This window comes from Homo sapiens, chromosome 8 (genome assembly GCF_000001405.40).
Source record: "Homo sapiens chromosome 8, GRCh38.p14 Primary Assembly".
Taxonomy (NCBI): Eukaryota; Metazoa; Chordata; class Mammalia; order Primates; family Hominidae; genus Homo; species Homo sapiens.
The window spans coordinates 123,579,217-123,839,730 of record NC_000008.11 but is presented as its reverse complement, the minus strand read 5'-3'; the positions used below and the strand labels follow the sequence as shown (position 1 = coordinate 123,839,730).

At 42.5% G+C, this 260,514-nt stretch overlaps 3 protein-coding genes, 2 long non-coding RNA genes and 1 pseudogene across 11 annotated transcripts, besides 2 other annotated features; 2 read left to right on the top strand and 4 right to left on the bottom strand.

The window, feature by feature from the left end:
* Nucleotides 1-24,278: 24,278 nt before the first annotated feature.
* On the bottom strand, nt 24,279-71,292 carry FAM91A1 (family with sequence similarity 91 member A1). 5 transcript variants are annotated; one of them, XM_047421405.1, is made up of 25 exons: nt 70,957-71,292; nt 66,699-66,837; nt 65,567-65,651; nt 64,433-64,584; nt 62,409-62,466; nt 61,639-61,706; nt 60,959-61,072; nt 59,656-59,746; nt 59,189-59,251; nt 55,155-55,261; nt 54,612-54,650; nt 53,990-54,102; nt 53,121-53,236; nt 52,358-52,470; nt 51,981-52,067; nt 49,986-50,118; nt 41,493-41,641; nt 40,077-40,211; nt 39,846-39,959; nt 34,392-34,464; nt 33,502-33,651; nt 31,355-31,459; nt 30,715-30,838; nt 29,380-29,449; nt 24,279-27,212 (listed from the first exon to the last, which is right to left on the bottom strand). In XM_047421405.1, the coding sequence occupies exons 4-25, from the start codon at nt 64,514-64,516 to the stop codon at nt 27,027-27,029; spliced, it is 2,292 nt and encodes a 763-aa protein (XP_047277361.1). In that variant the 5' UTR covers nt 64,517-64,584; nt 65,567-65,651; nt 66,699-66,837; nt 70,957-71,292; the 3' UTR covers nt 24,279-27,026. The 5 variants fall into 5 exon arrangements, with proteins under 5 accessions (XP_047277361.1, NP_001304846.2, NP_659400.3 ...); NM_001317917.2 differs by lacking the exon at nt 66,699-66,837 and having other exon boundaries at nt 59,649-59,746; NM_144963.4 differs by lacking the exon at nt 66,699-66,837.
* Nucleotides 69,339-69,388: a silencer, noted in NCBI's record as "silent region_19506". NCBI's record gives its function as "represses an Ori minimal core promoter by ATAC-STARR-seq in GM12878 lymphoblastoid cells {active_cell/tissue: GM12878}" and the evidence as "EXISTENCE:reporter gene assay evidence [ECO:0000049][PMID:35858748]".
* Nucleotides 70,957-71,106: a silencer, noted in NCBI's record as "silent region_19505". NCBI's record gives its function as "represses an Ori minimal core promoter by ATAC-STARR-seq in GM12878 lymphoblastoid cells {active_cell/tissue: GM12878}" and the evidence as "EXISTENCE:reporter gene assay evidence [ECO:0000049][PMID:35858748]".
* A 2,192-nt stretch (nt 71,293-73,484) lies between the features above and the next one.
* On the bottom strand, nt 73,485-119,850 carry LOC105375739 (uncharacterized). The gene is made up of 3 exons (XR_928607.4): nt 119,770-119,850; nt 74,823-74,948; nt 73,485-73,586 (listed from the first exon to the last, which is right to left on the bottom strand). It is a non-coding gene; the product is annotated as an uncharacterized LOC105375739 (long non-coding RNA).
* Nucleotides 102,338-158,937, top strand: ANXA13 (annexin A13). Of its 2 annotated transcripts, NM_001003954.3 has the most exons (12): nt 102,338-102,411; nt 103,854-103,976; nt 126,978-127,053; nt 136,995-137,089; nt 141,172-141,342; nt 144,010-144,043; nt 144,150-144,229; nt 145,952-146,020; nt 146,433-146,534; nt 150,785-150,860; nt 155,009-155,121; nt 158,372-158,937. In NM_001003954.3, exons 1-12 carry the CDS (start codon nt 102,397-102,399, stop codon nt 158,489-158,491), a joined length of 1,074 nt encoding a protein of 357 aa, NP_001003954.1. In that variant the 5' UTR covers nt 102,338-102,396; the 3' UTR covers nt 158,492-158,937. The 2 variants fall into 2 exon arrangements, with proteins under 2 accessions (NP_001003954.1, NP_004297.2); NM_004306.4 differs by lacking the exon at nt 103,854-103,976.
* Nucleotides 158,938-172,206: 13,269 nt separating this feature from the next.
* Nucleotides 172,207-181,793, bottom strand: LOC105375738 (uncharacterized). Its single transcript, XR_928606.3, has 4 exons — nt 181,622-181,793; nt 181,053-181,482; nt 178,271-178,362; nt 172,207-173,383 (listed from the first exon to the last, which is right to left on the bottom strand). It is a non-coding gene; the product is annotated as an uncharacterized LOC105375738 (long non-coding RNA).
* A 4,136-nt stretch (nt 181,794-185,929) lies between these two features.
* Nucleotides 185,930-195,289, top strand: KLHL38 (kelch like family member 38). Of its 2 annotated transcripts, none has more exons than NM_001081675.3 (4): nt 185,930-186,145; nt 186,804-188,154; nt 192,717-192,822; nt 193,703-195,289. In NM_001081675.3, the coding sequence occupies exons 2-4, from the start codon at nt 186,805-186,807 to the stop codon at nt 193,990-193,992; spliced, it is 1,746 nt and encodes a 581-aa protein (NP_001075144.2). In that variant the 5' UTR covers nt 185,930-186,145; nt 186,804; the 3' UTR covers nt 193,993-195,289. The 2 variants fall into 2 exon arrangements, with proteins under 2 accessions (NP_001075144.2, XP_047277700.1); XM_047421744.1 differs by having other exon boundaries at nt 186,320-188,154.
* RN7SKP155 (RN7SK pseudogene 155) lies at nt 250,685-250,972 on the bottom strand (annotated as a pseudogene).

The following is a 260,514-nucleotide window of genomic DNA, read 5'->3' as shown; positions in this document are numbered from 1 at the left end:
TAGAAGATATCACTACATGAATTTTCCATTTTTCCCTTTGCCTTGGACAAATGAAACCCAAGGAAAGAATAACTATTTGACTAGACTTAGCCAAAAACTTAACTCAGTGGTTTTCAATCCTGGCTGTTCATTAGAATCACCTGGGGAGCTTTTCAAGGCCCAGATGACTGGGCCTTAAGACCAGAGCTTCTAATTCAATTCTCCTAGGGTGGGGTCTGACCACAGGTATTTTTATCTCATTCCATGTGATTCTACTGAATGTGCCTTTACTAAACAAACCCTCTTTAAGTAGACAGCAGCATTCCTTACTAGCAAGTTTATTTTATATCCAAACAGTTTATTCTGAATGTAGTTTAGGAGAAAAGAACACAAGCTGAAAAGCCAGGGGTCCTGGGTCGAAGTCCTGACTTGGCCACTGTGTGATCTCGAGCAAGTCACCTCATTTATTTGGTTGTCAGTATTTGCTCCTTGACATTAGCACTCTGAGGCACTTGGTCTCTAAGATCCCTACTGCCTCTAACATTCAGTTAATTATTAAATGTTATAACTTTTATATTAATAAGTTATAACAATATAACAATCAACAAAGCAGCTTAATATTGTAGAAACAGTTTAAACTTTGAAGTCACATCATGTGGGGTTCAAATTCCAGCCCTGCCAACTTTGTAACTGTGACTTTGGCCTAGTCACCTAACCTCTCTGAATGTACTGAAATGGAGAAAGAATTGCTATATTCAGTGAAATACAGAACTTTGCACATTATATATCTCAACAAATTGTAGCTGTTTTTATTATTGTTTTTAATGTTCTGGTTGTTGACATTTCTGCTGTTATTTTATTATTTATATTTAAATATATTTAGGTTATTTAATATATTTAAATACTATATATTTATTTTACATAGTCAATATATTTGTTTAACATAGATAATATATATAAAATATCTAATATGGTATACTATATATTTAGTATATTTATATTTATGTTATTGTATTATTTCCTTGCATCAAGAAGTGAAAGAAGATTCATTTGGAAAAGAGAGAATAATGTCAAAGGGGTGATTGACTTGACTGTCCCTGATTCCTTGGGTTTCCCATCTAGGCCAGCAGGAGTCTGGCATCACTCACGTGGAGAATGTTTCTGTAAGACAGCTTTTCTCTCCTATGACCTTCATGAATTTGGCTGCCATCAGATCCTGCAGCGGAACTGTCTCAAAGAGAAGCAGTTATAATAACACTGCTACAGAAAATGAGAAAATGGCTTTGAGCCCCCAAGTTTGCAGCAGACATGTTCAAACCTCACCCATCCTGCCTTTCACACCATCTCCAAGCCCCTCTCTCCCAAACACAATGTCTGGGCAAGTATATCGTTTAGAGCATGGGTTCAGCTGTTGTAACAGAAACCGAAAGTAATAGTGGCTTAAACCAGATGAAAATATTTTCTTTCTCTGATTTATAGAACTGTCCAGATGAGACTAATCCTGGACTAGCAGACGGATATCAGAGATCCTGGTTCCTACCCCTTCTTGTCCCATTACCTGCCAGCCACATGCTCCGTCCAGGACAGCTCACTCTGACATTCTCATTCCAGCTAATGGGAACAGGAAATGGGGATGAATGGAGCATAGGTCTCCTTTTGAGGACATAACCCACAAGATGCTAGGTAAATTCTGCTTGCTTTCATTGGCCAGAATTTAGTCACCTGGCCACACCTGGCTACAGAGGAGGCTGGAGAAAATGTAGTCTTTATTCTGAGAAGCCATGTACCCAGCTGAAAACTAAATAGCTACAGAAGCCAGGAAAAGTGGCTATTGATGGACAAATAGCAGTCTCTGCCACATGAGTAAAGACATGGGGTGGCATTCAGGGATGGAGAAGATTCCAGATCACTGCAGATTGAAACAGAGTGGTTTTCTAAGGACATCTGTCCCAGTATACATAACTCTAAAGCACCACTAACTGCTGGGGCGCCATTTTTTCTCTAGAAATTTGGAACATGTCCCAACACAAACACATGGTCCTTATGTCAGAAATACAGAGTGACAGACTCCATTATGCATTAGTCATGTTTATAAACAGGTTTATTTTTTTTTCAGACCACGTCAAAATATCTCTTGCTCAAAACAGTTCTAAAGTGTCCTATTATCTCAGGCATTTCCTTTGTTGCATGAGAGTTCCATGAACACTTGGAGCCAGACAGAATAGTTCTGGAGTCTCAGACTCAAGTCAGGAATTGCATGGCTTTCATGGCAGCCAGAAAAGCTCAGCGGGGCTGGGTCTCGTGTCATTTACTTCAGCTCTGGTGGTGTGAACTAGTTTGGGATTCTCTGAAGTGCTTCGAACCCAACATTTCCCCCACACTCCTGAGCTACCTACCAGTCACAGCAGCTGTATAAGGTCTCTGAACCTCTGCAGAGGCCACATCAGCTGCAGCAAAGACCCCTGGTGCTGTGCCCTCCACCTCCTGCCCTCAAAAATCAGTCAGGCTTAAAACAGTGCCAGGCGCATGGTGAGCATCGTATAAACAATCGCTATGGTTATTATGGTTTTTATTATGACCACTGCTTCCTGAAGAATCTTTAGAGTTTGATTGTGAGTTGCATAAGGGCATAAATTATCTTTTCTCACTCCTTCCTCCTCAGCATCTAATATGGTTCAGGTCTCATATCCAACTCTATTCAACCTATATATATTAAGCCTCTACTATGTGCTAAGTACCAAGCTGGGTAATGGGACATAGTGATGAATAAAAGCCTTGATTTGTGTTGTTACAGAACTTAGAGTTCAGCAGGAGATATTTGTGGAAGGAAAATAACAAAGAGAAGGAAGCGGGGAAGGATGAAATGGAAGAATAAAGGAAAACTTGATTTTTGACTATAAGGGCAGGGAATATCACAGGTATTAAGCAAAGGTATGAAAGTTAAGCGTGGAGAAATTAAAATGCACCTTGACCCCAGGCCACCTTGAAAGCTCTTCTGAGAGAGCCCAGCTCTGGCCCACTGTCCATCAGTGCAGCTTTAGCAAAAATACATCGAGCTACTACTCCTCCTTGCCCCGAGAGCCCAAATGGTTTGAGTGGAAAAGCAGCCCAGCATAAGTACCTGGATGAGGATTAGACCTAAAGCAACCAGAGCCCTGCAGAATAGGAGGAGCAAAAGGCCAGTATTTTACCATAAGAAACACAGAGGTCCAAATATATCCACAGTTCCCTTGTGTCCCGAAAGTCAAGTCAAGTGATTATAGATATGCATATTCCTCCAGCAGTAAATAATACATCAATAAACAAAGGTGAGAGTGGCTCAAAGCAGGTCATTTTTGGGAAGGGACATAGGGTCATCACGTGGGAGGGTATGTTTGGTTAGAGATGAGTAACTGCTGTGATAAGCAATCCCAAAACCTCAGTGGCACAGTCATAGCCCAGTAAGCATTGATAAACACAACAGTGCCTATCTTCATGGAGCTTACCATTTAGCTAGAACTACAAACAAATGAGCATTCACATTTCATTGTGTTCAGTGCTCTCATAGTATATATACAGAATGCTCTGAGCTTACAGAGAAGGGCTCCTAACTCCAACTTGGAGTGATTAAGGAAGGTGTCCTGAGCATCATTTGCCCTGTCTATCTGGTCCCACCCATCGTAAGGTGATTTTCTTCATCTCTCACTTCCATGTTTGTTACAGGTGTAGCCAATTTTTCTAACATGGCCAGCCACAAGTGGTGGCATAACCATAATCCCCTTCCTTAGGAATATGGGAATTAGGATAGAGACAAATCAGGCTCTCTCTCGGTAGATGAGCCTGTAATATGTAAGCCTTGGGAGTGGTTGGGGAAGCAGAGGAAACAAGTTTGGAGGGAGAAGAATCGAACAGGCATACAGAGAGGAGGAAGATTGGAGAACCCTGATCCTAGTTGTCTCTGAGGCTTAATTCCGTCTCTGTTCTCCAGTTCCATCAGAACCCCAGGGTCTTTATAATAAATGCCCTCTCTTTTTAAAAAATGAAATAAAGCCGGTTCCTCTTACAACCAACCAAGACTTCTAATGAATACAAATGCTGAGGACTCGCATCTTAGCGAAGACCTGATGGGGCAGGAGTGGAGAGCCCAGTGATGAGAGGCAGATGGTAACACGAGGCTGAATGACATGTACCTCATAGAAAGATGTTCATAATGTGATTTTAAGTGAAAAAAAAAGCCAAATGCATATAGCATAATAGTATTTATAAAGTAAACCAACCAAAGGAAAAAACAACTTTATGCGCTCAACGAAATTTTGGGAGATACACAATATTGTTTACAATGTAATTCTAGGGAGTGGGGCCGGGTGTTTAAGGGGGCTTTCACCTCCTTATAGTTTCCTGTTTTGTTTGAAATTTTAATGATAAGTATGTATATTATTTTTGTACACTGAGACAGGTGGAGAAGGGTGGAAGAGAATTCCAGCAGAAGAAACAGCACATGCAACTTATATTAGTCACACTGCTATGAAGAAACACCTGAGACTGGGTAATTTATAAAGGAAAGGGGTTTAATTGACTCACAGTTCCACACCGCTGGGGAGCCATCAGGAAACTTACAATCATGACAGAAGGCAAAGAAGAAGCAGGCACCTTCTCCACAAGGCAGCAAGACGAAATAGTTTCGAGCAGGGGAAATGCCGGACGCTTATAACACCATCAGATCTCGTGAGATTCACTCATTATCACGAGAACACCATGGGGGAAACTACCCCCATGATTCAATTGCCTCCACCTGGTCCTGCCCTTGACACATGGGGATTATGTGGATTACAATTAAAGGTGACATTTGGGTGGAGACACAGAGCCAAATCATATCAGCTACCACAGACTATTTTTATTACTAATTTAGCTTCGAGACTCAAGGTGTAAGAGATTTCTGATGTTCTGTAGTCACCATTCCCTCCTGAGACCACAGGCAGAGCATCCTTGGTAATGCAGTGTAGAGGAGATGGGAGGCTCCAAGGAGTTCAGTACGGGGTGAGTGAGAGGACAGAGGATGGCAGGCTTGTGGTTGAGGCGTCTCCTCATGATGCAGTACGCAAGGAAAACAGCAAGGACAGATGGGGTTGACTAGGAGAGAGAAGGAGGCCCCTTGCAAGTCGGGACAGGGGTGATAGGGTGAGATGCTATATTAGGGTCAGGGCATACGGCCAATTCACCTTTCTGTCATCCTAAGCACCCAAGCAATCTTACCCACCGACTCCTCTCCAGCCACATCCTCCTCTTCATTCCCATAGTCACTACTCTAGTTCAAGCCTTCACCACTCACCCTACCCTTTTACAACCTCCATCTCCCTCTATCCTTCTTCCCCCTTGTAATCCCTAAAAACCACTAATCTGTTCTCCATTTTTAAAATTTTGTAACTTCAAGGATATTAATATATAAATGGAACAGTGTAGTATTCCACGATATGGATGTGGCAGTTTGTTTAACCATTGACCCACTAAAGGACATTTGAGTTGTTTCCGGTATGGGGCTGTTATGAATAAAGCTACTATGAACAATAATGTACAAGGTTTTATGTGGGCATGACATTCATTTTTCTGGGATAAATGCTCAAGATTGCAATTGCTGGATCGTGTGGTAAGTGTGTCTTTAGTTTTGGAAGACACTGCCATACTCTTTTCCAGAGCGGCTGTACCACTTTAAATTCCCACCAGTGGCTGGACATGGTAGCTCATGCCTGTAATCCCAGCATTTTGGGAGGCTAAGAATGGGCAGATCACATGAGGCTAGGAGTTTGAGACCAGCTAGCCAACATGGCGAAACCCTGTCTCAACTAAAAATACAAAAATGAGCCATCTGTAATCCCAACTACTCGGGAGGCTGAGGGACAAGAATCACTTGAACCGGGGAAGCAGAAGTTGCCATAAGCCGAGATCATGCCACTTCACTCCAGCCTGGGAAACAGAGTGAGACTCTGTCTCAAAAATAAAATTAAAATAAATTCCTACCGGCAATGTATGCATGATCATTTTCTTGCACCCTTGCCAGCATTTGGTGTTGTCACTATTTTTTATTCTTGTCATTCTAATAGGTGTGGAGTGCTATCTCATTGTGGACTTAACTGTGTCTTACTAATGGCTAATCATGTTGAACATGTTTTCACGCAGGTGCTTACTAAATGTGTAATGGAAAATGGATAGCCCTGCTACTTGGTTGGACCTGGGATAAATGTGCCTTCTTGAAACTCTGCCAGATTTCTTGACCCTTGGATTAATGATGAGAATTGGAAGCAAGGTGAAGAAACAGGGGGAGGCTGCCAAAAAGTAGACACCTAATGATTCCTTACCCATCATCACTAACCCTTCTTTTACACACACACAAAAAAAATGTCTTCTGCTCAAGAGAACCTAAATGATTGATTGGCAACATGGTTGACTGGTTGATTGATTGAAGTTGTTCATTCAAGCTGGAGAATAACTGTAATTGTAGGTTTCAGAACATTCTGATTTTCATATCAAAAAAATCTCCTTTTTCTTGTTTTCTTAAAGCTTTATTTCTATAAGCAGGGGACAGATGCTATATTATCAAGTGAAAAACTACCATTTAAGTAAGAACTCCCAAGAAAGTGAGCAAGAACCCTGTTGCCCAGGGTTATTTGATGCACTCCAGCACTGTGAGGATTGAACTTGGCTCTTTCCCATAGCTCTGGCATTCACAGCAGTTTTAGAAGTAAAGATGAAGACATTTTTAAAAGGCTGCAAAGTATGAACTGCCTTTGGCTTAGACTTCAAAGCAGCTATCCGTCTTGTTGCTATTAATCACTCTTTTAAAGTTCTACACACCCAGCTAATTCACAGAGTAGCCGAGTTGCTTTCTTCAAAAGGGGAAAAGTGCTGGCCTCAGCAGACTGTCCATGTCTGGAATCTGCAGCATGGACGGGGACTCAGAAGCCATCCCCAGATCTGCTGTCGACGGCAGATTCACATCCTCATTAGTACATAGAGCTCATTCCTGTGTTGTGGGCTTCTGTGTGATTTCTCTTCCCTTCTTTATGCTTCTCTTTATATTCCAAGCTACCTGCGATTATTTTCACAATCCTAAAAGATATTTGGGTTTGTTAAATTTGTATCCATGCTCACTTTGCTCCATTTACTAGGATACAATGTAGGACTAGTACATTTTACTGAAGTTTCTAATGACCAGAGATGGAGGCATAAGCACCTAGTTAATGAGAACTGGAGGCTAATATTCCTTGGCATCTGAAAATAGAAAACAGAGCGACTCTTTCCAAAGAGAGAAAGAAATCTGCTTTCCTCATAAAATATTGTTGCCTTTCTACCCAAAGCAATAAACAACAAGCATTTACTAAGAACAAGATTGTTTATTGCTATGTTTTCTAATTTCTTTATGGTAAAGCCTGGGCAATTCAGAATGGTAAAGGAATGTTGGCTTTTAGCAAACTGGATTTCTTTGGGGGATGCGAGCAGGGAACAGGGTCAGCCTGACCTAATAGAACAAGCCCCTGCCTCGAGACGTGGTGCCAGTTCTACAGTGAGGAAATGATAAGGATGCTTAGTCAGGGATAAACCAGACTGCCCAAGGATCCCCTAAAGTAAATTCCCTCAAGTAGGAAACAAAATGTCCACTACACAGTGGCAGCAAGGTTTAAACTGGAATTTGCCTTGAAGAGAGAAAGTTAAAAATTATGGCAGTATTTACAATAACCAAATGACAGAAACAACCCATGAGTCTATCAACAGATGAATGGATAATCAAAATGTGCTATATCCATATAATAGAATATAATTTCACAAAAAAAGCAGTGAAGTATTCAAACATGCTGCAACATGGATCAGCCTTGGAAACAATACATTAACTGAAACAAGTCAGACACAAAAGGCCACACATTGTATTATTCCATTTATATGAAATGTCCAAAATGGGAAAATCCATACAGACAGAAAGTAGTGGTGGCCACAGGTTAGGGGAGGGGAAGACAAGGTGTGACTCTTTAATGAGAATGGGGTCCTTTGGGTGGTGATTAAAATGTTTTGGAACTAGATAAAAGTGATCGTTGCACAACATTGTGAACGTACAAAATGCCACTGAAAATGGTTAGTTTTATGTTATGTGAATATCACCTCAATAACTCAATAATAAAACCAGGTTTATGTTATCTTAAGTTAACAAAATGTGAATTATACAGGCAGCTATTCACTAACTCTTGGAAGGAAAAAGAAATGAACTAAGTGTTGATGGTTGCTTGGGTATAGTTTTCCTGAAAAAAATAAATTGGGTGACGGCAAATGCACCCAGTCATGAGAGTATCTTTATTTAGAGTCTGACTTCACATAATGGATCTGGCTTTTTTCCCATTTTGCAGAAATATTTGTTAAAGAAAGTTATAGGCTCTGGGTACCCCAAAATGTTGAAGCCCTAAACCCCAATGCAACTGTATTTGGAAAAAGGACTCTTAGGGAGGTGTATTAGGGTTCTCTAGAGGGACAGAACTAATAGGCTAGATGTATATATAAAGAGGAGTTTGTTAAGGAGTATTAACTCACGTGATCACAAGGTGAGGTCCCACAATACGCCATCTGCAAGTCAAGGAGCAAGGAGGCCAGTCCGAGTCCCAAAACTGAAGAACTTGGAGTCTGATGTTTGAGGCCAGGAAACATCCCAGCACAGGATATAGATGTAGGCTGGCAGGCTAGGCCAGTCTCGTCTCTTCACGTCCATCTGCCTGCTTTTATTCTGGCTGCACTGGCAGCTGATTAGATGGTGCCCACCCAGATTGAGGGTGGGTCTGCCTTTCCCAGCCCACTGACTCAAATGTTAATCTCCATTGGCAACACCCTCACAGATACATCCAGGAACAATACTTTGCATCTTTCAATCCAATCAAGTTGACACTCAATATTAACCATCACAAGTGGTAATTAAGGACAAATGATGTGATAAGGGTAGGGCATTAATTTGACAGGATTGGTGTCCTTATAAGAAAAGGAGGGGACACTAGAGACATCTCCCTCACCCCTACCACTGCAAAAGGAAATGTCAAGTGAAGACACAGCAAGAAGGTAGCCGTCTTAAAGCCAGGAGGAGAGCCCTCATCCGAAACTGAATTTGCCACCACCTTGATCGTGGACTTCTAGCCCACTGAGCTCTGAGAGAATCAGTTTCTGTTGTTTTTAGTCACCAGTTTATGCTAATTTGGTACAGCAGCCCCACAAAACTAATACGAAGACCATGTTACACCAAGAGGCAATGTGAGCTAAAATAATAGTTTCTAGGAAGACTTTTGATTATGACAAGAGTCATCACACACCAAACCCAGTGATGAAAGAAAAGCTCTGAGGTGTGAAGGTGGCCCAGACCTGTGAGAGGAACATCAAGGGGACAAATGAGGCATCTCTCTCCAAACTATCCCACTGTGCTCTTGCCAGAAGCAGACTCAAGTGGGCAGGATGGCTTTTCCCAGGAGCATTAAATAAAGAGGAAGCCTGCACTCTTTTGATTTCCTCAACATTGTTCATTTATTCTTCAACTATTTCTTGAGTCTTAACCTGCACCAGGCACTGTGGTAGGACTTGGGGCACAAAGGGAAACAAAACACATAGCCTGCCTTGAAAGAACTCATGGTCTCTAAGAATAGATAAGGAAACAGGCAAATGCATTACGGTATGATAAATATAAGGAGACCATAAAGGTAGAGCTCCTGCCTTGAACCTGCACAATCTGGAGGGCTGCCTGGAGGAGTAAGCCAGGTGACAAACACACTGCATCTGTGTGACAACAACTGAAGGGAGGGTGAGAGTTCAAACAGTATGTGAAAAGAGACAGAAACAAGGGATCATGATGTACTCAGGAAACCACAGTGCATTCAGAATGTCTGCAGGACACATTTGAAGGAATTTGCAGGTGGTAGAATCCCAAAGGCTAGATCTGGCCCCTAGCAAGGTTGGGACCTTGTAAATTTGGTTAAGGAGTTTGAAAGGAAAGGAGGTAATTCACTACCATCTGAAGCAGAGTCCCTCTCCCTATAGGAACTGGTGACAGGAAAAAGCAGAGACCACATGAACTCCATTTGGTGAGGGTAGTGACAGAGGCAGGAGCTGCACTAAGTTCCAGCAGCAACCATGGCAGAGGTTCTACCAGCAGCATTCATGGCATTCATGGGTCAATCTGAAGTGTCCATGCCTAGAACTGACGAGTTCTCCAGGCCAGGTCTAAAGCATGATTTAGGGTGGAGTCCTTGACCACGTAGCCTTCAAGCCTGGCTCTGCCCTTTCTGGGGTCTCAGTGAGTTTTGTAATGCTTGGGTTTTTCTTTTGTTTTCCTTTTTCTAAGTCTTCTTACTGTTTAATTTAGCCAGACTTATTTCTGTTTTTTGGAGATTAAAAATCCAAATGGATACATAGCATCAACTTCAATACGTTTCCATGGCAACAGATGCAGACAGCCCCAGTAAGTGGAAGGTGAGGGTGGGACAATCTGGCCACTTAAAAGCATGAGTGGTGTGGGGCCAGGGGCTTATGAGTTAGGCACTGACCATGCCATCCTCTATGCTGTGCCACACTGTTGACACATTCACCCTCAACAAGTAGCTACCTCAAAAAAGCAAGTGAGAGGCGAAGAGGTCTTCCCCCACCCCCAACATCCTTTTCAGCTTCCATCATGACTCAGGCTAAGGACAGATATTAATGCATCAACACAAACACCTACACAATTATATGAAAGGAGGCTTTTAATACATAGAGAAGTATTCTTTCTATGTATCCACATATAAAATAGTAACAGCTAATGTTTATTGAGCACTTGCTGTATGCCAGGCACACTTTTTCCATGTATTTTTCCAATTAATTCTGAAAATAATTTAGAGGAGTCAGGATCTCCATTTGCCAAAAGAAGAAACTGAGAAATGACAGGTTAGGCACTTTGCCCAAGGTCACATGGAGGGTTGGTCAGGGTAGCCTAGAGTATGCATTGGTAACAAACACTTCTAAAATCTCAGTGTATTAGTCTGTTTCACACTGCAGATAAAGACATACCCAAGACTTGGAAGAAAACGAGGTTTAATGGACTTACAGTTCCACATGGCTGGAAAGGCCTCACAATCATGGTGGAAGACAAGGAGGAGCAAGTCACGTCTTACATGGATAGTGGCAGGCAAAGAAAAAAGACAGATTGTGCAGGGAAATTCCACCTTATTAAGCCGTCAGATCTTGTGAGACTTATTCACTATCACGAGAACAGCAAGGGAAAGACCTGTCAATATGATGCAATTACCTCCCACCGGGTCCCTCCCACATGTGAGAATTCAAGATGAGATTTGGCTAGGGACACAGCCAAACCATATCACTCAGTGATTAAAACAACAAAGTTTTCTCACTCATGCTACCCTCCATTCATCACAAGTTGCCAGGGGGCTCTGCTCCACAGCATCCTCACCAGGGACCCAGGCTAATAGATTCTCTGCCATTGCAGCCTCATCTGTGGGAGTGACAGACGAAGGGAATGAGCAAATTGTGCACTGGCTTTTAAGAGACTTCTCCCTGGAAATGACATCATCGCTTTCACTAACATCTCATTGGCTAAAGCAAGTCACATGGCCAGGTCTAACTGCAAGGAGATGGGAAGTAGAGTCCACCATGTGCCAGAAGAGGAGAACTCTTAGTGGGCAGCCCTAATGACTACCACTTGGTGGAACCACAATTTGAACCCAGCCACAATTTTGCTCCACTACCCATGACTCCACTCTCCCTTTCTCTCTTTCTCTCCCCAACTCTCTCCTTTTCATTGTCAATTAACCCTCTGGAGACAAAAGAAATAGAGAATAAAGAAGATTCTATTATTTGGGCCCTTCATCCCACACCACATGTAAATTGGCCTAACTAAATGACTTGCACATTTGTTCTTAGGCTGATGTAAGAATCATTAATATATTGCCACAAATGTCTAACCATCACTCAAACTCTGATTTTAATGCATCTTATTTTCTAAAACCAGCCCCTTAGGGATATGTTGCATAAGTCTTTATAAAAAATTGAATCCCCCCAAGCCCACCAAACCATACAAAGTCATTTTAGGTCATTTATACTTTGTAGCTATTTGCTTGATTGAATTTTCTCTAGAATTTTAAAAAGCAACATTGGCTGCTCAGAATACATTTCTTTGGCATGATTGCATTTTCCAAGCAAAATTCAATCATCTGTTTTAAATCCTTACAAGGTAGTTCTGTTTCAAGGCAAAATGAAAAAGAACACCTTAATTTTAACAACAAAAGTAACTAAATGTAGTTAAAGATGTATGAGATAAATAATGCCAGGGATATACACATCTCACAGGTATCTCACCATGTACCTCTAGGGAACTGAGAATTCTTTAACCTTCTTTCTACAGACAAAGATATTGCAGACAGGCAGATTGCATTTGTGGCCAAGGTTTTGATGATAGATATACCCCCTGTCCAGCTTTCTGTGGCCCAATCTCAAATTGTCTTTCTCAGCCATCATCAGACTGCGATTTTGTAACAGTTGGATTGTAGAGCTACTTTCTTCAGAATAACCACTTTCACTGAGGCGGAAGCAGAGTTCCACTGCAGTTGTGGCTCTGAAGTCCCACTGAAGCCCTGGCTCCGGGCTGCTCCACATGACTTCATGGGGCGTAGTGGCAGCAGCTAGGATTTAGTGATCACACGGACTAGTTTTAAGCATGTACCAGCTGAGCCACTGACCCACTTTGGCAATGGTTTTCTCTTTATTGGAATGAGGGTGTCACCTTCATAGGGTTGTTTCAAGGGTAATTTGGTAACCTAAGTATGGACTCTACCTCGGGAATGACAAACATGTTTCAGTTATTGCCAATTCCAACGTCTAGAGCACTGTATTAAGAAGGATTCTGATGAAACACATCTGGGTTCAAAGAAACGTCTGCTGAACTAGACTGGTGCTAGGGGTAGGATGCTGGTGGCCTAGGAGAGTCTGTGTTCTCTTTTCCTTTTCTCTCCACACTGCTTGAGTATTCATCAGGACCCTCTCACTTCCAGGAGATTTCCACCCAATTTAAAAGCTTAAGTCAAAATGGGGGTTTATCAGAAGGATGCTGGAGTATCTCAGAGAATTGGAGAAGAGCTGCAGGAACCAGGATGGCAAGTCCAGTGACCTCAGGGACAAGAACTGGTAACAAAATCATGGCCAGGAAGTCAGGATGCACTCAGTCCTCCTCTTCCTTCTCCCTTCTCCCCTCCTCTCTTCTCTCCTTTCCCTGGCCCTGCTCTGCTTGGCTTCACATTCACTCTCTGGGCCTCCAGCCCCTCACCTGTAAGTTTTGAGGGATGGTCCCCAGTCAATGATCCTAAGACACTCGACATGCCCTGTGTCAGCCTGAGTTCTCTCCCAGTCCCCTTTCTACCTGTCTCACACAGCCTTCATGGCTGCCCTACTGGACATAGCTGGCCTTTGGAGTAGGTCGCTGCCATTTGTTGATGAGACTGTCCTCATTACTGCTGGAAGTGACCTGGCTTTTCTCAGTGGTGGCTGGCACAGACCTCCCTCCTCTGGCACCAGCCGTCCCTATTGGGCTTGTTTGAGATGCCAGTTATTGTTTCAATGCCGAGCCCTTATGGCTCCCTGAAGCCCAGACAATAGCTGAGATGACTGCCCTTTTCTAGATTGTTGGCATTTGGCAAAGCAATTGTGTATCGTGTGCTTCTCCAAATAATAAGTGACAAGGGCCATTTTTAAGTGACTGCCAAGTCACTGCAGAAGTCACAAGAAAGAGCAACTTAAATAAAGAAGCTGGTAGGACCCAAAGGGTCAGGATCTATGGGTTGACCACCAAAGAACCAGCCTCTGAGTTTTCTTTCCTGGCTGCATTTTGGAGACTGAGACCATCAAACACTGTGCAGCGATGGCAAGAAGGGATAAAAGCTTGGCAGTCAGCCAACGTCACTGGACGCAAAGGGAGATCTCTACTGGTGTACATTATATCCCTGGTTTAACAAGTGCCTTTTTTAGTTTAAATCACTACTGTTTGAGTGACAGAGTGCTAAGATAGTTTCTGTGAATTCCAATACTCCCATAAAAACAAAAAGGGACTCCCTGTCTTCTCAAGGAAAGGGAATAAATCAGCAACTGAAATCACTCATTCGTCCACTTCCACATACTGTTCTAGATGGTGAAGATGAGGCAGAGAGAAAAGAGATTGAAAGCCCTGACCTTGTGAAGCTTACATTCTACCGGGGGAGGCTGACAATCAGCAAGGTGCAGAAGTGAAACACATGCCATGCCAGGCGCGGACAAGTGCTAAGCAGGAGTGGCAGGGCAGTTGCAAGGGGAGGTTTCAGTCAGCGGGTAGCTCTCTAGTTTCCCAGGGCTGCTGGAACAAAGAGCCACAGACTGAGTGGCTCAAGCAACAGAAATTGATCCTCTAAGAGTTCAGAAGGCCAAAAGACTAAAATCAAGGTGTCAGCAGGGTTGGTTCCTTCTGGAGGCTCTGGGGAGAGTCCGTTTGCTCTATGCCTCTGTGTTAGTCCATTTTCATACTGCTAAAAAGAACTGCCTGAGACTGGGTAATTTATAAAGGAAAGAGATTTAACTGACTCACAGTTCTGCATTGCTAAGGAGGCCTCAGAAAACTTACCATCATGGCATGGGAAGCAAGACACCTTCTTCACAAGGCAGCAGGAAGGAGAAGTGCCAAATGAAGGGGGAAGAGCCCCTTATGAGACCTTCGGATCTCATGAGAACTCACTCACTATCACGAGAACAGCATGGAGGAAACTGCCCCCATGATTCAATTACCTCCACCTGGTCTCTCCCTTGACACATAGGGATTATGGGGATTATAATTCAAGATGAAATTTGGGTGGGGACACAACACCTAACCATATCAGCCTCTCTCCTAGCTTCCGAGGTTCCCATAAATCCCTGGCGTTCCTTGGCTCCTGGCAGCACAACTCCACTCTCTGCCTCTGTTGTACACAGGCTTCTTCCCTGTGTCCCTGCGAGTCCTCTCCTTTTCCTATAAGAACACAGTCATTGGATGTAGAGATCACTCTACTCCAGTCTTAACTAATGACATCTGCAAAAACCCCACTTCCAAATAAGGTCACATTCTGAGGTTCCAGATGGACATGAACTGGAGGAAGAGGCAGGATGGGGGTGGGGTGAGGCTACATGACTCTACCCCAATACTGCAACATTTTATTTTGTAAAGACCCAAAGTGAGGAAATAAGCATGGTATCAGCTGGGAGAGAGTATTCTAGGCAGAGAAAAGAGGGAATGCCAAGACTCTGAGTGGGTGGGTGCCTGGCAATCCCTTTGGAAAGGAAGTGAATAAAATAGAGACTCCTCTGGGTTACGCTGTGCAGAGTTGTGGGGATTCGAGGGAGAAGAAAGACTCTACACCTTCCCCATCATCACCACCTCTCCATCTGAAATTAGAAGTAATTTTCAGAATAAATCAGGTAGAAAGAAGAGGCAGAAGATGCTGGGTAGGCCAACAAAATGGCCCACCTTAATCATGCCACCCAAATCCATTCAAGTCACTTTCCAAGAATGTTCCCATGGTATCCCACACACAGTCACTCCCGGGATAGGGCACTTTCCCCTGGAAGTGTGTTCGCTATCAACCTGTCTTATTAAGTCCTGATGTTCTCCAAGTTTCCAGGTGAACTCACCAACAGGTTAACAAGACTGGGGAAAGAGTGGTGGGGAGGTGAAGGGAGTGGGAATATAAATGAATTCTGCTTACTCTTTTGAAAAGAAAAATCTATGCTAGCCTTATGCAAATTGAGAAGTCCCTGATAGAAATGAGGGTTAAAAAGTGAAATACTGGCTGGGCACGGTGGCTCATGTCTGTAAATCCCAGCACTTTGGGAGGCCCAGGCGGGCAGATCACGAGGTCAGGAGATCAAGATCATCCTGGCTAACACGGTGAAATCCCATCTCAACTAAAAATATAAAAAATTAGCCAGGCATGGTGGCACGCGCCTGTAGTCCCAGCTACTCGGGAGGCTGAGGCAGGAGAATCGCTTGAACCCAGGAGGCAGAGATTGCAGTGAGCTGAGATCACATCACTGCACTCCAGCCTGGAGACGAGACTCTGTCTCAAAAACAAAAACAAACAAACAAAAAAAAACAGAAAAAAAAAAAAAGGTGAAATACTGCCACCCACCGGAAGAGAAAAGGCTGCAAACGGAAGGAAGGAAAGAGATGAGGGCTTTCCAAGTTGCTATGACCCCCAGATCTCAAGCTTTCAAGAGAAACATTGGCGCCTTGCCGGAGTCCTCACCCCAATAGGCCAGGGAGTTGGACAGTGACATTTTTTAAACCAGCAATAAGAGATAAAATTAACAAAGAAAATTTAATTGGGTAATTTTGCCCTCTTGGTACTCCAGATTTACAATGGTGTTGCTAGAAGAACAGAGAGCGGGAATAATGTAAAGATACATTTCTATTTCAAACTTCTGCCTAGAATTAAGTGGATGCCTGCCTGGAAAACGAAAACTATGCACTGGTTTATCTCTTAGGCAAAACAGACAAAAACAACAAAACACTTTAAAGAGACTTGGAATTTACAAAGCTCTGTCCCTTTTCTCAGACACTAAGAGAAATAACACACTTGATGATTTAGGCCTAAGAATGAGCCTCATAAGATTTGTTCAGACCGAAGTTCATTATACTTTCATCTGGAGATTTCTGGATTAAGAAAATGAGTGACTCATTCATAGACTTTATTTTAAAATAGAACAACTTTTATTTTATTCTGTTAGGATTAGGATACCACTAATCTTCAAGATCTTTTAAGACAATTTACTTGGCTGGAGCTCATAGAATACGAGGTATATTAATAAAAAAAATTTTCACCAACATTAAAAGTACATTTTCAGAAAATACTTGCTATATTTTTAAAAATCTAACTTAATTTTCCTGACTAAATTCTAACTTTATTTCTGTAAAGTGGAAAAGGCAAGAGATCAAGCTTCACATAGAGTATTCTAAATGGTCTCGGGCGTTGATGTGTGCCTGTGTGTTTGTGTTTTTCTGTATGGGTGGGGAACACTGGGAGAAAAGTGCTGAAATGCACCAAAATGTTCATCTCTGAGCGGCAAAGTTATGGTTGATACTTTCTTTCTCTTTTTTTTCATTTTCCAATTTGTCTATACTGAATGTTAATTATTTCATAGTCAAAAGAACCTGTAACTTAAAAAGCTTTCTAAAAATAAAAAACTTAAAATAATTGTATAGGTGGCTGATGGCAATTTTTAAATATTTGCACATTCCTAATTGCTGAAACAGCCCCAGAATCGAAGGTCAGTTGTTCCCATACATTTTGGTCTAGGGATTCCTTTACCCACAGCTTACAAATTATTGATTATCCCAAAGAGCTTTTGTTGAGTGCGTTATAACCATTGTTATTTACAGCACTAGAAATTAAAACTGAGAAAATGTTAAAATATTTATTTAATTTAGTTAAAAATTACAATAAACCCATTACATCACATTACCTAAACAACATATTTTATGAAAAATAACCATATTTTCCAAAGCAAAAGTAACTTCGTGAGAAGAACAGCATTGTTCTACATCTTTGCAAATCTCTTTAATGTTTGGTTCACTAGAAGACAGCTGGATTCACATCCACTTCTGCATTTCATCTGTTGGGATATGTGATTTTGACTGACATACGTGAAGAACATCTGACCTCATAACAAATATGTATTTGGAAAAGGGAGGAATAATTTAGTAACCCTTTCAGATAACTCTGGATATTACTCTTTTTTTTTTTTTTTTTTTCCGAGACATAATTTTGCTCTTGTTACCTAGGCTGGAGTGCAATCCCGGCTCACTGCAACCTCCACCTCTGGGTTCCAGTGATTCCCCTGCCTCAGCCTCCCGAGTAGCTGGGATTACAGGCATGTGCCACCACACCCAGCTAATTTTGGAATTTTTTTTATTATACTTTAAGTTCTGGGGTACACGTGCAGAACACGCAGTTTTGTTACATAGGTATACACGTGCCAAGGTGGTTTGCTGCACCCATCAACCCATCACCTACATAAGGTATTTCTCTTAATGCTATCCCTCCCTTAGCCCCCCACCACCTGACAGGCCCTGGTGTGTGATGCTCCCCTCCCTGTGTCCATGTGTCCTCATTGTTCAACTCCCACTTATGAGTGAGAACGTGTGGTGTTTGGTTTTCTGTTCTTGTGTTAGTTTGCTCGATAAAGAAAATGTGGCACATATACACCATGGAATACTATACAGCCATAAAAAAGGATGAGTTCATGTCCTTTGCAGGGACATGGATAAAGCTGGAAACCATCATTCTCAGTAATTTTGTATTTTTAGTAGACGGGGTTTCACCATATTGGCCAGGGTGGTCTCAAACTCCTGATCTCAGGTGATCCACCTGCCTCAGCCTCCCAAAGTGTTGAGATTACAGGCGTCAGCCACCATGCCTCCTTTTTCACTACACCACTGTAGGTTCACTACACATGCATGTCTGTCCCAGGCCAAAGGTGAGGTGGAGGGGAAGTCCTACTCACTGCAGTCACAGGGCACCCACGCTGATGAAGCACCCATCATCTTAAATGTTGCCAGTCACCTCCCTAGAGGGAAAGGAGAGTTCTAGAGGATCTCACACTGGCAATTAAATCTTTTGTCCAGAAATGACACTGTTACTTCTGCTCACCAATGACCAGAGGAGGCACTTGGCCACATCTAACTACACAAGACTGGACCTCCTACCATGGCTCAGGAAGGGCAACAACTGGACATAGCTGGCAACTAGTCCTAATGGCCATTGCAGCTGTGTTTCAAATGAATTTTCATAATTATATATGTGTATATACGACTATTAATTGTTGGAAAAGGTACCCAAACAGAAGAGGAGATACGACAAAATTAAAGCCACATCCTTTGCCCTCCCAACTGAATTGAACACCCTCCCCAGAGATAACAATGCTAATGTCCATGAAATCTCTCGGTGCTTACTCTATACCCACAGAGGCATATGGCCCTTTTTGTTTTACTCCAACAACTTTGAGTGGCAGCTTCTTTCTTCAGATATAGAACTTCAGAACTTCTTTCTTGACAATATGTTATAGATATCTTTTCTCACCAGTACTTAATTCTTTAAAAATTGGTCTTGTGTATCTTTATTTAGCCAGTACTCTATCAAAGAAAAAACGAGGCCTGGTGTGGTGGCTTACACCTGTAATCCCAGCACTTAGGGAGGCTGAGGCAGGCGGATCACTTATGGTCAGGAGTTCGAGACCAGCCTGGCCAATATGGTGAAATCATGTCTCTACCAAAAATACAAAAAAATTAGCTGCGCACGCCTGTAATCCAAGCTACTAGGAAAGCTGAGGCAGGAGAATCTCTTGAACCCAGGAGGCGGAGGTTGCAGTGAGCCGAGATCGTGTCACTGCACTCCAGCCTGGGCAATAGAGTGAGACTCTGTCTCAAAAAAAAAAAAAAAAAAAAGTGGCCTTTTTCTTTTGGTTGTTTTTTTTCTGTTATAAACAAAACTGCAATAAACATCTTCCTACACAAATATACACATACATGCAAAGGTCATATTCCCAGGGGGCATATCGTTGTATCAAAGAATATATAGTACACCTTAAATTCTGATATTGTCAAATTTCCTTCCCCAAAAAAGCTGTAATTTGCCCTCCAATTAATGTTGCATATGAAATCCATGCTTTCCAAGGTTGTCACCAGACCTAGGTATTAACAATCTTTTTCATTTTTGTCAGTCTGTCAGGTGGGAAACACTACCTCACAGTAGTTTTAATTTCTTTTATAAGTTATCGTTTTATGTTGGCCATTAATTATTTTCTATGAACTACCTATTCATGTATTTTTCCTATTTTTCTAGAGTCTGGCTTGTCTTTTTTACTTATAAGGGGTGTTTGTATAGTGAGTGTAGTGGACATAGAGATGTGCTCCTTAGATCTCTATTCAAGACCAGACTCACCATCCTGCAGCAACAAGGGTGGTTATCTGGCAACTTTCCACTGTTCATTCCTTCAGGGTTGGCTTCGGCTTTCCAGCCTGGGCCGGTCTTCTCAGGGTAGTTCCCAGCCAATGACTGAGCCAGAGGGAAGAGGATCCAAAGAGAGTAGTAACGAGATGGACACTCTATGTCCAAGCGGAAGACAGAGATGGCCAAGTGGAAGGTAGAGACAGCCCACAGGCATGCCCACCCTCTGATCCCCGATGCTCCATCAAGCACATCCACCACCCCAGTGCCAGTGGTTTCCTCTGAGAGTGGAGCTGCTGTCCCCCGAGGAAAGAGGAGGGAAGGAAGGTGGCGAGCCTATGCTTTCCTTAGGGAGCCCTGAGTGTCCAGAGCCCAGTCATTCTGCCCAGGACAGGACTCCCCTCACAGGCCATCCTAGTAGGAAGCTTATTGGTGTGGCAGGTCCACACCCTGGTCCCACGGCTCTCCCTGCAGACTCTGCTCCTTCCCTCTTCCTTCCCAGGCGCTACTCCCCAGCAAACCTCCCACACTCTTAACTCTGTCTCAACATTTGCTTCCTGGAGAACCCGACCCGTGACAGGAAGAAAATTAGTCCTTGTCATATCTAGAAAATATTTTATCTCAGGTTTAAGATTTTCTTCTGACTCAGTTTATAGAGTTCTGGCAGGCAGGAGGTTTCATTTTTATTTAGTAATAATTACCAGTTTTCTTTTAAATCTTCTGGGATTGGTGTCATCCTTTAAAAAGTCTTTATGCCAAATGTATGGAAAAAAAATCACCTGTTTCCACTTTTATGTTAATATTTTAAAATATTTAAACCTTGATCCCTCTTAAGTTTTTGGTATGAGGATTGAGGCAGAATTCCGCCCCCCTATATTTTTTCCAAATATCTGCCAGTTATCCCCAAATCAGTTACTAAATGATCCACGGACATTCCTGGATACTAATCTGAAATGCCACATTCAGATTCTTGTGTATTAAGTTCTATTTTTTAGTTTTCTGTCTGTATCTGAATAATCTGTCTGTATCTGAATTAGTACCATACTGTTTAATTACTTTAGGCTTATAATACATTTGATTACGCCTGCTGGGATAGATATTTTTAGATTTTTTTACCTTTAAGTCTCCACTGTTTCTTCTTCCAGGTTCAGCTTTAGAATCACTTTGCCAAGTTCCAAAATTTAAAGACGAAAACAAAACAAAACAAAAACTCACTGGTATTCTGAAGGAAATTGTGCTTAATTCATAATATATTTAGGGGGAATTGGTAACTTGACAATATTGAGGCTGCCTATCCAAGAACAGTTATGATTTTCCGTACATTCAGGTTTTCTTTTCTGTCCTTCAGGAGTGCTTTAAGGTGTTCCTCAAGGGTATCTTGCAAATTTCTCACTAAGCTTCTTGTCAGGTGCTGTGATCCGACTGTGTCCCCCCAAAATTCATATGTTGAAACTGTAACCCTCAACTTGATGGTATTAGGAGGTGGGGCCTTCAGAAGGTGATTAGGTCATGAGGGCAGAGCTCTAATGAGTGAGATGGGTGCTCTTAGGAAAGAGGCTTGAGGGAGCTCATTTGACCCCTCCACCCCGTGAGGACACATTGAGGAGATGGCCACCTATGAACTGGGAAACAGGACCCTCTTGTTTCAGACTCTGCCAGAGCCTTGACCATGGACTTCCTAGCCTCCAGAACTGTGAGAGAGAAATGTTTGTTGCTTCTAAGCAGCTGTGGACTTTTGTCTACCTGAACTAAACTGAACAAACTAAGACATCCAGTATTTCACTTTATTTTATATTTATGCATGGGTACATATTTATTGAGGTTTTTGTTCTTAGTATTAAGAAAGATCTTTTACTTTATATTTATACATAATTTTTGCTACTAAGGTAGCTCTTTTCTTTCCTTATATCAATATAACTGGTTGTTGATTACAGATAAGAAAGCTACTTACTGAAGTCTGTTTCTAATGTTTCAGGTAACTTTTGCATCTTCCTAGTATATAAGTATCTGAAAAATTATAATTTTTCCCCATCCTTTTAAATGTGACTACCTCTTATTCTTTTGCCTAATTTCATTAGCTACTAATTCCAATGTTACATGCCTAATAATGGTTTGGTGGGGATACTTGTGCTGTTTATGTCCTGGGAGACTATTGCTTCCAGAAATTCAGAGTTAAAAATGATTCTGCATTGTTTATAGAATAAACTATGTGGTATCCAAGTTTTGCCTTAAAATAATCTAGTGGTGGGGGAAATAGTATCGTTGTGTGTGTGTGTATATTTACACACACACATATATACATATATAAGTGGTCTTTGTTTTGTATATATGCAATGAGGGGCTAAACATGAATCACTGTGGAAACTGGGTGATGGGTGCATGAAGCTTCACTATACTATTCTCCCTTCTTTTGTATATGTTCCCTAACAAAAAGAAATAAAAACATAATGAGGCTGGGAGGATTTCTGCTTTGAAAATGTTTAAGAACTTTCTGCTCTTCTCCTCTTGGCAACCACCCACTAAAACCACAAGGAGAATGAGAAACAGAAACAATCAGTGATAAAACTATGAGGGGTTTGTAACCCAAACCACAGGACACGAAGACAGAAAGCAGATACTTGGAACTGGAAGATGGCTTTGCAGAGCAGAGGAAGAGGAATTTATCAGAAAATAAGAGTTCATTATTAAGAGCATTTAATCCCCTAAATACCACCTCTTTCCCCATCCAGCTAGGATACTAAGGGAAAGCTGAACCAGAGAGGCTGAAATGGAGTGAGGCACAGGACTGGAAAGAGAATAATGACATGCAGGCTTGGGTACAGACTGTGGAGACTTCACTTCCCTCCCCAGATCCCAGAATTTCGTAGCTGTACTTAGAATGCCTAGAAAAGGAAGCTGAAGGCTCCCTCCTTGATGTCTCCCTTAACCTAGGAACAGCACAAATATCCCACATTGTACCATTATTACTGACATGTAACATTGCCTGGACCCATAGAACACCTGCAGATCCTAACAGCTGGGAGCACTAGAAACTAGAAAATATTGTAACCATCCATTAAATGGATGTTATAATTTTAAAAGAACATAGTTATAGCTTAAATGTTTTCACTTCTGAAATGTATCTAAATATCTATATGTAAACGTAACACAATCATTTGTTCATTCTTCTGTTTTAAATTTTTAATTGATTTTTTAGAGCTGAGGTCTCGCTATGTTGCCCAGGCTGGACTCAAACTCCTGGGCACAAAGGAGTTCTATCTTCAGCCTCCTGAGTAGCTGGGACTACAGGTGTATGCCATCATACCTGGTCTCATTCTCCTTTCTACTGACTTTTGGGTTGTTTCCAATGTTTTGCTACAATTACACACAATGCTGCTACTTGCCTCTTAAGACCTTCTTAGGATTAGAACTGCTGGGCCTCAGGATATGCAAATGCTCAACTTTATAAGATTGTGCCAAATTGTTTTCTACAGAGCTTGAATCAACTTATAACTCACCAGTAATAACAATTTATAGCTCTCTCAGCTCCGAGAGTCTCACACATGTGTATATCTGCGGTTCTTAGAGCTATCTTACGGTATATGCTTTGAATCAGTGACCAGCATATGGCGGCTGCCTCTCCAGGTATTCTCCATAGCCGGAATACACAGGCCCAGCAATAGAAATGCGAGTACCCTACAGTGGAAAAACCTAGCAAACACCATCTTACCCAATAAAGAAACATCACCAGTGATACATACTGACATCATGTACCCTAAGATATGTTGTACTGGGGGGAAGGGCACATCACCTTTGTAGTACCCTTTCTGATAAAACGTAGCCTCAGTCTAATCACGAGGAAACATCAGACAAACCCACACTGAAGGATGTCTTACAAAATAACTGACCGGTACTCTTTCTAGTGTCAAGGTCATGAAAGACCGAGAAAATGTTATATTGGAGGAGACTAATGAGACACTGATAACTAAATACATGCGATGTGGTATCCTGGACTGGATCTTGACAACAAAAAGACATTAGTGGGAAAACTGGTAAAAGCCTAATCAAGTGTGCAGTTTAGAAAATACTAGTACCAGGGTTAACTTCTGAGTTTTCATAGACCTGCCATAGTTTACAGAAGGTGTCCACGCTAGGGGAAGCTCAGTGAAGGGTACAGGGAACATCTGACTATCTTTGCCAGTTTCTGTAAATCTGAAATTACTACAAAATAATTAAGTTTTTTGTGGGTTTTTTTTTTTTTTAAGTACAGGAAAGCCACAGCACCAAACCATGGTTGTATTTAAAATTAAGACAGGAACTTTCAGAAAATTAAACACATTTTCATAGTAACTTGATCAATACCACAGTTTATTTGTAAACATGTTATATGTGTCAATAATCAAATTGACAACACTTTATAGATTTCATTGTATAATATTAACATCCTAACAGAAAACGATCCACTGTACTCAGTTACAGTTTGGTATTTTAAAATCCTTAAATACAAATTGTATTTGAAACACTGAACACAAAAAAGAAACATGAATGGCAGAGAAAACTGAAAACAACAAGTAAAAGAAACCAATATTCCGCTCCCCTGAAAAAAAAACATAAAATCATCTGATTACATAATTTAAAAAAGAAACAAAGGAAATCAGATGACATTTTTTGATATAAAGTTGCATTTCTTCAAATCCATTTTAGAGGTGAAATTGTATCAATATTAAATTCTATGTCTTTTTTGATATTTGTTCTTTCTTTCCTCTTGGTTTCTAAAGAATGTTTGCCAGGGTTTAAATTACATTAAGGAAGCGGGAAAAAGAAAGGAAGGAACATGGTAAAAAGCCAAATGAAATTAACTATTTGCAAAATAATTGGACGTAAATTTTTCATGAATCTTCTTTGGCAAATAACAAAGTCTGCATTTTAAATTTACCTTTTTGTTGAAATGGATCAATGCTTGTAAGATTTAAGAGATTACATGAGTTAATGTATAAGTAAAACAAAGCCAAATTCACAAAGCAAGGCGCAAACATCAGCTTTTCACATTTTGCTAAAAGCTCTAAAAATGCACTCTCCCTCCTTAAGAGGACCAGAGGTCTTCAGCTCGGAATCAGATGATTACCCTTGCCTCATTCAACACAAGAAACCAGAGGGGACCCCATGGTTCTTCGGTACTTTCCCTAAAATTCATGATCACTATTAGGTTCTATTTCTTCCTCCTTTCTCTCTCAAAGGAAATATAGCAGCAAATCATTCCCATATTTTAAGCTTTAAATTCACCAACAACTGGGTTCACTGCCAACAACTACAAATGTTCAATTCTGTATTAGTGTACATGTCATTACAGTTGGTTTAGATGGTTAATATAGGAATAAATAAAATAACTACAGTTCAAACAAAGGAAATTAAAATGAGATTAAAGAGCCCCGATCAAAAAAAAAAAATACTTACAACTTTCAGCTGAAAAACTGTAAAAGTTACATACATACATACCTAATGGCACTAGGAATGTACAATATCAATTATTGGAAAAATAAGTGAGTGACTCAGAGTCGTAAGAAATTATTTAATATTAGTATTTTTTCTTTTATAGACAAACATAACATACACATGGTTTCTACCTTCTATAAGACAAAGTAGAAAACTAACCGTTACTGCATTTACCTCAAACACAGCACTGACTGTGCCACAGATAACATGGTCCAAAATATTCAATTCTATAGATAGGCCATGGTATTGAATGCATGGTTAAGTTTTAGGAAAGGCATATATTTCCTGAAGTATGTATGTTAAATACACAAATATCTATAAATAACAAAAAGTTACCAGCAAAAACGTTTAGGTTATAACATTCCCAAACTTCCTAACATTTTAAGTGTTTTAGATATATGTTGTCTGACCAGTTCGTTTGGTTACAGTTTTAAACTAGCAAACCATTACCCTGTAAGAGGAGCTAAACTAAACTATAACACTGCACAAACTTCCCAAGGAAGGTAACTTGAAAAGTCTAAAAAGTGATTCCAATTATTCTAATTAACATTTGAGATGCTAAAAGAATCAATGACTCAAGAAACACTTTGAAGTAATTCCATTTTTCTTTATCATTTTCTAAAAAAGTATTCACATAAATTTAAGATCCAGATTGCTTAAGAGTATGTCTTCAAAGTAGGTTTATCACTAAAGCATTCTGATCCAAAGACATAGTCTTAATGCTTCTAATATGTAATTCTAACCTAAAATCACAATCCTTGGTTTGAAAACATCAAAGCTAAGAAACAAAAAAATAAATCAGGGTGAAAGTGTGCAGCAGCTATAGCTACAAGAGTGGAAAATAAATTCTATTTTTTCCATAAAGACTCTATGAAAATATAAAGCCCAAAGTCAGTGACAACAGAAGTCCACATATAAATGGTGTTTAAAAATAGAAAGTCTTCTAAAGCTTCTCATGAGATGTCAATGAATAGTCATAATCTTAAGACCTTATAAATCAAGGTTAAGTTATACACAACTATGCTGATTTACATACCTTCTACAATGTCCAACTGACATACATAATTTACAGACACCCATAGGAATTCATAATGCCCTATCATATCATCTCTCAATACTGGATGTTTATTGTTTTATAGTTTTACTACTTTAAGTACCAAGAAGCCTTTTCAGAGGAAGAGTTCCATCTCTTCCCTTGATCCCCCAAAGTATAGGTAACAAAATATAAAATTAAACAAGATTTATGTTTGATAAACTAACATATAAAATTACCATTGCAATTTTCATAGTGACTGCTTATAAACATAACAGTCATCATAAAGCCTATAAAGTATATACTTAGTTTTATAAAAGAAATGCAGATTGTCTCAAGGTAAAAAATACAGTGCTGGCTGCTAAAAAGCACTTTGTCGCAATAAGATGTGCAATAATGAGCAAAACTTCAGAAAACATGAATATGTTCCCCAACTTTTAATATTAGTTAAGCAAGAATTGCACTGCAGCAGCAGGATGCTTTTTAGTGGCTGACACTATAAAGCTAACGTTAAGAAAGAAAAAAGGCAGAAAGTGTGAGCAACAAATGGTGTAACCAAATTATTGCAAATGGAGATTAGCAATAAGAAGTGAGGAAGGTGACCGTCCACTCCATTCTGATAAGACACCATCTTTAAATATTAAGTTTTTTGCAGGAAGTGGAACACCCATGTCAGCACACGATGACTGTGAAAGCAAACTTGAAAAACTGGGCTCTGTGTGAATATCCAATATTGAAGCACCTTCCTAAAAGATCAAGAAACAAGAGAAATGATATTCAACACTTTACCAAAACCACTTAATATAACTAATGAGAAAGAGAGACCTTGATTACCTGAGAAGTGTTTATGGATTGCAAAGCAGTACAGGAGATGCAAAGATCTACACTGTGAGCCCAAAGCAATCAATGACAGGTATTAATATGTGCAAAAATGACTAACAACGTTAAACTGTAGTAAGTCCTTTTAAATAGAAATAAGAGGCTACGAGACTGTGGGAAAAGCAAAAGTTCATTTTTACAAGACCTAACCTAACCCCAAAGTATTACCTAACAGAAGAAAAATCTCTAAAAAAAAAAAAAAACTTACAAAGGCCAGGTGCAGTGGCTTGTGCGCCTGTAATCCCAGCACTCTGGGAGGCTGAGGCGGGTGAATCACTTGAGATCAGGAGTTCAAAACGAGCCTGGCCAACATGGTGAAACCTCTTCCTACTAAAAATACAAAAAAATTAGCTGGGTGTGGTGGCACATGCCTGTGATACCAGTTACTCAAGAGGCTGAGGCAGGAGAATGGCTTGAACCCAGGAGGCAAAGGTTGCAGTGAGCCGAGATCGTGCCACTGCACTCCAGCCTGGGCAACACAGCCAGACTCCATCTCGGGGAAAAAACAAAACAAACAAACAAAAAAAACCTTACAAAACACTAAGCACCAGAATAATCCACCTACTCCACGCTTCTCAGATTCATATATTCCGCACAGACCTCCCCCCAGGACTCCATGCTCAAACATCCACCTATCTGACACTTCATTTCAGATGCTTCCCCATGCACTCTATACTCAGTATGCCCATCATTGAACTCTCAAATTTTCCCTCCCCTCTTCCTCCCCAGTCTTCTCTATTTCACACATCCAGCTAATCAAAAAACATAAGAATCATTCATGATCCCTCCCCTCCCTTCCCTCCACAGCCCTAATCTTTTCCTCACATTTAATTCATCATCAAGTTTTATCAACCTATCTCCAAAATATATCCCAAATTAGTTTAATTTATTAATTCACTATGGCCAAGGCCTTCACTGCCACAACAGACAGGCCAGTATTGACAGAATTTTGAAATTTTTCCATTTATTGCATCCTTATAAAATTTCCATTTTTGCCTATTTTTATAAAATAGTCCTTCAGAAATAACCTCTCTCCCCTGTTTAAAAGTCTTTAATCATTTCTCTTTGCACTCAACGTAAAATACTAGTTCTCTAACATATGCCAGAAGGCCCTGCACACCGTGCTCCGGCCCTCTTCTTCAACCTTACCTCTTGCTTCTACCCCTCTTTCATGAAGTTTCTGCCACACTGGGCTTCATTTGTTTCTTTGTTCACTGGACATTTCCCAGACACAGGAAGTACAGACCTAAGCTCTGCCGGAATATTCTTTTCCAACTTTTTGGCTTCAGCTTATATTATCCTGCACCTATTGAAATTAGGTCTACCTGCAGATTTCATCATAGTTGGCTTCTTCAAAGTACTTTTTAAAATCTTTTAGAACTTATATATCTTAATATTTATCTGATTATTGTCTCCCACAACATTCTCTAAGTTCCATTAGTATCTTACACATCACTGTTTCCACAGCACTCAGCAAAGAATCTGGCATAGGTCAGGGTCAAGCATTTACCAACTGAATGAATGAAGTAAAACTCCAAAATATTGATTTCATAACGTTGAATTAGATATTCTGAACAGAAATATTCTATTTTAAAAGTTTACCTATAAATCAAGTCTAGAATATTCTTTCTTTCCTTGGGGATGGGGGAAAAACAAGAAGTCCAGAGCACTGGCCTTCGCTGCCACAACAGACAGCCCATCCCAGCAGTGGAGAATCGCTTTAGTTATTGGGAAGTGCGCTATAACCAAAAACTAACACCTAGCATGGCACACAGCCCATAAAAGACACTTAACACATTTCTGTTGAATAAAGCACTGGCACAGAACAAAGAGATCAAGCTTTGGTCTCCGAAGACCTGGCGAGTGAAATGTGCAAGTCCATTAACTTCTTGAATCTCAATGTCTTCATTTGTACAATAAAATTAATGTTTATTTCATATCTTGCTGCTGTGGTGACTCAAAAACAAACACAGAAGTGTTGTGCATACTTAAAGCTCAGTACAAGTACCATTTGGACTTTTTGGTTTTTGTTACCTGGAATGAGTGAACAAAGTTAAGGACTTGCAGAGAGAGTTTTCTACTGGAATGTAAGAGGTTTTGAAGGCTGAAAAAAAAAAAGGCGAGAAACAGTTTAAAACAAACATAAAGGCAAGAATGAGTTTCTCATAAGAGTTTAATTTTAGCAATTTAAATGCATCTATATATCCTGGCCAATCACAAAACATCTTAAAAAACAATTTCAGTGTTTCTCATCAATGAAATTTTTGCTTGTTTTAATAATAGGGAGTAGTCATGCATTAAAAGTCCATTTTGAAATAAAATACATCGTGTAACTAAAATCAAAGTTATTGTTTTAAAAAAATTCAACTACTATAAACATAAATGTTAAATGAAAGAAAACTTTTCAAATGAAGATTTAGGCACTCTGAGGAATGACAACTATGACACAACCTTTAAACAACCAAAGTAATTGCAAAAGACAACCTGATAACAGATTAAACACACACCAACCTACCTAAATATTTTTCAAATATGTAAGTCAGTAAAAATTATAGTGGTAATCTTTAAAGTTCTATAGTATTTCTATTTTTTACTCATGTATATTACTTTGTTTTTAGAGAATAGATGTTGAAATTGTCAACTGAGTACTCTTCATTTTCTGATAAAAGCTACATTACACCATTTAAATGAATTATTGTCCAACTTCATTTTCTAAAATAAGAAGATCTTGACTTGTGGATTTCACCTCTCCAAGCCACCTATCATGACAATTAGATTCAATTATACTCTTTCCTGCTAACCCAGTTTGTCTCAGAACCTTTACAACATTGCCTCTTAGCAGCTACTCACAATGGATCAGAGCTGGTATATAAGATAAAACCTACATGTCATCTTTAAGGAGTAATACATATCCATTTTAGAAAATGTAGAAAGTGAAGAAAATTTTGCAAAGTCATCATAATTCCACCACAAAAACCAATCACTATTAACAGAATATAACATGAGTGTGTGTATGTTAGGAGTGAGAGAAATGCAGAGAAATTTTCTGTAGACATACATTTTTTAAAATCTAGGTTCATACTCCATATCAGCATGCCCATTTCACCACACCCTCACCTCACCTAGATTACTAAATAAATATAATCAAAACATGTGCCCAAAATGTTTGCCTGTGACTAATTTCTGATCTAGTGAAATTTAATTTTGAAAAATACAGCAAAACCCTTAAACTAGCGATCTCTATTCAATCAACAAATATATACAGAACAATTACTGTGCTCATGTGTGGAATAAAAGTAAGATATGGTAACTATTTGCTGACAGCTTAAAAATTGATATGAAAATATGACAGCGAATATAAACCCTCACCTCTCTTTTCTGCAAAGGCCATGTGCAGCAATTTTCCTACAAACTTTCCGGTTTAATTCGGAACTGAACAGTGGAATTCCAAAGCACAGCTCGAGAGGAACCCAATCTGCTTCTGTTGTGGCACCTAAGAAAGGATACATAAACTTATTTTTTTATCATATATATCTACTTATGTATATATTATATATAACTGACAAGGGTTTCTTAACCTGAAGTTCATAGATTCCTCCTGCCCCACTGATATCCACCAGTGGGCTTGGCAGGGGAGGAAGAAATTGAAGGGGGTCAGTTAATCTCTAAACAGGATAGGCATTTTTAGGGTATAAACATGTGTCTGAGAAGGTACATAGCTTTCATCCAATGTTCAAAGTAGTCATTTGCCCAAAAAAGAGTATTGCAAGATATCTGTAAGATGAGAGAATGAATCAAAACATTTACCACAGGAATAAGATTATTTTCAAGTCATAATTTTATAATACTTGAATTATTTTTCTAAGTATGTAAAAAGGCTTCCTAGAAAACTCTTATTTAAAAGTCGTATGAATAATAAGAATAGACAAATGGCATGCAAATGCCTTAACATAAAAGTTAAACCTCAGAAATTAGTCTAATAAAATTGGAAAAAGTTTTAGCACCATACCAGAGGTTTGCTTTGTTGCTGAATCTATAGTTGCTTCCTCAATGACCATTTCAAATGACTCTGTACTCCCATTTACATCTGAGCCAGAAGCCAAATCAGGTTCTCCTTATAATTAAAGGGCATACACAATATTAGGATTCTAGCAGTTAGCAGAAGCTGCCAATAAATCAGTCCTAACATGGAAAAGACTTCAGACAATAGTAATGATGACAGAAAGAAAATGCATAATCCTTGGCTTAAATAAGTGGTTTTAAACAGGGGAGCAATTTTGATCCCCAAGGGACACGAATGAAGACAGGGATGCTATTCGTATCTATGAATGCTAAACATCTGACCATACACAGGACAATCCTCCACAGAAAAGAATTAGCCAGCTCAAACTGCACATAGTGCTGAGATTGAGAAACCCTGACCTAAAGAAACAAAATTCAAAAAGGAGGACCCAAGTTACTGAAGCCAATTGCACCCCTGTGGAAATATATAGTCTGATTATGTTATTACTCTTCAAAGTTCTTTTCTGACTCATTATCTTTCAGCACAGAAGATCCTCCAAGATCCCTTAGACCTTATCTACTTCTCTACTCTCATCTTCTACTACTGTCCAACAAATCCTTTCTTTTGGCCACAATGAACTACTGTTTTCTAATTCCCCTCTGCCTGAAAGGCTGCCACCCTCCAAAAACACATTATCTTTTGTCTACCTAACTCTTCAATTTTCAAAACTCAAACTTCACCTTCTCTAAGAGGCCTTCTCTGTGCTGTGTTAGCGCTTTATGCAGACCCCATCATAGTCAATAACACCACACTGTATACTGACTCACTCGTCTCCTCTCTAGGGTTTTCATCCTTGGAACAACATTGTCTTTTTTGTTTCTTTTTTTTTTTTTTTTTTTTTTGTAGAGACAGGGTCTTGCTCTATTGCCCGGACTGGTCTCAAACTGCTAGCCTCAAGCAATACTCCTGCTTTAGCCTCCCAGAGGACTGGAATTACAGGCATGAGCCTGTACCTGGCCATGCCTGGCCTGGTCTTATTAAATTGCTCCAGCACCTAAGCAGGTATTCCATAAATGTTTGTGGAATGAATGACATAAAAAAGGAGAGCTGTAGTAGATACGCTTTGAAATGACTGCTTAAGTCATAGCCCTCTTCTCTAGAAAATGCTCCTGCAATATTTGGCAGTCAACTATTTGGCCAAAGACAAATGAGATAGGAGTAAGTACCTATCTCAATGGGAGCCAACCCAATCTACTGGATGGCAAGTAATCAATCACATTTCCTCAGAATTTCAAACTAAGAGGCTCATGGAATACTGTCAATCAATGGGAGATAATGAAAGATCTCCCAGAGTCAATGGATAAGAACTGGCACCACGGCAACCCAAACCACATATATGCCAATATTATGCCAGAGCAGAAACAACTAGTAAGCATGAGAAGGTGATTTGAAAATGGATTTTCAAATTAAAAAAAAAAAAAGTAAGTGATATCTAAGGAAAATTAGCTATTGTCAATATGTAGGACAGACTGGAGATAGAAAGGAGAGGCCAGAAAGGCTAAGCAGGGAATGGTTGCAACAGCACATGTTTAAGGTTTAAAGTTCAAGACCCAGACAAGAAGAGCAGTCACAGAGAATTTAAAATGAAGAGAAAGGGGAAGAAATGGACATGAGAGACTTATCTAAAGCCTAATTCACAGAACTTGGAAACTAACTGAACATAGTGGAAAAAGGAAAGAATGAGACAAAGGTAAGATTTTAGACCTAGATAATTAAGACAATGGTACCTTTTGACAGAAAAAGTTGAAAGGGAAAAACTATTAAGTCAATTTTGGAAACACTTGTATAAAGAGACTTGAGTTTTGAAACCATCACCCTATAAAGCTAACCTAATAAAGCCTAATAAACACAGATATGACAGTAGAGCACCCAAAAGTCCCAAACCATTCTGTACCCCAATCCTATTTTCTTCATTTGAACAACTGACATTTGTCCAAATGATGTTCCAAAATATTTCCTCGTGCTTCAGTGAAAGAATATTGAGTATTCAATAATTCAGCATCCCCACAAAGGTCTGCTGCTTTTCATATATTAACACTGTGTCAAACTCAAAACCAATTATCTTAATCCAAAGAATCCAACTATTGGCTAACCTCTCTCATCAGAAGCATCACTGAGTTTTCTATCTGCAAGTTGGCTGGAAGCATTCAACATGGTGACATATCCACAGAGATGCTGTAAGTCCACTCTGTTCCTTAGTATCTGCAATGCTTTATGAACACCCATATTGACACGAGTGAACTCTACAAACAGAACGGACATCACATTAATGAACAGTTTCTAATAACACAACGCCAACAGCTTAAACATACTTTATTAAACAACTCTTAGAACTACTTTTATACTTTAATACATCATAATTGATTCCAAAAAAGAAATATATAAAGTTGTCATTCTTACTGAAACTAAAGCTAACAATGTACTTGAAATCACATGCCTAAATTATTTATATCTTAACTCAAGTTCTCATAAATATGTGAACTTATAAAAGAGAAAAATGCTCTATATTCAAATATAAAGAAACCTCTTTTTTATAATTCACACAATAATCCCCCAAGGCAAAGGATCTACTAAGCAGTTTTTGAGATTTTGTAAATTTTAAGATCCTGTTGTCACTATCTGCATCTCCAGGTAAACAATTATTTTTTTCCTTAGACTTTATGAAGTATTAGACAGTTGTGTGAATGATAAAAAAGGAGAAACAGAGAAAAGTCTTCCATCTAGGCAGATATCTACTTATTCTCTTTATTCCAAGACAGACTAGTAGTCTTTCAAAAATCCTAAACGGGTCTTATTCTAACAGTTCTTTGTGGATGGCAAAGCACATGACAAAAAACTACCTTTTGCCAACACTCTTTAGTAGCAAAGAACCTAGAACTTAAAAATTTCAAGAATTCATTTCCTGCCATGTTTTCCACCAAACTGTTGACATGAGTAATAATTAAAAAAAAAAAAAAGTCAATAGATACAATTCAAAAGGTACCTCCTTGTAGTTCTGTTTCATCAAATGGAAATGGGACATGGACAGTTTCTCCTATCCCATGCAGACCATGCCCCTAAACATAAACAAAAGTTAAAAGGTATACAAGAAACCTTCATTTCCAATCACTGATATTCAAAAGTAAATAAGATTGTGTCATGTAATGGTATATTCCATATTAATACCTCATCAAAATTCTTTCAACAATTTTCTATTTTTCTTCAGCAAGCAGTGACAATCTTATGTGTATAATAATCTATAAGGCAATGTTTCTCAAATTGAATGTATAGGCCAATGCAAAAAAAGGAGGCCAATTTAACAGGCAAATCAGGTGTTAGCCAAGTGAAGAGTGAATGAGGAGGCCAAGTTTATTCACACAAAGGTTAGCTAGAGTTCTGAGAGGGAAAAGTGGTGGAAGAATCCCCATAATCACATAGCATACCACAGGCTAAGAATGCAAAACTCAAAAACCTGCCCTGAAATAAAATATATTCAGAATTACTTGCTACGATAAATAATTACATATAATTGGAAACAACCAAAATGTCCACCAACAGGGGACTGGTTAACTAAATTAGGAGACATATCTTCAATGGAGGTTCATAAATGAAAGAAAGCTATGACCTGCAATGGAAAGATCTCCAATTGCTAAATGGAAAAGGTAAGGGGCACATCTGTGTGCAGGTACTTGCATATGCATAAAGACACTCTGGAAGGATATAGGAGAAATGAACAGATGAAATTATCTGATTTGGAGGAGAGATGGGGAGTGGAAACTTGATAGGGTTAGCAGGGGAGTGATACTTTTCGACCTATACCTCTTTTTTTTTTTTTTTTTTTTTTTTTTTTTTTAAAACAGAGTCTTGCTCTGTTACTCAGACTGGAGTGCAATGACACAATTTTGGCTCACTGCAATCTCCACCTCCCAGGTTCAAGCAATTCTCCTGCCTCAGCCTCCTGAGTAGCTGAGATTACAGGCGCCCGCCACCACACCCGGCTAACTATTTTTTTGTATTTTTAGTAGAGACTGGATTTCTCCATGTTGGCCAGGCTCATCTTGAACTCCTGACCTCAGGTGATCCACCTGCCTCAGCCTCCCAAAGTACTGGGATTACAGGTGTGAGCCACCGCGCCCAGGCTCTACACCTTTTAATAACGTTTTATTTTTGAATCATGTGAATGTACTATTAGTTCAAAAATTAAATTTAAAAAATCTGAGTCTACCCACTTCACTCTCATGTTACAAATGATAATTCAGTTTCATCTATCACATTCAATTAATATTGTTCATTTGAGTTTTGTTTTAAAGCTTTGCTTATATTTAATTCCAAAATTTGATTTGAATTTGTAGTTGTGTAATAACAAGAAGCATGAAGAACTTAACATTATGTCTACATGTATTTAGAACTGTTACAATAGAAATTTAATACTGAGGATCTCCAAATTCTTCCCTTTAAGAGAGACCCATACATTATTCAAATTCAAGAAACCCTGATATATCCAAAGGAAAGCATACTCTTTTTGTTGTTTCATATAACTATTTAAATATATTTCTGAGAGCTCTCTTTTATTTCCTAAACCTGATGGCTAAAATAAATTATGGTTTTAACCAAAAATCTTAATTTGTAACACGTTTAAATTCCAATAAGGTAAATTTATTTCCATCAAATTTAATTAAAAAGGCATTTTTCTTTAGCAAAAGCAAAACTCCTTAACAAACACTTTAAAAACAGTACTGTCAGCCTGGTGTGGTGGCTCACACCTGTAATCCCAGCACTTTTGGAGGTCAAGGCGGGCAGATCACTTGAGCCCAGGAGTTTGAGACCAGCCTGGGCAACATGGTGAAACCCTGTCTCTATAAAAAATTAGCCAGGCATGGTGGCGTGAGCTTGTAGTCCCAGCTACTCTGGAGGCTAAGGCAGGAGGATCTCTTGTGCCCAGGGGAAGTCGAGGCTGCAGTGAGCTGTGATCATGCCACGGACTTCAGCCTGGGTGACAGAGTGAGACCGTGTCTCAAAACAATAAATAAATAAAAACAGGTACTGTCTGCTGATTTGTTTTTCTATCCATATTTTGCACTAGCCCCCATCCAAAAAAAAAAAAAACCTAACTTAGCTTGATCTACAGAGTACCACCTACAGAAAAGACCTTGGAAACCACCTCTCTCATTTTACTTTATTCAAGAAAGATTTGTTACTATAAATTAAGACAGGGTTTCACTATGTTATCCAAGTTGGTCTCCAACTTCTGGGCTCAAGCAATTCACCTCAGCCTTCCAAAGTGCTGGAATTACAGGCGTGAGCCACTGCACCCAGCCACCCTTCATTTTAAAGGTAAGGAAAACTGAAGCTCGTGGAATCACCCACTGTTCCTTCACTCTACTTCTACTGCCACTACCAACACAATAACGTTTTCTGAGATCTTCCTATGTGCTAAACACAGTGCTCAAGTCATTCTTTTCAAAAACTTTAAAAAGATGGGAACTTTATCTCCAGTTTATAGGTAAAGACACTAAAGTTCAAAAAGGTATTTAACTTGTCTAAGATTACTAGTAAATGATGGAACCAAGATCTGAGTTTAGGCAGTCTGACTTAAGTCCATGTCTAGCCCATTCTATGATGCTATCTCCCACGACCACCCCATACTATATATCTTCCCTGGCTAATTTCATCCTCTCATGGTTTCAACTACCATCTACCACCTGATGCTGACACTTAATCACTCTTGTCTAACCTCTCATTTGAATTTCAGAATATTTCCAATTACCACAGGCACCATATAAACACAACACATCATCTGCCCCATAAATGTGCTCTTCCTCCCGTGTTCCCCAGAGTAGTGGTATCACCACCTCCCATGATATCACTTCCTCCCGTGTTCCCTAGAGTAGTGATATCACCACCTCCTGTGATGTCACTTCCTCCTATGTTCCCTACAGTAGTGGTATCACCACCCTTCTACCTTCACAAGTCAAATACCCCAGAATCTTTCTTCCCTCTTCCCATCTCTCTCAGATATCTGATCAATTCTATTAATTGTATATTTGTAGTAGTTCTTAAATCCATTTTTCCTTTCAATTCTTATTACCATGTCCTTGATCCGGGCTATCTTTATCTCTTATCTAAACTACTACACACAGTCCTAACTGGTCTTCTTGCTTCAGGTGTCTCCCCACTCCCTCCCATTCTCAATATCATCCCAAGGTTGATTCCTGAAACAAATTTGACCATGTTAATCCCTGTTACCCCCCTGTAATTGCTACCATCAATCTACAGGTCAACTTCTCAGTTCCACGGCAGGACACTCAAGGCAGGCGGCACTGCAGGGCCAGCCTACTTCTCCAGACTTGTCTCTGACCACAACCCCCTCACACTCCAACTCACCCCTCAAAAACACTGAACAGCTTATTGACCCTGGCATGTTATGTCACTTCATATTCTTATTTATTTATTCCACAAACACTAACTGGACAACTACTATGACCCAAGCACCGTGCTGGGCACTAGAAAAATAGCAGCAAAGAAAAAAGAAAAAAAAAAAAATCCTTGCCCAGAGATTTAATCATGCTGACCCCTACTACCTCGCTTCTTTTAAGTCATCCTTTTGTATTCAGCCTGGGTCTCACTTTCTCTAAGGAACCTCCCCTAAGCCCTTCTCCTTGCCCCAAGGCTGGACTGGATAGTTCTTTTTAAGTCTTCCACTATATGTAATTCTATTCGATAAACTGAAACTGAGTGCTTATGCAGCTTTTCCCACCATCCTTAAATTCCTTGAAGATGAGGGGCCCTGTCTTATTTGCATATTGATATTAATTAGCGCAAAATATGCACATTCAATTGTTAGATGAACTGACGAAATCTTTACGGAGAACCTATTATGTGCCAGCAAGTGTGCTACACATTTGACACGTACATTTTCATTTCATTCTCTCAATTCTATGAGCATAAACTGCTTACCTTACCACTAGTTGCCATTATTATAAGTGTTTGTTATTATACAATAGATATTGCCATCTCCATTTTATAGGTGGGAAATAAAGTATAAGGTTTATCATGAAAATGTCACACAGCCCAATAAGCACATGCAAAGAAGCTCAACATTATTAGTCTTCGGGAAAATGTAAATCAAAACTATAATGAGATACCATTCCACACCTCCTAAGGTGGTTATCATCAAAAAGCCACATAATATCAAGTGCCCGTGAGAATGTAAAATGATGCAGCCACTTTGCAAGACAGTCTGGCAGTTCCTTAAATGCTTAAACATGGAATTACCATATGACCCAGTAATTCCATCCCTATACATATATAGCCAAGAGAAATAAAAACATATGTCCACAGAAAAACTTGTACACAAATGTTTATGACAGCATTCTTCATAATGGCCAAAAGGTGAAAACAACCCACATGTCCATCAACTGATGGAGGAATAAACAAAATGTGGCATATCCATAAAATGGAACATTATTTGGCCTCAAAAAGGAATGAAGTATTGATACTATGACAACATGATGAACCTTGAAAACATTATGTTAAATGAAGGAAGCCAGTCACAAAAGACCACATATTATATATGATTCCATTCACATAAATGCCCAGATTCGGCAAATCTATAGAGACAACAAGTAGATTAGTGTTGCTTAAGACTAGAGGGAAGGAGATGAGTAGCGGGGAGAAAATAGAAGAGTGATCACTAAAGGATACAAGGTTTCTTTTTAAGGTAATGAAATGTTCTAAAATTGAGTGTGGTGATGGCTGTACATATCTGTGAACACACTAAAACCCACTTAACTGCACAATTTAAATTGGTGAATTGTACAGTATGTGAATTATATACTCAATACAATAGTCCCCTTTTATGTGAGGTTTTGCTTTCCATGGTTTTAGTTATCATCTGTGGTCAACCAAGGTCTGAAAATAGGTGAGTATAGTATAACGAGGTATTTTGAGAGAGACCACATTCATATAACTTATATTACAGTATGCTATTTTCTTATTAGTAATTGTTGTTAATCTCTAGTAAGAGATGTCTAATTTATAAATGAAACTTTATCCCAGGTATTTATATATATATATATACATATAGGAAAACACGTACTATATATAGGGTTGGGTACTACTGGTGGTTTCAGGCAACCCCTGGGGGTCTTGGAACATATTCCCCACAGATGGGGAAACTACTGTAAAGCTATTATTTAAAAAAAAATAAAAAAAATCATGGTCACGCAGCAAGCAGGTGAGGCTGCAATGCAAACCTGGGTCTAACTTCAAAGTTCATGTTATTTCTACCACTCCCACACTGCCAAACGGCCAGGACTAAAATCCATATCTCTGATTTTTTACATTTCAACTTCATAAATTTCAAATGACTGACATTTTATTGCAACTCAATATAGAAAGCTAGAAAAATTATCAACTTTATAATAAAAAGACAAAATTTCAAATAAGATAAATGTACCTGAATTAAAACTGCAGAATGTGTTAAAGCATCATTCAACATCGTGAGCACATTTGAGGTAGGAACTACTCCAGGATCATGACCCCAAGATGTTATTAGCAATCGATCATAACTCTATTGAAAAGAAATTAACAGGTAAAATGGCATTCAGAAATAAGGAAAATATTAAGAAATTATCTAGCATACTGCTCACACACACATAAAAAAACCACCCAAACCTCCCACACATACCTGAAATATATCTGGCAGTTTTCGAAGTCTTGTACCTTTGGACAATAAAAGGGATGGTGGTCCTTGTCCAGTGACATGATAAATGTACAGTTTAAACCAGACAGAGCTGACTTCTGGGATAGCTGGTCCAATATGCTACAATCATAAAACAGTTAAGATAAAGTTAAAATAAAGTGTTACATAAGTGACCGAGAACAGTCTTATAAACAGCAAATCCCTTCACATAAATGTTAACTGCAACTATCCTCAAGAAAATAACTTTAAATGTTTCATTAAAATAGTTTCAATTTTATACTGGAATTAAGAAATTATGTCTTGTCACTGCAATTAAGAGAATGCACTCTGGAGAAGACTGCCTAGTTTGGAATCTTGGTTTTGCCCTTCCAGCCATATCACCTCAGGAAGGTTACTTAAGCTCTCTGTGCCTCATTTTGCTCAATCTATAAAATAGCAATAAAGAATCTACCTCAAGAGGATGTTGTAAGGTTGTTCAAAAAGCTTAAAACAGTACTTGGAATATAATAAGCTCGATATTAAAGTATTAGCTATTATTATCATTAATCACATACAATTTTCACAAGAGGAATCGCCCACCCTTCCATCCATTTTACCATTTATGCAGTAGTTCATGGATTCCTACCATGTCTGGAGGTTGTGTTAAAGAATAGGAGAGGTTCGGTGGTGTGCACAGAGAATTATTTTAAAAAGGTTAGTTAGATGCAAATCTCTTGTTGAATACTAAGGACAAAATTGGTGTGAAGACAGGATGCTCACTGAGGCAGCTAGAACATAGGCAAATTACCTGCGTACAAGAATCCCTTCCTTTCTGCTACATCATTAAACCCTGCATTGTCTAGGAACCCAGGTAAGATGCAGCACTGAAGAACAGCAACATAATCCCCACTCTGAAAATGGCACAGGCCACAACTTCCTTGTTAAGTATACAAATGAATACAACTGATATATATATATTTTTTAAGTAAAAGTCCAGAAGGAATTTTCACATATAAATTATACAGTTAACCAGAGTTCTAGCTTTCAAGCACCATCTTTTCTTTTCGGCTTATTCAGAATCACAGCCCCACTTCGAAGACATTTAACTTTTCCTAATTAAATTTATCTTATCTCTCAAAATGATGCCAGCTTCCTTTCTGGAGCATCCTAAAACATTCTCTTTAAAATATTCTGTACATGAATAAATTTTAATCTAATGTGTCACAAGTCACTAGGTGATACTTATATAAAATATACCAATTACACTCCACAAATTGAACATATCATCTTACAAAGGCATAAAATACAAAATTGCTTTCTATGATTCAGTGATTTTAATAGTTGGTATCTGCAGATAGAGAAGAAAACAAAACTGATGGGACTCATGACACTACCAAGTGGATCTTCCAAGTAGGTCTTTACCTGAGGGGTGCAGCTGCTGACAGGCCGGATTTCATTGGTGAGGGGAGCCATGGAAACAAGCAGCGTGTAATTTTTGTTTAGAACTCTGCTGCAAGTTGCAGGGTCCAAACCAAGAAGGCTTTCACAGCGTAAGAGATCCAGAGGAAAACCTGAGTTATGATCAAGCACACACACAGAATAAAAGACTGAGAGTGTGAAACAAAAATGTTGAAGATGCAATATTGATAACTGACTTAAGATTTTAAATTTTCTTTTTAAGGTAAAGTAACTCTATTAAGAAGTACCAAATTTCCTAGGAGACCACCAAGACACTTTGAGATGCAAAGCTAAAATGTTTTATTCTCTGGTCTAGACAGATAATCATCTACTTCAGGTTACTTTTTACTGCAACAAGATGTACTTGTTTTACCGTACTTCCTCTCTCCATCCAGAGCCACTCTACAACAGTGGCATACCGTTGACCCTTGAACAGAGAAGTTACAGAGGCTGACGCCGTGCACAGTCAAAAATCTGTATATAACTTCAGACTTCCCAATGACTTAACTACTAATAGCCTACTGCTGACTCGAAGCCTTACCAATAATACGAACAGTTAATACATATTTTATATGTTATATGTACTATATGCTATATTCTTACAATAAAACTAGAAAAAAAATCATAAGGAAGAAAAAATATATTACTATTAAGTGGAAGTAGATCATCATAAAGGTCTTCTTCCTCATCTTCACAGTAAATAGGCTGAAGAGGAGGAGGAAGAGGAAGGACTGGGCTTGTTGTCTCCAAGGTGACAGAGGCAGAAGAGGTGGAAGGGGAGGCAGGAGAGGCAGGCATGATGGGTGTAACTTTACACACTGTAAACACACTGTAAGTTCCATCTAACTTTCTTGTTTCTTAATGTATCTAAAAATGTCTCTATACAGTACCAATCCTTCTTCCGCCATCTGCTTTAGCTGCAGTGTCTGTATCATAGAAGAGTGCACATAAGTCAAAAGCAGTCTTGAATAATCAGAATCCTGCCAGACGGTCTAATGTCAATTTATTTTCTGGCACTGCTTTTTCTATGTCTTCCTCATTGTCTGGCACTCATTTGGAAGCACCCATCTCCATCAAGGTGTCTATCTATTAGCTCTTGAATTTCTTCAAGGCCCATATCTTTTTTTATTTATTTATTTTTTTGAGACAGAGTCTCACTCTGTCGACAGGCTGGAGTGCAGTGGCGCCATCTCGGCTCCCTGCAACCTCTGCCTCCCAGGTTCAAGTGATTCTCCTGCCTCAGCCTCCCAAGCTGCTGGGACTACAGGTGCGCGCCACCACACCCAGGTAATTTTTGTATTTTTAGTAGAGACAGGTTTCACCATGTTGGCCAGGATGGTCTCGATCTCCTGACCTCGTTATCTGCCCACCTCGGCCTCCCAAAGCGTTGGGATTACAGGCATGAGTCATCGCGCCCAGCCAAGACCCGTATCTTAAAACACTTCAGGCCAGGCACAGTGCATCATGCCTGTAATCCCAGTACTCTGGGAGGCCGAGGTGGGCAGACCACGAGGTCAGGAGATCGAGACCATCCTGGTCAACATGGCGAAACCCCGTCTCTACTAAAATACAAAAAGTTAGCCAGGCATGGTAGCACGTACCCATAGTCCCAGCTACTCGGGAGGCTGAGGCAGGGGAATCGGTTGACCCGGGAGGCGGAGGTCACAGTGAGCCGAGATTGTGCCACTGCACTCCAGCCTGGCAACAGAGCAAGACTCCATCTCAAAAAAAAAAAAAAAAAGCCCTTCACTCCCTACCTTTTAGCCATATCCAAAATCTCTTTCATTATTTCCTAGATTAGCTCTGTTGTAAATCCTGTGAAGTCAGGTACAACATCTAGACAGTTTTCTCCAGCAGAAATTTATTATTTTAGGCTTGATGGCTTTCACAGCTTTTTCTAAAACAATGATGGTATCTTCAGTGGTGTAATTCTTCCAGACTTTCATGAGGTTCTATTAGAGTTCTCTTCCATAGAGCAGACAATCCTTTCTATAGACTACTGTGTGTAAAAAGCCTTAAAGGTCATTATAACCCCCTGATTTAGAGGCTGAATCAGAGACACGTGTTTGGGGGCAAGTAGATCACTTCAATGCCTTCAGTGTTGAACACATGCGGGTTCTGCGTGGGTTAACCAGGACCACTGTCCAGTACGAAAAGAACTTTAAAAGGCAGTCCCTTACTGGCAAGGTACTTCCTGACTTCAGGGAAAAAACATCAAAGGAACCAGTCCAGAAAAAGTGTTCTTGTTGCCCAGGCCCTTCTGCTGTATAGCCAAAAGACTGGCAGCTGGCATTTATCTTTTCCCTTCAAGGCTCAGCAGCTTTATAGATAAGCGCAGTCCTGACCAGAAACCTGACTACATTTGCACAAAACAGTAGTAAGCCTGCCCCTTCCTGCCTTAAATCCTGGTGCTCATTTCTCTTCCTTACTAATAAATGGCATTTTTTTCCAGAATAGGACACTTTCGCATGCATTAAAGACCTCTTCAGGCAGATATCCTTTCTCCTCAATGATTTTCTTAATGGTATCTGTATCACTCCGTTCTTGCATTGCTATAAAGAAATACCTCCGACTGCGTAATTTATGAAGAAAACAGGTTTAATTGGCTCATGGTTCTGCAGGCTGTACAGGAAGCAGAGTGGCCTCTGCTTCTGAGGAGGCCTTAGGAAGCTGACAATCATGGCAGAAGGTGAAAGGGAAGCAGGCACATCTTAACATGGCCGGAGCAGGAGGAAGAGAGAGATGGGGAAGATGCACACACTTTTACAGATCTCGTGAGAACTCACGATCATGATGACAGCTGTAAAGGGCAGGGGGGCGGGGGGTGGTGTGTTAAACCATGAGAAACTGCCCCCATGATCCAACAACCTCCCTCCAACATTGGAGATTACAATTAGACATGAGATTTGGGTGGGGACACACACACACAGATCAAAACATATTAGCATCTGGGAACTCATCTGCTGCCTCTCGGTCAACAGAAACTGCTTCTCCTGCTATCTTAACATTTTTTAAGCCAAACCTCTTAAAATGATTAAACCATCCTTTGCTAGCATTAAATTCTCCAGCTTAAGAGAATATTAATTATCTTTCATTTGCTTTGTCATAATGACTTTGCTTTTTCTCAAATCATATTAGAGTCTATAGGTATGCCTTTCTTATAGTAATCCTGCACCCACATAAAAGCTGCATTTTCAATATGAGAAAAAGAAAGTATTTTGCAAAAAGCGCAATGTTTTCATGCCTGTTGGCACAGATGTAAAAACAGCTTCATAAGTTTCCTTCTCTTATTTAACAATCGTCTTTTACACTGGATTTACCTATCTTGAAATGATGGGCAACTGCAGCTGCAGATCTCAATCTGCAGTACATACCACGCAATTCAACTTTTTCTTGTAATGTTACTTTTCTCCGCTTCTTGGGAGAATTTCCAGCATCACTAGTGGCTCTCTGTATGGCTCCCCTAGTGTTATTTGAGGTTTATGGTACTGCACTAAATCAATGAAAAATATGAGAGAACCATGAGTGATCACTTTTAACTGCAATAGGCAATTTAACGTAAAGACAAATTGCTCACTCAGAGATGATCAGCGTCACAGGGCATTTTAAGCAGGTACTCAAGTAGATACAACACTTGAGCTCACCACAATAGCAACAAGAGATACCTACAAAATTATTACAGTAGTACCATATGTACTACAGGTAATTCTATGCAGTTATAGCTTAATACTATATCTTTCCATTTATTTACATTTCTCTCAACTGCAATGTCACTGTGTGATCTGTAAATGTGTGCATTAAGTTTTGATATGTTTGAATGTTTTATAATGGATCTGTATATATTTTATGATAATAAATGATAAAATAGACTAGTATCTACATATATTTTATGCATACATGACCTATGTAACTTTTCCTTAACTTCTTTGACATTTCTAGGCTATGAGATTTGTCTGCAAGTTTTTTCAAGTTGTCACAAATTTCCAAAAAAATGTTCCAAAACGTTTACTCATAAAAATTATCCCATAAGTGGACCTGTGCAATTCATAGCCACGTTGTTCACTTGTCAACTGTATAACGAAAGCCAAAGTGTCAGGAGAAGCTATGTGCTTCTCTCCTCCAGTTTCCGATCTCTACAAAGAGAATCATAGCCAAGTCCTCATTTTAGTATAAGGGCAAGAGCTCCTCATTTGGAAATGTGTACCCTAGATTTCTGGTCCGTAGAGCATGAACTCACTCAACATACAACAGATTTTAAGCATTCTTATTCTTAATCCTTTTGAACAATACGAAATCCTATTGCTCTCTAAAAAGAGATATTTAACGTTAAAAGAAACTTCAGAAGAGCAAGGTAGCTATATCCTCCTTCAAGCAAGAATACATCTAAAAATATACATATATACATATAATGGCCTCCTGAAAATGCCTAGAAGCAATGAGCACAACTAACACCAGTATCTTGGTCTCTAATAGCAATCCCCAGTAAAAGACATTAGGCTCCTAGGACAAATGGCTGATTCCAGGACTGAGGCAGAATAAATACACAATAAGATGCTATTGCTTGGCCAGAAAGTAAAGAATTGCTTAGCGGAGAAACCTGGAGGCATGTCATAAGGAGAAAGGAGACAGGAGCAAGCTTAAAGGAAATCCTCATGGCAAAATCTGAGAAAACTGGGGCACGAAAATAATTGAGAGACAATAATGACTAATCGCAGACTACTGAAAAGATAAGAATTCATAAATTCATACAGAGAATACGAGAGAATGCCTGGTCACAACTGCTAAATATGGCAGAACTGCTCAAGTGGGGGAAAAATTACCAATTTCCAACCATCAAAGTACAGAATGGTTCAGGCAAGAACCACCAATGGATTCTAAATCTAGGAGGAAACACTGATGAGGAGTGGGATATCTGCATGGTCTCAAAGTATCTCCCCACCAATTGCTTATCAGTTGTGAGAGAAAAAAAATAGTTGACTATACAGTGGAAAAATCAGACAATGCATTAACTGGGTGATCAAAATTAACATCACCAATGAAGGGTAGATGGAAAGCATGGGGTGTGAGGAAGTAGGATGACAGGGTGAGGTATAGGATAGCAGATCACAGAATGTTTAACCATAACGTCAGCATATTTTCTGGGAGGGGTCCTAAAGGAAGGGCTACATCCTGGCTTAGGTTGAGGGTGAGTCAAAGTTCATGGGGCTGGAAGAAGGAGAGAAGCTTAAACAAGCTTTGGCTAACAAGCATTTTGTTCTGATTGATAATTCAGAACAGGCAGTTCAACTCACTGCTTATGAGGCAAAGAAAGGGAATTTGGTGGATCTGTTTCTGACCTTGTCATAGGTGAACAGAAGGGAGTGGGGAATTCACCTGTGAATCTTATCTAAGTCATACGGGGAAAAAGTGGGTCCTTGCACTAAGCCCCTTCCCAAAACACAAAAGAGTGAAGGGACGTCTTAACCCTCAGGCAAAATTCAACATTATCAATGTCAAGTATAGATAATATTTAATGTATACTACAACAGGGAAAGTAGGAAGTCTAAAGAGTTCATGGTGGTTAGAACACGTTTCTAATAGCTTGACAACTGTGATTGCTTTCCTACAAATGTGGTTTAATTCCTAAACATTTCCACAGTACTAGAATGCCAAATTATAAACAGTGGTTTTTATGTCTGACTTATACTAATCACAGTTAAACAATGTCCTTTTAAAGACAAAGATACCTGGGGGAAAAAAATCATGCTTAGAAAACGAGAAAAAAACAGACCACGCATGACTTTTATTTATAAACAGTACGCCGTGCTATTTAAAACCAAGGGATTAAGGACTCCTAGGACTAAGACACTAGTTCCATGTATAACAGAGTTTGCTTGTATAATATCACAATGCTTTTGCTTTATAGTAGATAACAAGTACTACATGATATACTCAAAGTATAAATTATTAGTGACATAAAAAGAAAATTCTTTTTCCTCAAACAAGACGCTTAAAACACCAATACTAGAGGATTTCTTTTTTTTCTTCTGAGACGGAGTCTCAGTCTGTCACCCAGGCTGGAGTGCAGTGGTGTCATTTCAGCTCACTGCAACCTCAGCCTCCCAGGTTCAAGCAATTCTCCTGCCTCAGCCTCCCGAGCAGCTAAGATTACAGGTGCCTGCCACCACACTTGGCTAATTTTTATATCTTTAGTAAACACGAGTTTTCACCATGTTGGCCATGCTGGTGTTGAACTCCTGACCTCAAGTGAACCGCCTGCCTCGAGCTCCCAAAGTGCTGGGAATACAGGCATGAGCCACCACACCCGGCAGAGAATTTCTTTTCTAAAAAAGAGTAAGGTTCAGTTACCAAGCCCAGTAACTGCAGAAAGCAACATTTCTCAACAGGCTGAGCATGAAGCCTTAATGCCCTAAGATATCCTCTACATAGAACGAATGACCTTTTTCATGCATTGAGAACGGTACTAATGTGCACCATCATTAGAAAAACTGAGAAATAGTCACGCCAATCATTTCCATGTTCTGCAATTCAGATGAGGAGCTAAGCTAAGAAATGCTGGTAGCAAAAATGAAATTTCATAAGTAATTGCAGGTTTGGTCTTAAGGGGAGGCATTCATCAAATTTAACTTTGGAGACCCAGCAATTATTCTAAGCAATTAAATCTCCAACTAGGGTCAGGAACAGTCTAACATTAAACCCACCTTAAAGGTTAGGATTGCACAGGACTATTTTCATAGAGAATAGGTTTAGATTTACCATTTAACTTACTTCATGGTACACTGACTATTCATGGGGAAAAAATTTAGCCCAGCCCAGACTACTAAGCAACAAATGTTTATGGGTAAATGAATACAAAGCTTAGCGTTCAAGAGAAGATAATATAGGGACAGGGCAATGGAAAAAAAAAAATCAACAGACACAGATTCAAGTCTTCCATTCCTGGCTCTTCCATTTACTAATAATATGGGCTTTGATGACTAAAAAACAAGCAGAAGATTTAGCTAATATAAACTCCAATTTCTTTATCTATAATAGGAGTTACACTTCACTGGTCACTAGTACTCTCTAATGTTCTCACATTCTGTGATAGGCAGGAAAGGACAATGTATTTCAAGACAGCTTTAACAGAGTATTTCAAATCATCTAATACATTATCTCCATAAATCACTAAAAAGTCCCAGAAATTCCAGGAGTTTTATATCCAAAGACATCCTCAAGACTGTGCCACTCACCACTGCTTTATCACATGATTTAGTATTTATTAACCAAAAATGGTTATCCATCAACAAATGCCTACCAGTAAGTGCTTAGGACTCTCGGCATTTGGCAATTTAATATTCTCAGTTTTAACTATTTATGAATGATCTCAAAAGCCCCAGTATGTAACAATCTGTAATTCTTCAGATAAGGCATATTAAGGCTGCAGAAGTGAATCACTTGATACCAAGTGAGTCTAGCCTCACTCAAGTAAACTACCCAGCATGTTTGTTCTCACCTATGTGACAGCTTGTTAAGTAACAGCTGAATCCTCCCTCAATTTTTAAAATTGAGCTGAAAAGAAAGCCAGATGCTAGTGAGAGAATAAATGAAAATGGAGATGATTAAGAAACTGATGTTCTTGGCCAGAAAAAATAGTTTTTAGGTAAATGAAACTAATCAAAATTAAACGTTATAGTGGTATTGAGGACCCATGAAGCCCCAAGACACAACTCTTGTGAATGTCTAAGAACTTGAGCCAAGTGCTCATGCAGGGGTGCCCAAGCCTAGCTGAGCACTGGAATCATCTTTTAAAAAACACACATTCCTGAGTGCCATGCCACACCTCAAAACCTACTGAATCCAAATCCCCATCTGGGTAGAAATTCTGACACCATCAATTCAACTAAAGTTTGGGAACCCCCAACTATCACAAAACTGAGAGTGCCCAGTAGGGCAACAGCTCCATTAAAGTTCATCAATACCTTAAAATTGCTGCTACTTCTTTTACTCTTTAAAAAGAATTATCTATTTCCTTTTTAAAAGTAAAATCTTTTGGTAAGTATTGCAGTAGCATTTGAACAGAAGGCTCCTCTTTATTCTTTTCATTATGATGGAATCTTTCATTCTTGAAATTTTATGCTTCCTACATTAACTAAAATTTTGCCCTTGTTCACCCCTCAGAGCTGATGCCTGTTCTAAATTCCATCCAGCTACTTAAATAAATTAACACCAACACTTTTGCAGGTATTGAACAGATTTAAATACTACAAATGTTAGTGGCACATGAGAAAAGTAAAATAAGGTTAAGAAACAGTTAACAAGCAAGAAATTCACAAAACAGGCCTCTAGTTATAAATTCAATATGCTATCTACACAAAATACGTAAGTGATGATTATATAAGTGAGCATGATCTGTTTAATTTCTTAGAAAAAAGTTTCATATGATCATGTCTTCAAAATTAAATATATTTATCATACCATAATTGGGTTGGTCTGGCTGTGCAGTTTGCGCAACTAGATCTTTGTTATGACGCAGAAACAGTATTGTGTTTCTCAGAGTAAGTGCATGATCAAAATATCTCTGTGCTTCTCCTTCACCAGTGCTCTGAACCTAAACCAAGAGAAAATAGATTTTGCAACAAAAATACCACTTTTATGCCATTCACTCTAATAATCATATAATAGAGATATAAGACATTATTCAAAAGTAGTAAATCAAAAATTTGCCCAGGCAATACCGAAACAAGTTATTAACCTCAGTCTTGGTTGAGTTCCCAATTTTACTACATCTATGGAGATAGAAATTACTTCAACTAAGACTAACAATTTTAGCAATTGAATAATGCTAAGTTATAGCATTATATGTTACATGTTCCAAATGATTCAAATAGAGTGCTTAAACAACTCTAAAACCCGTATTCTGCTCCATCTAGGAAAGTACTCCAAGGTCACCAGTTTTACCTATAATTCTCATAACTTTGTTCACAATTCTGTATTACCAGTTACAAGAGACACTGGAGTCTGTGATTCAACATAGCTGTTCACCATTGCTGAACACACAGCTTAAATTCACTCAACAAAGATTTACTTAGTGCCTCCTATGGACTATGACCTCCCTAGGAGATAAGGATAGAGTAATGGACAAAACCCCTGCCTTCACTGGCCTTATAGTTTAATGTATGCTCTTCTGAATAAGTCTGAATAAGTCACCTTTTAATAAGTAGAGACATATATCCCAGAAACAACACAGAAAATGGAATGATAGGTCTACCAACGGGAAAATAACTAAATCAGATTTGCATACATTTAAGAAATCAATCTTAAGATCAAACTACTTAAAAAATAGCTAAGAATCCACTTTAAAAACTAAGCCTCAGACTGAAAGGCTTTCCCAAGAATGACTTTGTGATGAAAAAGAACATAGATTTATGAGTAAAAGAGCAGAAGTCAACTTGCAATTTGCTACATTTGATAAAAGACTAGCTGAGGTGAAAAAAAGATAAAAATCAGAAAACCAGAACTTGAAATGTGCAGTAACATAGTAAGAAATTTATTAGTAGAAGATAATATACAATAAGAAATGGGGTTAACAAATAAAGAAGCATGAAGAAATAAATGGCAGTATAAAGGTAAAAGTAAAAGAGACCAATTAATAGCAAAGGATTATCTCACACATATTTCTGCACTAATAAAAGTAAAAATCCTATGGAGTAGGAGCAGTGAAAAATGTTACAGTCTTTTTTTTTTAAGATATAAAGGAGTTGCAGAATCACCACAAATTCTCTAAACAGTGCATTGAAAATACAAAGTTCATCATAAAGCACAAAAGGCACGAAAAGTATTAGTCAAGGAACAGATTAGGCACACAAACTATTTGAATACAAAGAGGCCAGAATAAAATATCCGAAGAATGAAAAACACCAATAAAGGGCAATCAGATTTATTTAGAGCTAAGGAAAACTAGGGCTGTACTCACGGGGAAAAAGGTGGTTAAGAGCAAATATGGCTGAAGTCTTCAAGATGCTAAAAGGGATAGTGAGAGCGGACATAAATATGATACCCAGGGATATTGTTCCAGATTCAAGGTAAATGGAACAAAAACTTCAAATCAAACTGCTTAAGAGGTGATCTTAGAGAGTCATACCAGAAAAAAAATTGAAAGGCTATTTTAGCAAAAATTCAACTTAAAACATTACAGACTAAAATTTCTATACCCCATTTCTTCATTATCTCAAATTATGTTAAGAATTAGATGAGGTAGACATATCACTTTAAAAATCACAAAATCAATTCACCCACTCAATATGTTTAAGTCTAAATGACTGTAAGAGTACTAATTTGGGGAATGAGGTAGGAACGAGCAAGAATACACTGAAAGCCCATCCAAATCAACAGACTGTATAATTGGCATTCTGTCAAGCAAGGACAGATTCCAAATGCCCTAACATCCCCTTACATGCAATCTACATTTACCTTTTCTAGTTCTATAAGAAAGCTGTCCAGAGACTCATCTGAGAGTTTGCCTACTTCAAACATTGTGACTGCATGACTTTTCAAGTTCTGAAAAAAAGAAACAAAATATTAAAGTTCTACTTCTCCCTTTTTATGCTAAGCATACTATCAAATATTTATATTATCCTTTCAAATATATTTAAACTTAAGGATTGGGGGGTGAGGGGCTAATTCTTCCAATTACAAAAGGACCTTCCCTGAAAGTTATTATACTCCTCTAAGTCAGTTGTGCTTCGGGAATAAATGTAGTACTTTAAAAAAGATATAAAAGCATTAAATTATTTTATATCTAGTATTTATTTTAAACACCTTCATATTTAAACAAGAATTGGGCTTACTGGTGAAAGATTTCCCATCATTAAGAAGGCAGTAAGAGTGGAGTCAAACAGGAATGCGATGCGCTTCGTGTGTCCTGTAGACAGACTCAGGCTGCTTACACTGGCTGTGTCAGCTGAAAAACACCATAATTTAAAATCAAGTAAATGGAAATTATTCTTTGCTTACCATTTGGAGTGAAAGTATTTCATTTCAGCTTTATTTGATAACCAGAAAGTACATAATTTTAAAAAGGCACTATTATAGCCATAAGAAGTTCCAGCCATACCTATTTTGAAGCGCAAAGAATATTAAAAAGCATTTAACCCTAGGCCTTGTCCACTATGCTGTGTTTCCCTTTGGGCTTAGCCTCACTATTCTCTCGGGCTGAAATGGCTTTCCTTCCCTGACCAGCTGGCAGGCTCTTCTTCATTCTTAGCTCAAATAACATCTTCTCTGTGAAGGCTTCCCAAACCTCTCTAGCCAATTAAGGGTCTCTTCCTCTTTGCACCCTACAAGCATTATAATTGGTGCCCGTGTTGTTGTAATTTGTTTGGTCACATTCCCTTCTCTCTCCTTAGACTTAATTCTTAGAAGAAAGGTACCATATTCTTGTCAGTTTTATATACCTAGGACTTAGCACAGTGCCCAAAATATAGTAAAACACTCAAAGACTGCGTATTGAATAAAATCTAAACTAAAATTAGAAGGTAACTGTAAGAGTGTATGTTTGGACATGTGCCGTACCTACAGACAGACTCTATGTTAAACTGAGTTACTGCTAACCTGGATCTTCTTGACTATTTGTATCAGTGTCAGTTGCCGATGAAGCTTCTTGTACAGGACTCCTACTTTCCCCTCCATCCCATGACAAGAGCATCTTCTGTGGATCTAAGGTACTCCTATTAATGAAGAATGCATTTGCTTTTTAAAAATCATATAAATGACCTTACATTAAAATATCTACTGAAGTTAAGACTTAAATTATGAACAATCCATCAAAATTCAGTCTTATATTCAAGCCCAAAATTAAGTCGCAGCCCAAAAATGCTCTGCCTACATACAACAAGGGTTCTTAACTAAGATCCACGGATAGGCTTCAGAAAATTCAAGAACCCTTCAAGATTTTATGTAAAATATTTATTTGCTTTTTTTCTGGGAAAAGCCTTCTTAGTTTTCATTATATTCCAAAAAAGATCTGTAACACACACACAAGATTAAAAATCACTAATATAAAGGGCTCACCTCAACTGACAGGTTGAATAAATAAAATTTCTGGGCCAGGTGCAGTGGCTCACACCTGCAATCCCAACACTTTGGAAGGCCAAGGTGGGTGGATCAGTTGGGGCCAGGAGTTCGACACCAGCCTGGCTAACATGGTGAAACCCCACCTCTAACAGAAACACAAAAAATTAGCTGGGCATGGTGGTGCACACCTATAGTCCCCACTACTCAGGAGGCTGAGGCATGAAAATCGCTTGAAACGGGGAGGTGGAGGTTGCAGTGAGCCGAGATCGCGCCACCGCACTCCAGCCTGGATGACAGAGAGAGACTTTGTCTCAATAAATAAATAAATAAATAAATTTATGTATGTAAAATTAAATGTCTTTTCAAAAGGAAACTCTAATAGCTCATACTGAATAAATTTAAGTTACTTTAATCTGTTTACGGATGGAACATTCTTCCATGATGAATGAAGTTGATCCAAATTAATTACTTGTCCCTTCTTATGGGCAAAGCCCAATCGGCAATACATTGAAACAGCATTCTGAAAGGAATATAAAGGAAACTAATTACCATTTAAAATAAACTAGACATCACAATATTTGTAGAGAAAAAATAGTGTAATAGACTAATAGTGATTCTCAAACATTTTCATCCCGTAACCAGAAACTATTTTCAGTAGACCTGCTCCTCCCTTGAAGTCTTCATAAATGTATAGGAGGGAATGTTTCCAACTCTCTGGCCTTGCCCTCCCTACATCTACCCCTAATGAAGCAGGAGTTGTTGCTTTAACGGACCTCACTACAAGATACTGCTTGGGCTGCTTCTTGCATGAGTGCTCTCTTTTCAGTCCATGTGTTTGAATCCCAATTTAGGGCCCCTTTTCCTGCTCTTTCCTGTCTTTGCAAGTGCCCCTTTACTGTGCACGTTCTCTCAGACAGCTAACAACAATCTCAATGTCTTCGTTTCTCAGTAGCTTATCAAGATAAAAATCTACTAGTAAAATCCACTCAGTTATCACATCACCAGTAAATGAGTATAAAAATAACATACCTTAACCAGGGATAAGTCAATCTCAAGGACATTTGCAAGCTAGAAGATAAAATTAAAATTTATTTTTACATTCTTAGAATTAACAGCACATTACACAGTTGTAATAGACCAATATAATCATAATCAGCAAAATTTTAAGTTATGAATAATTAGAAGACTGAATAAATTTTGAATTCAGAACTTTCTTCTTTCCCTATCTCTAAGATCCTTATAGTACAAATCCATGGAGTGACCATAACAATTTAAGATTCCTTACTCTTTAATTTCGTCTCATTTAAAATAAAATTCCTGGATAGATCAATATAGTCTACAATACTTTAGTACAAAAAGTCATATAAAAAGTTAACCAAACTATAAATTATTAACTTAAATTTTAATATACATTTATAAGAACGTTAAGAATAATGACATTTAAGTGTAATAATGGTATGATCTCCCCACATGGAGATTTTAAAAAGATACTACCATATTAAATAACTTTACTTACTTTACACAAACTTACAATCTTGAGATTATATTTTCATGAGACGTTGTCAAACTTACCTCTGCAACATTTGTGTGCTCATCTATTGAAACAAATATCTTATAGAGTAGAGTTTCAAAATAATCACCTTGCACTCGATTCATTACAAAACCTTCAAGAGGTGGAACTAAAACAAACAGAAGAGATTTTTCTCAGTGGTACAGATTTTATAAAACAAGAAAGTATAATTTACATATCTAATTAAAAAAAGAAACCTCTAACTTAGGGACTGAATGCAGCTTTTGATTTATTTATCCACTCCATAGCAAGTTTTCTGAAACTCTACAATACGTACACAGAGAAGACTCTGAAGGTAGACACGAAATCCACAGAGTTCATTTAATTCACCATGGAACTCAGAGTTACTGAGACAGGTAACTCAGAAATGCTGGATGACATGGACTTGGTAGAAGGGTGAGGGAACAGGGGCTGCTTCAGAATGGGGGAGCCTGCAAAGGGTTTCTGATACATGTGTTTTTGATGCCTCATAGGCAGCAGGGGTGAGTGGGCCAAAGCTGAAAAGCAAATGACTGCAAGAAAGAGTTGCTACGCTATACGAAAACCAGGTGGATGCAAAGTATTGGCTCTGTCTCCCCATCATCCCTACTCCATCCTAAAAATGGAAATTCATCTGCATGACCATCATGTTTACCAGAAGTCACTGGGCTAACTCGTTCTTTGGGGCTTTCTTTTCTGGTATCCTCCCCAGTGGGCCTCAGTGGCAACAGGGTCAAGATCCCCTTTAGCACAGTGGGCAGCCCAACCATCACTCTCCACCTGAATGTTCATTCATACTCACTTCTATCTCTTTGGTCCAAATGTTCTAATCTGATTTACCAAAGTGCTCTGCCCAGCCAATAAAAAACAAGCTCTATGCTTTCCTTTGCCATTCTCCCCTGTGGGTACATTCACCCTGAAAATATCCTGAGAAGGAGGAATGCCTAGGCCATAGTAGCATTTGGGTATCTTTATGTCCCCTGGCCCTAATATCATCTAATTGTACCCAAAAATTTAAATTATTCCTAATAGTGAAAAATAAGACAAAATTCAAATGGTCAAAACTGAGACACTGAAAAACTACAATGTACATACATCTGAGGATAGGTTATTCACTTTACAGATCTGGCTCATGTCATTTTCTAATTTAGTACTACCTATATTTCTAGTCATCTAGGTACTTTTAATGATCAATGGTTTCTTTTTAGAAATATTTTAGAAATCCCGTCTTTGACAACATTAATTATTTCCCTACACTATCAGCTATGTAAATAATAATAGCATTTATTGAATGCTTACTAAGTGCTAGGCTATTACCAAGTACTTTATATATACATTTTCATTTAATCCTCCTAACTCCGTGGGTTGTACAGTAGTATAATTACCCCTATTTTTAAATGTATCTATTTATTTATTTATTTATTGAGACAGGGTCTCACTCTGTCACCTAGGCTGGAATGCAGGGTGGGGATTGTGGCTTACTGCAGCTTCGACCTCCCAGGCTCAAGCAATCCTCTTGCCCCAGTCCCCCAAGTAGCTGGGACTACAGCCACATGCCAACACGCATGACTAATTCTTTTCATTTTTATTTTTGTAGAGAAGGGGTCCCTTTATATTGCCCAGGCTGGTCTCGAACTCCAGGGCTCAAGCAATTCTCATACCTTGGCTTCCCAAAGTACTGGGATTACAGGTGTGAGCCACTGTGCTTGGCCAGTTACCCCCTATTTTGAGAGATAAAGAAACCAAGGCACTATGAGATTAGAAATTTTCCTAGGCCAAAATTTGTATCTAAGCAAAAAGAGTAAGGTGACTCTACATGAAGAAATTTGAAACAGTGCTAGCATTTGTCCAAATGCTATTGGTTATCCAAAGAGAAGAAAAATAAGTTGAACCCTTATTCCACATCAAATATGAAAATAAGTTCCAAACAAACTGCAAATTTAAATATATACGACAAAAGTTCTCAAGAATTTTCAGACTATTTCTATATCCTACAGGTATTCCATTCAAGCATAACAGAAATCAGGAAGCTATAAAAGACACACAAAATACAGTTAGAAAATTTGATGAATAATGGAATAAATTTATTTAATAATAGAGCCTTTCATGATTACTCCCTTAAAAGTATTTCTGATCTCCATTTATATTTATATCACCAACCATAGTGCTTGTTTGTTTTGTTGTTGAAACGTATCTGAAATGCCTCTTTTGAAATCACATTCAGGTATTATTTGTACTGAATTTGATGCCTTCCATGTTGTCAAAACTGTTTTTATGTGTTTATTCTAATTTGGGGAACAGCCAAAGAGGTAACATGGTGACAAGGGTAAGTTTAGCAATTATCATCCCATGGGTCTGTCTGTACCACCAAATACCAGCAGCTACTAAGTGAAGTATGGTAGAACACATCAATGTAATGGGGCAGCCATCCATCTGGCCCTTCTCTGACTGCTTTTTTCAAATGAATTTAGTTTAGCCATAAGTAATATTAAAAGTTACTCTAATGTGAGTCAATGTTCAAACTGACAGTCAAACTGGACTGAAATGAACTAGTCAAAGACTAATCTTTTTATTAATAGGTGGATCTCAAATGAATCAACGTCAGCTTATCTGATGACAGTAGGCACTAGAGTAATACTTTCATATTTTCCAACTGTGACAGGAAATCACGGCCACCTCTGTCTTCAGAAATCATTTCCTTGTCAAATCTTTCTCATTTTAAAACTAGTATTTTGTTACGGCATCAACTATACAAACGCAAATTAGTATTTCCTGTACTTTTTAAGGTATCTTTCCAAGCTTAAAATAGGATGCAGGCCGGGCATGGTGGCTCACGCCTGTAATCCCAGCACTTTGGGAGGCCGAGGCGGGCAGATTGCTTGAGGTCAGGAGTTCAAGACTGGCCTGGCCAAAATGGTGAAACCCTGTCTCTATGGGTTTTACCTGTAGAGTAAATTAGCCAGACGTGATGGTGGGTGCCTATAATCCCAGCTATTCGGGAGACTGAGGCAGGAGAATCGCTTGAACCCAGGAGGCAGAGGTTGCAGTGAGCCAAAATCATGCCACTGCACTCCAGCCTGGGCGATAGAGCTAGAATCCGTCTCAAAAAAAAAAAAAAAAAAAAATTCACATATGCACAAGGTTTAAAATGTGTTATTAAAGAATCACAAACATATGCCAACCCAAAGGTCTGGACACGCTACAGCATGATATCTTGTCAAGATTCAACACTGATATAAAGAAGTATTTCTGTAATAAGCCCTATCACCACTAATTTGTTAATATTAGGGTCATTCTCTGAAATTTTTTGACACTTTATATTTGATTACACAAATATTCAATATCTAAGTATAATAAAACACAAGAACAATAGTTAAAAGATATGCCACAAGACATACTTGTAACATATAACCTGAACATAGTAAGTGCTTCTATAAATTGGTAAGAAATCTAACCTATAGAAAAAAAAGCATCACTCTGTATTCAAGGATATTGAACATATCAGTATTGTAGTGGCAAAAAAACTGGAAATAATCTAAATTACCAGAAATACAAAATGGTTTAATAAATTGATACATCCATAAAGTGTATGACAAATATACAAGGCTCCTAATATTGGTTTAACTTGGAGAAGTAGGTAAAGGAAGAAGGGAAAAGGAAATAGACAAAAAGACTACAGTAACATGAAAAAATAATGCACCAGTATGTTAAGTGAAAATGAGAACATACAATTCTATGAGATTACTGAACACATGTAAAAACAGCTACACACTGAACAAGGATTAAAAGGTAACAAAAATTTATAAAAATATTGATTTGATTTGGGATTGTTAGAAATTTACCTTGGGTTTCTATTATTTTAGTGTAGTATGTACACCAAATACAAAAATGAGAATAAAGAATTTAAGTAAAACCAATGTACTATGTTAAAATGTAATAACGAAGCAATATTTTTCTTGAAATATCCTAACATCTAAGATCCTAGAACGGATGATATGCAATGCTTAGCACCTGATATCCATTCAAAAAACAGTGAAAAATGTTAGCACGGACTTACCTGCTATACAACTGTCATCAGATATTGGTACATCCAGATAAATAAATCCTTTGTTATACAAACCTGAAGAAACAAAAGTACCTTGTTTTAGATGGAACACTACACAACAGTGATTTTTTTAAAAAAACTAATTCCTGGCTTTCTGTAAAGATTCTTACAAATGAATGCTATGTGACGAAAGAAAAAGTAAAATAGAAGAGAAAAAGAATTAAAGTTTTTAAATCTCGGTTTCCTGCATATACTCTGAAGTACAAAATTTTTCTTATCATTCAGTTGCATAAATTTCTAGTGTATGTGACTAATTATAGCCACACTGGAAAACAAAAGACTAAGGTCACATTTCAAACAATAACATGCCTTAGAAACTAGTACTATTTGTACCTACTTGATAAGTAATTGCTAGTAATTATTGATGGTTTAAAACAAGTTTTTATGTTGACAAAAGACCATTTCTACTAACCACTTACTATGTACTACATTGTAATCTAGTGATCCAGAGAGTTGAGGGCCTGAATCGATGATCTTATCAACAGCGCATTTCTCAGGCAAAGTGCATATCTAAGAAAAGCAAAATATTTTTAATTAAGTTCTGTCCAAATTAACTAATTCACAAGTCTCCTGAAATTTATTTATGTTGAAACCAGTGATTACATGTCATTAGCTCAATGAACTACATATTTATCACTCTATAATTCAAACAAAAAACTGTGCACATAGCCATCAATTAAGGTGCCAAAATATGCAACATACCAACAGAATGTAGAGAACAAACTTACTGTAAGTACCAACATTTGCTAGTTAGTAATATTTGTTCCTTGTGATTGAATTGGAATTAGATCCATCTGCCAATTCAGAATCTCTCTAGCCAGAAATTTAGTCAAACTCTACATGAATATTGTCAGTAACAGGAAAGTTCACTAGCTTATTATGATACAGTTTGAGAGTTCCATTAAGAGGTACTTTAGACTGAAGTAAAATTTCTAAGCCTTCCACTCAATGGATTTAGTACGTACCCTGGAGAAAATTAAATGCAGACCAAAAAGAAGCCCACATACTCATTTCCATTGCTTCAGCTACGCATAAATACAACCTGGTCTCTAGGTGCCCTCATTACTCCACCCCTTTCCTCTAAACCAATATCCCTTCTAAGATGTGGTCTGACCACTGGGAATATCAACTCTCTTGATCTTGACACTATCGCCCCATAAAAGCACCTATCACTTCAGTACAACAGTTCTTTGCAGTGATTAAGAGTACAAGTTTCATGGTGAACTGCCAAAAAATCCTGGACCTTTACTACCACTAAGACATGAGCTGTTACTTAATTGTTCTGTGCTCACTTTCCTCATCTGTGAAATGGGGGTACAAATAATACATACCTCTGGGGCTGTTATGAGAATTAAGTAAGACAATATAAAAAGCACTTGTAATAGAGCTTGGCACATCTAGCACACAGCAGGTATTCAAAAGTGTTAGCCAGTATTATTGTTGTAGGTAGCTGTGGCATCATGTTACTTTACACGAAGCTTCTATCTAATTAACATCCCCAGATAACTGTACTTGAACCAAGTCAAGTCTCCCTCACCATTAAAGAGTATCTCAAAAACTCACCAATATTCTAGTCTACTAAGATCATTTTAAATTTTAAATTTAAGTTTCCTTTTCTTCAGGAAAACAATGTTACTTTTTAAAAAATTATAAGCTATAATTAAAAATTGTAAAATAAACTAAAAAATAAAAATTCTATGTTTAACTTTTAAAGATTTCTACCTTGATGTCATCTTCTGTGATATAGCCAGCCTGCACCACCCACCACGCCTCTATGGCAATTTCCACTGGCTTTATTGGTAGAAGATCACGGGCTGTTTTCCTTCTGAAGAATTTCTGCAATGGTACAAACATTTGAGAATTTGCAATCTAAAACTACCACTTTCTTCTTTCATCAATCATATCATAAGATTGTTTCTAATGGACTAAATAAATATCTTCTTAAAATCTTCATGTTTTAAAATCTTAACAATTCTAGATATTAACATATTGTATGAAGAAAGTCATTCTTAAATTGTTTCAAAATAAATTGTTTCAAAACACTAATTGTTAAATCCAGATTTACTTCCACAAACTCAAGTGAAACCCAAGCAGTGAAAAATGCATTTGAAAATGCAAACACTTTTTTCACCCACTAAGTGAACTGTACAAGTAGAATGAGCAAATAAAAAGACTAAGAGAACAAAAATAATTTTTAAAAATAAATGTTTTATGCATTAAAAATTTTAAATAATCATTTATGCTATAACCTAGAGAATACTGAGGAGTTTTTTTTGTATTGTTTCTGTGTTAAGTACATTTTATTTGGTCAAAGACATACAATTCATTATTTCTACCACTTAAAAAAACTAATCAAACTGTGTGATGAGGCCAAAACAATGAAAAAGAAAGTACTAACTTACTTTTGATGATCTACACTGATTCATAAGATCAATATACTGGTTTCTTCCTATGCCAAGAAGCCTTAGACCTGAAAAAAAGAGTCTTTCCTTTAAAAACATTTAACATATCTTGAAATCTCAATATGTTCACAAGCGATTGTAGGAAAAACCCGAGCTTATTTTCATCTTTCAATTACTAGTCAAATATCAATATCAAATTAAAAGGACGTCTTCAACCAAAACATAAATGAAAGCTAAACTTTGGGAGAGATGAATTCAAGATGACACTTCTAACAAAAACATTTTAAAAAAGCAGAAGTCCTGCCAATTTTAGGAAGTCAAAATGTAATTCTCAGCGAAAGCTTCTTAAACAACAGAATTATGACACATTCAAAATATACACTTTGCCAAAGTAAGCATACTAAAACAGCAGCAAGTTAAGTTACTAAAAACTGTATGTCACCCTGCAAAAATACTGTGCACAAGTTTTCCTCCCACATTCAATATACACACAGCCCAAGTATCAGAAAGAACTTCATTCTCTGGAAATATATAGATTAGTCTTATTTTTCTGATTCTACCACTCTCAAATATGCCTCTCTTAGACATTTAGAGTAAATCTTACACATGCATCTGGTATCATCTGATAAAATTCTCACTGATAATGTTGCTTACTGTTCTCATTTTTCACATATTTCAGGTTAAAAACACACATGACAATATTCACAGATGACAGGATGCACAAAGACACAACCTAAACATTACCTTCTTCAGCACAATTAAATACTTACAGTCAGCAGCAGTAAAATTGGGCAATGAATCATAACTTTTCTCACTGTTCATAATATCCTTTTAAAAAGAAAAAAATTTAAATTTGAAATCTAAAATGTCCTTAAATAAAAATGTGTATAAATACAATATTATTACAGCCAATAACAATGATTATTACAGGAAGCAGTAAGATCATAGTTTGGCTACCTAGAGCATACATGCCACCCTGTGGCACTTTCCACACATGTTCCCAACCTAGTAATTAAAGGGCAGATTTTCAGGTCTAGGTTTCTTAAGAGGCTCTCTACGAATCCCAGGCAGCTGCCCCATAACCTCTGCCCTGTGGAAGCTATGTAAGTAATGGCTCCATTAGAGCTCAGGGTTCCAGCCTCTCCACATTTCATACCTGATCCTAGATCTCCACCATGAGAGAAAGCCAAATAATGTGGCACAGCTCCATCAACATGCACTACCAATGAAGACTACAACCACTTAGTGGCCTTTGATCCCACAAGTCCCAATCTGTAGAAGAGCTAAACTTGGTATCCAGCTTTTTCTGCCCCAATCTGTTTCTCCAATAACAAACCCACTGCTTCCTGTGGGGATAAGGCCCGTTTTCTACCGAGGAACTATACCCAATGATAGAATAACAGAAACCAGAATGCAGCAACCATGTGGATGTAACTGAAATGAAAGCTGATAAGTGAAACAAAAACTCCACCTATTTTAGCTCCCAAATTTGTGGACTACACTAGAAAAATAAAGAGACAGCAGTAACTATTCTACTTCCTGATTAGCTGCCACCTTCATTATGCTACCCTGGTTCTTCACTATGCTACCTGGGCTATCGGGCCTCTCGCTTTCCTCCAGTATTTCCTCCAAAAGAGGAACACGGGATGCATGGGACTGCAGAAGCACCCATGAAGGAGGGGCTTCTGGAGATAACGAAGGGAGCAAACAGCAAAGCACACATCGTATGTAGGGCTAACCTCATGTTACCACACGTTCCCAACTCCTTTAGTTCTAGGCTCCTCTCTGCTCTTCAAGCGGCTAGTGAGCCCCAAACAGAAGCACTCAAACATAATTAAGGAGCAAATGAATACTAAATAAATACTGCCAATCTTTAATAAAGCTCACTTGAAAACAGTATATAACTAGTATTAAAGTTATCCAATACAAGCCTAAAAGCTGTCTTTGGAAAAAGGCTAACAACTAAAAGTTAATAATTATAGAAAGAGATTAACAGCCAAGACTACTAACATATTTCTCTTTTCTGGCACCTGTATTATATAATGTTGGGTCTATGTCATCATTCATTCTTTAGACAGTTAGTGAATAGTTAAATACATTAATTTTCTTTTCTTTTCTTTTTTTTCTTTTGAGACAGTCTCACTGTGTCACCCAGGCTGGAGTGCAGTGGCGCTATCTCGGCTCACTGCAACCTCCACCTCCCAGGTTCAAGCGATTCTCCCCCCTCAGCCTCCTGAGTAGCTAGGATTACAGGTGCACACCACCACGGCTGGCTAATTTTTGTACTTTTAGTAGAGACGGGGTTTCACCATGTTGGCCAGGATGGTCTTGATCTCCTGACCTCATGATCCACCCACCTTGGCCTCCCAAAGTGCTGGGATTACAGGCGTGAACCACTGCTCCCAGCCTAAATACATTAATTTTCTCAGAACATAATGTTCAATTCTGTCACCCACATTTTCAACCTTAATCACGTTTTAAAAAGCAATAAATTTTACACAGACTCTGCCAACATAAATGACTGATCAGTACTACAACAGCACAAAGGGTCAATAGCACCTTCAAGACCAGAAGAGAAATAGACAGCTTCCCAATGTAAAAACATCAATAAGGATAAGTACTTGTACAGTGTGGCTCAAACAGTTAACAAGCCACCAATAGTCCTTTTTACACTATAAGTTCTGAAAGAGTGTCCACCGCAGACGACAGCTGAAGAGCTGGTGAACATCTGCAAAAAGTCCCAGACATGTAGTCCCATCCCATTCCCACTGGCTCACCCACACTGTAAACTCACCTCCATAATCCCAGTATAATATGAAAATGGTGTTATCCTCAAGCCTTTCACCATAATATCCGATAGATGGTAAGGGTACAGCATGAGATGATCTCGGCTGTACTTTAGCAGTTCCTCATAGTATCTGCGTTCATCTTTCTTGACATGTTTAACTGCACAAAAGAGGGAAATTCTCCAGTTTTTTTCAGGTTTCTTATAGTTATATATTAACTATGAACACTTTACAAACCAACAGTAATTTAAAAGAAAAGTATGTAAATTACAAGAGAACAAATAAAATATTCTAAGTTGGAACAAAGAAATATATCACATGAAATAGATTTTAGAGTATAGAAGTAAAATGAATAATAGGACAGATTAGTAGAGAATAATTCTTGCCAAATGAGAAAACAAGCATGGAACTACCAGCATGCCCCCCAAAAAGGTACAAAACAGAGCTTTATTGAATTGTATTCTACTACCTTACAAGAGAGCCAAACTGAATGCTCGTTTTCAATGAAGTCAAGTCTATTTTTAAAAATTATTTGCTGCTTTTTTAGTTTTTAAATGTAAAAAGCCCTCTGACTTTCATGGAAAATGTTCATGAAGAAAAACAATGTCAGAAATATTATGCTTAAAATAAGAGTAACAAACAGGAGTGAAAGACTACCAGGGCAACAGAATAGACTAACCAAAATAATCTGATAAATAAACAAATTTTTTTTTAGAAAGAAGAAAAAAAAATCATGGAATGAACTATGTTTAAAATGTGTCCCAATTATTATAAAGTTTTTCATATTATTTGGAAAATTTATGGAGACAACCCAAAGTCAAAAATTACTAAGAACTAATATACTTTTTCTTTTATGGCATATTTTCTTACCTCAGGCAAAAAGAGGACATTTGAATTAAGATTATTTTATAGATAAAATGAGTCCATAAACAGTACTCTAAAAATAATTTTTATCAGAATTAGAATGAAAAATCTACTTGCTAATACAAATTGTTGTTAGGTGGAATGGATCAGTGTAGAGTTTCTTAAAGTCTGTACATGGAATAATCTCAGTACTATGAAATATGTATTGAAAAGAAAGATTTACGAATGTGAAAGAGTAGTGGTCAGTTCCACCCCAATATAAACATGGCTCTACTTACCTAAGTTATTTCTATATCGTAACTGATTGCGGATACTGTACAGGACAACCTGCTTTTCATATTCTCTCTGTGAATTTCCAAGACTCTAGGAGAAATTTCAAAAAGATTTTAAACAACTTCCAAACTGAACAATAGTACTATTTTTTCCCATAACACACTTTAAAACCACGACCCCCATTTTTATCCTGGCATCTCTAATTTGCAGAATTAAATAAAAAATATTTTCTTAAATGTTATTATACTAACTTTCCTGCTACAGTATTCAGAGCAAAAATTCTATGTATTTTCAGTCTGCCTTTCTAAAAGAGTTTACTAAAATTATCCGAAGTATTTAATATCAAATAAAAACCGGTAGGTGAGTGTAACTTCACTTTGGTTAACAAAGAACTAAGTTCTGCTTATAAAGATTTCCTTCCTGACTGCTATATTAAGTGGTTGGATAGATGGTTTCCTGCCCCTACATTTATTTAAATTTAAGAATGGCAACTAAGGACAGATACATCCCTCTTTGATAATTGTAGCTGAGGGTTATAATTATTAAAGATTAGGATTTCTGGAAAATTTACATTTAAATGTACGTAAGATTGTTTCTTAAAAATGCAATCTCCTGTGGCCTCATTAGAAGGCATTTAGACAATTTTAGAATTCGGAGCCATTTTTAATAAGCTAAAGTCTTTCTAGTATGCACTTAGTGTTTTGTTGCAGTGTTCCTGAAAGCAAACAACGTTTGCCTGATTATAGTTAACATTATATTCACTGGGAGACCATAAACTTAATTTAATATATGACTGCTATCCTCCTCCTAATTTCTAGGTATGGTCTTTCCAACACACTATAAAGTGAAATTAGACATCTTAGGAAAGTAATGACAGAAAGATCAGAGGATTTAGTTCATCGTATTTCTTACTCATAGGTAAGCCAAAACCAAAGACAGGTCCCTACATCTTTCACTTAAGGCAATCTTCACAATAAGACAGATGAAACTCACATCTAAGTAAACTGACCCATAACTGGACCCATTGGTAGGTAATATTTTAAGAAAAATAGAACATGATGTGTCCCATTTTAACTGTACAATTATGTGCGGTTGGCCCTTGGACAACACGGGTTTGAACTGCATAGGTCCACTTACACTGGGATTTTCTTCCTCCTCTGCCACCCTGAACAGCAAGACCAACACTTCCTGTATTTCCTCCTCCTCCTCCTCCTCAGCCTACTTGATGTGAAGAGAAGGATGAAGACCTCTGTGATGAGCCATCTCCACTTAATGACTAGAAAATATTATGATTTTCATAATAGCATTTTCTTTTCTCTAGCTTATTGTAGTACAGCATATATTAACAATATATATAACATACAAAATATGTGTTCATCAACTGTGTTATGGCCGAGGCTTCCAGTCAACAGTTATAGGCTATTAGTAGTTAACTTCCGGGGAAGTCAACAGTTATAGGCTATTAGTAGTTAACTTCTGGGGAAGTCAAAAGTTATACATGGATTTTCAACTGCACAGGGGTGCAGCACCCCTAAACCCATGTTGTTCAAGGGTGAGCTTTCTTCCTGCATTTAGCTTAGTTTATCACAGGCTAAGCCAGAACCCACGGTAGAACCAGAATGTATGTGCTTATCTTACTTTCATCTGTCTTAACATTATAAGGGGTTAAGAGTAGATCTCATTGTAGAGAAACTACTCTACCATCCTCTTCGTAGCATCAATGCCAGGGTCGTTGTACTGACAATATTTAGAGGATTCAAAATAGCACACTTTTAAAGGTTTTCTCTGTCTCTACTGCTAAATAAAAGTCTCTTTCTCAGGGAACACAAATACACACACATGCATACTCAAACAAGCACACAATTTTGCTAAAATCTAGCTTGAGGTTTTGCTCTTCTGTTTCAAAATAAGTCTCTTAATACACTACCTATGAAATTTGTAAGCTTTGGCTCTCAGCATTAAGTAATAACTGGTCCTGAACCTATCAATCAATACACGAGTGAACACAAATTTCTAAAACCCACATTAAAAGTTGGCTTTATTCTTCACTGGCCAAGTATGTAATATAAATTGCTTCATTCTGAGATTCTTGGGCTCCCTGGGCTCCCCTCCTACTCCTACCCCACATCTCCCACCATTCAAATTTTAAAACACTGTTGCCACTAGAGAAGGTGACTTTTTAAAAAGAAGAAAAAAAAAGTAATTTTACCCCGAGTCAACTCTAGCCCTGCAGAAATACTGACCAGGTCTGACAAATGAAGTTGGGCTGCATATAAAAGGAACTACATCAGATCAAATGGCGATGTAAGAATAAGACACTAGCTATAAAGCACCCATCACAGATTATGCTAAAAACACAAAGATTTTCTGAAATCTTTGCTCCTACAGACTCCAATCCCAGCATATACATCCCCAAGTACACCCCTGTGCCGCATCAAAAAATTTTTTAAATTGACCCTTCTTGGATGATACAGAAACTTATCATAAGATTTCCCTCAAAATAAAAGGGCTATTAATTATTTTGGATAAAGAATACAAGATAGTGGTAAACTACAGAAAAATCCTGAAATAATGGCCCCATCCACAATTTTTTATATATTTTTTAAAAGTCTATCATGACCCATACCACATTTTTTTAAATGTCCTCTCATCCACATAAAAATGAATTAGCTTAAAATACATTTTTTAAAAATCTAAATCACCTGCCCCTAGCTTACAGAACTGGAAAATGAGTCATTTTCAAGGTAAACCCATCAAAACTTACTGGAAACGACATCGAAGTGTCTAAAAATCTATAATGCCAAAAGACAAATTCTTTCCATAGAAGGAATATTCCCCAAGTTTAAACTGACTGAGCTTTAGGTGCTCAGCCACAAATACTAAAAGCCAAGTATGTGAGAGGTGCTCATGGGACAAAAGCAAAGCCAGTATTGTAACCACAAAATGCACCATAGCGGGGTAAGCTCTATGACAGGTGAGGAATACAATGCAATGGTAAGATAGCCTAGGGGCAACCACCACAGATTTAGGTGGTCAGGGAAACCTCCCAGGAGCAGTATCAGAGTGAGAATCAAAATATGCTATTAATACAAGCAATATAAAGGAGACCAGCAGTAATAAGGTTGGGTTTGCATTTCAGAAGCCTCACCCCCAGAGTAGCATGAAGAATGCAGAGAAAGTCCTATTCTAAGAGCAAGAGACCAGAGAGAAGGCTGATGTAGTAATCTCAGATGGAGCTCGGCCTAGGGAAGCAGTGATTAGGCTAGAGAAGGTCCTTGGAAGTAAACTTGTACAGATGTTTTGCAACATCTACAAATGGCCAACCTTATCCTAAGCTAAAATAGCCACTGTTTTTCAAGTGATTTTAAAAACAAAAACATACTTAATTTCACATTTAGACCTAATTTTAACTGTCCCATGATTATTTTTAAATAGTCATGACTACGTTTTAGAAACTCTTTTGCCAATACTAATTAAAGTCAAATATTCATGTTGGATATAATCTCATCACTCATCTTTCTTCCAGTATGCTACATTTATTCTGATGAAAAGAGTAGAGAAAAAATGGAAACAAAGAAAAGAAGAACTGTTTGTTCTTCTTGTGTCTTTGGATTTGCCACAAAACCCTAAAGTACAAAAGTGTCCTTTAAAGCCTTTATTCAAGATTAACAAAAGAAATTTATTCCTTCAGGTTTAGAGCTTTGTTCTCCCAGTTTAAGATAAATGCCACACGGGCAGCCACTGACACCCAAGAATTCAAGTTCTTTAAATTTATCTTTCTCGGTTTTTGCTATATTAAAGTGAAAGCATTTTCTTGGCCACATGATGCATGACCAGAACCTTAATATTCACTTCCTGGCACTAAATCCCCAAGGGAGGAAGGGAGCAAAGTAAACTAAACTATAACAATCCTCATACTGGCTGGGCACTGTGGCTCACGCCTGTAATCCCAGCACTTTGGAAGGCCGAGACGGGCGGATCATGAGGTCAAGATATCGAGACCAGCCTGGCCAACATGATGAAACCCCGTCTCTACTAAAAATACAAAAATTAGCTGGGCGTGGTGGCGCGCACCTGTAGTACCAGCTACTCGGGAGGCTGAGGCAGGAGAATCGCTTGAACCCAAGAAGCAGAGTTTGCAGTGAGCGGAGATCACACCACTGCACTCCAGCCTGGGCAACAGGAGACTCTGTCTCAAAGAAATGAAAATAAAAATAAAAATAAATAAATAATCCTTATATACCATCACCGCCACCATTCCAAACTTCCCAAAAATGCCACTGCCGAGTGCCAACAGAAAACTGAATTTCACTCTCGACCAAGTATAATGGGAGGAAGCGAAGGTCAATCTATGACCAGAGCAGCAGTGCGTTATCTGTAGCCCATATCACTACTTTCGTAAGACTTAAAACCATCTGCTATGTTACGTATTTATTCATTTATTTGTTTACGTCTTTCTTTAGTAAAATGTAAGCTCCATGAAGGCAGTCTTTGTCTTGTTGACTGTTGCAAATTACCTGCACCTAGAGCAACGCACAGCACCTAGTAGGTGGTCAATAAATATCTATTAAACAATTGAGTAAAACAGACTAAAAAAATCGAGAATTAACTTTCAAAAACCTCATGTCACTCTTGTTGAAACATCTCTGATAAACCCATCTTGTCTGGAGGATAAAGTCCAACAAAACAAAGCACACAAGCACCTTCAAAATCTGGCCCTGACCACTTTTCCAGGCTCATCTGCTACCAGCCCCGCGCACTCAAAAAACTTCAACTCCAAACATGTCAGTCCAAACTCTGGTGATACAGTCACTTGCTACTCATGAGACATGTTCTTTCACTCATCCAAGCTTTGTAAAATGACTTTCCCTCCCCCTGGAAAAATCTTTATTCCCTCTTATTTAACTCTTATTCGTCCTCCAAGGCCCAATTTAAGTGCCTGCCTTAAAAATCCTTCCAACTCTCCCAGGATAATTTCTCCCTCCCTCTGCTCTCACATATACTACAATGCAGGTGTGTATGAGCTGCTATCATCCTGTATCGTATTCATTTGTTTCCCATCCCTTTCCCACCATCCTGAAATTCCGGAGGTCAAGGACCGTGTTTAAAATCTCTATCGCAGGTGCCTGGCTGAATGTATCCTGCGGGCAAAGGCGCCAGTCGAGTCCTGTGGACACCATGCCATCCCATTTAGCGATCGCCCCGTCCTGGCCCTGTGGCCCCACAGCCGTCCCCTCCTCGCCCTGGGCTGAAGGTCCGTCTCCCCAAGACCACGGAGGAGTAAAGGAAGGGAGTCAGCCGGCAGCAGCCCGCTCGGGCCCCGCGAGCGAGGCAAGCAGGTGACCGCTGGGCGGGCCGAATCCGTCAGGGGCCCGGTCCCAGGTTCCGGCCGTACCTGTCTCACGTTGGCCGGCAACTTGTTCCAGGGGTAGTTGTGCCGGATGTGGAACTCCACGTCTATGTTCATGATGCCGCGGCCAGGGCCGGCGGCCGGGGCCGCCACCGCGACCCACACTACGCCTCCCGCCTGCCCGCCCGCAGCCTGTCAGCGGAGCGACGCGGGAGGCCCCGCGCCTCACACTGCAGAAGGCCCAGGCTGCCCCATGGCCTAGGCTCCCGACAGTTCAGCGCCGCCCGGGCCAACCGAGTACAAGAGCAGCAGCGATTGGAGGCTGGATCGCCTGAACAGCTCCAAGTTTCTTCCTAGTTTCGGGCCGCCGGAAATGGCTCTGGGCACACGTCACTTCCGCCCGCTGGCGCGCGGCCGGAGGGGCGGGGCACGGACTGGCCTCTAGCCACGCCCTCTACAGGCTGCGGGGCGGGGCGACGACGAGGTACCGGGAGGTGCCCGGGTGAGCGTTCCCCGCCCGCGCGCTTCGTCTCCCCGTTTCAGTCTCTGAATGAACGGCGATAGTCGCTTGGGTCTGCGTTGCCGTTGCTGATGACCCAGTTTACTCAAATTGTAAAGCCGGAGGCACTGGGGTCGGTTTTCAGAGAAAAGCGACCTGGGAAGCGGGCCGGCAGTGGCTGGCTTTACATTGGAGTGCGGTGCGCTCGCGGGGGTTCTCCACAGGCCAGCCCGGAACCCGGGCCAGTGAGACGGGGCGGGGGGTTGCGGGGACGGGTCCAGGGCCCTGGAGAAAGAAATAATCTCTAAGTCAGGTCTCGCACCGGGTTGAGCGAGAAGCATGGGCAGTGGGAGAGCAAAGGTCTGGTAAGCCCTCTTCCCTTCCGCGGTGTGCTGCACGTCATTGGGCTCCACTTCCCAAGAAGATCCAAATTCTTACAATGCAGGGATTCAGGGAGCTGAAATTTTAAACAGTGGTGCTGACAGGTCGAGGCAGCCTACAGGGCTGACAGAGAGATACCCTTGCCAACTTTGTCATGCAGCCTGTCGGTTTCTGCTTTATTCTGCTCCACACAAATGCCTCCAGAGTCACTTAAAAGCAAAAATCCAGCATGTCTTAATTTCAGATTGAGTGATAAGGTCTTTGGGAATAATTTCTTTCAGAAGTTGTTACGCTGCCTTAGCAAACCCGTGACCATTATTCCTGGCAGCAACCAGAGACAAGTTCAGTGTTATTGCAACTGTTTTTCAGTTTTTAACAATGGTTTTAAATAATGTTTTATTATATACTGGGAGATGTATACTTAGAACTTTTTATAAGATACCTAGCTCACACCTCAACAGCTGGCAAGTCTGATGCTTAGCAGAAACCCCATTATGTCTGATGAAATAAAGGTGACAAGTACACACTGCCCTTGCTTAGATGTTTTGGTCTCCTATTATCCAACTATAATAACCCAAAGATAAGTGCTTTGAACCTTATGTTTACAGATCCTCATCAGCATAGCTAAGGTTAACTGAACTCTAACCGTGAGACATTTATTCAACAAATATTGATTACCTGCCCGCCATGTATTAAGGCCTTGACTTGACAATAGATTATTCCTCACAACCCTGATATTCCTACAACAGTAACCACTTACTATCCCAGTTTGATAGAGGAGGAGACTGAGGCTTGGCAGGGCTTCATGACTTGCTCGCAAGATCACACAGGTAGCACTGACAGAGCCAAACTGGAGCCGAAGGCTATCCTCACTCCAGAGCCATCCTTTCAGTTCCCCAACTCAGGCTCTCACTCACTGAACTCTTCTACCTCCTGTTCCAATTTAGACAATGTTCATTCAAAGTCAACGACATAAACATCCTCTAAAATAATGCTTTACAGTTCTAAGTGTGGAAGAACCCATATTCTTCCAAAGTCTAACTTAGATCTAATGCAATATAAGTAACAATGAAAATTAAAGTCAATTTAGCTTAAAAAAATCCCTGTAAACTATTATTTTAGCTAATGATAGCAGTTCAGCAGGTGAATGCCTGATAAACTCACTATATTGAGTTTAGTGGACACATCAAAAACTATAAAAGTGAACGTGGGATAAGTAGAGGTGAACCTACACCCATTAAATTAATAAGGCAAACAGACCTTTGAAAATGCGACCCTGTGACTAGAAAAGATTCTCACTCGGCAAGTAGCTGAGAAAAGCAGACACATGAAGGAGGAAATGGGAATGAGATAGAGCTATGTGGATGGGAAGAATTCAAATAACAAGCCCTTACGAGCAGGAACCAGTGATGGACTCTGGCTTAATACACAATCTTATTAAAGTACTGATCTGCCTCATTTCCCACCAAGGACCAGTCTTTGAGAGGATAGGAGTTCAAAGACGGTAAATTAACCCACAGGGCTCTATGACCCCCTCTGCTGGGAAGTTCAGGAACAGTACTGCTTCCCCAAGCATCAGAAAGCTGGAAACAGTCGCTCACTAGACTGACTCCACATGTGACACTCATTACAGCACCTCACCTTTTCGTTTAGCAATAATGTCCTTCCTTTACGTCCCTGACTGAGGCTCCTGCTAATTTTTACTTTACTAGACCTTTGGCTTTTCAAATTCCACAGAGGTCAGAAACTGCAGAGTGTTTAAGTCCCATCCCAGAAGCTGCCATTCGAATTAACACTGTGGGTTAAAAAAAAAAAAAAAAAAAGTGTTCAAAAGCACAAACAAGTGCAATGAAATTCAGTCTTATCTGGCTTTACAAGATCAGATTGAGGAAAACTGCCCAACTAGCTTAGGCAATTGGCCCTTTAGAAAGACTACAGAACTATTTCATTCCCAAAATTCCAACAGAAATAATGAGCAGAAACTACCTGAAAATAGGGAGCCATCTAATGACCCCACTCATAGACTCCAGAATGTCATGCCCTGTGGTAGGAATAATAATAGTCCCCAAAGATGTTCACATCCTAATGCCTAGAACTTGTGAATTTGCCCCTTATATGGTAAAAGGGACTTTGCAGATGCAGTTAAGCATCGTGACATGAGGAGATAATCTTGAATTATCCAAGTGGGTTCAAGATAATCACGAGGTCCTTATTAGAGGGAGGCAGGGGGTCAGAGTTAGAGAAGGTGATGTGACAACAGAAGCAGAGATCAGAGTGATACAGGGCCACAGGCCAAGGAATGTGAACAGCTTCTAGGAACTGGAAGAAATGGATTCTCCAAAAGGAGCACAGCCCTGCTGAGCCATTTTGAGCTTCTGATCTCCTGAAATGTAAGATAATAAATGTGTGTGATTTCAAGGCACCAAATTTATAGTAATTTGTTACATCAGCAATAGGAAATTAATATACTCCCCAACAATAAAATATTCCAACACCCAAATAGCTGATGCATCAAATGTTATAATTAAAGTCATTGTGATTAAATGCCCTTAGGAGGAATAATTCCCTTTAAGCCTTATTATTTTTTAAGTATACATGAGCTGTCACATCCTTTTCTGAGAGCAAGTTTGAAAGAGATAGAGCTTAGGGATGAAATGAGGCTAGAGAAGCACCTGTAGGGGAGGAAATGGTGTCCAGAAAAAAGAGAGGAAAGGGAGTCACTGTAACATTTTTCTGTTTCACAATTTTGCCTGAGTCCGACCTTAGTCGTGGGTTTCCATACCGTATATGATTTGCTCTGTTCCATGAACCATTTTATCTCCATGCCAGACACCTTAGCCTTGCTTGTTCCCACCTCCCAGTTTTTACCCTTCTAATCCCCTCCACCTTGAATGCCTTTCCCCAGACCTTTGCACAGCAGGTTCCTTTGAGTCCACCTGCTGTCACTTAGAGTGGCCTTCTCCAACTACCTTGTCCAACCTAGCCACTTCTCCCCTCAACCTCCCTCTAACCTCATTACCTCTCTCATTACCTTGTTCATGTCCTTCATTGTAAGGAATTACTGTCCAACATTATCCTGTTTGGCTCCTTGCTTGTTGTCTGTCTCTGCATGGAAGGAAGGACTTTGCTTTCTTGTTCATCAGTTTATCTCTAGGACCTAGAATCATGCATCATATATAATAAGTGCTCAATAAATACCATTGATTGTATTGAATGCATGAACTAGTTATGTGATACCTGAGCTCTCAAGTGCTACTTCTCAGTTAAGCCTTCCCTGACCACCTTATTCAAAATCGTAACATATCTCCAACCCTCTGCATCCTCCTCCCCTGCATTATTTTTCTCCATAAAGTGGAGATGGCACTTATTACCATCTAATATAGTCAGTAAATGACTTAATCTTTAAAATTGTCTCTCCCATCAGACAGGAAGCTCCCAAATGATAGGGGCTTTTGCCTGTTTTGTTCTCTGCTGTGTCCTCGGCTTAGGTCAGCACATAGTAGGCACTCAGTAATATTGAATGAACAATAAATGTTGCATAGGAGCAGAATTTTCATAAAAGTCCAGATTTGGGGATTCTCTTGAAACTTTGGAAAGTCCTGCAGCATCACCCTCCTTCATACTAGACAGTGAAGCTGAGAAGAGGCTAGGCTGCCTCGCTTAGGACACAGGCTTTCCCGGGGGCCGTATTCCCCACTTCTCCCTACTGCCTCCCTTTCATGGAAGCTGTCAGTTATGCTTTGTTTATTTTGGAGTGAAAAATAATTTTGTAGCCTTGTCTTTGTGGAAAGCAAAGAAAACTTTTTAGCTAGGCTGGAAAGTTTAGGTGTCCATTGTCTCTTGCCTCACACACTTCAGAAAGACTAAGACATTTGCAATCCTCCTAAACATGCCCTATGGTTTAATCCCTTTGAATCTCTGCATAGAGAATACCGGTTTCTGGAATGCTTATCCCTCCTTCTTTACCTGGAAAACTTTTCATCTGGACACTGAATGGAATTCTGAAGAATCAGGATGTGAGGACGCAGAGGTTGGAAGAGGCAAAAAAATGCAGGGACATTTTTCTTTACACTAAAGAGTTTCTAGGACTTTCTTTTGCAATTGATGGAAAACAACTGAAAAACTACAGCTTGTTTTAGAGAGTCAGAGAGATGCCCTGCCACAGAGCCTTTGAAAGATTGACATTCCATATCCATGTATACTATAGAGAACATTATATTTCTGCCATTTGAAGTCAGTTTGTGTTTAGGACATTAGTGATCTGAGGTGGAAATGAGCATTCCAATATCAAGCCTCATCACCTCAATACAAACGCCAAACAATTGTAATAGTTAAGGTGACCACCAGGGGCTGATCTCACACAACAATTCTATATTTAAAACCTGCAAATTCCACTTTCCCGTATCTAACTGTTGACTTTAACCCAAGCCATTCCCTCAGGCCTTAAAGTCCGTGAAATTCATTTTCTAATTTGTCTACAGTAAATAATAATACTTGTTGTACTTAGGCCCGCCCACTGGGAAGTGGTCCAATTGAGGTTTGTACAATCTCAAGGTCACCATTTGTGCCGCTTCGTAGCTCAGGTAGACAGGATAAGTTGGTCAGCTACAAAGCATGATTTATACTTAATTGAAAATATTGTCACAGTATCCATGACAAGGAGTAAAATCACATTTTGAGTGAATAGGGAGGTATTCCTTATCGGTACTCAATTTTATTTTATTTTATTATGTATTTATTTTTGAGACGGAGTCTCACCCTGTAGCCCATGCTGGAGTGCAATGGCACGATCTCGGCTCACTGCAACCTCCGCCTCCTGGGTTCAAGTGATTCTCCTGCCTCAGCCTCCCAAGTAGCTGGGATTACAGGCACCTGCCACCACGCCTGACTAATTTTTTGTATTTTTAGTAGAGACAGAGTTTCACCATGGTGGCAAGGCTGGTCTCAAACTCCTGACCTTGTGATCTGCCCGCCTCGGCCTCCCAAAGTGCTGGAATTACAGGCGTGAGCCCCTGCGCCCGGCCATCAATTTTATTTTTTAGAAAAGGTTGGACTAGCTGGAAAAACAGGCAAAAGGCATAAGATGATGAAGCCCAGTGGAAGTGAATGCCATCTGGAGGGTTCTCGTTTTTTTTTACATTTCTTCCTCAAGTTAGTTAATGTAAGTATATGGGTAATCTTGAAGGGATAAGATGCAGAATAAATAACTTGAATGCCAGTTTTTTAAAAGGGTGGGGGTAGTACTAGGAGCATAAGAATTGCCTGAAAAGTTGTTTAAACTACAAATGTCTAGATCTCACAGCAGGTCAACTATGTCAGAGTTTCTGGGGTTAAAGTCTAGATGCTGCATTTTTTGGGAGGCGGATTGCAGAAATTTATTAAAATTGGAAGACATTGTTTAATTAATCTCTGCTGTGAGACTCCATCAGGCTGTCTACAAAGATCACTGGGAGGCTGAGGTTCACTTGAGCTCAGGAGTTTGAGACTGTAATGAGCCTCAAAGGGCCACTGCACTCCAGCTTGGGTGACAGAGTGAAATCTTTCCGAGGGATAAGCTCGGTGCTGCATTTTAAAAAAATATCCCCAGGTAATTCCAATGTACAACAAAAGTTGACCACCATTTATCAGGCCTCTTTGGGCCTCAGGTACTCAATAAGCATTTGCTAAAATGAATTTGTAAAATGAGGAGACTGAACAAGGATAACTTCTAATGTCCAATCCTAACTCTACAACTCAATAATTCCATGATTGCATATAATAATTTTTGCATATGCAAAACAATTACCCAATCTAAGCTTTTAGTGTAAGAAGTAAGCAGCCATCTATTCAACATTCATGTAGACCAAGGAAATAATTTCTCTACCCCTTGATAACAATCAGGAAAACTGGGAGATAAATAAAGAATTACACACTATTGGACCAATATGGAAATTATCTGAGTATGTGTTACACAGATGGCACCGGGCCAACTTGGATCTTTTTAGCTTATTTGGGTATATTGTTACAATGCCTTGGAACTTGGCTAAAATGAAATTGTTTTTGTTTCCTTCTACATTACACCATTCAAACTTTACACCTTTAGCAACACGTAATCTCTTAACTGTCTAACAAGAAATACAAATTTGTCTACTAGTGTAAACTGTGATTAGGGATTAAGTTCAAGTATAGTAGGATTGTTTCGTGACCTCTATAAACAAGATGTGAGTGAGAGATAGGACACTTTCTTGGCTACAACTACAACTAATCCTGGAAAAACATAAATTGGCTATTTCTTGGCCAGGTCTACGTAAGCATTTCTTCTCTCTGAAGAACAGAAATGTTGACTTCTCTTTCTTTTAGATTTAATAAAGTCATTAATTACCACATGTTTTTAGAAATGATATAGCCTTAATGGATAATATTTTATTTCTCTTTTCTTTTTTTTAGGGATATAGAAAGCTAGCTGAACTGTGTACCTGGTAAAAGTAGGCCCAGGAAAACAAAAGTCAGAAAAAGATTAATCAAGAAGCCAGAGACATCTATTTGCCTTTGAGAAAATAAGGATTATTACAAAGAAAGCCCAAGACAAAGTCAAAGTTCAGCTTTTGAAATAGAAACTAGGATTTTTGAGTCTGAGCAAGACAGTAGGCTTAAAAGCCAGGCTTTGTTGAGAAAGGGTTTTCTGAATTCTTTTAGCTCCCATTGGCATATCTTGGGGGGAAACAGGGGAGGAAGTTGAAATCTTCAAGAGAGAGCATCTCCAGTAGAAACCATACTCCCAGTGAGATGACTATATTTAAACAGAAAGAGGCCAAATAAGAGCCTTTCAATTGATAGATTTAAGCTTCCCCGACTGCCACCACTAGCCAGTGGAATGACAGTGTAAGAATGATTAGGTCCACTTCAGGAAATAAAGCAGCCACATTTTCTTTGTGTATATGATTAGTCACATATGAACATTTTCAACCCAAAACAACTACCAGCTTTAGTCTGAAGCAAGACCTATTTTCCGCACATGGGAGATAAGGAGCAAGACTGAACTGGAGTGATAATCCCTCGCTGTCTGCCTGCTAAGATAGCATCAGTATCCACACATTAGCATCCCTGGCTGTCACACAGCAGAGCCTGTCATGAGGTGAAGGAAAGCAGGCTTTCACGGATCACTCAGAAAGAGAAATAACCAAGAGGACCAAAACTATGACTTACTGAAGAGCCTATCTCTGATGGGAACTGTGAATCTTTTAAAGAATCAAAGTTTTGGTGGGATTATTTTAGGCAGATAATTCTGACCCAGGCTACAAAGAGTATAGGGCTAAAGATTGCTTCATGGACTCCACCACTGAAGTGAATACCAAAGATTGTGATTAATTCTCAAGTGTGAAAGAGACAGAAAGCAGTTAAATATTTAGGGCTAAAGAAAAATCCCAGGGGAAAATCTCTTACTCTGTAAATAAGGGAAGAGGATGGAGAGGTTGACACTGAGATCCCCCCATAACCCTGATTCTCAGAGTCCAACAACAAAATAGTGTTTGTAACTGATTATGCCTTGCTGCCAAATATTGATTTTGTGATTCTAGAAATCTGAAATTAATCTGAGAAGGATTAATTTAACAAAAGGATACCTTATTTCAGGACTGAACTATTTCTATGTGCAAGGTGCTACATTAAGCATTTGGGGACACAGAGATGAACAAGGCATGATCTTTACCCTTAAATAATTTACAGTCTAGTAGGCTTGAGAATCCAGGTCTATAACCCAGTGGAATATAAAGTAGAAAGTAATGATTGGTACAAGATGCTAGTAGAAGGAAAGGAAGCTTCTCATTAAGGCCTCTAGAAGCAATTATGAAAGAGGTGGCTTTTATGCTGGGTTTTAACACGGGATAGATCTGAAGGGACTGGAGGAAAAGGTGTTTTGGCTTCCAGAGACTATATGGGCAATGTAAGGGAAGAAAAAGGTACACTAAAATAAAAAGAATAAAGCGACATTCTTGCTAGACTCGTGTCAATGACCAGAAAGCCCCACCTACGTGATAATTTATCCTTTTATTTTTTAGCTCTTCAGTGTTTTATGATATATTATTATATCATGATCATTGTTTTAATTCTTGTCTTTAAAATCCTGATGAACATATTTAAATATGGAGAGTGTGCTAAGTTTATAATCTGTCCTATGTTTACATAGAACGAAAAAAAATTCCAAATGTGACAAAACACCAAGTCAGGGAAAGAAATGTGGGCTGGCTTAAATATTTAAAGAGATTGAGGACCTTTAGAGTTTCTTGCTCCGTGTGTGGCCACTGGATTCAAGGGAAATCAGAAGCTTATTGTTCCATTGATAAGTAAGCCATAAAGTTAAAGATTCACCACACATTGCATGGAAAACCAATAGCTGGTACAAGCTGGTACCATATATTTATTGCTGATATGAGAAGCTAAGCACACCTGCTATTAACAGATAATGACATGGTACTGTGAGAGAATACACAAGGTAACATACCAGAGCAAATTGGTCACACCATTGCATCATGCTGATGATTGTTAATGGACTCTTCACTAAGACACTTCAGACTCCCTAAACCAGTAGTTCTCAACTGGGGGCAGTTTTGTCCCCAGGGGACATTTGGCTATGTCCAGAGACATTTTTGGTTGTTACAACTGGAGAAGGTGCTACTAGCATCTAATGGATAGGGGCCAGGGATGCTGTGCTACAGTGTATACAACAGTCCCCCACAATCAAGAGCATCTGGCCCAAAGTGTCAATAGAGTGAAGGATGAGAACCCTGCTCTAGATGACAAACCACTTGGCATGAAAATGCACTGTAAAAGCATTCACTTTATGCTTCTGACCCCTAATCTCAATTAGTGCTAAGATATTAGGTACAATAATTTTACAGGAAGCCATGTCCAATCTATTCATATCGTTGTCAGGTAGAAGGTAGTGGCCTGAATTCACCTCCCCATTTGACTGTGTACTGAGTGACTTCTGGTTAACTGTTTTGTGCCTCAGGTTCCTTATCTGTAAAATGGGGATAGTAATAGTAACTGTCTCATAAGGTTGGTATGCTGTTAAAAAAAAAAACCACAAGTCATGTCAAGTGCTTAGAAGAGAGTCTGGCCCACAACACTAAAAAGTATAAACTTTTGTTATCACTGTTATCATCAATATTATTACTATTACTTGGCACAAAAAGGAATTTAGAGATGTGCATTTACCTAGACCAGTTTCCAAAATCTCAGTCATTTGAAGAATAATACGATTTTTTGAGTATCATCTAAACTATCATTTACTTAAGACTCTTCTTTAAATTGTCACACTTTGTACAAATCTTTTGTGTCATTCACAGGTTTGATATCTTAATTGTATTTTCCTAAAATACATGAAATAATGCAGTGCTATCAAAGTAAAGGTTTTTGTATGTTCCAACTAAAATCATCTCACATGTGCTCCATTGGCAGAGACGCAGCAATTACTGAAAATCAGTGGTATGCACAGCCTCAGATTTAGAGAGGAACTTAGATATCCAACCCCTTTCTATGGGATTTTTTGCCATTCATTTGGCTGAACCCACCTCCCTATAAATGCCAAATATTCTCACTCCCAGCTACCTTTGCACCTAACACCTGAGCATGTGACCTCAGCTGCATTGATCAGATATGCTCATGCTTGAGTCTGAATCCGAAGCTGGTGCTGAAAGGAAGCAGGGACTGTGTGAATCTTCTCAGTCCCAATAAGATGAGCTCCTGGGGCTGCAGGGACATCCAGCCCTGGGCAGCTGAGGTGGCAGGGATTTTCTCACTTGTCCAATTTTGGTGTATGGTTTTTGGTGTTGTTCCTGACTCTGAAGTTCCAGACCTGGTTCTGTAGCCTTCTCAGATGTTTGTTGAGAGATCCTATATTGTTTAGTAAATCTTTTTTCAAAAATCCTTAATTCAGCCAGTGTCAGCTCCTATCGTTTGCAAATAAAACCCTGGCAGATACACTCTTACTTTATAGATGAGGAAACTGAGACTCACAAAAGTTGTGTTCTGCACAACGCAGCCATGGCTAGGTCAGGATTAGAACCCAGGCCAGTGCCTTTTTAGCATACTGCATTTCTAGCTCCTTTATGCTGGGTCAAACCTTGACAAAAAGTTGAGTCTGAAAAAAAAAGTTGGCTCTTCAAAAAAATTTTTTCAATTAACACATAATAATTGTACATATTTATAGGGTACAATGTGATGTTTCAATACATGTATACATTGTGTAATGATCAACTCAGAGCAATTAGCATATCCATCACCTCAAACATTTGTCATTTCTTTGTGATGAGAATATTCAAAATCCTCTTCTAGCTATTTTGAAATATGCATCATTGTTTGCTATAATCACCCTACTGTGCAATAGAACACCAGAACTTATTCCTCCTATCTAGGTGGACCAACCTCTCCCATCTCCCTCTCCCCTCTTCAGCCTCAGATAACCACTGTTCTACTCTTTACTTCTACAGGATGAACTTCTTTAGATTCATATGTGGATATGACTGAGGTCATCCAGTATTTGTCCTTCTGTTCATGGCTTATTTCACTTAACATAATGTCCTCTAGGTCCATTCATGTTATTGAAAATGACAGGATCTCATTCTTTTCTATAGCTGAATAGGGTTCCATTGTGTATATTTTTAAAATTTATTTATCAGTTGATATGGTTTGGCCGTGTCCCCACCCAAATCTCAAATTGTAGCTCCTATAATTCCCATGTGTTGTGGGAGAGACCTGGTAGGAGGTCATTCAATCACGAGGGCAGGTCTTTTCGATGCTGTTCCTGTGATACTGAATAAGTCTCACGAGATCAGATGGTTTTATAAAGAGGGGTTCCCCTGCACAAGCTCTCTCTTGCCTGCCACCATGTAAGATGTGCCTTTCACCTTCTGCCATGATTGTGAGGCCTACCCAGCCACATGGAACTGTGAGTCCATTAAACCTCTTTTTCTTTATAAATTACCCAGTCCTGGGTATGTCTTTATCAGCAGCATGAGAACAGACTAATACATCCACTGATGGACACTTAGGTTGATTTTATATCTTGGCTATTATGAATAGTGCTGTAATATGCATGGGAGTGCAGTTATCTCTTTGTCATACTGGTTTTATTTCCTTTGGATATGTATCTACTAGTGGGATTGTTGGGTTATATGGTAGCTCTATTTTTAACTTTTTGATGAAACTCCATGCTGTTTTCCATAGTAGTTGTACTAATTGACATTCCCACCAATAGTGTATAAGACTTCTCCTTTCTCCACATCTTTGCCAGCATTTATTGTTTTGTCTATTTGGTAATAGCTATTCTGACTGGGGTGAGGTTATATCTCATTGTGATTTTGACTTGCATTTCCCTGATGATGAATTATGTTGAGCAATTTTTCATATACCTGTTGGCCATTTGCATATCTTCCTTTGAGATATGTCTATTCAGATCTTTTGCCCATTTTTAAATCTGATTGTTTTTGTTTTTGTTTTTGTTTTGCTATTGAGTTGAGCTTGTTATGTATTCTAGATATTAACCATTCTGTAGGTTGTCTCTTCACTGTGTTGATTATTTCCTTTGCTGTGCAGAAGCTTCTTAGCTTGATGTAATCTCCTACATCTATTTTTGCTTTTGTTCCCTGTGCTTTTGAGGTCTTATCCAAAAAACTCTTGCCCAGATTGATGTCATAAAGCATTTTCCCTGTGTTTTCTTCTAGTACTTTATTAGTTTCTGGTCTTACATTTAGGTCTTTAATCCATCTGAAGTTGATTTTTTCAACAGTGAGAGATAGTAATCTAGTTTCATTCTCCTGCATATGGCTATTCAGTTTTCCCAGCACTGTTTATTAAAGAGACAGTCCTTTCCCCATGTGTGCGCTTGGCAATGTGTGTGTTGGCTATAAAAATGGGGATTTATTTCTGTTTAATTTTAATTTTAAATTTTTGTTGATAATAATTGAACCTCTTTATAAGGTACATGTGATGTTTTGATACATACATTTATTGTGTCATGATTAAATCAGGGTAATAAGGGATATCCATTGCCTCAAACATTTATCACTTCTTTGTGTTGGAAACATTTCAAATCTTCTCTTCCAGCTATTTTGAAGTATACAATGAATTATTGTTAACTATTGTCACCCTAATGTGAACTTATTCCCATTATCTGACTGTATTTTTGTACCCTTTAGCCAATCTCTCTTGTGTGAATTTACTTCTGGGTTATCTATTCTGTCCTATTGGTCCATGTGACTGTTTTTATGCCAGTGATGGTGGCAGTGGCCTGTCTGGAGCAGCAGCTGTGAGGATGCCAGCTGCAGCAGGGGAGGCATGGCAGAGGCTGTGCACAGAGCTCTGTGGAGCCAGTAGGGGCAAAACAGGCGGGAGCCCACCTCCTACTGAGTTAAAGTGATGGAAATCCCATGCTCCCTGTCACAGCTGCAGCCGGTCAGCTGCAGCTTCAGACCTTGGTATCCCTGCTTTCTCAGGGGCCTGGTAAGCCCCACTTCCCCCACAGGCTTAGAAGTGCCTGCTCCCTTTCCCTGGCCTCTTGTGGCTTCCTGCACCCACTCGGATTTCAGAGCAAAGTTGTGGCCCAGCCTGGGCACCATCACAATCTGGCCAGCTGTGCATGCACTCAGGGTGGTGCAGACACGCCAGCCTCTTGCTGCCTCAGCCCCCTCTGGACTTTGGACACTGATGAGCACAGGACAGAGACTGAGGGGGGCTGAGGGCAGGTTGGCGTGGGGCTACAGGCGCCCCTCTGCATGAACAGCCTGGGTGCCATGGACAACCTGTCGATGGCAGCAGGAGGCAGACAGGCTCCTAGGTGGAAAGGAGTGAGTCCCTGGTGAAGCTCCACTTTCAATCCAGGGCCAGCGTGTAGCCTAGGTGCCAGGCCATCAGTTCCAGGTGGAGTCCATGGCCTGGAGTGAGAACTTATGGTGCTTTTTCCAGACCTGCCCATGGCCACCCATCGTCCAATAAGCATGCACTTCCTCCCTTCTGAGCCCATAAAAACCCCAGACCCAGTCAGACTCACACAGACATTGGGACAACCTGCCTGCAGAAAGGAGCTACCCACTGCAGGTCTCCTCTCCACTGAGAGCTGGACATTCATGAGGACAACTTGCCTGCAGAAAGGAGCTACCAACATTGGGTCTCCTGAGAGCTGTTCTGTCACTCAACGAAGCTCCTCTCTGCCTTGCTCACCCTCCAGTTGTTTGCATACCTCATTCTTCTTGGACATGGGACAACAATTCGGGACCCACCGAATGGTGGGACTGAAAGAGCTGTAACACAAACAAGGCTGAAACAGGCCCCTGGCTTGCCAAGTTGCAGGCAACAAGAAAGAGAGAAGAGCTGCAGCCCTTTGGGGAGCCCAGACCTAGAGGCTTCCAAGCCAGGGCTGTGAAACCCTCCTGGGGCTCTGCGGTTCCTAACATCTCCAAACTTCCCTTCCGGGCACCACCGCATTTCCTGGTGCCCACAGTCTAACCATTTTGCTGTACACCTGGTCCAGCCACAGCCTAGCACAAACCCAGTGCTTGTGCCAGCACCTGGAGCTGCCTGCCCCGCTGCAGCCAGCACACCTGGCTGTACGCAGTGGCCAGACCCTGCACTCACTCACACACCCCTCAGCACTCCACACCTGGCACACCCTTGGCAAGCATGGGATCTGGTCCAGTAGAACTCCTGAGTGTAGCCTGCCAGGCCGAGTGGGTGAAATGAGCCCAGTGAGCCCAAGCAAAACCAGGCAAAGTTTCCACCAGCCACAGAGGTTTCCAGGTGGAAAAGTGACACCCTACAGATCCTGTGATACCAGGGCCATGCTATTTTGGTTACTATCGCTTTGTAGTATATTTTAAAGTCAGATAGTATGAGGCCTCCCAACTTTATACTTTTTGTTCAAGATTGCTTTGGCTATTCAGGATCTTTTGTGGTTCCTTATGAATTTCAGGATTGTTTTTTCTATTTCTGTGAAAAATGTCATTTGGTAGTTTGATAGGATTTGCATTGAATCTGTAGGTCACTTTGGGTAGTATAGACATTTTAACATATTAACATAATTAATTAACATTAATTCATGAACACAGGATATCTTTCCATTTATTAGTGTCCTCTTCAATTTCTTTCATCACTGTTTTATAGTTTTCATTGTAGAGAACAAATTATCTTATTGGCCAAGTAAACTGAATACAGTGGTTATTACCACCCTCATCTTTGTATTGTATATCTTTGGGATATGTAGACATGTTTCCTATAGCTCTTCAAAAGTACCCAATATTGAGTGAATTCCCAGAATTGCAAACTCTGATGCTCAAGAGGCCAGGCAGTTCATGTAATGTGAATAAGTAACAGGAGCCAGATCAGGGAGTGGTGGGGACTGCATGGAATTGAGCACTCATGCTTCATCCAAGTGGGCATGTGCTGCTCAGCCCTTATCATTTGATTTTATATAGAGGATCTGATTTTTCAAGGCAAATAAAGTTTCTCATTTTTACATAAAAGTGATGGGCAACAAATTAAACCAAACAAAAAGTCCCCATTGTATGAGCCAACATTAAGGGGTTTATGCCTGTGAGCCAGGTTCCATGCTCAGTCCACTGGGGTACAAACTCCAGGGTATTCCTAAATCTTCTCACTTCTTTTTTTTTTTTTTTTTTTTGAGACGGAGTCTCGCTCTGTCGCCCAGGCCGGACTGCGGACTGCAGTGGCGCAATCTCGGCTCACTGCAAGCTCCGCTTCCCGGGTTCACGCCATTCTCCTGCCTCAGCCTCCCGAGTAGCTGGGACTACAGGCGCCCGCCACCGCGCCCGGCTAATTTTTTTGTATTTTTAGTAGAGACGGGGTTTCACCTTGTTAGCCAGGATGGTCTCGATCTCCTGACCTCATGATCCACCCGCCTCGGCCTCCCAAAGTGCTGGGATTACAGGCGTGAGCCACCGCGACCGGCCATCTTCTCACTTCTTATCTCCTCCTTAGTGGAAGGCTTAATGGAGAGAGAGGTTAAAGCAGACTTTTCTCTGCCCCAGCAGTAATGTAATTAAGACTTCAAGACATCACCTCTTCTACTAGCTTTCCAATTAGAAATCTTATCCCATAGCTCCATGTCCCTGTATTTTTGCTCATGTTGTTTCATCTTCTCTTATCAACCCCACTTTGCACAACTGTGTCTTACTCTTCCTTATAAACCCTATTCCAGGGTCACCTCCTTCTGGAAGCCTTTCCTGATTTCATCTCCCTCCCCAACCCTCCTCAACTCATATTCACCTTAGGTTATGTACCCCATAGCACCCAGGGATAATATTCCAAACATTTAAAAAAGAGTATCTTAGCTCCAATTCTCTAGAAAAAAAGATAAAGTATATGCAAACACATTAACAGGGGGTACAATCCCAGGACAGCAAAATTGAGAGTAAACAATATGAGACAGGAAAGGACCAACAGCAAATGCAGCTCAAGCAAATATTATATTACCGAGTAGGCACAGCCTTTCCAGAAAAGTCAGCTGCTCAGTCCTGTGTGATACATCTCAGAGGTAATATGAAATCCCTGCACCTCAGAAGAGCTACTTAAAAGAAGGAGGAGTGAGGTATTGATTTATTGGATCCTTCTTGTTTTCAACCTCCCATTGGCCAAAATTTGAACTATGGTATGGTAACTCCCCCATACCAGAATAAGTGCCCTGGTGCACACAGTCCTAACAGCAGGTTTGCCTACACCATAGCACCTTCCACATTGTAGGAAATGATGCTTCTATGTCTTTTTCACCAATGATACAATCAATGATACCAATAATGACTTTATCACTTACATTGTTAGAATCTGCATAGTGCCCAGAACATAGTAGGCAGGTAAGCAGGTGAGTTTGGTTTAAACAGATATTTATAGAACATCTAGAGGTTATCAACTGGAATGAAATGCAGAGGAGGGTTATAATAACCTTGAAATACCAAAACCTTCTTTCAACTCAATAGTACAGCTATAGGGAACCTTGCCAACCCAAGGTGTTCTGACTTCTGGCCTTCACCTCTATTCCAACCACCCTCAGGCAGCTTGACTATGGACCACAGGACACCCTCACCTTGGGTGGTTGCCCTAGACACAATTTCACCAAATTGAAAATCCAGCAGTGTATATAATATCTATAACTAGGCCTCTGGGGTTTTAATATTGTTGGTGTTGAGCAATGTTCACATGCCTACACAATGCAGTTGAATTTTGTACAAGAAGGCTTTTGCATATCTTTTCAACCAAATAAAAATGTTCCTTTCAACTTAATGGTCTTTATTGTACTAATTAGTTTTAAACAAACCTTGCCTTAATAGGGCTTCCTATTCCTCTAATGACACTGAACCAACAATAAATTAATATCATGAATGTATTTATGTAGAAAAGGAATCCCCGAGGTTTATCTACACTGTCACAAATAGCAGAATCTCCTTCTTTTTTAAGGCTAAATAATGCCCTATTTTTTTATATACGTATATGTATGCCATAATGTCTTTATCCACCCATCCATCAATGTACGCTTCAGTTGTTTCCATACCCTGGCAGTTGGAATAATGCTGCAATGAACATGGGAGCTCAGATATTACAAACTGAAATAAGCCAGACAGAGAGAGAAAAATACTTCATGATCTCACTTATGTGTAGAATCTTTTTAAAAGCCAAATACATAGAAACAGAGAGTAAAGCGTGGTTACCAGAGGTGAAGGGAATGGGGAGTCATAGGTCAAATTGTAAAAAGTTGCAGATATGTAGGATGAATAAGTCTGGAGATCTAATGTACAACAGAAAGGTCACAGTTAATAATATTATATTGCATACTGGAAATTTGCTAAGAAAGTAGATTTTAGGTGCTCTTAACCTCCCCCCCACAACACATACACACACGAAGGTAACTGTGTGAGATGAGATGATCATCACTGTGGTAATCATTTTGCCAGTATATGTAATTCAAAACATAATGTTGGGTACCTTAATATATACAATGAGAAAAAAAAAACTAAAAAAAAGAAAAGGAGGCCAGGCACGGTGGCTCATGCCTGTAATTGCAGCACTTTGGTAGGCAGAGGTGGGTGGATCACTTGAGGTCAGGAGTTTGAGACCAGCTTGGCTAACATGGTGAAACTCTGTCTCTACAAAAGTACAAAAATTAGCTGGGTGTGGGGGTGCATGCCTGTAATCCCAGCTACTTGGGAGGCTGAGGCAGGAGAATCACTTGAACCTGGGAGGCAGAGGTTGCTGTGAGCCAAGATCACGCCACTGTACTCCACCTAGGCAAAAGAGCAAGACTTCATGCCACCGCCCACTGCCCCCGCTCAAAAAAAAGAAAAAGTAAAGGAGTCCTCATTTATATGGGGATTTTTATATTTGCTAGGAGGAAAATGGTACCTTTCAATTTTTTTTTTTTTTTTTTTTTTTTACTTAGGTGTAGACACCATGCCTTTTCAATTTTTATCCCTGTTCATTTTTTACATCCACCGAGCACATGATTCCTCTTTGTGTGTGCGTTTGTTTTCTCGGCTGTCTACTCAACACCTACTGGGACATGGCACCCAGTTAGGTATCGTCACTCACTGATGGTTTAAGAGGCCTCGTGTTTTCTATCTGCTTAACACATACCTCAAAGGTGAGACGGAAAATCTTTAACTTGCTCTTCTCAGGGGGCTGACAAGCCTATCACTGGAATTAACAAAAAGGAGAATTTCAAAAAGTAAATTCAGGGAAAGAAAATAAGTCACTGGATCTAAATTATTTGGTTTGTGTGAAAGTAATTGCAGTTTTTGCCATTATTTTCATAGACAAAAATCACAATTCCTTTTCCACCAACCTAATAATTCCATTTTCTAGTAATGCTTGTTACTTTAAGAATTTCATCCCTAAAATAGTCTTGACTACCAGGAAAGGTTAGGAAGTCTTAGTTATCTGTTAAAAAGTGATGGCGACATTTATCGCTTAGGCCTTCAGCAACTACATTTCCCCAGGGCGTATTAGTCAGCTGGTCGTTTATTAGCTTCCTGTGCTGTTAATCATTTATCTCTTATGACTACACATGACTTAAGCTATTAATACAATTTTCTACAGTTTTTACTATCTATTTAAAAGATAGTTTGGAAGTATTCATGAGGGCTGAAACAGACTGAAAAAAAAGATTTTTCTGGAACTGCATTTCCCGGTCTCTACCTTTGCCATGTGTAGATCATCAAAGTTTGGTCCGACTCCTGAGTGTGGCCCTCATGGCCTGGTGACAAATCACTTTCAACATGTACCTTCTTGATAGAAAGTTCAGATCTTGGAGTTGGCCAGTGCCATAGAGCCAAAATATGGGGAAGTTCAAAAGACGAGGAAGTCTTATCTTAGGCGTCTTGGTCACAATGTACCCTCATAAAGTAAAACTTAATTTATAACATGGAACAGGCTTTAAGATGCCATAGAAATAATAGCAGTCTGAAAATAGGGATCTTGTGTCTTGCTACTGACACTGCTTTTCCTGGAATCATGAAAAGTCAGAAATGAAATTGTTTTCTTTTTCTTTTCTTTTTTCTTTTTTTTTTTTTTTTTTTTTTTTTTTGCACATTAAGGCAGGCAACACTAATCTTAAGCAAATTTTTGGAACCAAAACCAAGTTTAAAAAAAAAAATTAATGTTAATAAATTTCAATAAGAAAAGACTGGATAAATGCTTCTAGCTGGGATCATAGAATCAGTGCAGCCTTAAGATGGAAGGGAATTTACAAGCTGGATGGTCTACTCCCCCGCTTTAGAGTTATAAAAATGGAAGCCTGTAAAAAGGAAGGGGCTTGCTCACAGTCATCCAGCTAATTACAGAGAAGCAAAGTCCTGTGGTAAGGTGGCCAGGGAGGTCCTTGAGTGACAGCCATCTGCTTTCCCTCATCCCAGTCAAGCCAACTCTGATTCTCATTGAATGTCTTTGCACACATTTTTTTTTTCTGTTGAGACGGAGTCTCTCTGTCACCCAGGCTGGAGTGCTGTGGTGCGATCTCGGCTCACTGCTACCTCCACCTCCAGGGTTCAAGCGATTCTCGTGCCTCAGCCTCCCGAGTAACTGGGATTACAAGCAAGCACCAGCCACCACGTCCGGCTAATTTTTGTATTTTTAGTAGAGATGGGGTTTCGCCATGTTGGACAGGCTGGTCTTGAATTCCTGACTTCAGGTGATCCGCCCACCTCCACCTCCCAAAGTGCTGGGATTACAGGCATGAGCCACCGCGCCCAGCCCTTTGCACACATTTAATTAAAGTTAATTAAATCGGTACTTATATTAATTAATTATAAATAAAATTATCTGAGAAAAGATTGCTTCTGTTCATGTAATACATATGTTCCTGAAAACCTGTGAGGTTAATTTTTTAAAATAAAATATATTTTGGACACTTTGCTCTCTTCCTATTACTGTTGGGAGTATTCAAGAGAGCTAACTACTTTCCTTCTTGAACAGCTCTCATCTTGCTTTCTAGAAACCACATTCTTCTCATTTTCCTCTGCTCCTACTCACCACTCCTTCTCTGCCTCCTTTGCTGCCTTCTTCACATCCTCTATGCAACAAGTAAGTGTGCCACACCTGAGGCTCACTCCAGGGCCCCTTTCCCTCTCCTTCCCCTCCTCTCCCCCCCCCTCCTCCTCTCCCCTCCCCTCCTCCTCTCCCCTCCCCTCCTCCTCTCCCCTCCCCTCCTTTCCCCTCCCCTTCTCTCCCCTCTCCTCAACGTGTATCCCCTGCCTTCCCCTCCTTTTCCCTCTCATCTCCTTCCCTCCCCTCCTCTCTCCTCCCACCTTCCAGCAGTAATGTCCACCTGGCTAATGACTTCCATACACTGTTATGACTCCCAAATATGTCTCTAACCCACACATCATTCATCCCAAACTGTCAGCTTGACATCTCCACCTGAGTGTCTAATAAGTCTCAAACTTAACACGATCAAAGCCCTGCTCCACCATTTCTTCCCTCCACCAAGTCTTCCTCACCTCCATTAATGGCCCCACCCACCCAAGTGCTTGGGCCCAAAATCTGGGAGAAATGTTCTTGACTTTTCTTTCCACTCCATCCCTATGTCCAACCCATCAGCAAGTCTTTTTGGTCCCACTTCCAAACCTGCCCCCATCTCTAAACCTCACACCTGCAGTCCAAGCCGCCTGCACCTGTCACCTGGTCTGCAGTGAAGGCCTCTTGACCTTTCTCTTCTGCTCTGCCCCACTGACATCCTCACCTATTTATAGCTGGGGCAACCTTTCAAACACGAACTCAGATCATGTCACTCTCTTATCTAAAACACCTGGATGAGTTCATCTTTCTATACACATAAACTCCAGCCCCTCGCCATAGCCTACACATGAGGCCTGGCTTGGTCTTTTTCCTTCCACTCTCCTTCACCCTCTGACCACATTGACATCTTTTCTGTTCATCACATGTACCGAAGACTTTCAGCCTCAGGACCTATTTCTCCTTGCTTGAAATCATTCCCCTAGTTCTTCAAATAACTGTGCCATTCTTGTTCTTCAGGTCTGGCTTCCCACACACACACACACACACACACAAACAGGCCTCTCTTTTCTGCCTTGGCTATTCACACACACACACACACACACACACACAAACAGGCCTCTCTTTTCTGCCTTGGCTATTCACACACACACACACACACACACACACACACACACAGGCCTCTCTTTTCTGCCTTGGCTATTGGCCTCCCCAATTGCTTGCCACCATATCACCCTGTTTATATCTGTCACAGCGTTGCATGTCCCACAGCCTGTAATTGTGCTGTTTGCATCTTTGTGTACTTCTGTATATTTCCCCTTGCAGAATATAAGCTCCACCAGGGCCCAGACATTGTCACCACCAGATCCCCAATGCCTAGAAGAGCTCCTGACACATAGTAGGCCCTCAAGATATTACTGTTTAATTAATGAAGTAGTGGATTTGAATGTGCTTATAAATCTCCTTTAAAAGAATGCTAATGGTAAACAATTGAAGAATGATGGAATCACTCTCACACATACTCATTCATCTTTGGGTGTGTGGGTGACAATTTCAGTCTTCCTGCTCTGCATTGATGAGAAAAATGCATGTGCTTTCCAGCCATACTACCCACTTATTTATGGAATATTTGCATTAATCAAATTCCGGCCCAAGAAACTTGTATATCCCTTGGAGTTTGTCATAACAAAATCTGGCCTACAACAGACAAGGTTTTTTCTTTTTTTATTGTTGTTATTACATTCTTTCAAAAAATTTTTTTATTATACTTTAAGTTCTAGGGTACATGTGCACAATGTGCAGGTCTGTTACACATGTATACATGTGCCATGTTGGTGTGCTGCACCCATTAACTCGTCATTTACATTAGGTATATCTCCTAATGCTGTCCCTCCCCCCTCCCCCTACCCCACAACAGGCCCCGGTGTGTGATGTTCCCCTTCCTGTGTCCAAGTATTCTCATTGTTCAATTCCCACCTATGAGTGAGAACATGCAGTGTTTGGTTTTTTGTCCTTGTGGTAGTTTGCTGAGAATGATGGTTTCCAGCTTCATCCATGTCCCAACAAAGGACATGAACTCATTGTTTTTTATGGCTGCATAGTATTCCATGGTGTATATGTGCCACATTTTAAAAGCAATGGCAACAAAAGCCAAACAAGGTTTTTAAAGAATTTGTTCCTGCCAGTCCCTCATTCAACAAAGACATATTGTACATCTAGGGCCATTATTTCCATATGACAAGTGCTATACAAGGCTCCAGAGAGAGAAAGGTGAGGAGGATATAGTCACTGCCCTTGTGGAATCCACCCCGGGTGGACAGGTATAAACTGGGGAACAAGAAAGACAATACAGTGAGGTCAGGGCTGACACGAGGGAGACAGCTTGTATCCCACGAGGCTAGTATTTGGTGGTGATTTTGTTTCATCTTGTGTTTATTTCATCACTTTCTCTGATGAACTTTCTGACTTCTTTGAAGGCCTCTTTCTCCTTACCACCTCTAAATGCACTTTCCAAGGCCCTGCTCCCAGCCTTCTATTCTCTTTCAACATGTTCCACACCACCGTATCCACCCCTTCAAGGCTCTGACACCCACCGTGTGATGACTCTGATCCGGCTCTTGTCCCAAACTTCTCAGCCAAGGCTCATCCCTCTTCCTCCACCTCCCTCTCAACTCTTCCTTTGGGGCTCTCTGAGCACCTCAGCTTCCATGTGTCTCACCTAGAGCAGCTCCTTCTCTGATTTTCCTGTCCCTGAAGATGCCTACACAAAAATCCCAGTCACTTCAGCTTGAAACCTTGGGTTCTCTTTGACAGCTCCCCCTTGGCCACCATCCTAGTCCAGGCGTTCTCATCAATATTAACTTCTCAACCTCATTTCCAAGTCTCGTTGACTCCCTTTGTCCCCTAAACACACCACACTCCTGATCACCTCCTCATCATTCCCCCAGGGCATTCACCATTTCCTGTGCTGTCTCCATGATGCCTTCCCTGCACCCCTTTCCAATTCTTGCCACTCCACACATCCCAGGGTAAAGTCCATGCCCCTACGAAGCCTTTCTTATTCCTTTTGGCCACCATTTCTTCTTTTTCAACTTCTGTGAATTACCTTATTTATAACAGTCATTTGTTGCCTAACTATATCTTGGCTTCCAATTGCACTTTTTAATATCTTATTCCTCACACATAAATTTGAAGTTCTTGAGGGGCAAGAACTCTGTTTTTTACCTGTCTGTCTTCTGCCTCATGGTGCCTAGCACAGTGCTGTAACACCCCACACTTAGCAACCAATACCTGTGCATTAATGAATGAGTGCTGGGTTCTGAAATTCTGCAGTGTGGGCCCTAAGCAGTGGCTTATCTCCCCAGAGGCATTAACAGTGGAGCACCCCCCAACCCCCGCCGCCCTCCACCAACCAGCAAAGCTCACGATGACAAAGTCCACAGGGTGGAGCAAGTCAGAAGTGGAAATTGCATGAGTGCGCGAGCAGATATTGAATGTTGGGTACCTGCAGGTCAGCCCAAGAAGATTCACAGAAGGCGTTCCTGGACATGGAAGCTCTAAAGGGAAGGGCACTTTACTCACCTTTTAGTGTCTCTAATGTCAGGTCTTAGCCTCTGGGGTACCATTTCCACCTTCTTCTCCCATCCTCATGAACTCTCTCTCTCTTGTCTCCTTTCTTTCTCTTTTTGCTCTTCTGTAGTGGACATCTCTTTTTTGGCCAGCCTACCATTACATTCACCCTTCTTTTATTAAGGGCACCCCAATTTTCTCTGGTGACAATCTTTCCCCTACTCTCAGTCCACATGGTTTGGGTGGGATTGACTTCTCACACAGCTCTAGAGGAGGACATGAAATCTGGTCCTCACAACCTGCCCCCACCCCAGCTATGGTGACAAGTTCAGAGATGAGGATGAATCCCAACGTGAGCCAGAGAATCACACCAGGTTCTGTATTCAAACTTATGGGGAAAAAAGCTCTCATTTCCTTTTCACTAGTTTTGGAATTTTTAAGCATGAAAACATTGATCCGCAAGCCAATATCTTGCCTTTGAAATGTGGAATCTCTTTGAGAGGGGGGAAAGAAGCACTTGAGAGATGGAGAGAGACAGTGGGTCTCCAGGATATATTTTGAGTAGCTGGATCCAGTTATGCCTGAAGCTAGCGCGTTTTCCAATTATGTGAGCCAAAAATTCAATTGTTTGCTTAAGTTGTTGTGAGTCAAGTTTTCAGTCACTTGCAACCTACCTTCCTAAACCGAAAGTGTTCATGGTAAATGTAGAGATGAAGCCCAACTGCTCTATTTACATAGTACAAAGCCAAGAACTGGACAGAGTGAGTGACTCTGATGTGATCACACACGTAAGTTGTAGCAGAGACCACCCTAAATCCAGGGGGCTTTGCTGTCCCAGGGCTGTGGTTTTTCTGCCACAAAATGCAACATTACATTAAGATGTGGTTTTGCTTATACGGATGTTTCATTTCCCCAACTAGAGCGTAGCATCTAAAAGGGTGGGGTGAGAGCTGTGTCTTGTATTTTTGCTATTCCCTGTAACTCTGCTTAGTGTCTTGTACATGGGAAATGTACAATCAGTATTTGCTAACACACCCATGAGTTTCAGGTGGCATTTTGTTCTATGTTATTTTTATTTTTGTACATGCAAGATGAAATGTGTGACTTTCAGGGTTTTTACTACTGGAAAAATATAGGAGTATACTTTCAGCGACTCTAATGATTTCCTGCAGATTTCAGTCTTTTCATCTTAGTCAAGCAATAACTTTTATAAAGTAGGCATTATATGAAGACACTGTGGGAATTAGTTAAGCAATAGTCCTGTTTCTGCTCTTAGACATTTATTAACTAATGGGGCGAGGGGAGACTATGCACAAACATGACAGAAATCCTAACATTTTTGCTTTTTCTATGTGGAAGAAAGTACCTGTCCCAAAATCAACTGTAATTTGGGGGTTTTAGCTAAATTACCTTACATAAATAAAATACTACGAATTCTCCCTGCAGAAAGAAAAATCAGGCAAGTGTTCAGCATTTAGAAAATAAACATTTATGTGCTTTTATTTTAATTAATATTGTATGACTATAAGAGAATCTGAATTACTTGTAGTCTTAATATCATATAATATTTTCCCCAAAGTATTTCTAAATGGAAATTTTATTAAATGCAAATTACACAGCATAATGTAGTTGCTGTGATTGTCACAGCAATCAATGAGATTTTTGCTTTCTGTTTAAGGTGTTTTAGTTTCCTAGGGCTGTCATAACAAAGTGTCACAAACTGGTGGCTTAAGACAACAGAAATCTATTGTCTTACAGTTCTGGAGGAGAGCAGTTGAAAATCAAGGACCAGCCTGAGCAACATAGCAAGACCCCAGTCTTGAACTCCTGATCTCAAATGACCTGCCTGCCTCAGCCTCCCAAAGTGCTGGGATTACAGGTGTGAGCCACCACGCCTGGCCAAGACCCCATTCTCTTTTTTTTTTTTTCTTTTCTTGAGACAGAGTCTCACTCTGTTGCCCAGGCCAGAGTGCAGTGGTGCAATCTCGGCTCACTGCAAGCTCCGCCTCCTGCAAGACCCCAGTCCCTAAAAAAAAATTGTTCGGAAAATTAGCCAGGTGTGGTGATGCACGCCTGTAGTCCCAGCTACTTGTGTGGTGGAGGGCTAAGGCTGGAGGATCACCTGAGCCCAGGAGTTCAAGGCTGCAGTGAGCTATGACTGTACCACTGCACTCCAGCCTGGATGACAGTGAGACTCTGTCTCAAAAAAAAAAAAAAGTCCAAAATCAAAGTGTTGGCAGGACTGTGCTCCCTCTGAAACCTGCAGGGGAAAATTCTTTCTCTCCTTTTCCTGGCTTCTTGTGGTTGCTGGCAGTCCTTGGCATTCCCTGGCTTGCAGCTGTAGCATGCCCATCTCTGCCTCCATTGCCACATGGCCTTCTCCCTGTGTGCCTGTAACTTCATATCGCATTTCCCCCTTCTTCTACGGACATCCATGAAACCATTCTGTTTTTCACTTTCAGTGCAGTATTCAATAAATTACATGAGATATTCAACACTTCATTATAAAATAGGCTTTGCGTTAGATGATTTTGCCCATCTATACACTAATATAAGTGTTCTGAGCATGTTTAAGGTAGGCTAGGCTAAGTGATGACATTCAGTAAATTAGGTGTGTTCAATGCATTTCCAACTTAACGATATTTTCAATTTATGATGAGTTTATCGGATGTAACCCCATTGTATTGTAAGTTTCGGAACATCCTGCAGTATAGAATCTCATCCCACCATTCTTTCTACTAACTAGCAGGCTGATGTTGGGTGAGATATTGTCACTTTCCAGGACCGGAATTTCCTAATCTATAGAATGAAGGAGTTGGTCCAAGTGATTTGTCTCTTCTGGTCCCCCTTGTCCATTTACAGATTCTCCAACTTTCTTTTTTTCTTTTTTTTTTTTTTTTTTGAGATGGAGTCTCGCTCTTTTTGCCCAGGCCGGACTGCAGTGGAGCTATCTCGGCTCACTGCAAGCTCCGCCTCCCGGGTTCACGCCATTCTCCTGCCTCAGCCTCCCGAGTAGCTGGGACTACAGGCGCCCGCCACCGCGCCAGGCTAATTTTTTTTTTTTTTTTTTTTTGTATTTTTAGTAGAGACGGGGTTTCACCGTGTTAGCCAGGATGGTCTTGATCTCCTGACCTCGTGATCCACCCGCCTAGGCCTCCCAAAGTGCTGGGATTACAGGCGTGAGCCACCACGCCCGGCCCACATTCTCCATCTTTCATACTTTTCCAGTAGCTACAATTAAGCTCATAGCATTGCAACTTCAGATTTTACAGAATTTTAAGACCCGGGAGCACCACAAAAGTTCATAAACTCTTGGTCTGCCGATAGAGCCCATCATAGAAGGAAGGTGAGAGAGGCAGAATGTCTCCCACCTTTCAAGGGGAGTGGGACACCGTTGGCTTGAGGACTGGACAATTCTTTGCTGTGTGGGACTGTCCCATGCAGTGCAGGATTTTTCTTATCCCTAGGCTGGGCTCCAGTTCCCACTCCACCACTCATTATGGCCACTCAAATACTCCCACACACATTACCAGCTGCCCTATCGGTGGGCAACATCATGACTTTGAGAACCAAAATCCAAGAGATGTAAAAAGCAGATGTAGCCCAGTTGACTAGAGGAACCTATTACACAGCACCTGTTATAATTTATGATCACTAAATATTTACAACCATACAAAAAGCCCTCCCACCTGTCTTGTGCCTTCTCTTCACCCAGATCGTGTCTTCTCACACTTCCTTCCCAGATAGTTTCCTCCTTCTCCCCTCTGGGCCTCCAAGCATGCATCCTTCCAGAAATGGCCTGAGGTCACAGGAATGTTCCTTCCTTCCCCACTGCTGCTGTTGCTGGTAATTATCCCAGCCACCTTCCTAAGTACCCATCCACCTGAGGAAGGAGAAAAGGAGGGGCACTTAGGGAAGCACCATCTATGTCAAATCAAAACCTGACTATGGCCAAATCTAAATAGTCAATAGGTGTCTACACTGGTAGAGATGTTGAAAAGTAAAAAGACACTCCTGCCTCTCAGCTGTCTATCTTTCACCTGGAGCCATAAACTGTATCTCTTCCTTAACTAGGCATTTCCTGTGCTCAGTAACTCAGCACCCTTGAACAGCACTTATCTCTACAATGAGCATTGCACATCAAATTGCCCTGCCCCTTGTGACCTCTGAGATGTCACTACTCAGGGGTCCCTGAAGGACGTGGTTAATGACACAGAGGTGGGACACAGAGGACGTGGCCTTGGGAAGTCTGGGCTGGCAAAAGGAGACAGAGGATAATAAAACAAAAATTCAACACTAAAGAAAAAATAATAGTGAGTGTTCAAAGCAGTGGTCATTAACCTACATCTTCTTCTCTTCTCCCTCATTCTGCTGTCAATTCCTGGAGGAGAGTTTGTCTTGCCCACCACTATATTTCCACACCAGGCACCCTGTGTGGCACCCAATAGTCTCCAGTCTCAATGACATCTTTTATTTTCTCCAATTCACAAAGCTCTTTCCTATGTTGAGCCTTAGCACAAGCTAAGAACATCCAATTTGGAGCACTTTCTCTTTTTAAATGATGAACTCCTTCTTTTAATTCACAGCTTCAGTGTGAGCTCCTTGAAAAGCCCTTTCTTCATTTAAAGCAAAGTACACACACACACACGTGTGCACACACACACATACTCTTATGTGCACACACACACACGGGTTACTCTTTATTCTAGCGTCCTGCTTATCTTCTCCATAGCCCATATGACAATTTATAATTATTTATTTGTTTGTTTCTTGTATAGAAATTTGACTGCAAGTTCTAGGAAGGGAAAATCCATATCCATCCTGTCCGTCTTTCCAACAATTAGCACATCCAAGGCACTCAACAGATAATAGTTTAAAGAACAAAATAATAAATATATAAAATCAGAATTTAATAAACCTATACAAAATTTTAATTCTATGTTACATAAGAAATTAGCTTTAAATAAAAGTGGCATCTTAGACCAATAGTGGAAAAGTGCATTATCCAGTAACTGTCTAGGATTGACTGAATAACAAAAACTAAGCTGACTCCCTTTGATATAGTTTGGATGTTTGTCCCCTCCCTATCTCCTGTTGAAATGTAATTCTCAATACTGGATGTTGGACCTGGCAGGAGGTGTTGAATCATGGGGGTGGATCCCTCATTAATGGCTCGGTGCCATCCCTTTGGTGATAAGAGAGCTCTTGCTCTGCGTTCACACATGATCTGGTTGTTGAGAAATGTGTGGCACCTCTGCACTTCCTCTCTTGCTCCTGCTCTTGCCATGAGACATACTGGTTCTCCATCACTTTCCTCCATAATTGTAAGCTCCCTGAGGCCCTCCAGAAAGGAAGCACCATGCTTCCTATACAGCCTGCAGAACCATATGCCAAAATAAAACCACTTTTCCTTATAAATTACCCAGCCTCCGGTTCTTTCTTTATAGCCATGAAAGAACAGCCTAACACACCCTTCCTTCCTTAATGTATGTCAAAATCAATTCCAGATGAATCAAAGATATAAGCCTTTGAAAATTAAGCCATTAAAAGAACTTGGAGGAACACTTATGCAAGAAGATTTAAGCATCTTAATGCAGAAATGGTTTTTCTAAGCAAGTCAAAAATAAAAGACTGATATATTTGAATACATCAGAGCTAATACTTTCTTCACATATATACCCTCAAAACAAACAAAGACAAAAGATAACAAACTGGGGAAAAATAATTGTTACACTTCATGAAGGCCTAGATTTTATTATAAATAAAGTGTTTTACAAACAAATAATGAAAATACTAATAACTCAAAAGAAAAATAAAGACCACAAACAAGCAAACCACAGAAAAAAATACACAAATGGCTTTAAAGAAATGGGATATACAATTTCCAGGATATCAAATGAAAGAAATGTAAATTTAATAAAACACCATGTTTTTATCTTTGAAGTTGGCAGAAATGACAAAGTTTGACAATATTTAGTGTTAGCCAATATGTAGGGAAAATCACACTGGTATATTCATATAGTGGGAGTGAAATTTTCATTTTTTTAAAGTAAGCCTCATGGATCAGCTGGTCTTTAAGAGTGGTCCAGCATTTTATGTCAGTGTGGAGGACAACTTGGCAACAGCTATCAGAATTTTCAGTGCACATAGTCTTTAGCCAGCAACTCTATTCTAAGATTTTATTCTACAGATAAGAAAGCACAACAAAGATGTGTATGAGATATTCATGCAAAAGATCAAAAACAATCTAAATGACCTTCAACGGTAGACTGATGAAATAAGGTTTGGTTCATATCCATAACAGTTGACTACATGGCCACTGAAAAAGAAATGTGCCAGTGTCAAATATCTCTTTAGTATATGAAATATACACTATATTAAGTGAAATAAGCAAGGCACAAAAAGACAAATATCACATGTTCTCCCTTATAACAAATATCACATGTTCTCCCTTAAATGTGGGAGCTAAAAAATTGATCACATGAAGGTAGAGAGTGGATAGATGGAGAAAAGAGACTGGAAAGGGTGAGTTGCGGGGGAAGAGGAGAAGTGGGTTAAAGGGTACAAACACACACTAAGATGGAAGGAATAAATTCAGTGTTGGATAGTAGAGTACGGTGGCTGTACTCAACAGAAATCTATTGTACTCAGGCAAACACTCTCAATACCCTGACTTGATCACTACTCATTATATGCATGTAACAAAATGTCTTATGTACCACATAAGTTTGTACAAATAAAAAAAGAAACATGTTGTAATAATCTCAGAAAAAAAAAGGAAAGACAAGAAATATGCAAGGCATGGAACAGAATACATTGTACAAACCCATTTGGTGAGGAAGAAAAGACAAGTTGGATCAAGATAAACAGAGAGGTAGGTAACTAGACAGGCAGACCGACGGACATAGCTGAATATGCATGGACCACTTCAGGAAGGACTCACGGAAAACCTCTGGGGGAAGGAAAAAGGAAGTCAGTAGGCCGACTTTTCACAGGACCTTTATGTATTATTAGAAACAAATTTACCATCTGCACATATTACTTTTTAAATTCAAAACTCAGTAAAATTTTTTAAATGATCTAGTGTAATGCAATGTAGCCTTCGAAAAATTCTCTGTAATAATAATAACAATGTTAGTAAAAAATAGTAATATTTTTCTATTTGGTTAATGCTTTCATTACTAAAAGGCATAATATTTTAAATGAACACCAGAATATGAAAGAATAACTCAACAATTCAGAAGTGAGGCAGGTTTAGTCTTTTAGGTGGGAAGAAGCTATTCAACTTTAAAAGCCTAAACTTTATTTATTAAGAAGTATATTATTTTAAAAACATGGGTACCAAGGAAACCTGGGCAGTCTAAGTTTATCTGTAGCTAGAGCCACTCCCTACCCATCCCCAACAATGTATTCAAATTCAGTGCCAAAAGTTACTTATTAAACACAAGAGATATTATGTCCGGGGGGAAAACTGTTGTAAACTTTGCCTGTAGGAGGACTGATCTCTTGATGAAATACAGAAAAACCATCTCAGAAAAAGGAAAATGGGCAATCGTCATGTAAGTACTCATTGCCTTTGGGAATTGGTTTTAATTTTGGTTAGCATGTGGAAGAATTTAAACTATAAAATCATGACTGATACTTGTATACTTTATCACTATGGTTACCCTTTAATATTGGTTTTAGCAACAGCATACCATGCTTTTAAAATGCATTGAGGCCGGGTGCGGTGGCTCACACCTGTACTCCCAGCACTTTGCAAGGCCAGAGTGGGCGGATTACTTGAGGTCAGGAGTTTGAGGTCAGCCTGGCCAACATGGTGAAACACTGTCTCTACTAAAAAAATTAAAAAAAAAAAAAAAGTTAGCTAGGTGTGGTGGAACATGCCTGTAGTCCCAGCTACTCAGGAGGCTGAGGCAGGAGAATCATTTGAACCTGGGAGGCGGAGGTTGCAATAAGCCGAGATTGCACCACTGCACTCCAGCCTGGACTACAAGAGTGAAACTCCGTCCCAAAAAAAAAAAAAAAAAAGCACTGGGGATATATTATTCCCTTATTGGCCAAAAATCTCTTAAGAGGGGCTAAAGAGAAAGAAGTATGTAAAATAAGGCAGTAAATAGTGCCTTGCAGAGAGCAAATGGTTAATATGTATCTGTAGAATGTATAACTAAAGCTGTTAGTTTGTAGCAAATTTGTATAAAACTTCATAAACTAAGCCCATTCAGAGTTATGTGGGAAAGATAGGTTCATGTTGCAAATATTAATAGACCAAGGTAAATACTCATGTAAGTCCACACAACTTGGATTGCAAGGTGAAAATATTCCATTATTATTTCTAAACATCCACATATTTGCAAATATCCATGGAATGGACTTAATAATTTACATTTCTTTTGAAATGTTTAGGCTCCTGAATAGTGTGTCTATAAATAGTTAATGACTAAAAACTGACTAAAACACTACCTTTTGGAACCAACTACACACAGGACAGATCAGAGTTGAATCTTGAATATTTTTTACATTGAAGTATATCTAAAGCTATTCCAATACAAATCTTAATAAGGTTTTGTGTACCTGCTGTAAATTTCCACAGCAAGAATGATATATTTCATGCACACTATGAGCAGAGAATAAAACTCCAAAACTTTCTGTAAACTGTTACTTTGTCTATAAGGTTTTTCCTTCGCTATATATTCAAGCTGCACTCAGATGTTTACAAACTTACAAATATATTCTTAGGAAAGGCATTGTTTTTCAAATCATCTACAAATAGCATTTTCATACCAGCAGAGATTATGAGCCATCCGTTCAGTGTATCTTTCAGAGAAACTGAAGCCTATTTTTCAAATATTTCTGATAGATGCAGAGGACCCCAGGAATAATCAATGGACCCTGCATTCACAGCTTAGGAGGATAATTTTGTCTTTTGAAAGTCAACCTAGGGAGCAGCTGGCCTTTAGGAGTGGACCAGCATTTTTATGTATTTTTTTTTAATCCTCAGAGCCAGTCGTACACCCTCTCAGAAGGCAGTCAACAGTTGCCTAAAGGGGACTCCCAACCCTCGACAGTCGTGCAGCCTCTCAGCCACCCATCACGGAATGGAGAGCCAGAGGCCCCACAGCCTGTAAGCACTTTATTTTCCCCCCAAATCATAGGTATGACCCCTGCTCTGTCATGGGGCCAATATGAGCCCCCAGTGATCTGTCATGTTGGACCCTCCACCAGCCACCAGCCATCATCAGGTGTGACTTCCAAGCAGGGAAATCTTTCCCTGCAAAAAGTTTGTTACTGTATTTACAGGTAATGTAAAAATGAACTCTTCTAGGGGCTTAGTTTCTGTTCCCAACAGTGTCTCATTAACAACTCCTTGAAATCAAGCACATGAGGCTACACCAGGACCACTATGACATTTCAGAAAATAGTAAAGGAACTCAACATGTGCACAAAGAATGAATACATGTAAAAAAGTAAATACAAAATCTTTTTAAAGAACAAAAAACTATCCCAGTAATGGCTTAACTTATTTGCATTAGAAAGTTACTTGAATATGTACAAACAAAACTAGAATGCTGGTGGTTTTGAAACAGCTACACAACCAAAACAAATATATAAATTAAATGATAATGTTATAAGTCAATGCTGTTTAAATGTATGTCATCAACATAGTGTAATAGACAATGTTATTTTGTTGAGATTCAATAGCTGTGCTCAACATGAAATGGTCCCAATGGCTATAATGCTGGGTTTGTTTTTTTTTTTTTTTTTGAGTTTTACTTGGTTTTTGTTTTGGTTTGGTTTGTTTTCTGAATCTCAGCAAATCTAAAATATGATGTGGTATGTGACTTCTGAGTTCTTTTATCATATTTCTCTATTGAACCTACTGAGACACTTTTGTTTGTAAGCCTCCTTGTAATGCCGTGGGACCTTCTCTCGGCTTACACACATGGTGTTTCTATTAAATCTCCCTCTGTTCACTCTTCTTTCATCATTAGCCTGCAATTATTGAAGTATGGCTGTTTGGCATATAAACAATCGTAAATACAAACACAAATGCAGACATTTAAATCATGAGCCAGGACTTGGTCATCTTGATGATCTAGGATGCTTTATATTAATTTTTAAGTTATTATCAGCATGAAATGCAAAAGACTCCTAGAAAAGTTTTTATTCCCCCAAGAATATGTCCACAGACCAGGGCCCATAGATAATTGACAACTATTATTGCAGAGCCAGTAGAATATTGGCCAGGAAATTGCATTTTTCAAGGTACTATCATCTGAAATCCTAACCAATCCTGAAACGAAAATTACTTTTGTGCTATCCTCAATTCTTTTGCCACTATTAATGATTTTTTTGAACCAAAGACCTAGTGTTTGTAACTAACCTATGTGGAGCAGCAGTAACCAAGATACTGGGTCATTATCATCCGCCAAATCACACAATGTTCAAAGAATTTCCTTATCCTGGAGGACATGTCCTTGTGTCCAGTGAGCTTTGCAGGTAGAGTGTACACAGAGAGAAAGATCAGATCAGTGGAAAAATCTGCTTAGGTTTAGCTAGATGACTCTTCTATTGTCTGGGTTTTCACAAGAATCACTATCTAGGGAAAAATACAGAAGTGAGATCAATATTAAGATTACTTTACCACGGGAGTGTGGCTATAGGATATGTGCAGAATGACAGAGGGAGGGAGACCTAGTAGAGCCATTGATAAATGTGGAAATAATCACAAACTCAAATGGACTCATGATTTCTGGGAAATTACTTGCAAGGCTAATGAACAGGCAATAGAAAGGACTACAGCCCTGCTACTCAAAGTATGGTCCCTGGATTTGTAGCAGCATCCACATTGCGTGGGCACTTGTTAGGAATGCAGATGCTCAGCCCACTCAGATCTATTGAATCATAGTCTGCATTTTAACAGACTCTTCAAGTGATTTTCAGGCACATTAAAATCTTAGAAGCACTGGACTATGGAACGCGTTGTCAAACTTGCCTGCATTGAGATCACCTGAGGAGTTCTAAAAGCCACCGATGCCTGGGTCCCAGCCCTAGAGTCTGAATTAATTGGTCTGGTGGTTGTCCTGCGCATCAGGGTTTGTAAGTGCTCCCCAGGTGGCTCTAATGTGCAGCAGAGTTTGAGAAACACTGGACTGTAGAATATGGCTAACCTTTCAAGAAGAGCTCTGCACACTGGGGACAAAGGCAGATGGTCATTGCACATGCTCCTAACTGAAAACCGATTTGTAAATGTTAGAACATCTGTTCAGTGGTCTGCCACGTTGTTTGTGAACATGCCAAGTTTATGACTTGCTTGTGCCAATATTTAGCCAACATAAATATTGTCTCCAGTGGAGAACAGTTTGGGACTTGTGGCAGGTGAACACCAGGCAAGGTGAACACTCAGATGAACGTGGACAAAGAACATCTGAAAGCTGCATGACAAGTGGGGAAATAGATCCAGATTCCTGAGAAAAGAAGACAGGCTCTGGAGGCAGGTGAAATATGGCTGAGAATTTGAAATTAAAATAAGTATGGTCTTAACCAAGGGTGTGCATTAAACTGTGATCCCAAATCCAGAAGACCCATGATCAAGCCCTAGCAGAAAGCAGTCTAGATCATTTCAAAAGACTTAAATAAATAAATAAGATCCTTATTTATTTATTTATTTAAGATCATCTTAAATAAATAAGATTAGGAAATATTACTTTTTTTTGAGACAGGGTCTTGCTCTGTTGCCCAGGCTGGAGTGCAGTGGCACAATTATGGCTCACTGCAGCCTCAACCTCCCTGGTTCAAGCAATCCTTTTACCTCAGACCTCCAAGTAGGTGGGACTACAGGCATGTGCCATCATGCCCAGCTAATTTTTTTAAAGACGGGTCATCCTATGTTGCCCAGGCTGGTCCCAAACTCCTGGGCTCAAGCGATCCTCCCACCTCAGCCTCCCAAAGTTCTGGGATTACAGGTGTGAGCCACTGCACTTGACCTCAGGAAATCTATTATCCCAGAAAGTTAGTCCTTCAGAATGCCACTGCAAAAGTGTAGGAGGAAGTGAAAAGGGCCTTTGATGTCAAAGCATGACATGCACCAATGCATACCTTCTTCATTTAAAGACAAGTCTCTGAAGGGTAGCTACATTTTAGGTACAATTATGCAATCTTGGCCTTTTGGATATTTTGTCTATGGTGGATGCAAAAAAAAAAAACAAACCAGCCATTGTAAGGAGGTGGTAAGAAGTCGGCAGAGGACAGATACACTGATAGAAGGAAGAACATGTTAAATGAAACCTCAACACAAGAATTCTAGAGCCGCGGGAGTCTGGAGCCACTTGGTGCAGGGGAGAGAATCCTGCATGTCCCAGCAGCGTGAGCCCACCTCCCAGTGCTACAGCCACAGCAACAGGAACCAAAACTAAAACTCCCAGTGGTGATGGTTGTAACTGGAAGTTTAAACGAGATCTTCTGAAATGTTAATGATAATAACTGACATTTATAAAGTGCTTACTAGACTGTGGGCTGTTTTGAGGGTGTGAACAGTGACCCTGGAAGTTTGAGTCCTTCACGCCACCAAGCACTTCACATGTGTTACGTCATTTGGTCTTCACAACAATCCTATCAGGGAGATACTATTATTAGTCCCCTTTTAAATATGGGGAAAGTAAGGCAAAGAGAGTTTAGGTAAATTGTTCCTAGTTGGACAGCTAGTAAGAGGTCAAGCACAGATTTGGATTTAGGCACAAATTTTTAACACTATGCCTTGGGTTCAATAAAGCTTCTTTTTACGCCAAATAGAAGATTAACCTATTGGGATTTCTGAAACTGTTGAACTGAATCATCACCTCGTCATCTCTTTAGCCCCTTCCCTGAGCTTTCTCCATCCCCTGCCCCCCAAGCTGGATTGGATGCTCTTCCTTAAGGCTTCCATAGTTCTCTCTGCATAACTATTACTCCACTCCCATGTGGTTTTAGAACCATCTGGGTTTTTTGTTTTTGTTTTGTGTTTTGAGACAGGATCTCGCTCTGTGGCAAAGGCTGGAGTGCAGTGTCACAATCACTGCTCACTGCAGCCTCAGCCTCTCGGGGTTCTCCTACCTCAGCACCCCCATACCCCCAAGTAGCTGGGACCACAGGCGAGCATGACAACGCCCAGCTACTTTTTAATTTTTTGTAGAGATGGGGGGTCTTCCTATGTTGCTCAGGCTGGTCTAGAACTCCGGGGCTCAAGAATCCTCCAACCTCAGCCTCCCAAAGTGCTGGGATTGATTACAGGTGCGAGCCACTGTGCCCAACAGAACCACCTGTTTTGTATACCTGCCTCACACTGGACTGATGGTTTCCTGAAGGTAGAATTGTATTTTGTTCACCTATATATCCCCATCACCAACACAATGCCTGCAGCATGGTAGATGCTTAATAAAATTTGGATAAATTCATCAATGCATTCATTGCATTTTCTAAATAAATCTTAAACAAATCAGTGTTTTGCCCAGTTGGAGTTCAAATTCTTATATCTATTTACATTCCCAGACCAATTCATGCGCAAGGCCCTGGCGTCTGTATATTTTTAAACTCCCCAAATGATTCTAATGTATCCAAAGTTGAGAGCCACGAGTCTAACGTCAGGTATTCTAGTGCAGTAGTTTTCAAATGAGGTCTCCCAGGCCCGCATCATTGGTATAATCCAGGATCTTGTTAGGAATGCAAATTCTGGAGCCCCACCCCAGATCTACAGAATCAAAAACTCTGGAGATGGGATCCAGCAATCTGCATCTGAACAAGCCTTCCACGTGAAACTGATATGTGCTCAAGTTTGAGAATGACAGTTGAAGCATAAGCCTTTCCCATGCCCAGGCTGGGGCTGTGCCTCAGCATTGACTATGGGGAACTCCCACCATTCAACCTACAGAGATGCCCAGATGATGGCATTGAAACCCGGGTTAGCACCACACCTGCCTCCTCAGGCTTCTCACCCGGAATGCAGCCCGGAGAACTCCCCCATTCTGCTCATTTCCCCACCCCACCCAGGGTTCCCTCTCTCCCTGCTGCCATGTAAGATGTGACTTTGCTCCTCCTTCACCTTCTGCCACAACTGTGAAGCCTCCCCAACCATGTGGAACTGTGAGTCCATGAAACTTCTTTCCTTTATAAATTACCCAGTCTGGGGTAAGTCTTTATTAGCAGCTTGAAAATGAGCTAATACAGACAGCAATAATTGGATTTAGGAAATACTCTAAATCCAGGATGATTTCATTTTGAGATCCTTAACTAATTACATCTACAAAGACTCTCTTTCCAAATAAGGTGAATTCTGCGGCTGTGAGTAGACATGAGTTGGGTGAGGGGGTGGGGGTGATACTGTTCAACCTACGACACTAAGGAAATTAGATTTTATTTCCTTAGGCCAGCAGTGATTTTAAACTTCAGCACATTAGAGTTCCTTGGAAGGCTTTCTTAAATGGAGAGTTGGGTCCAACCCCCAGAATGTTGATTCAGTAAATCTAAGGTGGAGCCCGAGAGTCTGCATTTCTGAGTTCCCTGGTGATGTTGGTACTGCTGGTCTAGGAACTACACTTTGAGAACTGCTGCCTTAGGCATAGGGAAGCCCAAGTCAGAATCAGACAAGGGAGTAACAACTTGAGTGCTGCTTTTAGCTAGACCATGCTGGAAGCTAGTGGAGAAGGGCTTGGAGAGAAACATGACTAGAGGCAAGTCAAGCACTTCGGAAGCAGTGGCCCTGGAGAGAAATGAAGACCCTCTGCCACCCTCCACCCTCATCGGCTAAAATAGCAACAATGGAACTGGGGAGAAGGTAGATCTGAGTCAAACGAACATAACTTGCTAAGTGGATGTGGGAGGTGAGGGAAAGGAAGACGACAGAGTGACTCCAGGTGTCTTGTCTAGTTTGTGTGCACAGGTGGATGGTGGCACATCCCAGGGATGTAAGGCAGTGACAGATTGAATTTGGTTTGGGGATCTATAGAGTTTGAGATATCTTTGCGAAGTATGAGTTCACAGTTGTTTTTGTTTGTTTGTTGGACAATTAGTATGTGTTTGATCGAAAGTAGCACACCACAGGACTCACTTTGGCTTAAATAACAAAGACATTTAATTGTCAATTCTAACAGGAGCTCTGAATTAAGCTGATTCCAGTGTTGGTTCAGCAGTTCAGTACATCATTAGGGACCCAAGCTATGTCTGCCTTTCTGTCAGACATACTCTGGATGTATTAGCAATGTCTCCCCACCTAGGTGCAAGATAACTGTCATGTGTTCAAGTTAATGATCTCTCAAGATAGTCACAAGCAAGAAGGAAGCAGATAGAGGGAAAAAATACCTTCTTGCTTATGTACATCTCCCCTATCAGGGAGGAAAATCTTTCTGCAAAGCTCCAAGCAGCAGACATCCCTTTCTATCTCACTGGCCAGAACTGGTCAAAAGCCCAACCCAAGACTGGCAAAGAGGAAGAGGAGAGCCTTGAATCATAATTCATCCCTGAGGCTGAACAAATCATCTTCTCAGTTCTCTCTCTCTTCTTTCTATGTGTTGGCCTCTTTCTCTCCTACTGAAAATAAGCTTTTTGTTTTCCTCGTATGGGAAGCAAAAGGGGCTGGTGAGAGGGAGGCATGGCCATAGATAGTTCAGGCACCAAGAGAACTCCATGGCCTCACATAGCTCCAGATTAGCAGCCTCAAGGAAAATCTCTTCTTTCTCTAAGTATCTGTAAGATGTCAGGGAAGAATTCCAGTTGGCTTGGGTCATGGACCTACCCTGTGAATAATCATAGTAAGTAAGGTTGGCCTTATCTTTATCATCACCGCTTTCTTATAACTATTATATTTATTAATATACTACTGCTATTACTACTACCACTACTGATACTAATACTACTAGATGGACTGAAATAGAAGGAGGATGCAAACTTGAAAATCAGATAGAAAGGGAGAAAATAATTCTCTTTCCAAATAATGGGGACTTGGATGGTTGTAGTAGGAATGAAAAGGAAGATAAAATGTTAAAGATAATTTTAAAGAAATAATAGACTAAAAATTAATTAATTAACTAAAAGAATTAATTTTTTTGGATCCAATGCATAAACTCTTCTACCAAGGGAAAGAATAACATTCATTGTTTTGATACTGATTGAGACAGAAATTTGCTCAAAGCAAATTTAGCTATTTTACCTTGTTTCCTTTTCAGCAAATCAGAACTTGTCCACATACTGTTGACTGCATCCTGCTACACAGCACATTTGATGCCATGAAGGCCCCGCTCAGCCCCCAATATTCTCACTTTTCAATTCCATCTGCCCACTTATCATTGACTCTTGAGGATTCCAGAGTACACTTGCTACCTTTTTTCCTGCAAGTAATGAATCCCATGTTCATACTCTCATTGAATTGGCAAAAGACGACCTTTGGCAATATAAGAAGGAAATGGATCATTCTTTTCTAATGAGAAACGTGCTTCATTTTTCATAACTCCTGAAAGCATGGTTCCTTTCACGGTTGAGAAATATCCATCATCTCCACACAACCACTTTATCCTCCAAGTTCTCTTTTGTTGATGCAATACAGTGGTAATTGGATATCTGGAAGTTTAGCACTCTTCAGAGGTCTCCAACTCCCCAAACAATCTGTGGACAACCTCAAAGCAGACAGTCATTTTCCCCAGGACACAAAATCTTGTTTCCACATAATGAATGTTATTCTGCCTCTACTAGAAACTCCAAGTTCTCCAGCCCAACACAGCACTCAAGGGCCCCTAAGAATGAGTCAACAGAGAGATGTCACTTGGGCACGTTGCCCTGCCGGTATAGGCTGGGATGTTCACAACAATCTTGATGCAGACAAAGAAGCAGGAGGTGACAACAGGTTTCTCACTTTGAACTGATCTCAGCTCACACCTTCCTCCTAGTTACCTTATCTCAGCACTCATCTTTCAGATTTGTCATCTGGGTTTCTTTGCAAAAAAATTAAAGAATGTAAGACATCATGGTCCATTTCTATTCTTCCCTTTTAAGTTACCACAGCAATTTGCCCTTGGTGACTGGAGGCCTTGCTTTAGTCAGCACCTGTGTGCCGTTTACCACCAGAGGCTTGGCCTTCTCCACACTTTTTAAAGAGACCCGTTGACAGAATCGTTACAACCATTCAGCCAGGGTTGTGGACCCTTGGCACATTCGTCCTTGGCACTGCTGACATTTGGGACCAGGTAATTATTTGTGTGTGTGTGGGCGGGGGGAGGGGGGCTGTCTGTTCTGTGCATTACTGAAGGATGTTTAGCAGAATCCTGGCCTCTATCACTAGATATTCCAGTAATACTCCCCTACTCGTGCCAACTGAAAATGTCTCCAGACATTGCCAATTGTCTCCTGGGAGACAAAAATCGCTCCTGGTTTATTGAGAACCACCGCTTAAATGGGAAAACAAGGCTCCAGGGCAGATGTCCTCAGAATGTCTTTATGTCACTGGATCTCCACCAGAAATCACCATTCCTGCCCTTCTGGCCCAGGCATGTCCCTACACTGATTTCTTCTCTTATAACAGAGAAAAGTCAGCTTCTCCTGAAGATTGACCCTTATCCTCCTGTTGATGACAGCAGCAGCCAAGAGGCAGCAGTTTTTCTCAAAACTGTTAGCCCATGAGTAACAACTTCTTCTTTTTTAAAAATTCTTTATTTCTGTAGGTTTTGGGGGAACAGGTGGTATTTGGTTACATGAGTAAGTTCTTCAGTGGTCATTTGTGAGATTTTGGTGCACCCATCACCCGAGCAGTATACACTGAACCCTATTTGTAGTTTTTTATTCCTTACCCTCTCCCACCCTTTCCCCCAAGTCCCAAAAATCCATTGTATCATTCTTATGCCTTTCCGTCCTCATAGCTTAGCTCCCACTTATGAGTGAGAACATATGATGTTTGGTTTTCTGTTCCTGAGTTACTTCACTTAGAATAGTATTCTCCGATCCCATCCAGGTTGCTGCAAATGCCATTAATTCATTCCTTTTTATGGATGAGTAGTAGTCTATTGTATATATATACCACAGCTTCTTTATCCACTCATTGATTGATGGGCATTTGGGTTGGTTCCACACTTTTACAATCGCAAATTGTGCTGCTATTAATATGCATGTGCAAGTATCTTTTTCATATAATGACTCCTTTTCCTCTAGGTAGATACCCAGTAGTGAGATTGCTGGATCAAATAGTAGTTCTTATACCAGAGTGAGAAGGGTTTCACTGCAGAAACCCTCAGTAAAAAGGCTGCTGGGCTGCTGGATTTCCTGCCTAGATGAGCAGTGCTCCCCTGGAAAGACACAGGCTGGAACCTTCAGGAGCTGATTGGCTCACCTCTCCTCTGTTTGGGTGTAGCCCCCAAAAGGGCTACCCCACTTGGACTCCCTATACCACAGCTCAGTGCATGGCAGGATGCCCACATTGTTTACACTCCTGAGGATACCATCAGTACCTTCAGGTACAATGGTGCCCACCAGTTTAAGGCACAGCATATTGAAGGGCCTTCAAGTCAGGTCTCCTAACTCCTACCCAGCCCTGCAGTCACCTTTGATAAGTAAATATCACATCAACACGTGTAACCCAGATGGCATAGCCTAAGGAAGCTTGTCTTTCTGGAAAATGACCTAACTATACCAATCTTCATTAAAAGGTGCTGAAATGCCAACATGGAAGCAATCCCAAATGTAATAGAAAGGTCATGTTTTAATCTAAAGAACTGAACTCATTTTTCAGAACATACAGTCAACATATGCAAGCAAATCATGTTGAGCTGTGATCCAAATGGATGTTTTTCTAGTTTTAGTTTTAGTTGTTAAATGATACAAATATTTCTGCCCCTTTAGAGTGATAGCCAAACACTTAGTCATCATGTAAGTCACTGTAATACTGCATCTTGGAAAGGAGGTATCAACAGCAATGAACAACTCTGTAACATTCCAGCACCCTACTAAGGTGGGCAGAGCTCAAGTTTCCTAACACACTTTCCCAACAGCTCTCTGATCAACCCCCGCAGATTAATAAACTTCTAATGTGGGAAGAGGTTCTAGGCATGAAGGAATTGGCTTGCTTTTAGTCGGTGTGAGATCCTGGAGAATCCTAATGAAAACAGCAATAACTACATGATGAAATACCAAATATTCGTATTCAAACTGTGCTTAAATATACCCAACAGGGTATACTGCCAAATATATTTTTTTCTGTTGGGTAGTTTTATGACTTAATGAAACCAATATGTCACTAATCACCCAAGATTCATGCTTCAGATGTGAATGGCCCCTCTATTTTGTTTCAAATTGCTCATCAATCTCTACTAACCATGTCTGTGGAAATGTCACCAGGATATTTTCTGGCTCTGAATTCATGAATGTTAAAAGTACAATAATTTGCATTCATACTAACTGGCTTCAAAGTGCAAATGAGTAACCGGTTAGAGGTAAAAGAACATTGTTCTGAGAGAGATAGGAGATGGATGTTTCCATAAGGTGACCCTGAGCAGGTGACTTAACAACCAGGCTTCAGTTTCTTTATTTGTAAATGATGGGATTGGATACATTCAATGTCTCCCAAACTTCAGATTTAAGTACAACCTTCATGATTGTTGCCAAATATATGGGTTACCTCTTCTACTAATTATTCTATTAATTATTTTTAAATACGCACTTTTTAATATAAATTAATCTTAAAAGGAAATTTTATACTGATACCATAAATGGAAAATTAATGTCAGTTGACATAAATATAGATAACTAAATGAAAGCAAAAAGAATGTATTAAATTCTAACTAAATTTGATGTTGCCAGCTGAAGGGTAAGGTCCTATCCTCTGACTAAAAAAGGACCTGTTTACATGGTCCACATGGGATACAGTGGGAGTCCACAAAGTAAATAATGAGGCTTTGTGGGCCACAGAACCTCTGGTGCAAGTAGGTAACTACTCTGCCATTGTAGCGTGAAAGAAGCCATAGGCCAAATGTAAATGAATGGGTTGGCTGTGTTCCAATAAAACTTTATTTACAAAAATAAGTAATGGGCCAGATATGGTCCTCAGTCTGCAGTTTGCCAACCCCTGGATTAGACGAGTGTGAAAGATCCACTATCACTAAGCAAAGACTTAATCAGAAGAGTTGGGAGAGAATTTTAAAAGGAGTTCCTTTCCTAGCTGGAGGTCCAATGGCTTTAATGCTTTCAGTGTTCCATGTCACCCATTTGGAAAAACCTGGGTTCAATTTTCACTTTAAGATTTCATGCTAAACCTCTTCCCTTTATCTTTAGCATCTTGGATAAGGTCAAGGATTTCTTTCTTGTGTAAACCTTCAGCACATTTCTAAGTTGTCTTCCTCCTTTACCGGGATATCAACAGCGGAAGTTTCTAATTTTTCTCAGACTAACGGTTCTCAACCCTGGCTGCTTGTTAGAATTGTCTGGGGAGTTTTAGAAATATTTATACCTGATATATCCCTGTACCTCAGAGATTCTGATTTCATAGGATCAGACTGGGATCCCAAATGATTTTGAGTGCAATCCGGGTTGAAAGGCTACTAATCTATATCTTGGCAAGGTCACTTTCCTCAGAGTCCATTATTTTCTCCATTTGGTATTAAATTCTAAGAGCCCCAAACTCTATTTAGCTCAAACTGTTTCACACCCGAAGGTCTTAGGACTTCACTTTCATTTGTGATTCCTGTTATTTCTCCAACTGAGGTCTGATTGAGCCCTCCCAGACACCTTGGTTAAATTTACTGTTCCTCTTTTCATTCTCTCTGCTTCATCATTTTGGAAAGCTTGACACTATTCTCAGCTCAAGATTTCTATCCAGATAAGTTTCCTGTTCCATTCTTCTGTCCCTACTACTGCCACTGACTCTGACATTAATACAAACTGGGAGCAAGACCAGGACGCAAAGAAAAGGCATTCAGTGTATTCTGTAACATACAAAGGAAGAAGATTCTTCCTCCCATGGAAAAGAAGATAACATTTACCAAGTACCTACAATGTGTCAAGCATTGTGCTAGGTGCTGGGGATATGAGAGTGAACATGACATAACCTAGCCTCCAAAAGTCTTACAGTCTAGGGAAGGAAATAGACTAATAAAAAAGTATGATAATGTATCTGTTAAAAGATCTGATAGAAGACTCTAGAGTGGAGGGTAGAACAAAAGAGTCAGTGGTGTGCTAGAATATGTCTCACCACCAGCTCTCCAGGAGAAAACAAAAGCCTAATTTGTGGTGCTTGCCAATTTCCGTGGTGTAAATACTTTCACTGTGACTGATTTCAGGTTACCAGCATGATCTCGCCAAGCAGAGTTGGGAGGAGATCACACAATTTGTTCTTGCCAGCTTGCAAAGTCAGCTCCAGCTAGCAGGGCCAACCATCCTGGTTTACCTGGAACTGTCCCAGTTTTAGCACTTAAAGACCCACATTCCAGGGAACCCCTATGTCCTGGGCAATCAAACAGTTTAGCTTCAGCACACCACTGGAAGAATTCGATTCTTCCCAAGAGGATCAGGAATGGTTTCAGAAAGGGGAGGCTTCAGCTTATTTGCTTAAGTAGAAACATTCTCCACTGTTGCCAATGGAATCAATGGCTCTGTGCTGTCAATCTCAAGTTTCTTTGGTCCTCCGAGGACTCAGGAAGTTGCAGGGAGGAATCCACTTGCAGCATTCCCCCTTTTTCCTCCCCCTGCCTCCCACTGATGGGCCCCTTGGGAATCAAACAACTCAGCAATCCATTTGCATAGATTCTGTCAAGCAGGGAGAAGTGATATTTTACCTATAAATATATTTGGCAATTTATCCAGCTGGAAAGCAGGCACCCATCAGAAGAAAGCATATTGGAAACCTTGGCCATCCCACTGGCTTCGTGTCTTTTCAGTCTTCAAAATGTGTCTGCTAAAATTCAGCCCCCTCGTACACTGTAGTCTTTTAGCTATGATCCCTCCTCTACTTGAAGGGAAAGATACTTTAGGAAAGGGAGAACTGGAAGATTGGGTGTGAAATGAGGAGGGAAGGAGAAGGAAGAAGCTTCCTAACAGCCTTTGAAGGGCAGAAGGGCCACTTCCTCCCCTGCCAGCCCTGAGTCATCATAATGAAACCTCCCTGTCCAGCGCTGTGACATTGTCTTATTTAATCTTCCTGAGATTCTTCAGGGTGGGCAGGTATTAGTCCCATTTTACAAATGAGAGGCAGAAAACATGATTCTATTAGCATCAGAAGGAATATTGGGAGCAGAATTTGACAATAGTGCCTCTCCTACATACACACTTTGCTCACTGGGAGATGGCTGTCTGTTTTGCCTTGCAAATAGCGGTGACTTCATTTTTCATTTTACTTTCTATTTTCTCATCATCGAGAATATTTATTGATCCTACAGCTATGCAAGGGGTTCTTGGCTTCTCTGGTCACCGGACAAGTCTCAGGTCTCATCTAGTGTTTCTGTAAAAGACTATCATTCTAAGAGTTGAACTGAGCTTTTCTTTCTTTCTTTCTTTCTTTCTTTCTTTCTTTCTTTCTTTCTTTCTTTCTTTTCTTTTCTTTCTTTTTCTTTCTTTCTTTTTGAGACAGGGTCTCACTCTGTCACCCAGGCTGGAGTGTAGTAGTGCAACCACGGCTCACTGCAACCTCAACTTCCTGGCCTCAAGTGATTCTCCTGCTTCAGCCTCAGCCTCCCAAGTAGCTGGGACTACTGGCACACACCACCATGCCAAGCTAAATGTTTAAAATTTTTTGTAGAGACAGGGTCTCATTATGTTGCCCAGGCTGGTCTTGAACTCCTGGTCTCAAGCAATCCTCCCGCCTTGGCCTCCCAAAGTGCTGGAATTACTGGCATGAGCCACCCTACCTGGCCCAGCTTTTCTATTATTAAATTAAAAATAATAACTATTATTTAGACAATAACCCCAAAAACCCATTAATGAGAAGTCAATAGTAGAGTTTCTGAATCCAGACTGCATGGGTTTGAATCCCTATCTCATCATACTTGTGTGTCTTGGTTTTTCTCATCTGCAAAATAGGAGGTAATAATACCTACCCCATAGGGTTGTTGGGAGAATTAAATGAGTTGCTATTTGTAAACGGTCTGGACCCATGCCCGGCACATATGAAGTGCTCTATATTTTGCTGTCATTCTCAATTTTGAGTTTTCCTCCTATACATCTCTCTTAGAACTTTAGCCCCTGCTACTCTTTTTCTATGAGTACAAAGTGATTTCTAATTTAGGACAAGCTTTTGTAAACAGTCATTTTGAGCTTCCTATAGTAAACTTCCAATTTTAAAGGCACTACACAAAGCACCATGCAAAGGGCTCACTCAACACTCAGCAGGAATCAGGTCAAGATGGAAGAAAGGAATAAAAATAACACTCAGCACTCACCACGTGTTGAATATCCTGCCAAGCGCTCTTGATACATATTCTCCTAACAACCCATACGAGGTGGGTACTATTATTACCATCTTTCAGATGGGAAAACAGCCTTGGAAAAGATACGGAGGAAAAAACAGCCTCGTGCCTGGTTCAAAGGTAGATGTCTGTGAGAGAGGAGGCAGAACTTATGTGACCTCAAAGAAGAACCTTCCCCAAACTGGACTCAGTTTCCTTAAATCTGTAGTATTCTTAAGATCTATACAAGGCAAGTTTACAATGGAATATTATTCAGCCTCAAAAAAGAAGGAAATTCTGCCATTTGTGACAACTTGAACAAACCTGGGGAACATTATGCTAAGTGAAATAAGGGAGAAAAATAAATACTGCATGATTCTACTTACATGAGGTACCTAAAATAGTCAAACTCATAGAAGTAAAGAATAGAACTGTACTTACCAGGGACCAGAGGGAGGGGAAATGAAGCACTGTTCAACTGGTACAAAGTTTTGGTTACGCAAGATGAATTCGTTCTAGAGATCTGGAGTACAGCAAACTGTACCCTATACTTTATTACACACTTAAAAAATTGTTAAGGTCAATTGTTAAGGTCAAGTGCAGTGGCTCATGCCTGTAATCCTAATACTTATGGAGGCCAAGACTGAAGGATCACATGAGGCGGGAGGATTGCTTGAGCCCAGGAGTTCAAGACCAGCCTGGGCAACATAGTGAGTCCCTCTTGCTACAAAAATTTTTAAATATAAAGTATTATTTGTTTAATGGGTTGATGTCAAGTTAAATGTTCTTAACTCACACACACACACACACACACACACACACACACACACACACGGGGACACAGGAAACGTTCATAGCTGATGAAATACTTATTACCTTGATGGTGGTGATGATATTATGAGTGTATGCCTATGTCCAAATTCACCAAATTGTATAATTAAATATACAATATATTTTACAGCAATTATACCTCAGTAAAGATGTTTAAAATATTTTTCAGGAATTTTGAAAAAAAAACTATACAAGGCAAGCTTAATCAGAATCACCAATATTGGCGCAAGGTGCCATTAACCAACAGTGGCAATGGTAACAGCCTAAACCGAGGAGAATCAGGTGTGTCTGAGGCTCTCTCCAGCACACCCTTCACCTGCCTCCATTTTGCTCCTGCTTAACAAGCCCAGGCAAAACTACCTGGTTCTAATCTTGGCCCTGGTATTTAATCTCATTTCATGCCAGCTCAAACAGCAGTTCTCTGTAGATCAGTGTACAGTTAGCCCTCTGCCCTCTGCTCCCTGGCTCTTCCCGGGGGCCCCTCCTGGCTCACAGCCCAGATACTAAGCAACCATTGTCAAATGTTTACTGAGCAGAGTGCAGCCAGCCAAGGCTTCTGAGGAACTGCACTGGAAATATTAAACAGTCCAAATGCCACTCCCATTGCATTTTGATAATACTTTCAGAGTTTACAAATGACCCTTACATCCTATGTCACCCAGCATCCCACCTCCTACGTGCCACCACCTGAGTGCTTACCGTAATCCAGCACCGTGCTACTACATCCCAAACACGAATGCATCTACACCGCACACCACCCCATGCACAGGTGCATCTCCACTTTAAAGATGAGACAACTAAGGCTCAGAGACGTGAATCAGCTTGCCCAAGGTGGTACAACCAGCAAAGGGCAAAACAGCAATTGAACAGAGTAGGTCTGACTCCCAAGTCCACACTATGTGGACTATTATGTCATGATTAGATGCAATCATGTTAGCACATTGATAGGTCATAGTAAGCACGCAAGTACACAGACTCCCAAAGCATCAGGCTGTGGTCTCTCCCTGGCATGTCTTTCTTCTACCTCCCCTCTCTCTTTTATTTAATTGCTTGTCTAATTCCTACCGCCCTTTGAGAACCAGCACAAATGTCAACTCCTCCTTAAAAATTCCTTTCTCCTCTCAGCTATTTGTACCCAAAAGTGCTTACTGTATCATAATGCAATTGTCATGTGTCATTTACATGTTTATTTCCCTGGGAACAGGGACTATGCTTCATAAATCATGGAGTCAACTTCAACTGGGGTAGTGCTTAACATACAATAGATTTTCAGTACTTGTTTGTTCAAGGAAGATAAGGGAGGAAAAATAAGGAGAAGAAAGAAGAAGAAAAAGAGAAAGAGAAAGAGAGGGAAAAATAATTCAGAGTCTAATTTGCCTGTAACATATTTCTTAATTAATTCACATGCCTCTCATGAAACAATCTATTCTTATTGTCCAGCCTTGAAGCTATTCAAGTAGAAAATCAGGACACAAGGACTGACAAGTATGAATGTACTTAAGTGAGTGTATTTCTGGCTGTGTTCTGGAAGATGCTGGTTACTATATAATACTTAGAGCAACCAATTTGCAAATCATATCCCTCAGCAAACTCCTTCACACATTCCATCCCCAGAGTTTGCTGCAACCTGGAAGATGTTCCTAGAATGTTCCATTTCTATTATAAGAGTTAAGACTTCCTTGAATTGGACTGGGACAGAAGGCATTTGATCAGGCGTCTGTTTTTCCATTCTGGTTCTTCTGGCTGAGGGTATCAGAATCTTGATTCAAAAGAGCTGACCTCCCTCCTGGGCAATCTGCTCTGTTGCAGCAGGAACATCCCTGAGTCATTTCTCAACGTAGGTGTTTTCTGCATTCTTTCTGCCAAGGTGACACCGCTTCCTAGGATCAGAGCATCTCGTTTATTTTCTATGCTTCCTCCTTTGAGAAAAATGGATCATTCATGTCCTTGTTTTAGAGGAGGAAACACAGGAACGTAAATACACAGAGAAGGACATGTAGACCTACTAGAAGGAAGAAAAAACCAAAGTGGAAGTCCCCCCAGCACCAGTGCTGCCTTGTTCATGCACCAGGCAGTGCCTTTCATAGAGCTGACAGCACTTGCTTCCATTTTGGACCTGAGGTCCAGGCATGATGGCCAGCACCTCAACAGAAAGGTATCCCAGGGAGAGTCTCACACCCCATGAGGTGTGAATTTTCACACTCGTCAAATGAGACAGTTAACAAGGTGTGATGTTGGGACATCATGCCAGGCCACCTGGACTCCGCAGTGTGACTGCCCGGTGTAAAATATATGTCTGGAACTTCAGATCCAAGCTGCAGGTGACCAATGAGAAATTGATCTTTAGAGTGCCATTTACAAGGTGAAAACTCCTCAAGCAGGAAAGGGGTTTGAAATATTCTGGAAAGTTTATTGCTGATTTGCCTTCAACAAATATCAATAGTTTGCATTTACAAAGTCCATGCTGTCAGCCAGGCTTGTTTTAGATGCTTGGCATGAATAACTTTAATTCCTCCAGGAACCTTACGTGGTAGGAACTATTATTATCCCCATTTACCATAGTTAGTTTCTAAGTGAGATCCGAAAAAAGTCGGTGGGGTGGCGGGCAGCTGGAAAAACACTCGAGGAATCGCAGGGAGTTTCAACATGGCTTTACTCTTTCTCTGGGCGCAAGCGAGCCTGGGTGCGAGTCTGGGCGTGAGCCCCAAGCCAGAGGTACAGCGTTAGCAGCGTAATTGTACCTTTTACAGACAACAGTGGCTCCAAGCCAAGCACGAGCGCATCTGAGTGGTTACTTAATGCGCCTCACGTGGCGTGGTTACGTAAGGTGTGGACTTGTGCATCTGCACTCCAAACCTGCTGAGACACGCCCCGTCAGAAAGTCGCCTCGGCCTACTCCCTACTAGAGTGCAGCCATCTCCCTTACAACCATGAAGAAAGTACAGCACAGAGAGGTTCTCTAACTTGCCCGAAGTCACACGGCTAATAAGCAGTTGTGCTGGGACTCAAATTCACTCTGACAATAAAGCCACATTCTTCAACTTTACTATTATATTTTCAGTGGCCACCTATTATAAATATGATGTTGCTTGGGCATTATAAGATAAATATTTGACAAGTATGGAAGATATCTATCCATCTGGGATCAACATATGTGAATTAGAAACCTATATATCTACATATGGTACATATGTTTGTGTATGTATCTTCATATACATACCTTCCAAACCTGTTAAATCTAAATATGTAGAATTGAAATCTGCTTGGATATCACTTTTATGAAATCTTATCACAAGGCAAAAAGCCAAGAAATGACCCAAAGAGACAGGGGAAGGACTAACATTTATCTAGCTCCCTGTTTTCTGGCATTTGAAAAGTTATTTCACGTAAACCTCAAGCCTTGCAACACAGAGACTGCTCCCATTTTACAGATGAGGAAATGGTAGCTTAGAGGTTAATGGCCCAAGTTCACACAGCTGCTAAGAGGCAGATCCTCATTCAAACCAGGATTCCTGTGGGCTCAAAGCGCAGACCTCCAAAATCATTATTATTGACGTTTAATATCTTGTGCTGTTTTTATCTGTCTCCTGAGTGTCAGTGCAAGCACTGTCAAAAAATAAACAAATTGAAAGAAAACAAAACAAGGAATGTTGCCCTGGCTCTACAATGTCTCCTAGTTGAAAACAAATGGAATATCCGTGTGGTCTCCTAAAGCCTCACAAGCTTGTCAGACCCCATCCTGGAGTACCCCGCAGCCCATTCTGTATCTGACTTGCATTCTCACTGTATGCAGAAGTTCTGCTCAGTTGCTTCAGGTTTCAAAAACTAAATCTCTGGATAGGGAAACAGGCCTGAGGCCCATCGTCAGCTGTCTATCCTATTAACAATGAACAATGGACGTGGAATGTCCGCTCCATCTACATTCCCGAGAAGAAGTTCGGTACCCAGCTCCTGGGAACAAGCCATAGGACACCCGTTCCATCAGCACTGAGCATCGCTGATGAATACAGCCATTGTGGAGGCAGCCCCCACCACAATGAGGGGACAACGCCAAACCGACTGTTTTTCTTTTTCTTTTAAAATCACATCACATGATTCTTTCACTTCGACATCAAATATCCTGCTGTTACAAGGAACAAGCCTGAATTATCTTCTCAAGCAGATTAGGAAAGATAACCAACGTGGCTAACAGTGGTTCCTACAGGGAGTCAGGCCACTGGGACCTCAACCTGCCCTGCTGATGGTGGCGCCTCTGATAGAGAGTCCTACCCCACATTATTTGTTAAGGTGGCTCACGCCTGTAATCCTAGCATGTTGGGAGGCCGAGGTGGGTGGATCGCTTGAGCTCAGGAGTTTGAGACCAGCCTGGGCAACGGGTGAGACCCCATCTCTACCAAAAATACAAAAATTAGCCAGGCGTGGTGGCACATGCCTGTAATCCCAGCTACTTGGGTGGCTGAGGCAGGAGAATCGCTTGAACCCGGGAGGCAGAGGCTGCAGGGAACCGAAACTGCAACACTACACTCTACCTTGGGCAACAGAGTGAGACCCTGTCTCAAAAAATTTTTTTGAAAAAGGAAAAAAGGAAAAATTAAGTCCCAATATTATCTTCATTCATAGCACATGACTCAACACTCTCCTGCTGCACCTCCCAGATATCAGAGTTACTTGGGATCAAATGACACTTATTTACTAGGTTTTTTGGTCTTGGGCATGTTGAGAGCATTCTTTTGTCTCACCCCTCAGCTCCTACAACTCTGTGATATTTGTATCATGGAATGGCCTCCCTAAAACGGGAAGGGGATGAGGGGCAGGCATGTCATTTAGATCTGTCAGAATCAGAAAATCTGGTTCTAGCCTTGGCTCCCACTCAACCGCTGCCTGGCCAGGTGATCTTAGACAAGTCTCCACACGGTCTCTGCAAGCCCTCACAGCTTCTTTGTGCAAATGAGAAAAAGGTGACCCTTGAGGGGAAGCAGTCCTGCCAGCACCAGGCTTGGCAAGCATGCCCCCAGCTCAGTTCTGCCCCAGCCCCTCAGCCAGGGCCTCAGGCAGGGCATAACCCACACAGCCATTTGCAGAGCCCTGCATCTCTGTTTCAGCGCATTAGTTGTCAAGTGGGACAGATCATGTGTCCCAAAAAATTCTCTGCACTGATGAGGCTAACAGGACATAGAGAACAGCTCATGAATTAGCCGAGTGATAGGAGATTTCTGTTGCCCTGATTCAATTCTACCTCACTTCCTGGGCACTCCATAATACTTCGGATGAAAAGCAAAGAAGCCATTACTATTTCGAAGTTGCCACTTCCACACTTAGAGGACCAGCTCCTTCAGAATTTGATCAAAAGTAGGGTGGCCTTTATAAGTGTGCAGCCTCTGCAACTGCATAGGGCCCCATGCTCAGAAGGGCCCTGTGCTTGGCTTAATACTCTGATGTTACCATATTGAAATTCTTGGTAATTTTTGAGGAAGGAGCCCTGCACTTTCATTTTGTACTAAGCCCAGCAAATTATGTAGCTGGTCCTGCCAACAAGCCTACAAAAGCACCAAATAGCTTTCTTACATCTCACAAAAGATTTGGATAAGGAAAACAGGAGGTATCATTCTGCAACTCCAGAGTCATCCGACCCCTCTGTTGGATGATGGAAGCTCTAGTTATAGAATGTGAGGCAGTATTGTGCGCTGCACAGAGCACAGGCTTTAGGAGGCAAATTGAGCTGGGTTCAGTCCTGCATCCTGCCAGACCTCAAACAAATTATCTAACCTGCCTGAACCCAGGTTTCCTTACCTGGAAGGCAGACTAGTAATGCCCACTCTTCCCTATGCATAATGAAGAAAGGTCTATAAACTGCCTGGCACACAGCAGGTGTACAACAATGTCAGTCCCCTTTCTGGCTTGTTTCAGGAACAGATGCTGCGAGATGGGGCATGCCCTCATGTTCCAAAAGGCAGGGAGGTTATAGGTGGCCCTGATGTTCCTTTCGGCTCTAGGAGTCTATGATTCTCCATTAACTAAAGCCTCAAGCCAACTCACCTTCAGCCCACAGATGTTAGCCAGGACACTTTGGATCGCAAGGATGGAAACCCAACTCATATTAACTTAGACCAAGGAAGTTTGCTAGCTAATGAAACGGGGAAGCCCAAGGACACAGGCGCTGCTGTGTCTGAGGATTTGTACAATGTGATTCTTTCTCTCTCTCCCTTTATGTAGTGGACAAAATGGGCACTAAGAGCCCTAGACTCACGCACTTTCACTGTAGCAGACTCAGCAGGAGGCAGACGTGTATCTCTCTCAGTATCTATGTATCCACCAAGGGAAAGACTCTAATTGACTCTAATCCTGCTTGGATTACATCTTCACTCCTGAACCAATCCTGATTGCCAGAGTCACAGGACACGTGCCTACATTGGTGACCAAGGGCAGGACAAAGGGGCTCAAGCCTCATGACTGACAGCCCCAGTGAGGCCACACAATGGGGGAAGGGGAAATAAGGAGAATAAGGATGCCATGCAGAGAAAGGCAACATACCCACTGAGCTGCATGTGGTTGACTGTTCACTTCCACTGGGTGCCAAAGGATATGAAAGCAGGGAGAGTTGAACTGCGGTGCTACTGCCAGTAGCACTTAAACCAGCCTTCACTGAAGGATGGAAAATATATGGACATGCCGGGCGCCGTGGCTCACACCTGTAATCCCAGCACTTTGGGAGGCCAAGGCAGGCAGATTGCCTGAGCTCAGGAGTTCAAGACCAGCCTGGGAAACATGGCAAAACCCCATCTCTACTAAAAATACAAAAAATTAGCCAGGCATGGTGGCGTGCACCTATAATCCCAGCTATGGGGAGGCTGAGGCATGAAAATCACTTGAACCCAGGAGGTGGAGGTTGTAGTGAGCTGAGATCGCACCACTTCACTCCAGCCTGGTTGACAGAGAGAGACTGTGTCTCAAAAAAGAAAAGAAAATATATGGACACATATCACTTAGGAAAAGCTCCATGAGAAAAGGCAAAGACAGGAAACTCAGGGTGTGTTCCTAGCTACCAGCTGCATAACTACAATTAACCTCACAGGTTAATTGCAGTTTTTAATAGTTATGTGTTTATATTTATGGTTACCTTCCATTTATGCAAGCAATACTGGGTTTCCATTTTTGTGCTCACAAAAATTTCCTTTTTAAGATAACTTTAAGTAAAAACAAATGTCAATTTAAAAGAAAATAATAAGCAAATAATAATTATAAGCAAACAATAATTTCCTTATTATTTAGACATAGGTAACTGTGGATGCAATAGTGCATGTATTGTGCCAATGACTGAAGTATGGGAAACAGCTCAATACACTATATAAACAGGACTTTACCTTCCCAAGGAGCACTAAAACCAAAACTGTGCTTTTACTGGTTCCTACAGTATCTCCAACAAACCAAATATGTATCTCTCATTGTATGGATGGCAAAGATCCAAGTCACCATATGAACCTGTAATAAGGTCCTAGAACCCTCAGCCTCTGACCTATTCCTTAGACATAGCTGTGTCTCATGACAAAGGGGGAGAACAAGCACTCCAGTACACTGGCTTACAGTATTATTCTTTGTTTCAGAGGCAGACACACAAAGGTGGGGTTGATATGAAAATCTCTCATTGCAGAGCTGGCCAGGATGATTGTCCTTGAGAACAGAGGGGCCCATTCTCCTGGTCATCCAAGGCCAGCTGGCCCCAAGGAGTACCAGCCACCTCTCTGGGGCCAGAGTCTCCCCAGCTGATTTCCGCATGTACCAGTGTGTGAAGTGACAGCTGGTCCCTGGTTAGGATGACTATTTGGTCCTCCAGTTTGCTACCGATTTTAGCCAGAGATCATTTAGGAATGCGTATATTGTCATCTCACCTTTTCAATTATTTTCTCCAGGCTAAAGCGAGCAGTCCTCAGGGTTTTGATGTGGATCGAGATGCCAAAAAGCTGAACAAAGCCTGCAAAGGAATGGGTATGAGAGATATTTTGTTGCTAATTTGCTTCTGAAGTTGATTAAACTTGGTCTCATGTCCAACTTCCCCATGATGTTAGGAAGCTGACATCTCACTATCTTGTGTATTCCGAGCTAACGCAAGTCAATCACTTCCACTAACCTCTTTATTAAAGTTCGCAAAATTACAGTAGGATCCTATTACTTTTCAGGATTCTATATAACAGCTAGGAGTTGGATATTGTGACGTTTAATTTGAACTTGAGGTGAGAGAAACTTCATGAGAAGTGCAGTTCATGCAATCCTGGTGTATTAGTCTGTTCTCACACTGCTAATAAAGACATACCCGAGGTGGGGTAATTTATAAAGAAAAAGAGTTTAATGGACTCACAGTTCCACATGGCTGAGGAGGCCTCACAAGCATGGCAGAAGACAAAGGAAGAGCAGAGGGACTTCTTATATGGCAGCAGGAAAGAGAGAATGAGAACCAAGTGAAAGGAGTTTCCCCTTATAAAATCATCTGATCTCGTGAGACTCATTCACTACCGTGAGAACGGTATGGGGGAAACTGCCCCTGTGAGTCAATTATCTCCCACCAAGTCCCTCCCACAACATGTGGGAATTATGGGAGCTACGATTCAAGATGAGATTTGGGTGAGGACACAGCCAAACCAGCCAAACCTGGTATGATCTAAACCCCTCTGATCCCTTCCCTAGGAGATGGTGGGGAATTGAGTCTGATGAGAGCCGGATTAGGGACCTGGAAGCAGCATGTAGAAGTAGATCGGCCGGGCACAGTGGCTCACGCCTGTAATCCCAATACTTTGGGAGGCCGAAGCAGGCGGATCACGAGGTCAAGAGATGGAAACCATCCTGGCCAACATGGTGAAACCCCATCTCCACTAAAAATACAAAAATTAGCTGAGGGTATTGGCATGTGCCGGTAATCCTAGCTACTCAGGAGGCTGAAGCAGGAGAATCGCTTGAACCAGGGAGTCAGAGGTTGCAGTGAGCCGAGATTGCGCCACTACACTCCAGCCTGGGTGACAGAGAGAGACTCCATCTCAAAAAAAAAAAAAGAAAAAAGAACTAAATCAAGTGAGTAACTGGCCAAGATCAACCATCAAGGGTTGAAAATGGAGAAGCTGTTTACATCCTAAGGGTCAGTGCATGGCCAAGAGTGGGGGACTCTGCAGGAAGTCAAAACAAAGGTAGACCAGGGACCAGGGTGGGATGAGGGAGACAGCATCTAGGTCTAGGGCCATGAAGAGAGGCCCTGGGATCCAAGGAAGCCACTCATGACACAAGGTCTAGTCCCAGAAGCCTGGAAGAGGGTGACATCCAAAGCACAGATGGAAGGATTTCCCTTGAACAGGACAGGGAGGGAAGGTACTGAGACTGACAGCTGGAGTAGATGCCTTCATAGGTGTTGTTGGGGCAGAAATTGAAGGCATCCATGCCTGGTAACCTGACATTGCTCAGTGAGTGGTAGGTGAGGTTGTCTGCTAAAGAGAAGGGTTTGACAATGGAGTATGGGGCTTGAGTGGTGGCTTGAAATAGCCCTTGAGTAGCAGAGAAGGGGGAGACGACCAACAGAAGACTGCTGATACACACTAAGGGCCCCACTGAGTAGGGAGATCATGGTTTCTCATGGCTCCAGCCCACATGGTTGTGTGATTTTCCCCTGTATCCTTGGAGGTAGGACGGGAAAAATTGATTGACTCTGGGCTTGCTGATCAGGAGTTCCAGAACAACAAGCAAGTGAAATCATTGAAGGAGACAGAGGGGTCAAGGGGCAAAGTGGATTAATTTCCTAGATTTTCTTTTTTACATTTATTGAGAAACGGTTAAACTTTCAGGCATTGGACTAAGCACTTTATATACAAAATCTCATCAAGTTCTTACAAAAATCCATTTTCCAGCTGAGGAAACTGATGACCTGACATTTTAAGTAAGACAGCCAAAGTCACCAAGCCAGTAAGTGGGGAACACTGTGATTGAACATATTCTTGTCACTCACTCCAAATGCCACCAATTTAGAGACATCCTAGCTAGGGCACCTCAGCCACATGGCTGCAGTCCTGGAGGGGGTGGGGACAGACTGAGAAGACATTGCTCAGTGTCATTAACAATAGGTAGGAGCCATGTCAGTCCACAGAATGTTTTATTAAACTAATTTTTTGCTTATCGAGATATAATTTGCATACCATAAAATTCACCCTTTTGCAGCATGCAGTTCAGAGTTTTAGTATATTCACAGGATTTTGCGACCATCTCCACTTATTCCAGAACATTTCATCACCCCAGAAAGAAACCTCACACCCATTAGCAGCCCCTTCCTCCCTTCACCTCCAGGCAATCACTAATCAGCTTTCTGTCTCCACAGATTTGCTTATTCTGGACATTTCACATAAATAGAATCATATGATATGTGGCTTCTTTTACTTGGCATAATGTTTTACAAAAACAAGTGATAGGTTTTTTACATAGAAGTGGATTAGTAGAGATTTACTTTCCTAGAATGGGTGTCATGGTAGAATAAATATGGCCACAAATTTTTTGTATGGCTCCAGAGGAATAAAACTTGGATCCATGGTAGAAGTTCCAAGGAAACATATTTTGCTTTAATATAAGAAACTTGGCTGGGCGCAGTGGCTCACACCTGTAATCTCAGCACTTTGGGAGGCCAAGGCAGGTGGATCACCTGAGGTCAGGAGTTTGAGACCAGCCTGGCCAACATGGTGAAACCCCGTCTCTACTAAAAATATAAAAATTGGCCGGGTGTGGTGGTGCACACCCGTAGTCCCAGCTACTCGGGAGGCTGAGGCAGGAGAATCGCTTCAACCTGGGAGGTGGAGATTGCAGTTGAGCTGAGATGGCACCACTGCACTCCAGCCTGGGTGACAAAGAGAGACACCATCTCAAATATATACACACATACATATATGAAACTTATCTAGCCATAGAATGGTAGCCTTGCCCAAGAAATGTTGACAAGTCTGCAGGAGTTGGGATTGGGAAGATCTGGTAGGAAAGTAGTACAAGCTATGGCTACATATTAAAACCCATTTATGCCTAGTGTTCCATTATTGGGACACTAAGCATGTGGGAGTTATTTATATCCTACTGCTCAAGGTCATTGCCAAGGTCTGATTGCAAAAATTCAAAAAACTGCAACCTCAGGCATCAATGCGTTAAGAATTCTTGAATAAATCAGAGCTAGAGAATGGGGGGAGGAAGACAGAGAAGGAGGGAGGAAAAGAAAGAAGATAGGGAGAGAGAAGAGAAAGAGAGAAGAGAGAGGGAGGGAGAGAGTGAAGGAGAGAAAGAAGAGAAGGAGGAAGAGAGAGAAAGAAGAAAGAAGAGAGAGGAAGAGAGGGAGGGAGGGAGAGTGAATGTGCAACCTGTGTTCTCATCTACAAAATGAGGATAACAATGTCTCCTCACATGGAGAGGGATAAAGCAGGCAACGCAGAGCCCAGCACCTCATTGGCCCTCGTTGCATGTGGATCGCCTCCTTTGGAACAATGTGCTGGGATCCAAAATCTGCACAAAGCCAGTGAGATCGGTATGAGCATTGAGTAGGCGCGCCCTTGTTCTCCATCACTCAGGGTGAACTGGGTTGAATGGGGGCTCCCCAAAAATATATCCCCCCAGAACCCGTGAACATGACTGTTTGGAAAAAGCGTCTTTGCAGATATAATTAAGTTAAAGATCCTGAGATGTGATTATCCTGGATTACCTGGGTGAGCCCTATATCTAATGACAAGTGTCCTTAGGAGAGACAGAGACACACAGAGAAGGCCATGGGCAGATGGAGACAGAGACTAGAGAGATATGGCCAGAAACCCAAGAATGCTAAGGGTTCCCGGCAGAAGCCAGGAGGGGCAAGGAACAGACACTGCCCCGGGGCTGCTGGAGGGACTGTGGGCCTGCCGACACCAGGATTTCAGACTTCCACCCTCCAGAGCTGTGCAGGAATAGACTGCTGTTGTTTTAAGCTATCAAGTTTGTGGTCATTGAATCAGCAGCCTCCCCTCCGGAAACTGAGACAGTGAACAAGTGGGAAGCAGTGACTTGCTCAGGCAGGCAGGACTGTGCCCATTCATTACTTCATCTGTCTTCCTTGCACTCCCATTTCCAAAGGAGAAATGAGGGACTGCGCGGCCCAGCAGTGCTAGCAGAAGAGAGTGACCCTTAAGCACCAGAGCGGGGGCTGCAGCCTCCTGGGCCCAGCCAGGCAGGCTGGGCTGGCATTGGAGCCCAAGGGAAAGCTGAGCCTCCACCACAGCCCCGATCACTGTTCTGCCACAAGGGCCTGGGGGCTTCCCACCCTGTCTGGAGCCCCCTTCCTGCTGAAATGTGACTCGGTATCTTCCCAGAAAATTTCTCGGAAAAGCAAAACCAAGGAGGCCCGGAGGCACTTCCTGAGGCTGATTATTGCCCCGTCTTTGACCTCTGCTGTGAAATTACAGTGTCCAGTGTGTGGCTCCTTCTTTTCTCATTTTTAAAAAAGCCTTTCCCAGAACCACTGGGGACTGGCCCTGGTGCCTCAAACCATTGTAAGTATTTACAGGAAATCATTCAGCGGCACTGCTTATACGATACACATATTGTGAAATGTAAAGTGAGGTCACTGTTCAGTGACTGGGTAGTAGAAACACCCCCCGGATCAACCTGAGACCTGGACTCAAAGAACTTGGGGGAAATCCAGTGTTGTTTTCATAGCCTCCCCCGACGTCCAGGTTGTTGCTGGGCCGTCTCAGGACTGTTTTGCAATCTGGTTTCTCGCCCTTTTTTTTCTTTTTTAGCTTTAAAATTTCATAGATTTTTATTAGGTTTTTTATTATTATTATTATACTTTAAGTTCTGGGATACATGTGTAGAAGGTTCAGGTTTGCTACATAGGTATACATATGCCATGGTGGTTTGCTACACCCATCAACCCGTTATCTACATTAGGTATTTCTCCTAATGCTATCCCTCCCCTTGCCCCTGACCCCCTGACAGGCCCTGGTGTATGATGTTCCCCTCCCTGTGTCCATGTGTTCTCATTGTTCAACTCTCACTTATGAGTGAGAACATGCAGTGTTTGCTTTTCTGTTCCTGTGTTAGTTTGCTGAGAATAATGATTTCCAGCTTCATCCATGTCCCTGCAAAGGACATGAACTCATTCTTTTTTATGGCTGCATAGTATTCCATGGTGTATATGTGCCACATTTTCTTTATCCAGTCTATCATTGATGGGCATTTGGGTTGGTCTCTTTTTTTTTAAAGCATTCCCAAAAAGAACATCTAAAGATCACTATTATTTTCAATATTAATTTCATTTTCCTGATTATCCAGTTGTGGACTCCATGTGGCATCAGAGTATGGAGGATTTCTATTGGTCCTTGCTACACAGACCCATCTGAATATCACATACAACTTAAACCACTTCAGAGACAAGGTTCTGTCGTGATGACATGCAAACTTCCTCATTCATCCATTCATTCATTCATTCACCCATCAATTCATTCATTCATCTGTGCACATGTTTAAGCATCCGTTCATTCAGCAAGTCATCTGATAAATACTGACAGCCTTCTGTGGGAATACCATGGTGAACAAAATACTCTGCTCCCGTGGAATTTGCCATGTGTCCTGGCAGAAACAGGAAGAGCAGGCAGCATGAGAGACACAGAGGGCGAGATGCCTCATCTGTCCAGGAGTGTGCAGGGAGCTGAGACCTGAAGGAGAAGTAGGAGTGGAGGTGAGGATTGGTGTGTTCCAGATGAGGGGAACAGCCCATGCAAAGACCCAGAGGCAAGAAAGAAAGTGTTGTTTGTTCTAGGAGCTGCAAATCATCTACAAAGTGGGTGGAAAGTAGCCTGGGAGAGGACAGGTAGGAGGATGAGACTTTGAGAGGCCAAAAGGCCCCATAGGCCCCCCTGCAGAGTTGAAGCCTCATTCTGCATTTGAGAGGGCCTATACTGAAAGGTTTGAAGCAGAGGGGTGAGCAGGCCAATCTGCACTTCAGAACGGTTGTTCTGGGGGCAGTGAATGCCAATTGGAAAAAGTGAGAGCAACAGAGGAACTTGCATGTGGGTGGTATCCATAGTTCTGCTGAGCGATGGGGTGGAGATGAGGATGGAGAGAAATGGGTGCATCTGAGAGGCACTAAGGAGGTGGAATGGAGAGGCCTTAGTCTGATTGAATGTGGGGTGAGGGAAAGGGGACAGCCAGGCCTGAGCCCCAGCTTCCTGGCTGGCCCAGTACAGTGAGTGGGTCTCCTGCACGCAGAAAGGCTCCTTCCGGGCTTGGCACCTGCCAGGATCCAGGCCTGAGAGGCCAAGGCCCTCGTCTGGGACAGGAGTGGCCTGAATGGAAAGAAAGAGGTAGGCTCAAGAGATATTTACAAGAAAAAGAAATCCCTTTTGAAGTGAGATTTCTGACACTCCGAAGTTTTTTTTTAAAAATCATAATAGTGTCATAGAATGAGTAATTGGATTCCCACGATGGAGGCGAAGCTCCGGGAGGAAATGAAGGAGGACAACGTGAATCCCAGTGTTGAAACCAAGCCAGCACCAGGCAGGCAACTCACTCCTGCTATTTTTGCAAGTGAGATCCTCCTAGAATTCTGTTTCTCCAATTGAAACCAAACAGCTAAATGTTCCCAGAGCTGTAGAGGTGAAAATACTCTTTGAGGTTAAGTGAACGGTTCAAGGACCCAAAGGTTTGGAACATGGTTGTCACATCAGACCCCTGCTCAGGCCTGTCTTTCCAAGTCGCCTCTCTGTCTTTCCAAAGCTGACTCTGAGGGCTGGTGCTGGAGCAGAAGGAGGGTTAAACAGCTCACATTTTTTTGCCAGGGCTCCCTTTTTTTTCTCTACCCCATCTCCAGCTAGTTTCCCTCCATTCATTTCCCATCCCCATGGCCTAGATTTTTCCTACTCTCAACCCTTCCATCAAAATGCATTGCACGATCTTGTTCCTTCAGGATCCTGATGGCTCAGCTGGGTGGCAGCCATCATCTAGGTCCACACACCAACCAGAGCAAGACAGCAGTAAGTGACACTGTAACAGCACACACTGCCATGTAGTGGCCACTCCCTAGAGCCCAGGTGTCGGGCTCAGAATGTCACTACTGCAGTCTTGGATAATCACTGCAGTGATCCTAGAAACATACATGTAAATAGTGTGCTGTGCCAAAACAGAGGAAGCAGAAACTTAACAAGTGTGGCTGAGATTAGGTGAGTAAGCCTTGGGCTGCTCTGTGCAGAGATGGATCTAGAAGAGTAGCATGACACCAAACTGCGGGAAGTCTCGATGCCACCATAAGGGATTCTGATGTAATTCTAGGAGTCAAGAGGAATCACTAAAGGTATTTAAAGTATGGTGTGAAGTGAACACATGCGAGCTTCCCAGGGTGGACTGCAGAGATCAGAGCCTGGTATCGGGGTGAAGGCTAAAAACACTTAGGACCTGTTAGGCAGTGACAGAAGGAATGAAGAAGAGGAACAGGTAAAAGAGTTGTCTCATAGGTGAGACAGGCAGGACTTGGTAGTATTTGAGAGTAAAAAAGACTGATGGGCCCTCAAAGGTGACTTTGGATTTTCTCTAATCCGTGTGATGCCATGCACTGAGACAAAGGAACAGGATGAGGAGTGGATTTAAGGATAGACAAAATGAGTTTGGTTTAAGCTACAATGGAAGTTGAAATGCCTTGGGAGATCCGTGGGAAGTTGACTACAGGCAGCTGGAAATAAGATCTGAACTCAGAGGAGAGATTAGGGCTAGAGGCGCTGATCCTGGAGTCATCAGTCAAAGGGCGAAAGTCGCCTGGGAAAGGAGTGACTCCAATAGAGAGGAGAACTGAAAATCGAGTTTAAAAGGCCAGTGGAAGAATACAGGCCAATCAAGAACCCTGAGAGGGAGGTGATGGAGAGGAGAAAGGAAAGACTGGGAAAGGAGGTACAAAGCCATCTAGGAAGGTGTTTCACGCAAAGAATTGTCAACCGCAGGCCGGGTGCGGTGGCTCATGCCTGTCATCCTAGCACTTTAAGAGGCTGAGGCAGGTGGATCACCTGAGGCCAGGAGTTTGAGACCAGCCTGACCAACATGGTGAAACCCCATCTCTACTAAAAATACAAAAATTAGTTGGGCATGGTGGTGGGTGCCTGTAATCCCAGCTACTCGGGAGGCTGAGGCAGGAGAATTGTTTGAACCCAGGAGGTGGAGGTTGCAGTGATCATGCCACTGCGCTCTAGCCTGGGTGACATAGCCAGACCCTGTCTCAAAAAAAAAAAATAATTCCCGACTGCAGAATTCAAATGCTGCAGAACAGTCAGGTACATGCAGGAACCGAGAAGAGGTGCTGCATTGTGCCTCAGCTTCCTCTTCTGTAAAGAAGAGCTTGGACTAGATAGTCTCTAACATTTCCTCCAGCTCCAGAGATTGCTGACTGCTGTGCCTTGATCCCACCGAGCTCGATCACTGGGGTGAGCAGTTCATGGAGGGTGGTCCCTGTGCACACCCTGCATGGATGTGAGGCAGTGCCAGGCGCGTGGTCATTTACATCCCCTGGTGTCCCGGGTTTCCCACGTGCGTGCTTAGGACCACCGCGGACTGGACCCACACTTGGATTCTCGCATTTCATTCTCACAATAGCCTTGTATACTATTACCCTCATCTTAGAGGTGGGAAAACTGAGACTTGGCAAGAAAAATCACTTGCCCAATGTCATGCAGTCGGTACAGGGTGGAGCTGTGATTTGAGTCCAACCTGAATAAATCTAATGTGGGGTTTGATGGTAAAACCGTCTTTCTTATTCGCACACTGGAAATACCTGTGTCATCTTTCCGATCCTGGTTCCTGGTTCAAACAAGGACATTCTCCCCTTCTTTCTTATTCACTATAGTTTTCAGTACTGATCAAATTGCTGCCATGAGCTTGTATTACTTTGAGCATCAGGGGTAAAAAAGCTTCTAAAAATAACATAATCTAAAGGTAATAGGAGTTAAAAGGGGCAACCTCCCTTCATGGTTTCAATCAAGACTTCTCTCCTGAGATTAACAAATGTATGGGTGGGGTTAATATTGTAACAGTTTCAGCCTATATCCTAATCTTGTTCATGCAATTGTAAGCACCCAGAGGCCAAGGAACAGGCCATCTTTTTCCTTTTTGTTTTTTAAAACATTTTAATTGAGATATAATTCATGCACCATATAATTCACCCATTTAAAGTGTTCAATTCAACAGTTTTTATTATACTCACAGATGCATGCAACCACCACCACAGTCAATTTTAGAACATTTTCATCACTTCAAAAAGCAGCCCTGGACTCCAGCTACCATCCCCCTAGGCAGCCCACCCACCCCCAGCCACTAGTATACTTCCAGCCTCTGTATATTCTCCTGTTCCGGACTTTCATACGAATGGAATTATATAACATGTGATCTGCTATGATTGACTTCTTTCACTTAGCATAATGTTCTCAAGGTTCATCCATGTTATAACATCTATCAGTAATTTATTCCTTTTTCTGGCCAAATAACATTCCATTGTATGGATACCCCATATTTTGTTTATTCATCTTCAGGTGATGAACACTGGGGCTGCTTCCACGTTTGAGCTATTATGAGTAATGCTGCTATGAACATTCACATGCAATTGTTGGGTGGACATATGTTTTCATTTCCCTAGGAATAAAATTAAGGAACCAGCCATACTCGTTCCTCTTTCCACCACAATGCCTAGCACTGTGTGCCATGTGCTGTGAGGCCTCAATGGCTATTTGTCTAAGTGAATGAAAAGAATACAGTTTTCAGCACAAGGCATCAAAGCTAAGGGTCCGTTGGGTTCCATAGACACCTCCAACCACCTTTAAGCTGTGAGTCCTGGCTTCCTCACCCTGGACTAAAATAAACTTCCACCTTGTTTCTTATTCACTGTGGCTTTGTTTGTTTCTCCTGTATTTTAGGGACCAATGAAGCAGCCATCATTGAAATCTTATCGGGCAGGACATCAGATGAGAGGCAACAAATCAAGCAAAAGTACAAGGCAACGTACGGCAAGGTGATTCCAGGGGTGGTCAGCAAGCTTGCACCCAGCCATGGCCTCAGCCGTCTCGGCTTCCTCATGTCCCCAGGCCACGCAGAATATCTTTATAGCTTTATTGAGTCAGCCCAGGAGGAAAAGTGAAATAACCACTTAAAAGCATTAATGGAGTTCAGAAAAACTGAAATTGCTTTGTTAACTCAATAGCCTGTAAAATCAATACTCTTAAACTCATTTCTTAAATTGACTTCATTTTTCTATGAAGACCCTAGTCTTTTTTTCACTTAATTGGGACTAACTGTACATATGTAGCTAGATCAGTAATTTGAAAATCAGTTTCCACAAGTGGGTCTTTATACAGGAATTTTTCATAAGCGATTGTTACAGAAAACTACCAAAAAAACTCTCCATTTTATTAAGCTATCAACACCTATTTTTCTTTACATTTTCTTTCTTTTCTTTCATTCTTTTTATTGTTGAAAATAATTTTATAGAGAGAAGTCTTCAAGTATGCATTAGGCTTTCTTATTTCTTTATTAATATGTAATGAACACAACTTAAACTTTTCTTAATGTCATTAGAATTATCATTATGCAAAATGAATATCAATTATTATGCTGTATTCTCATTTATATTTTTCAAACTTTTACCATTTCAATCACTGTAGGTATAAATAGATATATAGAAAGATGAAGATGGGTTTTCCTATTTATTTGATACTGAGCAGGTAACAATTGCTTCAGGCCTTGGTCTTTTCATGGATAGAAAGAAGATGATAACTTAGCTCCCTTCTCAGGTTGCTGGGAGAATCAGTCAGGATAATGCCAGCATGTACCAATACAGGAAAAAGCTATGATAGCTATGATTGTTTCCATTTTACAAAATCACACACCTAAAAAAAAAAAAGAGAACCAGGACTCACATCCAAGTCTCACATCCAAGTCTCCTGACTTCAAGAACAGTATCCATTCCTGGAGGACCCAGTGCCATAAATAGAGCTATTTGCTTGTACACTAAATGGCCCAAATGGCTGTGCTTTTGTGCTTTTTCTGCTTCTCTCCTTACTATTAGGTGCGTCAATGTAATTTTTGATGAAAATAAGTGCATCTTCAGTTCAACTGCATTTAATTGAATGCATGAAGCTGAATGTGTGTGTGGTTTTTTTTGTTGTTGTTGTTTTGTTTTGTTTTGAGACGGAGTCTCACTCTGTTGCCCAGGCTGGAGTGTAGTGGCATAATCTTGGCTCACTGTAACCTCTGCCTCCCGGGTTCAAGCGATTCTCCTGCCTCAGCCTCCTGAGTAGCTGGGATTACAGGCACGCGCCACCATGCCCAGCTAATTTTTGTGTTTTTAGTAAAATTTTTGTATTTTAATTTTGGTCAGGCTAGTCTCAAACTCCTGACTTCGTGATCTGCCCACATCAGCCCAAAGTGCCAGGATTACAGGTGTGAGCCACCGTGCCTGGCCTGAAGCTGAATTTTTATCCCTGTCAACATCCCTAACTCCAGTAGCCTCCCAAGACACATTCACCCTACCAATATGAAAAGTCAGTCCAGGCAAGGTGGCTCACACCTGTAATCCCAACACTTTGGGAGGCCAAGGCAGGAGGATCACTTGAGCCCAGGAGTTTGAGACCAGTTGAGACCTTCATCTCTACCAAAAATAAAAAATTAGCTGGGCATGGTGGTGTGTGCCTGTAGTCCCTGCTACTCAGGAGGCTGAGGCTGGAGGGTTGCTTAAGCCCAAGAAGTTGAGGCCTCAGTGAGCCGTAGTTGCACCACTGCACTCCAGCCTGGGTGACAGAGAGAGACCCTGTGGAAAGGAAAGAAAGAAAAGAAAAGAAAAAGAGAGAAAGGGAGGTGGAGAGGAAGGGAGAGAAGGGAAGGAAGGAAAGAAAAAGAAAGAACAAAAGAATGAAAGAGAGAGAGAAAGAAAGAGAGGAAGAAGGAAAGAAAGAAAGAAAAATCGGATACAATGCTTCTTAATCTTTAGTCTTTAGTCTAAAGAAGAGTAAATGGATTCAAACTGAAAGCCTAGGGGCCCTGTTAAAACTTAAATGGGCATGTTCTGGCACAAAACTTTGTGATACTTCATTTGCCAATCATTTGCTTACTTTCTGGTTCTCAGCTGTGTTTCAGAGAACTGAGACTGCCAAACAGATAATCTAGAATCCCAACAACGCAAAGCTAGAAGATGTTAGGTATGATCCAATCTCAGCCCCGTGTCAGTTGACCTCCAAAGAGAATAACCACCCCGTGGTAACAGAGTCAGCAGGAAAACCAGGAGTAGAGCTGAGCTATCCCGAGCCTTCTACTCTGTCCAGTCAGAATGTAAGCACACAAGGATTTGTTTTTATGCCTGTGGCTTGTAAGAGTGGGAAGCTGGGATTTTTCTTCTCTGCAGCTTATATAATGCCCATCTGGCCTGAAAATATATTTCCAATTTTTAGATGACTCCACACCATAGAGTACTGACCACAGACCTGCCTTCACAAGATGCAGTGTTGGCTGGAGCAGCCACTGTGGGGCGGAGGCATAATATAACAGCCCCCTTGTAGGACTGCAGATCCCAGGGCTTTGGACAAAAATATTCCGGGTTTTTCTCCCAGGCCAAGAGCTCAGAGCTTCATTTGAAAAATAGTTGATGTGCCTCCTCTTAGAAAATTTTTTTCAGCATGGGAGATTAATGATAAGCATTTATTGACCGTTTAAAATATGTCAGGCAGTAATGCTCAGTATTGACAAGGATTGTCACATTTAATTCTCCCAAAAACCCTGTGAGGTCAGTCTAGCACTGTCTCCATTTTCTAGAGCTGAAAACTGACAGTTGGTGAGATTAAGTACATTTCCAAGGTCACAAAGGTACTGTGGCTGTGTTCTTTGCCACCATGCCACACTGCTGGGGAGCTGCCCACCCTATGCTATAGTTTGTGTCCTTGAAATGCCAGCTTGTCTATGGGCCTCCAATCTGAGCCATCCCAGGCTGTCGCTCTATGTGAAGGTCTTTGGTTTAAGTTAGGGCATTAACTACTCTAGGTAGGCTGATGCCCATCCTTGACCATTTCTCCTGTTAAACCACATTGTCAGAGGGAGACAGGGAGAAGGTAGTTAGTTTTCTTGTGAAAAGAGGGTGCTCAAAGAAAAGAGGAAGACAGGTGCTTGTCAGAATAGATGGCAGGCTGGGGTCATGGTGGCTCACGCCTATAATCCCAGCACTTTGAGAGGCTGAGGTGGAGGATCGCTTGAGCCTAGGAGTTTGAGATTAGCCTGGACAACATGGCAAAACCCCATCTCTACACAAAAAAATTTAAAAATTAGCCGAGCATGGCAGTGTGTACCTGTAGTCTCAGCTACTTGGGAGGCTGAGATGGGAGGATCATCTGAGCCCAGGAGGTCGAGGCTGCAGTGAGCCATGATTGCACCACTGCACTCCAGCCTGGGTGACAAAGTCACCCTGTCTCAAACAAAGAAAAAAACAGATGCCAGTAAGAATTCCATGTACTTCCCCTTCTACATACCTGCATTCTTCTTCACCTGTGTCCCTTCCAGGATTTAGCGAGATAACGGAAGTGACGGTACAGGCCGTCGTTCTTCCCATGACAATCCTCTTTATTCCTGTTATCCTCTGCAATTGCTAATAGTGCCCCCTTTCACACTGAAAGGCATCCCAATTTGGATGACAAATTCTCCAGTCCTAGAGATAACAGCCCTGTATTTCAGCCCTTCCTAGCTGAATATTTGGGGAAAATTCTTCATCTTATCAGGTTCAACAGATCTTGAGGATTTTTTCAGCGATCTTGAAGACTGGCTGAAAAAGCTCTCTGAGCTCTCAAATGTTCCACAGATACTGTTGTTATTGTGATTCATCGGTGAGGTCTCCAGCCCTGAGCAGGGAGCTCCTCTCTGCCTCTCTGCCAGCCCTGGGGAAACGTGGATGGGCAGCTGAGAGCAGGTTGCATGTTCTCAGCAGGTTGCAGGTTGGCAGAATTCATGTCCACAGCACCTTTCTTGTCAACTATGAGCACTTGCAATAGTGCAAGCAGACACCTGCCCCTCTCCTCCTGGGCCATTCCCAGCACGTCTCTCACTGTCTTCTGGTAGGAGCTGGAGGAAGTACTCAAGAGTGAGCTGAGTGGAAACTTCGAGAAGACAGCGTTGGCCCTTCTGGACCGTCCCAGCGAGTACGCCGCCCGGCAGCTGCAGAAGGCTATGAAGGGTCTGGGCACAGATGAGTCCGTCCTCATTGAGGTCCTGTGCACGAGGACCAATAAGGTCAGTCCCAGCTGAGCCCGCAAGGGAGCATCACACACCCAATAGAGATGGTTGCAGCCCCCCAGAAGGGACCCTACTTCCCAGCATTCTATCCATGGACTGAGCAGGTGTCTGGGGAGACATATGTGTGCTTGGTCCATGTGGGAGGACATCTCTTCCAGTCTTCCAGAGGTCAGTCTTGGTGTTGCTGCCACTTAACAGAATCGATCTTTTCAGAAGAGCTGTGTCCAGCGAGCTTCTGCTTTTCTAAACTGATGCTTTTATAAGCAGGAGGCACAATTCTACTTTCCCCCACCCAGCCTGACTTTGCGGCTCTTCTGACATGAAAAATCAACAAGCAGCCCAAGCATGCCTGTGCCACTGCCTGGGCTATGGCGGTCAGCTAGCATAGGGTACAAAAGAGACTATAATGAGGAAGAGAGGTGAGTGGTGCTGGGGGATGCCAGTGAACACCCCAGTGGCTGCCAGTACTACCCTGAAGGGTTGTGTGTCCTTCTGTCATCAGACAGAGGGATGTCACTCGGCACATGCCACCTTTGCAGGGGCTGAAGAGAGCATTTGTTGAGGCCCCATGGAGAACTATTTGTCTCTGGCTCCAGAAGCCAGGAGAACCAAGGGACTCATCAAGTCAAGAGGGTCCACAAATAATTCACAGGAGAGACCCCTCCCTCTTCAGCAACCACACATGACAGCAGAATGGGGCAGCCCAGCAAGGAAAATGCCAGAAGAGCCCAACATTCTTGAGGCCTCTCAGCAGGAAATAGAAGCAGATGTTGGAGCAGACAGCAGGCAAAATGCAAACAGTGCCCTGACACAAAAATGCCTGGAGAAGGCCTGGGTGCTGGGCCACGTTCACGCTGCTCAGCCTCTTTTCCTGAAGTGCCGCCAGGGTCCAGGCTACAGGTGCAAACCTTTTCTGGAGCATCCCCGGACTTCTTTTCTCCCCACAAGATAATAAAAATCCTCCATTTCAAGGAGTCTCAGGTTGGGATGATGCTTCGGAGGAGGGTTAGCACAGGCCCCCCGGGAGTGTGAGTTGAGGCCAAGAGGCACACAACTTCCCCCACTCAGCATCCACCCTTCTCAGAAGCACCAAGGTCCCAGCAGGGAGGCAGCCAACGCCAGGGCGGTCAGCACCTGCCTTTGTGAAAAGGTTAATTTTAATCATATTTTTCAGGCCAGGTACAGTGGTTCACGCCTGTAATCTTAGCACTTTGGGAGACCAAAGCAGGAGGATCACTTGAGGTCAGACGGAGTTTGAGACCAGCCTGGCTAACATGATGAAACCCCGTCTCTACTAAAAATACAAAAATTAGCCAGGTGTGGCGCCATGCATCTGTAATCCCAGCTACTTGAGAGGCTGAGGCAGGAGGATCGCTTGAACCCGGGAGGCGGAGGTTGCAGTGAGCCAAGATTGTGCCACTGCACTCCAGCCTGAGCGACAGAGCGAGACTTCGTCTCAAAAAATATATTCATATATATTTTTCTAATCTCATGTGATCATAGCTTTTTCTCCCTCAGCCTAGTTTCTTTAAGTTCCTGGCTTCAACCAATAAGCAAGGCCTCTCTATCAATCAAATAGATCTGATGGGATGAGAAGAAAAACCTGCAGAGAGTGGGTGCCAGGTTCAGGCAGATCCTGGTTGCGGGTTGGAAGGAGAAAAGGGAGGGAGCTGCACAAACACAAGTGATCAGCCTCCCCCAGCACCTAGCCTGCCCTTCCCTCCCACCCAGGAGCAGTGAGGCTCCCCACCGCTTTCTCCCCATCACCACCTTCTCCCAATCACCACCTACTGACTTTCATTTTAACCAGCTTGGTGGTGGGGGGGGTGGGGGAGCAGGAAGCCTGCTCTTACAAGCTGCTGGTTCAAGTGTAAACTGAGGCAGCTCCTGAGGTGCACCCCTTGGCACCAGACATTGAAATATAAAGCAGTTTCTCCAAGAACACACCCTCAAGAGAAACTAGCACTCCTGCACGCAGCCAGTCTGTTACTGAACGAAGCCTTGTTTGAAGGAGAGAAAACTTGGAAACGACCTAAGCCTCCATCAATAGGAGGTTGGCTAAGTAAACCGTAGCTTATTGTAGTATGGAATATTTTGTGTCCCTTTAAAAAACTCTAGGTGACTATCCATGTACAAGCATAGCTGGATCTCCGGGATACTATTATTGAGAGAAAAACTAAGTCAAGGAATGATAGGTACAGTATTCCACCTGCTAAACACATGACACCTATACAATTCTGTTTTCAGTAGCACATATATATACAAACGCAAAAAAAAAAATCTGTGTATCTTTCTGATACGCACTGAACTTCTAACATGGGTTACCTGAGTGGGGAAGAGAGAGTGAGACCAGGCGAGGAGGTGGTGAAAGAAGGTGTTAGCCTAGCTGTAAACTTCTCACATTTAAAGAAAGAGAATGCATGCATTTGTCACTTGTGTGTTAGAGATGTTTGCAGAGGTGGGCGGAGTGGGGGGGGGGCGGGCCGTCACATCTCCAGGGACTCGCTCCAGGCGTGTGCCCTGGACCTATAGGGATGACCATCTTAAGAGGAAGTCTTGAAGGCACTTTGTGTCCAGACATGGTCTCCCGCCTCTTCTCTCTGTATCTCTTATTGATTAATCCCTCCTTGGAATATTGATTTTTTTGTAAATTACCTTCCCTAGGAAATCATCGCCATTAAAGAGGCCTACCAAAGGCGTAAGTGACTTTTCATTCTGGCTTTGGATAAAGTATGTTTCTTTCAAAATACCTCTGGGAAACTAAATCATCTGCTTTCTTCCCTCCTTGTTTACTTCCTTCGAAGTATTTGATAGGAGCCTCGAATCAGATGTCAAAGGTGATACAAGTGGAAACCTAAAAAAAATCCTGGTGTCTCTGCTGCAGGTAAGAGGAAAGAGGTGTCACCTGTTTTATCATCTTAGGAAAGAATCCTTGGCAACATGGCACCATGATGAAAAAGGGTAACGTAGATAAACATTTCTTTCTTATATTAAAAATATTATCAAGGGATTATCAACCCATGCTCCATCAGCCCAGCTCTGGTGAAATTATATTCAATTGGAATTACTTCCATATAAACAATCTGCCTAGTCATTTGCAGTTTACAATCACTTTTTGTAAATGAATCGGCTCATTAAGCATCACTTTGTCATTTTGCCAGTGAGGAAATGTAGGCCATGAGAGGGTGGGTAACCTGCCCAGGTTCATGCAGCCAGTAAGAGACAGCCCAGAAGCAAGAACCAGACTATCTGACCCCAAGCAGGGCCGCTTCCACAACACAACTCTACAATTACTTCCAGGATTCACTGGATCCTGGGCCTGTAAGGACTACAACAAGAAACTCAGCCAGGACATCAGGGCTTTCAGAATTGGCCCTGCTGGGACACAGCCCCCCGAGACCTCTAGACAGACACATCTGTATTCTTATGGACACACTCATCTTTACGAGCTCTGTGCATTTTCTCTGTTTTGTTTCTCCCAATGGGATACACTGACAGCAGAGAACAGAAGAGAGAGGCTTCCACTGCAGCAGGAAGAGAGTTTAAGTTTTCTCTTGCTGCATAACAAATCGCCACAAACTTAGCACCTCAGAACAACATAGATCTATCATCTCACAGTTTCCATGGGTCAGGAGTCCAAGTAGTATCTTGGAGATCCAGCTGAATAATATTTGGGTTCGCTGAGTCCTTTGGTCAGGTTATCAACAGGCTGAAATCAAGGTGTCGGCCAGGGCTGCCATCTCATCTGAGGCTCAGAGTCTTCTTCCAAGCTCATTAATTGTTGGCAGAATTCATTTCCTTATGTCTGTGTTTGATGTCCCCATTTTCTTGCTGTTGACCAGAAGCTACTATCAGCTCCTAGAGACCGCCAGCAGCTCCCTTCCACACAGTCCCCCAAGGCAGTGCACCACATGGCTGTTTGGTTTCTTCCAGTCCAGCAGCAGCTCATCTCTCTGACTTCTTCCATCTCTGACCTTTTAAGAAGAGCTCATTCATCTGGGTCAGGCCGGCCAAGGATAATCTCCCTTTTGGTGGACTCAGCTGATTGGAGACCTGAATTATATCTGCAAAATTCCCCTTTGCCATTGAATATAACACAATCACAGGAGTGGCATCTCCTCACATTCATAGCTCTCACCCACACTCAAGGGAAGGGGATTATACAAGGATGTGGACCATTGGGTCATCTTAGAATTCTGCCCACCACAAAGGGCTCAAGTTAGACTTCCATGACCAGCTCTCAGGGTTTTTTAGGACTGGGACCTTGAGTGGTGAAATCTGATATTTTGAAACGAAGAGGGGACTCATTCTAGGGAAAACCAGAGATCGCACTCAGTCTGCTCAGAGGTCAGTGGGGTGTGTGGGTGACTCTGGTTTCTACAAAAAAAAAAAAAGGCAAAACCAAGTGTTGCCACAGAAGCTCCTCTGTTTATCCATTGTGCCCAAAAGATGGCAGCAAAGAGCAGGTGTTTCCTCCTTGCCAGGCTGAACTGAGCTGAGCTGAGAAAGAATTCACCTCTTTCTCCAGGACTTTGTTTTTTTTGTTAGTTTGTTTTCTGTGGTCAAGCAGGAATGCAAGTTAATAACAATGTGTCAATTTTTCTAGGCTAATCGCAATGAAGGAGATGACGTGGACAAAGATCTAGCTGGTCAGGATGCCAAAGATCTGTATGATGTATGTGTGCAGACATGCCAGTCTCTGCAAATTCTTTTTTTAAATTTATTAGCATTATTTTCAACAAATGTTTATTTCATGCAAAGAGGAGTTACTTGGGAAATAAGAAACAAAGATATGCTTAGATCTTTCTAGATCATATATATAGTCTCCATGAATCTAAATGAATGGTTCCTATTCTTATACTCTGGGGTTGACCACATCAGATCTGTTTTGGAACAAAGAATGGTATAAACAATATAAATAAGTATGTGAAATACATTTGTGGGTTAGAAGCTGAAAGTGCTTAGTCCATTTGACTTCTATTCAATGCATAGTTTATAATTTCCTGTCAGTGAGGCCTAGTCACAGCACTGCATAATCAGTCTTTTCACAAAAGCCTTTTTCAAAGTGTTTGTATTTGACCCTTGAGGCAGGGGAAGGCCGCTGGGGCACTGATGAGCTTGCGTTCAATGAAGTCCTGGCCAAGAGGAGCTACAAGCAGTTACGAGCCACCTTTCAAGCCTATCAAATTGTAAGTCATAAAGTATTGGGGCAAAAGAGTTCACTCTGAAAGTGTCTTAAGTTATTTCCAAAAGAAGCCAAGATCTGCAATAAGGAATTGGGGATCCTTTACAACAGTGGTTCTCAATTGGAGGCGATTTTCCTACCTAGGGAATATTTGATAATGTCTAGAATTATCTGGAGTTGTCACAGCTGGGGGTGGTGGCCCTGGCATCTAGTGAACAGAGGCCCGGGATGCCGCTAAACAGCCTGCAGTGCACAGGACAGCCCACCACCAAGAATCCTCCAGCCCCAGATGCAGTACCCAGGCTGGAAACCGGCTTCACAACAGACGCCAGGGAAGCAAGTGTCCCATTCAGGGGAGAAGCTCTAGAGTCCAAGAGTCCAGGTGCAAATCCTGGGTCTACCACTGGCAAGTGACCAAATCTCTCCATCCTGTTTGTAGAACAGGAACCGTGAACATCATCTTCACACCCTCAGAGTGATTTTAAGGTTAAATAAGATAAAGACTCAGAACAGTTGAGCTGGCATGTGGCAAGCATACTAATGTTTGCTACTATTACTCCAGTTTACAGTTGGCTAACAGTGCCCACCATTCTCAAGACAGATATGAGGTACCTCAAAGATAGCCTCCTGAAAAGATGCACATAAATTATATTTTAATCCCAGGATAAATTTAAGCCCACAAAGCGAGTTAGTTATTTCAAGGCCCTTAGCAGTAAGTCCTTCCCTGAAAAGCAGTCTTTACTTGCAAAACGCCTGGAGTGGAATATCAGATTTTTTTTTTGGCATCCTATTTTATATGTGTAGAGTGCTTTTACCTGCTCAAAGCACTTCTATGTTCTGTGTCTCATTCAGTTTCACAACAACAGGGTAACTATAATGTAGGCCGAACAACTATTGTGACCCACAACTGCTGGACAAGGAAAGTCTGTTGAGTGAGGAACCATCTGTAACTTATCAGGACCACACAGCAAGTTGGTAGCAGAGAGTGGATGAGAACTCCAAGACTCCCCGGCCTGAGCTCCTACCTCAGCTGAAGCTGGCCACTCCTCACTCCAAATAGCATTTCCTATGTGTTGCCAGCAGATAAAAAGACAATAAAGCTTTGGAATTTTATCATGACTGTATATAAGCCTTTAGGGCCTGCTCCTTTCAAATCGTGCCCAGAGTCATGATCAAAGACAGCTGACCCTGCACTCCCCTGGTCTCTTGTTCCTGGAGCTGCGTAGCCTCTGAGCTGGAGGACTTCTCTATGACTGAGATCCTCCTCCCACACTACGGAGCCCACAGATGGAGTTTCTGGGTACGTGTGTGTGTGTGTATGAACTGACTACCTGAAAGTACACTCTCCAGGCTAATATCTCAAAGTTGATCCTGAAACAGCACCATCAGCATCACTTGAGAATTTGTTTAAATTGAGAATTCTCAGTCCCCACCAGACCTACTGAATCAGATTCCCCGGGGCTAGGGCCTGACCATCTGTGTTAGAGCAGGTGTTCCAGGTGATTTTAATGTATATTACAGTTTAAGAAGTCAGCTTTAGGCTACAGCTGTATGTCCTTGTGCAAGTTATTAAGGGTTCTGTGCCTCGGTTTCCCAAACGTAAAATAGGGATAATAGTACCTACTTCATAGGGTTAATAAGGATTAAATGAGTTAACAGAAATAAGCAGTTAGTCCCTGGCATGCAGTAGGCGTTCAATGAACATTAGCAATTGTCGGGCGTCTCCCTGGGTGAACAGACAGTGCCAAAAATCAGGGCTAAAGCTTATATGTACAATAAGGTAATCTATGGATTTGATGATTCTTTACATGAAACCAGCTCTAAAATGCTATCTATTCATCCATTTCAAAAGCCTTGCTCAAGTGTCATTCTTGATATTTATTGCTGATGTTTTTAGAGTTCAGCCTGCTCTTAGACCCTGGTTCTATGATTTTTCTGATGGCTTCTGACCAAAAGCACAGAGATGCTAGTCTGAGATCACTGGAGTTTCTTATGTGGCATGAGTCGTCCTGGCTTAGGGTTGAATTTTAATTTTCAGCACAAAAACTCAGGGTTTTGCCATTTATTTATGCTCTAAGCCTGAGTCTTAACTTCTGACACTCCCAGCAATCCCAGGCCACGCAACAGTTTCCCAAACTTCTGCATCATGCAGGATTATTACAGTCCCCAGCGTTACCAAATATGAAAGACTTATATAGCTATAAAACCAAAGTAAAGTCCCCAAACAGGGCTCAGCATAAACAGTAGGTATGCATACCCATAGCCCACTTTGCTGCCACCTCACTGCGTGCCTCACCCTTTGCCCCTCCCCTGTACATGTTCCTTATTCCACGCCAGAGGCTTCAGCCCTCTAACTGCTATAGTCAGTGCCAGAGCACAGAGGGCTCTGCTGTCAGCGTGCCGTCCATTTGGGGAAACCGATTTTCAAAGAAAGAAATGTCTCCCCTGCTCCTCTAATAACCTCCCTGCAGGCATTGCTGCCTGTTTAACTAGAGTCTTAGAGACTTGTTTGGAATCTACCCTTATAATGTGTTTTTCTACTGAGATCAGAAAATCTGCTTCTGTACAAAGAGCCCCTAAGAATCACGTTGCAGTAACTGAAGTGAGAAGTATCCAAAGTACAGTCCCAACAGCTTGGGCCAGACCATTGTTTCAGATTGTGTCCCACGGAGACGCCTCAGCAGCTACCAGGAGTAGGGTGGGGCAGGAAGCAGACAGGGCAGTACCTTCTTGTTGCAGTGTGTGAATAGCGCCTCCTGGAGTTGTGCAAGGAAAAAACCTGAGCGGGCAAAAACATGGTATAGATGCCAATGGCAAGGGAAAGGAGCCCACCTCCCGCCTCCCAGCACAGCTCTGCTTTCTGCTTTCATCTGTTTTGTAGGCTGAGATTCTACAGAAAATTTAAAATCCCTGCTCTAGCCTGGTATTAACAATAGAAATGGAAAACGGTTTAATGTGAGGATTTTTTAAAGTAAACAAGACCTGTGTGAACAAAATGTTCTCTTGAAGTATGATCTCAGTCTACAGAACAAGAACCTTGTTTCTGGGAAAGGGATACCAATCCCTTCCAAAATAATGACTCCCACATCAAACCCAAAAAAGACTGGGGGCAGCTAAGGAAGGGACAGTTCCCCCACTCTTCTAATCTGGTTTCTATTGCCACACACCAAGGCCTCCAGATATGCAAACAATGACTAGGAGATCAAGCAACAGGGCTTCATTAAATCTGGACACAGTTCCTCCCCCGACATATATTGTGCTTACATCACAAAGAACATTTTGTTTACCTGTGTTTTCAAAATAAACCACATAAACTCCACTGGTGCATACTCAAAGTCCCCAATTATTTATAGAATCAATTGTGTCATATCCTCAAAAGATAATTTCTAAGAAAGAAATTTCAGTGTTTCTAATGCTTAATTGCATTTCTCCAAACCCAGCAAAGCATTCTCCTTTCTCTTTATGTGCCTGCCCTGAGCTTGGCCCGGGCAGTATTTGTGTTAAGGATAGTCACAATTTACTCTGAACTTCAGCTTCTGTAAATATTTAGAAAGAAACCTAATGTGTAATGCTGCGCAGAGCAATATGTGAGCCAGTGGTGAATATAGGATTATTTGGAATCACCCCAGAGTGAAGACAAGTGGCATTTTGATGTGGTCAGCACCCCCGGCTCCCAGCCCTTGCAGACCCACCCTCTCAGGAACTTTAGATCAAGTTGTTATCATGAACTTCACCATGCCTACTTATTTCACTCAAACTGTGACTAAGTCCCTGGTCCCAAGACAAGGGAGAGGATGGAGGTGCATGTCAGATGATCATAACCACAGCCTCCTGGGAAATTGAAACTGGAAAGGGTGAAGAACACATGGGAACTAAACTACACATCAATGTTAAAAAAAAAATCTATGATTATAGTATATATAATATATTAATTATATATATTATAATATATATTATATATTAATTGTTTCTCCACTCCCAAATTTTACAGATGAGGAAATTGAGGTTGAGGGAGTGGCACTAAGGTCAAATCCATTGGGAGTCAAATCTAGACTGACTCCTCAGCAACGAGAGCCCTCTCTCGAATGGGTGGCAAACACCCCAATCCTACAAGGCAAGAGTCAGGATAGCAGTTCCCTGAAGCCACAGGACTAAATCTGGAAAACTTGAGTGCTTTTTGTAGAGGAACAACCCCAAGAGTACTAAGGTCAAAGGCAAACCTGGAATAACAGTTGATTTTGGTTTTCGCTGCAGCTCATTGGCAAAGACATAGAAGAAGCCATTGAAGAAGAAACATCAGGCGACTTGCAGAAGGCCTATTTAACTCTCGGTAAAGTAAAGTTAGGAGAGCTCCTGTCTTAGGTTGGGCTGCCTGGAACCAGACTCAGACAGAGGTTTGTGTGTAGGAAGATTTGAGGGAATAGCTTTTGGGGGTCAACAGGTCTAAGCAGCACTGAGCAAGAGAGAGAGTGACTGTGATGTAGTTGCAACAGGGGCGTTGCTGATCCCACAGGAAGCTTGGAAGCTGAGATGTCCAAGGTGGAGCAAGGGGGCCAGGCTTTTGCACCCCACATCAAACAGTCATGTAACACTGGCTGTACCAGGGGAGCAGTGCAACTTTGGGCAAGCCAGCTCTCTCCCTTGGAGGGAGATTCCTGGGGAGGGACTCAGCTGTGAATGACTGCCTCGATCCTGAATAGGGCATCTGAGTGGCACACCACAGCATCCATTGCAGTCCTGCTGTATTAGTCCGTTTTCATGCTGCTGATAAAGACATAGCCAAGATGGGGTAATTTATAAAGAAAAAGATGCTTAATGGACTCACAGTTCCACGTGCCTGGGGAGGCCTCACAATCATGGCTGAAGACGGAAGGCACAGCTTACATGGTGGCAGACAAGGCAGAATAAGACCCAAGCGAAAGAGGAAACCCCTTATAAAATCATCAAATCTCGTGAAACTTATTCACTACCATGAGAACCGTATGAGGGGAAACCACTCCCATGATTGAATTATCTCCCACTGGGTCCCTCCCACAACATGTGGGAATTGTGGGAGCTATAATTCAAGATGAGATTTGGGTGGGGACACAGCCACACCATATCACCCACTAACACCATGGGTCCCTGAGGGCACCTGTCAACAACCTAGACTGTTATCCAGTTTCAGGCAGCCTGATAGCTCACAGGTTTCCTTTTCCATTTGGTTCCTTTCAATGTTTTCAAATAATGAAGTTTGTTTGGAAAGAGAGGTGAGGGAGATCAGATCCTGATTGTGCCAACCAAACCCCAGGACCTCCTCTCCAGGTGTTGCCCAAAGGCAGGAAATAGCAGAGAGATGGGCATGGGGCTGTGTCTGACAGGCTCCTTCTTTCTTTCTGCAAGCCCTGGAATGAAGGCATTGTCCATTGTCCACAGTCCTGTGGTGAGGAATCCAGGGCACCAACCCAAATGGCAGAAGGAATGGAGAGACCTGTTCTCAGAAGAGGAAGAACCAAATAAGCAGCCCTGGAAGTTAAAAAATGTGCTCCAGTTGCCAAACTCTTTTGTTTGGTTTCTTTGGGGTTTTTTTGAACAATGTCAGCAATTGATTTTTTTTTAATCCATCCTTATTTTGCATTCAATGAGCAAGACCTCTGCTGTGATATCCGGAGGCCTAAAAATCCCTGGCATTACTCATGACCCACACTGGATATATACACGAGCCCTGGTATAAGTGACTGTGCTTAGGGCCTTAAGCCATTTATGCCGGAGGTTGCAATTTTTTGAATTGCAGACATGTGTGAAAAATTCAGACCTCGGCGATGACCTTGAGCAGTAGGATATAAATAACTCCTACAAGCTTAACATTCCAATAATGGAACACTAGGCATAATTAAGAAGAGTCTTGAGTAGATAATAGGATCTACTCACAGCCTGGTTCTGAGGCTGTACGTCCTTGCTTGCTATACCTGCATTGTGAGAATCGGGAAAACACCAGAGTGCAGTCAGAAGATGGTATTAAAACTATTCAATGATTTAACATTTACTCAGCACCTGCCTGGGCCCAGGGTTTGTGCTGGGTTGGGAATAAGAGGTAAATAAGGCCAGTTCTTGCTCTTAAGGAGCCTAAAGCTCATGGTGGATTTTAAGCTGGTGGGTACAAATCAACAGATAAGGCTAAAGATAAAGATAAAAAAACAAAGAGCAAAGATGGTACAGATGACAGAAAAGCCAAGTCCCTGGGGTTGAGGACCACACAGTCCAAGAGAGAGCTGTACTCCAGTGGTAGCGAAAAAAAGTGATTAGAAAAGACCTTGAGAATAAGCCACACAAATAACAGAATACGGCTTCATGACTATTTTCTAGACACTTCCCACCCCGCTCCCACCTAACTTACAGCGATGCCAGTTTATGACTAACATCTAGGAGCAGGGGGTGAGGTCAAATGGCTCCCACCACATCCAGCCTCTGGAGCAGCATTTCTCAAAGTGAGGTCTATGGACCCCCTACCTTGGAATCACCTGTTACAATGCAGGTTCCTGGGCCCCACTCCAGGTTCCCATTGAGAACCTCCAGGAAGGGAGCCTGGGAAGCCACACTTCTACAAACTGTCCAAGTGACTGTGTTATACTCACTGAAGTTCAGGAACTCACTCTGAAGGCAAAGGGGAGCAAGATATAGAGCACCGGGCTGGCTGCCTTTCCTGCCATTTGCTGTGAAGAGGTTTTTTTCTTTCTTTCTTTCTTTCTTTTTTTTTTTTTTAAGACACAGTTTCACTCTGTCACCCAGGTTAGAGTGCAGTGGTGCAATCTTGGCTTACTGCAACCTCTGCCTCCCGGGTTCAAGTGGTTCTCATGCCTCAGCTTCTCAAGTAACTGGGATTACCAAGCCTGGCTAATTTTTATGTTATTAGTAGAGACGGAGTTTCACCATGTTGGCCAGGCTGGTCTCGAACTCCTGACCTCAAATGATCCACCCACCTCGGCCTCCCAAAGCGCTGGGATTACAGGTGTGAGCCACCATGCCTGGCTGCAGTGAATAATTTTATTCCACATCTTCTTTGGCTATCCCTGCCCAGCCTTTTGAGAGATTCCTGCTGCTGCTAACAACAGAGGTTGTTCCCCAAGCATAGATTATAGACAGGAGAAATGTTGAGAGTTTTCTTCCTGAAATATCAGGTAGAAGGAATGTCAAGGGAGAAGATCCCTGTGCAGGAGCGGAACACGGTGACTTCAGGCAGACAATGATCCCCACATCAAGCCGTGCTGTATGGAAGAGGATTTTCAGGAAAACTTTGTGGTGCTCATTAGCTCAAATTGTCTGGGGATCACAGTAAGTCTTGAATATGCTACTCCCCAGAATAGCATGCAAGTTTCCCCTGAACCACCAATCCAGCAGCTTTTGGGTTGTTCTCAGGAGAAAGAGGCCAGACATTGTTTCTTTTCCGGTGCGATTTTCTTTTCCACTGAAACTGTGGCAGCTGCCACATGGCCTGTAAAAGGCGGCTGGTCCCCAAACTAGACTCTCCTTCCCGAACTCTGCTCCTCTCCCCTGCTTATAAGCATCAATCACACAGACAGTCCCCTAGACAACAACAGCCCCATTATGGGACATAGTAAGATTGCACATTCCACATTTATGCTGAAATAATCACTTACTGTTAATCACTAACATCATCAAGTGTTCTAGAGAAATGTTAACAGCCTAAAGGGCAAATATTTTTTTTTTCCTCTAACGTGTTAGCCATGATGGATTCATATGAGCCTGGGAAGAGGGGAAGGAATGATTTATTCCCAGGAGAAGAGATGCACCCTGTCACCTGCTTGATGAATAGAGACCACGCTTCATTAAGCTGTAGATAGATCAAAGCTGGAAGGCAAGGGGAAGCCAGGAAAGAGCAAATAGCAGCATCGTAGGAAAGTGATCTTTAAAAAGGATCAAACATTTCATCAAGTCCACATCCCGGATTGCAAACCAAAAGATCGTGGGGAACCTGGAAAAGGTTCAGAGATGAGGCTTGCAAAACAACCCCAGTGAGGAAAAACAAAGAGTAGGGAGGTTGTTGAGCATAGGAGAGCAGGCGGCTGTCCAACTGGATACATTGTCAAGATGATGAAGTTTTGTTCCAGAAGGTTGCTGGCCAATCTGTTTCCCTTCAGAACCCTAGGACAGCACCAGAGATTTCACTCGATAGGGAAAGTTATTTCTGCTGGGAAATAACGAGAATCATGGACGTGGCCGGGAGGGCCCGAGGATGCCACAGCTCTCCTCTAGAGGGTCTTCAGGGGACAGGAGGGGAGCTATGCTTGAAGATTCCAGGTGCTCTGACCAGGGAATCTTCCAAATCTCATTTCGCAACGGTGTCAAGTCAGCTCTTTTCACACCTCTGTCTCACCATCCAGTCAGCTCGAAGGGCAGCCAGGTGACATTTAGGGGGGTCCCAAGGTCATTCCACAAAACGTGAAAGCCTCACATTCTCTTTTCCTTTGTCCTGCCCAGTGAGATGTGCCCAGGATTGTGAGGACTATTTTGCTGAACGTCTGTACAAGTCGATGAAGGGTGCGGGGACCGATGAGGAGACGTTGATTCGCATAGTCGTGACCAGGGCCGAGGTAAGACACACTCCGACTCCAAAGAGGCGGCTGCAACTTCTCTTTTTTCCACCACTGATGTCATCAACAAATAGTTTCTATTAAGGGCCTATTTACAGAAAAAGTAAAACAGAGACGGCCCCTTGCCTTCCCAGAATTTGCAGAAGACATTGTGCTCTGCTTCAATCTGTTTCTTTTTATAAAAATACAATAATGATCGTTGCTTCTTTTTTTGTCCTCTGTGGCTCTGGAGAGCTAGTGGAGGGGCGCAGAGGCAACCATGTCGAGCAGTTCTCAGGGGCTGCAGCTATGCATGGCTCCATGTTAAGGAAGACAAAACAAACACACTTGAAAGAGGTCAACCAGCAGCAGGAACAAAAAGAGAATGATTTCTGAATTCCTGAGTGAGGCCTTTCCTTAACTGAACACACTGCAGAAGCAAGCACATCAGCATAAGGCAATGGTTCTCAATCTTTTTAAAAACTATTGCTGTTCTAAGGAACCTTTTTAGACACGTGTTTCTTCATTGCCATCCCTTCCCCACAAGAAATGTTAACACCAGAGATAATACTACAAATCTGTTTATATACCATGTGGATATCAGTGCTTTATACATAAAAAAATTAAGGGCTTTTTCACCCCCTAAAAACCAATTTGTGCTTGCTCTCGGAGAATGTGTATGTATAAGAAAGAAAAGGGAGAGGAAGAGCCAACGGCTTGGGAGCAGCCGTCAAGATCACAGCTGGTCGGGTGCAATGGCTCATGCCTGTAATCCCAGCACTTTGGGAGGCCGAGGTGGGTGGATCGCCTGAGGTCAGGAGTTCGAGACCGGCCTGGCCAACATGGTGAAACCCCGTCACTACTAAAAATACAAAAATTAGCTGGGCATGGTGGCACACACTTGTAGTCCCAGCTACTCAGGAGGCTGAGGCATGAGAATTGCTTGAACCCAGAAGGTGGAGGTTGCAGTGAGCCAAGATGGTGCCACTACACTCCAGTCTGAGTAACAGAGCGAGACTCGGTCTCAAAAAAAAAAAAAAAAAAAAGGTCACAGCTAACAGTTCGGGATATGGGGCCACAGACAGAAGGTGGTACAAAATAAAGGGGAAGTGGCATTTCATCGGCAGCAGGAGAAGCCTTGGGGAATGAAGTGGAACTAAGCACTTGAAAACCACAGACATCTTCCCTCAAAAAAAAAAAAAAAAAGTGGTTAAATGAAGGGGGAGGTGAAGGGGGAGGGACACCAACCCAAATTCTGATCCATGGCTTCTTAACAAATAATGCTTAACATCTGACACTGTTTTTAAATATAACTTTGCAACAAGATGGTTCTTGCTTTTTTATTTCTATTCCTGGAATTTCTCCTCCCCTCCTTTCTCCTCCTCCACAACTCATCTTTTTCTATTGAAGGCCATGTCTCTCTCTCTCCCCTCTTTCCCTTTGCCAGTCTCTCTGCTCTGCTCCTGCCATGCCTCTGCCTCTCTCCTCCATGGCTCCAAATCCCTCTCCCTCCTTTCTCTCCAGGTCTTCTGCCTTGTCCGTCCCTCTGTCTGTTAGCAACTCGACCTCCAGCCAAAGTCACTGAGAGATGAGAGATCTTGAGGGACTCAAAAGGGACAGGTTGAACACAATGAAGACCCAGGATTCCAAATGACCCCCAGAGAGACTGGATCCATCCGAAGGGCTTGTGAGGGTTCCGTGATCACTCCGACATGGCCCACGGAGTGTTTTATTCCAAGAAGCTCTGTCCCATCTCAGAATCAACCACACGTCCTGGGCCATCTCAACATGTGGGCAGTTACCTCAGAAGGCTTCAGGCCTGGCTAGATATAGTAGTTTGGCCAGATTTCCTAATCTCCCAAAGCCACAGAACAGAGCCCTGTGCACCCCATCCCTACCCACCCTCCACCTTCCTGCCCGTGTCCCAGCACGGGGCAAGGAGCCAAGCAGCGGAGCAGGGGGACACACAGGCTGGGGGAGAGACAGACACCACCTGTCTCCTGTAGTGTCTGCCACCTGCTCCACATCCACTGCAAACCCTCCCTCACTCCCCCACATACTCCCATCCTGATCATTTCTCTCACTGTCTCAGCTCAGCCCTCTCACTGGGGCAAGAGAAGAAAGAATCAGATCCCTGAGCCACACTTTTTGGGTCTGGAGTACAAGGTAGGGTCTAAGCCAAAAAAGAAAAGAAAAGAAAGACTCCTGGTTAAAAAGAGTTCTCTGCTTCTTTTATGAGATCCATTATGTTCTACCTGGAATTACATCTTTTCTGGTACAAGTATCGTCTCCTTTGCTAGGCTGTAAGAATCTTCTGGCAGAGCAATCTTTGGATTTATTTTTCTCCTGAGTCCTATCATCACTTCTAGCACCTGGGTTTTTCAAGCTTCCAATAAATTAGATTCAAAATAAATCCTACAAGTTGCTAGTGATTTGAGTTGTGTTGACTGGTACTAATATCCTTGCTAATCATGGTATGAGGGAAAAACTGCTTAATTGCTTAATTCCACATCTCTGTGTTGACAATTTTCTTAGTTTTATACCAGGGGTCAACCAACTACAGCCTGCAGGCCAATTCAGGCTCACTGCCAGGTTGTGTACAGTCCTGCTAGCTTAGGGCAATTCATTTTCAAATAACTGTTAAAACTCAAAAGAAAGATAATACTTTGTAACATGTAAAAACTGTATGAAATTCAAGAGTTTTAGGGCCAGGCACGGTGGCTCACGCCTGTAATCCCAGCACTTCGGGAGCTGAGGTGGGTGGATCACCTGAGGTCACGAGTTCGAGACCAGTCTGGCCAACATGATGAAACCCCCGTCTCTACTAAAAATACAGAAAAAAATTAGCCAGGCATGGTGGTTGACTGTAATCCCAGCTACTTGGGGGGCTGAGGCAGGACAATTGCTTGAACCCAGGAGGCGGAGATTGCAGTGAGCCGAGACTGCACCATTGCACTCCAGCCTCGGCAACAAGAGCAAAGCTCTGTCTCAAAAAAAAAAAAAAAAAAAAAGAAATTCAAGAGTTTTAGTGGAACACACACACACGTGGACACCTCTGCAACCTTTGGGGAATTGACCTCTGCCTTCCCTTTCCTGATCACAAAATTGAAATAACGTGATAAAGGAAATAATGATAGGAAATAAAGCCCTATCTCAAGGGCTGTTTTAAGGCATGAATGAGCAAATGAGTATAACATGTGTAGAACAGTGCCCACTGTTTGTGAACACACCATAAACGTTCTTATCTCCATTGCTGTTATTTTTTCTACAGGTGGACCTTCAGGGGATCAAAGCAAAGTTCCAAGAGAAGTATCAGAAGTCTCTCTCTGACATGGTTCGCTCAGATACCTCCGGGGACTTCCGGAAACTGCTAGTAGCCCTCTTGCACTGAGCCAAGCCAGGGCAATAGGAACACAGGGTGGAACCGCCTTTGTCAAGAGCACATTCCAAATCAAACTTGCAAATGAGACTCCCGCACGAAAACCCTTAAGAGTCCCGGATTACTTTCTTGGCAGCTTAAGTGGCGCAGCCAGGCCAAGCTGTGTAAGTTAAGGGCAGTAACGTTAAGATGCGTGGGCAGGGCACCTTGAACTCTGGCTTAGCAAGCATCTAGGCTGCCTCTTCACTTTCTTTTAGCATGGTAACTGGATGTTTTCTAAACACTAATGAAATCAGCAGTTGATGAAAAAACTATGCATTTGTAATGGCACATTTAGAAGGATATGCATCACACAAGTAAGGTACAGGAAAGACAAAATTAAACAATTTATTAATTTTCCTTCTGTGTGTTCAATTTGAAAGCCTCATTGTTAATTAAAGTTGTGGATTATGCCTCTATCAGCTGCTTTTCCAAAGATTGTCTTGATAAGTTTGGGCTCTTCTCTGGGAAATGTATGACTTGTGAAATTCAAACCTACATTTTTTAGTGGTCACTAATCAAGGCTAGTCATAAGGAAACAATTCACTTGCTTTTGTAAACTGTAACTAAGGGTAAAATTCCCTAATCTGCTACCTGGTTTAACTGGGTTTTCTTCTCTAGACATTTGACCCACTTGAGTCTTCCCTCTGATCTTCAAATACAATTAAGCTGAGCAAAGTGCCAACAAGATCAAGATCAATGGTCTACCTCTGAAGTGAATTGGTTCCACACCAATAGATTCTGTGTTCCAAAACTTTAGTCTCATAGCCACGTGTTGCTAGACATAGAGGGATCTGTCAAGAGAACCTGGACACTTTGGCCCAATAATCATAGTTGTCATTCATTGGCTGATTATTTGTGCCTGACACTGAGTAGTCCAATTTCATTCTTAATCCTCCCCACAGCTCTATGTGGTTAATATTACTCCCAATTATCAGTTGAGGAAACTGACACATTAAGTAACCTATCTAAATTCATTTACAAGTGCTGTTTTCACACTGCTATAATTACCGGTAAAAAATTACCAAGACTGGGTAATTTATAAAGAAAAGAGGTTTAAGTGACTCACAGTTCCGCAGGGCTGGGGAGGCCTCAGGAAACTTACAATCATGGTGGAAGGGGAGGAGGCACGTCTTATGTGGCAGCAGGAAAGAAAGAGTGGTGAGCGAAGCGGAAAGAGCCCCTTATAAAACCATCAGATCTCATGAGAACTCCCTCACTGTGACGAGAACAGCATGGGGGACACAGACCCCATGATCTAATCACTCCCACCAGGTCTTTCCTGGGGATTACAATTGACACATGAGGATTACAATTTGTGATGAGATTTGGGTGGTGACATAGAGCCAAACCATGTCAACTAGCATTTCAATCCAGGGCTGGCTGACACCAGGAATCATGCTACTAACTGCCTTAATTGGAAAAATCAGTTGAAGTACATGGGAATGGGTCTGTATTCATTCATCTGCTTAGTTCCCTACTATCTGCCAATCACTGTGGTGTGCTCTGAGGATACAAAGACAAGTAGAACACTGACTCCCCTTGGGGCAGTTCATTCCCAGGTCAATAATGTCTCTTTTATTCAATAGAATGCTGTAAGTGCATTAATAAGAGCAGTATATTTGTTCATTTTCACACTGTTCATTTTCACACTGCAGTAAAGAACTACCTGAGACTGGGTAATTTATAAAGAAAACGGGTTTAATTGACTCACATTTCCACCTGGCTGGGGAGGTCTCAGGAAACTTACAATCATGGCAAAAGGTAAAGGGGAAGCAAAGCACGTGTTACATGGTGGCAGGAGAGATGGGGGAGGGGAAGTGCCACACTTTTAAACCATCAGATCTTGTGAGAACTCACTCACTATCATAAGAACAGCATGGGGGAAACTCCCCCCATGATCTAATCACCTCCCAGCAGGTCCCTCCCTCGACACATGGGGATTACAATTCAAGATGAGATTTGGATGGGGACACAGAGCCAAACCATATCAAGCAGGTAAAGGGCTCTACCTATGAGTAAGAAGAGAGAACACACAGCTCTGCATGGGGAACTGGGGAACACTTCCCAGAGATGCATTTGTGCTGGGTTTTAAAGAATGCATAGAAGCTCTCCAGAAAAATAAAAGAAGAAGGGCACAAGCAGAGGCTGGAGAAGCCTGAGTGGGCAGGGTGTGTTCAGGGAGAGGTGAAATCCATTCTCCTGGGGCACAGATGTGTGGAAAGAAAGGAATGGCCCTGGCAGGCAGGCAAAGCAGCTGTGAAAATAGGTTTGAACCACATCAGCCATGGTTCTGCCTGCCAAGCATGAGTTTGGTCCTCTGGGCAACAGCAGTCATTGGAGATGTTTAAGCGAAGAACATGATCACATCTGGGCTTTGGGAAATCACTTTAGTGGCTGCTAGACATAGAGGGATCTGTCAACAGAACCTGAACACCTTGGTCCAATAATCATAGTTATCCTTCATTGGCTGATTATTTGTGCCTGACACTACTAAGTAGCACAATCTCATTCACACCATTTGGGGTGTGATCAACATATAACAAACAGCCCAATCAGTTAAGGATAGATGCCATAATTGTCTTTTTAGTTGCTACAAAACAGTGATGGACATATTAAGAAGTTATGTTAACATCAGTGTCTTCCACATCCTGGTTTATCTACTTAATAGTCATTGCCATCATTATAAACTTTAATACATAAAAAATTATTTTCTAGAACCAAGCTCAGTGACAAAACGTATTTGTATTTACCTATTTGTTGCCAAAGCTGGTCTTTGCTTTTATAACCAGAAACAAAACAACCAGTTTTTGGGATCTGAGCTCATGGTAAGGACAGAAAAACAAATCAATGGACTGAAAAGAGATCTATTAAAAACAGACACAATTTGAGATTGTTGATGGCCATAATTCACACAGAGACAAGCAAGAAGATATTTTACAGGTGGAGAAACTGAGGCTGATAAGATGGAGAAGCCAGGTCATTTACTCAAGATCACCCACATAAAGTACCAGGGCCAGAATTCAACCCAAGTCCTTCTGCCTCTAATGCCCGTGCTCTTCGCCAGACTAGCTCATGGTCCATGAGTGCTTTTGTCTAAAATTTTGCTGAGTGAGACATCAAGGTTCCTTTCTGTGGCTGCTCAATATTGCTCATCACTTGCAAGCTGGAGCCAGTTTCTAGGTATTCGCCTAGGGTCTGGTCTGCCCCAGGTATGCCCCTCTGTGAGAGAGGTATGCCTCTCTCACAGAGGCAACTCAGGAATGTCTTCTTTTTTCCCTTCCACACACCCCTGCCCTGCCCAGGTCCCTCTGACTTCTCCCTGTGCCCCCAGCCCGCCTGCCTGCAGAGAGAGGGAATGGGGAGGATAAAAATAGAAAGAAGGGAGAGAGGAGAGCATCACCATCTTGACATCTCCCCACTGCACAGCCCTGTTCCTCATACTAGCCCCTTCCTCTAGGGCCACTAAAGGAATGCCAGCTCCTGCCACCCAGATGCTTAGATAGGTAGGGGGCTCCAAACCCCACCTCCAGGGATGCACAGAGGAGAGCATATTCTGCCAAGGTATGCCATTCCCCATGGAATTCTGTGCCAGGCCCTGACTGTGCTCCACACTATTTCTCACTCACAGTGAGTCACCTGGGTTTTGTGGGTGAATAGATTCTGGGGAGCTGGTCTGGGTGAACCATAGAAGAAGCTGAAAGTCCTCCCACCCCACCCCAGGAGCCAAGGGTGTCCCATGACTTACTGTGGGAGCTTCAGCCCTCCATAGATCCCTCTCAGCAGTGCCAGGGCTTCCACGTGGCTCCCCCATACAGGCCCACCCCTCAAATGTGTGGGTCCAGCCCATTTCTTCAGCTTCTGCGTCTGTCCTGAACTGGGAGGGACCTATGAGGACAGCTTGGCCCACCCAGCCAACTTCTTTCCACAACCTGCTATGGACCTTGGGAAGAGACCCGCAGCAACCCTGGAAGCTCAGGGCTCAGCTCAGGGCTCAGGGCAGGGCATTTTGAAGTCTCAGGAGCTAGGTCAAGAAAAGGGTGTCCAAGCCACAAGTGGGTGTGTCTCCTGGACCCCAAGGACTTCCCAGCCCACAGGGAGGGGCACAGCAGCTGAAGGCAGGGAGGCATCCTCCAGAGTGGGCCAGGGCGGGACACCAGGGTCCAGGGTGGGACATTGCTCCCATGAGCCCCTTGGAGTGGCACTGGCCACTCACGTTCTTAGTCTTCTCTGGCCTCTAACTCTCCTATTTCTTCTGCTCAGGTTGCTGGGACCCTACATGGGCCTCAATCACATCGAATAGGCAAAATGCCTTCCTGCATGCATGCACACACCTGTGCATGTGTGCACACACACACACACCCCACTTCCTTCTGCTGCACAGGTGGCACTGCCTAATCTGGACTTCTGGGGCCTGATGGAGACTGGAGGCAATAGCCCTTTGTCATTTCCTTTCAGCCCCACCCCTCACCAGTACTCAGGCTTTCAAGTCCAAAGGGCTGGAGGGCAACTGGCCAGTCCCTATTCCAATCATGTAATGGGCCTGAACTGCGAGCCATGCACCGGGCACTGTGCTAGATGCTGAGGGTTCCAGGGCAAGCCCCTCACACCTCATTCTGCCCTTATGGTGCTTCTTCTGGTTTGCAGGGAGACAAACAACTGTCAAGTAAACAAACCCAATCGGAAATTGAGCATGGTTTATAAAGCCAGCCATAAAAGAAAGAAACTGGAGCCTGTGGTGGGTGGTGATGGGGGCTGGACTGCAAGGGAGGGAGCAGGGAACTTCTTTACATGGGCAGCCAGGAAGCCTCTCTGAGGAGAGACTGAGGGGTGGGAGGAACCACCCATACACTAGGCAAGGGGAGTTTTGAGCACAGAGTACATGGGGATGACATACAAAAGAACAGAAGTGGCCAAGAGATCCCTGGACAGCCAGTGGCTGATGCTGTGTGAAGGAGGACAGAGCGAGGGGTGGTCAGGGCCCTGGTGGAGCAGCACCTCACAGGCCACAGTCAGGTGTTCGGGTTTTACTGTAAATGTACTTTTGAGGTACCAACCCGTCCTTCCCATGGGGGTGTCCCACATTCAGGCTCCAAGGTTCCACCCCTTTTGGTTCAAGCTCCACATTCCCTATGGTTCCCAGTGTGACTGGGACCAGGGACCATGTGGTATCACCCAGCCTCCCCTGAGGCCCTAAACCTTGTGCTGAGCCTGGGTCCCCATTCCAGTCTTCCCTCCCTCTCCTCATGGTGAATTCTTCTTTGAGGATTTTGGTGTCGTTTCCCACAAGATGACCTCAGTCAGGACCATGTGTCAGAGAGTTTCTGGAAACACTGGGTCCCACTGGGTCACAGTCAGGGGCTGTGGTGTGTTGGTTGATGTTTAACAATCAGCGGTGGGTGGTGGGAAAGACTGATGCATAGCATTTGTCCATTTCCATGGTGTAAATACTCTCACCATGCCAATTTCAAGAAAGTGCCATGACGACATAGAGCCCTGGCTTAGAAAAGCAGAGTAGTAGCACACGGATATAGAGTGTTCCCACCAAACACATACAAGAGACGTCAATAACTTGAAAAGCATAGTCAATAGTAAAATGAAGTCCATAATTAGGAATGAATTTTGAGTATTTATTACATCTGTTATCAATATATTTTCATTGTACATTTATATAACTTAATTTTTTAAAATGTTTAGCAACCAGCTTCTACAAGTGTTGAAAAATTAGCAATTGGCTCTTATGAACCAATAGGAACTGATGACAGCATTCCCCTTGGTCTAGGTCTTAATCTCAATTCTCCCAGGGGACTCCAAAGACAATCTGCACCCTGTCCTCAGGTACCAACCAGTATGAGAAGAAATAATTATCCTGAACGCTGTTTCCCTGGAAAAATGAGCTGCTACCCACTGTACATTTTAGGGTCACAGTGAATCGTTGTATAGGTTGGCTACTGTGCAAAGCTGCCTGGCTGAGGGGATATCTGGGGTCTGAAATTGAGCCCTCGTTCTCCCCACACCAAGACTTTGCTGCAGGTCGGTAGCTGCTTAGAGAGGGTGCTTTCTGCTAATTTGCACAGAGGGAGCATCTGGGCTGGTTCTGGCATTGCACACAATCTATTTTACTTAAGAGGGGTTGAGCCATTCAAGAGACTCCTGCCTGGACAGAACGCCTTGTTGCCAGTTTCTTATTTTAAAAATTTTAAGTTCTGATGTTCGAGGCACCCCCGTATAACCATATCATCAATCCTTGTAAATCTCTCCTCAGGAGAGTGTTGAAAAGGGAAGATTAAGAGGAAAAGGGAGATGAAAATAATGGTCTAGATGAGACAGGTTTTACCACGTAAAGGAGCGAGGTAGAGAAGAAGCGAAGGAAGCAGATCGTGACGAGGGACAAACGGCTGCTTTTCAGTGGATATCGGCCCACTGAGGGTCAGACGTGACAGCCCCCAGAAGACCCCACCATCCTCAGCCACAGGCAACGTGTTCCTGGCCAAAGGCGTGCAGCCTGACTCCTTCAGCAGCAAGAGACGAATGCACAGAGCTCCTCCAGACTCCAAACAATGTCTCAAACCATGTTAGAGCCAATCAAAATGCCTCAGATAAGCCCCCAGAAAGTAGATAAGCTGAGAAATAAGGGTGCCAGAAAACCAGAAATAGTATTCACCTCCCCGTGCCAATGAGTGAAAGCCCCCAGAAGAGATGTTAAGTCAGCCTGTCCATATTGAGGCAATTTCTCTCATGATCAGGGCATAGGGTGCAGACCAGTATGTTGGGAGACATAGGATCAGGAGAAAGAAAAGAAATGGCCAGGGGTGCAGGAAGATTATTCAAAATAAACTCTTCATTTTATTTTATTTCTGTAAATTTTAGATTTACAGAGAAGTTGTAACAACATTAGCAAGAGTTCCTATATACCTACTGCCAATTTCCCATATCACTGACACTAATACGGTACATTTGTCATAACTTATAAATGAGAATTGATACATCACAGCTGAGTAAAGCCCAGACTTCCTTCGCTTCTCCTTAGTTTCTACCTAATGTTGCTTTTCTGTTCCAGGTTCCATCCAGGACACCACGTTACATTTGTTCATCGTGTCTCTTTAGGCGCCATCTGGCTGTGACAGTTCCGTAGATATTCCTTATTTTTCATGACCTTGACGGCTTTGAGGAGTACCAGTCAGGAATTTTGTAGAACGTCCTCTCAATTTGGGTTTATCTGATGTTTTTCCCATGGCTAGACTGGGGTTATGGGTTTGAGGAGTATCATAGAGGTAAAGTACCATTCTTATCACATCCGATCAAGGGTACGTGCTATTAACATGCTACCAATACCACATACCACTGTTGAGGCTGACTTTGAACACCCGGCTCAGATAGTGTTGGTCAGGTCTCTCCACTAAAAAGTTACTCTTCTTGTTCCCCCTTTCTGTACTTTACTCATTAAAAGGAGGTCCCCACCTGCAGCCCATGCTCAAGGGATGTAGAGTTAGGTCCCACCTCCTTGAGGGGGAGTATCTACATAAATTATTTAATATTCTTTTAAACAGGAGATTTGTCTGTTCTTCCCCATTTATTGATATAGTCACTAATTATTTTAAATCAGTATAGATTTATGATAATTTATTGTATACTTTGGGTTATAACCCAATAGTATATTATTTATTTTGTTGCTCAAATAGTTCCAGCTTTTTCTGTTGGGAACTCTTGCAGTTGGCTTCTGTGTCCCTTTGACGTACCCTCTCATTTTGCTTTTTCAGTATTTCTTTAGTTTCTGGAATGGAAAACCAAATACCATATGTTCTCACTTATAAGCAGGAGTTAAGCTATGGGTAGGCAAAGGTATACAGGGTGGTATACTTTTGTTTTCCATTCCTGAGTTATTTCATATAGAGTCCTACGAGATGCTCCAGGCCCATCTTGCACATTCCCTTTCCCAGCCCCAGAATCAGTCATTTCTTCAAGGAGCCCTGACTCTTTTTATTGGAAAATGGGGTTGGATACCAAGATGTAGACCCTGGTTCTGCTCATTGCTACTGGGGTGTCATTGCTTCTGAGCCAACTCAGCAGTCAGAAGTAGGAAATATAAGTATGTATACTAACCCAATGATATGGTTTGGCTGTGTCCCCACCCAAATCTTATCTTGAATTCTCAAGTGTTGTGGGAGGGGCCCGGTGGGAGGTAATTGAATCATGGGGGCAGGTCTTTCCCATGCTGTTCTCGTGACAGTGAATAAGTCTCACAAGATCTGATGATTCTGTAAGGGGGGAGTTTCCCTACACAAGCTCTCTTTTTTCTCCTGCTGCCATCCACGTAAGATGTGACTTGCTCCTCCTTGCCTTCCACCATGATTGTGAGGCCTCCCCAGCCATGTGGAACTGTAAGTGCATTAAATTCTTTTTCCTGTATAAATTACCCAGTCTCAGGTATGTCTTTATCAACAGCATGAAAACAGACTAATACACCATGTATACACACACATCTTTTTTTAGTTTCAATAGCTTTTGGGGTACAAGTAGTTTTTGGTTACATGGATGAATTGTATAGTGGTGGAGTTTGAGATTTTAGTGCAACTGTTACCCGAATAGCATACACTGTAAGAAATATGTAGTTTTTTGTCCCTCACCCCCTTGCCCTTCCCTGCTTTTTAGTCTCCAAAGTCCATTATACCACCCTGTATGTCTTTGCCTACCCATAGCTTAGCTCCTACTTATAAGTGAGAACATATGGTATTTGGTTTTCCATTCCTGAGTTACTTCTTTTAGAATAATGGCCTCCAATTTATCTATAATTATTTATACATATATGTAGGTAGATGATATAGACATAGACATAGACATAAATAGAGCTATAGACATAGATATAGATCCATCTGGATCTATATTCAGCTAAACATGAGTTCATACAATGTCTTCAACATTCATCCAATACCATATGGTTCATGCTACAAGGGTAATTTTGACATCTTGAAAACAGCACAGCTAGACAAGATAGTAGGAAGGCAGCTCCTATAAAAAGGGGCCATGAGCCAGGCAGAGGCGCTCATGCTTGTAATCCCAACACTTTAGGAGGCCGAGGCAGGAGGATCACTTGAGTCCAGGAGTTTGAGACCAGCCTGGGCAACATGCAAGACCCTGTCTCTACAAAAAAAAAAAAAAAAAAGACAATTAGCTGGGCATGGTGATATGAACCTGTAGTCCCAGCTACTTGGGAGACTGAGGCAGGGGAATTGCTTGAGCCCAGGAGTTTGATGCTACAGTGAGCCATGATTGTGCTAGTGCACTCCAGCCTGGGCAACAGAGCAAGATTCTGTCTCTAAAAAAGTGGGGAGGTGGGGAGGCCATGAGAAGAATCAAAGCAAATCACGTAATGCCCTGCATGTGGACTGATTGTACTTCCATTTTGGATGGCAGAATTTGTGCCCAAGGCAGGCTGTCACTGAGTGCTCCTTGGATCTCCGCCGCCTGGTACCCAAGGAATTGTCCCAAGGCTCTGAAGAGAATGTCCCATGACTTCTTTGTGACTAAACCAGAAATACTGATGTCTTTTGTTCCTAACATAAACAACGTTAAACAAGCCCAAAATGTGTACAGTCAATGTTAATACCACACAAGGGAAGGGAAAAGAAAGAACATCCGAGAAATATGAGTACAAAATGGGGAAACTAAGGAAGCTAGCTTTTGACCAGTCCCTGGGGAGTCTGCAGGGCTTTTGCGACGGGATTGGGCCTCTTCCTGGAAAACAGGCCTGCAGCCGGGAGGGCCAATCTGCTCAGCAAGCATTTGAGTGAGAGGAGTTAGTGGTTTCCACGGGGGCTGCCGACTCCATAGTGTGATGACTGTCTTCAGCATCACAATCAAGTGGGGTTTTATGTCAGTCTCCTTCTGTTCATGATTTTTGGTCTCCAATAAGTGTCATTTTAGGATTGCTTAGAACAGGAACAGCTCAGAACAAAAGAGACCTAAGGCATTTTTAGACTCAGAGCCAGAAGGAAAAGGCACTGGTTTTGAATCATTCCTTGCTATGAGTAATGTGGACCAGGAGAATATGACTCATAAACCGAAATGGACTGCACTAATTTTCTGAACTCTGAACCCAACCCAAGCAATTTTTTTTTACTGCACGGAAAACAAAATCAGCTGTTTTTAAAATCCTACTGAACCAGTTCAAATTAGAACCAGTCTTTATAAAAGATTGAGCCAGAAGGAAAAAAGAATTAGAAAAGCAAAATCATTTCCACACAAGTATTTCATTCATTCATTCATTTCAAGTGTCTGGCATACACAAACATATACTGTGTGTATTTCTGTCAGTAGGGGCTCTTTCTTTTTTTTTTTTTTTTTTTTTTTTGGAGATAGAATCTTGCTCTGTCGCCTAGACTGGAGTGCAGTGGCATGATCTTGGCTCACTGCAACCTCCGCCTCCTGGGCTCAAACAATTCTCCTGCCTCAGCCTCCCATGTAGCTGGGACTACAGGTACATGCCACAAGACCCAGCTAATTTTTGTATTTTTAGTAGAGACAGAGTTTTGCCATGTTGGCCAGGCTGGTCTCGAACTCCTGGCCTCAGGTGATCCACTCACCTCGGGCTCCCAAAGTGCTAGGATTATAGGCATGAGCCACCACACCCCACCAGTAGGGGCTCTTTTATATAAATCTCACTTAACTTATGTGCCAGATTAACCAGCACTCTCCATTTACTCTGCAAAGTCTATTGGTGCATGCCCTGGGGCTCTGAAGGCTGGTGGCTGCTGGGGACTGGGTAGGAGCCCTTCTCTTTTCTGGTGGATCCTGTACTTTGCAATAGTAGATTGGATTTATTCCCAAACCTGTTCTATCTGTTGTACTTACTATTGCAATTACCCAATTTAATTAAATATTAAATACATCGATCAACTGTAAGTACACAAAGAAAGACTTCCTGTTTCTGTGAAAGCTAAATTGGATGCTTCGGAAAGACTAGCTAAAGCTGTGTTTCAAAGGAGGAGGAGGAGGAAGGTGGGGAGGAGGAGGAGGAGGAATTGACACTGAATGCCCATCCGTGGCTTACTCTTAAAGAAAAGTTCACAGTAAACCAATATACATTGAATGTTTCCTACAAAAAGTTAAATAATATATGTTGTCTTTTAATGATTCCCAGCTTTAGGCTTAAGTATAAATGGCCAATTGTCTTTCTCACATGTGTTAGATCAGAGGGTTTTTACTGTATACACAACTTTTCTTCCTTCTGAAACTTTAGTCTGTCTATTACTGTTAATTACACTGGCTTTTCTTCTGGTCAAAGACCTGCATGGTGCTGCCACCGCCCTTGTCTCCCTACACCTAACCCTCCATGGAGGGAGCAAGACCAGGGACTCCACTCACAGGCTGTGTCATATTGGGAAGCCACCTTGCCCATCTGAAACTCAGCTTCCTCGTCTGTAAAATGGGGGTGTTGATAATTCCGAAGCTCCCCTACTTAAGGATCAAAAACAAAAGAACATTTATAGAGAGATGAGAACAAACCTACTTCCAGGACCAACAGGGCAACTCTGCCTGCTGATGAGAAATGTCTTTAGAGGCCCCTTATTTAGTGTTACTTTCAGCTTACCAAAAACAACAGCAAGAACAATTGCATCTATGCCTAAGTGGAGGAGTGGTGCCTGCCTTGTAGGATCTTTGTGTGGATGAAATGAGATAAAGTATCAGAAGCCCTTAGCACAGGGATGGACTCTTGCCAAGAGCTCCCTCTATGTGGGCTGTATTGTTGTTTAAGCAAGTCACTCCATGCTCTGTGCTGGGTGGCTGGCCCTGAAATGAAATCATGAAGCAGTCTATTGAGCATGGAGGCCACTCTGAGGTGCAGGTGCCAGATGGATTCAGGTCGTCATCCTTTCCCATCTAGACTAACACAGCAGACCAGGGTGGTCCCCCCACCTCCAGGCACCTCCCTCCTCCAGCCTATTCCCACCCTACAGCCAGCCTTGCCTTTCCTAACTGCAGCTCTCTCCTGAGCTGTCCTCAGGCACCCTGCCTCCACAGAAGAATTTGGCAGTCTTATATCTCAAGCCTCTATGAGAGCTGCTTCCTCTCCACCAGGATGCTCAATTAGCATCTCATACTAAACACATCCAAAGCAAAAATCTTGATTCCCCCACAAAACCAGTTCCATTCCCAGTTTTCCCTATCTCAGTAACCACCCCCATCTACCCAGCTGCTCCAGCCAAATGCTTAGGAGTCATCTTGGATTCCTCCCATCCCTCAATCCTCAGGGATCAGGTATCAGAAGTCCTATCAGTTCTATTTCTCCAAGTATCTTAGAGTTTCTGTGTTTTACCACCTCCATAGCTATCACCCTAACCCAAGCCTCTGACCTTTCTAGCCAGGATCCCTGCAATGTCTTCATCACTGAGCTCCCTGTGTCCCCAGCTGCTTTGTCTCTGACTCCTTCTGGAACACCCACTTTCCCCCTCACTCTCCAGGCACCAGCCACCCTGGGCTTTTTTGCTGTTGTTCCTCAAACTTGTCATGCTTATTCCTGCCTCAGGACTTCTGTGCTTGTAGTTCCTTTTACTTAAAACTCCCCTTCTCCCAAACAGCCCCATGAGCTAATATCAGCACGCACGTCACCTCTCCAGAGGCTCACCCTGGCCACGCTATCAGGTCCCATCCCCATCACTGCCCTCAGAACACACACAAACTCTCCCTATAACATTATCCTGCATCGATTTCACAGAGGTTGTCACCAGCCAATATTATCTTATTTGCTTACTGACTCATTGTCTCTGCTCCACTGTTAGAAAGGAAGTTCACCACTGACACTACAGCACCTAGAACAATGCCTGGCACATAATAGATGCTCAATAAAAGATTATTGAAAAGATGAATGCCTAACACAATGTCCTTCCTCCCTTTCTCCAGCCAAATTTATCCCTTGACTTCCACATTTCCTTTCAGTGGCAGCTCAAGCCTCACCATCTCTTAGAAGGCAAGACTTGCCTGCCCCCTCTCCTGTGCAGTTAGTGTCACCCCTTCTGTGTGTTCATTTCACACAATCCCATCACAGCACTTACCGTATTTTTCTTTGTCATTCTCTATATCCATATCCCTAATGAGACCAGGAGCTCTGTGAGGCCAAGAACCATGTCTTATGCATCCTTCCAGTCACAACACACACAGCAATTTGAAACCAGCCCAATTGTCCCCTAGAACTGATGTTTATGGTTTCTTTTGAATAAACATAAAAATTGATCCCGAAGTCTTAAAATTTGAGAAAGTTACAGTTGTCTTACCTGAGTTCTTTTCTCAGGAACCCAGTCATCACCCCCTCTCCCAAGATAATATCGAGGAGCTGAAATTATAAGACCATCACATCTGGGCAAAGAGACACCAGACCCTCACCCATCATGATTCCCTATCTGACCACCTGCTTCCTGTTGACCAACTCCTCTTCCTCACTCCTTCCTAATTTCTGTTTTCCCATACATGGTTACATTTCTGCCGTGCTATACAAACCCCTGATTTTAGGTGCTTGAGTAGATGGACTCAAGACTCTATCTCCCACCTCCTCAGCTGCAGCACCCGATTAAAGCCTTCTTCCCTGGCAACAGTCGTCTTCTCAGTGATTGGCTTTCTGGGTGTCAAGCAACAGAACTTAGACAAAACTCCTGGTGTTTTGGTAACAAATTCTCTATGTCTCTGTCCTCCTTGCCCACTAGATATAAACTGGTCATTTCCTCCTATCCCTTCTCCATCACAGGCTGCCTTTTCATCTCTTATCATCATCTCAAATCACATCATCTCTATTGATTGATCAACTGATTTGTTCTGCTTATCTATTGTCTGCCTCTCCCACTGTCAGTGCCTAGAAGAGTGGCTGAGGCATAGGAGGTACTCAGTCAAGATGTGTTTACAAATGGCTCATTCAACATGTTTGTTAAATGAAGGAATCATAAATTAATTAGCAACCATGGCACTATAAATCTCAGGGTCCCCAAAGAGCAGGGAGATCCAATGCTATATTTATAATAGTTACTTGTGTTTGCCAAAGACAAACAAGACACAGGGACATGCTTCATGAAAATCACATCTGAAACAAATGTTGGGGGAGGATGAGGGCAGGAAGAGATTTGGCTAATGAGCAAAATGCATCTTGAATGGCTCCAAGGCATCCACCAACTGAATTACTGACACGTTGCTTCTTTTGTTTGGCATTAAGAGCCCAGCTAGGAGCAACAGGTCTCTCTGCAGTTCTACTAATCCTATTCCAATTATTCCAATTATTTCATTAGAAATAGGTCCACAGATAATTACCCAGTTGTTCAATTTCATCCGAGGTCACATTGCATATGCAGCCCAAGATTAACATCAATATTGGCTGCAGGGGGTGACATGCAGCAAAACAGGTTTCAAATGGAAATTTTAAGAAGAGTAAAGGACGTTCAACAGCCCCTTTCCAAGAGGGGGCCTTAGGGTCACCTGCCTTCTTTAGGGCCCTCAATCCAGACTGCTGGAGAGTGGAGACATGAGATCTGCTGGCGATGCTGGCATCTTCTGTGTGACATATAATATCAACATTAAATCACTCTAGGCCCACAGCTCTGCTGAAGACACGATAAATCAAAGCTGGGCAATGTGGCAGCCACAAGGGTAGCGAAAGGTGAGCCTGGAACTGAGCCAGCCTATGGGGCCAGCAGAACAGAAGCCAGTTCAGGGCTGCCAGCCCCTAAAATAATGTTTCATCAGGATGGCATGTGAGGCCTGGCTAAGGCAGGTCAACCCCATTTCCCAGTGGACGGAAACGTATGGCTGATTCCAAACAGGTTCTCAAATCCAGAAAGGCACCCAAGAACTTAGCTGACTGCATTTCACCTTTGGGCAGAGTCTCTGTGAAGAAGACAAGAAGAAAAGTTACTCCGTTTTACTTTCTCTCTTACTGTGAGCAAGAGAGGCTAGTGAATTGTGCCTCCAGTCCCTAGGAGATGGGCACAGTGCCTAGCACAGCAGTTCCCACCCTTGGCTGCACAGTGAAATCTCCTGGGAAGCTCACAGAATGCTGATGCCTGGGCACCACCCCTGGAAATTTGCCTTTTATTGGACTTGGATTGTGGCGTAGCCTGGAAATTGGGAATTTTCAAATCTCTCCAGGGACCATCATGTGAAGACAGAATGAGAACCACTGCCCTAACACAGCCTCCGGTAGAGAAGGCCCCAAAACCCAGGTTCCATCTTCATCCATGGATACCCCTAGTCACTTCAACCCTCCAGACTCATTTTAAAGCAAAGAGAAAAGAACCACTCACCAACTCCTATCTCCAGAAAGTCCTTCTGAGACATACAATATTCTTCTATATGGGTTTTATTGAAGCCCTTAGAATTTTCTATAAAACCTTAACTCCTTAGACTAGCCTTCTGAGGCCTCCACCTCCCTGTTCATATACTCATCCAACAAATATTAATTGAGCACCTACTATGGCCCAATGCTCTTGTTCTCATGGAGCTTTTATTCTATTAAGGGAGACCAAACAAACAATGAAATGCTACAAATAGAATCATTTCAAAATCTGAAAAATACAATGAAACAAAACAGGGTGATACAGTGATACAACAGAGAGAAACAAACGGGAGGGGTGGAGAGAGGCTACATGCTACTTTAGGTGCTCAGGGAAGAGTCTATTTGATGAAATAATAGCTGAACTGAGTCCTGAACATTCAGGAGCCAGCCACGTGAGTCTCTGAGGGAAAAACACTCCAGCAGAGGGAAGAGGCTGTGAGAAGGTCTCATTGCCAGTCTCCTTGTAGCCCCACTTCTGCCCCTCCACTGCCATGCTGGGTGTCACCAGCTCCCCACCTTGGCACTTTGGATTTGCACCATCAGAGGTGCCACCTTCCCACCAAAATCTATTATTTCTTCAAGAAACCCCTTCTCCAAGAAGCTTCCTATAAGCAGCTCCTCCTCATTCTGACCACTCTTTACTTCACCTCTAATGTCTGTGCATGACCTTGGTATAAAGTTGCATGGGTATAAAAGCATGAGACATGATTGCCACTATTCATGACCTCTCTAGCACCATGCCTGAGCTTACACCGAATCATCATGCCCTTGATTTTATTGTCTTGTTGTTTCACCTGGGTACAATTAGTCTCCTCCTATGGGATCGTTTGTCCTCCAGAGCATAGATCAGATTTTCTGCTCTCTCAGTATCCCCAGTTTCTCCTAGAACAGAGCTAAGCATTCATTCACAGCCCCCGAACATTTATAGGAGGGGTTGACCATGTTTTCAATAAGTGCTTATTTGAGTGAAAGAATTAATTAGTAAGCCTTGCCTCAACACCACGCAGCCTTCATTCTATTTTGCACTATCTTTATCTCTATTTTATAGGTGAGGAAACCAAGGCACAGAGAGATTAGGTATCTTGCCCCAGGTCACACAGCTGGTAAGTGGTACAGCTGGGATTGAAACCCAGGTCTGTCCGGTATCAGATGCTGCACCACGCTGCATAACATGGCCCCAGTGAAGAATGGAGGTCAGTATTCCCATCGTTGATTTTCAATAAAGAAGACAAAACTCATAAAAGAATTAATAGAGGTGACCTGGTTCATGGATTGAGTTGATACCAGAGCCAGGGCCAGCATTCGTGGCTGTGAGAGCCAAGGCCTCTGGCTCTCCACTTTGCCATGCCCCTTTCAGAAAGGTCAAAATTCTGGTTGGGATTCAACCAAAGGATCTGATCACCACTGTGCCCTCTACTGATTTTGAGTGTCGCCAGGACACTCCTGACAATAGGTGAAAATGTCTAATGAAATGGCAAATGAGCAGAAGGGCAGAACTTGTGCGTTCACTTTAAATAATGTTGTCTTTCTCTCCCTCTTTCTCTCTTTTGACCATTTGATTGATGGAGACAGAGAAGAACAGGAGCAAGAAGCTAACGTTTATCAAGCACCCTAAGCAAGTCACTTAACCTCATTTGTAGTATGGGCTTCATGGAAGGCTGCCAGGTTTTGCAAACAAAGACACAGGATATGCCCTTAAACTTGAATTTGAGATGATGAGACAATTTTAACATAAGTGTGTCCAGTGCAATATTTGAGACATACTTATACTAAAAACCTTAATATAACCTACCCCATAATAATCATGAGAGATAAAAATTATTATTACCCATAAAAATCATAAGAATAATCATGAAGACTGAATAACACAGAGAATGTAAATTACTCATAGGTACCTGATGAGTAAGTGGCAAACACCTTGTTCAACCTAGGTTTGTTCAAAGATCACTTTTCTTCCTCTACACAGACTAGAAAATTGGCTATCATGGATTATTGACTCACAGTTTAATAAGTAAATTCACCTGAAAAACACCTGGCTGCCTCAGCATGTGGGGCTCTCTGCTCTTGCCTTGCCCCTAGAGAACTGGTTCTGTCCATAGACCGTCCATTGGTTCTCCTGTGAGATGTCTTGCCTTGGCCAGAGGCAGCTTCCATGCAGGAACTGTAACTGGAGAAATGGCCCTTTCCATAAAGCCACCCCCACTTGTGAGCAGTTGGATGTGCCCACAGAAAGAAGGGGAAAGGAGTGGAATCAGGAGGCCGGGCCATTAAGTCCAGAAATGTTGATTCCTCATGAGGAGGGATAACAGAAGGGATAACAGGACAGTGGTTTTGGGAACAATAATAACATGGCTGAGCAAGAGGAGAAAATGAGATGGGGAGGTAGTGGGAAGTGGAGGTTAGGAAGGGGAAAGGGCCTAAGAAGAGAACACAAGAAGAATGTTTGTGGGGAAATGTCAGGAGAGAAAGGCCTAATCAGAATATCTAGGCACCTTATGTGATGCACTGGGAGGAGAAAAAATGTTTTTCAAAGGTCCTTGGGGCCGGGAGCAGTGGCTCATGCCTGTAATCCCAGCGCTTTGGGAGGCCGAGGTGGGTGGATTATGAGGTCACGAGATCGAGACCAGCCTGACCAACATGGTGAAACCCCGTCTCTACTAAAAATAGAAAAATTAGCGGGGCGTGGTGGCACACGCCTGTAATCCCAGCTACTCGGGAGGCTGAGGCAGGAGAATTGCTTAAACCTGGGAAGTGGAGGTTGCAGTGAGCCAAGACTGTGCCACTGCACTCCAGCCTGGTGATGGAGTGAGACTCCGTCTCAAAAAAAAAAAAAAAAAAAAAAAAAAAAGGCCTTTGGACAAGCTTGGGATAGCTGTGAAGCAAAAGAGTTTGTCTCTGATGCCTTTCCTCCTCCCCATCCAGAGGTAACACCAAGTCAGACCACTCTCCCTATCCAGCACTCCCTCAATACCTCAGAGGCATTGTGCTAAGAGAAATACCACCTTAACACCCCAGGCCTGGCCCAGATTCAGTACTGCTTCATTTACCTCTCCAAGGTGCCCCTTTGAAGACCCCAACCAGCTCATCTGACAAGCTAATCACAGTACCAGAACCTTCTTTCTAGAGAAAATTCATGTTCTAATAACACCACTTGGAAAAATCTCTTCCCCTCCTTAACCTGCACTTTCCTTGCCATTGTTGTCTAACTCATTATCTGCTCTAATTGGGAGAGAGGGATTTTCAGACAGAAGAGAGGGCTAGTGTATAGCATGGTAAAAATGGGATCTTTGTGTGTCTCTCCAAACACACTCTGTGGGCAGGGAATATAACAGGTGTGTAGGAGGTGTTCAATCATTTTGTGTTGGAATGAAATAATCCATTGATATGACCTGGTGGCTCTCCCAGTTTCAGAAAAGGTTATCCTATGATCGTATAGTGTTCTTATGCAATCATTTCTGAAGGAACATCCACTGACATCTGGGACACTCAGCATCAGCTTACCCCCACCCCACACCCCATTGCATAACGTTCTACTTTAGGAGCCGCAGATAAAGAAAGTCCCCCTTCAGGCACTTGGGTTGAAGAAAATTCTGAAGATGAGAAGTGGAACAATGTGCACGTCTCCCAGGCGGAATGGTAGATTCCTGGTTCTATTATTACTACCAATATTGTGCAATGCCTTTGGGCAACTGGCAAAGCACTGGGTGGAATGAAAAGTTTAAATAGCAGACTCTCCAACCTCCAGCTCATGTCTGAAACTCCATGGCCTGCACTGGCCTGCCCACTGGAATGGAAAACACAAGGAGATACTCCCTACTTCCTTACCCGAAGCCCTGGGGACTCTGGCAAGCTTCCCTAGGAATGGAGGTTACCAAATCAACCATGTTTACTTTTGCTCACTCTTTCTTCTACCTTTTGATTATTCAGGTGTCAGCAAAAGTAAAGAGATGACAAGGGAAGCCTTTATCCATCCAAGAGGCTCCTGAATCCTGGTAGGTTCTGAGGATCTAACCTCAAGAACAAGGCATAAAGCTGGTGTTCTAATACAAAACAGTATCTCTCTAGTAGCACCTATTTGCCACCAAACATTATTTACAAGAAATAGTGAACACCTACCACCCCCAGGAAAGTAAGACTGATTAAAAAAAACCTTAGCAGAATCTAGGAGTCACTGGAATAGTGGGAAAGCAGATGCAGTTGGTCCAGGAGCCAGTCAATGACCTATTCACACTTTGCCTCATGAAGGACAGGACATCCATTCTCAGAAAGTCAGTAAGGAGAGAGTTCATTTCTTCTACACTCCTGCTCCTTGACTCAGAGACCCAGAGTACAGACCAATCTTAAAAACAATCTTAAAACTGACCAGCTAGTCTCTACTACACAGGTGACATCTTTTGAGGCAACCAGAGTACAGTGTTACACACACACACACACCATACCATATTTTTCAGAGACTGCAACTCTCAAGCACAGAACATGGCAAGATGTGGAAGACAGTGAAGAGTGCTCATGTCAAGGGATCCTCTGCCTCCTCAAAGTCGGAGTGGAGTCAGCGTAAAAACAAACAAACAAAAAGGCTATAAATCACTCAATTCGCAGACTTCTATTCTGCAGCACTTCAGCTTTTCCAGAATAAGAAGAGCAGTTTCTAGAGATATTTGAAGAAAAAAATTTGACCCCTAATTGTTATACCAAGCCAAGTTATTGTTCATAGGTGGTAGGAGATGGAGACTCTTGAGGATTCAGAAAATACACCTCTCCTATATTATTCCTTTAAAAAATTGCAATATCGGCAGAGGTGGGCAGATCGCTTGAGGCCAGGAGTTTGAGAACAACCTGGGCAACATGGTGAAACCCTGTCTCTACTAAAAATACAAAAATTAGCCGGGCATGGTGGTGCGCGCTTATGTCCCAGTTACTCAGGAGGCTGAGGCAGGAGGATTGCTTGAGCCTGGGAGGCGGAGGTTGTAGTGAGCCAAGTGCACGCCACTGCAGTCCAGCCTGGGCAATGGGAGTGAAACCCTGTCTCAAAAAAAAAAATGCAATTTAATGAACTCCTATTCAAAGATGAATCAGAATTAAACGTTTAAGAATGAGAAACTTGTGGCATAAAAAAACTGGCAGCTCGGGTGTAAATCAGCCAAACACAGAGCTAAGTGTAAATAATTGTCATAAATAAAAGCAAATAGCAAAGTAATTCTTAAAAGATACATTATATAAAATTTGATGACAGTAATCCAAGCCTTAATTAAACCCCAGATTATTTTCATAAAAGCCTGAAAATGGGAAGAAATAAAAGTGTTCTAGATTTGTTTTCTTACTAGCAGGGAATCAAAAAATATTTCGTTACTCTTGTTTTTGATCATTAGAAAAACATAGGTTAAAAAATGTTTTTGGAAAAACTTAAAAGACAGACACTTATAAAAATACAAAGAAGGAAGCAAACAGTCTCCAGGGTCAAACTCTCTGTCACCAAATTCTATTATATTTCATCTCTGCCTTTACTAATAAGGGGCAGAGGGCTAAGGTTTATTTCTTCCCTCAAAGAGCTAAAACCTAAAATAGGAGAGAGAGATGGAAACACATGACAAAAATTCAGGTGATATGAGAGCTCTATGTATAAAGATATATGTATAAAGTTCTCCAGAAGGTTACCAAGAATTCATGGTGGGAGGGTGATGAGATTGCAAGGAGGGAGGTTGGGGAAGGCTCTCCCACAGAACAATTTGGACACTTAAATTATTTATTTGTCTGTCTTTCCTACAAGATTGTAAGTTCTGTGTGGACCGAGACTTCGTCTGATTCTCTAGAGTCTGTATGTACAGATGAATGGATGATGGATGAATGGATGATGGATGGATGGAGGATGAATGGATGGATGATGATGGATGGCTGGATAAATGGATGGATGAATAGATGATGGATGGATGAAGGATGAATGTATGGATAGATGATGAATGGCTAGATAAATGGATGGATGGATGGAGGATGAATAGATGATGGATGGAGGATGAATGGATAAATGAATGCTGGGTGGGTGAAGGATGGATGGATGGATGGATGCTGGATGAATGGATGCTGGATGGATGGATGAATGGATGAATGGATAGATGATGGATGGATGGATGGATGGATGGATGGATGGATGGATGATGGATGGATAGATAGATGAATGAACAGATGGATAAATGATGGATGGATGGATGAATGAATGGATAAATGATGGATGGATAGATGAATAGATAGATGCTGGATGAATGGAGAATGGATGGATGGATGGATAGATGATGGATGGATGGATGGGTGGATAGATGGATGGATGGATGATAGATGAATGGATAGATGATGGATGGATGGATGGGTGGATAGATGGATGGATGGATAGATGAATGGATGGATATATGGATGGATAGATGGTGGATGAGTGGATGGATAGATGATGGATGGATGGAGGATGGATAATGAATTGATGGAGGATGGATGGATAGATGGATGGAGGGAAGATGGATGGATGGAAGATGGGTGAATGGATGGATGGATGAATGGATGATGGATGGACAATGGATGGATGGGTGGAAGATGGGTGGATAGATGGATGAATGGATGATGGATGGACAATGGATGAATGGATGGATGGATAGATGATGGATGGATGGATGGATTGGTGGAGGATGGATGGATGGATGATGGATGGATAGATGGATGATGGATGGAGGATGGATGGATGGATGAATGGATGATGATGGACGATGCGTGGGTGGATAGATGGATGATGGATGGAGGATGAATGGATGGATGGATGATGGATGGATAGATGGATGATGGATGGAGGATGGATGGATGGCTGAATGAATGGATGATGGATGGAGGGAGGATGGATGAAGGATGGATGATGAATTGATGGAGGAGGGATGGATGATGGATGAATTGATAGATGGATAAATGGATAGATGGATAAATAACACTTCCTTGCTTGATTCCCATTTCCCATAGAGATCCTAACGAATCCCACTTTAAGGTAATAAAATTTACTCTCCCAGTCAGTCCTTCATCTGTAAGCCTCCCACCTTCTATCCCACAAGTTGGTAGCAAATTGCCAGACCATTCCTGAGTGGTCAGGGGGAGGTGATGTTTTTGCCTAAATGCCTATCTCACCAAGAGGGAACGCCTGGTCCTGGGGAGCAGAAAGGCCAAGACAGTGTATTATTCTTTGTGACTCACAGTGCTGAAACAGGAGAGTAAGAAAGCATCCTTGGTCCTGTTCTTTCTTTCTTCCCAGTTTGAAAGCCCAGAAAGCTGATCTGTGGCATAAATGATGGATGAGGTCAGACTTTAGTTTGCAGGAAGAAAGAGGGGGGCAGACAGCCGGGTTATACCAACAATCTGCTAGCCATCCTGACGTCATCTGTGTTGTCCTTTTTTTCCCCTTATTCTCCCCAGGGGAAAAAAATATGAAGATATTTTCTGGTGATGGAGCAGGGTGGAGGAAGAGTTGGGAATGCAGACATTTGCACTACTGGCCTAGTCGGAGTAGCCTTAAAATTTTTGCTTCTGGAGGACGGTCGTCATGGCAACCCCTGGACTCATGGATCAGGCCCCCTTTCTGCCTTTGTCTGGAGTACAAAGTCCTTGTTCCGCTTTCCACGGGCTGCTGAAAAAACACACCCAGCCAGATAGACACAGACACAGATAGACAGGCTCTCACGTATACTTAAAAACATTTAAAATCTTATATCAAGACCCAGGTTTCTTCCTACAGCTTATAATGATTCAGTTAATTGCAACCTTACCTGTCTGCTCCTCATGTTTCTCTCCACCTGTAAGAACAGGAGATTCTCTGATGCTAGCAGGGGACAGCCTTCCAGAGAGACCGCAGCACCACAGGGGCCTTTATGTGCATGTTTGTCCATCCTTGAAACACAGCAATCACCATAGCTATGGTTCCTAATTAGAGTGAGGGGACTTCTCCTGGAAGGAGCAGATGGGGAGCACGGCCCCGAGTGGGTTGAGAGGACTGAGGGTAGGGTTGTGGCAGAGAGTGTTTTGTGGCTTCCCAGCTGTTGTTGTCAAACCTGCTGCTGACAGGAGCCAGCCTGCCCTTTCCTTGGGGACCCAGACCCCGCACACCCAGATAGGAAAGAAACCAAGGCCTCCTGAGTCAAAGTGCCCACCATGGCAATCCAAAACTCCAGGAGGGAAAATGAAGGCTTTCTGGATTGACTTACAAGGGCAAACTCATCAAGGGCACCTGCTGGGAGCTCGACTTAGGTTTCTTCTCTGCACTTGGCTTCAGGCGAGAGCCGTGAGGAAGCTCTGAAGAGCCCTCATCCCTCAGTCTCAGTTTCTCCCAGTCCCTGTTCTAGGCCACAGATTGCAGAGAACACCTCAGGGTACAAACCACAGGAAGGTGATCTAGAAGGGCCAGGTGAGGAAATAAGTGCAGAGAGGTTAATTGACTCATCCAAAGATGCACAGCTAGTCGATAGCAGAGCCCAGACTGAATGCCAGGACTCCTGGAGGCTAAGTAGATCATGAGGAACACAGCAATTGCTCAAGGAAAAGGAAAATGCTAGAATGCACAGGGGACCAATTGAGACACTGAAAACCAGGCACCAAGACCCATTGGAATCTAATGAGATTAATTTTAGAGTAATAATATCATACTGACCATACTTTACTATGAATATACACTGTGCCAGGCACTTTACTGCATACTGCACATACATTATTTCACTGTGACAAGGATGGTTATCCCCACTTAACAGATGGAGAAACTGAGGCTGGAGGAGTATAAATAACTTACCCAAGACCACATGAATACTGAGGGGAAATGCCAAGATTATCCCCAGCCCTTCTGCCCCCAAAGTTCAGGCCTTGACTTGTTATGATACTGACTTTCATCAAAAGGAGGGCCGTGATTCATGCCTGTAATCCCAGCACTTTGGGAGGCCAAGGTGGGTGAATCTCTTGGGCCCAGCAGTTCAAGACCAGCCTGGGCAACATAGCAAAACCCTGTCTCTACAAAAAACACAAAAAATAGATGGATGTGGTGGCTCATGCCTTTAGTCTCAGCTTCTCAGGAGGCTGAGGTGGGAGGATCACTCGAGCCTCGGAGTTGGAGGCTACAGTGAGCCATAATCATGCCACTGCACTCCAGCCTGGGCCACAGAGTGAGACCCTGTCTCAGAAGAAACAAAAAAAGGAGAAACAATGAGCTGAATGTCCTCATTGATGTCATTTCTTTTAGGTTGCCATATGTTCAGGCCCTAGACTAAGACATCTTCTAGATGAAAGTTAAGACAAAAAGTATAAACCTCCCTGAGAGAAGTCAACTCATGAATGGGCTGGTTGGGCTACATGTGGGTGGTAGAGATGCTTTTTGGGGTCAAGCTTGGGCTTATATGTGTGTGTTTGCCATGTTGAACACTAAGACTCTGTGTCTTGACATTTGACATCTGACCTAGAACCAGGATCCTCCTGGTAGGCCAGGCCAACAAAACAGGGCCTATTTTTTCTAAACATTAGAAACCAAAAGATTTAGTAAAGTTGGTCAGACATTGATGCTGCACACCAAGGTCTATCTGAACAATTGACAGAGCTGGATTCCAGAAAGTTTAATTAGTAAGGGGATGTAGGGGAAAATCCAACATCCTTCCCAGGGAACGGTGCTGTGTTAATTCACTCCTAGGATCCCCTACCTATTACCCTCAGAATAAATCCTTGGCTTGCTTGCTGCCTGGAAGAGAAATCATGCAGGTGTTTCAGAGCATTAAGGAAGTTATTTCTTCCTCATGTTCACTCCGAGGTCAAGGACAAGAATGCTAGCTTTGGCGTTGGGAGGACCTCAGTTCAGTTCCCAGCCTGAACTTAAGTCTTGCACTGCAGTATAAAACAAGTGTTTTACTTTTCACTTCATCACATTATTGGATTTGATTATGTGGATAATCAGGGCTGCTCCAGAGCATATTTGCAGGGCAGTCTACGCAGTAAGCCATACATGGCAGCTCTGCAAAACCGGCACAGCAGACAGTGGTGTGAAGTCCACCCAGCAAAGCTCCCTCTCTTTCCCCATTCCCCATTCTGTTCCAGCTCAATGCAGGAAGTGTATGAAATTCACCCCCTATAAGCCAGGCCCTGTGCTGGGTGCTAGGAGTAGAGCTACAATGAAGTCAAGATTCCTGCTGCCCAGAGACTTCCACTCTAATAAGAGAGACACAGGGAAGTAAACATAATCTCAGTGAGGTATGAGGCATGCCATTAGAGGCATGTAGAAGAATGGAAACTGCACAGAGGAGTGTGAAGTTAAGTGTCTTAGAGAGGGGTAAAAAGACTTGCAGAGAAGTGATACATAAACCAAGTTTTGGAAGACGAACAGAAACAGTGAAAATGATAGAGTGAGCAGAGGGGAAGAGCTCATAGAAAGGGATAGAGTACGAATCAGAGGATCCCTGGGCTCTTTCAGGAATGTGGCTACTCACTTATTATGTCACCAGCACAGCTCACCAACTCGGACATATGGAGGAACAGCTCCTCTCACCTGCTCCCTGCTTGTGCCTCCATGGGTCTCTGACCCCCTTAGCTTAGGCCTCCTGCTCCTAATTCTGGCCTCCAGGCCCATGGCCCCAGTAACATGTTTTGGATCCATTTCCCTGGCCTTGACCTTCTGGACTCTTTTGGGCATAATCCACTCTACGATCGGCAACTGTGAATGAGAAACCCTCTTCCTTCCACCCTGCCCTGTGGTGTCCCAAAGGCCAGGCCAGCCCAGCTTCCCCAACAGTGACCAGATGCATACAAGGATCTGTAAGTGTCTCATGGAGCTAGATTACCACACATGAGTGGCAGTAGACATGGTTCCAGAAGCAGACAGGACACCAGTCCGATTCTGGCTAAGGAGTCCTGCAGACATGGGGAGCCACTGAAGGGCCTGATGCTGGGGACTGGCAAATTCTGAGTTGCCTTCCCAGGGGCTGCTCCAGAGAAGACAGGGTGGATGTATTGGAGAGAGAAGTACTAGGAGCAAAGAAAAAAAAATGCATGGAAGACCATTGCACTAGTTGAGCAAGACGTTGAGTAGGAGACAAAGTCAGGCTTCCCTGCCTTTTGTGGCTAAGACAATCATGGACCTCCCTGAAGGCAGGGGCAGAACAGACCTGAGGTCCCCCTCACTCTCTCTCGTGATTCTGATTGTTATTGAAAGCTGCCTCCTACCACATCACTATCATCATTCCTCCCCCGATTCTCTACCTCCTGCTTCTTTTCCTCCTCCTCCTATTCCTCCTCCTCTTCTTCCTCCTCTCGTCTCTCTCCCTCCCTCTGTCCCTGCTTCTTCTTCCTCCTCATCCTCCTTCATCTTCTTTCTCTCTCTCCCTAAAGCAATATGCCTTGCCTCCTGCCTCTAGCTCAAGCTGCCAGACAAGACAAAATGGAAAAGTAAGACAGAAAAGGAAGTCTGAACTATAAAAAGCCAGCTGAAGAGCAATCAGCACGTGTCTGGGAGAGGCAGACGCGACAGGAGGAGCTCGGCCTTACCACTGTCAATCAGAGGTTCCTGAGTAAGGAGACCTGACAAAGGTTTGGGCCTTCAGGAGTCTGGAAACCCTGGGATGCTCAACAACAACAACAACAAAAAACAACAACTTTTGTCATGGATTTCATCACCTAGGATCCTGGAGGAGGAAATCACAGCTCTCCCCAGCGATCCCGCCAGGCAGATGGTGGGAAATAGAGATCCATTGAATAGCACCCACAGGCTCATGTTCCGGCTTCCCTTGTGACCACCTGCCACCTCCACTGTGGCCCAGAACCATCTTCAGTGACTCTCCACAGGTCACAGCAACCTGTTTACAGACGGCTAGAATTCCCAAGCACTTTTAGGACAGGGGACTCGGGATGGTTCCAAGCAGACAGCAAAGTCTTCTCTAAGAGAAGCCGCTCCTCCCGATCTATTTTTGCCGATGTAAACACTTGCCAAGGAAACGAGGCATGTGGGCATGCGCCGGCCCTGCAGGCCCTCGGGTTGCTGCAAAAGGCAACTGGAAAGTCACATGTCATAACAGTGGAAAGTACATATGCAACTATTCTTAGCCCTGGAATGTATACACTGTCTCCCTGCCCAGCAGTCCTTGCACAAAGCTCTAGAAAACTATGAAAGTGCCTTCAGCATAAACAAATCCAGAAATCTCCCAGGACAAATCATTTGCCAACTGAAAGAAAGGCCTGGGGTTTATGGTTTCCCTTGGAGCTAGAGGTAGAAACTCTCCGGGGGGATAAGTCAGACCAGGCACCAGTGGATGTCACCGCAGCAAAACAAGGTAAGTGTCCCTCATACTTATTTCTTCTGCAAGTAGAAAACCAGGTGTCATCCAATAAACCAGGGGATTGTTTGGTCTTTCCTTTTATTTATTCTATCTTTAAAACAAGACTCAATGAAGTCATATTTAAATATATGCATCAAAGGTCCATTTTCTTCCCTCATTTCTGTCCAGTGACCAGAGGGCCACACCTCCAGAATATCATCCTTGGGGAATGATTGACACCCAGAAAGAGAGGTTTAGACATCTGTTACTCAATAACAGATATGCCATCGATCTGGAAAAAGGCTCATGAACTTCTGCTGGTCAAATCCATGGACTGTTATCTTGCTTCAGACTAACATTTCAGCTTCTGATAACAGAGTAACTTCCAACAACTTTAGTTTGTTTGTTTGGTTGTTTCTCTCAGATTAGCTGAAGATACTATTTGCCTATTACTTTTGAAAATAACCATAACCCAAAAGGGCTCAGGTCTGAGATGTATGTGGCCTTCCTTTCCAATCTTCCCTACACAATATCCATGGTGACATCCGCAAACATCATGGGGAATGGAATAGGAGCACTGGTCTTGGAGTCCCCACAGCTGAACCCTCCAGCACATGCAGCTGAGAAAGGTTTGACTCTTGCTGACTCTGGGGGCTTCCTTCCCTCTTTGTAGGATGGACGAGGAGTCACTAGATGGGCTGCTCTTCAAAGACCACGACTTCTCTTCTGACTTGTTGAGGCAGCTCAACAGCTTAAGGCAAAGCAGGATCCTGACTGATGTGAGCATCTGTGCCGGTGCCCGGGAGATCCCCTGCCACCGCAACGTGCTGGCCTCCAGCAGCCCCTACTTCAGGGCTATGTTCTGCAGCAGCTTCCGGGAGAAGAGTGAAGCCAAAGTGCAGCTGAAAGGCATTGACCCCCCAACCCTGGACCAGATCGTCTCCTACGTGTATACGGGGGAGGCACATATTGCCACTGACAATGTCCTCCCCGTGATGGAGGCCGCCTCCATGCTACAGTTCCCCAAGCTGTTTGAGGCCTGCTCCTCGTACTTGCAGAGCCAGTTGGCCCCCAGCAACTGCCTGGGTATGATCAGACTCTCAGAAATCTTAAGCTGCGAGACCCTCAAGAAGAAAGCCAGGGAGGTGGCACTGACGTCCTTCCCAGAGGTGGCCGCATCGGCCGACCTGAAGGAGCTCTGTGCCTTGGAGTTGAGGGACTATCTCGGAGATGATGGGCTCTGTGGGGAGGAGGAAAAGGTGTTTGAGGCCCTCATGGTTTGGATCAAGCATGACCTCCAGGCCCGGAAGCGATACATGCAGGAACTGTTCAAGCAGGTCAGGCTGCAGTACATCCACCCAGCCTTCTTTCACCACTTCATCGCCAACGATGCCCTCCTGCAGTCCTCGCCTGCATGCCAGATCATCTTGGAGACCGCCAAGAGACAGATGTTCTCTTTGTGTGGCACCACCGTCCCAGACTGCAAACTCCTGTTGCATGTCCCTCCAAGAAACTCTTACCAAGATTTCCTCATCCTCTTGGGCGGAAGGAAGGACAGCCAGCAGACCACCAGGGACGTCCTACTGTACAGCAAACAGACCGGCCAATGGCAGAGCCTTGCCAAACTCCCGACACGGCTGTACAAGGCCTCTGCCATCACCTTGCACCGCAGCATCTATGTGCTGGGGGGCATGGCTGTCAGCTCAGGGAGGAGTCTGGTCAGTCACAATGTCTACATCTTCTCCCTGAAACTCAATCAGTGGAGGCTGGGGGAGCCCATGCTGGTGGCCCGCTACTCCCACAGAAGCACTGCCCATAAGAACTTCATCTTCTCCATCGGGGGGATTGGAGAAGGGCAGGAGCTCATGGGCTCCATGGAAAGGTATGACAGCATCTGCAATGTCTGGGAGAGTATGGCCAGCATGCCCGTGGGGGTGCTCCACCCCGCAGTCGCTGTGAAAGACCAAAGACTCTATCTCTTTGGAGGAGAGGACATCATGCAGAACCCTGTGCGCCTTATCCAGGTAAATGGCCGGTTCTTCCCATCACGTAACTGCATGAGTATGTGTGCTTGGACACACCCACACCTGCTTGCACACACATGCACATGTATACATACACACCAAAAAACACATATATGCACATAAATATATATATGCACACATATACACAAACACACATATGCATACATGCGTGCACACATATATGCAGAAATGTATATTCATGCATACATGCATACACATATGCACACATATATGCAGATGCCAACATGCATACGTGTGCACATGCATACACATATACAATTCATGCATGCATACACACATTTACATATATCTACACATGCATGCACACATTTATACATATGCACGAACACAAATACGTACATGCATACATGCACACACATGTGCACCCATGTACACACATACCAACACTTGTTATTTGCAAGGAAGGAAGAGAGGAAGGGAGGGAGGGAAGAAGGATTTTCAGCAAGATATTTTTCAATTTATGAATTTTTTTGTGCAAAAATAATACATAACAAAGGATATCAAATACCATCCCTATGCACAGAGTTTATCTTCATTTGATGAGAAAAATATATATCTAAAAATTCAAGTTATTATACAGCATATTGAAAGTCAGATAGTGAAGTCCCATAGGAATTTGGCAGGTGCTTCTAACTCAAGTCAGTAAGGCCTTAAAAGAAGATTCCCAAGCCTTGGTCCACACCTCTGTGACCAAATCCCCTGGAACCTGACCTCACATCACTGAATCAAAATATCTTTGTGTGAGATCCTAAAATGTATGGTTTACAAAAGTCCCCAGGAGACTCTAAGTTGCAGCCAGGTTGGGAAACCCCTACTTTTAATGATCGGCAGACATTAATTTCACTAACAAGCTGTCTGAGAAGTATGCTCAATAAAGGCCACATTTCAGAATATTAAGTGTTTTCCAGCTTTATGCAAGTTCCTGGTAATCTCTGCAGAACGTGAATATTGAGCCTGCCTTTACAGACAATCAGAAGCATCCACGAGATGTACTTTGCTCATCTATGAGAGTTATGTTGAACATCAACCATTGTGAAGGGCCTGGAGACCCAGCAATTTACACATAACCCTCAGTTGCAATTCAGACGCTGAAGAGAGGGGTGCTCTAAGAGCACAGGCGGGATGCCCTAAACCAGTCTAGAGCAAGCTTGCCCAACACGCATACAGCCCAAGACAGCTTTGAATGCGGCCCAACACAAATTCATAAACTTTAAAACATGATGAGATTTTTTTTAGCGATTTTTTTTAGCTCATCAGCTATCATTTGTGTTAGTGTGCTTTATGTGTGACCCAAGACAACTCTCCTTCCAATGTGGCCCAGGGAAGCCAAAAGATTGGACACCGCTGGTCCAGAGAGAATCAGAGAGAGTGCCAGGGTTAAGGGAATGTTGGAGCAAACCCTGTGAAGTTGGCTGAAGCTGACTTGAGCAGAGGGGCAGGAGAGGAGAGAGGAAGGTGGGGATGGAGAATAAAAGAGGAGGGGGAGGGGTGGGGTGGGTGCTAAGAAAGCATGTAAGGGAAGATCCGACTTAGAGGGAGATGCAGGAAGCTCCTGCACCTCCTGAAGCCGGAGTCAGAGTTCTCTCTTGAGGGAGGGGGAGTGGTCCTGGGTAAGGGAGCAGCTCACATGAAGGCCCTGAAGCACAAACAGGTGCAGCCCATGGCCCTGGGCAGCGGAAAGCAGGACAATGGAGTTGCAAGACAGAGCAAAGAGGAGAAGGGCAGTGTGCAGAGGGGTGGCTAGGGGCGGGCATCAGTCCTCATGCAATCTCCATCAGCCCCCTTCTCAGGCTACCGGGAGCAACCTCCTCCGCCCACATCGCAACCCCTGAGCCCCTCCTAGAAAAATCCTGGAACCTTCTTGAGGGATGGATATCTGTGGAGATGAGGTTGGCCTGGCTGGGCTTTCTAGGCCTTGTCAAAGAATTGGGATTAGCCTGAGAGGAACAGAACTTCATTGAAGGCTTTCAAGAAAGGTGAATGAGGTAAAACACATTCACATTTTTAGAAGTTCCATCTGGATGCCTTGTAGAGAAGGGATTGGAGGGGGCCTGAGTGGACAAAGGGGAGAACTGGGAGACTCTTCTAGAGTTCCAGGCAAGGGTGGTGATGGCTTGGACTCGGTCAGTTCCAGTGAAGATTTTTTTCTTGCCTTCACTTCTCCAGCCATTATTTTCAGCTCCTCCCTGACCATCCAGGCAGATTCCGAGTCTTTCTAGAATCGCTGTTCCAAATCCCACTCCTCTACTTGAAGTGGGGGAGACATTCTGCTCCCCTCCAGGCTCTGACCACACCAGACAGATAACAAAGTGCTTCCATGTCAAGCTGGAGCCCCTCCTTCTTTTCTATTTTTCAAAACAGTCAACAAATACGTTCATTATTTCACATTGCAAAACTGCCATTGACCTTCTGAGAATAAAACTCAGAGTTTAAGCTTCAAGCTAGCATATCAAGAAATGTATAGTACCATCAAACAAGATGTTGCCAAGCCAAGAAAATATTAAACCTCTGAGGGATCCTTTTGCATTTCAGGATTAAGAAGACAGAGAAGGGGAAAAGTATTCATTTGGATGCTTTTCTTATCTACTTTGCACTAGCTTTGAAATAAACATTCTACTCATTCGAATATAGTTTAAAATGAATGCTGGGAGTCACTTGATGGAGCAGGTTGGATTTTCAGGCACTGGTTGAGAGTTTTCTTCATAGGCTTGTTCATCTGTGTGTGTGCGTTCTTTTCAGAACTACACTGCCATGGGGTTACGATGCAAATCGCACTGTACCTGTACCTTTCCACCTGGCCTTCTCTCTACCTGTTTCTGGATGGCATTAAGCAAATCCTTTACCATAACAAAATATCGCTTCCTTGACTGGTCAAAGATCATCCTTTGTTATCCTTGCCCCAGCCTCTTTGGGGTATTATGAGCATGGTGAGCAAATGTTTAATCTATTTTTAAAGCCATACCCAAAGCTGAAGGAGAACAGAAAGGCCAGGAGGCAATTATTCATTCAAGTAAAATGCAACCAGTGTTTGCTTTTCTTCCAAGGATCCCACTTTCCAGAGAGTTTGTCACTTACATATTTTCCGATGAAACGGCCATTGTGACCTTCCCTTCCTCTAGCACTTGGCCTCTTCCAGGATTCACTGACTTCTTGAAGGACAGACAGAGACCTCACGAGGTCTCCAGTCTCAAAAGCCTTCATCAGGAAAGGCCACAGTTTCATGGCTCCAGACAGAGCCATGAGTGTGGTGGTGAAGAGCATGGATTCTGGGCTTGGTCAGAGCAGCTCTCCCACTCACTGTAGTTGTATGACCCTGGGCATGTCATTTGACCTCTCAGAGCCTCAATGTTCTAAACTGAAAGATGGAAGAAATAATAATACCTACCTCATAGGATGGTTATGAAGATCAAATTTAGTAAACTGATTTTTTAGACATCTTTAATAGTGCTGGTAATCTTACCTTATTTTATTTTTTGAGAAGGAGTTTCGCTCTGTCACCCAGGCTAGAGTGCAGTGGTGTGATCTCAACTCACTGCAACCTCCACCTCCAGGGCTCTAGTGATCCTCCCACCTCAGCCTCCTGAGTAGCTGGAACTACAGGCATGCACTACCACACGCAGCTAATTTTTTTTGTATTTTTAGTAGAGATGGGGTTTCACCATGTTGGCCAGACTGGTCTCAAACTCCTGACCTCCATGATCCACCCACCTTGGCCTCCCAAAGTGCTGAGATTACAGGCGTGAGCCACCGCACCCGGCCTCGTAATTTTATTTTATAGGAAAAGACTTTCTAGCAAAGAATACTATGCCATTTTCCTCTGTAGATAAATGCTCTTGTTCCTTCTTTGCTTATATGAAATTCATCCTATATCTCTTGTGCTAAATTTTGCCCATAATGAACTAATTTACATTTGATATTCAGATTTAAAACTGAGGACACTCACAGGAGAACATGTTTCGGGGGTGTTGATTTGACACACTGTTTCAAAGCATGGCAAAAGAGCCTGCTCTCTTCTCTTTGGTCTTTCTCCCCTTTCTCTGCTGCATTTTTCTAGGACTGTAATGACTTTCGGGCATGAACGGTTCAAAAACCTTCCTCACTTAGCCTCAGATTTATTCTTGGCTCTATGACCTTCTTGGATAAACCAGAACATTTAGAAATTTAAACAGGAGCTAGAAATAAAAAATGATCAGAAAATCATTGGTTTTCTGAATACCCAAGTTTCTTCATTTCTCATTAAAAGAAAAACATGTTCCAAGCAAGGTAAGTAAAACCCATATTACAATGCAAAACTCTTGATCTATTCTATAGAATTACAGCCAGTGAGTTCCTGGGGGTCACAATAAGATCAATTTTTAATCATATACTTCTTCCTGTTTTTCAGTACTGTTTTGTTTATTAACAATAGCTACATTTTTAAAACTGGAAAAAAGCAGACAGAAAAATCTCACTCCTAGTTCACCCTCGTAATTACTACTTCTGTCTTTTTTCAAGAATATTTCACTTTAAAATGCAGTGCCATGATTCTCTCTCTCCCTCAGGTTTATCACATTTCCAGAAACTCGTGGTTCAAAATGGAGACAAGAATGATCAAGAACGTGTGTGCCCCTGCAGTGGTGCTTGGGGAGCGGATTGTCATTGTGGGAGGTGAGTCTGAACAGAGGATCACTGGGCGTGACACAAACTTGGCACCTTCTATGGAAAAAAGGTCACTCATAGACAGATGTTATTCTACAAGACTGTCTTTTCAAAAGCACATCCAACCAACCAGAAGAGCGTGGAGAATCTGACAAAACTCTCTCCTCATCCAGAAGTTTTTCCCTGTCTTTATCTGTAAACAAGGGATGAAATAATACCTATCTCACAGAGCTGTCGTGATAATTAATGTACTCGTGTATCTAAAGCACTTAGCACTATCCCAGATACACGGTAAATAAAACATGTTTGCTTCTGCTTATAATATTAGCTACTAATAGTTTGTTTCTCTGTAATCAAATCATAGTGTCATGGTTAAGAGGACTGGTATTGGGGTCAGATGGAACTGGGCTCAAATCCTGGCTCTGTCACTAACTGGCTATATACTTTTTAGCAAGTTAAACATCTTTCTGTGCCTCAGTTTGTCCATCCATAAAACGAGGATCCTAAAAGTAACTACCAGATAGGACTGGTGTGGGGAACCCACTTCTGAGTTTCCAAAGGATTGTCATAGTTCTTGAGTGGGCATTTGAGAGAGGAAGAGGCCAATGAGGCTGAGAAAGTTACAGGAATCAGGAGGCCGCTCCCAATCTAAGAATGGCTTATATGCTGCCTTAACTTGGGGTGAAGGTCAGAGTCAGGCAGATTTGCGTGCCAGCCCCCACTCTGCCACAAAGCAGGCCTTGGCAGGTTAGCTCAACATCCCACGTGCTAGTTCAGAGCCCCAGCCTCAGCCTTACGCAGTGGCAGGAGTCAGACGCGTCCCAGGACTGCTGACCTCCAGTCCCAGATGAGCAACACTGAGCTTGCCCATGTGTCATTTGGTTTTCAGGTTACACAAGGAGGATTCTTGCTTATGACCCTCAATCCAACAAATTTGTCAAATGTGCGGACATGAAAGACCGGAGGATGCACCATGGGGCCACAGTGATGGGAAACAAACTCTACGTGACGGGCGGGCGGCGGCTGACCACGGACTGCAACATTGAGGACTCCGCCTCCTTCGATTGCTACGACCCCGAGACGGACACCTGGACATCCCAGGGACAGCTGCCGCACAAGCTCTTTGACCATGCCTGCCTCACTCTCCAGTGCATACCCCGCACGTCTGGCCTCCCATGAGGTCGACAAGAAACCTTCTGCCCTAGTCAAAATGCCTTCTGTCGCCAGGGACACAAACCCAGCTCCAAAGGGCTTAACCCTTAAAGGCTGCAGGGAGAGCTCACAAGACTGAGGTACCAGAGTCGGGAGGCCTGGAACTAGGCATTGCATTGCCAGAACTCTCTCTCTCCTTCTCTGCCTCTCTCCTTATCTCTCTCCCCCACCTCCATCTGTCTCTGTCTTTCCCCCTTCTTTCTTTCTCTCCCCTATCTCTGTCTGTCTCTCTCTCTCTCTCTCTCTCTCTCTCTCTTTTTCTTTTTTTTGAGATGGAGTTTCACTCTGTAGCCCAGGCTGGAGTGCAGTGGTGCTATCTCAGCTCACTGAAACCCCCACCTCCCAGGTTCAAGCGATTCTCACGCCTCAGCCTCCTGAGTAGCTGGGATTATAGGCATGTGCCACCAAGTCCAGCTAATTTTTGCGTTTTAGTAAAGACAGGGTTTCACTATGTTGGCCAGGCTGGTCACGAACTCCTGGTCTCAAGTGATCCACCGGCCTCAGCCTCCCAAATGCTGAGATTACAGGCGTGAGCCACCACGCCTGGCCTGTCTCCTTTCTGTCTCAGTTTCTGTCTCTCTTCTCTCTCTCTGTCTGTCTCCCCCTCTCTGCTTCTCTCTCTTCTCTGTCTCTCTGCCTCTCTCTGCCCCTCTCTCTCTCTCTCTCTCTCAGTCTCCCCTCTGTCTTCCTCTCTCTCATCCCTAGGTTTTCCTCTCTCTCTAGCAATCTTCTTCATTTACCCACACAGTGTGTGGACAATGACAAATGATAAACCCAGACTCATTTTCCAGCTTTATATCTTCAGGAGAGAACTTTGCCATTATCCATATATTAAACCTAAAAAACAATGCTTATGGGCCTCTTTTGAATTCCATGTCTACCTCTTGAGCCAATCACTGTTGCCAGGACTGGCTAGTCCTGGACCACATCCCCACAGACAGAGGTGGGGTTACCTGTTGTCACTGACAGCCCATCCAAACTGCATATAATGGGTTAGAAGCATTTCCCCAAAGAGAGAAATCCAGACAAAAACCACATCTGCCCAGGACACCACTGAAATCTGGAACAAGAGGGCTGAGAGAACCCAGAGGATTCCTGGAACTGCTTGGTCCAGGTGGCAGCGTGAGAAATTGGCCCTGACCTTGTTTTTCTGCATTCTATGGATGTAGTACATTGAAATTCCAGAGATATATGCACAATTCAGTATCTAATGTTTGTAAAATTATCCTGCATTGCCAGAATAAAGTTTGTTTCTGGTGCCAAATGATGTTTTTCTGCAGCCTCTGGGGAGCTATAAACCTGCATAATTAATCAGGATGTTCATTTTGGTCAGTGTTATGAGGATTGCTCTTCTGGGGAAAGTCAACAAATTCCTTCAGTGCTTACAGCAGTCATTGCCCTCAGATGCCAGGGCTGACTATCTCTATAGCTCCCGTTATCTCAAGGTGCCTCCCACACTGGCTCAGTCCCAAACACAGGAATAAGCTGAAGTGGAGAACAGCAGTTCTCAGCGCTGCCTGCACAACACAGTCATCTGGGAAGATGTTTGAAAATGGGGCCAGCTCCATTGGAGAAAAATGAATAGGGATGCTTTGAGGCTGGGGGCAGAACACTGTATTTTTTGAAAAGCTTCCCAGATTTTTGAAATGTACAGTCAGGGTCGAGAACCACCGCTCTGGTCAGCTGTGAGCACGGAAGACCTGCATGGCTGGTTTCATTCCCCTCCTGTCATGGTCAGCCCGTCTGAGCCTAACAATGTAAGCTAAGTCCTCTCCCCACCAACGGAAGCATCTGCCATCAGTCTTGCTGCCCTGAGCCTGGCACCAGAGTTCACTCCAGCTGTAGCCTTCCTCCCCATCTGGCTCTCCAGGTTCATGTTCTAGACTTTTCCTTCTTTCTAAGTTGTCTTTTTTGTACTTCAGATTCTCCTCCTGGGGTCTGAAGCTCTGCTCTGCTCCCCAGATCTCTTGGCTGTGGTTCAGAGACCCTGCTTGGATTGCCAGCCCTGCTCCTCAGCCTGGACACTGTCCCCTTAGCTTCTGGCTGGCATCTTGTTCCAACCTAGTCTCTTTAAACCCCCTCTATTCAGGCTCTCAGTCCCACCTCTATTAATTCACAGGACAGTTGATTGTTTAAAAGGGCATAGAACACTTCCCCTCTCTTTTGCTCCCTCTCATGTGAAATGCTGGCTCTCTAATATGGTTTGGCTGTGTCCCTACCCAAATCTCATCTTGAATTGTAGCTCCCATAATATGAGAGGACCCTGGTGGGAGATAATTGAATCATGGGGGTGGTTTCCCCCATACTGTTCTCATGATAGTGAATACGTCTCACGAGAGCTGATGGTTTTATAAAGGGTTTCCCTTTTCATTTGGCTCTCATTCTCTCTTGTCTGCCACCATGTAAGACGTGGCTTTCACCTTCCACCCTGATTGTGAGGCCTCCCCAGCCACATGGAACTGTGAGTCCACTAAACGTTTTTTTCTTTATAAATTACCCAGTCTTAGGTATGTCTTTATCAGCAGCATGAAAACGGACTAATACACTCTCCTTCCCCCTCCACCATGAATGGAAGTAGCCCGAAGCCCTCACCAAAAGCAGATGCTGGTGCCATGTTTCTTGGACAGCCTGTATAACCATGAACCAAATAAACCTGTTTTCTTTATTAATTCCCCAGCCTCAGGTATTCCTTCATAGCAGCCGAAAATGGACTAACACATCCCCTCTTTCTTTTTCACACTTGCTGTGCCCTCCCCTTGAAAACATTTGCCCCACACATCATACCCACATGGTTCACTCCCTCAACGCCCCCAGGTCTCTGCTCAAAGATGCCTTCCTTCCCTGACCACCCACCCTTCACATAACCCATCAACAGGTCCTGTCTGCAACACCCCTGGGAAATAGATCACAAACACCTCCAGCTTCTCCATCTTCACTGGTGCTTCCCCAACTCAAGCCATCCTCATCTGATCAGCCTCCAAAATGTGCCCCCTGCTTCCACTGCTACCCCATGAGCCTTCCTTGAGCAACAGTCAGAGTGATCTTTTTTTTTTTTTTTTTTTGAGATGGAGTCTTGCTCTGTGGCCCAAGCTGGACTGCAGTGGTGCAGTCTCGGCTCATTGCAAGCTCCGCCTCCTGGGTTCATGCCATTCTCCTGCCTCAGCCTCCCAAGTAGCTGGTACTACAGGCGCCTGCCACCACGCCCGGCTAATTTTTTGTATTTTTAGTAGAGACGAGGTTTCACCGTGTTAGCCAGGATGGTCTCGATCTCCTGACCTCGTGATCCGCCCGCCTCGGCCTCCCAAAGTGCTGGGATTACAGGCGTGAGCCACCACGCCCCGCCAGAGTGATCTTTTTAAAACACAGACCTGATCATGTTACGCCCGTGCTTAAAATGATTCCATGGCTTCTCAGAGACCTTTGCATAAAGCCCCCAATCCTTTATGTAGCTTCTAGTTCATTCCCTAATCCAGCACCCACCTATCTCTCTGGCCTCATCTTTTGCCACCCTCACTCCTTGAAGTTGTCTCAGGCCCAGCCATCCTTCTTTACTTTACACCCTCCTCTCTTTCCTCAGGGCCTTGGCATGTGCAGTTGCCACTACCTGATACACACCTCTCTTACCTCTTCACCCTACATAATTTCGACTTACACCTTGCACACCAGATTAAGAGTCACAGCATCAGGGGTGTCTTCCATGCTTCCCCCACTCCAGTTTGGGTCAGCTTTCCTATTAAATACCCCTATCATTCCCCCTTTTGTTTTTCTTGTTGTTGTTGGGTTTTTTTTTGTTTTTGTTTCTTGTTTTTTGAGATGGGGTTTCACTCTTGTTGCTCAGGTTGGAGTGCAATGGTGCAATCTCGGCTCACTGCAACCTCCACCTCCTGGGTTCAAGCAATTCTCCTGCCTTAGCCTCCCAAGTAGCTGAGATTGCAAGCATGCGCCACCATGCCCGACTAATTTTGTATTTTTAGTAGAGACAGGGTTTCACCATGTTGGTCAGGCTGGTCTCAAACTCTTGATCTCAGGTGATCCACCTGCCTCGGCCTCCCAAAGTGCTTGGATTACAGGCATGAGCCATCGCGCCCGGCCCCCTATTCTTCTCCTTTGAGACTCTTATCCTATTCGTAATTATTTGATCTCTGTTTTCCCCTCTAGACTTCTTATTCTGTCCTGTTCATCTCCGCATTCCCAGGGCTGCCCTCAGTGTCTGCCACATACATTATAGATCTTCCATAAACACATGATAAATGAATTAATGAATTAGTAAGTGAATTAATGAATTAGTCAATGAATTAATGAATTAGTAAATGAATTAATGAATTAGTAAATGAATGAAGAGGCTGAATCTACATCGTCTCTGAGATCTCCTTCACAAATTCAGAGGTAAACATGTTGAGGCACTAGTTCCCGTGCCCCAGATCCTCTGCTCGGAGTCATTCTGTCCTTCCCTCTTTCTTTCCCCTGACCCACCCTGAACTGAGCCTGGCAAGTCTCGGTGGGGTACAAAATCACATGGCCCACCTGGGTCAAGCCTGGTGGGCAAAGGGCTTTATCCAGGGCACCCTATCTGCCTGGAATTAGAAATGGGAGTCTTGTCTATAAATGCCTTCTTTGGCCTCCAAAAATCCTTCTGTTGGAGGCTTGCTAATCCCTTGACTATCTTTTCCTTTAGTCTCAGTCCAATATTTAATAAGACGTCAGAGTCTGTGGCTACTTACAGCTTGTCCAAGTCACCCTGGGGTACAAAAGAACTACATAAATTGCCTCCTGGGATTTATAAAGAAAGATGGCACTAGGGCCAGACACATCGCAGGCCAGCTTTGTGTGTCAAAGAAGACGCCTGCATGGCCAACGAATCCACACACCTGGACATCCCAGCAGCCAAACCCATTATCTGAATTAGGTTGCAAAATAATCTGCAGAATATGAGGGCTCCTCTCCAACCTGCCAAGGACAGTCTCAGCCCAGAAAGAAAGAGAGATGGTTTTGGCACAAGGCTTCGTTGGCCTCACTGGCTGGGGAGAGAGTCACAGCCCATGGCTGAGGTCAAAATATATTTAGCCAGCAGCCGTTAAACTGAAACGCTCTAAGTGAAAAATGTCAAACAGCCTGGCTAATCATCTCAACAGGCAATGAGGGAAAAGAGAGAAATTGAAGTAAAGGGCTCAGCAAGAAAACACAAAGATCAAACACCCCATGCCAGTGCAAAGCAGTGAGCAGAGGAGAAGGAGCCAGCAGAGAAAACAGCGATGGCAGGAAGGAACTGAAGCAGGGAGATGGGGCAGTGGGGAGCAGGACCTGGGGAGACTGTGGCATTCAGCACCGCACAACCCACCTGACTCCTAGCCAGCATCTTAAAAGAAGGCCTGGCTGTCCTGAGGCCTCCATCAGACCACTCACTGGCCAGGGCATGACCAGCTAGTTACTGCATCGGGTCATTCCCTGGCAGAAGGACATGGCCCCAGCAGGACAGAGTCACTGGAATCCTGGCTCCTCTCTTTGAGACAATTCCTGATACTCTGCCCTTTGAGACCCTCCGGATACTCTGCCCATAAGCAGTGGTGGCTCCTAGGGTGAACCCTCCCGGCCTGGAACCTCCAGTACCCCTCCAGGTGGCCCCATCCTATGATCCTGCCTTAACCTCTTCAGTATTCACTCTTTCTGGTAACAGCACAAAGGCCCAAGTATCTACTTCTTAAAACCAAAGTCCCAGCATAGGCTGAATTTACCTTTCCCACCTATAACAAAAGCCTGTCATGTCCCAGGGGACAAGGACTGTGACTGGTTTTACTCAAACACGTCATCCTGCCCAGGATGTCTGGGTCCTCCCCTAGCCCCAGTAAACCACGCACATCATGCCTCTGTGCCTTTGCACGTTAGTCCCTCTGCTATGACGCCTTTCCCTACCCTTCCTAGTGAACTCCTACTTGACCCTCACCTCCTCTGTGGAGCCTTCTCCAAACTTTCTACCCAGGATCCCTCCCTTGATTCTAGCCCCTGTCACATTGAAGCACAATAGGGACTTACTGAATCAGTCTGGAGTGGGAGCTCTTGAAGGGGGCAAGGACAGAGGCTTCATGCTGTTTGAACTCCCAGCACAGGCTCAGTCAGTGTTTGGCAGACGATGCTCACATGCTTGTAGGATGAATGAATGGATGCATGAGTGAATGGGTCCCAAACATCATCGGGGTGTCCAGGCTGCTAAGGGGTGAAAACAAGGGCAAAATTATCAAACAAACTGGGGGTTTAAATCAGATAGAAACCTACATGGTGTCTAACCTTTAAAAATGATTGCAAGGCCAGGCGCAGTGGCTCCCACCTGTATAATCCTAGCACTTTGGGAGGCCGAGGTGGGTGGATCACTTGAGCCCAGGAGTTCAAAACCAGCATGGGTAACGTGGTGAAACCCCGTCTCTACAAAAAAGATACAAAAATTATCCAGGCATGGTGGTGGGACCTGTAGTCCCAGTTACTCTGGAGGCTGAGATGGGCGGATCAGCTGAGCCCGGGAGGTCGAGGGTGCTGTGATTGCACCTCTGCACTCCAGAATGGGCAACAGAGAGAGACCCAGTCTCAAAAAAAAAAAAAAAAATGATTGCAGTTCTATCTGAGAACAATGAAAAACATAGCCTAGAGTAGTAAAATATGACAGGAAGAAAATAATATGGATTTTTACGCAGAGAACCTTATTCAAGACCAGCTGAAAGCATAGAGCAGATGGCCTTCGGATGATCAGGATCCCCAGATCTCTGCCAAGGTGCTATCTTCTTAGATCATTTTTCAGAGAATTCCTCCTCCAGTCCCCTGGACTTGGGCGACATTAAAGCCTTTTTCAGCCGAGGTACGCCAATTTCCCTTCCCAACAATCACTTATTGGCAGAAGCAGCATGTTGTACTGCAGAGAACACAAACTTGGGAGCAAAAGAGACCTGGGCTCCATTCGAGTTTGGCAGTTCTACCACTTACTGGCAGTATTACTTTTGACAGGTTTCACCTCTCTGCACCTCAGCTTCCACATCTGTAAAGTGAAGGAATTTTTACCTCCCTGATGAACTGTTTCAAGGACAGAGAGAAAGATCATGGACATTAACGGACACAGGACAGTGTCTACCATAGAGTAGGCAATGGACACAGCTCGGTTCTCTTCTCCTCCTTTCTATTTCGGCCCTTCTCCTTATCCTGATTGCTGCCTAGTCTGCAAATCCCCAGTGCAAAACATTCCTAAATATCCACTTTTACCAAGGATCAGCCATTGAAGCAGATGACTGAGAACAGCCCCTCCACAGCAGCGGCCATGGCTTTTCATGCCGGAGGACCTGCTTCGTGCAGCTTGGTCCACCTTACAGCCCCTTTCAGAAGGTTTTAATTTTGCAGTTACCCTGACTGTAAGGGTGGCCCTTTTATCTCCACCAGCTAACTTGTCCACCCTTGTTAGTACTACTCTTCTACTTATTCATTCATTCACACACTCGGTTATTCATGCATTCAACAAATATTGGCCATAGACTCCTATGCGTCAGACATCACATTAAATGTGGGAGTGGTGGAGTAGGGTGAGGCTCTTACTACCCAGGAGTTCACAGAGCAGTGGATGTCTCCCAGCCTGATGTGCTGGAACAAGGAAAGGGGCAGGAAAGCAATGGCAAGACTCCAATGGCTCATCTCAGATGCTTCCATACTGTATTTGTTTCCTGGGACTGCTGTTACAAAGTACCACAAACTGGGTGGCTTGAAACAACAGCAATTGATTCTTTTACAGTTCTAGAGGCTAGAAGTTCAAAATCAAAGTGTCAGCAGGGCTGAGCTCCCTCTGAAGGCTCTAGGAAGAAATCCTTCCTCGCCTCTTCCTGGCTTCTGCTGGTTCTAACCATCTTTGACTTTCCTTGGCTTACCGCTGCTTCACTCCCATCTGCCTGAGTCCTCCCACGGCCTTCTCTTTCTGTGCCATTTTCTTTATGAGGACATTCTCATTGGATTTAGGGCCCCCCTTCCCAGCATGGTCTCATCTTGATTCTTAACTTAATTATATCTGCAAAGACTCGATTTCCAAGTAAGGTCACATTCTAAGGTTCTGAGTGGACATGAATTTGGGGGCAAGCACCAGTTGACCCACCGCAGATGCTATCTGCCCCCAAGAAGCCATTCTTGGAGAGTCCTCAGCCCACTCTGCCCCAGGCTGGGCCACCATGACACTGACTCACCTCATGTCCCACATTTCATCAAGGGCATCTCATGGCTGAGGACTGTGTCTTTCATCCCTCTATCCCCCACTTCTTGCATGGGACCTGCCACCAAGAAGATGCTAAGCAAATATGTATTGAACCGAACTAAACCATTTCATAGGGACTAGCAATTTTTTAATGGATTCCAAGGACTACAGGCCAATATAGACAAAACATAGCTTCCAATTACCTTCCCAAAAGTCCAAGGTGAGCAACATTCACCAAATACCACTGGAGAAGGAATTAGGGTCCATGAAGAGAAGCCCAGGGCCAGGCATAAGAAATTTCATAAGAAGACTAATCTGTTGGCACAATGTTACCCACAAGGTCCCGTTCTCAATCTGGCCAACATACGCCTTTGGGGTGACGTCATGGGAGGCTGTATGTTAAAGCAGAAGCCAATGTGGAGGGTGCTGGGATGTGGGTGGGGTCTGGTTCGGAAATGTCAGCTCTCACGCAGTCTTATAGGAATTCTAGGCTCCTGTTCAAATACCACGTCATTCTCTTCATGTGGGGAATTTGGGTTTTGTTTTTCCTAAAGATATCCATGAGCCTCTTTTCCTCTTCATTTCACTTGTTTGATTTAATTAGAATGCCAGGGCCTGCGATCCAGAATTCCCCAGTAACCCTCCCATAACAAGTCAGTGGTCCAGAAAATGGTGCTTTGAGGACACAAACGGGGATTCAAGAATCTGAGGTGTTTGTAAGTGAGGAAGACGCAGGCATAGAGGTCTGTCCTATTCAAAATCAGCAGCTGCCTATGCCATTTCCCCAAAAGACCTGTCAGCCCTGTCCACAGTCACAGGCAAGAGGGCCACCTCAGGGCAACAGCAAAATCAAAACCTTCTGAAAGAGCCTTTAAGGGAAGAAATGTAGCGACATCTATGCTGAAGATAAGACCAAGGAGAAAAGCATTGGAATTCATTAGCAGGGCCTCTGAGACATTTATCTTTCATGGAGTGTTGGAGAAGAAAACAGAATTAATTCCCACTTTGCCTATGGATTTATTTGGCTTACTTATCTGAAAAGCAAAACTAAGAATGCTAATGGGGTTGAGGGAACCGAGATCATTCTCCACCTGGGACTGAGATCACTGGCGTTTATGCACATGAGCGTAACAATTAGCCCTCAGAAGATTTTTGTTGAATGAATGAATCTGTGAGTGACAATGGCTGACATTTATTGCCTACTTACTCTGCATCAGACAGGATGCTAAGGGCTTCCCTACATGACATTCAATCATTGCAAGACCCTTCCGGCACCTCTGCAGCACCCTTCCTGACCACCCTATCAAAAGGAGCCCCCACCCCACCCACCACATTATTCTCTCTCACCCCTTGTTTCTTCCCTTCATCCATTTTATCATCATTATTTATTGTTTATTTACTTTCTGAGTTTACTTAGTTGATGTCCCAAACCAAATGGAAGATCCATGCAGACAGAGAACATGTTTGCCCTGTTCATCATTCATGTCTGTTTCCCTGGTACCTGACACAAAGCAGGCAATCAGCAATACATGTTGAATGCATGAATGCATGAATGAATGAATGATGGCAGTCCAGGCATTTAGGATGCACAAATGAGAGAGAAGATGTGTTTGTAGGATGGCATGGGGAATGCATATGGGGAAGGGGTGGAATGGTCATGGCGACAGTCTTTGCCCCAGTGAGTGCTGCAGGCAGCTGGGGAAAGGATGGAGAAGCCTAGAGAGTGCGGATCCCAGCCATTCCCATCCCTGGGAGAGATGACGAGCTTTGGCCACTTACAGTAACAATGGGAAGCAAAGGGAGGAGAGGGGACCTGAAACAAGGAGGCAGGATTCACAGAGAATGGATCACAAAGTGGATCCAATTGACCGACTGGACATCACTGAAGGGGATTGGACATCACTGAAGGGGATTGGACATCGCTGAAGGGGTGAAGCAAGGAAGCAAGAGGTCAGCTCCTAGCTTGGCTGACCCAGGATGCCCGCACTATCTGCATGAGGAAGGGGAAGTTTGTCCCAGGGCCACCAGCCAGGAGGTGAAAGAACCTAGAGAGCCACTGAAGAGTGAGTCATAGAAAAGTGTCTCCTGAGTCACAGAAAAGTGTCCCTTCCTGCAAGTGTTTCCCAAATCTCTCCCATCTTGCCTACAGTCTGCCTTCCCCCATTGGATCATAGGGGCCCATCTTCCAGAACCCTTTTTAAAACTCACCAGCCACCACTGAAAACAATTCGGACAATGGTTTGTGTGGTGACCTTTGATGTCAGATTCGGAGCCAATGTGCCTGGAGTTCAACCCTGGCTCTGCTCTTCGCTGCTGTGTGGCCATGGGAAAATTAATCAACCTCTCTGTTCCTCTGTTTCCTAATCTCTAAAGTGGGGACTATGATAATACTTCCCTTCTCATAGCATTTTTCAGGGGATTAACTGAATTAATATATCTGAGTGTGGTCAGGGTTAGCCATTATTACCATTACTGTTATCAAATACAGTGTACTGCAAAGAGCAATGGCCATGGAGCCCATCTCTGCCATCTGCTGACTGTGTAGCCCTCGGAAGGACCCTTCACCTCTCTGAGCTTCAATGTCTTTTTCAGTAAAATGGAGATGATGATGACATCACCCTGCACTGAGCTGAATGATGCTCCCTCCAAAACGATCTCACCATATTTGAAAAAAAAAAGAAGGTCTTTGCAAGTGTAACTAAGTAAAGGATCTCAAGGTGAGATCATCCTGGATTACTGGGAGGACCCTAAATCCAATGACAAGTGTCTTCAGGAAAGCAGAGGGAGATCGGAGACATACACATACATGTGCAGACCAAGGCAGAGATTGAAGTTACGCAGCCCACAGGCCAAGGGATGCCTGAAGCCACTCAAAGCTGAAAGAGCCAAGGAGGAATTCTCCCCTAGAGCCTCTGGAGGGAATGTGGCCCGCCAATACCTCGATTTTGGACTTCTGGCCTCCAGAAATTTGAGATAATCAATTGCTATTTGTTTTTAACAATCAATTGTTTTAAGCCACCAAGTTTGAGGTAATTTGTTACAGTAGCCACAGAAAATTAATATGCTCCCTCACAGGGCAAGGATTGAAAGAGGTAGTTGTCACAAGGTAGCCAGCACTCAGCAACTTGTAATGATGGCGATTATAATTCACTTCCTTCCTCTGGCCCTTCACTTCTCCACCTGTAAAAAGGAGAATATGAGATGGGATGAAGATGTCCAAGTTTTTGCTACCTTGTGCCAGCTCCTTCACCACTCAACTGCTTCACAAGGTAGGCTGGGACCATGTAATTCTCCATCCCCCTTCCTCTCCCTCCTCTTCCTCACTCCAGGGATCCTTGGGAAAGAATGTACCAAGGCCTCATATCTCTGTGTCCATCACAGAGGGTATGGGCACTTGTCCTTGTCCCCAGCTCCTCACTAGAGGTGATGATGAGACCACACCATACTCAACTCCTTTGTAAGGTAGGCTGGGACCTCACCCAACCTAAAGCAGTTGCCCTCCAGATCTTCCAACCTGAATAAAGATTCTAGGCAAGTCATCCAATGCCACAGAGACATAGGTGCCCAAATTACACTTCTGAAATTATTGTATTCTCCTCCTTCTCAAGGCTGGAGGAGGAGGAAACACCTAAGATGATCATATGAATGTTAAGAGAAATAATAAAGATGAATGGCAAGAGAAATAACATATAGAGGTAAAATGTATAACGATGGCAGCAGAAAGGATGGGAAGGAAGAGTTGGCACTGCCTCATGGATGCATTGGCTGGGGATGCAATGATCTCTCACCCAGACTATAAAAAGAAGCCCTCTCACTGTTCTCCCTGGCTCCATCCTCTCCTCTTCCAGCTCACTCTCCCCATTGCCACCACCAGGAGTATGGATTGAAGGGGCAATCCTAGCAGGGGTGGGGAGGAATAAACCCACTTATTTCTCTAAAAGACAGACCTAGCCAGATGACTTCTTTCTTTAAATCCCTTCAGTGGTTTCCCACCTCAAAGAATTCTGACTTCACTTCCAGATCCCTGAGTTCCCTATGTGTGGGGTTATAAACAGCCTCCACTTGATCAGACATCAAATAAAATGGAAGCAGAGGGTGCACCCGGTAGGCACTCAGTGGGACTGTGATTTTCCTTGTTGCCCCCAAACCTCCTGTTGTCTTCAAAGGGCAAAAAGAACTATCTTATGGCCTGTTAACAGTGCCTGGCTACTAGCCATGGCTGTAGATATATAGAACCAGAGACTAAATAAACCTTGGATGCTTGGCCACCAGCTTCTTATCCCATGGGAACAGAATGACTTGCTCTTCTATGCCTAAGGCTCTGGACACTTATCCCCTGAGGGCTCAGTCCCCGTGAATGTGGTCAAGTGCTTTGTTTCTCAATACATTTTCAAGGAAATAGTTTTACCTTCAAAATTGCCCCCTTCTTTTTGTCTGCAATGATGATTAATTTCATTATTCAGTGACTGAAAATTCATGAAATTTTGTGGTTAAAGCAAAAATGTGTCACACAGAATGCCATATGCCCATGCAGTAGAGCTGAGAAAATCTAACAATGAACACCATCGTTTGTCCTCCAGAGTTTAATGGGACTCCAACCTGTGGGGTTTTTTTTTTCAACTTATAATATTTTTATCTCCTCAATTAGAAGCATTGCTTTTTTAAAAAAGTAGTTCACAAGATAAGGCTATATAAACAAAGATAATGGTCAAAATGCTGGAGTTTCTTGGATTCGTTTCAAGACTCAAAGGCAAATGTAGCATTTCCTAGTCATGAAGCTAGATGGAGGTCAGGAGACCAGTTGGTCCGGTCCAGAGAAGCAGTGTGGAGAAATAAAAATACCAGCAGGCCTCATGAAGAGCATCCAAGGACCTGGGCTTGCAGTCTGACTCTTACTGTATGAGGCACAGCCCCTTGGGCAGGTCACTAAGCTATGATGTCCTTGCCTATAAAATGGGTAAATTTCATTTGCCCAACACTCTTGAGAAAACTGTGATAGTAAACGTGAAAGCAGATTGTGGTCTACGGTGGCCAAGGAGAAATATTCTCCTACATTCTTCACTTCATCTCTCTACGCTCAAGGCCCATTTGGCCTGGGGAAGCAGGGGTAGAAGCAAGATTAGACAAAGCACCAAATACATGTAACCAGCATCCAGGTCAAGACACCAGACATTAAAGGATCCTACATGGCCCCTTCACACCCCCTTCCTGTCACTAGACTCTCCAAAGGTAACCACTATCCTGACTTTCAACACCTCAGATCAGTTATGCCTATTTCTGAACTCCATATAAATGGAATTAGATTGTTTGAACTTTTCAAACTGGTTTCCCTTATGCAATGTTAAGTTTGTGAAATTCACCCATGATGTTGTGTGTACTTTTAGCTTGTTCATTGTTGTTGCATATAGTATTCAACTATATGACCATCCCACAATTCAGGTACCTGTTCAACTCTTAATAAGAGTATGAGAGTTTACGTAGTTTCCCATTTAGGGTTATTATGAACATTCTTAGGTATATCTTTTAGTCAACATATATACACGTATCTATTGAAAATATAACTAGGAATGAAACTGCTGAGTGGTAGGATGTACCTATATTCAGCTTTACAGATACAGCTAATCAGTTTCCCAAACTTGTCATACCCATCTCTATTTTCACCAGCAGTGTATGAGAGTTTTGGTTGCTCCACATCCTCAACCACACTTGGTATTGTCTGTCTTTTTTAATTTGGCCCTTTTAGCGGGTAAGAAGTGATATCACATTGCATGATGTATTTTTAAGGGTAAATCAGATTATATTACTCTGCCATTGGTTTCCCTTCACCCTTAATATAAAACCTAACTCCTTAACATGATCTATAAAGCCCCTGTTCAGTTATGTCTGACTTTCTCTCCAAGCACTCAGTCTACACACTGTTCTTCAGCTCCACTGCCCTCTTTCTAGTGTTCAAATATGCCAAAGCCATTCCCACCTCAGAATCTTTACATTTTTGTTGCCTCTGCCTAGAACGTTCTTCCTCCACATATTTCTATGGCTGATTCCTTCTTGTTCATCAATTCATTCAACAAATATTGCTGAGCCATTATCAGGTTTCTTCTCAAATGTCACCTCCCTCCAAGGATTCTTTCCTGACCACCATCTAATGTTGTCATGGTAGCATATTGCAGCACCTACCACTATCTCCCATTTCCTCTCTTAAGAATGTTTCTGCCTTATCACACTACAACATAAGCTAAGAGCAGAGACTGTGTGTTGGATGAATGGAGAGTGAAAGGGAAGCAGTTCACAGATAGCATTCTCAAAAATAATTGTAGAATATTGAAGCTAATGGAGCCTCCTCTTCTCCCCAACTCAGTTGATAAAAATGAAGCTCAAAAGATAAAGTGAAGTGGCCAAGTTCATGGTCAGCAACAGAAATGAGGCTTGAACCCAAGCTCATGACTTTTAGTCCTGGTACACTGCATTGCCTACAAGAACAAAGGACAATGTCTTATTCCATGTAAATTAGTTTCTAACTACTGGGTGTTGGACATTAGGAACTGATTCATCCTGGAGAAGTCCCCTCTCATGCCATGAAGTCTGACAACACATCAAGAGGACATGAGATGGGAATCATTTCTGGGTCCCCCAATCATCCTTGACCTTAGTCCAGAAGAAGAGAAGGATGCTGAAAGAGTAAATATGAACAGAGGTGATGGTCAGTCCATCTTCCATTCTCCAAAGAGAAGAAAGAGAACCATCGTGGCAGGAACCATTTCCCTGGGCTCAAGGGCCTGAGGTCTACCAAGAGATCATGCTGTACCAGGTGCAGGCCCCATCTCACATGTTTAGTTTGGGTGAGAATAAGGTTGTACCACAATGCGGGCCTCTGGGCCAGTTGCATAATTGGATGTGTAATCAGTACCTTAGAGAACTTCAGCCAAAAGCACTCCTGACACCACTTCGAACTTGCTGAATCATCTCCAAACCTCATGACTGGATGATTCACTGGTCTCCTCTGGGGTCATGACTATCAGGTGCCAACCCAGAAATGAGAGCTAAATTCTAAGAGGAGAGATCTTCTAATTGGAACTCTGACTTTTCCAGCACTTCAACCTACCATTCTCTGGGTTTCCAAAGAGTGAAGGAAGCCATGTTGGTCTCTTCCTCCTCAATCTGAATAAATGAAAAAAGATAATCGGGGACCAACTAGAAAAGATAAAGAGCTAATGTTTGGGATGAAGCCAACCTGGAACTATAAAAACCATATATATCTACAATCCCTTGTCCCAAAATCCAAACAGCTCCAAAATCCGAATTTTTGGCTTATTTGTTTCTTTTTGCATACTTGCAGCAAATCCACTTGGCAGCCAAGCCTGACAGCAAAAACTGGCATAGAACTATTTGTAGTTTTAATTTATCCCACTCCAGGCACATACTAATGAATCTGATGCAGAAATACTATTGTTTGACTATGAGGTGATGAATCAGATCCCAATGGGGTGTTGCATAATATACATTGTATTGTGTATCTCATTACCTTTATAAAAGCTGAAAAATTCTTAATATCCAAACACTTCTTTTTTCTAAGATTTCAGGTAAGGACAGTGAACCTGTAATTTTTCACTTATTTTTACTTAATCTTTGCAAAAACCCAGGACAGGCAGTACTATCTCCATTTAACATATGAGTAAACTGAGGCTTACAGAAATTAAATTACCTAAGTCCACACAGGAAATTAGTAGCAAAAATGGAATTAGAACCTAGGCATAGTACACAACCATCATTTTCCCTGCTGGCCTTCCATGCCCCTGTCTTTTTGTAACAGCACCTCCGTTTTGCTTTAGAAAACTACCCGCATCTCCCCTACTGCTTGCAGACTTGGTGGGCCCCACTTTCCCCTAGGCAAGGGAAGGGCACATGCTCTAAGCTAAGTCAACCAGACTTTCACTCTCCCTTGAAACTGGGTCCAGAGAGGAGTTACTCAGGGACCAAAAAGAGTTAGAGCTGAATGGTCCCAGCAGTGGTTCCTGAAGAAGTTCTAAGTGTTGATTGCTGCCTGGACTTTCTGAGGCCTGACTCTATAGCTTGCACTTAGAGTCTAGGGCTTAGCCCATATCCTTCCAATAAACTCCTTTCTTGTATACATTGGACAGAGGTGGTTTCTTTTGCTTTCAGACAAAGAATCCTGATGAGATACCATATTATACACACAGCATGTATGCATTAGACTAAATAGACAGACAGATAAATAGATAGATATTAAATATATATACATACATAGAAAGTGCTTAAAATGGAATATGGAACCGAAAAAACTTTATATTTCAGAGTTTCTGTGAACATCAAAGATAAATAATGCAAAGTACCTAGTACCCAGTAGTTCATATTCCCAAGGGATACTCTTCTACCTCCCTGTCTTCCTCTCTATATACCATTTTCCCACCATATGCTTCCATACATCATATTTTTTTCTTTTTTTTCCAATTGCACTTTTACATACAAGTTGACCTTCCACTTAGCTTATTCTCCTATCTATATGTATTTATGCATGAGCACTTCTTAGCCCTAGGAATAATGTTAAGGCTTAAAGACGAATCCATGGCTGACCATGGATTTGAACAACCAAGCTGACATGTACATTGGCTTTTGGGACCTATGTTCTTGGGATCTCCAAAGTTTTTGCTCACACCTAAGGTTGAGCTTACACTCTCAGCCTACAAAAACCAGTCAAAACATAAACAGCGCTTGGAGGATTTGTAATGTTTTTGAAAACATTTTCAGAGTATATAGAATCATAAATACATAAAGTAGAAAAGTAATTGTAGAGAATTTGGAAAATATAAAACAGTTCAGTAAAGAAAATTATCATAATCTCACTCCAGAGATAACTACTCTTAACATTTTGGTATATTTCTTTTTTTTTTTTTTTTTTTTTTTTTTTTTTTTGAGACCAGGTCTTGCTCTGTTGCCCAGGCTGAAGTGCAGTGGTGCAATCTCGGCTCACTGCAAACTCCGCCTCCCGGGTTCAAGCCATTCTCCTGCCTCAGCCTCCCAGGTAGCTGGGACTACAGGCATGCTCCACCACGCCCAGCTAATTTTTTTGTATTTTTAGTAAAGATGGGGTTTCACCATGCTGGCAAGGCTGGTCTTGAACTTCTGACCTCAAGTGATCCACCTGCCTCGGCCTCCCAAAGTGCTGGGATTACAGACATGAGCCACCGGTTTATTTGTTTATACTTTATTGTCTCTATCATATTTCATCATATGGATATATGAAATAATATTGATAATAACTAATATATAAAGTACTTATGTATTAGTTATATAATATATTAAGTACTAACATATAAAGTGTCTATTAATTAAGAGATTATATGCAAAGCATTTTGGAAGCATTGTATTATTTAATCTTTATAACAACCCTATCAGGTGATGTATTAGTTATCTATTGGTGCATGGAAGATAAGATTACTCCAAAATTTAGTGGCTTAAAACAATAAACATTTATGATTTTGCATAGTTTCTTCAGATCAGGGATTTAAGAGTGGCTTAGCTGAACTGTTCTCATTCAGGGTTTCTCATGAGGTTGCAGCTAAGATGCTGGCCCATTATCCGGCATGTTTTATCTGAAGACTTGACTGAGGCTGGAGGATCCACTTCCAAGACAGCTCACTCTTACAGCAGGAGGCCTCAGTTCCTTACCACATGGACTTTTCCATAGGGCTACTTGGGTGCCCTCCCAACACTGCAGCTGGATTTCCCCAGAATGAATAATTTAAAAGAGCAAAATGGAAGCCACAATGTCTAACTCAGAAGTCAGAGTCCATCCTTTTCATAATATTCTACTGGTTACACAGGTCAACCTCTCCAATATGAGAGGGAGCTACACAAGGACATGAACACCAGGAAGTGCATATCCATGGGGGTCATCTATGAAGGCTAGCTACCACAACTGGGTAATACAGTTTGTTTACATTTCACAGATAAAACTTTGAGCAGTTGGCCCAAAGTTGTACAGCTGGTGAATTGCAGAAGAGGATTTGAAGCCAGGCTGATCAACTCCAGAGCTCATACTTTTAACTATGACATAATACCACCTGCTCAATTTACCTGACTGTCCTACTAATGTTGGATATTTCAGTATTACTATAAATAACACCACAGTGAATACTTTCTACATAAATCTGTCTCCATGTCCCATTACTGCCTTAGGAAAAATGTCTAGAGACAGAATTCCTAGATCAAAAGATAAAACTTTGTTTTTAAATTTTTTGTAGAGATGGGGTCTATGTTGCTCAGGCTGGTCTTGAACTCCTAGCCTCAAGAAATCCTCCCACCTCAGCCTTCCAATCTTTGGGATTACAGGTGTGAGCCACCACACCTAGGATCAAAAAACAGAAAGTTTTTTAATGCTCTTGACACGTCCTGCAAAAAATAATAATAATTTCCAGAAAGGAAACACCAGCTCACAACCTCAGTGAAAGTTCATGTGGATACCTGTTTCACTGCATCTTTAAAATGACTGAAAACTACGCCGGGCGCGGTGGCTCACGCCTGTAATCCCAGCACTTTGGGAGGCCGAGGCAGGCGGATCACGAGGTCAGCAGATCGAGACCATCCTGGCTAATATGGTGAAACCCCATCTCTACTAAAACTACAAAAAATTAGCCAGGCATGGTGGCGGGTGCCTGTAGTCCCAGCTACTCAGGAGGCTGAGGCAGGAGAATGGCGTGAACCCGGAAGGCAGAACTTGCAGTGAGCCGAGATTGTGCCACTGCACTCCAGCCTGGGTAACAGAGCAAGACTCCGTCTCGAAAAAAAAAAAAAATGACTGAATACTATTATTGTTTAAATCTCTGTTGATTTTATAGGCTAAAAATACTTGTTTTGATGTGTATTTCTTGGAACATTTCTTTATTTGCTTATTATTATTATTTATTTGCATCATTTAGGGTTGTTGATTGTAAGCAATAGAATCTAGTTGATTAATTTTAATTGAAAAGGAAAGTATTTAAAGAATACCAGGTAGCTCTTGGAATTAAAGGGAAGGTTGGAAAACCTGAGGCCAGGGCTCTAGGCAACAGGAAGGGATGAATGATGGTCTTGCAAGCCACTATCACTGGGATAAATCGATTTAACCTTCTATCCATCTTTGTGTCAAAGAGCCTTAGCTTGGGTCACATGACTAACCTTGGTTGGGCAGGACAGGGCAAGGTGACTTGATTCAACCAAGACAGCACTTAGTGGAGGAGAAGTAAATAAATTGCTATTAGCAAAAGAAAGGAGTACTGGATCCTAGAAAGCTAAAGAACAATAAATGTCTACTACAAGGTTTAATTTTGATGGCTCCCAAACCCATGTTCTTTTCATTAAGTTAAAAGTTCTCTATTCCTGTTAGTTGGTCAAGTAAAAGACGTTTACTTTGGGCTGGGTGCAGTAGCTCACACTGGTAATTCCAGCACTTTGGGAGGCCAAGGCAGGCGGATCACCGGAGGAAAGGAGTTCGAGACCAGCCTGGCCAACATGGTGAAACCCCTGTCTCTACTGAAAATACAAAAATTAGTTGGACGTGGTGGCACACATCTGTAGTCCCAGCTACTTGAGAGGCTGAATCAGGAGAATTGCTTGAACCCAAGAGACAGAGGTTGCAGTGAGCCAAGATCACGCCACCACACTCCAGCCTGGGCGACAGAGTGAGACTCTGTCTCAGAAAAAAAAAAAAAAAAAGACTTTTACCTTGTTTTTACCTAAGAATTTCAGCATCATTAGAGTCTTTGCCAGGGATAAGACGAGGAAAAGTCTTCTTCATTTGGGTGAAAAGTCTGGAAATGCAGAAACGTGGAGATAAGACCCCTTCAACTTTGCCAAGTAAAATAACCAAGAACAAACGGATCAAGGAGAGCCCTTTATTAGGGGTTGGCAAAGTTTTTCTATAAAGAGCCAGATAGTAAATATTTTAGGCTATTCCAGGAGGCACAGTCTCTGCCTCAACATTCAACTTTGCCGCTGTAACACAAAAGTAGCCACAGACAATGAGGAAACAGATAGGCATGTTCCAGGAAAACTTTACTTACAAAATCAGGAGGCCGGCAGGATTTGACCTGGAGGTCAGAGTTTGCTGACCCCTGCTTTCAACCAAACAATAGCAAAACATAATACTTCTGTTTATGGCTATTTCAATCCTGACTCCAAAATGCTAAAATTTCTCCTGTGATTTTGAAGAATTTGCCCTCAGTTCCCAACATTTAGGACAGTGTTCACTTGATTTAGCACCTGCATTTTAACCATAAATGATGTCAGGTGATTTTGGCTTGGAGAAAATATAATGACAACGATGAACTATTTATTTTGGTAGGAACTCAATATCTACATCAACGTCAAATTTACTATCCAATTAGATGGAGAAAAGTAAATGTGCTTATTCCTTCAAGAACAGTCAGCATGCATTTGCTTAGCACCTGTTATGTGCCAGGGACTGAGGCTTAATACACAAAATACACAGGCCCAGGCCTCAAAGAGTCTAAGCCTGGTGGAGAAACTTAGAATCTAGAAGAACATTCATAGTTGAGTGCTATTCTAGTGGGTGATAGGTGGGTGTTACAGAGAACCAGAATAGGTTTGAATGGCAGTAACTCTCAAAATGGAACAGGCTGCCTCATGGAAAGGTCAGAAGAACTCCAGCAAAAGATGGAAAACCAATGCCCAAAGGTAGTTCCTAATTAGAGTAAGAGCTCAGACTAGATGATCTGTAAGATTCTGTAATCATCAGACATCTCTTGGAGTGCCTTCAGAATTTATAAAAACTCCCCCTTCAATACGAGTGGCCTCCTCAATATGCCAGCAGGAGTTGGTGGCTAAATCTGTACCATGTTTCTATTCAGATGGACCGACTGGACATGGACTGATGGATCCAGGGGTCAACAGCTGACCCAACCAGGGTATAGCAGAAAGTCTTCAAAGATGGCCACCATCGATTCCTTTGCTCCTTCTATGTATATGTTACTTCTCATATCAAAAGGTAAAGACTATTTTGCCTATGCTTGATATTAGTTGATCTTTTTCTGGACCAATGGAATATGGCAAAAGTGATGCTGTCTGACTTCTGACTTCAGGAGAAGTCTGGCAGCTTCCATCTTAGTCTCTCTGAACACTCACTCTTGGAACCCAGCTGCTGTACCGTGAGGAAGCCCAAGCATCCCCAAAGAGAGGCACTGAAGTCTCTCCACTGATGAGCCAGTTGAGACCCCAGCTGACCACCAGCACCAACCTGCTGGTCATGTGATTATGCTATCCAGGAAGTGAATCCTTCAGCTCTAGTTCAGCAGCCCCAGTTCAGAAGCCCCAGCTGATGCTGCATGGAGCAGAGATGAGATACCCAGCCAAGTCCCGCCCAGACTTCTGGCCCATCAATCATGAAATCAAATACAATTTTTTTAAGCCACCAAGTTCTGGGGTAATTTGTTGTTCAGCAAGAGATAATAGGAAAATAAAGCCAATCAGACTTTCTCTCTTAAGAATTTGAAATCTGGGGTTAAGTGCAGAGGCTCAGGCCTGTAATCCCAGGACTTTGGGAAACTGAGGCGGGAAGATTGCTTGAGGTTAGGAGTTCAAGACCAGCCTGAGCAACATGGCAAAACCCCATCTCCACAAAAAATATTTTAAAATTAACCAGGCATGGTGGCCTGCACCTGTAGTCCTAGCTACATGGGAGGCTGAGATCAGAGAATCCCTTGGGCCTGGGAGGTCAAGGCTGCAGTAAACCATGATCACACCACCTACACTCTAGCCTAGGTGAAACAGAGAGACTCAGTCTCAGAAAAAAAAAAAAAAGAAGAAGAAGAATTTGAAATTTTGGTTAGAGACAAATATTGGACATTTTGGGATCTGAGTCTCATTAAAAGCAAACTTCATTGTGTATTAGAATCACATAAACTATATAAAATGTAAATAAATGCCTAGATCACCTCCCTACCCACCCAAATCTCTGATTCAGTAGGATTAAGGTGGAGCCCAGGAATATTTTATGCAAGGATTTTAAACATGCATTCCATATGATTCTGATACCATGTAATAAAACTATAATGCAGATGCTCAACTTAAAGAACAAACACACATGCACATTTAGACTTTCCCTCACCCTGTTCACTTGAGGCTGTGACAATCCAGCCTTGCTATTTGTAGCCTCAAATCTGGTTGAGCCTCAGGGTTAAGAAAAGCCCCTGTCAATAAAAAAGCTCAGCAGAAGTGATGGTGGTGCCTGGATCTTCATTAACCATATAGTTAAATCTAAACTGAACTGGAAGACTTAATCATCTTCCTAATTTTAGAATCCTAAAATATCTGGCAGTGCATGATTAAAGGTCTCTGTTTCAAATACAATGTGAAATGTGTTATAAGCCTTGTTATATTTTTCCTCCAAAAGGAAAATCTCATCCGACACCTTGGGGATTTTTCTGGATTATATCACAGACAACAGAATTATTTCAGTAAGACAGGTCCCATGACTCTGCCATTATCTGCAGACAGAATTTCAAAGGGCGGGTCAGCATGCCTGAACTCTAGCTATGGCCAGTCGCCTTGAGGGAAGAGTTTCTTTGAGGCCCTCAGATAGGAAACCTGATTTCCAGGCACTGGACTCCCACAGTCCTGCTTTAGATAGACATGAATCCTGTCTAGGTCTGTGTGTTCTTTCATGCTTAAAGGTTTATTTGGGAACAAGACAAAGAAAAAAAAGGTTTCTGGGAGTTTATTGGTGGACTATTCACCTCTTCCCACAGCCAGTCCAAATAGGCAAATACTACTTAAGTGGCCATTTGCTAGGTCTTCCAGTGACAGGCCTGTAGTTTTCAAATGCAGAGTCAACGCTAGCAAACTTTAAAGGTGCTGAATTGAAATTGACTCCAACCTTCTCCCAACTCTAATTTTAGTTCCACTTCTCTCCTCCTTTTACTCTCTAGCATCATGTTGCCTTTCTTTCCCTTCGTTGCTCCCCAAACTAAGGCTCCCCATCTACAGGGGGCTTATTCAGGAAGAAACTTAGGCTCTGGAGTGTTTGCTCCTCTTTCTTCAACCTTTCTTTAACCAACCCACCCCTTGCATCAAAACATACCCTGCTTCTTCCTATTCCCTCTGACCCTTCCCAAGCCTCACCAACCTCATAATTCATTCTTTCCAGAGTTAATAGGTGGTAATTTTATTATTATCCTTCAGGCTCCATTTTTGCAATTTAATGGGGACCTCTTAGAAGTAATCTCTCAGGGTAACTAGTGGAACCTTCATTCACCTGGCAGTGACATGGAAGGGTTAAAGCAATACATGTGCTCTCTTTCTACCAAGCAGGCTTAGAGACCCAGAGCAGCTGCAGGTACTACCCCCTTGGTTGCCTGAGAACGCAGGTACTGAGGAAAGAATAATTAATTCTTAATGTAGGTGTAATTAATATGTCTGGAGTTTGGAATAAAAGTAGCCTTTCTGTAACTCAGTGTATATTTATTCTTTAAATCTGGAAAATAGAACCACCCCAAAAATTAAACCGAAAAAAATGGAAACCTGAAACTCATCCTCCCAAGACATTACTGGCACATTTGTGACAGTGGTTGACATTCAAGGAACATCATAGCCTTTGGCCCTGGCTTGTGGTGGAGGAGAAGGAAGCACTAAATCAGTCCCTCTGACTAAAGCCACTTTCCAAATCACCTACCTTCACACCTGAGACTGGAAGAATTCTGGACTGGAAATCAGAAGACCCAACTTTTAACCCAGGTCCTACTGCTAACTGTGGGGTCTTGACTGTAACAGGAAAATGAAGAGAACAAACCCTGAAAAATTCTCTTCACCCTAAAATACCTAGGATTCCAAGACTAAAGGCTTCTTTAGTCTTGTACTTAAGATACAAACACATTCCCTAAATGCAGTGACACATTAGTCAACTATTACCCATTATCCTTTGGGTCAAAGCTTAACCCACACACCTTCCCACAGGTCCTAAAGGATGCCACAAAAGACCCGTCATTTAAACAGGGTGATGAAGAAGGAAGGATTTAGAAGATGGGGTCTCTCTCAAGAGAGGCAAGGAATCTGGCCGAAGACCACACTGGCCCATGGGGAGCATCAGGCTCCGAACCCCGAGTTTGGAGGCACCAAAAAGGAAAGTGGGGAATGAATGAGGCACAAAAAAACTCATTTTTCCCACTTTATACTTTTTCCTTGGCTGGGCCTAAATACAAATTGCAAAAAGTCTATCCTAATGAGAGCTTTTAAGACCTTTGCGGATGCTTATTAAATGGCAAATAAATAGAGTAATAATGATCCTAAGGACTTCTAATTTCATCACTGCCCTGACACGTGTCAAAATAGCCATTCCCTTTACTGTTCCAGAAATGAGACTCACTTTGTGAGGCGAAAAGGGATCAAGGGGGAGAGAAATGAAGAAAATAACTAACCAGTGCCTTTATTCAGCGTGCACTCTGCACTCAGCACTCAGCACTGTGCTGATGCAGGACATGGGTTCTCTTGTTGTGGTCTCGTGACACATTTGCAAAGGTAGTAGTACCATTCCCATTCTACAGATGGGAAACACTGAGGCTCAGAAAAGGTTCTCTTGCCCCACATCACCCAGCCAGTGATGGGCACCGCCAGGATTTAAATCCACATCAGGGTAACACAAAACCCATACTCCTTCCACAATGATCACCAAAAGTGAGTTTTAGCCAACAAGTTTTAGCTTTCCACTTCAGTGATAAGCAAAGTAATAGCGATGATGAGCATTTGATGAGTGCTTATTATTTGCCAATCATTCTGCTAAATGTCATCATTTATCCCGACATTTAATCCTCACTCTAACCCTACAAAACAGCTAATACTGTCCTCTTTTCACTGCTGAGGAACCTGAGATTAAGCAATTTACCCAGGGACACATGGTTTGATAGCAAAGACTCAGCCAGACAATCTGACACCAAACACCATAATCGTAACTGCTGCACACAGCAAACTTATTTTAGTTCAATCCCCCATAAATAAAAACTTGTTATTGCTCAGAGTATTAAGAGGGATGAGGATAAAGGAGATTTTAACTATGATACAGGCTGCTGACAGACCCAGAAATCGCTCTATGACAGCAGCTTGGAGTGACTAAGAGGTGGATGTTTTCAGAGTGTTAGGCCTGCCCTCAAAGCCATTCAGGCTCAAAACAAAACCTTCTCTGAGTCCTGATGTTTTTAAAAAACACAGGTCCATTCCAGTCGTACAGGGACACCATACCCCATCCTGCAAAAACAACACCCTGGCCCTCTCCCCTCAGGGCCTGGAAAATGTTTCTGGCGTCTTTGCAGAAATGGGAAACTGGAGCAGGAAGGAGGTAAGAAAGAAAGAAAAGAAGGGGAAAAACCCAGTGTCTATGTATGTGAAACGCAGCAGAGGGCTGAGCTAATGAAAGAACGTATTTCCAAAATTGGAACCAAAACATATTTCACAAACTCTCTTGGCCTTGCAGAGGATTAGCTGCTAATGGACATGACCGTGGGTACCACTCTCTGTTTACAAGCTTCCTGTCTGCCCTGCATGTAGACGTGACTTTCTGTGTCCTCCATGAAGGCTGATTATCCAGTTACCTGGGCTGCGTAAACCCAAACAATTCCCAGAGTCTCTTGGATAAGACTCGAGGAGCAAAGTCCAGAGGGGCACTGGCTGTGGACATATTTTCACCATCAGCTCACAAATGTGTGTCCTCAAGGGTGTCACCACCACAAACAACAGGCCTGAACACCTCAAAAATGCCAGTGTCGTGAAAGACAAACAAAGGCTGAGGAGCTGTTCCAGATTAAAGGAGATTAAAGGGACATGAGGAACAAATACAGCGCATGATCCTTGATTGCATTTGGAGGAGAGGAGTGGAAGTTTCTGTAAAGGATATGATTGGGGCAACTGGCAAAATTCAAACATGGAGTGTCTGTTAGATCACAGTGTTATGCCAAAGTTAAATCTGAACATGATCCTCGTACTGATTCAGTATACAAATGGACAATGGCCAGACCATATGTAAAAATAGAACTTTGACCCAAAACCTGCAGCAGCCTGTCCAGGAAACCAACCCCTTATCTACAATAACCAGCCCAGAAAACCAGCCTGCTGTAATTCAGACTTGCAGGAAGCCAGGTTTCTATCTCTAGTGACAATCCAGGAAGCTAAACAATAACTTCTGTAACAATCTACTCAAAATGGCCAGGACTCGGTTAGGAATGGACAACTTCCCTGATTTTTGCTCCGACTGCCAATTTAGGACCAACCAGAGAAAGCCAGAAAGGCACCCCTAACCAATCATAGAGGACACCTGGCTTCTAGTTCGCTGCCTTCAGCTTCCCCAGGCCAACCCTTTTTTCCACCTGAAATCTTCCTGTTTTCCTCTTTATGAGCATTCCCACTCTTCTGCCTGCTTTTGAGTCTCTGCCAAAAGACACATGATGGTGCTGACTCCCAGGCTGTAGCAAGCTCTGAATAAACAGCCTTTGCTTTTCTCATTTGATTGGTCTTCATTTATTTCCACAGCACCGTGGTTATATGAGACAAAGCACTTGTTCATAGGAAACACACACTGAAGTGTTTAGGGGTAAAGAGTGCACCCTTAATCCTCAGATGGTTCAGAAATATATATACACACACACATCCAGAGAGGGAGGGAGCAAGGAAGCAAAAGTGGTAACCAGCTAACAATTAGTGAACCTGGGTGAATGGTATGGGAGTTCTTTATATCAGCAGTGCCCAGGGACCGGTTTCGTGGAAGAAAATTTTTCCAAGGACCAGGGGCAGGGGATGGTTTCAGGATGATTCAAGCCCATTACATTTATTGTGAACTTTATTTCTATTATTATTACATTGTAATAAAGAATGAAGTAATTATACAATTCACCATAATGTAGAATCAGTGGGAGCCCTGCGCTTGTTTTCCTGCAATTAGATGGTCCTATCTAGGGGTGATGGGAGACAGTGACGGATCATCAGGCATTAGGTTCTCATAAGAAGCATGCAACCTAGATCCCTAAGTTCACAATAGGGTGTGAGCTCCTATGAGAATCTAATGCCACCACTGATCTGACAGGAGGCAGAACTCAGGAGGTAATGCGAGCCACAGGGAGCGGCTGTACGGAAGCAGCTTCACTCACTCACCTGCCCCCCACCTCCTGCTGTGCCGCCCATTTCCCAACAGGTCACAAACTGGTAGCAGTCCGTGGCCCTACGGTTGGGGACTGCTGCTTTATACTATTCTTGCAATTCTTTTGTTAAGTTTGAAATTATTTTAATATAAAAAGTTTTTTTTAAGTGGCCCCAGCTGATGGCTCACGTCCTAACCAAACATTTCACACCTGCTCACCTAAGACACTGGACAATGGATTTGAGTCTTATCCATGCTGCTTTATGTGTTTCCTTTTGCAGAACCGTGAATGCAGAAGCCCAGAATCTCTCAGCTTATCCCCTGAAAAATGATCATGTCCTCCCCACCCCCAGCACTCTCCTAACCCTTGTTGGCAGTTCTCTTGTTTGGATCACTGACAAGCATAGAGACAGCATAGAGAATCAGGGTGATCTTGAAGTCCCTTCTCCTTTCTTTCTGGGCCAAGAAGAACAAAGAGTCGGGGGGCTGCTCTCATTATCAGCTCTCACGTGTACCCTGCGCCGTGTGATGCCAATGGCTCACGAACTGGGATTGCAAGGATGTTTGGAGATTGGCCATCTTCTTAAGGCTAAGCTGAGTTCTTGGAACTGGCTGGACTTAACCATTACATTCCAAAGCTGTTGTATATGACGATTCCCCAACCTGGGCTTCTGATTCGTCTTTCTTCCTTGCAACATATTGAGGTGCCCTCTTAATTTTTAAGCCTCTCTTATCCCTTAACATAGAGTTTCTTAACTGTGGCTGCACATTGGAATCATCTAGAAGCTTTAAAACAATACTGTGTGCCTTGCCCCAGCCACTCTTATTCAACCATTCCAAGGTACAGACTGGGACCGGAATTTTTTTTTTTTTTTTTTGGTTTTGGTTTTGGTTTGAAGCTCCTCAGAAAATTCTTATGTGGAATTAGATTCTAATGTGTGCAGCCAAGATTGAGAACTACTGCCCTAACATATTGTTTGCAGGAAATGCACTCTACAATGTTTAGAGATAGAAGGCCAGGATGTCTGCATGTAACCCTCAAATGGTTCAGAAAAAATATATACATATTTGGAGACAGGGAGGGAGGAAGTGATAAAGCGTATATCTATGAAGCTCTTCCCTTCCAGATTTTCCATCTTTCTGATAACTTTAGAGAGATTCCTGATCATTTCCTCCAGGTTTGACCTCCCTGAAGCCCCCACTTAGGGGCAATTTCCCTGAAGTGGTTGGGATTCACTCAGTCTTTGCAAAAGGGATTTATTTGGAAGTCTTTCTCAACAACAAATTAAGGAAAGATGAGCCAAGTGAAAGCTTGCTCTGGTCTATCACAATCAAAGGTAATCATCGCAACAAGCAAACTTACCCTGTCTATATTTACAAGGTAAAAACCCCAGAAGCACTACAGCACACGTCCCCTTGTGACCCTACAAGTTGTTACAAAGCAAAAAACAACACATCATTCAGATGCAGTTATAAGATACTGAAAATACATGGGGCAAAGAGATGATGAAATTGTACCAGATTTACAGCAACAGGTGGCAGCTTCTCCTCTTAGGCATATACGTGGTCATCTGGCCTCTCGGTCACACTAAAGAGAGAACAAGGAGACCCAGCACCAGGAAGTCTGTTGAAAGATCTGTGGCCAGGATTGAAAACAGGGGGGGCATGAGACACTGGAAAAGCATGCATTTGCCCAGTTCTCAGTCCAAGTATTCATTAGAATCACACGGGGGCTTCTGAAAATGTCTATCTCCAATCCTCAGCCTCATTCAATTAAACTAGTATCTTTAGGTAGGGCCCAGGCACTGGTATGTTTTAAAGGTCCCCAGATGGTCTGAATGTGCTTCCCGCTTGACTTTGAATATCACCTTCACATGGAATTCTCTTATCTCGCCAGTCAGGCAGGCAGGACTCTTGAGTTCCTCATGCCTTCTGATCCAAGTTCTGTAGACACATCACTTTTCTTCCCCTACCCCCATCCCCTTCACTCTGCCTTCTTCTTGTCTCACCCTTTCCCTGTTACACACACGTACACACACACTCATATACACACACTCACACAACCACATACACAGGCCAACAGAGCAAAAATCCCAGCAAGCCCATTTGAGTCATTACAGCTTCATGCATACGAGCCATTTTCTCAATTACACTATGAGTTTCGGGGAACAGGTATCTCCCCTTATCCTGTGGGGCCCCTGGCAGCATCTAGCAAAGTCTGTAGCTCAGGTAGGAAGATGGCTTGAGCCCGAGAAGCCGAGGCTGCAATGAGCCATGATCACACTACTGCACTCCAGCCTGAATGAATGACAGAGAGAGATCCTGTCTCAAAAAAAAAAAAAAAAAAAAAGCAAAGCACCAATTGGCTAAAGGGTTGGTTGATCTTTTCCGCCAAAACTATCCAAAAACAGACTCACTGAGCCCAAAACTTGGTATCCTAGGGTAGAGTCAGACAGCCACTGATTATTAAGTACCATGGACTGGATTTGAATTCTGGCTCCAACACTCGTGAGTTATGAGAGTTTAAGTAAATGACTCAAGGCGTTTTCTCTAAGCCTCAGTTTCTATACCAACCAAATGCGAATAATATTGGTATCCAACTTATAAGGCTGTTAGATAATATTAATACATGCAAAGCACTTTGCAACTTCAAAGTGTCTGACAGATAATAAACATTCAATACATGGCAGCAATTTTCAATAGCCACATCTGTGGACTGAAGTCCACAGAAATGACCCCCAAAGTCCAACTCAATCATGTGTAGACAATGGTTCACAAAAACAGTCTCCAGATGGTACAGGGCCCACTGCTTTGTGGTTTGCTGCCAATATTCCAGTGTCCTGTCTGGGTGACCCTGCAGCTCAATTTTGACTATTCTCACTTTCAAGAAGCCACCCATGAAGTGTCAATACACGACTCATCTGTTTCATTCTTCCCTTACAACAAGATACAGGGCAGGTGGGAAGACTATTGAGTTCAATTCTAGAAATCAGGCCAAGTCTCCAGATTCTTAGGGATGCCCATCGGTCACACAGAAGGTCTTATGCATGAATGAATCGCCTGTAGGACTTGCCACAAAGGCAAGCTGTGGGTTCAACTCCCAGATACTCTGTTTCCATGGATCTGGACTAGATCCTTGACTCTTCCTAACAAATGGGCCAGGTGATTCTGAGGCAGGCAGTGGTGGTGCCACTCCTAAATAAACACTGATCTTTTTTTTTTTTGAGACTGAGTCTTGCTCTGTCGCCCAGGCTGGAATGCAGTGCTGCAATCTCAGCTCACTGCAACCTCCGCCTCCCAGGTTCAAGCAATTCTCCTGCCTCAACCTCCTGAGTAGCTGGGATTACAGGCATGTACCATCATGCCCAGCTAATTTTTTGTATTTTTAGTAGAGACACAGTTTCACCATGTTGGCCAGGCTGGTCTCGAACTCCTGACTTCAAGTGATCCACCCACATCAGCCTCCCAAAGTGCGGGGATTACAGGCATGAGCCACCACATGTGGCCAGAAATGTTGATCTTGTAGGGATGACAAACACAGAGAACTCTAAGCAGCAGCATGAGGTATGAAAAGAATGTGGCGGCTGGCATCAGGCACATTAGCTTCAGTTTGGGTTCATTACTACATCTCAGTTAGCATAAATTTCATCATTTGTAAAATAAGAGCAATGAAACACATCTCATGAGATTATTATGAGGATTAAATGCAAAAAATATATATAAAGTACTCAATACAGTGCACAGCCCATTGACCCTCAGTACAAGTTTGTTCATTATGGACAGCCCATTGACCCTCAGTACAAGTTTGTTCATTATGGACTGAAGGACACACCACAAAAATGACGCGGCTTTCTAGCCTGGGACACCAAGAGACAGTGGTGTCCTTGACCAAAATGGCAGAAATCACTGGAATGAATAGGCTGGGAGCAGATGTAGGGGTTCCAACCCTCACTGACTTGCTACAGACCACACAGCCCTTCTTCTACCAAGAAAGAGAAGCCCAAGGTCACTTCTTTGTCTAAATGGGTGTTTTCCCTCCCATGCCCAGGGACTTCCTTTCTTTCATGCTGCTGCCCCACGGCTTGCCTTCCAGGCTTTCCTTCTTCTGAGAATGACTTTGTGTCCCAACCCTTTGTTGCCCCCAAAGACAAGCCTACAAACCCCACTAAGCAACAGACAATAACGTAGAGAACACAGAATGCCACAAAGTTCTTAGGCTCCTGACACTGGCTCCTCCCTGGGGGATGGTCTCTGGAAGCCTCTTCAAGCTCTTCAGTTCTGCTTTCATTCCTGAGGGTGATACTCACAGAATCACCCCACTTCTCAAGATCGTTCCTTGGATGAGACACAGCATCGTCTTCCTCTATGGAAGCCCCTCTTCTCAGCTCAAGAGTCCTGGGGTCAGATCACTCTTGTCTACTAATATCTCTCAGGTGCCAAGCTGTCTCATATTTGAGGAGCCCAGGCCAAAGCCAAACTCATCTCTTTGGGCCCTGGGCTCTGGGGACTTTCCTTCACATGAGAGGGTGAGGAGCAGTGAGTCAACAATATTTACCAAGTATCCAGACGTAAGAGTCACTCATATTTTCCCAGCCATACTTGCCATGGGGGTACAACAGGGTCCCAAGGACAGCACCAACACAGAATTTGAGAGGCAACTTGTGACCCCTGTTGGGGCTCAGAACATAATATCCCAAAATATGGTGCCTTGTAACCCTCAAAGCACTGAGTATTTTGAACTAAAGGAGATTGGAAGGGCCTCAGCAGAAAGGTCTTTCTGACCTTCTTTAGTTATCTTGTCTCCCGCCCCCTCTTTCTCCTACAAAGTGAGTCATTTAGAAACCAGAATTCCTCTCCCCCAAGGCAGGTCATAGAAACTAGAACCCCTTTCCCACAAAGCAAGCTGTAAAACTGCTAAGGTCACTCCCTTCTCCCTTGAAGATCCTCAATCCAGACGGGTCCAGCCCCATACCCAGGAGGAAAGAGTACTCTACAGAGACTCCACGAAGAATCTGGGCAGGCCTTGTGTGCTTCCCCGCTCAGTCCATGACCATTAGATCACACCCCTCTGTCCAACCACACTTCCACATGGCTGTCCATTCATCATCAACCTAAGCATAAACACAGGCAATTTCCCTGGGTCCCTGGGTCTTCATTTCTGAAGGTTCCCACATCACCTAAAACTTCGATTAAGTAATTCATTATGCTTTTCTCTTGTTAACCTGTCTTTTATTATAGGGTCATTTGCTGTGACCCTTATGATGGGTGAGGAAAGGTATCCCACCTTTTGCCCCTACACCCCCTAACACAACCACCTCTACCTAGCTCTTTCCCAGGAAGTCCCCAAAAAGATGCTCACTCATGCTAAAGAAAGCCACATTCTGGGCTCTTGGTTGGAGTTTGTCTCCTGCCACAGCCATGTCCCCAGAGCTCTGGCTCCATCCAGAAACAAGGTGGTCTGGCCCTGCCTCAGGCCACGGTGTCCTGGCCCATTGTGTCTCAAAGGCACAACATCCCTTCACCCACACCTCAGCCCATGCTCCACTGAGTGTGCTTCACAGAGCACTCCAGGCTTTTTGCTCTGTCCTTCGCAGAGCTTGATTCCAGCTCCATCCTGTAACCATCAGAGAGGGCATGTGCTCCCGAAAGACACTCCCTGCTGAGCTCAAAACCTCCTTCCTTCCAACACCAACCCTGCCCTTCATACCAACTATTTAGGCATCTCCACCTCCACTCTCTCTCACTCTCCTAAGGGACTTGTCAGTCCCTCCTGCTCACACTCCCTAGAAGTCTGGCCTCATTGGCCTCTAGACAAGCCCAGACATGTCTACCACCAACAGAAAACATAGCTCTTAAGTCTTCAAGCCAGGACCACCACCACCCATAGTTCCCTGAGGAATACCAGGGAAGTTTGGGGCCAAGAAGGATGTAGTCCTCAAGGGGTTGAATACCTAAAACCTAAAGGAGTACAACAGAAATGTAAGATGATAACATTAGGGAAAACTGAAACTGAATGAGGGGTGTATGGGAACTTCTGTACTATCTTTTCAACTTTGCTGTAAATCTAAAACTATTCCAAAATGTGAAGTTTATTTTGGAAACAAAGAGAAAAAGAAGGGAAGGAAGGAAAGAGGAAGGAAGGAAGGAAGGAAGGAAAGAAGGAAGGAAGGAAGGAAGGAAGGAAGGAAGGAAGGAAGGAAGGAAGGAAGGGGAGGGGAGGGGAGGGGAGGGGAGGGGAGGGGAGAGAGGGGAGGGGAGGGGGAGGGGGGAAGGGAAGAGGATGTGAAGAAAGAAGGAAAAAGACATTATCTTTCTGTAGGGGTTCAGATTAGAAAAGACAATATCTAATCAGGCCTATCAGTGATTGCTACAAAAAATGTTACATAATGAACTCTAACATCTTTAAAAACAAAAAAAGGGAGGCATGCCCTTTTCCCGGCATGTACATTGCACCCTACTTCCCTACACATGCACACACACATGCACACACAACACATACACACACAAACCTACTACCATCACTACCCACCATCAAGGAATGAATTGCAGGCCCTTGGTTCTATCCTTTCAAGAGGGTTCAATCTTGCCATTGCCATTTGGAGTAACCAGGTATTTCTCGCCCTTCACCTATGGGGTCAGAAAGCACTTCCTGGAAATAGGAATGCTTTTACACTTGTGGGGGGAGTGTAAATTAGTTCAACCATTGTGGAAGACAGTGTGGCGATTCCTCAAGGATCTAGAACCAGAAATACCATTTGACCCAGCAATCCCATTACTGGATATATACTCAAAGGGTTATAAATCATTCTACTATAAAGACACATGAACACATATGTTTATTGAAGCACTATTCACAATAGCAAAGACTTGGAACCAACCCAAATGCCCATCAATAATAGACTGGATAAAGAAAATGTGGCACATATACACCATGGACTACTATGCAGCCATAAAAAAGGATGAGTTCATGTCTTTGCAGAGACATGAATCAAGCTAGAAGCCATCATTCTTAGCAAACTAACACAGGAACAGAAAACCAAACACTACATGTTCTCACTCATAAGTGGGAGTTGAACAATGAGAACATATGGACACAGGGAGGGGAATATCACACACCAGGGCCTGCTGGGGAGTGGGGGGCTAGGAGAGGGATAGCATTAGAAGAAATATCTAATGTAGATGATGGGTTGATGGGTGCAGCAAACCACCATGGCATGTGTTTACCTATCTAAGAAACCTGCACGTTCTGCACATGTATTCCAGAACTTAAAGTATAATTAAAAAAAAAAAAAAGCACTTCCTAGCCCCTTTGTGGGAGGTACAGTCATGTGACCAGTTCCAGCCAACCAGATGCAGCCAGAAGTGATGTGTTCCAGTGAAGCATTTGATTATGAGATGAGTCTCTCCAGAGTTCACTTTCCTTCTGTCTCCGTGATTACCCACATCCTGAGTTTGTGAGGAGACATGGAGGCTAGCCTCCAGGTGACTCACAATAGGTGTGTGATACGAGTGAAAAATCAACCTTTGTTCTTATAAGCCACTAAGATATTGGGACTGCTTGTTACCACAGCATAACTTAGCCTATCTTGACTGACACACCCTCTTTTCTTGACAGATATTCTAGTCTTTCTCCCAACTGCTATATTAGTGAGCCAGTCATAGCATTCTGCCACCTGCTTTTCATTCTTCCTATATAGTCTTTAAATGCCTCTGAATAATGTTTTCGTGCCTTTATCTATTTCTTCAGCCTGAAATGTCCTTCCTCACCAAATGCTAAAATTAGTTTCATCCTTTAAAGCCCTGCTCAAAAAAACCCTGAAGCCTTCTCTAAGTCCTGTGTTGGAATGAACAGCTCCTGCTGCTCCATGATTCTTAATTTGAGTCATTAGTATATATCTTATCACACCTCAGTAGAGAGGTGTGTCTTTCTGCTTCATGGACTGTAAGCTCCTCCAGGACAAGACTAGAGCTAGTGCATCTCTGTATTTGCCACACAAGCACCCTGGACACAGCTGGCATGTTCCATCATTATCATCTCCAGCCTTAGAATACACTGACTTTGAATCTGAAGAAAATCAAACTACCCACTTATTAATTTATCTTAGGCCTATGAACATTTATTGAGGGCCTATTAAGGGGCAGGCACTATATTGGGTGCTGGGGATTTAGAGATGTGAATGGCATGACTCCTGCCTCCAAATCCCTCAATCTAGTGGAAGAAAAAGAGACATAAGCAGATAATTGTAATGTACATTTATATTCAGTATAACTTGTTTCATAGACTTATGGTCAAATGCACTCATTTGATTTTATTTTTCCAATTAATAACTCATACCAGTATCAGCAGAAGGGCTGGTATACTCGTCTTTAGGGCCTCCATGCTTCCTTTCAGACATAACCCTGTTGGCTTAGTCCAGTGGGGTGGGAGTGGGAGAAGGGCCTTGCCATACAGGAGCAGAGAAGAGCAGAGTCATCTCCCGACACTCCCACTTCTTCTGATGTTGCTGTGGACTACGAGGCCTGCAGAGCCAAAAAGATGGTGCTCGTCTGCTGCTGCAGCCGGCGCCCACAGGTCCCGATCCCACCCACCCTGTGGAGCTGCCATCTGAGTGGGTGTCCCTTTCTGGTTTCCACTCCTCCACTAAGTCATGGTTCTCCAAAGCCTAAGCTCTGGGCCCAGGTTCCTTGGTCTGGAGAAACTTCCAGCATCAACCACATTCAGAGCTGGTCTAGCCTCCTCCTCCAACTCTCAGACCCTTGTGTGGAGCCCAAGGCCCAGCCTAGCCTCCCATTTCCTTGAAACAACTTTATCTCATGGGACCTGTTGCCTGTTTCCAGCCATAAGCATCAGTCAGAACCATGTCCACCCTGAAAGAGCTTCCTATCTTCCACTCTTAAGATTGCAGAAGCTGGGGGATCAGCCCCTTCCCTCCCTGAGGACCCTGCTTATTATTCAAGTAGGGTGAGGACTGGGCCCTGCCAGCAAGGCCCTGCCCCTATTCCCACCGCTTCTCCTAGAGCTTTGTGTGCCGAGGATAAAGAGAGTTGTTGCTAAAGTTTCCTGTGGCACTCTGATCTCTGGATCACTGGTGCCCACTTGCCTTTCATTCACATAAGTAAAAGGATGACTGAAGTGACCCCTCGGGACAAAAAGGCCAGTGGTTCATTATGATACTATAATAGGACAAGCACCCAGTGCTGTGGAGCCCAGAAGAACATCTGATCCAGAATGGGGAATGGGAGCAGGAAGTCAAGGAAGGCTGCTTGTATCATTTACCTGTGCTATGATTCCCCAGCTTATGTCCATCTTACATGTCTGTGCCTTAGGCCAGGGAGCTGGTCTGAATGAACTCAGGTCCTCAGGTGTTTGTCAGTTTCAAAACAGGTGGAGTCTCCTTGGAACTGGAGCAAACCACAGAGCTGGGGAGGAGGTGAGGACTCACGATGAAGTAGAGGTGGGAATGACGAGACAGAAGTTTGAGGAGTCGGCACTCGAGCCCTAGTGCCAGCAATTAGTGATCTGTGGCCAACTGTTTTCAAACACTGAACAGACACCGAAGTTCAGGAGCTTGTGGGCTGGGCTGAGCAAGGCAGACCCAGGGGCACAGGGCAGGTTTGCTGCTCAGCAAGGGCTCCCATTGAGGAATGAGTAAGTGCACAGAGGCATAGAAGCGAAGGCCCACCTCTTCCTGAGCAGGTTCAGAAAGGCTCTGTGGAGCAGACAACGTTAGAGGTGGGTCTACATGGCCTCGGTTAGTCTAGAAGATGACTGGACAAATTTAGAAAAGCCTTCTGCTTTAGGGAGACAAAGAGGAAAAATACACCTACTCCGAGCCAGACACATAGTCAATAATACTTGGTGAGAGGAACACAGGCTGGGTTTCAGGCTCCACTCTCTGCCCTGGACAGGTGCCTTGGCAGAGTGTGCAAAATGCAAACACAGTTAAAGTGACCCTGCCCAACAATCCCATTCCTGGGTATACACCCAAAGGAAAAGAAATTGTTTTACCAAAAAGACACATGTACTCGTATGTTCATAGCAGCACTATTCACAATAGCAAAGACATGGAGGCCACCTAGGTGCCCATCAACTAGATGAAGAAAATGTGGTACCTGTGCACCTATGCACCCACAAAAAAGAGCAAAATCATGTACTTTGCAGCAATATGGACGCAGCTGGAGGCCATTATCCTAAGTGAATTAACACAGGAACAGAAAACCAAACACTGACAGGCCGGGCACGATGGCTGACACCTGTAATCTGAGCACTTTGGGAGGCCAAGGTGGGTGGATCACTTGAGCCTGGGAGTTCAAAACCAGCCCAGGCAACATGGTGACACACAGTCTCTACCAAGAATACAAAAATTGGCCAGGTGTGGTGTCACGGGCTTGTAGTTCCAGCTACTTGGGAGGCTGAGATGGGAAGATTGCTTGAGCATAGGAGTTTGATACTGCAGTGAACTGTGATTGTGCCACTGCACTCCAGCCTGGGTGTCAGTGTGTGAGACCCTGAGTCAAAAAAAAAAAAAAAAAAAAAAAAGAACTTTTTCAGTGTTGGGAGGGTGTATGTGTCCAGGAATTTATCTATTTCTTCTAGATTTTCTAGTTTACTTGCATAGAGGTGTTTACAGTATTCTCTGGTGATTGTTTGTATTTTTGTGGGTTCAGTGGTGATAGCTCCTTTATCGTTTTTTATTGTGTCTATTTCTTTCTTCTCTCTTCTCTCTTCTTTATTAGTCTAGCTAACGGTCTATTTATTCATTTTTTCCAAAAAACAGCTCTTGGATTCATTGATTTTTTGAAGGGTTTTTGTGTCTCTATCTCCTTCAGTTCCGCTCTGATCTTGGTTATTTCTTGTCTTCTGCTAGCTTTGGGATTTGTTTACTCTTGGTTCTCTAGTTCTTTTAGTTGTGATGTTAGGGTGTCGATCTGAGATCTTTCTAGCTTTTTGATGTGGGCATTTAGAAGAGGAAAGAAAACCTAATACCATATGTTCTTACTTATAAGTGGGAGCTAAACCTTGGGTACTCATGAGCATAAAGATGGGAATGATAGACAATAAGGACTGCTAGAGCTGGGAGGGAAGGCGGGGGACAAGGGTTCAAAAACTCCTATTAGGTACTATGCTTAGTACCTGGGTGATGGGATCATTCATACCCCAAACCTCAGTGTCACACAACATAGCCATGTCACAAACCTGCACATAGACCCCTGAATCTAAACTAAACGTTGAAATTATAAAAAAATCATAATAAAAATAAAGTGACCCTGGCTTCGAAGAAGGAGTGAGAAAGTGCCCTGAAGAGAATGGAAAAGGCAATCCAGGCAGACGAACAACGTGGGCAAAGTCCAAGGGCTAAGGCAGAACTTGATCCCGAGACACCTTTAAACTTCCTGCCTCTGTGGGAAGTGGTCCCAGAGTGCAGGTGAACCAGGGTTTACAGGGATGAATTGTAAAACAATTGCCACCATTAGAGAGCAATAAAAAGGCACCACTGTTAGAGATCAGTTCTCAATCTATGGAGGATAGGGATGAGAGCTGAAATGACGAGGTGGCTGTCATTGGCAGAGAAATTATTCAGCAAGCTTCAAATATGTGGAAAACACCTGGGGCTGATCCATCCCTTCATTAAAAAAAAAAAAAGAAAAAATCCTTTCTCTTCTAAACTAGGATTCAGAGACTGAATCTCCAAAAATAACTATTCTTAGCTCTTCATTTTCCTTTGTGAGTTTGGAAAAGAACAAACACATTTTACTTGGCTGGTTTTGACCTTCTCTGCAGTAGACATACCTTCCCCACCGGCCCCCGCACCAGGGATGAGTCACTAGGGAGAACATTTTAATCAGACCACCACCATCCACAGACAATACAAGGAGATAAAACACCTGTGAGTGTGGACCATTAAAGCCAGTTCTTTATGAAATAAACAAGGCCATTTGCTTACTCTAGGTCTCCCAGAATTAAGCCAAGTGAAAAGGTGGAGGAGGCCACCCCACCACAACCAATGGTGTGATTTGAGAGAGGCAAAAGGTTTGCTAACTCTACCTCAAAACAGTCAAAAGCCCCTGCCGAAGCTTTGCAAGTGCTACAAAAATCACTCTCAGAAAATGGCAGTCTTCTGTAGGTGCTATGGAATCTTCTCAAGAGGACCTGTCTGCACAGCAGCCATGCCTCCCTTCCCTTGCAATAGTACCCTGATTCCCAAGTACCCTCCCGCAGGTGTTGCAGGGGAGGCAGGTGTAAACCCCAGCTCTGGAAGGTGAGTCAGGATTGGTCCAAGAAGGTCGTGAAGGACCCGTTCCCCTTGCCAGCTTTGGTTTAGCCATGGGCACATGCCACAATTCCAGCCAATGAGCTATAAGGGGAAGTCTGTGGGAGACAGGGAGTGACTTAGAGAAAAGATCTCTTAGCTCTTACAAAGAAACACAAGGAAGGGACAGCCTGTGTTTCTGCCTGGGACCACGGGTGTGTATGGATGTGTTTTCTGAAATTCGATGTCAGTTAGACTGAGTGACACACACAAAGGGTGGTGAAGCCAAAAGATACCAAAAACCTGGGTGCATGATGAATCATGAAGCTATAGAACTAACCAACAAAGAAATGGTCCTTCTTAGGACTCTCGTTATATGAGTTAATAAGTATTCTTATTTTTTTAGAGATTTTTAATTGAGAGCATTATGCAGTTCTTGCATTGCTGTAAAGAAATACCTGAGACTGGGTAATTTATAAAGAAAATAGGTTTAATTGGCTCGTGGTTCTGCAGGCTGCACAGGAAACATAGCAGCTTCTGCTTCTGGGAAGGCCTCAGCAAACTTACAATTATGGCAGAAAGTGAAGCGGGGAGCAAGTATAAGACAAAGAAAGACAGCAAGACTGAATCTTGTGTTTTTAGCCTGAATGATGTTGCCATTACCAAGATAGGAAACACTGGCTGGAACAGTTTTGGGGAGTGGGAGGGTAGCAAGTGTTCCATTTTGGATAAAGTAGGGGCTTTTAGACTTCCTAGTGAGGCTAATCATCAGGCAGTTGGGTTTGTGAGTTTGGAGTTTAGAGTAGGTGAGGCTAGAGATACAAATTTGATAGTCATTCAGCAAATAGGAGGTGTCTAAAGTCAGGGGACCAGAAGAGAGGATCGAGAGAATGTGTACAGATAGGAGAGAAGATGGATCTAGGGCTCTACAACACGTTATAATGGGAAGAGGAGGCCCGTGCAGCAAATAGACAAAAGAATCCTCCAGAATCCAGGTGAAGGACATGTTTTGAAGCAGGAAGGATCAATTGTGTCGAAAGCTGTCAATAGGTCATGACAAAGACTCAGAATTGACCACTGGATTTGGCAACATGGAGGCAGCTGTTGACCTTGAAGAAAGCATTCCAAGATCAAAAATACTCTTAAAACATTGGAGCTGTTTCGAGCAGAAGGAGTGGAAGACAGTTTGCATTACAGGCAAAGCTGTGCATTCACATAACCCACAATCCAGCAATTCTATTTCTAATATCTACCACAGGGGAACCCTAGCACACAAGCACCACAAAACATATCCAAGAGTGTTCAGAATGACACTGTTCAAAATGGCCCCAAACTGAAAACAACCCAAATGTCCATCAATCCTAGAATAGTAGAACACATATGTAAATTTGAGTATTGTGATACAATAAATACAATGTAATACAATACAGCGAAGCAAATGAATAAACCTTCGGAGACAACAACATCGATAAATACTAACAATAAAATGCTGAGGTTTTAAAAGAAACGAGTCACAAAAGAACACATATAATATTATTCAACTCATGTGAAATTCGAAAACAGGCAAAATCAAACTACAGTTGATCCTTAAACAACAAAGATTTGAACCACTCAGGTCCACTGGTACACAGATTTTCTTCCTCCTCTGCCACCCCTGAGACAGCAAGACCAACCCTTCCTCTTCCTTCTCCTCCTCAGCCTACTCAACATGAAGATGACGAGGACAAAGATCTTCATGATGATCCACTTCCATTCAGTGAATCATACATATTTTTATCTCTTCCTTATGATTTTCTTAATAACGTTTTCTTTTTTCTAGCTTGCTTTACTATAAGAATATAGAATTGCAATATATATGACTTACAAAATATGTGTTAATCAACTGTTTTTGTTCTCAGTAAGGCTTCCAGTCAATAGTAGGCTATTAGTGGTTAAGTTTTGGGGAAGTCAAAGGTTATATGCGGATTTTCAACTGCACAGGGGGTCAGGGCCCCAGCTCCCGTGTTGTTCGAGGATGAATTATATATTGTTTAAGGATGCATACGTAAGTGATAAAACTCAGAAAAAAGGCAAAAAAATATATTTTTTAACTTTTATTTTAGATTTGGGGGTACATGTGAAGGTTTGTTACATAGAAAACTTGTGTCTTGGGGGTTTGTTGTACAGATTATTTCATCACCCAGATAACCCAATAGTTCTCTTTTCTGCTCTTCTCCCACTTCCCACCCTCCACCCTCAAGTAGACCACATTGTCTGTTGTTTCCTTCTTTGTGTTCATAAGTTCTCATCATCGAGCGTCCATTTATAAGTGAGGATATGTGGTATATGGTTTTCTGTTCCTCATTAGTTTGCTAAGGATAATAGCCTCCAGCTCCATCCATGTTCCTGGAAGAGACATGATCCCATTCTTTTTTATGACTGCATAGTACTCCATGGTATGCATGCACCACATTTTTTAAATCCAATCTGTCATTGATGGGCATTTAGGTTGATTTTATGTCTTTGCTATCGTGAATAGTGCTGCAATGAACATTTGCATGCATGTGTCTTTATGATAGAGTAATTTCTATTCTTCTGGGCATATACCCAGTAATGGCATGGCTGAGTCAAGTGGTAGTTTTGCTTTTAGCTCTTTGAGGAATCACCATACTGCTTTCCACAATGGTTGAACTAATTTACACTCCCACCAACAGTACATATTTAAAGTAAGGTTAGTCAAAATCATTATTTTCTGCATCTGTGTCCGGCTACTTGACGTAGATAAAGAACAGGAGGAGAGTTGGAATTTTGTCCGTTGAATATAATGGAGAGAGAGAGTGCAAGGGTGTGGCTGACCTAGCAGGGCATGGACTCTAAGCTGGTCAATAAGAGAAGTACAGACAGTAGCAAACTTCGTATTCACTACTGATAACACCGTCTTCAACTGCCAATGTAATTATTACTGCCATTTGTGTTTTAAAGATATCGCAAGGGAATTTGTTCCAACAGGACTTGGTATTTTATCTGCTTTTAAAAATTTTTAATGTCTATAAAGATATAAAAGTCTTTGGGAAAACTGGGCTTTTAAAATTTGCCCTGATAGGCTCCTGGTTTTACCAGAAAACTGATAAGACACAGGAAAGCCTGGGAACCACTATCTCATGCAATCTTCCCCCAAGTAAGGGTACATTTCATGGGAACAACATGCTCTGCTGATTATCATCATAGGGCAAGGCAAAAGACAGATCTGACCTCTAAGCCCATCTCTATCCCCAGCTGAATTTGGCCAGGTTTCTTAGCCTCTTTCAACTTCAGTCTTTTCATCCACACAGTAGGGATAACAATAATATCTTCCTCCTAAAATTGTCATAAGGATTAAATGAGAAAATTCACATAAAGTGCTTAGCAAGGTGCCAAGCACATCATAAATATTCAATAAAAAATAATCATAGTGAGTTAGAGTAAGTACTCAAAAAACGTTAGCTGGTTTTGTTTGTTGGTGGTGGTTCTGTTGCTTTTGAGTGATTTAACCCCTAATAAGGAGTTAAATGTTTGAATACCTCCAGGATAAGGAAGTTTCAATCTTACTGATATTCTATTCTATAGTTGGCCAACCTTAATTTGATTTGAGACATCCTGGAAGCACTTAGGTTCTTAGCACTGTTTTAAGCACCTTATATGTATATTTCACTTAATTTGCACAACAGGATTCAAAACCAGATCTTTCTGCTGCTAGAATCTATACTTTTTCCCCAGTGAGACACTCTTCTTCCTGACAAATTCAATCATTTTTTCTAGTTCTGCTCTCAGGAAGGACTTAGAGGAAGTCAGCTCCTCTCCTACATGGTGGTTTCCTCCAAATTGAATGGCAAACTCTCCAGAGGTGCTGATCACACTGGGAGTTTGTCTCCTCACCTGGTTGGGGCTATTGGGAAAGTCAGGGGCTGGCAGTGTCAGAATGGCCTCAGGGTTCACTGGCTCCACTACTTACAGCCAGAAACCTCCTCCCAGAGAGATCTTTAATCTAAAGTTATTTCCATAATGTCCAGGGAAGCAACTTTTCTGCCAGTAAAACAAGGATCTGTTGATCCCATAGTCCCAGGATAGAATCCTAATACATGACTTTCTGCCTCAAATGGATGTGCTGTCCTTTCTTCATTCAACCAGAAAGCTGTTAGTATTTGCCAAGTACACAGGCACCCAGGGGAGTGTCAAGGAAATAGAAGGTCTGGTGCCTAAGAACATAAGGACACCTTATAAGGACACTCTAAGAGCCTATGTGGCCTCAGATAAATCACTTCACCATCCTAACCCTCAGCTTTCTCTATGTGAAATGGGGATAGGAATAATTCCCAATGCAAGGATTGAATGAGATGATGCTAGTGATTATTATGGAAGGTATTCACATAGATTCCCTTCTTCCTTGTCATCAGAACCCCAGTTTTGTTCAGGAAAGTACCTGCTCCAAGACTATGAATTAAAATATATCTGATATGGTTAAGACCATCATCTTCCTCTCCACCAAGATGCTCACTTTCCCAGCCTCCCTTATGCCTAGGGATCCCCATTTGATCTTGTTCTGACTAATGAGAGGTAAAGAGAAGTCATCTGGAAGTCTTCTGGGAAACTTTTTGGTTTCCTGTAAAAGGAACAGGCATGAAGTCATACATAGAAGCGCTTTCACCTCATCCCACCCCACCTACAAATACATACACTGTATCTTCTTTGAATTCAGATGCAATGCCTGGAGCTGGGGTAGCCACCTTGTGACCAAGAAGCAGTAAGTTTGAAGGCAACAGTCAAAAGCTAAGTAGAGAGAGGCAGAAATGAAGAATGACCCTGGATACTTGACGAGACATTAGAGCTGATAAATCAACCTCAAAATACCTACCTCATAGTTCTCAAGTGAGATTATAAATGCTTGAGTACTTAAGCCACTAGTGTCAGTTTTTCTGAATAATTGACTTGATGCTATCATCTATTGTTACCATTCACTCCAAGCTCCCATCACTGATCCTTCTATGACTTTGAGGGGTGAACCATGTCTCTGAGTACCAAAGGGGCTTTTGAGGGACATTACTTTAACCAAGGCATACACAGTAAAGTCAAGCCCCTCTATTATTTTCCATAAAGTCCTCCTATACAAAGAACCCCAGCAGAGTCTGCAAATGAGGGGCCTTTAGTCCTATGTGGTTTACACAACGCTTCTCAGGGAGTATTCCAGTATGACACCATATATGCAGGCTCATGGGTCAACTGCATTCTCCATATGTCTCATATGTTGTGCTGACACCATTCTAGGTGTATCCTGGGCATTCTGCTCTGTTTCAATGGGAAAACTTCTCCTGACTCTGAGAATCAGGTTTCACAATTACCCATTGTATTAGTCCATTTTCACACTGCTGATAAAGACATATCCAAAACTGGGTAATTTATAAAGAAAAAGAAGTTTAATGGACTCAGAGTTCCATGTGGTTAGGGATGCCTCACAATCATGGCAGAAGGCAAAAGGCACATCTTATATGACAGCAGGCAAGACAGAATGACGACCAAGTGAAAAGGGTTTCTCCTCATAAAACCATCAGATCTTGTGAGATTTATTCACTATCATGAGAACAGTGGGAGGGAAACTGCTCCCATGATTCAATTATCTTCCACTGTGTCCCTCCCACAACACGTGTGAATTATGGGAGCTACAATTCAAGATGAGATTTGGGTGGGGACACAGCCAAACCATATCACACACGAAGACAGAGGAGGGATCTGAACATGGGAGCAAATGCATAGAAAATGCTCAGCACAGTAGCTGGTACCTGACAGTTTCTCAATAAAAGGCAGCTATTATTCTCATGATGATCAGGACCATTCTCATTATAGAACACAATTGCTGTCACTTCTAAATTCAGCTACTCCACAAAGGGATCACAGGCCCTGCACTTCCAAGCCCACCCACTGTCTGTGACTTGGATATTAGGATTATTTCTCACATAGCATGCTTCCAGAGCAGGAGGGGCCTGGCAGGTTGTGGTAGGTGAGCAGGTGCCTGAATAGGCTACACAGAGAAGGAGGCAGCACTTAGCCTGACCATTCAGAAGATGAGTCAAGGCCATGGTAAAGAAATCATACACTGTCTTCCAAACCTAAGCTGAATGTCAAGATGAATTTTATATCATTCATCACCCAACAAGTATTCATTGAGGCACAAGGCAGGTGCTCAAAACTGTACTGAAAAGAAAAACCCTAAAAAACAAGACAGAGAGTGGGATGTATACTGCAGAGAGTATTTGTGGCTTGACTGAAAGAATTATGCCAGGAAAACATCCTCAGGTTTTAGCTGCTCACTTTCCTGGAATTCTAACTGAGTTACCAAGCTAGAAGATCCTGGAAGACACACACCAAGCTTGCCAACAGAGTGCTCCTCTAAAATACACCCTGCAGCTCTGTAAACAAGCCAACCCCATACATCCAAATGACCATGTGCTGAGACCATGTCTACGTGGTGCTTTCTGCCCACGGGGAGCCACCCTCGTGAGTGGTAGAGTGGGTGCACAGAGCGAAGGATGGAAACCAGGAGACATTTTCTCCACCAGCCCCCACCCCCCACTGAATTGCTGCCTGTCTCCCTGTGGATCACTGAGCCCCCCAGACCCCCATTTCCCCACCTATCAAGTGAAGGGGCTGGATTCCATGGCCCCTGTGATGATTAACTTTATGTATCCACTTGGCTGGGACGCAATGCCAGAAAAGTGGTCAAACAGTATGCTGTATGTTTCTGTGAAGGTGTTTTGTGGATGAGATTTACATTAAAATCTGTGGGCTTTGAGGAAAGCAGATGACCCTCCATCATGCAGGCAGGCCTCACCCAATCAGTGGAAGGCCTGAATAGAACAGACTGGCCTCCCCACACAAGAAGGCATCCTGCCAGCCGACAGCCTTTGGTTGGACTCAGACTGCAATTCTTCCCTGAGCCTCCATCCTGCCGGCCCACTCCAGATTTTAGACTCCCCAAGCCGCTACAATCATGTGAGCCAATTTCTTTTATATATATATATATATAATATATAATATATTATATATATAATATATATAATATATAATATATATAATATATATAATATATTATATATATTATATATAATATATAATATATATATATTATATATATATAAAATACTTTTTTCTTTTATATATATTTATATATATATATTATACTTTAAGTTCTAGGGTACATGTGCACAACGTGCAGATTTGTTACATATGTATACATGTGCCATGTTGGTGTGCTGCACCCATTAACTCGTCATATAACATTAGGTATATCTCCTAATGCTATCCCTCCCCACTCCCCGTACCCTACAACAGGCCCCGGTGTGTGATGTTCCCCTTCCTGTGTCCAAGTGTTCTCATTGTTCAGTTCCCACCTATGAGTGAGAATATGCAGTGTTTGGTTTTTTGTCCTTGCGATAGTTTGCTGAGAATGATGGTTTCCAGCTTCATCCATGTCCCTACAAAGGACATGAACTCATCCTTTTTTATGGCTGCATAGTATTCCATGGTGTATATGTGCCACATTTTCTTAATCCAGTCTATCATTGTTGGACATTTGGGTTGGTTCCAAGTCTTTGCTATTGTGAATAGTGCCACAATAAACATACGTGTGCATGTGTCTTTATAGCAGCATGACTTATAATTCTTTGGGTATATACCAGTAATGGGATGGCTGGGTCAAATGGTATTTCTAGCTCTAGATCCCTGAGGAATTGCCACACTGTCTTCCACAATGGTTGAACTAGTTTACAGTCCCACCAACGGTGTAAAAGTGTTCCTATTTCTCCACATCCTCTCCAGCACCTGTTGTTTCCTGGCTTTTTAATGATCGCCATTCTAACTGGTGTGAGATGTTATCTCATTGTGGTTTTGATTTGCATTTCTCTGATGGCCAGTGATGATGAGCATTTCTTCGTGTGTCTGTTGAGCCAATTTCTTAAAATGTGTGTGTACCCCCACACATTCTGTTGCTTCTGTTTCTCTGGAGAACCCTGACTAAGACAACCCCCAAACTCCTTTCCCATTCTAAGTTGCTGGAAGACTGATGGCAGAAGGGAAGGTTAGGCCCATCTCTCAGCCTGAAGCTCCCCAGGGCGGAGATGTTAAAGTGATCGAGACAATGGCCTCTTTTAGGAGGACTTGTGCAATGGGCCTCCTCGGCACAGCAATAAATACCAGTAGTTCCAGAACTGGTACACCAAGTACTGTGGGGTGTGGGGTGAGATAAATTGATATGAACACAGCCAAGAGGAAATCCAAAATAGGAGGTTATGAAGACAGCCTCACATTCCACAGGTTTTGCCGTCCTCTGTTGGGAGCTCCTCATCCACTTGTCACTTGACAGCACCGTTATCCCAGAGGCAAGAAACAAGTTTGTTTTTTACTGGTGACTGATGAGGTCTTGTTACAGAACTGCAGAGCAGCAAGACACAATTTGGTAAAGATCTGGGAAAGAGGTAGAGCAGAGAACATCCTGATATTCAAATCCATTCGAAGATCACAGCCACTTGGAAGAGCCTGCTCCACGCCAGCTGTTCCTGGATGCCCTGGGACCTTTGCATGCCTGTCCTTCAACCACACTCCCAGCAGATCCCAGCCACAGCTTGCAGAACTAGAGAGGGCACAGGCGGGAGATGACGACTCATTCTCAGCCTCCTTTGCCAGCTTTTCTTCCTCCTTGAGTCCTGTGTGCCCCAGGTTCCATCAAAGGCCCTCTGCTCTTCTCTTCCCTCCTACACGTTTCCAGGTTGTCCCACCCAGACCCAAACCTTCAATTCTCTCACTCCTGTGGATGAACCCCAAATCTAGATGTCCATCTCTGGCTGCTCTCCTGTGCTCCTGACCTGAGCTCCCCTAGAACATAAGCTGCATTGAGGACAAGCATGGGTGTCTCTTTTCTCTGATGTGTCTCCAGCTCCTGGAATATATTTGGTGATGAATAAATATCTGTTGAATCAATTAATGAATGTGCATTCAGCCATGTTGAAACATCTCCACTTAGGCTCTCTTGGACTAAGCATACATAAAACCAAACCCATATTCTTTCCCCCCGCCAAAACCAGGCCTCCCGCTGTGTCCCTCACTTTGTGGATTCTCTGCACTATCCATTTCCTAGCTCAATTCTGAAATCTGGGTGTCCCCTCTCTCTCATTTGCTCGCCATCACCTCCCACTTCCAGTGAATCTCCAGATTCTATCCTCTTATGCCTCTTACCTGCTCAGTCTTCTCTTTCCCCACCTGGAGTGAGGAGTGAGCCACCTGTCCCTCTTATGGTATCATAGTCATCTGTTTACTTTTCTGCTTCTCCAATTAAACAAGGAGTCATGTAATCACAATGACCTAAGGTACTGACATTTACCTGTGTGTATGGGGAGGAAGGAGTCCCAGAATCTGAATCCCCTGCTTCTTATTTTGGGAAAATCCCTCCCCTGTGGTCATAAGCATGTGACCTGGCCTCACCCTCAGAAGCTTTCACCCAGGACTTAGAAACTGGAGGGAGGAAAGCCAAGAGGCAAGTTCCTCCAGAGCTTATTCATGCTCCGGCCATCAGGGTGGCTGTACCAGCAGGGTGGTGCCAGCTCTGAGTCCTCACCAGCAGGCTGCTCTCGGGCGGGCCCTGGGGCTGTGCTCTTGGTGGACCGGCTCCCTTTGTTCCTACCTCTTGCCCAAGCCCAGTTCTCCAGCTTCCCACCAACTGTGAGAAGCGACCATTATCCTTATGTCATGGCTCTTTTTATGAGTAAGTTTAGTTAGGGTCAGTTACTGGGCCTTGGAACCAAGAACTTTGACCGACATACCTGGTCTCACCTCTCTCTTAACCTCAGCATCTAGCAGGGTGCTTGTTATCTAATAGGTAGTTAGTGTGTGAATAAATAAATACATGAAAAGAGGAAGGAACAAAAGAAAAGGAGGAAAAGAAGAAGGAGAAAAAAAAACATCATTGTTATTCTTTTTTCCCCTTTGACTATTCCCCAAGTAAGGTGAGAAGGAGGGAGAGAAGGGCTGGGAAATGATAGACCACTGAACGTGATGAGCCTTGGGTCATTTTTAGCATTAGGACCCTCCTCCTTCTTCACTGGCTGCATCTTAGAGTCCTGGAAGAATGTGAGAAAATGTGTCATTCCCCGGCTTTGAGAAATCACCAGTACTTAGCACCCTCCAGGTAGTAAGCTGACAACCGTGCTTTGCTTTCTAGAATGACGTGAGTCCAACATGATGCCCGGTCTGACTTGGCAGAGCAAGGGAAAAAAAGGAATAGGGTCTGAGTGATTATGGAACGAAAGGTGAAACAGGGAGCTGGGAATTTGGGAAAGCACACAAAGCAAGCTTATAAAATTCCCATGCTTTATAAAAACCAGCTGATAATAGAAATTGGTATAAGTTTTCTGAAAATCACTCTGGCATTCCCTTTAACCCAATAATTCCACTTCAAAGCATCTATCTTAAGGAAGCAATTAGAAATATGGACCATGATTTATGTATAAAATAGTCATGTCAATGTTATTTATAACCGGAAAAAAAAATTGGAAGCAACTTAAATGTCTCACAGTAAGAAAATGGCTGAGTAAAACATGTCTCATCAATACAATGGAATATTAGACAGCAGTTAAAAATAGTGTTTGCAAAAGAACTATGAGGAAATGTGGTGACATAATGTTGTTATGCAGAAAAGACAAGAGACATCCAAAAACATGTATATAGGAAAATGTCTGTATTTGAACACAGCCTAGAAAGAGACAAAGTTTTCACAGGGGCTGTCTTTTCCTGGAGGAGGAAAAAAAAAAATCATGGAATGGTTTTCTCTTCAGTAACTTTTCTATAGTTTTCTACAATGAGCAAATATTACTTTGTTGATCAAGAAAAAGAAAATATAAGATTAAAATGCAAGAGTAAAAATTACAACGAAATATGGAGTTGCTCCTTACTCAATAAATAATGTAACCATTTTATTAACCTCAGTTTCTTCTTGCAACAATATAATAAATGTTAGAACAAATCTCATATAAGTAATTTAAATACACTGTCACTAAGCAGTTATCCAGCCAAGTTCAACTAATCCTCAGTTCTGCTCCAGCTGGTTTTGAGTTGTACATCAAAGAGACTGTTGGTGTTAACTGCCTCGATAAGAAGATGAAGAGGATTTATAATAATAATGGTTCATTATGTGCCAAGCACTGTACTAAGCTATTTCCTTTAATATTCACAAGAACCCACAGATACTGAGTTACAGGGAGGCTGAATAACCTGCCCAAGATCACACAGCTAATAATGGTAGAACTGGCCTTGAACCCAGGACGTCTGCCTCGGAGACGCCTGCACACTCCCACTGCTATACGTGCTGTTCCATCTCATACCCTCAACTGGGTCTTCAAAGGAATGATGGCTCTTACTGTCCCCCAAAAACACCACTCTTGAGTTTCTACTCTCACCGTCTTGAGATTCTGTTTTGTGACTCACAAAATTAATGGCTCTAAAACCTCATGCCTTCATGTCTCCCAGCCACAGTGCTTTTTATTTTTTCACCTTAAGTATCTGTCTCACTGTCTGTGATCCTTGATCATTATTTTTAGCTTTTTGAAAGGAACTTTTTAAAGTGCCAAATGCCCTTCCCTTAAAATGTTTTTTAATTTTAAAAAGTCTACCAAGAAGAAGCAGGATGGAATCATTACTAGGAGCTGGGTAAATGGTCAAGTAAACTATATTATTTTAATGAAGGGAAATTATTTTTATCAAGCCAAGAACAGGAATGCCTAGTGGTGGAATTTTGTTTGTTGGCAACAGTCTGACAAAAAAAAATATTTTGGATTAGATTTTATTCTGGGGCAAAGCAAAACAAATCAAAACCAAAAAAATAGTCCTCTTGTCACTTTTCCAGGGTTGGAAAATGGGAACCCACTGAAATTTCTATCTAATGACTTGGCCTACCAGGAATTTGGCCAGTCTGCTATCAAAAGATTGCTGTCCTGAGTCTTGTCATGGTGAAGGTGATGACCATCAAGAAGTGGCTCTGAGACCTTCTAGTCAAAGATCTTTCCACTGTAGGTGAAGAGAAACACCCCTTTCACCAACATTTATTGAGCAGCTACAGGAGAAGACACAGTGCTAAGACTTGAGGTGCAGGAATGAGTAACTCCCAGGGCTTCAGATTAAGATTAGGGACAAAAATGGAAATGACTAACTATATGACAACACAAATGCAGTAAGTGGCAAAATTCAAGTAAAGGACAATTTACTCAAGGCTATGCAGAAAGAAGCACAAATTTACAGGTGTGATCTCTTCCACTGGGGTGGAGGGTGGTGGTGGCTGTGTTCTGAAAGGCACAGAATTTGAAATTACTTCCATTTTCCAAAAGTATGGGACCCGAAAAACTCTCCCCACTCATCATCCTGCTCCAGCCAGGGTAGGTCAAATCAGAGCCCAGGAGTTCAAACACAAAGAGAAATCCTTTGCCTGCCTCTGCTTCAGTGGAGCTGGGTTTACCTTAGGGGCCAGGGGTCTAGAGGACATTTTTAGTTTCCTAGAGCCTAGATACCTGGAAGTCTGGGCTGACAAGTAATTTGAGTCTCCTAGAACCTAGATCCTCACTGAGTGCCTCGCTGCTTTTGCTCCAGCTAACTCCAGCAGCATCAACAAGAGAATGACGTGCTAAGCCTTAGCTGTCCTATTCTTTCTCGTGAAATGAGGGCTTTTGAAAACAAGAGGAATACAAATAGCCTTATGGATGTAAAAAGTCGTGGAAACCCCCTAATAACCAGTAAAACATCGATCTGGTGCTTCCATTTTTTACTCATCAGATAGGCAAAATTTTTAGACTGGGAAAATCTGGTGTTGTTGAGGATCTGAGAAAATGGACCCTCATTCCCTGCTGGTTGGAGAATAAACTGACATTGCTGTTTGGTAGGGCAATTGGAAGCCTCTGTTAAAAATTTAAATGCTAATTCTTTAACCCACAACTTTGCCTTACAGACGCATTTATACACATGCATAAGGATATATGGACTAAGATACTCGCACAGATGTTCACAATAGCAGAAAATTATGAATAACCTAAATGCCCATCAATAAATTATTAAATCAACTATAATGTATCCATACTAGTGAATATCATGGGCAGCAGCTTTTAAAAATGAGGTAGATCTCTTTGTCTTGTCATGGACATCTGATCATTGAAGAATGCAAGTATGATAAAAAATACAGAATATGGTCTTATTTATGTTTTTCTTTATATGTGTTTGTGTGAATGCAAATATACAAGAGTGATTGCCTATCCTTTGTTATCTAAAATTCTACAATGTGTATTTATGTTTTACTTACGGAATTTTTTTAAAGTGAGAGAAAGTTAAAACATTTTAAAATATGACAATAGAAAGTTGAAAGAATTTTCAATTTGAGGGAGGCACACTAGCGGTCATGAGCTGTAATCAGGGAATTTGGCAGAGTCCAGATGCTGCTCATCAGCCTGACAGGCCGAGACTTGATTGCATCATTCTCCAAGAGCGGTTTGGTCTCTCGGCAGTAAATGCAAACTAAACTCGAAAGAGACTGATGGACATACTGGGATATCCATTTGTCATTTACAGTAGGGTTTCTCAACCTCAGTGCTACTGACATTTTGGGCTGGAGAATTCGTTGTTGGAGTGGGGAAGGGGCACCCTGTGCATTGTAAGATGTTTATCAGCATCCCTGGCCTCTACCCACCAGACGCCAGTGTCACATCCCTCCTCCAGTTTGACAAACAAAAGTCTCCAGACATTGCTGAATGGCAAGGACATTGCCAACATGGCCCCCAATTAAGGACCACTGATTTACAGTGAGCAATACAACCGCCAAGAAGACCAAATGCTGTCACTGCTGGAAAACTACGTGGATGACCAAATCACAATAGAAGGTTGCCAAAAGAACAGGAAGTCAGAACAAAGGCAGTCTTTATTAAAAATATGATTTAAATATTTGATGGTCTTGGGCTGTGATAGCCTAAAGCACCCCCCTCATTCCAGAGAAATCCCTGCCTTTGGACAAAACCTTGGTTAGGCACAACCAGCTTTCTCCTCTCTGGCCCACACTAATTCTTCCCCTTCTGTTTGTCACTTTTTTCCAAAGACACCAATGTTGTTGATTGTCTCAATGCTTCTCAAACATACCAATGGCCTCAAATGGCAAAGGATCACCCATGTGACCTCTGAGGGGGCAGAGCCCCAAATGCCCCATCGCAAGCACATCACTTCCTTAAAGTTGTGTTTCACCTTAAAAATCCACCTGATTTTGCTTTCTGCTCTGTATTATACCTATATATTTATCTTAACAAAAAACAAATAAATTTCCCAAGTTTTACGTCATAAACTTTGGGAAGGCACGTAAGTTTATCCTGTGGCTTCATGCACTCCCAGGCACATTCCCAGATATAAAGAATAGACAAGTTCCCACTCTTCTTTCATCTCATCTGAGGAGATTATTTCCATGAGATTGAAAAAGGTTGAAAAAAATTTGGGGGGACCAGGTGTGGTGGCTCACACCTGTAATCCCAGCACTTTAGGAGGCCGAGGCAGGTGGATCACTTGAGGCCAGGAGTTAAGAGACCAGTCTGGCCATCATGGTGAAACCCCATCTCTACTAAAAACACAAAAATTAGCCAGGCATGGTGGTCTGCACCTGTAATCCCAGCTACTCAGGAGGCTCAGGCAGGAGAATCGCTTGAACCCGGGAGGCAGAGGTTGCAGTGAGCCGAGATCGTGCCACTTGCAACAGTGCCAAACTGTGTCTCAAAAACAAAAAAAGTTACTTGGGGAACCATCTATCTCTGTGATGCCTCCTGCGTGTATCTGATCTCATCGAGTGTATTATACACACTCCCAGGACAAAGAAGAGCCCTTTTACAGTCTCTTGTACTGAATGTCTTGCTGCTTTTGCTCCAGCTAACTCCAGCAGCATCAACAAGGGAATGACGTGCTAGACCTTAGCTGTCTCCTCGGCAGAATTCCAGTGAAGACGACTGAGCTGCTTGTTTTGGTTTCAGGCAATATAGCCTCCTGAGATTATTTTTTAAAGAAATTTCTCTTAGAAGGAAAGACATAAGGACAGAAAAAAGCGTGGGAGCCTCTATTTCTGAATCAGACTTCCTTGGGATTTTATCTTCTCTTATTTAAGGGATTTCATGTTTCAATGTGGGAGAAAATTTTAAATATAGAAGTATATTTCAGTAATGACTCAAAGCATTTATCAAGACTGACTTTTGCAGGGGACAAAGGACTTATGGATGTGTAAGATAAAGAAAAAAAACATGGGGTTTGGGGGAGATCAAGACATTTTGATTGACCTGTATTTGTCTTTTGAAGTTATAGCATAGGATCCCGCAGTGCTGGGATTAGCTTAGTATTTTCTGAGACACAAACACTGTGAGGGTGAAGTCGGGTCTTCATGTACCTCTTTTCGGTATCTTTTGGAAGCCTATATTTTTTCCTCATTCCCAGCTCCCCTCTTTCAATACCTTCATTAGTTAAATGCCAAAGCTACAAAATCTGAGAAAGACAGAACTAGACACATCCCTTTCCCTCCGATTCTTCCCCAAACTGGGATGGAATTTTGTGTTTTGCTCTTGCTTTCCTTATCCAATTCTATATGTGATTTGGTCGTACTTTCATCCGTAGAGAGTTTCTTTTACACTTCTCTTTAAAAATGACCAAGAAAATGGGCTCTGGAATTTTACTTCTTCCCTCCAGAGTCTTTTTCAAGGAATCAAATCTCAATCCTGGTATTGACCCTCAGTGCCATGATATCAAAGACCCAAAGTGATGATAAATTTGAAGCCCTCTTGAAAGTCAGGCTTGTGGAGAGAGAAATAGGGTGTTGGTTCCTGTAGTTTCCAGGCCCATGAGAAAAAAGCACTCAGGCTCACCAGGGACTATTTACACAGAGGGGAGGCAGGGAGAAGTAAGAGGCACAGTTCCCAGAAATCATGTTCCACGTCAAGAAAAGCAAGGTCCAGCACCAGTTAGGTGGCATTGCCAGAGCAGAAAAATAATCCAGCCTACTTCAGCCTAGTAAGAGAAATCAAGCAAGCAAAGGTCGCACCACCACGAGGCCAGCATAGTATCAGCATTCAAGGCCAGCATAGTATCAGCGTTCAAGGTGTTTATTTTGGAGACATGCAACTTGGGTTTGAACCCCAGCTCTACCATTATATTAGCTGCAAGTTACTTAGCCTCTCTGTGCTTCAGTTTTCTCATATCTGACATGGTGATAACAGCACTACTTTATTCAACACATGTTTATGAACACCTAGCATATGCCAGACACCCTTCTGGGTGCTAGAGGAGGGGAAGGGCAGTGGTGAGAAAAACAGAAAACGTCCCTGCTGTTGGGGAGTTTACATTCTGGAGAGAGTGACAAACAAAAAATAAATAGGATCATTTCCTTAACAGATGCTATTTAGAGATAGAAAGTGATGGGCGGTTGGGGGCCGGGGGGAGGTGGCGGTGAAACGTTAGAAGAAATAATTGAGCTGATGCATGAATGGTGGGAACAAACCAGCCACATGAAGACGAGGAGAAGCACGTTCCAGGCAGAACCTGCTTCAGATGGTATTTCATAAGGATTTCATGAGATAAAGTGTGGAAAATATGAGTACAGGACCAGACACCGCAAATGTAAATTACTCAACAGATGTAGGCAACCATGATGACTCAGAGAGGGTGGAAGAGGTCCCTGAGTCAGGTCATGGGTAAGTTGGGAGAGGGAATGTCAAGGGTATCAGGGAGGGAATTAAGGCTGGAGAGTTCATTGTATGCCCTCGATCATAGGGGCCAATGGAACAAAGGAGCCATGGGAGGACTGTGGAGGTGACTGTGGAAGCTGGAGAGCTCAGGCCCCACTAAAAGGGGCAGCCAGCTTGCCCAGTTCCCTCAATTAGCTGGGTCCTAGTGACTTGAATTTTCTGCCCTGGCCTGCCCATAGCCTCCCCGTCAGCTCATTCTACCCATGTACCCCCTCCTAATGCCCGTGCCGCCACCTCTGCCAGGACTCTTAGGCAGCATGTGGGCAAAGAAGTCAAAGAGCATCTGTCTAATCTCTACGTGTTATGAATAAAGAAACTGGGGCCCAGGCAGATTATGGGATTCTTGCAAGGAACCCAACTACTCAGGCAGCCTCCACTGAAGACTACACCTCTTCTAGGTGAGAAGGTTGTCTTCTTCCACCTTGGCTCCTTCTACACTTGTGCTGCAGCTTAAGAGGTGGCGTGAACAAAACAGTATGACAGAGAGGGGACACCTGCCTAGCAATCCACCCTGGCCATCCATGGAGCCACAGATGTCACAATGGGAACATTCCCAAGCCCAAAGAAAGCCTGCTCCAGTGTACCTAGGCTTTCAGAAGTGTCAGAAGTATTTTTTGGCAGGGTGTGGGGATGGACAGGAGGCCAAGGAATTATCACCATCGGGGCACTGGTGGGGCAGGCCATCTACATACAGGGCAGGACGTTGGGGTGCAGCTCTGGAAAGCAACTCTGGTCAAATCAACAATTCAATAATCCAAAGAGTGTTGATAGTACAGCCTCAAACACAGAGCTACAGCAGAACCCAAGAGAAGTATGACACCCTCTTCTACCTGCAAATTGCTTTCACATTCCTTGTCCCAGCTGGTTTACAGAGGAGACAACCAAGCCTGAAGAGGTTAACAGAGACGTTGTGACTCCTTCGTGCCCTGCTCTCATAGAAGTCAAAGCCCGTGATATTCGGGGATGCCTTCCACTCGTGGGAAACAGGTTCCCATCCACAAACCAAAGACAGAATAGCACAATTTGCACAACACAACCACCAAGTCCCAGCGGTCAATGCTCCAGACTTTTGAACAACTTGTAGTTCCTGGACAACACACCACACCCTTTTCATCTGTAGGCTTCTGTAAATACCATTCCCTCTGCCTGAAATCCTATTCCCCACACTTCTCCCTACCATGACCTTCATCCACTTGGCAAATCCTATTCATTTTGTCCCAACTTAAGTATCACCTCCTCCAGGAAGCCTTCTCTGGCATCCATGGGTTGGTACCACATCCATGTGCCTCCTTGGCACCAATGCCTCTCTTGGAGCATCCACCAACCACATTGTCCTGTAATGGCAGGATTGTGTTCTGTCTCCCCCACTAGACTCTGTTCCATGATGGCAGAGGCTAGGTCTTATTCACTGTTATATCTTCTGACCTCAACAGGCACTTGATAAGTTGTTATTTACAAAATCATGAACAGGACCAGATCCCTGCTCTCTCGGAGCTTCAGAGCTCACCCCGCGGAAGGGAGTTCACTGCCCAGGATGATTATTCTATAGCTGATTCTGTCCTTAAGAGTTTCAGGCCTCTTATGGTTCTCTCTCTCTCTCTCTCTCTCTCTCTCTCTCTCTCTCTCTCATTTCTACCCTCCCCCACTGTTGACAGTTTCATGTTAGTCGGGTGAGGTCTGAATAACGCCAGCCCATTCCAGAGCCAGCCAGCTTCTTTCTGCAAAATGGCACCAGTCCATTTGATTTTCTCCCCTCTGCTGGCATGAGAAGCTTAGAGGCAGCCAGGAAATCGGTCTTGGGAATATTTGGCCTTTCCAGGCCCTTGGGATTAGAGCCTAAAAATCAGATCCAGGGAGCCAAGCTACCAACCTATCCCCCTGTTGACTAGCGGGGGCTCCTTGCTTTCACTCAGCTCCCTGGGCCCACCTGTCTCTTCTCTCTTATTCTCCCCGCTCTTTATCACCACTCATAGGGCAATTTCTAATTTTGATAGTGGTTCTGTATAGGCTACAGTGAAAATATTTTGGGGAATTTGCCCATTTACTATGACTCCTTAGCTGTACCCCTTACTCACAAGGGCTCTTGGCATCTATATTTTTGCCTCATTTCCTGTTCTCTCCACAGTACTAATTGGACCAAAGCTGGATACCTGAACCAATCTGAGACCATCATATTCTCCTACCTAGCAACTGGTGCAACAAGGGTCTGGTTTGGCCCGAGCTGGTCTCTTAAATGGAAGTGATGTAAACTAAGGAGCTGTGTGGTGGCTTCTCTCACCTACAAAGTAGTCTGGGAAGCATAGAAGGCTGGTCTACAGAAAGTGAAAAAAGAACCAGAAACGTGTATAAGATGTCAGAGTCAGTTGTTTCATTCCCGGTTGCAGCTTCGTTCTAAGGCCCAGCCTCATCCCTTCCCACAGGTACCTCCTTGGTGTTCAGCAATTATCCACCAAGCACCTAATATGTGCCAAGCATGAGTTTTTAAAGCACTTGGTCTAAGTGGTGTGAAAAAATAGATACAATCCACGTCTGCATGGAGCATACAACCTAATTAACCAAATACTCACAAAACTAAATACATAATCACAAATAGGTTTAACTGCTATGAAAGAAAAGTACAGGGTGACTTAAAAATACATCTAACAGAAAGACCTGATCTAGTCTGGAGAATTAAGGAAGGCTTTCCTGAGGGAGTGACATCTGGATGGATTTAGGAAACAGAGAAGCATCCATGGGCTGATAAGATGAATCCTAAACCAAACCAGTGCAGCAGAGGCAGGATTTCAGGGGCAGAGGTGACCACAAAATGCAAAATGAATCATCCACTGGGAGAATACTGGGCCTTCCACAAACTGAGGAATGGGAATCCAAGTCAATCTTATCTAGACCTTAAGAGGCAAGATGATACCTGGGCCTCATCTGATTTAATTGGTTGGGATGTAGCTTGGGCACTGGGAGTTTCTGAACTCCTCAGGTGACTTAACTGTGCAGCCATGGTGGAGAATCACTGACTACTGAACTGCAGTGAGAGCCTAGCTTGTGGCAGAAACCCTGACTTCATAGAAATACTGATCCTTGTAGTCACGCAACTTCCCCAGCATCATGGAGCGACAAATTCCTGTGATTGAATCTTACACAGTCTGTATCATAACTGATAAGGCCCCTGCCATATAGCATGCTGGGACCTTAGGCCAAAAAAAAAAAAAAAGAGAGAAAGTGACCCTGAAACAGCCTGAGGTATGATCTAGGCTCACCAACTAGGAAAGAGCTCAGATTCCAAGTAAAACAAACAGTGGTAAGGCCAAGGAAGAGAAAGAGAAAGAGAAAGACTGCTGGGCTGGCATAGAGCTCAAAGAACTGAGAACAATTCTCCTAGCCACTTACTCTCAATGCTTGCCACAGAATGCCAAGAATTTGGGGGACAGAAAGTCATGCAATTGTACTTTTGGGGTCTTGCAGGACAGTGAAAGATGTAGTGTTAGTGGCCACAGCAACAGTGTGCTGATAAATATCTAACAGCCCACTCTCTAGGGAGAGGAAAGCCCTGGTTTGCAGCTTTTGCCAATTACAGGGGTGTAAATATTCCCATCATGGCAGATTTCAAGTTACTAACATGACATCACTGAAAGCAGAGCTGGGAAGAGATGCACATGATTGGCTCTCGTGAGCTCGTGTGAATCATCTCCAGCACACCACTGGCCCCAGCAGGTAACCTGAATGAGTTTTGCAGGCTGGGGTCATCCAGAAATTCTGAGTATCTGGCATTCACATTTAATTTTTGACATATATAATAAATAGCACTTTCTGTTAATTAACATTCTAAATGTGAGAGGGGAAATGATTATTTGTACTCTATTCTCCCTACCTTCCAAGGAGGGTGAATCCCAGAGAAGATATGTCTGGATTTCTGGAGAAACTACCAAAAGGGGTGGGAGAATATTTGGGGAGGGAGGAGTGATGAGGTTGCTAATGTTGACAGAGGAACTTTGGGGAAAGAACAGAGATGCCTTAAAAGGGATTTTTTGGGTCAGTTTTGCTGTGTGACACCGTGTTAAATCTGCTACTCCAGATTTCCTTAAGAAATCTTCAGTAAAGTCTGCATTTCTCATGAAAACTTTTGGCATTCAATTTGATTTAAGGAGGAATACAGTAAAGTGCTGAATTTGGTCCCATAGTGGGTATACAGCAAGAGAAGCGGCTGCCCAAAGGGATAGAGTCGTATTCAGATTAGATGGATAAGAGCAATAATAATCTGACAATAACAACCATCCTTGCTGAGCACTAACCACATGCCCAGTACAGCTCCACACATTTAATGAATATTCATCCATTTAATCAGGAAATAAATCAGTTCAAATCAGAACCCAGGCAAACTGGTCAGAGCCCAAGCTTGATTGGTTACTACATCATGTGACCTCTTCGTGTAGTGTATGGAATATGGAACACAATGTGTAATTTTAGGTAAATAGCATCTATTTCAATATGGAACACTTTGGATTTCTGTGGTTAGGATGTTTGACCTAGAATTCAGACATTCCCAGGAGACTGCAACCTTATAGTACTTCTGGCAAGCATCACCTTTGAAATGAATGAAAACCTTAGACAGATGATGAGGGGGGTTTCAGGCATCAGTCAGGGAGGTGGGTATTTTCTTTCTGAGGCATCTGGAGTGACTATAGAAATCCATTATGCACCCCTGCCTACAACTTAATGAAACAGATATTATTAAGCACCAATTGGGGTCTACAATGATAAGGAAGAGAGTTTCTCTTGCATCTCACTCATCCAGGAGGAGAGGGTTGGGAGTGGAGTAAAAAAGCAAGCATGGTGGCTCATACCTGTAATCCCACCACTTTGGGAGGCGAAGATGGGCAGATCACCTGAGGTCAGGAGTTCAAGACCAGCCTGGCCAACATGGTGAAACCCCATCTCTACTAAAAATACAAAAATTAGCAGCGTATGTTGGCGCACGCCTATAATTCCAGCTACTCAGGAGGCTGAGGCAGGAGAATCACTTGAACCCGGGAGGCAGAAGTTGCAGTGAGAGATTGTGCCACTGCACTCCAGCCTAGGCAACAAAGACAGACTCTATCTCAAAAAAAACAAAACAAAACAAAACAAAAACACAGTTTACCCTTAACTCTGTGCCACGGGACAGACATGAGGGTGCATGAGAAAGCAAATGAGTAAGTGCTGCTCAGGACCTCAGGACGTGGCACAGAAATCATGAGAATTTTCCCGGGCTGATAAAGAGTGGGCTCAGCTCTGAAGGATTCCAACAGGTACAGCTGGAGAGTGAAAGCAGTCCAGGGAGAGGAAAAGCCCAAGGAAAGAACAGGGCAGGGGCAGGACTGCACGCATGGGGAGGGAACATGAGGCAGAGCCCAGAGGCTATTTATCTGGGAGATCACAGTCTCCTCTGGATTGTCTTATAATGAAAGTAGATAAAATTATAATGACATTATTATGAGAACCTGACAAATCAACAGGACTATTTTATTTTGAAAAAATAAAGAGTACCTTAAAATTTAAATAAAAGTTACTATACTTCCACTAATGCTAATTAATAACAATTAATTAATAATGAACCAGTTCATTGAGGCTTAAAATTGAAAAGGCAGACCAGAGTCACTCTAGGCAGATCTGGGATGCAGTCAGTTTATAAGTACCTCCTCTCCTGTCTCCCACTCCCCTAGCTCAATGTTTCTATCCTCCCCCTTGGCTCAGTTCTTGAGGTCCCTTATACCCTCAGCTACCCTGGATCTCCTTCCATGATGTCCTTTTTTTTTTTTTAATTTTACTTTAAGCTCTGGGATACATGTGCAGAATGTGCAGGTTTGTTACATAAGTATACACGCGCCATGGTGGTTTGCTGCACCTATCAACTCGTCATCTAGGTTTTAAGCCCCAAATGCATTAGGTATTTGTCCTAATGCTCTCCCTCCCTTTGCCCCTCATGCCCCTGACAGGCCCTGGTGTGTGATGTTTCCCCTCCCTGTTTCCATGTGTTCTCATTGTTCAACTCCCACTTCTGAGTGAGAACATGCAGTGTTTGGTTTTCTTTTCCCGTGTTAGTTTGCTGAGAATGATGTCTTCCGGCTTCATCCATGTCCCTGCAAAGGAGATGAACTCATCCTTTTTTATGGCTGCATGGTATTCCATGGTGTATATGTGCCATATTTTCTTTATCCAGTCTATCATTGATGGGCATTTGGGTTGATTCCAAGTCTTTGCTATTGTAAATAGTGCTGCAATAAACATATGTGTGCATGTGTCTTTATAGTAGAATGATTTATAATCCTGGGCATATACCCAGTAATGGGATTGCTGGGTCAAGTGGTATTTCTGGTTCTAGGTTCTCAAGGAACTGCCACTCTGTCTTCCACAATGGTTGAACTAATTTACACTCCCACCAACAGTGTAAAAATGTTCCTATTTCTCCAGAGCCTCGCCAGCATCTGTTGTTTCCTGACATTTTAATAATTGCCATTCTAACTGGCATTGAGATGGTATCTAATTGTGGTTTTGGTTTGCATTTCTCTAATGACCAGTGATGATGAGCTTGTTTTCACATGTTTGTTGGCTGCATAAATGTTTTCTTTTGAGAAGTGTTAGTTCATATCCTTTGCCCACTTTTTGATGGGGTTGTTTTTTTCTTGTAAATTGGTTTAAGTTCCTTGTAGATTCTGGATATTAGACCTTTGTCAGATGGGTAGCTTACAAAAGTTTTCTCCCATTCTGTAGGTTGCCTGTTCACTCTGATGATAGTTTCTATTGCTGTGCAGAAGCTCTTTAGTTTGATTAGATCCCATTTGTCAATTTTTGCTTTTGTTGCAATTGTTTTTGCTGTTTTAGTCATGAAGTCTTTGCCTATGCCTATGTACTGAATGGTATTGCCTAGGTTTTCTTCTAGAGTTTTTATGGTTTGGGGTTTTACATTCAAGTCTTCAATCCATCTTGAGCCAATTTTTGTATAAGGTGTAAGGAAGGGGTCCAGTTTCTGCCAGTGATCTACATGTTCAGAGAAACTTTTCAAGTAACGAGCTATAGAAACGATCCCTGAAGGTATAGTCTTCATGATCAGTACTGTCTTGATTCTGTCTTTTCTTTTTCTTTTTTTTTTTTTTTTTTTGAGATAGATTCTCACTTTGTCCCCCGGGCTGGAGTGCACTAGCATGATCTCGGCTCACTGCAACCCCTGCCTCTGGGATTCAAGCGATTCTCGTGCCTTGGTTTCCTGAGTAACTGGGATGCTGAGATTACAGGCACATGCCACCATGCCTGGCTAATTTTTTTTATTTTTAGTAGAGACAGGGTTTTGCCATGTTGGCCAGGCTGGTCTTGAACTCCTAGTCTCAAGTGATGTGCCCACCTCAGCCTCCCAAAGTGCTGGGATTTCAGGCGTGAGCCACCACATCTGCTACTGTCTTTTCTATCAAAAGTTACCACTTTTGTGTTTCAGGCCCAGGGAGTTCCAGATAACCTGAATTGAAGCTCAGATGATAATGGCTAATTGTGACCTTCAATGGAAACATATTGGCTTCAAAACCAAAAGTTCAGGTAGTCTGAGAATTTCAGGCCAATAGGAGAGATTAGGGGAGGGTCGTCCAACTCCCCTCAGATCATACCCAATAGGAGACTCCTGATTCCATCTACAGGGCTGGCAATCGTTGGGGGAAATTCTTTAGGAAACCATAGGCCAAATTGTACAAAGGAAAAGGTAGAATGTGGCTAGAGGGTACTCTATGCCCTCTTATGCCCTGGTCTCTGTTTTCCTTCCTCCCCTGAGGAAACGCAGAGATGTTTTTGGAATGTAATTCTAGATAACTCAGGCTATGGAGTTGCATTTCATCTGGCAATTCAGACAGGCCTGATGAGCCAGCATAAAGGGAGACTGGAGGTGGGGGAGGGAGGGGACAAAGGAAGGTGGTGACAAGAGGAGCTTATGGAGGAAAAGACCTGCAAATCTGGACCCAGCAGTTTCAGCCTATGACTGAGTCCAATGTCCGTCTGAAGGCCAAGAACATCGCCAACCACCCTATGGGAATCCCCAGCCTTTCCCGATTGCTTTGGCCAAAGTCCACGACTCTCATTTCTAGACATTTCACTGTTTACAGAGTGCTTCCCAGAAAGAGCATAAAGTCCTTGCAGTGGCCCTGGGACAAGGCCTTCTGCTGTTGATATGCCAATTATACAGATGAATACACTGAGGTTGAGAAGTCCAGCGATTTGCCAACGTTGTTCTGTGAGTGAGAACTGGGACTTCACTCTAGGTCTGCTCATTTTAAAACCAGTCCTCTCCCACCTGCTCTTCCTTCTCCATTGCCATGGCCAAAGGACGATCCAGAATTCTCTTTGATTTCTTTAGTTGATGTCCTCTCAGCATTTACTATGAACAAGCATCTGGTGCCAAACAATGTAGGGAAATAAAAAGATGGGGAGAAAAATGTCCCCTGCCCTCAAGTTACAAGCATGAGAGATTTTGAAATAGCAAGTCAGAGACTTCTGGCCTATGTGCTTTCAAAAGCAACCATAAACTCCACTCTCCTTCAGACCTTCTCCCTACAGTCAGCCATTCATTCAACAAATATGTATTGAGTACCTGCTGTGTCAGGCCCTTTCATAGGTGCTGAGGTTACAATGGGGACACAGCAGTTAAGGTCCTTGCTTTCATGAAGCTTACATTCTAGAGAATGGAGACAAGTTAGAAACCAGTAAAAAAAAATAAACAAGTGTATGTTGAAACTAAAACCAATGTAAACAGGGCTTCTGTTGGGAAAAAAGAAGCTCAGATCATATGAATGTCAGGCCGAGCTTCACAAATCAGCCTGCAACCTTCTAAATTAATACCAAGAGTTGGTTCTCTACCAGATCATATAAAAACAAATCTCTTTATTACAAAACCGCAAAAAAAATATGAAAGCTCAGTCAAGAGTCAGACTTGGAGGGACTTTTGCAAGACCTAAGGAAAGATGTTATTGCTGATAAACCACAGCCCCATCTTCAAGGCTTGGTGGATGCAGAGCCTGATAAAACAGCAGATTTCATTCACGTGGGAATGAGCTGGGAAGATGACATTATCATGATGACTTCAGGGTCAAATTAGAGCCTCTTGTAAATCAAAATTAAATCATGCTTTCCGTATTACAAGCAAGAAGTTCAGATTCCAGGACATCAATATGTGTTTGTTCACATGTGGCTTTTATATTTCAAAGGATAATACCATCTGAAATCAGCCCAGCCCACCCCACAGTGTTCTCTCTTTGAACCTAGTGCATTTGACATCCACTGTGCCTGTTTGGCAATTAACCACACACCGCCCGTGAACTTGAATTGTTGTCTTGTATTGTTCTTTATCTCTTCCAGTGTTGAACTTATGCAATGATGATTCATCCACCAACTGGTTCACAGGGATTACATGTGACCTTTACACTTTTTTAACCTTGAACAATGACAAGCTTTCATTTAATCCATAATTTGTTGAATGCCTACTATGTGCTGGCCACATCATTAGACACTGGGGATAGGTAGAAAAGGTCATGTGTAGCATCTTCTTGGAGATTAGAGGAAGAGACATTAGCCATCACTAAAATGAATCTATTGTGACAGACTGAGACAAATGTAATGAAGGAAAATAACTCAGTTCCATAAGAATGGCTCACATTCAGGAGACCAGATCTGGACTAGAGGGAATCAAAGGATTCCCTAAGGAAGTGAAACTGTCATTGAGAAGGAAAGCAGAGAAGGAAGAATGTGCAGAGACCCTGGGCAAGAGGAAACGTGCGCCAATATGTGCATTTGGCACATATTGCCCTGCAAACTGGCATTGGGGCCAGAGCAAAGAAAGCAAGGTGGGGAGTGAGGCAAGAGACTTAGGTGAGTCCTTGCAGAACTTTCTTAGAAGCAATGGGAAGCCACTGAGTGATATGCAAGACAGAGCAACGTGATCAAATTTGCACACTGGAAATGTCTCCTGACGGCAGCATGGAGCAGACTTCTCTAACCATTTGACTACACACCCTCACAAGTGATGAAGTTTTGAGTACACACCTTTGGTTTATGTAAATGTATGTATATATATATATATATACACAT

Coding starts and splice junctions, on each gene's coding strand:
- FAM91A1 (NM_144963.4), bottom strand. CDS start 71,028: ATGAACATAGACGTGGAGTTCCACATCCGGCACAACTACCCCTGGAAC. Junction 52,068..52,357: donor TGATGGGAAATCTTTCACCA/GTAAGCCCAATT, acceptor TCTTTTTTTCAG/AACTTGAAAAGTCATGCAGT. Junction 50,119..51,980: donor TTCTTATAGAACTAGAAAAG/GTAAATGTAGAT, acceptor CTCTTGGTTTAG/GTTCAGAGCACTGGTGAAGG.
- ANXA13 (NM_001003954.3), top strand. Junction 103,977..126,977: donor AGCCAGAGGCCCCACAGCCT/GTAAGCACTTTA, acceptor TATTTTCTCCAG/GCTAAAGCGAGCAGTCCTCA. Junction 127,054..136,994: donor CAAAGCCTGCAAAGGAATGG/GTATGAGAGATA, acceptor CCTGTATTTTAG/GGACCAATGAAGCAGCCATC.
- KLHL38 (NM_001081675.3), top strand. CDS start 186,805: ATGGACGAGGAGTCACTAGATGGGCTGCTCTTCAAAGACCACGACTTC. Junction 188,155..192,716: donor ACCCTGTGCGCCTTATCCAG/GTAAATGGCCGG, acceptor TCTCTCCCTCAG/GTTTATCACATTTCCAGAAA. Junction 192,823..193,702: donor GCGGATTGTCATTGTGGGAG/GTGAGTCTGAAC, acceptor TTTGGTTTTCAG/GTTACACAAGGAGGATTCTT.